The sequence below is a fragment of the Tyto alba genome, unplaced genomic scaffold (assembly GCF_018691265.1).
Source record: "Tyto alba isolate M040663 unplaced genomic scaffold, T.alba_DEE_v4.0 Super-Scaffold_9, whole genome shotgun sequence".
Taxonomy (NCBI): domain Eukaryota; kingdom Metazoa; phylum Chordata; class Aves; order Strigiformes; family Tytonidae; genus Tyto; species Tyto alba.
In genome coordinates this window covers 31,353,560-31,641,917 of record NW_024881330.1, presented here as the reverse complement: position 1 = coordinate 31,641,917, position 288,358 = coordinate 31,353,560, and the positions used below count along the sequence as shown (strand labels likewise).

The following is a 288,358-nucleotide window of genomic DNA, read 5'->3' as shown; positions in this document are numbered from 1 at the left end:
TGATTTTTTTTTTTTTTTTTGACCCAGAGCAGCTGGGAGTATTAGCCTTCCAGAAAGAAGTTTTGCAAGGACAATCTATTTACATACACTATATTTCAGCCCAGAGCACACTTTACAGCCTACTTTGAAAACAAAGCTACTAGTTATGGTGCTATAATGTTATTACCCATGTTATAATAAGGATTTTGTGTCTTACCTGACTCCTATCTCACCACTCTATCAGATTGGTTGGCTTTTGCAAAGTCTGATTAAGCATTAACTTAAAACATAAATCCTAAGGAATTTTCCCAGTCACTTTGACATTTTCAAGTTTGCTGCCACGCATAAAACCCCCATTCTACAAAACCCTATGCTGTCACTTTAGTGAATGAATGTGAAAGACTCTTGGAGCCATGGTAAATACAGACTTCTACGTGGAGACGCTTAATTTATTCCAGCTGCAAAATTTCTCATCTATTGTTGTCCTGTAGTTTCCTAATCAAACCACCTGCTGTTTCAGATAAATAGGTAAAACTACTGTCTGCCTGTCTTAAGTTTAGGATCCAAAGAGGATGTAATAACAAGATGGTCATTTAATCTGTATTCTCCAAACAGATAACTAAATTCAATATTCAAATGAAAGACAAATGTTCAGTTGGACAAAGAAGCAGCTGAAGCAGCTTGGTAGACTGCATTCCTAGTGGGAAGAAAGTCCTCTGCCTTTTAAGTCTAGGCTGTTCTCACAGTTAGGAACACACCCTTAGGAAACAGCAAACAGATTCTCCCAAATACGGGGAACTGCACACAGTTTCCAAATATGGAATTCTCCATGGAGTCTTACACAAAGGAAATCATCTTCTTTTCCTACTGTAAGTCAAATGAATCATTTTCCCCCTAGAAGAGACTTAAGTATACTTTCCTACATGAACACATTCACTTCAGCACTCTGAAGTTCCTATGCTTTCAGTTTTGTTTTTGCAAAAGGATACAGAAACGATGTCTCAAGTTCCAGCAGGGAGACTTGTTTCTCTAGCTTCTTTATATTCTCTCCTCCAACTGATTTGGGAGAGCGTGTCTGTCTGCGGAGACAGAATGAAAAGCCTTTTATTTAAAATACAAACTATGTTTCTGAAGTCTATAGGGAGTATGTTCATGTGACAAATATTTGTTACTGCTCCCAGAACAAAGGGACCAAACCCAGCTGTGTATAAGTCGTTTAGGAAATTAAAACAAAAGCCTTAACAACTGTCTAATCTGCTTTTGCTCTTTTGGCCTTTTGCTGAGTAACAGGCTTTAGGAACCTCTTACAATCAAGGTCAAAGATCGCTACACTCGCACGGATTTAAAAAAGAGCCTTTGAGCCCGTGGCTGATGTGCCCTTGCCTTCCAGTTCCAGCAAAGCCACCTCTACCTTTATGTCACTTGCAATACCAGCTCGTGAGCTCCTGGACAGAACTGACAGTGTCAGTTATGGGCAAACCTACAGCTCCTGTCTGGAATTCTAATTTTTTTCTCCTGCACTAGTGCTTTGTATCAAGTTCTTACTTGCAACTTTCTAAGAGCTGTTTTAGCCCACAGGCAGACCTCTCAATTGCTGTTGCAGGATCTCCCAATAAAATCAGGATCTAATTGTTAGTGATTTTTTTCTCTCCGAGTAGTTGGTGAGCAATCAGATTTAGTGGGGACATGGCCTCTGACCAGCCTACACCCTAAATATCTTCCCTATACTGCTGTGGGCAGCAGCGGACGCTAGCTGCTCCAGCCAATTTGGTCCCTGGAAAGTGCCAGCAGGCCTCTCAGTGATGCTCCCCCAGAGCCAGCTTCAAGAACAAATACAGCGTTAGACCCTATAAAGAAGGCAACACGGCTGGAATTTCCAGGCATATCGTCTGACGCTCACTTTCCATCCCTAAGCTGAGGGCTAGGTCTCAGTTCAGAACAATGTTCTTCTGCTCCAGCAGAGACCGGAGTTCCTCAGACTTTTTTGCTGGTAACAACAGCACAATCAATAAATAATGTGAAAGGAATACTGGGAGGAGTGAAAAGGTTGTTTTGACTTTAAGGAAATAATGCCCTCATTCCCTAGTTTCCTCTTCTACTTGGAGAGAGGGGAAAGGTGGGGAGGCGTACGAGAGGGGTTTCACACATTTTCCATTTCACTTCCCTACGACATGATGGAGGGAGTTGCATTCCCCATCTGGCCTTAAATCCAGCACTGGGCAAACCCCACCCGAGCCACCGCTGCCCAGTTACACTCTACCACTCTGTCTCTGAGCTGTGTTCAGCCCTGGGAAGGCTCTCTCTTGCCAGGCATGTTCTTGCCTCCTCCTCCCACCCACCCACCCAAGTTTCCCTGGCAGATGTGTCTTAGCCTTGCTCCAGCCCTTAGGATGTCTCCACCTACCACTTCCTGCTATGAAAACCCTTTAGATTTATACCACATCTGCTGACTTGGATAACGAGACACCAAATGCTGAGCTGTATCACCCCTCAAAGGCACAGATGGGGGAAGGGACGCAGAAGTGACTTAATGTACCCTGGCAGCTCTTTTTCTGCTTGTATTCTAGGGGATCCACACACATCAAGAACCGAGTTTGTTTTAGCAGCCCTTGAATACCTTTAATTAATTCCAGCAGCCCCTATAGCACATAAGAGTCACCACAGTGAACGCTCCCTGTACAGTAGCTACTGTGTGGGAGTATTTATGACTGTCCTACACAGCTCTCGAGATGTGACAATTCTCCTATTGCAGTTGTGGTCCTTCATGATCCTTCAGCTGCAGTAACCTGGCCTTGATGTGATCCTGGGTAACCGTTTTGGGCCCTTTTGCCATTTCCTCCTGCATAGTGCGAGTACAAATAGGCAGCTCAAGTCTAGCCAGCTGTGGAAGGGCACAAAGGCTTTTAAGACAGAAAGGATTTGGGAGAAGGGGCAGGAGGGTGAGAGCTGCATGGCTGCGTGGGGATTCGGGTAGGAGCTGCAAGGGGCCTCAGTCCTTTGGGAGGAGATGTTTCACAGGAAGCTCAGCAAGAAAGAGGAGTCCGCTTCAGACTCCCTCTTGACATCTTTTTTTTGTGGGAAAGGGAGTGATTTAGTTCAATGCATCATTATCTAGGAGGTGGCTTGTTCTGTTTGCTCCATTCCAAGTTATTAAAAATGGAAATACCAAAAATTAAATCAATTTTCCAGAATCTCACTCCGTCAGTGACTGAAAAGAAACAAACATTTTTACACTTTATTTCTAGCAGTTATGTCATTTTATGTTGCAAAACTGTAACATTTGGGCTGAAAATGCTTCAGGGAGCTTGAAAGAAAACTATTTCCACTGGATCTTAAATCACAGAAACATTTCTATAACTATGAATTTATCACACTGTCCAAAAATGACCTTTGATGCTTTAAAATTTAGCTATTCTTTATTTACCTCATAACATTATAGCAGGAAAGGGTTCATAAATGTTGAGTATTATACCCCCCAAATACGTCAAAACAATGAATGTCAAGATTCCAAATGAGAAAAGCTGTAGTTTTATGACAGTAGGCAGCAGGGACAGAAGAGACACAGAGAGAGACAACGAGAGAAGGTCATTTATTAAAAGCTGAACATTATACAGAAGCAAATATATAACTACACTTTTAATAATGTAAGTCTCAGAAAATGTATGGTATGAATCCTTTTGAACCCCTCAGGACGTGTGTGTGGAATGCAATATGTGCTGGAGACCCAAAACAAAGAACGCACACGAATATTTAAAGGAATTAATTTAAAATACTATAGGATTCCTGCATGTAGGGTAAGTTATTCTGACTGCAATTTCAATTATGCCTGAGATGAATAAAAGCAAGATTTCTATATTCCCAGAATATAGGAATAGAGCTGTGAAATGAGTACATGATAAATTAGGCCTTTCTCTCCTTACTTTCACTGGCTTTCTTATATTAGGAAAACCTCAGTGTCAACCAAAAGCAAGGGTTTTTTTCCCCCACAAGAGACGAATGACTATAACATTTCCTATCCAACCCACATTTCTATCCCTCGTTTCCTGGACACTATTCGAGTGCCCACCATGCCAGCCTAATTCTCATGATAATAAAATTATGACCTGTTCAGTTTCTGAAAGACAAAACAGGATCCAAATCCAGGAAAGGGTTCACAGAAGTGAATCATTTAGAGACTTCCTCTAGTCCAGAGTTAGTTAAGATTGATCCTGAGCCTCAAAGATTTAGGTGTCTAACTTGTATTTAAAGGCACCTAATTACCCTTAAGAATCTGAGACTCAGTCCCTAGGGGTTAACTTGTGTCTCTCTCCTTAGCGTTTCCTACAGCTATTTCAGAGAGATCCCTGTTCAATTTGCTGACGCTAGGCATTTGAGAAGAGAAGAGGTCTCTTCTCTCAAATCTGTGGATGCTGTAAGGTATCAGAGCAGTTAAATGCTAAGGTACTTCAAAGGAACTGCTGGCATCTTTTAAAGCCCCAGTGTGAATTTAGCTTCTCGTTCCCACTGACTTGACTTCACAAACACCTGAAGCCCACCTACTGTCCCTTCTTCTTATGCTTTCCACCTTCTATATACTTAAATACAACAACTTCTTCCACGAGCCCTACATAACATGATGCCTTTCTCTAAGAAGCAGCAGGCATTTTATTCCCTCTCCTGCTTTGCAACATCCTTGCTTTGGAATGCATCCAGTAATCTCCTTAAGCACATGGAGTCACAAGTACTTAGCACAGAAGGGTATTACATAAATAATAATAATAATAAATATAATTAATAGCCCATAAATGGAATCTTAAGGGGCTTCTAATCTTCACACGTGCTTGGAAAGCAACTTTCCAAAACTATTTAATTTGGATGAGAGTTCTTAGCAGCAACATAATAAGCAAAATATCAAACAAGTTTGTACAATTACATAGCCAAGTGGGCTCCAGCACAAGGCAGTATGTGTATATAGTTCGGCTGTGGCAGAGCATTGCCCATTCCCAGATACCTGAAGTTGATTTTTAAACAAAGTTTACAGGGAATGTGTAGGTTGTGTTACTCTTCTGCACTACTCACTTGAAACTGGGTGCCAGGTTGGAGGAGTGAATCATTTTGGAAGCAGTGGATTTCTTTAAGTTTCTTGAAATAAGAAATTACATAATGTATGCAGTTACACACATGCTAGCAATACACTGTTGATGCCTACATTTAATGGTCTTGATTTTTTGAAATTAAATGATGTCATATATAATTTCAACAACCCTGATGCTTGTAAGAACATTTTGTTCCCCATTTTCATGGAAGATTTCAGTACCAAAATTGTGAGCAAAATGAGCAGTTAACACTGCCACTGGAGTTTCTGGTCTTACTTGTGACTGAGATGTTGCTTATGTATAAAAAAGGACACATAGCCTTGAATAACGATCTTTGCTTCAGAGCAATTTGACTACAACATCATCCTCCCACTGCTCAGCATTGTTCAGCAGTGGGACCTTCAAAGAGATGCTAATCACCGAGTTTTCCATTAAATACACTGTTTTAGTAAAAACTTGAATGGTTTAGAGCACAGTATTGGTCTGCAGTTGGAAAAGAGCTGTTCTGGAAACCATCGTTCCCAAAAGCGGCCAAGACACAGACCCTGTCCGTGATGTGGCACGTGGTAACACGTTGGCCGCTATTTTCCATTTCTGGTGCCTGACTCCACAGCGGGTCCTGGGAAGCCACCAGAGTGTTTTCTGTTGGGATGTGGAAATCTCCTGGGGAAACCCAGCCTCCCCTTGGAAAAAAGCAAGCTGCCATTGCCAGCCTACCCGCGGATGGGGAAAACTCCCAGTTAGGAAATTGGGGCACTGAGGTAGCCCTCAGGGCTTGCGCCCCTCTCACAGACCGCCCCAGAGCTTGCGTGTGGGGTAACGCAGGATCTTCTGGGGTGAAAACCAAAGATTTGCTCTATCAGCTCTCCGTTTCCCTCAGTTTTCCCCTCCTGGCTTCTGGGAGAGGCCTCCCGGGGGGGGTGACAAGGCCCGGCCGGCCCGCCGCCATTGCCGCCCTCCCCCGCCCAGCGGCGGGAAGGAGGGCGCCGCGCCGGCTGAACGGCCGCTGCCGCCATGGAAACGCGATCCGGCTCAGCGGGGCGGGGGGGGGGGGGGGGGGGCGGTGGGGCCGGGGGCGCCCCGCCGCCCCCGCTCCGGCCCGGCACGTACCGCGGGGGAGCTGAGAGAAACCCGAGAGCAGTCAGCCCCAAACGCCGTGGGGTTTCCTTTTGCGCCACGCAGTGCGGGTTTGGGGGGCGGAGGAGGGGAGGGAAACCGTCCAAATCTAGTCAGCGGACCACTTGTTATAAATATTTATTTTTAATAACCTAGGTGAGCGGCAGCGGGCCGAGCTGGTGGGGAGCTTTTCCTGGCTGAAAGGGGAGGAACTGTGCTTGAGAGGGGAGACGGGGCGCTGAGGGGGGAGCGGCGGGGCGGGAAGGCGGTGGAATAGCGGGGGCTGGAAGGGGCAGCGGTAGCGGCCGGGGAGGTTGCGGTGTCGGCAGGTTGTGCTGCAAGTCTCCTTCAGCGGCTGGAGGGGCCGGCGTATGGGGGGTGCAGCCTGCGGGGGGGGGATCTGCTATGGATGGGGTGGCAGACGGAGAAGCCGGAGCATGAAACAGGGTTCCTAAGCAAGGCAAAGAGAAAGAAACACGGAGGGTCGAGGGGGGAGGAATCAGAGGTTTGCCTGGAAAGAACAAAGGCAGCAAGGCTACTTTTCATCAGCTGCCATTCCCCTCCCAAACACGGAGGAGGGCCCACTGCCCCTCAGGGTGCCGACTGATCATACCGCCGCCTCTCTCAGCGCCCTCATCCCTTGCCCTGTCCTCTGCCAGTCCTGCCCGAAACAGGGCGGGGAAGCAGAGTGGTGGAGAGGCTGGTTACTGCTGATGAGTTGAAGGGAATGTGATGTCCCCTGCTGACAGACCAGCTGGGCTGGAAGTGTGGAGCTGCACCCAGGATTTGCTATTCCTCTGCTGTCAACAAATAACAGTGAGAAACCATCGAGTCCCTGCACTGCTCATCTGTATAATAGATGGCAGTTTGCCACTGACCGAGGTTAATCCTCCAGCTCAAAAGGCAGAAGGGCATGTTGTGGAGTTACAGTGTTCATCGAGCCTGCTGACATGCGGCGACATACATGAATTTGGATGATGGGATGAGTGTTCTCTATTTGCTTTTAATACAACCTGCAAAATTATCCTGCAAGAATCATTCCTAATTTATCCCCCTTCTGCATATATTAATCACGCTGCAGGTTTCAATGGCATGATCCTGTGTTTTTTTCCACGGGATGTTTCTCCAGAGCATGAGGTGGATGGTGCTCTAGGGATGAATTGTAGCTGGCCACTGAAGGGGGATGTTAACTGACTGGCTTCTGTTTCAGTTTTGCAGAAACTGGAACATGTATAGTGAGAGACATGAGGGAAGTCCAAGGGAGATGGGATGGTCTCAGGAGCAAGGTAGTTAAATGCCACTTAGCAGACCTGCAGTTTCTCTTTGCCTGTGTGACAAGGCTGCTACACAATGCTGGGCAGCAACTTAAAGTCCAGTATACTGGCCACTGCAGGTATGTGCTCCATCGCTTGGATGTCTGACCTGTGCTGTCACAGCGATAGCTGAGATCACCAGACTTCTAGTCCCAATAAAGAATGCAAAAAAAAAAAGGTAAATACTCTGAAAAAGTAAGTGAAACAAAAGTTGGAGGTGTCTCAGACTGAGAATCCAAAGTAGCTTGTCCCTGGTTCATGTTCTTTACTAGCCTTAAGGTTTAGTTAAATGAATGAACATTTCCTGCAATATCAGAGCTAGATTCTGTTTCCCCATGTCACATCTGACCGTATGCTGTTCCCTGCCCCTGCGTGGCAGCTACCAGCTCCCCAAACGCACTAATGCAACCGTTTGTGGGTCTGCAGTGCAGATGATTTACAGGCTGATCTCATTTATGTGTGTCAGCACTACTGTGGAGGCAATGGACTGTGCTGCGAGAGGGGGACTGGGCAGCTGGGCATAGGGGCCAGGAGAGTCTGCAGCTGCTTTTGCCATGGGAGGAAACTTTCCTACAACTATACCCTGAGTCCGTCATCACTTGAGTACTAATGATGGTCTGAAAATTTGCCCCTCCCCTCCTAAAGGTGTGTAACAGCATCTGCATTAATCTTGGTGAGTAACTGCCATCTGAGCTCCTGAGCAACACTGATAAATAATTCTCTGTGCAGAGCAGAGTTGGAGCAACATTTGGCCTGTAAGGACACACAAGCACAGGCAGAACAGAGGAGAAATCAAATTATTGACCAGGCATTCACCAAGTGGTCACAGGCTGTTTCTGCTCACAAAATGCCAGAATCCCACAGGAAAAAAACCCACCCTAGAATATCACATGTAATTAAAGACTGCATCCTTGCACAATTGTGCAAGGGGCTAAGCAAAGGGCACAGCTCTTAACCCAGCATTTGACTAAAATACTAATTTTGTTTGAGATATTCTGCTCATCCAAAAATACCTCTCTTCCTCTTTAGGTTTGGTCAGGATGGCTGTTTCTGCCTTCCAAGGAGAGACACCTGGGAGCACGCTGCAGACTGTGAGCAGTACCCCGGTGCCCGAGGAGCAGCGGTGAGCTGGTAGGGGCCTCCCGTGTCCCGCCTGCTGCTGGGGCAGCCCAGCCCTGCCCAGCAGAGCCCTTGAGCCAGGCAGGGGCTGCTGTGTTCATTTTCTTCCCCTCAAAAGCAGCGTGTGGAGCTGAGAGCTGTGCGGGTGGAGAGAGGCAGCCTGTGTTCCCCAGGGAAAGACAGGCTCCGGAATACATTATTGATTTGCTGGGGAAGACTTGCCAGAGGGCAGAGAGAGAACAGGGCAGCTGGGCCCTGGGAGAGGGTGGCTTGTCCCTCCCCCCCCCCCCCCCCCCCCGAGATCAATACGCTTCAGCAGACCAGGGAGAAGGCACTGGCAAAGCCAGAAGTTAGAAGGGCAGACATGTTCTTTGTTCTGTTTGTCTTAAGGAAAAAAAGAGAAGAGGATTTAGGTTTAAGGATTCTGGGTATAGAGAAGGAAATAACGTCTTTATTTAGTGAGTAGCACAGCCCACCCAACAGTGACAGTTTTTTTAGAGCCTGTTTTAAGGTTGTCTATAGCTGAGGAAACGGTGACTGGTAAGGGTGGGGAATCTAGAGTTTAATGCATGTTTGTTGGGTTACTTTTGGTTTGAAATAAGGGCAGCTTCAGGGACAAGTGGCCAAGTTCCCAAGCCAGTATTTTGTGGTTTTACAATCACACTTTCAAAAATGTTTTCTCCTTCCTGTTGCTGTGCGGAAGATCCACCAAAATAGCCCCAAAGATTGCCAGCACACCAGGCAAAAGGAAAAAAATACTGCTAATAGCATCTGTTTTGCAGTTTGTGTGACATATAACACCAGAAGACAAATCGGTTTCAAATGCAAGCGTGTTTTCTATTGTTTTTAATTTGACAGTGACTCTTTAAGAACATAACATTGCCTCCAGAGTTTATTTTACATTTCCCAGTAAATAAGAGTTAGGCTGCCAGGCGTGGTTACTTTGGGGTTTTTTTAGTTGTTCTTAAAATCATAGCCTAAAAACTCCTAAAATGCAGATTGTGCTGTTGCATGTTTTTGGAAGAACGTGTTCATTGAGTTCCCACAGCACTCCATACTCTGCTTTACTGTTGCACATTTGCCTGTAAGTCTGTATTCGAAGAAATCGTATTTCATAACTTTGTTCTCTTTAATAAGAAAACATGGAAAGCACTTCCCTTTTTTTTGGAATAACTATGATACAAAAATAATGAGCTAAACAGGGCACAAGTGATACACGAGTGTTCGTACCGACCGCATGCTTCTTGGGATGGCTTTGGTCCATGCAGCCAGTACTCCTCAGGCACAAGCCAGGAACAGTTCCCAGTAGGCAGCGTGGAGACTTGTTTCAGGAAAGGAGAATGCTGCCACATGGACACAAGCTGGGCAGTGCCACTGGCCCTTTGAGTCAGAGGACAGGCACTGAACCTGTTCTGGTTACTAAGCCAGATGTAACCGAAATGATTTATAAAGGAGGTAATTCCCCATTTTCAAGTAGAAGGCTGAGGAGCAATCAGTGAGGTGAGGCAGCCAAGGCAAGCAATAGGAGATCTTGAGATACAACACAAATCTTTTTTTTATTAAGTTTCAGGGCCATAAATTCACAATATTGATGTTTCACGTTTTGATAATCAGGTAACTAGTATGAAGCACTGCCACAAAGCTCAGCTTCATGAAGTGCTTAGCTGCCCTACACCTTGCCTGTGTAATGGCCCTGGTCCTTTGCAGAATCTGTTAGGAGGGTCTCAAGCCAGTGTCACATTTAGGGCACATGGAGCTGCTTGCCTGGTTCCTTTATAGAGTGGATAGTGATTTAACTAGCAAAATGCAGATTTCAGCTACACCAGACATATCTGAGTAATCTTCATCAGAAAAACGTGTTTCCTCTAGGTTGTGAAATAAGAGCTACAAGGTAAAGGGAGAAAGAAGCAGGATAAAATTTGTATTTTCTTTTCCTACTACAATTCTGTAACCTCTGGCAATGAGTGTCATGTCAGCTGGGTGTGTTCATGCCTCAGATGTTACCACTAAGCCTGCCAGAGTTTGTCTGTGGGACACCAACATCAATTTGAAAGAGAAGAGAGATGTCAAGAACCTGTCTCCTTCAGCATGCTGCTTCAGCTATTCAACCACTAAACTTAAGGATACAGCAGCTGTAAAACAACTAAATTCCAGCTTCCCTTCTCCTCCTTCCCCAAACACCCTGGGTTCTCCCTAAACAATGTCTGTGGTCACCTATTTAGGTTACTTGCAAAGTTTCCACTTACCACAGTCATTTCATAGGAATGAGTGTGTTCCTTCAGTGTTAGACAATATGGCTTTGTGATGATAAGAGCAGAAATAGTGAATGGAAAAAAGACCAGAGGAAAGTAGAGGCCTCACCTAGTACTGTTCTTTCACCAAATAGCCCAAGTAGAGAATCAAGGAAAAGCCAGTCAGTACTTCATCCTGGGCTATCCCATCAGTTAAGGCTGAAAACAATCACTGACAGTTTCACAGGGTTAAGACCACACTTAGGGTTGGATAATGTTTGTTCAGGCAAGGAGGATCTCTGCCTGCATAGTTAACCCCAAGCACTTTTATCTGATTCACAGGTTGCCACAACTGAAAACAGTGAAGTCCAGTTAAGCTTGGAAACAGAACAAGGGGACCCACATGCACCCTTAAAACTGCTTTCCTTAAAAGCAAACCAGCAAATGCAAGTCCTCCCTTCTAAAGCAGCTCTGCTATAAAATCCCTGAGGTTTTGCTCCTCTCTCCTCCTGTTAGGCTGTATGAATACCTGGGGAGTGTAAGTCACAGAGACTTTCACTAGAGTAAATGTCTTGCTGACTTGAAGCTTCATCAGTGCAGTAGCCTTATAGCCCAAAACAGCTGTCTGTTGAAGAGCAGGAGGGCTATGCAGTTAACAAGCCTTTGAAATCAGGTAACAAGCCTACCTGCTACATGCTTAAGACAGATTTTTTTTTTAGCATAGGAAAGACACTGATGCAAAGGAAAAGGTTATATGTGTGCACATGATAGAGAAGGTGATAGAGAAGGAGATCTATTTCCAGCACAGAGTTGGGATATCTGTGGAATCAGGATGTGCTAACCCAGGCTGGTGCTGGTCACATGCCAAATTCATATACTCCTTTGCTTTATGAGTTTGAAATTCACAAAGGTGCCTCTGGGCTTTAGGTATTTAATTTTCACTAGTATCAGGGTACATTAATGCAGTTCTTAAAAGTACAGACCTACTGTGAGGGCACAAAGAGAAGAGCTAAGCAACTTCGAGTAATCATTTTTTCAGCAAAAGCGATGCCAGTGTGTGCTCCTAGCTCCCAGGAAGCAGCCGTAGCTGTGCACCATTCCAGTGAGAGTGATGTCCTTGAGCAACTCCAGGCACTGTGCTTTTGTAAATTGGCTTTCAAAGGTTCTAGGTTTTCCTTATCAGTACGGAGGAGGACAAGCCTTTTTTTGAAATACTTGCTGATCCTACTCTTTATCTTACAGGAGGGCCATCCTGGCTTGACCCAAAGAAATCTGCAGTGCTTCTGAAATGAGCTGTCACTCCTTTTGCATCACTCTGAAGTGGAAGGCTTCCTGTGCTTGGCATTGTAAGTGTCAAAAGTCTCTCACCTACACGAGACTACAGCTACATAACTGTATTTCCCTTTTCACTTCAGTCTTTCCTCAGAACTGTGAAATGCAGAAAAATGGTTATATTTCCCCAAACAATTCTGGTAATCAAATATGAGAACAGTGGAAAAAATCTGTATGTGAACGTAAATGAAATACTACAGAAAATTCAAGTGGATTTTTGTATAGTATATTTTTAAAGCTAATAAGTTGCTAAAAATGCACTTCATCTTTGGAATGTCACATGAAAACCACTTCTAAAATTAAACATCCCTGTTTCTCCTTTTTCTCAGTTCCTGGGGTACTTGCCAGAGCTTGTTTTGTGTGGTAAAATCGGTATATTAGGCACTGAATTGAAAGAAACAAAGTGAAAGAACGTGTCCTTTGTTTAGTTTATAAATTTGCTTTCTTCTTGCCTTTCAGGCCTGAGTTGATACCTTCTGTCCATTACAGAAAAGGCACTCCTTTACATCACATATCGAAGCCACCAGCCCCTTGGAACAGCCCACATTTTAGATACTACTAACCTCTCCCATCCCACTTTTACAAGGCTGGTGGGCTGAACTTGTCCGACTGTTTCTGTGAACTCTTATGGTGTGTAAAGGGAGTGGCAAGGAGAAAAGACCTGAATGTGGTAGAGAGATGAGCTACAGTGCACAGCAGCATAGCTGACAGGTATAGAAGATGGCTAAAGATGTACTGTGCTGGTTTTGGCTGGGATAGAGTTAATTTTCTTCATGGTAGCTGGTATGGGGCTATGTCTTGGATTTGTGCTGAAAACAGTGATGGTAACACAGGGATGTTTTTGTTATGGCTGAGCAGTGCTCACACAGAGCCACGGCCTTTTCTGCTCCTCACACAGCCCCACCAGCAAGTGGGCTGGGGGGGCACAAGCAGTTGGGAGGGGACCCAGCTGGGACAGCTGACAGAAGGGATAATCCATACCATATATAACATTGTGTTTAACAATGCAAAGCTGGGGGAAGAAGGTGGCAGGGGGACATTCAGAGTTATAACGTTTTGTCTGCTCAAGTAAGGGTCACACATGATGGAGCCCTGCTCTCCTGGAGATGGCTGAGCATCCGCCTGCCCATGGGAAGTGGTGAATGAATTCCTGGCTTTGCTTTGCTTGCGTGTGCATCTTTTGCTTTACTGATGAAACTGTCTTTATCTCAACCCATGAGTTTTCTCACTTTACAGTTCTCTTCCCCATCCCACCAAGACGGTGAGTGAGCAGCAGTGTGGGGCTTAGTTGCCAGCTGGGGTTGAACTAAGACAAGTACAGAAAAGCTGAAGAAATGACAAGATAATTTTAAGAAACTTTCAGCAAAGCACTTGTGTGTCGATTTTATGGTGCTGTGTTTTGCGGCAGTGCTTTACAGAGTTTATCAGGAAGGCCTTTAAAGAGTCTTGGCTTCCACCCCACTCATTTATATTGCCATCTAAGCCAAACATTTCACTGGCTTCCCTTCTCTTTCTTTTTTAATCCATTGGGAAGTTCCTCCTCTCCCTCCCTTTTTCTCCACACAAGATACTCATTAGCTGTCCACAGCTTTGTAGTCCTTTTTCCTCCCATGCCAGGGACTGTCTGATCATGTCTTTCAGATAACTTTAAGGTACTTCAGAAAATGCTACATTAAAATTCCTCCAATTTTGAAGCCTTTCTTGTTACAGCTCCCTTAACTCTACACTGGTAGATCAAAGAAGCAGAAATCATTGCCAGCTTAAGCTAAAACATCTCCACTGCATCTAAGCGCAGCTCTATGATGAGCACAGACTATCTTATCTTCCATCTGTTGTTTTCCTGTGGCTGCTGTCCCTACAAGTCTATTCTTCAATTTCCTACCTCAGCTTGTGCCAAAAGTAGGATCCAGCTATTAAGGTATAATGAAGTACACCAGAAGGGCTTAGAAGTTTATCTTTACAGCAGGCCAACAAGCATTGGGCTTTCAAAAAGTAGGATCAACAAAAGGGTGCCTCCTGTTCACCTCCCTAGAGCAAGCAGAGAACTGCACAAAGATGTAAATTATACTAACATGGATGGCACAAATAATGGAATAGAAGTGTTCTCAGATTAACAGTTGTGATTTCCTCAACAAACAAGATAGGATATCTAACCCAAGTCCTGTTAATCTGGACCTTCACCTGGCCGCCAACAGCATACTTTGCCTTCCATGTAGATTCAATTCATCAAATTGAATTGTATTTAACAAAGACAGATAAAAGAAGATGCCATCAGGCATCTCTCCGATTTAAAAAGAGACTTTTAAAAATCTGACAAAGCAAGTGACATAAAACTTCTGGTGGCCTGTCCTCAGAAATAGTTATTTGGTCAATTTACAAGGCAGAATTCTCTGCCTGCTATAACCTGCCAGAGAAAGACTGTAATAGGCTCAGAAATTGTCTACATGCATGTTAGCCTTTGCTGTGCTGGAACCAAGCTGGTTTAAGCAATCCGCATCTCCTGTCTGCTTCAAGACACAGCCTTTTCACACCTGGGAGGTTTCTTACAAAGGAAGAGTTTTGATCTGCACTTGTTGCAGTCTGAGCAGTCCTGGTTAGAAGCGGCCCTCCAGTGACAACCATGACCTGCCAGCCTTTTGGGCTAGTCAGGGCACCCTGTTTTTGCAGTGGAGAGCTCCCTTTAACCCCACACGTGTGTTCCAACTCCCAGGCAATGAGCCCTCGGTCTGCACCTTAGATTTGCATAAGTGGGGACCACACCCGGCTTGCTCAGCCGTGAATGCACCATTAAGACAAAGCCAGCACGAATACGCTGCAGCAGGTTGTCCCTTTACATCCTCTGTCAGTGCTCAAAGAGAGCAGATGTGCAATCCTAGAACCGTAAGAGGGATGGATGCTTCCTAGCAGGGCATGTTATGGGAGAGAAGACATCTTCCACCCTACTCCTTGGCTGTAGAGCTTTGTTGCTGTCGTCACTCTCAGTCATTTTAAGAAACTTTGCCTTGAGCAGACCTCATTGAAAGCTGCAAGTGTTTTGCTGAGCAAGTAAGAAATCAGAACGCTTTAAGTTCTAATATTTCAACACTAAGCTTTTGTGTCAAGTTCAGGATAAAGTCTGAAAAATATGACCACCAGCTCAATGAAATATTTAGAAATGTTCTCATGTGGAAAGCTGCATTTTGACATTTTCCAATATAAACCAGTTCATTTTGGCTTTGTTTCATATGGAGATATACATTCACAGATAGTTTTAGTGACTCTGCTTTATAGGCCTCAGGATCTATATCCAATTCAACACAGCCACGGTTCTCCTCATGCAGTGTTCCAGCCAGAGAATAGAGTGTGTTAAGGGAAAAAGCATCTTGGCAAGAAGAACCATCCCACAGAGGAAAAAGGATTAAGTATCTCAGATTACATCTCTCAGAAAAGTCCTGTGGGGCTTAGGCACAAACAGGTTACCACCAAATTTATCCAGTTTGTTTCCAGTGTATTCCAACAATCTGTGTTTAAATTAAGATGATTGATTCACAGATCAAATACTTATTTTTTCTAGGAAAAAAAAGTTATTAATGTCTTCCTAGTTTCATCTTCCTATAAAAAGTATTTTGGTGCAAGTTTTAAAGCAACTGTAAAACGTAATATATTTGACAATCATCTTCTTATTTATGGACCTTAATAGAGACTAAGGACATCCAGACTCAACTCTTCAGAATTTTGGTCAGGAAAGAAAGTGTTCAAATGGTTACTGAACAGGAGTACTATAAACAGGATTGATCTCTGCCATAGTTTTCCACGACAGAAATGTCACTTCCAATTTGATTCTCCACTGATGTTCATCTTCCCCTCCAGTAGCTGAGCTCTTGCTATGTGCAGCCCAAGCAGAACAACAGTTCTGTTGTGAAAGAAGGAAATCGGCACAGCCACAAGTTCTGCGTCAGCTCAGAATAAAACCGAAGTCTCAGAAGAAGGGCTGAGGTTGATGGACATCATTCAGAAGTTCCAAGAAGCCAATTTAGTTTGAAATAGACCAAATGGCAGGGAAGCGCTACCGTGAAGTTGAAGCAGAAGTCCTCAGTACTGCAGCTTTCACAATATAAAAACCGTATTTCCATCTTCTGTCACAAGTCATGAGGAACAGTTCCTGTTCGGATAACCTCACTGCTGACTGTACCTCTGTCGGAGGTACCGCTTTTCTAATTTTACTGTCTTTGTCTATGCCTTAAGACAGCTGCACTGAATTTCCCGGCAACACCTGCAGTTCTGACCCCCGCAATGAGAATTCATTAATTCTTCCCATCTGTCTGGATGAAGAGCTATGGTAAGCAAGTGCTTCCTCTGAAGTCCATGTGCATCCTTCTGTCCCAGAGCCCTCGTATCCGCGCTCTGACACAGTGTTTGAAGTCAGCAGGTGAACAATGCACACCGCAGAGTCTCCTTTCCAAATTGTGGGATTGCAGCTGCCACCGCGCTCTCCCCTTCCCTCAGAATTAACCTGGAGTAACAGGAGGAGTCACAGGCCTATGCTCTGGACAGCTTCCACTTTGGATAATTACACCCTGCTTGTCTATAACCCCTTTGCAGATTTAACACACGATTCCCCTGCCACCAGAGCTTGCCACATAGTTTGCTGGGTGGTTAAGATATAGTTCAGCAAGAGGGTGGTGGACAGCCTTTGTGTCTCTGAAGCATTCTGAAGCCATTCCAGAGGAAATAGAGGCTCCGGGGACCTGAGAGAAAACAGCAACTGAACAGACTGAGCACAGCCTTGAGTCTTTAGACTGAAAAAAGAAAAACCCTTACATATGCTACTGAAACCTGATTCCTGATGAAACACGCACCACACAGACTCAAGGTCACACCTTAAGATCAGAAGAAAAAACATCAAAACCTGAGATAGACTTCAGTATCTAGTGGTTCACTTCTCTCCCCTTATGATGGGGGACACCACACTCCGGGAAGTGGAGCCCAGCTTTCCCTAGGAGAGCAGAGGCTGCTAAGGGTTTCCCTGCACGCTGCAACTCTGAGCTCCTGGCCAGTGGAGGCTGCCTATGAAATTCTGACACTCCAGTAAATCTGAGCTGCTGGAACAGGCTGTGAGAGCCCTTCTGCTTTGTACTAACACAGGAAAGGCTGAACAGAGAACCCCAGACTCCAAATCTTATGGGAACAACATCAGAAGTTACCCCTAGTGTATCTATCTCCCCCCTGCAAACATCAAACACATCACTACACCAGACAAAGTGTACAGTTGTACACATACTTATTTCATCAGCGCTCTACATATTCTAGCTCCAGCCCCACAACCCATCCACAACTTCTTGTTCATGCTGTGAGCTAGCAGACTGACCACACATCATGCCTCTTACCAGACTATTACGATAACTGCTACCACTATTAATTTAGTAGCAAAGCACCCAAAAAGCATTATTCCTCTCATAAAGCCTAGGAAATCAGAACACCACTACCCAACAAAAATAAACCAAGAGAGCCCATTACTTACTTTCATTTCTCTCTTCAAGTCAATGATAAGAAACTTGAAACACCAAGGCAAACAACCTAGTCGCCTCCCAAACTGGAAGCCTTTGAAGTGTCTGAGCTGGGCATGGAGCCCTGTGAGTCAATTCATGTCAGCTGTGCCCATCCACGCTCCCCAGGAGGGCAGCTGCCCTTTGGAGGTCTTAAAGGGCCTCCACGGTCTGTTACATATCCCCTGCGTGTAATGCTCTCCAACACTTGGTAGCCATTTGTTGGCTTGGTGATGTTAATGTTCTGTGAACTCTTATCAGATATATTTATTACCACAGTTGTTAATGTTTTGGGAAGGCACAGGCTGGCTTGAGTTCAAAGGAGGACCAAAAGAATGGCAAATAAGCCCTGAAGGTGCTTATTTCAGGAGCCTGACTAATGCACCTTACTAAAGAGAAGGTTGAAAAAGGCAAAGTGATGAGTGGGTGTTGATACTCACAGCTGCAAAAGGTGTTGTAGCACAGGGGTTTTCAGTTCTGCATAGCAAGATCCAGTTTCTTGCTCTTGATGTTAGAACTTCTAACAATATATCAAGTGAAGTATATTTCTGGGAGAGGAATGTAATTAATCACCAGGGCAGAGCACAGGGGGGCATCAATAAACTCACCACTGTCGGAGATTTTAAAAAGAGAAAAAATAAAGCTGTGCTGCATCATCTGAGACATGCCAGTGTGTTGAGGAGAGTAGGTCATGTGAAGGATATGAGGTAGCAAGATCTTGAGGTCTTTCTTTTAACCCAATAACATATGCAAATTCTTTGTGTTTCTGCAGTGTAGTCTGTGAAGCTGGCAGTGGAAAGATGCTCAAGGTCATGCTGTGATCTAAGAATACTAGAAAATGAGGTGCTGCATCTTGTGTTATTACTAGCAGATTTATCTGAATGCAGAGCGGCATAAGAAACAACCACGGTCCCATTTAATTCCAGAGAGACAATGCTGCATGCACAACATCTTGTAGCAAAAAATCTAAATACATTTTGTCATTCTCATCCCTGCACATCATTTGTTCAGTGCTTATTAGTACAAAACTCACGTGAAGGAAAACAAAATGAAATTACTTGTTGCTTTTTAAAAAATCTCAAATAGCTCTCGTCTTCACAAGGAAGGTGATAGTGAAGAGAGCATGGTGTAGATGATGGGTAGGAGTTTGTAACTGTGGATCTGGAAGTCAAGGAATGACAGAGAATGAATCTGGAGGGGGGAACTGATACTCTGGAGGACATGAAGAGCAGATGTTCTTTATAGCCAAGGAGAATAAAAGCTTGATTTTTCTGGAAGATGGGTTGCTTTGTGGAAGATTTGTGTAGGCCAGGATGAGAGTTACAGTTTAGGAGCTGTCCTAGCTCCTTTCTATGGCTCCTTTCAGCGGCTCTTTTTTTGTTGTTTGTTTTTGTTTGTTTGTTTGTTTGCTTGTTTTTTTCCTGAGCTGTTGGGGTGCTTATTGTAACTGTTTGACAGGAATTCAGCCTGTGTGAACAAGGTAAAGAAGAAATTTTCCATCATGTTCTATGAATCTATGTTCCTTTTAAAATCAAAAACTTTAATTAACAATAGTCATGGTACAAACTTCTTAAATGTTATGTGGGCTTTGGTATTTTCTGACACTCCTTATAGCACTCAGAAATAGGGCTGACTACTTCAGACCATTGAGACTGTTCCTTCAGTGTTCCCTTTGAAGAAGAATAATGAAGATGAGACTTTCTTGTCAATCAGGGTCAGTGTGTTTCATACAGTCAAAAGGGTGGAGCACAGCAAAAAATTATGACCTAAAACCAGTGAGAAAGAGGGGAAACAGAGAATAGGGCTTCACTTGGTCTTGCCTGGTGTCAGTGCTGCGAGCGAGCGGCTGCCCCTGCGTGGGGAGCTGCCCTTCTCGGAGGGATGGGGCCAGGCTGGGCTGGGCAGCTCTGCTTTGCCTCCTGTCTCCCACCAGAGAAGGAAGCTCTGGCTTGTCCTCGGGAGGAGCATCTTCCCTATTGACGTTCCAACTGACTCTGCCCTGTTTTCTGTCATCTCAGGGCTCTTCTCCTGGCTCTCAGGTCCCAGCCTTCTTCAGTAATATCTCAGCCCTGAAGTCAAACCCGGTTTGCAGGGACAGAGGACAGGGCAAGCTGCGGTCCCAAGACAGGCTGGTAGGAGGGAGGGAGCAGCAGGAGAAGCTGTGGGTTGTTTTTTTTTTTTTTTTTTTTTTTTGTAAGTTGAAGAGAAAGAATCAAGGATCTGCCAGTAACAGGTTTGTCTTTTCTCACTGAACTCGGCTTAGCTTTGCAATGAAGGGCATAATTAGGTGTCCCTCTCTGTAGCTTTTGTTCTTTTATTGTATAAAATTATAACTGTAACTTATGTCCAAAAATAAAATGAAGATGTTAGAAGTAACTTTCCATTTGTAACATTTTTATTGGGAGCTGAATCCACCCTAACTGAGGTAAGCAGAAAGGGTTTTGTGAAGGACACAGCTTTGCCTAGACTTTACAGACTTAAACTGGAGACACAATTGGGAAATCAGGTCAAAAATAATATCTGTTTTTACATATATGTGCAGCAGTCACACAATCAGTCATATGGCAAGAAGGCGTGTACTGCACTGGATCAAAGGGGAAGAGCCTAGCATGAGATTAAAGGAGGGATAATTGCAAGCAACCAGAAAGTTTTATAATAGAGGTGATAATAATATACAGCAGAGGAAGGAAACTGTAAGGAACAGAAATGAGGATAAAATGCAAATAAAAGATCCTTTGATCCTTCTGGCTTTCTCCCTATATAACAGAATTATTTTATCACCCACTTACTTCATTTCCCTTCCACTTTCATCTTGCTTTCCTCTGATAGCTTTCTAGTTCCTCTGCCCTGCCACTATACCAAGTCTGCCTCCCTCCACATGTCTTGGAGCCTCGCAGTGCAGAATACATCTTTATCAAGTGCTGATTCTAAATATGAAACATCTTCCGTGAGAGAGTGTACTTCTCATTTTGCTGCTGACTTTGGGAAGCAACAGAGCTGGTGGAGGGAATAGCTCTGAAATTACCCCAGGTAGTGAGCCACGTGGTGTAAGTTCAGCCTGAAATGCCAAGACACCTGACCACCCTTCTGGGAAAAAACATAAACATTTCAAGAAAAGAGGACTCAAGACCGAAGCAGCCTGGGAGTGGGATTTTGCAGATATTTTTTTAAATTTCTGATTTTTACCAAATCTGCAGAAGTAAACATTTTCCTTCCCTCTTCCACCCCTTACATCCCTTATTCTGTATCCTGTTTGGTTCCACAGGTCAAGAGGTCTGTGACCAGAAGGAAGGAACCAGCCCTTTCTAAAGAGGATGTCATTTGAGTCTCCTAACAAGCCTCTGCACTACAGTGCTTCAGAAAGCCTGGTCAGTCCAAGCTACAAGCTCAGGCTAAACTTGGTTACATGAGTCATCACTTTACTAACTTCATACCTCAGGAATGACGGTGAATAATGGCGGTGCTACTCATATACACCAGAGCAAGGAACCTACAGGAACAGAAGAGAGGGGAAAAATAAAGAGGAGAGAAAATAAAGAGCCAGTTTCTGCTCTAAGATGGCTAGAAGGTATACTGATGGCCTAAAAAAAGGACTAAAAAGCATGTCTGGCAGTGATCTCTGGGGGTGGCTTACTCTCTGCTCACTGTGAGGCGGGTGAGACTAAAGCATGGGAGCTTCAGCTAGGAGGACTCTCGTGTTTGTGTTTGAGTAGCAGCTCCAGCTGTGTGGGAAGATGAAGGCATCCTCGGTGCGCTCCCCTTTCTGAGGGTGCACGGGGAAGGCCTGCTTTGTACATGGTGCTGTTTCTGACATCGCTACATGAGCAAGGCTGCAGGAAATAGTCTGCCCCCTCTTCTGAGACAGGACTCAGTGCACCCTTTTCACTGAATGCTTGTACGGGTACTATTGGTGAGAGCCTTGCTGCTTTGAGGGTAGGGGATGCCTTGTATCGGCAGGAGAGTGGGTGAGGTGTATCCTGGGGAGTGGGAAGAAGGTCTAGTGGGACAGGTAGAGGTGTAACAAAATGAAAGGGTGCCTAGTGCAGCTGGGCTTCTGAACGGGAAAAGAATGGGATTAATCTTCTCCTCCTTGTCATGGCCCTCAGGCTTTGACAGCTCACTCCTGGCAGAGGTAGCAGTGTCTGCTTCCTGAGACCTTAAATGGGCTCACCATTGAGAGACGTTATTAAAAATATTAGGGTTTGCAGTTGTTGACTCATTTTTCTGATCCTGTGATGCCTAAATGGTGAAGTTATTTGAGTGATACGGGCATGTGCTTAGAGGAGTGAATAACGGTGACATGGAACATATATGCCTCACTGTGCCAGTTGTGTTATAGCATGCTGGTGGGAAGCAGGACAACAAGAAAGATATCAGAAGACAGGAGACTTGAGCTGCCACAGATTAATTAGTCAGATACACTCAGCCACGAGTAATGAGAGAGGGCTGCTCCATGCTTTGTATACGAGGAGATAATTCAGTATTGGTGATAAAATGATACAAACACAGCTCTGATCTTCAAGGATCTGTGATGAGATTTCTTTTACTCTAGTGCTTCCCAGCTAAAGCCGTTCCTAAAGCTTTGCGAAGGATTTAGATAACTCCCTCTCAAATTTAAGAACAGTTTTTACCTGATAGATTCACGATTTGCCATGTTTCAGTGTTGTGTAGCAGGTAGGATTTTGTGTGCTCAAGAGTTAAAAATGAAAATTTGAAGTGGGGTGTGTGCCTTCTGGAATGTGCTCTTTGGTTCTCCGAGTTCCCAGCCTGGGTCTGGAGGGCCAGCCTACTGGTTAGTTCTCCAACCTCGCCGCGGGGGTGACTTTTGCCCGCTATTTTTGGCGACTGCAGATTCATTGCTTACCACGAGAGGTCAGCACTGGATAAGTTTGCACCTCAAGTGAATGGTCTTAAAAAAAATTTCAGCTCTCGGGAATGTGCAGTTCCCACCTGTTTCAATAAAAGTGGTGAGCACCGAGTTGCTCTCAGTAACGGTTGTATGTAATACATATTTTTAATCTCGGCTCTCCTAAAAAGGATTGTTTTCTACTTTCCCTTTTTCTGCATATTCTCATTTTGAAAACTAATTTTGTGAAAATTATATATACCATGCTATAGTATATTACCATATACACACATATATATTATAATATATATTAAAGATGCTGCTTATAGTATTATGAAGGAAAGCTAAAAAACCTACAAAGCTAACAGTTAAAAAGCTTGGGAAGGAAGGGTAAGTCTGCTTCTAGGCAAAAGGGAATGTTCCCATATTGCTGAAAAATACTGAAGTTAAAGTTTGGTGGACCAGTGATCTGCAGTCAGATCGAGACACTTGGATCTATGCCATAAGGTTGGTTAAAAACAAGCTTGGTCGTTTAACCCAGACTTGATAGTGGTTCCTCCCTTTCTTCCCATCACTAAGTTTTGTTTTGTTTTTTACAACCTGGCAAAAAATCAATGAATTCTTGTTCCAGAGCAAGATGCTGTACTATAGTGACCACAAGGCAAAGCTGAGACAAAGAGTAATGAGAAATTTGCTTGTCATTTGCCTTTCATTGAAATAAATGTGTTTGAAAACTCTTATCCTTTCCCAAAACCAGTGGAAGTAAAAAAAAAAGCTGCATCTGTTCATGGTGGTATCATCTGGGGATAAAGCAGGAAAATGTAATTCAGGAAGGTGCAAATTCTTTCTCTCTCTTCTCTCTCCTCTCCAAAGCTAAATTTAGAGCATAAATCTTAGCATAATGTTTACTTTTTTATTTTGTTAGCCAAAATGAGAAATGTAGCTTAGTCTTCAAACCAATATGGCAATTTTTATAACCTAAATATTTTTCTTGGCATCCTAAAAAAGAGTGGGTGGGAGAGGGAGAAAAAAGTTGGCAGTATAAGCAAACTAGAAAATAGTGCATTCAATTAAGGGCACCAAAATATTATTGTTCTCCAAGTGATATTTTCATTGCTAAAAATTTGTTTTTTTGTGTAGCAGGTTTCCACTAGGACCTCACAGAAGTAGTAAAATTATAACATAATGATTCTGTAATGCCACATTTGGAGAACAGGTCTCAAAGGTGGTGACATAAAACAAAATGATGGCAGCATTTGATGTACAGAATGCACAGGACATTTCAACAAAAATTCTTTCATTGCAGCTACGAGTATTTGAAGCCCAAATCTGAACTTAGTGAATTATTTTAGCTAAAATGAGATTAGAGGAAGTTACTGATGCAGGCAGAGAAGGAATCATTCTGCCTCAGAATTTTCCAAAGGAAATACGTGAAGGTGGGAAATGTTTCTAAACCAAGTGCACCCCAAGGTAGTCACTTCTTAGAACTGCTCAGAACTGGCTCAGAAAGAGACAAAGCCTGTGCAGGAGTGGAGCGGGGGGCGTGTAGGTGTTGAATTTTGGGCTACAATGAAGCCCTTTAATGTACAAAAGTAGAAAACATGTTGTTTGCATAAAGAGAACTGTAACGGTCTGTCTGCCTGTCTTCAGAAACATCAATTCCAGCAGAGATTATTATCTCTGGAAGTGGCATTTAACTAGCGGAATTTAATCTGAAATACCACAAAAACGCTTGCTTGCTAATGGTATGACTGCAAATTCCTTCCTTTTTATACCTAGAGGAATCAGCTGCAGGATTACCTACTCTAATGAGACGAGTCAGAGGGCTCTGGGCACCTGCCTCGCAGTGGGGCCGTGAAGGCAACAGACCCCCCCAAGAGAAGCTACAAGGAGCGCCGCTGGCTCCAGCAGTGCCAGGTACCCGTGGGACTGAATGCGCGTTCGGGAAGGGACTGTTTGGACAAGCCTGACTGTTCCTGACGACACTTGTTGTTGGGCAGCAGGGCAGGGTCTCTTGGCCCCAGCTGTTTTGCCTCTGGCTTAGAGAACAGATTAGTTTCAAGATCATCTTTACTGGAGATGGATGACCAGGTATGCATGTGTGCGGTGAGGAGGTGTTGCTTGAAGGGAGGAAAATACAAACAGAAGAGTGATTAAACCGCTCATTAGATTTAATAGCCTCGCTATTTATATTGCAGTTGGCTTTGCTGCAGTGGGTAGGAATGCATTCGCCAAAGGAAAGTCTAAATATGACCTAACAAAGCTAGGAGGGGAGTTGAGAACTTGGACAGAAATGGTTCTAGTTTATACTTTTTTTTTTTTTTAAAGAAAAAAAAAAAAAAGAAACAACACCCTCTGCAACTTGCAAGGTGAAGCAGTGGCTTTATTAGCTTTACCATGAGAAAGGCATATCCTGTTTAAATGAAGCTTTGCCTACAAGGAGCGTGCCTTGTTGTGCACAGAGAGGCTATTCCTTCACTGCCAGGCAGGAGCAGGACAGAAAAAGTGTTACTAGCTTAATGCATCAGGAATTCCAGTTTTATAGCACGAGCCTGGAAGTGGGAAACCACAGTCACTAGCTAAAGGCTGCATTTAAAATTCACAGGGCCAAAACTTAAAATTCAAGGGCCACATTCCTGTCCTCTGTGTCCTAGCTCATGTTATGGTATCTAAATATCTGCCTTCTGGTTGAAGGGAAGGAATTCAGTCCTGTTTGTAATGAAGCCCATGCAAAGGCTATCGCTGACTCGAGCTGGTCCTTGGTTGATGCGCTGACATTCATGGCTGCAGAACTAAAGTTCACATGAACAAGTAGCAAAAGTTATACACAAGGGGTTTATTACGTGAATAATTTGACATACTCCATGGTAGTCAGATACAAGTGCATTTAATTAATGTTTTGTGGACATCATAACAGTCGGAATATTTCAGCTGAACAGTCAGTATTTGGCTGAATTCAAGCCAGTGCAATTCATGACATAACCATAAACAGGAAGTTACAGGTCTACAATGAGGTTAGACTAGATAGCAACAGCATATTTATTGTCACATCAAAGCATTACATAGTATGAAAGCCCAATATTTCAACTATCTCTAAAATGGTATTTGTACAAACCTGTCGTAGAGACCTAAATGGAAGGATTCGTCGCATCAGTAATGGATCATGACTTTCTCTATTTTTGGGAGTTATTTCAATATTCAAAACTATTTGGGGCAACAAGAAGAAATGTAAACATCTGATGGTCCTTTGAAAGTCCCTTCTGAGAAAATACATTGTGTGCCACAGGAAAAGTGCATTCTAACTAACTGGTGTGTCTGCTATGGCCAGTTTGACTCAAATTCACATAGCACCAGGTATTTATCCATTTCTGCAGTAAAAAGTTAGAAAATCTTTGTATTAACTCAGAAAAGAGAAAACAAAGTCAAAAGTTTTTTTCTTCTTCTTTCTTTAGAGGAACAACAATTAAATAAAAAAACCCCACCCAACATTTAAACAGTTATCTCTTATGTACAAAGGAACCAACAGCTAGCAAAGCGCATAGCCAGTGAACAGTCTTTATTATTTTTTTCTTCAGGTTCATGTACCTGAATATATGAGTTTATTTACAGGTGGACAGGTATCCACAGAAGTAATAATCAGAATACTTCTATTTGGCTAAAAGTTGTATAAAAAAAGACAAAACACTTTTTTTCAAATACTTTCCAAATATATATATATATATATATATATTAAAAGTATTCAGTATTTCCATTAGTGCCAGAGTTGGAAGCTCTTTCTCATTTTAAAAAGTTAACTTTGTGATAGTAAGTGACAGCAAAGGACCGAAGGTTGCAGTCAGAGCTCTGATTTGAGGGACTGCAGCTGGAGGTGCACCAGGCCCACGGGGCAGCTGCAGATTGCAGAGAAAATGCAGTAGTGTCTTCATGTTGCTGTTACAGGCCACGTCCTGGTACCGGAGCCCTGCCAGCTCCAGAGAGCCTCCCGTACCATGCCGAGCATCCCTACAGCTACCCCTGCGTAACGCCCCGGGGGCAGCTCCTCTGCTGACAGAAGTGGTCACAGCTATGGGAGATACGGCAGCTGATAACCGCCAAAGACCTGCCCTCAAGCATTTTTTTTCGAGTCACTGGGTTCTGTGGATCACGATGGAGGGGCCCTGGTAAAGGAGTATGTTTTTCTATTGAGCAACATACAAAAAGCACTGCTTTTTTTTTTTTTTTTTTTTTTTCTAAAGGACAGTGTTTTAAAAAAACAACAACCCAAACCCCTCTGAAGTAGTGGAAATATTCTTTATGCAAATGGACAACTAGCATGGGCAGGCAGTTCAATAAATGGGAAAACATAATTTCCACATTAATTCTTGTAAGGTATATAAAATTAAAGGCCTTAGCCCATCATATACAAATACATACTGCAAAAATATTTTTCAATTAAGCATAACATAGATGAGTGCACATCTCTGGATAGATAAGAATACTACTGCCTTCATACTGGTATCAAATATTTAAATAGTTAATAGTTTGCATATAAACAAAATATTTCTTTGTTGGTGAGTCCAGAGGCTTGCTTTACTCTAAAGCAAGGATATTAATACTTCTATATTTTTGGGTGTCTTTCTTCCTGTAGGATAAACTGTAAGAAACGCACTTCGCTCATTAACACACTTCATTCATTGACCAGACTGGGCTGATATATATTACAGCAACACCCCAAAATTTAAGTAAGAACGTTGCATGCAATGCCTTTCTCCTTCATTTAATTACACCAGCTACAAGAACAAGACATCCATTTTTCCTCTTCCCTACTCCCTTCCAACAGGTGGTACATTAAAAGCAAGGTCTGATCCTTCGATCTCACACATCCCAGCCCTGAAGTCCAGCCAGTGATTAGGATGGAGGATGGGTGTTGTGAGCAGTGTGTCACCTGGGGCAGCAGGTCTCAGCCGTGAGACCACAGCGCCGAGGAGCCACCCACGCCTCCCGAGCGGCGTGCTGCAGGGCACCGCGGGGGAATGCCGGTAAGAACGGAACTGGGCTGGCCGGGCGGCCGAAAAGGCTCTGCCGAGGGGGAGGATCGTGGCTGGAAGCCCAATCTGCAGTGGCCTCCTCCTTGGCACAGCTTGTGCTAGGGTTGCTGCAAACTCCTGCTGACCCCGTGCAGAGGAGCAGCTGCTGGTCCCGCTCTGCTGCCCGAGCGCGCAAGGTGCTGAGCAAAAGTGCAAGAGGTGCCGGGGCTGGAGCAGCAGCAACTCTGGCTGAGCAAGTACAGGTACCACAGCCCTCTGCTTGGCCAGGCTGGGTCCAGGAGTCCAAACTGGTCCCCCGGAGCGTGCCAGGTCCCTGCCTTGGCCACAGGCCCCCAGCCACTCTGCCCCTGGGGCCCTGCGGCTCAGCACTCCCTCTGTCCTGCATCTCGGGTTCTGGGGAGCAGAAACAAGACGGGAGACAAGTATCTGCTAAAGGAGGTGGGAGCACCTTCAGCTCCTGAAGTTTGGGGGTTGCTAACCTAGGGGAAAAGGTTGAGTTGATTCAAGATACAGTATGCAGCTGTATGGAAATGCATAGTTTGTATGTATACATTCATTTACAAAGATGAAAGGAAGGTTCTTTGCCATGTAATTTAATCACCATCTGCTTTCAGCAAAAATGCGACCTGACAAAGCTACAGGAGACCAGTTAAATCCACAGCTTGGGAGTTAATGGGAGTTGAATGGCATTTCCCAAATAAAGACTTAGCTTCTTTTTCTGCTTGCTTTTTTAATGAGATATTAAGTTGTTTTTCATTTGAAGGCTGTTGCTTCTGTAATAACATCTAATAGATTTGGGGATTTCAAGAGATTCCAATTCAACCGTGGTCATCTGAGTATTAGCTTACCCTGCTCTGAGGTTTATTAACAAGTATAAGCCCTGTAAGACAAACAAACAAATCAACAGAAATCTGTTTTTAACTATAGTGTGCGAGCTAGATTAGAACACGATTCTTTTAAAATGTGGCAATTCTAGTTCAGTAGCAAGTAGTGCTTTTTTGGCAACATCTGAGCTAGTGTTTAGAAAATTCTATGAGTTTGCTCGCTTTTGCTTTTATTTCAGCCAACACTTTGGAACCTAGCTGCTTCCCATGAGGAATCTGTATTGTCCTGAGCATCCCTGAACATACAACAGTAACGTACCAGGCAAGGCGGGCTTAAAGACAAGAGGAAAACCTTGGTTTAAATGATGCATTTTACTCGTTTTCCATTTGTGCTTTTTCTGAAGAAAATTTGCTTTCTCGCTTGTGATACTACAACAAAGTGGTTTGCTACTAAATGTAACTTTAACAAAGATCACTGGTTTTTACTAATCAAGATGCTCTCTAAATATCTAACTCAGCAATGAACTGACTTTGTTCATGATACTTCACCTTCATGTTTCTTCATGTTCTTAACTTTTACGTAGGAAGAAGTGTGGTTAATGCACTTACTAGATGACTTAGATTCTTCCTTGCAATTTTTATTCAACCATATCTATGAAAATTGCACAGAAGCATTTTTGAAGCTAGATAAAAAATAATCAGATAATCAGGATTCACACGGAGGAGAGTAAATTCATCAAGGCATATTTTGCAGATTGAAGAAACACTGTCTGTAGCTAGTGAACTGATCATTCACTGGGAAATGAAAAAGCAAAAAATATTTTTTGCATACAAACAATGATTATTAGAAGTGCAAGAGGATGAGATTTGCTCATTCTAAAACCCAGTGACCAGAAACAAACTATTCATTACCTGAATTACCTGAATAACTTGAGAAAAATATATTCCTTCTTGATTTTTAGAAAACGTTACTCTGTCGAAAGCTGGTTTAGTGCATTAATAAAACTCAGGAACTAATGCTTAGAAAATTAGGAGTTCAGTAGTCTAAAGTTTCAAGTGCAAGCACATACTCATACTTCTTAGTATTTGAACTTATTTTTCATAGACTTTTATGCATTAATATACACATTTCTAATTTTGCAAATGTATTTAAGAAAAATATTTGAAATGTTTGGAGCATGACTTGTACTGAGCATGACTCCCTAAATATCTGAAGTTTATTGGAAGTGCTCTTGGTTCAGAAGGCAGAATCAACTCAGAAGCAGACACAAAGATTTTAACACTTTTTTTCATATAAAGTAACAGCAAAATTCTTAAGAGGAATTTTGGAGAGCCCCAGTCTGTACGTTTTTGATCTAGCACTAAAATATTTTCAGTGGCAGTAGATGGCAGAGGCTTTTTGATGGGTTATGGCTAAGGTTGTCTGAATTCTGGAGTTCTCCTCATCTGCTGGCACTCCAGGGAGACAGTGAGGGTTTAACAAAGGTCTGCACAGCGACATTGTGTTGTTCTGTTTTTTTATCTTAAGAAATGAAAAAGCACCTGCTTCTAGTAAGAAACAGTTTTTTGCTATGTGTAAGTCACTGGCAGTGGAAGTGCCTTATCTGTATCTGCAGTGCTGGCCCACAGACTGCCCGCAGAGGGCAGAATCAAATCAGATTGCGGAGTATCATCGACATGCAAAAGTCTTCTCTTTTGAGCTTTCCTTCAGACATACATGAAAACACAGCAACGAGTCGGGCAACAGAATTGTTAGTTATTAGTTGTGCTGCCCGATGGACCGCCACCTTGGAGTAAGCCTGTCACTGCTCTTCCTCCTCAGCCAAACAAACACAAACTGGGTTTTCAGACACCCTGTGCTTAGTGCAAAGGTTTGAAGCTTAATTTTTCCACAATTGCAAGACCTGAGCAGTGCTGTGCAGCACCGAGCTCTGTGGTAGGCTGTGTAGGTAACATTAATCTATGCTTTCTCTTCAGCACAGGCATCATGGTGCTCACCAACGTTAAGCATGAAGCTTGCACACCACTGGCACTGTGCTTGCTTCCAAGCTCCAGGGACTCCTGTCAGTCCCTGGAAGGACACAACACCTTAACAGCATGCAGAAGTACCCAGATACTTCACATCTTTCGGATGCAAAACTGAAGCTTGATTAAAAATGACAAGATGATATATTTGCAGCTCAAGGTGAGACTGTATTTGTGCTATAGGAGAAGCGGTTAGGTTGTGCTCTTAACTATGGATGTAGAAATGAAAAAGCAGAATGTCTGAAAGTCTCTTAAAAGGAACAGGGGACTCTGGGAGGTGGTTGCCAAAGCACTTCTACAGGGATTTCACATCATGGTGTCAAGGACTTCAGGGCTGTGCTGGTCTGTGCACACACGCTCACCAGCCTGGGAGAGGGGAGCCCAGGAAGGACTTGCCCAGGGAAGAAAATGAGAGCATCACCATCTCTCTCTCTCTCTCCCCTCTTTACTGCCAGGTGTGTTGTTTTCCAGTCACTGCAGAGTTCCACTTTTCTAAGTGTGATTTGGAATAAAGAGTTTGGACAAAGTAAAAGTAAAAAAGGTCTTTATTTTTCAATATACTCCACAAGATCGGAAAGGATTTTGTGCTGGGGTAGAGTAGCTGTTGTTGGTTTAAAGCCTTGAAACTGGCATCTAAAACTTCTTAAGCTAAACTACATTCAGTAGTATTGGGGCTGTAAGTTAAACACCCAAACCAGAGGGAAGGTAAGTTCTTCATTAGCTCATTTAGGAACAAGAAGATTGTCTTTAGGACGCTAGTTCCCAAAATTAGAGGGGAGGAAGGCAGGAAAAACCAAATGCAAGTACCATATGTCGACCTGGAAGGGGGCCTGTAAGCCTAAGAGTTCGGCGAGCTGCTGTTTAAAGCAGGAAAATACATACTTGCATACTGCTTCTGGTGGTGTCTTTTACTTGCATGAGTTCAGCCCCTCCGGAGACGTGGGGCTGCTCAGACTGCCCACTATACAGCATTGCATTAGCGTACTGAAAAACCTCTTTGGTAATTAAGTTAAACTGATTTCAATTTTTCAGTGAGCAATTTTCATTTTAATCTGGTTTATTAAATAGTTTTATACTGTTTTAAACTAGGTTAGGCTGATTTTTTTAAAGACTCATATCAATTAAACTATTGCAGGTTTTGCATATAAGCAAATCCAATGTCTAGAACTTGGTCTCCTGCTTATTCATATCCCATTTTAAACCATGTTATCCATTAAATTTACCAAATGCTAAATCATTTCAGAAGCTATAATACCTCTCAACGTATCATTAAAAACATCTCTGACCTACATAGTTTATTTACTGTATTTTATGGAACTTGCATTTTTATAAAAACATCTTAGTTTCACGATTCATTTCTAGTTAAAACTAGATTAACAAAACCTTTATTGTTTTGTATATCAAAAACACATGGCCCAACAAGTGAAAAAATATATAAAGTGCAATGCAGAGAAAATTAAAGACCAGCAATTTTACACTGAGTGAAAGAGGAAATGCTCTGGTTCTAAAAATAATAATTCAGGAAGAATGTTTTTAAAAAAAAGAACTTAAATTTACTTTATATTCTCCAAAACAATATTTGATAGGAAACAATGGAAGAACAATATATGTGGGCAGATATTTTCCTTTTGTGACTTAAGTAAAGGACACATGGATCTAAATACTGCAGTCTTCTGCGAGCAAAGTGCATTAGAAATCCCATATTCATAAAAACCGGACAACTGGGCTTCTGAGCTCCAGCAGCTGCTTAACTTGTGCTAAATTCACCCCCCTCTGTGATGAAAATACTCTCCTCATATGAAATAATATCTGAGTAGCAGATGACAAGAAAACATAATTGCTTTTTTCACAGAGTTTAAAAAATGCAGTGCAATTGATGCTGGCAGTTACCTTCCTTCGGTTACCTTATGAACCCCTTACCTTTTCCCCAGCATTCCCGTCGCTATTCTACTGATGCTATAATAAGAAGAAACTGAAAAAGTGCACTAGCAAAGCAACTGAGGATCCTTCCTATATGCTACCATGTCTGGGTAAGAATTACACCCTGGTTTTCTGCAGCCCGGAGATCTCATACAGAGATCACACCTCCCCACCCCGCACAAACCCTGTGTGGCCTGAGATCCCCCTGAATCACTCCAGGACGCCCCTGGGGTCAGGGGAGGAGCAAGATCCAGTAAGGTTGTGTCCCTTAACTCCTCCAATACCTGCTTAGCAAAACCGTGGCACAGTTAAGATGTAGTCTTAAGACTCATTGCATGTAGGATTATTGATCTAACTCCTCCTTTTCCCCTTATCGACTCCATTTCATACCAAAATCAATGCTGTTTTAACGGTATTCTAGTAGTGCTAAGCAACCAGCCACTGGTGGGGCTCTCCTGAGCTAGCTGCTGTAGGAGTACGTGCAAGTCCAGGCTTTAACGAGACTCCAGCCAACACAGGGTGGGATAAAGGCAGGCAGCATTATCATGCCTGCCACGAAAAGAGCAGAGGTACAAACCAGGCGAGCCGTATACTGATCTAGCCTTTAGGCATTTTAGACAGATCTGCACTTTTAGGAGTGGTTCAAGCCAGCTTAACCCATGGTATTTCTCTCTAAAAATGCCTCTGCAAGGGGGGGTAGCAATTGCTCTTTCAACAGCAGCACAAGCTCATGCTAGCTGAACTTGCTGTGGAACTACAGCCTTAGGTGAAATGGTGAAATCTAAAGCTAAAATAATATTCCCAAGCCCCCATGACTAACAAAGATAATGTCTGGTTCCTTGTAAATGCAGGGGTGGCTGGTGCTGTGTTAGAAATGGCACTGAAAAGCGACGGGGCAATGCCCCCTTCGTAAAAGTCTACTAATAAAACACTTGCTTAGGAAGTGGAAGAGTTGGGGAAGAGTTGGGAAGAGCCTCCTTTAGCCGGGGTCAGGTTCGCACTGGCCTGGTTTTAGGGCTCTTTGCTGGGTTCCAGCAGGTCTTGGGAAAAGGACCTGGTTAAGGTGATGGGTCCCTGCCAGAGCCCAGCCGGGAGCAAGCTCCCACGGGCCAGTCAGGGAGCTGCAGCACGGCTGCGAGGAGGGAAACCACCACTTCTGATTTCAGCTCTGACAATACTGTAATTTATTCAGCGACCTTCTGGAACATAAAAGTTCTCCGACAGTTTTCTTTTAACGTCTGAAAGAAAGAATACTCTTCTGAAGAACGTTCTGTACGGTGGGTCACAAATGAGTGCAGATAACCCCCTCCCTCAAGCTGGACACAGCAAAGGAGCTCTTGCCCCAGCTGCGGGCACACGGACTATGGTGCTGACTCCCTTCACAACAGGTTGGCTATCCCGGATCCCATTCTGAGAAACCTCCTTCTCCCCGGGCCTGCTATCAGTAGGATGGGTTACAGGCTGAATACCATGTGCTTAACGGCTCTTCAGCCTGTCACTAAGTGACACATCCGAAGTACGGCCACTTTGGCATTACCAGAAATTGAGCCAACATCTTCCAACAGCCACGCAAATGTGCCTAGGTAGTATCCATTCCTCCCACAAAGCCTAACAGCAAAATTCTCTTCTCATGCTCTCAGAGAGGGAGATTCACAATTTCACACTCCCAATTACAGTGGAAATAGTCGCACAGAGGAAAACTCAAGTTCTACAGCCATTACCTGCATGAGCAGTCCTAGTCAATGCACTTATTCATGGGAATAACTGCAACTCTCCTGAGAGAATCTGTAATGCTCCAAGGGCTCAGATAGTTACAGTGCTATCTTGCATTTTGCTCTTAATTGTGTTTTTCAGGCTTGTAATTAAACAAAAAATCCAACAACTTCTGTAATTGAGTGCTTAAGACTAGCGTCCTCCTACTGGGATTCAGTTCTGCGCAATTTTGTTTCAGGTCTTACCTGACTGGCTCAAGCCTCTTTTGACTAACGTCTCTAAATTGGGGTTTGTCGGTCGGCCCCTTCCTAGAAGTCAGTCAAAGAGGGAAACTGGTTAACCAAACAGCATTCTGCTCAACAGATCTGATCACTTCTGTCTTTCAGTTAATTCTGGACTCTGAGCAGAAGACAAAACCAGTAAGAGAGATGGGAAAATGATGTGTATGTCATTATTTAACAGCAAACAAAAGGTGTAAGATACACCGTACTTGGCAACCTGTGTTCTGTTGACCCCACAGTGCAGAGGGAGAGAAGAAATATGTGAGCAGAGCTTTTAGTTTGATTGTTCAACCCTTTTCATAACTGAACAAGGAACCCTCAAGACGTAATCTTTTCTTATATAACCTTATGCTTGCATGAAGTCTCCACAGAAGCTGGAGCAGATCATGTTGTATGATCTCAATCAGCCTGTACAGATTGATGAAGAAATCTCTCAATTTTGAAAGTTATTTTCAAAAGAATACAATTTCAAGCCAAGTACTGGTCATGTAGGAATGTCCTCACAATTGGAATACAAACAAATAAAACCCAATAATAAAATGCAAGAGACAAACCAAACACTGAACACTGAAGCAGGTATTTTCATGACATCACAGGAAATTTTAGACTGAATTATCTCTGCCACCAAGGGCAATATATTTTTTTCTTTCAGTAATCCAGAATTTGTGCAGCTTTGTAAAGGTGTTCTAGGTTACTTCTGCCATGTAAAACAACATACCACTATTCCACGGGATTTACAATTCCGCCCTCTCCTCCTTTTGGTTTTTCAGAAATCCCAAATCCTGTCTCACAATGTATAATAAATGGTTATAAAATTATACCAGCTTTCTAATTTCAGCGAGGTAATAAGATCCCAGTGCTATAAAGTCAGTTTTAAAAGAGTGCACATTTTGCAGTGATGTACAGACACACACCACGTTTCCGTAATTTAGCCCTTTGTAAGTATTGCACCTTGTTAATAAGGCTACTGTCTATTTTAACACTAAAAATTACACATAGATAACATCATTTGTGGCTCAAAAGCACAATATTCCTAAAGTTTTTTTAGGTAAACGTATTTATTTCCTCGCATACTCAGAGATCCTGTGCCTCCTTGCCTGGAGGAGTGTTGAGCATACAGCGAATACAGATGGAACTATATAAATTTATATAATGTGATCTGCTTGACATGCATTTTTTTTCTGATGTACCCAAATACGTTCCTTTGAACTTGATGGCAAATAGACATCTCTTACAAACCTAAGCAATGCTTTCACATGCTAAAATATACAGCTAAACTTGTCGTCTTTCTCACTTTCTTTTTGCAATGCAAAAAATAATTTAAAAAAAGAATTCTCTAAATGTGTCTGGTCTTCTAAATACTAGATAAATTGCATAAAATCAGAAAAAATAGATTGTCTCACAAAGTGCATATTTCAAACAAAGCTGTAAGAGTATTTGCTCTTGCCAAGGCCTGATTTTAGAAGAGCATAAAAATGTGTGCCTGACTTTAGAAACACGGATAGTCCCACCAACAAACTCCACAAGTGAAGTTAAACACGCACTTGAGTGCTCTGATGAATCTAAGCCTACATTTTATTGTTGGAATACAGTAGTTCTACCTTTGTGCAGCCATACCTGCTAATTTACAGATTACGTGCACCCCTTTCCTGAAAGATTTGATGGCATGACTGTAAGAATCAATTACTAGAGTTAAGTATCGATACTGAAAATTCTGATGCCAGGTGCTATTTAAATTTTTCAGTCCTCATACTGATGATTCTGATTTTTATTCACTTCAGTATAAATATTTGGGAGTTTGCAGAATGGAGTCCCTGGACACAGGAAGAAAGGTTAATAGGAAAAAATATTATGGACCAAAAATAATTTATTTGTGTACAAATAAAGAAAAATTTGAGAATTTGCATATGTATTCCTTCAAAACAGCAGTTAACATGGTTCAGTGAAACCTTCGGTTTACTGAAGCTGAAAGCATTGCAAATCTGAAAAAAAAAAAAAAAAAGTGATGGCATGTTTTCTTTTAATTTCATGTAGAATTAGCACTTTGCAAAGTGGAGGACTCAACACCTCCAGGATACCATGCTAATTATTATTTTTTTTTGCTTCCTGAAGTAATTTGGTAAGAAGTAATCCAATTATAGACAAAGGATGCTTTGACCAAGCAACTATATAAACAAGAAGCCTTTCTATTTACAGTAGATCCTGAAAAAATTGATACAAAATATAGATTTATATTATAATTAGGTTATGGTTCAAGCTCATTTTCTATATTTTTGTGTCATCTAACATGTTTTACTTTTTCTGTTTGGAACTTCCTAAGCTATAGCATTAAGTAAGACCATGTTCATTAACCAGTGCTTCCTTCTAATTTTAATAATTCAAGTAGTGACATATTGGTCTTTAAATTTTGCCTAGAATAGAAAAAATAAATCAATTGCTCAGCCATCTTCCATTCAGATAAACCTACATCCTGCCTTTACAGCCCTCTTATGTTCCCTGAGGAAATTTGTATTACCTTTTTTTTCCCTGTCTTCCCAAGGCAGTTTTTTACAAACAATTTAGTAACTTTTGTTTGTCTGACCATTACACATCATATATGAAGCGCTGCAGGGTGCAGTATACTAAGATAAAGACTCCAAAGTCAAACCTGAATTTTTCAAGAGGATTGGCAAATGGCAAACACTAACATTCACGCATTTTAAAATATCTGAGTCCATCTTTAGCACTGAATTACATCAAGAATTCAGATTTAATCTTGAAATCCTACCTCGTTAGTGTAACATTTTGTATATGTCCAAGTAACAGGAAGGCTGGAACAGCATTACTATTGCTAAATTAATTTCCCTCAAGGGTATATTAGAGATTTCACATTCAGACTCAAACACAGAAGGAAAAAAAATTCTTGGTGTTAAGATGTGTTAAAAAAAAGCAGAACACTGGCTTGTTATGAATTTATCCATTCCCTTACATTTCATCAGCTGACTGACCAGACAAATTCTTGCCGTGAGTATGAGCAAGCATACTAGCAAACCGTGTCTTATTTTGCTTAGTGCCATCAGAAACAGACCGATTTCTGTTTTCCGGTTCTTTCTGGATTGCTATTAAAAATGGTCTGTGTAAAGCAAAAATAACATGATTAGTGTTTTTTGTATTGAGGAATAAACCCATAAAATTGCAAGGGGAAGATAAGCATCTTCTTTAATCTTGCATTTGCATAAAAGCGAGAGCACGGTCAATGTGAAAGCACTGTAGTCTAATATGAAAAAAACAGTTCAAGTGGGCACTATCACCCATAGGTGTATGTTGGCATTTTTTCAGTCTTGAAGATTTCCAAGCTCCATGTAGATGCAGACAAGGGCTGCTTGAGTCTACCACATACAGAATGCATTTAAAGACTCAGCTTGATTCATTTTTGCTCATGACTTACTGTCTAGCTGTTTTGCTAAAGATGCCGCAAAACGCTCCTGAACTCGTACCAGAACATCTTTGCTATGATGCTTTGCATCAGCCCACAGTTATCTACCAGAAAAATCCTGACAAATGCAGATTAAATTCCACACTCTACAGAAGAAGTCTCAGTTCCAGTGCTACCACCTTACAGGAGGATGGAATAAAGTGTAAATCTAAGACCAAGATGAGACTTTTCAAACGTTTCCTTATCAAACTCTTTCTAAGAAAAGGAGCAGCACAACTTTCTCCAACAGATGACTGAAGCTCAAACCAACAGAAACAAGCCTCACTGGCAAGCAACCCCTTATGCCTCTGCACATGGATAGCAAGCTTCTGATTTCATGTCCTGTTTCTGAGATGGTGTTCCAACATATTTAAAGGCAGTGGAAGAAAGAAATCGCGTTCTATTGCCACACTTACAGTGATTGTCCTGAATTCTCAGCAGGGCGACTCTAGCTGGTCCCAGACCACAGCAAGAAATAGAAAACCATCCTGACTCACTGGATCAGAACCAATGAAAAAACAGAAAATCAGTGAAAAGGACATCTGGGATATTGCATGGAGCTGGAATCGATTCTTACATGCAGGTTCTACAAAAGCTTTTGGCTAAAGCTCTGCCTCCTGTTGTGCTGCCTACCTAGTCATTATCTGAAAAAAAATGAAGGGTAGAAGGAAGGAGGGAAGTGATGCTGGTGATAGCGAACGGGTGCAAGGAATCTGCAGATCATTAGGCAGCTAACGTTCATACCAGGCCGATGATTTGTAAAAAGCAATTCAACAGACAGGCATTCTGCTCAGCTTATTCACACAAGCAGCAGAGCTTGCAGGTCTGGCTTTCATCACAACAGATACCTGCTAGGTGACAAGTGGTATCGGTTAAAAGTAAGTGTAAACCTGCAAATTGGAATGGAAGAGGGTTTTTTTGCTCATTTGGCATCTTGTGTACCCCGTTACGTTTGTGCAAGGCACTAGAGAATCAGGCACATTGTTTTGGGTGGAAACCATTTTATGACTAAGATGATCTGAGTTTGTAACGGCCAATAGCTTCGCAGAGGAACAGCTGGAGCACAGTCACATTTTAAAAACTGCCATTAAAATTTCCCACTTCTAAAATTATCTCCTTTTCCAGATCTTTTGGGGGATGGGGTAAATGAGGAAGTGGGAAATAGCCTTGTTATAGCAAGAAAGCTCCTGATGAAAAATATTTGGGATCTGTACAGTTGATCTCCACTCTGATACTGATGTTGGCAATTTCTGTTACCAGCATCAGTACCAGTAAGTGGTTAAATCAAATAAAATAGATCCTTCCATTTTTATATCTCAGGGGGAAGTTCTGGCTCTTAACATAAATGAAGCCACGTCCAACTCCCTGTAGCACTCAGAGACCGCGTGATGTGTTCAGGCCATTCTTTCTGCCTTCTCCAGGAGGTCAGACACAATGACCTACCACGCGCAGAGAAACCGAAATTGGGGGAAATGGCGTGTACGGACGATGATAAATGACCACAGCACTCAGGCTAGCCCTTCCTTGGGAAAACACAGAAATCCGCCTCTTGTGGAGAGGCCGGTGCAGAAGCGCGAGATGACTCAGATGCTGGGAGGACAGTGACAACAGCTTAAAGCAAGACAGGAGCAGGAGACTGACAAATGGAAGAGGTTGTCCCAGGTGACGCTCGTTACTGCCAGCAACAGGAGAGGCTTTGCTGGCGTTTCTGTTCTTGCCGGGGGTGCCAGGGGGGCGGAGGGGGTCTCGGCGGGCGCCGAAGCGCTCGTGCGACACGAAGTGACCCGAGCCCAAAGCACAAAGCGCGGGGGGAACGCTGCACGCCGGGCCGGACGGCCCTGCCCTCTCGCTCGCACCGGCCACGGCTGAGACATGGTAACTCGAGGAGTGCCTACCTTTCAATCAAAATGCCACAGCCGTAAGATGCAAAACTGATTTAATAGAAACTGCTGGTTAAAGGTTGTGTAAAAATACTGGCAATTTAGGTCTGTCCTGGCAGGATGTATCAAGTATCTTCTGTCCTCTGTTTTGTTAACAACCGATTTTCTATCCTGTTTTGGTGATTTGTGGGTTTTGTGCCATGTCAAATTTGTACCAGAGGGCAATCCGGTCTGGCGACAAAACCATTCTTCTGTGCAGAAATTTATAAAGAATAATCTTATTACAATAATGCATAAAGTGCCCTCGGGAAAGGTGCTCACAATGCCATGACATTATAGAAACAATATACAATCTGATACATTATTTTCCAAAAAATCCTCCAGAGCAAAAAGGGAAAATATAAAAGGAGGGGAACAAGAAATAGATAGGCAAATACTGTCAGTCTAACAATAGTCAAATTAATTATGGAATGGTTTATAATTAGTCTTGAAGTGCTTGTAAAAATGGGGGTGGGGAAATTGGCAGGAGTATCTTGGAAAAGTCCCAAATTTTCTAAGTTCTACCAAAGTAAATACACCATCAGCAAGCTCAGTGTTTGAAGATGAAATGACTATGAATTACTATCAGGTATTTTACTATGGAAAATGAAAAAATACAACATCCAGAGAAAACCTATGACCCACATTTTACTAAGAGGAAAGAAGATAATACAGTGGCTAGCTATGTATACCCATTGACCTTCAGGGTCTTGGTTTTTATATTTATGAAGAAAACAATCTTTCTCCTCCCTGTTGATCCCAGATTTTGTATCTAAAAACTCATACACACACATCTGTGTATATATTTCAGGGTCTTACTAGATTTCAGACTCTTTTTTTTTTTTTTTTTTAAATGATTTAGAGAACACAACCGGGCAAAAAATCAATTAATTGCATGCATGCAAGCATATCTTGCCACTTGTGCATGTAAATTACACAATTTGTAAACAACTGCAGAAATAGCATGCTCAAATTAGGCGTCTGATTGCCCAATTAACTTGTTCAAAGAAAATCAGATAATAACCTTCAGTAGCTCCTATTATAAATTTTACTTCTCAGTACTACTTTACCGAATCCATAGTGTGTATTCTAACCAACTGCATTGTTATTTTGCGTTTTTATGTAGGCATAAGCAGCGATGCACGCTTAATAAAGCTATCAAGTAAACTTTGGACCAGATTTTAGAAAGCTGTTTAGATACGTGGCCTCCTCTTATTTCAGTGAGAACGAGCCAAGTTAGACAATTTATAAAAAAAGAAAAAAGATCTGATTTCATTCAGACGGTATGAAAAAAAAAATAAATTCCAGAAATCTGTGGGCCTCCATGCCTCTATTAATAGGCAAACATTTGCTTCTGTGTCTTTGATTTTTTTCAAGGTGTCTTGTTTTCTTTAACAGGCAAGTATTGTTTAACTGTATACATTCATATCCTAGTAAATGCTTTATTTTTGCACTGAAATTATTGTTAATTAATGGTAATTAGATACAAGTGGAGACAGAACACCAGCTTGCCACATTCTGGTGTATACTTTCTAATGGACAGAGAAACTAAAGTACCCAAATCTATCCAAAGTAAAGAAACTTAATTCATATATCCAAATGAGTTAAGAAATGGACTTTTACCATGAATATGTTGCTCCTTTGCTACTGTACTTCTTTTTCTGAGATGATGTTGTGGAAAGGGGGTATTTTCTCTCCCAATGTTTCATGCCAAATAAATCTTAGCAACTTTAATAGGGGGAAAAAAAAAAAAAATCTAAGCAAACCATCGTCTTAACAACAATCTCTCAAATAAGAGAAAAAGAAGCAAGAGCAGAACTGCTGGGCTGGATCGTGTCCCTGAATATGTATTACATATAATCCTAGTGGCTGCATTTACCAGTTCTTTATAGGCCTCTTGCAGCAACAGACGTGCCGGTCCAACTGTTCATCCTCCCTCAGAAACGGGAGAGCGGCAAGAAAAGCTGCCGGACCCCCATCGTATTCTTATGGGTTTCAATCAGGCATCACTGGATTTCTTCCCTCAACGTCTTGTTGTGACAATATCTGCTGGTGACTTTCCACTGCTGCTTTTCTTCCTCTAGAGGATCAAAATCCAATTTGGTACTTAAATTACTTTGTTCCACTCCACTGGTCTGTGCCCGGTTCAGAAACCTTCCAGGAGCACTGCTTGTCCTTCTTGCCAATTCAGATTTTGCTTTTCTCCTATAAACAAACAAACGAAAATCCCAACTCCTCCCCACATCCCCTTTCCAAAAATATAATATAATCATGATCATCCGTATCAGGAGAATTACTTAGCAGTCTCCAGTCTTAGTACAGCTTTTGTTGAGAAAACTGTAGCTTATACAACTCTGAAGTGTTTATTAGAAAGCTTTCAAAAAAGAATCTTCGTTTCAGGAAAAGAAAAATTGTTCAGTTTAGCAAAAACAGACGTTCACAGCACAGAGACTGAAATGGTTAAAAGTGATCCTAAGGAGCAAGTAGCTCACAGTTAGCAAAAAAATTAACTTTTTCCTTTCTTTTACAGAAAAACACTAATAGCTGCTCTGGTTTCCATACTTAATAAGACAGTATTTTGTTGTATGTTCTTGATTTTGCTTTTTTTTTTTTTTTTTTTTTTTTCTATATTGCTCCACACAGGTTTTGATTAGTGCTTCTCCTTGGCTACAAGTGCTTCACTTTGAAATACAAAGCTCTTTTAAAAAAACAAAAACACCCCAGAAAACCAAAACCCCCAACACCACATCACTGGAGGGAAAATGGGAAGTGATACAGTGCAGCTGCAGCAATCTGGTTCTGCTGTTGCCTTCCCCCATCCCCAAATCCTCTGCATAATTTCAATCTTTAGTCGATGAACCTTTGGCAGGCCTTCTTCCATCGGCAGGCAGTACACCACATATCTCTGTTCTCCATCCCATAGACCTTCCGACACTTTTTCCCCTCCCCTCGAGGCTTCCTGTCAGAGAGGAAGGGAAGCTTGTTAATGAGACGCTTTCGTAGCTTTGCTTCATCTCTAACCACTCTAAGACCAGGGCAACAGTCTCAAAGGGGAGCAGCAGGCAGGGAACCCCCAGCGTTTCAAGTTTTCGAGCCAAGTGGGATCTGACGAAGCAGAAGGACACGGGGCTGTGACTCCACAGCTCCGAGGGACCAGCCCTTCTCCTCGCCTGGCTGCTGCTGAGCCTGCTCCTCTGCTCCAGCCAGCAAAGCTGAGGAGCAACGCTGCAAGTAGTAACCCAGCGCGCGCTACAGCAGTGCCATCTGTCCGGGCATCTCTACACCAAGTAACAGTACAGACAGACCTGTTTAATACCTGTACTACACGCTGCACGGCACACATGGCAATTGTGTGGTGGTTCCTCTCTTGCATACCTATATGCTTTTTGATTACTCAACATTCGTTCCTGGGCACCATCCAAGAATTGGGACGATCCTAAATTTGGTTTGTAGCGTATGCAATGAACTGGGAGTCATGAGGAAAATGAAAAGCATGAAATCTTCCTTTTGTCTCATTTTAGGGGACAGTCTGTGAGACTGTAACTTCACAGTTTGTGAAGACTGTGAGAAATAAGGAGTTTCCTTACTATAAGAAATTTAGTGTCACAGTTTGATTTTTTAACCTAAGTTTCTGAACATTTTTAAAGCAGACTCCAGTCAAACATCAGTTAGCTTTAATGGAAGCGAATGCAGCTTATGTCTAGGAAGACAAGGTATAAAAAGCTTTGCTTTGATCTAGTTTATTATAAGATATGGTTTCTTGTAATTCGCCTGAAGCTAAATGTCATACTGACTGACTGTTGATGAACACACAAGACAGCCCACCCTTTCAGGGAAGACAGCAAAGCCACGTAACGCAGTTCAGGGTGCTTCAGCTGGAGCAGTGAAGCCGGGCAGTGTTGCTTTACAGGGCAGTTTAGATCTGCATCTGAACTCCAGACATGCCTGGCACAAGGCCTGCAGTTTTGCCTCACAGTCTGCCTTCTTCATTTCACAACTACTCACTTCTGCTCCTGAACTTTACCTTTGATGGCAATGAAAAGCAAACCAGGTCCAGAATGCCTATTCTGAAGCATTCTACTAAGAAACTGCCTGACAACTGCAATCACAGTTGGTGGTGTGGTTTTACTGTTTCTTTGGCCACTGACATCTTATTTACTTGATGCCCTCCAGGTTCTGGGGCTGCTGGTCTGTTGGCAGGAGCTAATGGTCCCATACCTCAAGCCAAACGCTACTCTAGGCGGTGATGAAAGAACTGTGTGGGACTGTTTCTGCTCTCCACTCCCTGCAGGACGATTATGAGTTGGTGAGACCTGTCAATACAGACAAAAAAGCTGCTTATGAAGAACATACACATGTGAATGCAGTATAAACACTTTTCCCAGAAAATGCAATTCACGACGCACAGTGGCAAGGATACCCAGGAGAGGTTATTCTAGACCATACACCATAAGTAAAGTAGGTCTATTTAGAAAGACGACCATTTAGCATCAGGTATGCTATATCATCTCCATTATGTTTCACCATACTTCCAGTCCTCCAAACAGAGCAAACCAGAATACAGATCAGCATCACTGCAGGTTTTGGGAAATACAGAAAATGCATTCATCCTTATTTAAGAACTCTGAACAGCTCTTATGAAAACTTTCTCCAATTTAAGCAGAGAAAATAATTGGGAAAATAAACTCTGGCCTGTGCTGAGATCAATACCAGTAACTCCCTATGAAATAAAGGGATTTCATGTGTTGCTCCCAGCTGTGACTTGGCACTCTTTGTGGGGAGACAGCCTTGGAGAAGGGGGTTTGCTGCAGGGCAGTTATAAGGTGGCCCTCAAAGTTTTAACGGGAGTGCAAGGCAGCCCTTCTGATCAAATCTGCTAACAACAAGTAATGGATTATTTCCTTCATTGTGCACTATAAACCTGCTCAGCAGGTGTCCTCCTTTGTGAATGTTCCCGAGTGAAGGGTGTAGTTTGGTCTTCTGAGACTTTCCAAATAAGCCTCCTACATGAGCCTGGGGGTTGGCAACATTCGTCAAGTAATCACGTCATAAAGCTTAGCCCTAAATAATTCCTAAATTATTTACTGCTAAGGTCTTATTTTGCTGCTGGGTGAAGGCTACAGCCACTTTACATCTAAAACACCAGAAAAAAAATTATGAACGCTCATTTTTTGTTTTGTACAGAATGTAGCAACCTTCACTGGGGCATCTGATGCACAGAGTCACTGCCTCCTGCAGCCAGGAACTGCAGGTATTGTCACAGTTCCCTTCATTGATGTGACTTTTCATTCCTGCCCTTTTGAAGACTCATAATACCTGGAAGAATGGGAACTGACCTGACTTGAAGAGAGTTACTGAATATGCTTTGATTTTTAATACAAAGTCTGTATATAGCTAGTCCACAGTAGCTAAAAACTAATACTTGTAATGGAGTGCAGGAACTCTTTCAACTTTTATTCCTGACTGGTAACTCCAGAAACTTCTGATTTAACTGGATGTGCCGCTCACACTCTGAAAAAGTTTAGATCATTACTGATACATGAAATATGTCTCAAAAACTTGTAAGAAACTTCCTCTCTCTCTGCCTGCTTACCTTGAGTCATGTTTTATACGTCCAGAGACCACACTAGCTCCTTCTGTCCTATCATTCCACAATACTGAGGGCAGCTGGTTGTCTACTACTTTTTTTCCCTATCTTTTATCAACCTTTCCTCTTGTTTTACCCAAGAATGACGGAAACACTGAAGACAAAATGCAGAGCAGTTAACACTTTCCTAGTCTTTGGCATTTACCAAACACTACATGGTTTTCCAGTCATTACCAGCAACCAGAGATCTCCAGTCAAATCTGCTAGAGTAGTTAAACATTTTAAAAAACAGAAAATTTTTATATCTACCCCTATTAACTGATACTCAACATATTCCATCATTGAACAAAAAAGTACTTTGATGGCAATTATCCTGATTGCCTCCAAACACAGAACAGGCTTGAGCAGTAATTGCAGCATGCAGGCCGCGTCTCCCCTCACATTCTCCAGAGAGGGTCTCTGCACGATGGTTTCCATGGATTGGCATACCCAGGCAGCTGAACTGCACTGAAGTTGAGCTTTAGTGTATTTTGATATGCTTTGCAACAGCTCTAAACAATACTAGTTAGCTGTATTCTTTTGTAAGGACACTAAGAGCTGATTAAGAGGAGGGCAATCCTTGCCCTCAGAGGCTTTTCACATTTGAAGTGTTGTCTAACACAGAGAGTTAACGTGTAACAATAGTGTTTGTCTGAAGCGAGGACCTGGAGTTTCCAGTTACATCTCCTGGGGGAAACTGTGGTAACAGAGAAGATTTGTGATCTGTAAACATCAGATTATCAAACTTAAAGATCTCCTCTCCTGTTGAACCTTTTTGGGTCTTATAAGCAGGCAGGTAAAAATCAGTATCACACAGCAGAGATCACGCTGGCATCCAAGAAGACTTTTGTCCTATATTACATAAAAATGGAACTACATGGTCATTATGTTAAGTCTTCCAGTGCCAAGAGATAGAGACTCCACTATTGCTCATCCCTCTTACATCATTTAATTTCTCCTCATACATTCCCATGCTGTGACTTTTTTTTTTTTTTTATTCTAGTTCAGTCTCAAGTGGTAGAGCAAACATGAACTTGTCCTTTCTTCTGCATGCAGAGAATTGCACCTAGCAATGACTCATAGCTGTGCCAACATTCAACCTCCTCTTGCACCTGCAAAGTTATCTTGGGAAAACGGGAACAACTCTATTTCCCATCTGCCTCAGGAACCTAGCTTTTGCATAATTCAGAGCACAAAAGTAAAAGGACTTGGGAGACTCCCCTAATTCTCCTCCTTTATGACTACAAGACTTCTAGATAAATGCCCAGAGTTAGATGCTGTGAATACCTAAAGCAGCCACATACCGAACCCTGACCGATCCAGCTGTACCTACGGCTTGTTCTGAGGTGCTTAGGAACTTGCTGGTAAGCACACTCACATTCACAAAAGCTTTTTGGTGCTGCTCTGCTAAAGTCTGCCCAAAAGCGAGGTCTTAATGCAAGCCATGGTGTCTGTCTGAGCACTCCAGATCCCAGGACAGCAAGCACCGGGGCTCAGTGTCACTGAAATTCAGTGGCCGCAGGAATTAATAGGGAAACATCTAAGGTAGGTGTCAAAAAAAAAAAAAAATCACAGAAGAGGACTATTTTGAAATTTCATCTCTCTTGTGGACTTAACTGCTGACACAGAGGTTTAGAAAGGAGACTGTCCAAACCCAGGATTCAACAGCCCTCTAACGGGTCAAGAACGAAACGGCCCATTCCAGCATTACTAGTTATGTGAAGAAATGCGCAGACCTGTGCACTTCTGCAAATCTGTACCTAAGCCTTTACTGTTCAGTGGTGTGTCCAGGCCAAAAAGGTATCCCAAAGCTACTTTGGAAAACTGCTTGAATAGATATTAAAGGTCAGGCAAAAAGTAATGGTTTGGACTTACTCCCTGAAGTTCCCTTGGGTGCTACAAATGTGCATCTAATCTCAGGGACCATGTGCGTGTACAACTGCGTGAGTTTATGGTATCATGGCTCTGTCACATAGTCTGGGCTTAAATAAACCTCAGAAGAGGAGGAGAAAGTCCCCTATACTATAGCTTTCCTGAAGTAGTTATACTCAGTGTAAGGGTGGGAATTGACAAAGCCTTGTTTTTGTGAGGCAATATCTAATTTGCTTTGAAACAGGAGAAATCAAAACTTTCATTTAATATACAGTTATTTAACATCAGTTTCCATCTTACTGCACGTAATTTTCTACTGTAGGCAAGCCTTTGTAATTTATAAATGATCTCACTGATGACAGAATAGTCAAATGTGTGCAAACCTAGAAGGTCTTTGGTTATTTTTTTGTTTTTTCCTTCTAACCTAAACAGCCTCATAAATGTTGTTATACAGAGATATAAAGGCAGTTCATACGGTTCCCTGAGCGGTTTATATTCTGACATCGTCACTGCTTCCCCAGATTTTTGTATAAGGATTATTTTAAAATTGTACTTAAATCATTGGCATCTCTATACAATTCTCAGAAAGTGATTTGGCATTTCTTAAATTCTTTCAAGAACTCTCAACTCTACAGCCACAGATCAACATTGTTGCTCGAACAAGTAAACTCAACACATACGTGTCTAATCCTGTTCTCTTAAGTGTCTGATTTACAATGTGGCTAATTGCATTTTTAGATTCTCAACACTCCTGGCACCAATTTCTGCTACTCCACAAAAGAAGCCAGTTTCATAATTGCTCCATATCAACCCCACTGTTGGGAAATCAGATTCTCGAGGAACTGTACGGATAGTACGCTCTGTCAAGGCACTCTTGTTGAAATTGCTGCCAGCATGATGTCTTTTCACTGTTAGTTGTTCCTTGATGGAATTTAATAAATATTCATTGGCAGAGTGCAGTGTAATTGATTCAGCCACTTTCATTTTTTATCAGCCCTGCAGGATGCCACAGCCTCTGCAGAAAATCTCCAAGATTTGCCAAAGGTTGACAGTAAGAAGCTTTGGAGATTCACTTGGTGAAGAGAAGGGAGGAAAACAGTGTCCCTTATTGCCATGTCTAACATTCACTGTCAGAAGAGAAAGGCTTTATGGTTCTTTGGATGAGCAATATGCTTTATATAACTACACTTTAAAAATTCATAAACTATAATATTAAATGAGAAGATATGATATGAAAAAGGTTTATAATTAGAGAATGGACATTTATACTGAAAAATGTTTTCCAATAAAAATGAGGATACATTACATTAATATTTATTTCTGTTTATTATTCAGAAGATTTTCCACTACTCATAAATAGAGATATACATATAATTTCAGTATTCACCATGCTACGCACTAGAAGCCTAATACCTTTGAACTCTTCATAAAGGTTTTTAACTCCCCCTACAGTATTCACACCTATATTGCATCACATTTAGGACTACTGGAAGTCTATGTTTAAGCAAACATTGCATTTCTGCAGTCCTCTTCATGAAATTAGGCCTTGTACACTAGCTTTTTTGAAGAAAGGGTCAGAGTTGAGTTTACATCTAATATATACATCTAATACATCTTCATTAAAAAGCTATCAAACTGCAATATGCATTAATATTAAAATGCAGTATGTATTTTTCTGTATAAAACACCAGTTTTCTGCTATCAATAGGGGCTACATACATGCAGCCTCCTAGAATCAGACTTTGCATTTCATCTTATTCTTTCTTTCCGTTGCCTTTCAAACATGCTTCATCTTCAGAGTTAATTTAGGTAACAGCCCTACTGCTTGAACCCAATTAGCCTATTAGCATAAACATCACCTCCCTGATTTTCCATCTAGTTTTGTAAGGTATCTCTTAGCGGCACAAAAAGGAGCATATAGTGCTAGGCTCTGCACCTACCCGAATGTTCTTTTGTAAGCATATAGTTTAAAAAATATATACACTATAGATCCAGTTCTCTTGTAGACACTGATGCAAAAAAACCCCAAACTGTATGAAATTAAATAGACTGCTAAAAGTGTTAAAATCAGCCATGCTGGCAAACTGAGGCATATATTTTATTTGTTTCTTTTCGGTACCTGTTATGACAAATTTACTTCTATTGTGAGACCCTGTGAAACAAACCAAAAAGTTCTAAAAACTTTTTTTTTTTTTTTTTCCCCATTCTTTCTTGTTTTTTCTCATTCACTTACTGGAATGCCAGTGAAGGTAACTGGAGGCGACTGCCAAGAGATGCTAAAGCTACTGCCATTGGGAGTGAATTTTGCTGAACCTGGAATGTTCACCGGAGGAGTGGCCTGTGTGAAAAGAAAATATTATTCCAGTAAGAAGAACCATTCCTCTTCCAAAGCATTTCAAGGGATCTTTCACTCCTTGAAACTGTAAATCTATGAGACACTTTCCTATGTGGGAAAAAACTGCATGGTGACAAGCATTTTACCCTTATGAGGGGGATAATCATGGATAAGCTAGTGAGGAAGGGTCATGTTTATATATCACAGTTCTTAAAACCTTGTTAGAGAAAGATGATAGCTCTCACAAGAATCCAAGCAAAATCCTTAAAAGCTAGATCTAAGAAAATAACACGCAAAACCAAACATCATATACAAATAACTTTTAAAATAATGCCAGCTAGCAGCACAAAATATTACTAATGATCACCTGTCCCACAGTGATAAACAAGGCAGCATGTAAACTGATGGCAACTGGTTTAAACAACTGAAGACTGCATAGGGAGGCTTCCTGGACAGTAGGGTTAACGATCAACAGTAAAGGTTGGCCATTTCTTGTTTATCGGATAATTGTTGTGTAGAATCATCCCAGATAAAACAGTCCTTCCTATTCAAAACAAGGAGCTGGAAATCATCCTTGGGATTCAAAAAACAGCTCTTAAAAGACTAAGCTAAAGCAAATATTGGAAGGACCCCTGGGCCCCTTGAACTCTTCTGTTCATCCCATCTGGGCTGTAATACCCAGTGCTGCCCTGAGGTGTAATACTTGATAATCTGAGCTCAGAGCATTGAGCATCTTTCATTTTGTGCCTTCCCTGTTTTTTTCACTGGGCTATGAGCCCTCAGGGATTCCTCCCTGCTCCTTTTTGAATCCCATTTCATTTACAGACTCAGGAAATTCATACCTTTGCAGTAACCCTGCCTAGCAGGAGTGTGAGCAGCCCCCATGAACATAAGCTCCTTTTGACTCTTGAATTTCAAGCTCTCACCACATAAAAAGGCTCCGTGGTTTAAAATTATAAATAACTTGTTATTAAAAATGAGGTTTTACTTCTGCCTTTCAGTTGCATGCACCTGACAATAACGCAATACACTTATTTAAGCAGTGTTTGTGTTTGAGGCTGCTGAAGTTGTCCCACCACTTCAGGGAAGCGAGCGCTTCCCTGGGCCGCCGGGCAGAGGGGAGTGATGAGAAACTACAACCTGAGAGTCCTCAGTAAAGATAATCTTCGGCGTAAACAAGTGCTGCAGCAATCCCCTGGAGTCTCTCCAAGGAAAAGAAACAGAGACCACCGGCTGCCTCCATCTACGGCGGCGATGCTCTGTGGGCTGCCGGGCCTGCTGACAGCTCCAAGAGAATCCACACAGGCAGGCGGAGCAAACGTTCACTGAGCTCCGTAAAACATGAAAACCTCGCTGAAAGGCATCGCAGAAAATTTGGCAACGCCAGGTGGTACCAGTAGTGCTTCAGCACAACCGTGTTCAAACGGGAAGGAGTGAATGCCCACAGCACTCCTGCCAGAAAGAGCTGGAGGCAGCTGGGTGGGCAGCGAGGCGGCACGGCCTCCGCTCAGCACCTCACCGGTGTATCAGCTCAAAGCCAGGGTCAGCATGGCAGCTGCCTCAGGTATTCAAATAAGACTCACAAGGGAAATCCTAGATGCAGGAAGAGCCTGCCTGTAGTTCCTCTGTAGCTAAATTTAACAGGTATATGCACTGGTTTTGTAATGAAACATGAAGTATGAGAACTTCAGAATTGGTGTAATTTGCAGTTGCCTAAAATACAGTGGTGCTCAATTCTTTTTTCTCAGTGCCTAAATATCTACCTCAGATATGATCAGGTTTAGACAGTCAATCACCTTGTTCATTTGCCCCCCAGATGTGCATCTTTGCTCATCAAGCACAGTCACCTTTTTCAGGCTAACAGTTTAGACAATCTCTTCCATAACACAAGCGAACATAATATTGCAATGAACTGAGGAGTTTCTATACCCTAATCTCACTTTGTTTAGAGACCTCCATCTAATTTCCAATCAAAACTTATTCATGGATAATTTATAATTACTTATTTGTGCCAACATTGCCCTTATATCTGAAATAGCACGTGCTTGCCCTTTCTCCTTCCCATGTTTGTCCTCTCACTCCCTTCCCAGGCAGCAATCCCACCCTGTCCTCGCCCCTGCTTTGCCCAAGCTGTCTGTCCCTGGGCTGGAGGGGCCCTCCATGGCCTCCCTCTTCACTCTGATCACCTTATTTCTACATCTTCTAATCAGAGCCCATCATCGTTGAACTTGATTGACCAGAATTCCACTTGGGATCCCTGCTGAAGTTATCAGGGGGTCTCGTACAACAGCATTGTAGTTCTTACATCTTTCTTACCAAAGAAAGCTGACAACTTTATTTTCTTTTTATCCTTCACACTCTATTGTTGTTGGCTCATGGTCATTCTGTGCTTCATTAATGAACACAGGTTTCCTCCTCATTTTCTAACTCTCCCAGTTTGCAACAGAAAAATCTCATTAGTTCCTAAGACGCAGGACTTTGCAGGTTCTGCCACTAAATTGCATCCCAAACCTATTATTCTTAAGATCACCCAGTCAGGTAAGCATGATATATAAATCACTGTACCACTGACATCTCGTGAGTTCATTATCAGCAGAGTTTATTATAGTATTTGTGTAGTACCAAAATGATTTAATCAAAATGAGGGCAGGCCCAAAACCAGCTTTTTGTTCAACTCCACTAATAATATTCAGTAGCCCTTTCAAAATAGCTCACTGCTGTTCTCCAACACTACAACAGCTCTCTGTCCAACACTAGAATTAATCTCAAGCCTAATACTGCCTATGTGTTTTAAGATCAAATGCTCCCCTCGAATCCAGAGGGATTTGTTCTTCTGTACTGCTTCTTCACAGGTTACAAAGCTACCTTGTCCAAGGAAGATGTCAAACTGTTCTAGCATAAGCTTTCTTTGGAGTTCCTCCATTGCAGGTCACCTCATTTGCCGTACTTCCCACAGATCCTTTACTTATTCTTCTAAATCTTTCCTCATCCATAGGACTGGGTCAGACAAGAGAGTGAGGACTTGCCTGCTCACTTCCTCTTTACACCCTTCTTACTATAGATATTACATTTGCCATTTTCCAGTCATCCAGGGAAATGGCAATTAACAGATCTGTTTAGGATTCTTATGACCCAGCTTTGGGTTCTGCATTTTTTTCCCTTTTTTAACAGGAATCCTGGATGAACACTATTCAGCCTCCCTTATCCGTGAGTTATAATCCACAGGTCCTTGAGCTATGAATTTTTCCACTTCACTCCCAATGAAGTAATTTCCACTTTCATGTTCTCATTCACATGAGAGATTGTCTTCATCACTACATTCCCATTCAATACTTGGTTTCAGTTTTGATACAGATAATATCAGAAGTAAAAAAAGTTTTGAAATTTTGTACATGGCTCACTCCAGCAAGCAAACTGCAGGAAATATGGTGTTATTAAAGATGCTGCTGTCACCTTCTATTCCCTTTTACACAACAGATTAGTCACAAGAATGCTTAAATGCTATGAGTGAAAGCTGGGCTCAATTCCTCCTCTTGCTGGTGAGAGTTGAATCTCCACGTTGCCTCTCAGAGAGCGCTGCTCTTGCTGGGCTAGAGGGACCCCACCACAGGTTGCCACTGACCTGATCTGCAGAAGTTGCCTCCTTTGCAAGGACAACCTGAATGCTTGAGCAGGGACCCTGGCTCCAGCTTCCAACTAGAAAGCCTTGAACTGTGTGGCCTGTGTCACTTCTCGCTGATGAAATGAAATATGGAAACCAGAGCAACTTGAAAAGGGGACAGGGCTCAGACACCTGTAGTCTCGTGTCATGGAATACATCAATTCAAATCCAATTCCAGTGGCTTAAACATATGAACTAGTATTTCCTTAGGCAAGTGTTTTACTCAAAGGCTGCTTATAAAAAAGGATTGAGTGAGCCTCCAATTGCAGGGAAAACTGTCACAACTGCAAATCCCAAATGAAGTAAGACTCTTCTCAGTAGCCTAGACTTGGTTCCTCACTCTGAGGGGCACAGCTTAAGCTAGACTGAGAAGAAGCAAGTCTTTCTCCTAGCTGGCTTGATCAGTCCTCTGGTTGGTGTGCTACCTGATGCAGCTCCCACCTGAGATGCCAAGTTTCCACCTATGCTTTCCACTGTGCATGAGAGCCTAAAACAAGCCCGTGAATTCTGTGTGGTTCCCTCTGCCCTTTTAGTGGGTCTGCTGCAGACACACAACAAAATGATTTTATCTGTATAATGCTGTATACAAAAGTTATTGCATCTGATAAATTTAACAGAGTTCAGTTCTCCGGTGCATACACAGGTCATGAGCTACACTACTTCAAAGCCTCTAGTCTTCTTTTCTCATGTGGTATCCAAAACAAAACATGTCAAAATTTAGTGCACTTTTAAAATAAATGCTTTCTGTCTGAACTTAGTTGGAAGTTTCTGTAACAGCAGTTTTTGGATCTGATTGGATTTTTGCCATTTGCAAAGCATTATCTCTAAGAGTAGGAGGATACCAATATGCCTTCTCATTCTTCCTGATCTACTTCACATATGCAAACTGACATCTCACACTGTACAAATAAAAGAAATGAATTGTTCCTGGCATCCCTTGGGCGCTTGCCTACAGACACATTCAGTACAAGCAGAGCTGAAATTAAGACTCTGGGAGGGATTTGGCTGCCTGAATGAGAATTTTCACAATGCAGGAGACTACATCTGAGCACGTCACCTCGGGCCCTCCTTATGGTCAGTGGAGAATCAACTGATGTAGGGATACGCAGAGCAACTCTTCTCAACCTGAAGTATGCATTTATGTGTGGCTGGATAATAGCACCCCAAAATCCAATGGCTATGCTGGGAGCACAAATAAACAACTAGCCCAGAAGTGGACATCTGAATTTAAATGAGACGAACCCCTTGGACTGCCCTGAAAACTTTTCAGCCCATTAAAACTAGACTTGGCTTTTTAAACCCCAAACATTGTGATCTGACGTTTCTTTATACATTAATGACATTAGTGTAATCAGTGGAGTTCACTCACACTAGCATTACCTGGTAAGCATGGTCCGTGTGTACGAGGTAGAGGTTGGTAGGAGCTGAGCGGCTCAGAGGTGTCATCAATTTAGTCTCAGTTTTGGCACAGGAAGTTTCAGGACGGATTGCATCTTGGGTGGGAAAGGAAGGAGGAGATGCTAAAGATGGAGACACTGGGGAAAGACTGCTTAAGCCATCAGCTACTGAGTCTGTGTTGAGCCTGATTTCTGTATAGTAAAAATCCTCCTCTCCATCACTGTAGTCAGACTCTCCTACACGTCTGTATCAAGACAAAGAATGAAGGACTGATTAAATGAAAGCAAGAACCCCAAGACAAATTTTAAGTTCTAGATGCATGAACAAATATATTCATACTGTCAGTAAATTCATTTTCCCGGTTTCAACCCCACCTGCTTTATCAGCATTCTGGCTGCAGGGAAGGGGGAGAGGAAAAGAAAATCATGCAGTCTGAAGGGAAATGAAGTAGGAATTAATTTTTTTTTTTCTCTCTGGGTTACTCTTGACTAATTCTTTGACCTTGGAGTAGATGTTTAACTTCTATGCTTCAGCTTAAATATCAGCTTCTCATTCCTAACTATCGAAGTTAACAAGAAACGCACTTTGACTTCAGAAATGATGGAGCAGCCCCAGAAGGACGGGTAAATAAAACAAACACAGGCAAGATACACTGCACGAGTTACGGCAAGAAATATGTAATTTTATCATAGGTTACTTAATTAAACCCAATACAGTTATGGCCGTGGTTCACCATGACATTCTTTGGCATAGCAGAAGCAGCTGCTAAAAAACAGTCTCACCGTGGGACTCACACACAGGTAGAGAAAGGACATATATGAGCTGGCTTGCCAGTGCAGGACTTTCTCGTCCTAGTCTTCAGAAGCAGACTTACTGAAGGAGGAGATGTAAAAGGGTTAATTGTCCCTGCATCCCCGGCACTATCTGCTGTGTGTTTGAGCACAAGGGCTAGAAGCAAAGCAGACCACCCAAACCAGTAGGTCCCAGGAGGCTACATGTTACCTTGAAGTCCAGAACAAACCACTGTTTTAGTACATTCATTATTCACATGCTATACAGAGGTAACACACAGCTCATACATGCATATTTTCTCCTGAATCTTCCATATGGGAAATCTGAGATCCCTAAGCGTCCTCCTGAATGCATGTCCATACCAGGGCTGAATGCTGGGCCTCTCCTTTTCCAGGCATGCACCCCAAAACCAGCCCCTAGCCAGTTCTTCATCCTGCTTGCCTGTGTACCTCTACCCATGGTCCTCTCACCACCTTACTCAATAGAACTCATTGAGAGAGCACGGGTTTAGCAGGTTTGAGAGGCTCTACCAGTAGTACCATCCATCAGACTGCAGCCAGTCGCTCACCAAAACTCCTCTCTCCAGCAGTTACAAACTCCACATTCCAGGGAAGTTCTGTTGCTTACTTCTCCCTCTCCCATGCCCCAAAAATGACATCCCCCTAGTATACTGGGCAAATCAACATTTATAACTGCATTTTGAGAGAGATTTTCTCTGTTTCCAATAGCCTCACTCTTCAGAGCCTGAAGCAACAGCAATTACTATGACCTTTGCAAGACTCTCCTGAGCTCCACACCAGGCTACTTCCTCATGGTCACTGTAATTTTTAAGCACTGGGTAACACGGACTTACACAAAAGAGATGTACTTCCACATACCTAACAGGTGAAGACCATGAGTCCCCACTGTAACTGTATATGAGACAGCAAGATCACTCAGCAAATTGCAGTGGAGATTCCATTTGCAAACTAAAGCGCTGAAACAAGCTTGTGTCATACAAGATGCATTTGCTTTTGCTTCTAGTCCAAGTAACATACACATGGAGTTGCAGCTCAGTTCCATTTTTCTAGGTTACTTCGGGTTTTGTTTTGGGTTTTTTTTTGCATTAATTTGACTTAGAACTAGCACAAGCACCTGATCTGATGTGAAACAAGGCTGGGAAGTACTAATGCAAGACCCTGAAAGCTGCTGTCCTTCTCACAGCGTCAGCCTGGACGTGACGTGCAGATAGCACACGCCAAGTAAGTGCCACCGAGCTGTGAGGCCGTTAGAGAAATGCCGTGTGACCTAGAGCTGTATTTGACCTTCTAGCAAAGGTCACAGAAGTTGAGGAAAGAAAGTGCCTCGCTGTTGGAGTAAGTTCTTGTTCACCTTGACATACTACTCTGCAATTTCCTTGGAAACCTAGGGGTCTGCGACAGAAAAGCCAAGGACAATCCAGTTCATCTCCCCAGCTAAGTGCAACTGCTCTCCTTCTATACCAAATTCTTTGGACTTCCGAAGAGACTGCTTTCTTACCCAAGGTGAATGGTCCGTATGTGTTTCTGAATCCCTGCAGCTGTGCTCAGTACCTTCCCACAGTTTTTCCACAGGCATTTGAACATCACCTTCATGGAGTTCTGAAAATTTTTAGTAATGCAACGTTAGTTGTATGGAAGACAGAAAGAAAACCAAACCACTCCAAACAGATATACAGTTACAAAACGTTGTGAAGGTTCAGAGCCTCCAACTCCAAATTTGTAAAGATGCAATAGTCTCTGTCAGCAGTGTCATCCTATTGAATTCAACAGAATCCCAGAGAAAAGCTGCAGGAGTAGCTTGTGACAAAACTTCACCTCTCTCCACTCTTTGGTATGGCCTTTTTCACACACAAGTTCCAGTGTCTGTCTCCCCACTGAAGGAGGCAGATGACATAAAAACTTCCTACACCTTTCTGGAGCCTTTCAAAGAACAACTGATAAGGACTTCTCACTTCATGCAAGGCATCTTCTTAAATTAAGATCTTCCAAAAGCAAACCCTTATGAATATTTCTGCTTGTGAATTTTACAACACATAAAACATATTGTGACAGAAAACTCTAGCTTCTGCAATGAAAATATTCACCCATGAGCTGGCAAAACCTGCTTTTATTTCATTCAGAAGCTGCTGTGACCCTTACTTGGACAAGAGAATATGAAACCATCAGGCTGTGTTCAACATTTTAGAAGAGTATGTGTATAATCTCATTTTAATATTCTTGTTAGATTCTTTAATGTAATTTCATTGGCTTGAAATAATTGATTTAGAGCACAGCCAACAAAGCTCTAACCCGCCCAATCTTCACTATTTTGAGGACTCTGGAGAAAACTAGTCTTAATTTAAAGCACAGTATGTGATAAAAAACAACACAGATGTTGCAGAACTCTCTAGATTTTTTTAAAAGCTAGTTTTACCTGAAAATGAAACCTACTTTATAAATTTTAAATATATATATAAAAAAATCTAAATAATTTGTACTTCTCAGAAATAATTCTTTACTATTACAGAACACATTATTAAAGAAAACATGAGGAGGGCTTCAAAATACTATATTATTATCCTATAATTTTAGTTACATGTAAGATTAAATGAGTGTATTCATATAAAGCTCGATTGAAAAAAAAGGAACAAGCACATCCTTAGAGTTAAGTACATGCTTTACTGTGCCTTGAACAAAATTTGACTTGGTGCTTTCTTCAGTTTGGACCCTTTGGAACACCATGCCAGTAGTTGGTAAGTTTCAGCATTTGCTAGAAAAACGATGATTAGAACATAATTTTAAAAAATCTCAACCGATGGGCTTTTTAAAATACAAGTTCATTGTAGTAGCATGTTCTCATAATTACTTGGCAGTCTAACATCTCCTGTTTGAAAGTATGGATGCTAGGGGCTGTAAGATTTGAGGTACCTGGTCATACTGTCTGTATTAAAAACTTCTATTTTGGAATAAATTGCATACAAATTCCCTCTGTAATTTTTCGATCTGATAATACAACTACCATTCAAATAGATACAGAGCTCGTTTCTCCTAAGATTAAATATAACCTACCTAGCAATTCTGATAGATACACTTCTTACTTTCATAATATAATACTAAATACTATCATCAGCTCAAAAACCCACAGCCAACCACAGTGGCAAGATGAAGGCCATGCTTATCATTTACATCGTAGGAATTCCGATATGACACCATGAACACCATTTGCATCTTTATGAACAGAGAATGGTTTAACATCAATCTTCAGTTTAATGGTCAAACCAACTTCCAGCTCCACTCTGTTTTTGGCTTTATTGTCAGTGCTAGGAGTCAACAAAAACCCACGCATTTTAACGGAATTGCACTCAGTCGAAATACAGAACATAAAACATGCTTTCATTTCTGACTACTCCAAAAATCGCCTAATCAAGCTTAATGTTTTATTTAAGAAAATAATGGAACATAAATAGTCTGGTAAGGAATAACTATATTAGTGGAAACTGTTAAGTAAACAACTTTCTTAATGGGAAGTGGTTGCTAACGTGAACTTTTCCAAACATGAAATGGAAGAAACTTTAATGAGTGAAAGTAAGGTTACTGATCACTCTATTTCAAGGTTTATTCCTTCTGATTTTTGCAGCCCTGAAGAAGAAATAACCCGAACATTTTTATTTCAGCTTCTAAAGGTGCAAAGCTGTACTCAGATACAGTACCATGCTGGGGCCAGAGCAAAAAACCCCGCCGGAAGTGCAGCTCATTTATAAAACAAAGTTTGGCAGGTAATGTTATTATTTATCTAAATTAAACATCTGCCATACAGAGCAAAATCCCTGCGAACCAGATAGTGTAACAGATCTGTGGTGCGTACATAAATAGAAATATTCGAAGATAACTTAGAAAACAATAAAGATGGCAGCTGCAAACCCATCTGTCTCATCACAACTGAGCAGTAAGTGATGCTAATAAGCTGAACTTGAACTGAGAAGTAAAAGGCAAACCAGTACACTTCTGCATTCCCAATCCTCCTGTCCCACACCCCCCAAATCATCTCTGTCTCAACAGTCAGCTCTGACATCTAGTTTATTACAACAAAGGTGCCCTCCAAAATTTTTTTTCCTTTGTAGCAAAGAAGCACAAACAATTTACACCTGTCTCCCACAAACAAGGGCAGAACAGTGTGGTTCAGCAAATAAGCAGCTTCTGGAGCAAAAGGATAAATGTGAACAGGTTTAAATAATCATTAAAACTTCTTCCTGCTGGTGATGAAGCAATTAATTGTCTCAGACTGAGCCAGAAACAGTCACCAAGGAGAATAAATTCTCTGGTTTTTCTCCTTACAAAAAGCCCTTTTTCATCTTGCTATGTAAAATCTGTCCTGTTGCGTTGGGAGGGAATGAAATTTGGACTAGTGCCATCTCTTTGTTTTCTTTTTCTTCGAGAGGAGCTTGCTTGCTAGCGTAATGGTGCGTTTTTGGGGTTAGTTTTGGACTTTTTTTTTTTTTTTTAACAATGTGTTTTATTTAGTCTGCTTTTGCACTCCTACCGAGGATAAATTTGGCCACTGCTAATACTGTATGAAAAGCCATCGGATTTGATCTCTCTCTCTCCTTTTTTCACTCCATATGTTTGCGCAAGAAAGCTTCACAGTATTAAGGTATCTGACATGCTGTCAGACAAACAGCATTTTCAGGGAACAAGAAGTATTAAGGCCATATCCAGTTTCTGTGATGACATGTAAAGGCTGCCTGTTGCATCCTGCATACAAAGGATTTGCCGAAGTAGGATAGAAATCCCTTGAATGGCCAGAGGCAACACCTTCTGGAAACTACTTTAATGTTTTCTGAGCAGGAGGCTTTGTAGAACCTCACCATCTGCCAACAAATATGTGGTGCTGATGGCAGCATGTGTGTGCAGCAGGTGACTAGGTTGACCAAGACACAGCGACTAGGTTAAGTACCTACGTTAACTGGATGCCAAGGAGGGATACACATACAGAGCTCTTTGGATGGCCTGTTCCTTTCTCACAGCAAAATAGGTCTACTGACATCCTATCTGCCCATGGGGATGGAATTTGACATGAGGCTAACCTTTCTCTTCCTGGGAATGGGTTCATCAAAGAGAAGGTTGCTTGTTTCAGCTTCATCAATACCATCATCTGGCTGGGAAGGTGTCCGAAAAGCTTTGAAGCTATCAGCTGAGAGAGGTGGAGATGGGGTGGATGGGTTGGACTGGTCACTGGGAGCGTTCCAGCTCCAGTATCCACTGCTGCTGGTACTAGAAGGCACAAATCCTCCTTCTTTCCAAGATCCATTTAGGGATTCTGTCAAGAACAACGATAGCCATCATTACAACAGTATCATGTGTTAGGGCTAAGGAGTTCTTTTATCTAAGGCTTAGATGCCATGTTGGTAATTAACTGTACATTCTGTAAAGGAAAGTGAAAGCATTGGATGTAGAGACGACAACCACATCTATCCCACAGCACACAGATTATATATTCCACACTTGATTTTTCAGGTTTGTTTTTTTTTTTTTTAAACTAAGTATTCTAAAAAGAAAAGTTAAGTTTGGAAAAATAACCTGTTCTGGAACATAAACCGCAATAGGCAGTTAGATAATGCGTGCACGATTAAGGGAAAACATTCAGATACATCCTCAGCTTTCAACAGGAACACACAACTGGCGGGGCAACGAAGCAAGCTCCAAGCCACGGCCAACAGAAGACCCCCTGGGAAGGGGACATACTCTCCGAGCCCCAGGAGACTAAGTAGATCTTCAAAAACATGATTGTCATCCCAGTACTAAAACACCAAAGAAAACCATAATTATACTCTGCATTTTCATAATCTCTCAGGCCACATGCACATGCCTCTGCCTAATTTGAATCTCTAAAGGAGGTGGTGCATATCCTCGGAAGGATATCCCTTTTTCTTCATACAGGTGTATCGTTGGGAATCTGGTTTCAGAAGTGGGATGCAAGGATGCTGGATCACCTCCACACCTACTGGCACTGCAGCAGCTCCCCCGACGTGAGGTGGTAAGCAGACACTCAAACTAACAGGCTACTCCGCAACACGGTGGGTGGGAGGAACAGCACTGCTTTTGCAGTCTGGGGCACGGCTTGAGCCGCACTTCATGTGCTGAGGTCCGCGGGCGTTAGACACTGGCACCCCACTCTTCCCAATCCCTAAAGGGCTTTTGGCAGGGGAGGAGTATGGAGGTCAGCCACCCAGCAAAGGTATGGCCGAGCGTGTCCAGCGGTGCAACCACAGGCAGCTCTGCCCAAGGCCTCAGGTTCTCACACGGCTCAGGCACCTGTGCGGGGATGGCTTTGGTGCCGTTTCTCCCTAACTCAGGCATTGGAAGCTTTTCCCAACGACACCGGAGGTGCTCGAGTACTGTGCAATGCCCGACTTTGGAGCTGGCGTGAAAAACATCTTATCTGTTCATGAAACATTATTTAAGTGTGAGACAGGAGTCTTTTCAAGCCAGCACCTGCCTTTAAGAGTTCTGCAGAAGTCACTCCTTCATTCCTTCTCAGTTTCTTACAAATAAATTTAACTAATGACATCAGCAAGAAAATAATGCCTACCACCTCCTACCAAAAGCTTAACCTTAAGCCAATGAATTTTTATTTTTTTTTCTCCCGATTCAGTTGGTTTTGGACGAAACCCTTAATTGTTAACATCAGCTGCTCACAAAACAGAATGCAGTGCTCCATCATGTAAGCACATGCAGAAAAAGATCCCCTTGTGTGGGCAGCACACAAATCCCCGCACTAACTGATCAGGGCCACAGAGCACAAATGGGATCAACCCTCCTTCCCCCCCCACCCCCAATTCCTCTTTGGAAAAGACATATACATTGCTGGTAGCTAATAAGTTAATATATGAAAATGTCATGTTTTGGTACATGATTACAGCCTTCATGTGACTGTAATGGAGGTGGGTTTTGTGTTTTTCAAGTATTTGTACTTGAGTCTTGTGCCAAAGCCAAGAAGTACAGCTGGTATCAACTTGTGACCTTAGCATAGATTAAAATTTCCATTTCTTAAAAAAACAAAGGAAACAGCACTCTTTCAACTACTCCTTTCTGACACATTTATGATGGTACTTTGTACTCTCAGGGTTTACAGCTTCTCACCTTGCTGAGAAAGAGATGTAAATCAAGAACATTTTTAAAGTAGAATGGAAAAGACTGAATGAGGTTGACAACAGGAAAAAAACAAACACTGGTTCTCACTAACAAATCTGCCAATGTAATAAGTTTAAAACATAAATAAATGCAACTTACTCTTATTTGGGGCTCTTTTCACACTGCTAGAGTTGCGTGAAAAAGAACCAGACCAAATATTACTCAGCTGCAGGGAAACCAGGGCCGAACTCTGATCCCGTTTACATGGGTGATGATCCCCAGTAATTCCAGCACAGATCAGACTTTAATATTAACGCTAATGTTATTTTTTTAACTTCTAGGCAAAATTCCATTTGTTTAAACATATGTTCCTTTAATTACACTGCTACTTACTGCCCTTTTTTGGAAAAGGATGTAGAAGGAATTGATCATTAGTACATTTGCTGCTGCATTACTAAGATCAGAGCCTAGCCTTGCAACACCAAATGAGTTTTAAATTATCAAACTGTTACACTGTTATTTAAGTCTTTAGTAAGTCTTCACTCAGGCAAAACTAAGGTATTCAGGGAGAAGGAGCCCAACAACAACTTCAAAATCTTGTCTGTAACTACTGAAAACACAGTGAGTTACTTTTTTCAGGCTAGTCTTCCCAGATTTTGGGAAGCAAGCAGACAAGCTATGTGAAGAAATATCAAAGAGCACTCAGACTGCATGAAGAAGTATCAAAGGCAGTTAACAGCTACCATTTACCTATTAGCAATTCAAAAGGGCTTGTTTGGAAGATCTTTCCAGACGACAGCTACCAGTGAATGTGCACTGCTGCTCCTGACAAATGTCACCTGCTCAAAGTGTCTAAGGTGGCAGATACTGGTTGCCCCACAGCAGAGCAGCTCCCCGTGACCAGGGATGCAATGTGGGACATGTGTGTGCCTCGGCCACTCCAAATCCCTGCCTGGCACATCAGCACAAATCCACCTTCATCTGTGGTTTTGGCTACGAGCTGAGCAGCTGGAGAGCAGGTATGTTTTTATCCTTCCATTGGCCTTCCCTGGGGGCTGGCAGCCTCCAGCCCTGAGGCAGGACAGTCACTGGCGATGCCACTGCGGGAGGTTTTCCAGGGCTCCTCAGAGCGATGGTGCTCCATAAATACTTCTGGTTTTCAACACTGAAAAGTACCCAAGCAGGAGCCATGGATGGTCATGGCTAGAATTCCAGATAAACAGATGAAAACTGTATTTTCCGGGAGGAAATAGAAAAAACCCCACACTATTTGTTCAAAAATGTTTAAAGCTGGGACATTTGGTATGAATCCTTTTAATACCATTTAGTGGATCACTCCTGCTTCCGTGAAGAAATGCAAAGACTACTTCCCTATTAATTTGCATCTGTAAGTATTCCTCAAAGTCCTCCAATTTTTTACAGCAGGAGGGCATCTAGTGTCTGTTTAAAAATTACAAGTGAGTAAGAAAACCCAGAGTCATACAAACAATGCTGAGACATCCTAACAAGGATGTCCTAATTTAAGCTATTCCCTAAAATATAACACTTTTAAAAATTCCTCATAACTTCAGTTAAGTTTCATTGATCACCTGTATTTCATTACCAATCTCATTATTACCACTAACTTTTTAGATTTATTTTTATTTGTGTGTCTTCTGCTATACCATGAATGTAGTAGTCTTTTAAGGGATTATGGATTTGATAGTAGACCATCAGAGAGTTACAAAGGGCACAGGAATTGAGGGTCTAATCCTTCATCAGCAGAAACAGACCTGCGGCCGTGCAGACCTTCAGCGCATGGCCCCTCAGCCGAGGGCTCTGATCTGGAATTACTTTGCCTCATGGCAGTGTTGAGTAAAATCTGATCTGATTTCCATGGGTTGCAGACAAGAACAACTGCTGTCATGTTTACTGCATATGTGCAAAAGCAAATAAGCTGCTTGAAAAATTAGTGTTTCAGTGAGGTCTGGAGACCTTCCGCAGAGCTCATCTTCCATTTATGAAATGGGGCATCTCCCGTTTCATAAACTGGAGCCACTCTCCGGTTACAGAAGAGGTTTCTACTCATTTCTGCCAATGCTGCACCAAAGACCATGACTAGGTTGGAGCAAAGCTGACCCCCCAGCAGGCCTGGGTCACTGCCAGAAGACAGCCACTCACCTTTGTCCTCCACCGTGGCCACAACTGGTGGCAACAAGCCCCCACGTACAGGGCCCTGGCACCCCTCCCTGCAGCCCCTGCCCAGGCGCTGCTCTGAAGGCTTACCGTTGGGTCGGACAGGAGGGCTGCGGACCAAAGGGCTGGTGGATAAACTGGTGAGTACCATGGCTGCTGTTACTTTATCCATGTCCAGTTCTTCTGAAGATTTTCTGAAACACAGTGAATGGGAGGCAGGAAACACATCAGCAAATACTTAAGGGGTTTTTTAGTGGGTTTTTTTGTTGTTGTTGTTTTGTTTTGTTTTTTTAATACCAGCCCACACCCTAAGCCAGCACAGCACAGTAATGAAAGCAAGACGCCAAGCAGAGTTCTCAAAGCTTCTGTCCTCTGGCAACCTGAGTATATCAAGCGGCTACTTTAAGCAAACCATCTCAGTGTAAATAGGAAAAGCAGGGGGAAAAGAGAACCCATCTTCATATAAAATTGGCAGGAGTATTGTGACCCTCCGTAAGTTTGACTCTCTTCCTTTTTTTTCCAGAAATTTAGCTATTCATATCCCTAGAGATAAGTCTGTACTTAAGGGTTTTTTTTTCGTGGATGAAGACAATGCAAAACCAGGTAAGATTACTAGTAACATTAATAACATACAGTACTCTCTGTAGGGTGAGGAAGAACTACGGACTGGAGCTAAGGGATGTGATTTTTTCTTTGTTGCTTCTGCTTAATGCTATTAACCTTCCTGTACCCTCTCCAACAGACTGATCCTAAATTCTTCCTGGTCAGATTATAAACCAGTTATTTAAAATAATTAATGAATTATCAGAAAAAAACAATGCAGGGGGAAGAAAAAAAAAAAATTTTTTTTGCAGGTGTGATTGGGTGCCTGAGCCAGCAGGACAGCACAGTGGGAAGGGAGGGACCTGGCGCTGCCTTAGATCGGTCTTGCTGGGAACGAGCCCTGCGTCAGAGGAGAGGGCACGGGCAATGGGTAATAAGGGAGAGGAGGGCAGCCAGCTTTCCAGGGGAGAGAATCTGGAGAAGAATGGATGCTGCCAGAAACCAGGCTTCATTGGCCCACTGCTCAAGGAGTCAAGGGTTTTTTAGACAAGGCAGGATTTTCTCTGTAAAAATGTATATACTACCAGGGTTTTTTTTCCCCAAAAGTAACTCTCTTCCTGACAATGTACAATTTTTGAAGAGTCAATGTGCCAAAATGAAACTACTAAACCCATGAGGTTTAGCAGACTTAGGCTTTCCATCCTTGTGGGACAGTAGAATCAAAGCAGACAGCTTCCTGTAAACATTTGCTTTCAAACATATGACTGATCATCCAAGACCATCTTCTCATTTACTAAAGATCAAGTTAAATCTGTTCTTACAAAAGAACACTTTTCCTTCCTCTATTCTGCATTGTGGAGTTTCTAGAATTTCATCTGTGCTTTGCCAAGGGTTCTATTTAACTGATCAGGTTGAGTCTTTATTTAAAGCCCAATATGAGAAGCTTTCAGCTACCTGATGTTTTCCATCAACTGTTGATCAGTCAGTCACCAAGAGGAATAGGACATGCTGGTTGCAGTCCTCTTTTCAGAATCCCATTTCATCCATCGGATGGAAGACTCATTAACTGGAAACTATGCTACAGTCAAAGCCTCTTGATATTTTAGTGAGCAAACCTCAAACTTCTCCATGAAACAGTTTACAGCTGCTTTCTGGCTGATGCAAGGACCCACGCAGATGCTGATCAACACTCTCCCATGCCACCCAACAACTTTGACCTCATAACTGTCTTTTTCAACACACCAGTGCCTGGAACCGAAACACTGATGATGGTTCCTGCTGCATTCTGATTATATCCAGAGAAACTCTCCTTTCCTTCAGCCAAGGCTTTTGCAAAGAGCACATCATTGTGCACTGGAAAGGTCTTGGATATCTGCTATAATCAGCTAATACCCAAATCCACCACCCATCAGGTTCTCTTGCCTGGAGAGGAGTATTTCACTCAGAATGCCAAATTCCTCCAGGTTCATAAGGCCCTTCCTTAGGGATGACATGGAGATGTTAGATTTTCTGGAGACCGATCCTGCCAAATGATTTTCCAATTACCTAATATCCCAGTATGAAAAAACACTCTCTGAGAAGGACTCAGCTGCTCTGTAATCCACTCCTGCAAGACTACACTGACTGTCCCCACTCCTTTATTCAGCTGTGGATGAACCACTAATATTTGCACTTCTGCAACATATGGGGACAAAATGATCACAGGTTCCTGATATGCTGGAGAAGCCGATCCCTGGTGTTTGCAATCAGCCCTCCAACAATGCTGTTCTGTGTGTGTGGCAACAGGGAATAACACACTCCCGTCTAGACCTCTGCAGAATTGCAAAATCACTACAGCAGTTGTTGCAAGCACTTGCCAACTTGGTGTCAAGATGTCAGAGTCTAGACCCAGTGCTAATCCCAAAGTTACTCCAAATAGTCTATGATTTTAACTTCTTATAGCTCTTCTGTATTGATGCTTTTTCCCCCCCCTCCCCAATGACTCAGATTGCTGCCCTGAAAAACTAACCTTTGCTCCATATAATTTTGTCAATAATGCCCCAAAATCGTCATCATTGGCATGCCTAAGATGGAAGTTTTCAAAGGTAGGCAAAGGACAGGACCAGTCATGAGAATCCCTGCCATTTTTAGCCACGATAAACCACACTCTTGCAATTACTGGAGTGCTTCTTTCTATCTGATCCAATTTACCAGGTTTTCAAGACAGAAAGGCCAAATAAATAAAACTTTGGATTTTTTCTCTGCCCATTTTGAATCACAGTTATTTTACTACTTACCACTCCTCAGCCACATCCAGCAAACAAGGAATGCTCTGCTCATACTTCCCAGCCACAAGAATTTTAGCAGCTACAAGTGCTGGTTTATGTGACCCTGCCCCCAAACACGTTTTTATAGTTCAGCTCATAAATGTAAACACACATATTTCATATATCACTCAGCCTGCACCGTTGCAGCAACAACAGCCTTCGAGAGAGAGGCAAAGCATAAAACTGAAGACAGGAACCACTTAAGCCATCTGCATTTAGTCAGCATCACATGTGAGTCAATGCCTTAAGACTGTCCTAGTCTTTTCCAGCTTTCTCTGCTGGAAAGTTGAAACTGCACACAGCTGTTCAACAGTATTTGCACACAAAGGGGAGAATAACATGTTTGTTACACATCGATTGTTCACAAACCATTTATTCCACCATTGCTACGGTGATTTTCTGCAAACTGAAGTTATAAACCCTGATGTTGCTTGTACTGTTATTAGGTGCAATGAAATCTAAATCAATTACAAGACTATCTGCTACATCATCCATGAAGAATTCTTTTCTCTGATCCCACATTCAAGTGTCCAAATGCTATCTCCCAACTTCTGGATGGATATATTTGTGTCAGCGCCATCTACACTTGAGACTAAGCAGTTTTGGATCCTTTATTTCCAAGTCTTTGTAAATTCAAACACACACCAACAGCTGAATTATAATGAACCAGCTGAGATGTAAGCAGCAGAAGTTAGAGGCCCTTGGGGACAGATCTTCTACTACCACCCCATGTCTCTCAGCTTCATGTCTTGCTGCTTCCTCAGCAGGGAGAATGGTTTCACTTCATCTCTGCAGCACCCTAACCTAGCCAGCCTGATACTGAAAACTGTCCTTTAATAGCCAAGTTCAAGTTAAATTTAGTTACTACCCTCACTCTTGCTCAATCCTTTCCTCGGTTTTGCTGATGAATTTACTGCTTCTCTGATAATCATTTAATGGTGTTAAGAAACGATCACATCTTCCTCAGAGCTCTCTGCAAGGAAAAGCTGGGTTTAATCTCCAAAAGATGAGGAAAAGAGGATCCAAGATGAGTCCAAGGCTATGCAAGTATCCCAAACCAACATAACATCTTATCTCCTGATGTCCCAGTTCTCAGCCAGCACCTGACTCTCCCTAGGACCTGTGTTTCCTTATGGGACTGAATGCATGGTTTAAGCTTTTGGTGGGATTCCTCCCTGCTAGCAACTTTCTGGCTAGGGGATGTCTTTTTGACCTCCCTTTGGGAAGGGTGCACAGGTCTCTGTGTCCTCTTCTGGCCACTGTCACCTTCACACTCCATACTAAGTGTTATTCCCAACTGGACACACCTCTGTCACACCTGTTTTTTCTTCTATCAGCTACACCATCATCTACAGCTGGAAGGGTGGTTTTAGACCGTCTCTCAAAAAATCCTTAGAAATACATATTTTATTCTAGTTTTTAAGTCTTTAGTCTATTCTTTATTATTTACCCAGCTTAGATCAAAAAGCCTGCAGTTCTTCCTCTTGGAAAGATTGCAACTTAGGTCATTACTTTACCCAAGCACTTTTTAAGGGTTGTGGAGAATATTTATTTTGGCAGAGGCATGTGCCTACCTATTTCTTACTGTTATCCTCACCAGAGGGACACAGTAAAAAAAAAAAAAAAAAAAAAAATTTAACTAGGATTGATCAAGAACAGCGGCAGCCAAGCACAAAAACTCTAATATGTTATGTTAGGCAGCTACTGTCCTCCACCCAAAAACTAACTTGTGATGGTGGTTCACAAAAAACCTTGATCTTCTGTTAAGGAAGTACCATATAAATATGCATGCAATAATGTGCTGCAACTAAGACAAAATAGCAGTATATTTAAATTGCTCTCTGCCATACTTATACCTCTAAATGCTCACAGAGATGTCTGAAGCCTTACTCTGACCACCTAATTATAGCCACGTCACACTGATGCCATCATACTGAGCACTGTATCAATACTGATAGACAAATGTGGTTACAGGCTTTCGTACACCAAAAATATGATCTATCGTACAATGAATCATTGTAATCAGTGCACTAGTAATAACTGAAGTACTTCTGAAAGAAATAAAAATCCTAAATTACATTCTACAGGTAAATAAAAAATATTTTAGATTTCTTCAATTCCTCATTAACGGCAGAGGCAACATCCTAACAAGGAACCAGCAAGAAAATCCATGCATGTGGCTATGACTCCATATATCTAAAGTAACTACAAATACTCTTCTGTCTTGAGCAAAGATCTACAACATTATGTTGCAAAATATTCTTAATCCATAAATACCTTACATTTACAATAATAATTGGTTACCACCTAGCAACTCAAACTATTGACAATACAGATAAATAAATGATCCGGCTTGTTGCTCTTATGCTTGGTTGTTGATTATGAAGATTAAAAATTAACTCAGTTGCCAAAGAAAAAAGCAAAAATCATAACAAGAATGATCCGTATAAAGAGTCCAAGTTCCTCAGCACTTTTTGGTAAAAGCTGTAACTTTTCACAATAAAGCAAAAAGCGAAGGGAAGTATTTTCAAAGATTCTATTAAATTAATACAGTACTATAATGATACATCTGAAAACATAAGAGAGCATGACTATTTACACACCTAAAGAGAGAACTGGTGTTTGATATTTGAAGCAGAGATACAATAATACAATGCACTAATTAAAAGCTAGGGATTTCTGCCCTTGTTCACTATGGTCAAACACAAAATTAACCTTTTCCACATTAATGTTGTGATATTTGCACACTAGTTCACATACAGAATAAATGGACTTTCTTTGTCTGTCTCTGCTGTCCTTGTTATACACAAGCAATTTTTTTTGATACTGACAGCTAATAGAAATTAATTACGATCAAAATCTTTATTATACAAATATAGAAACTTTTATTCTAAAAAATACATGTACCTGAACTTCTCAAGGGAAAAATACAATATATCAAAGGCCACCTAAAAGCTCTCCACCTCCACCTGGCCAAACTGACAGATTTTGCAATTCACATATTCAGAAGACCTTTGGAAGTCTGGCTGGTGTGTTCGAGCCCGAGGAGAGTTGATAGGGTCATCAGTAATGCAGATACCAACTTTTTTATCTGGACTGTAATGGTTTAAAGACAATAAAAAGTCTCTGCAAATTAGTCATATCAGATGGGAGATATCACAGAGTGGTTTTCAGAATCCTGGGGCAGAAAATACGTTTAACAGAAGAACTGAAGAGAAAGCTGTGTGTACTGCAGACGTGTTTCTCAGTCTTTTAACTCGCATCGGACCATGCAACACTTTTCACTGCTCCACAAAAAGAGGATGCTCTAAAACCAGGTGTTTCTCTAGCCATTATTACTAAAAGCATTAAAACTGGAAAATAATCCATTCATTTTTACAACCACTTCGTAGGTCTAGATAACCAAGAAAACGCGATACTTGGTTCCCAAGGTTGGCTGATGTACCCTCCCATACACAGGGGTCTCACTGTCTCTCCCTCTGCCTCCTCCTCCAGCCCCTGGATGGCAGACGGCTTCCCAAATCAGGCATGTCCCCGAGAGCACCTGGAGCACCCCTTCCCAGTGCCCCTCTCCTCCCCACGGGGGCACAACCCAGTCAGTGCTACCCTGGCTGCTCTGTAAGCTACCACCACACCAGACCTCTTTAGGGAGTGCTGGCAGAGCTGCACCAGCAACAAAAAAGATGCCCAATTACTGTGATTTCTGTTGTCTGGTGTAAACACATCCCATGGACGTGCTCTGCTGCTGTCCTCCCCTCTGCAGCCCAGTGGCAGGAATAGTTGCTTTGCCTTCTGAGACTTCCCAGAAAAGTTTGCTTAAGGCAAAGCCTGCAAAACAGATGGAAAATGACTTTTTCATAGAAGCCTTTTTATCATCGCTTCTAAAGCAACTCGTCCAACTTAAAGGCAATTTAAATTTCAAACCTATCCAAATGGGAATGGGACTCAACTCTAGGTCTTGCTCTCTGATTTACAAAGTACAGGATACAGTGTGCTGGGGAGGGAGAGGATGGGTAGGAAAACACTGCTCTCATTATTGGCCAGTGATAAGATCTACAGTTTTTAAATGCTCTGCATAAATGGGAACAGTTAAGCAAGCCAAGTTCAACACTGGGAGATAAGCTGCAGCTTAGAGGAACAATTAATGCTATATATTGAAGAAGCTGATCCAATGAATAATTTTTACTTTTCAAACAGCTGCGACGTATCAGGAGAACTTATCTGCTGAAGAGCCCTCAGGGCAACAACAGAAGCTGAAGTAGGAATATGACATAGGAATTGTCTGCTTTAAAACACAGCAATCAAATAAATGGTAATCACTTGATAGATTATGAGTGCAAATCAAAACTTAAATATAGAAACAGAACACTGCAGAGAACTGTTATCGCTTATGGCCACCCACAAATCTTGAGGATTTTCTGTTCCATCTCCTCTTACTTTAAAGACCACTTGCTGGTGCAATAAATAACCCAATCTCTACACACCAAGTCTCAATAGAACTCTGAAGCAACAGACCAATATTCCAAACACTATCCAATATATTTTCTATCCCTTGTCTGCCTTTGCCTTAGCTACTGTTTTAGCTTGTTCAGAGACACACCACCTTTCATAAATGGGATCGCTTCAGCGAGGTGCTGTTTACAGAAAAAAAAAATTCACACTTCTGAACACTGATGCTTTCTTCTGGGCTGCTTGCTACAACACCCAAGAGGTGCCGTTCAATGCAATGCAAACTATCACGCTGACAGTGGAAAAAGACAGAAGTAAAAAAAAAAACAAACAAAGGTCCCAGATCACCAAATTTAACAAGGACTGTGCCAACAAGCGCTGTGATGTGCTAAGGGGAGAGCTGGTGCCACCTGGTAACACACAGAGAGAGTAAGACACCTTGCCTCTCCAGGTAGCTGGCATTCCCCCTACAAAGCTTGCTGCTGAAGAGCACCATCCGCCACCCTCACCCGGCCCCACGCTCAGAGCCACCCAAATACTACTACATCTGACGTCTCCTTTTCACAATGCTTTCACTGAGCCTTTTGCAAAACTGTTTTTTTTGGTAGATCTTCCTTAACCTCTGAGAATAATTATTTCACCAGTGATTAGTTGAAGATATCCTTATGGCAGATGCTATGTCAATTTTGTCTTTCTCAAAGTAAAATACCAAATACAAGGCCAGTAACATTTTGCTCTTCCTTCTTCTTTCCCCTTTATCTATCGCAAACAGTATGATTCCCACTTTATATGAATTTCATTCTAACATTCCCAAAATATGTTTTATAATATCAGTGCACATATACAGTCCTAACACATCTATATGGATAATTTGTTTAGCACAGTTTATCTACAAAAAGTTGCTGTAAGTACATTTTAAAATAATATTGAACAGCTTTTCCCTCCACATATTAAAATACAATTTTTTTTTCTAATAAAATATATATTGTTGAAACATTTGAAAAAGTCTGCAAGTCTACACTACATTTATCCTCTTCCCTCACCAAGTCAAAGAACCATAAGTTTACTGTCCTACTGCCACATATAACTACTAACGTGAACATGATGTTGAGCACTTTGCTGAAATTAAATTAGTCTCAAAAATGATTCATGGGGACAGTTTCTCTTTACTGTTAATATTTAAAAGTCAGTCTTTTCGAGCTTTTTGATTCCTTGTTTTTTCAAGCTAGATGTAAATAGAATTGGAAAGAAAAAAGCCACTAATTCTGGACAAGGGTGTCCACAGCCACTGAAAGAGATCTGGAGACCAGAAGCAGAAACACCTCTGAGATGATCCTCTGCTTCCTGCCAAGGTGAGATATCCTAGCTCATATATCCTAGCCCAAAGAGTGGAATTTCCAAATGTTAAGCCATAGCTTCTATGGCATACCTGAGCCAAAAGGTCACTGCACTGTAAAGGAGCTTCTAGGATCTTCCTTGCTATTGCAGTGAAGCAGAAGACAAACAGCACGGTTTACCTAATAACTGGCTGGGTTTTTGTCCTCCTCAAACCATGAGAAACCTGTTTCAGAACAGGGAAGGTATAGAGCTAGCTCATAGTTTCCATTTCTTCTCCACTCCTGCCTTCCCTTTATCACCATGTCTTTGTACCTAGTTCAAAATTATTTTGTCTATGTACACACGCTCCATTGGAGAACATCCAGGTATGGCTCTTCAAATGGGTTCTTTTTCCATTTTCCTGATCATCCTACAAGTCTGTCTTCATTTCTTGTTGATATGAGTACATCCATCATGAACAGAGAGATGTTCCACGTGTTCTTGATGTGGTCTTGCCCATATCTTCTACAAGGACAGTGATATTTCCCTGTCTCTGATGAAGTCTCTCTGATTTGACTTACAAGGATAGCTCAGTCACCTGTAATGAACAGTAGAGCTCCACTACCGTTCTCTTCATCACTTGTTCATAGCTAATGAAGTTGGAATTAGTTGCTACTAAGGAATAATATTTTTTCATTTTGGAATTGTGACAAAAATGCTTCCTTTAAAATAAAAAGAACAAACATGACTGACATTTATCTTTACATCCAACCTGATTGCAGGCCAGATTTTCATGATTCTCCCTTCTCAGTTTTCATTTTCTCAAGAAAGATCATTATTAAGATAACAGCACTTCGAGATACTTTTCAGGCAGGGCAGAAGGGTATACAGTGCAAATATTAGGGACACATAAACACTCACAATTTGTACGTGGGACTTTGCGGGTCATTTGTTCTGATACTCTGTGGCCAGCACTGACTGTTTCAAAGGAAGATGCAACAGGGACATTCCCATGATCAATATGCCATCTCATTTCCAGGGATTATGGATTTCCTTTCACTCACAGATTAAAAAGTGACAAACAAAATACCCTAGATCTTCCAATGCGTTTTCTACCAGCTATGGCTTTGGGAAACTTCTTCACAGTCTCTCCCTCCTCTGTACACTGTCCTCATATCTGGGTTTCAGTCATGTTCAATGGTAAGAAGCAGTGCAATCTAGTTACGTTATTCAGGTGACGAATATTACCTTTTAGCAGGTTTTATTTAGTTACTTTTCTGATGGTCCTGTTGTTTTCACACTACCAGACAAGGAAAGTAGAAGCTTGAAGTACTTCTGCTCATCATTGCTTGATTTGCTATGATGGCCCCTCCTATAAACTTCCTTTTTGACATGAACATACACAGCAACTTCACTATTTCTTTACACCAAACTCTTCCTATGTTTATCAAGCCACAGTTCAGGATATACCCCATTGCTGAGGAAGAAGAGGTTAACAGGAGTTTCTGAATAATAATGTCTCGCTCAGACAGAGACCAGGCCACTGTTTGATATGATTAATAGCAACCCATGGTTGCTCCAAATTAATTGTAAATAATATAAAGCAAAGGCCCTGAGGCTATTCCAGTGGCAAGAAACTGCCTTCACTGATTCTACAACATGATGATTCAGGAGACAAGCTGATGTTCTGACTGACTAGCAATGTGTTGAAGACCTGAGGAAGGATTGGGTCCTTCTGTTTTAGGAAAAAGCATGCTAGATTACAGACTGAAATAGATACCACCATATTAAAAATGCATTCTACAGTAAGTAAAACCATATTGCACACACTCTACGCTGTATAATCCGTTTCCACTGTTTAATCTCATTTCAGGTGACATGTAGCTTACCATCAGGTCTTTCACATTTTTCAGGCAGGTTGCATTCTTTCAAAATCTCACAATTACAGATGAGAGGTCTGAAGTTGGAATATGACCCTGTAACTGAGATGACTGCAACATGGTAATACCAAATCATCAAAAAATACAGGCTGCACAGTCAAGCAATTGGGGGGGATAACACACCATTTGAGAACATGGGAAGACTTATATTTAACAACCTGCAAGTAGCAATATATAAAACACCTTCCACGTGGTAGAGGACCCAGAAAAAGCTAGGGGCAGCAATTACTACCTGTGGTCCTATAAGGACAGTGGGAGATTTGGACAAACCCAATCTGCAAATCACTGCTTTGTCATTTGTTTCTAAGTAGGTTACCTATGATCTGTAACATCATTATAGGAAAAGGTAACCATTTTGAATTAAAGACAGACCTTTATAAAAGTGTGGAGATATTATGAAAAGAAAAATTTATTAGGAAGTCTTAAGAAGCTTGTTTGGTTTTTTAATAAATCACTGTGAGCAGAAGAGACAGTCAATTTACATGGATTAAAACTGAAAGGAGGTATTTGGAATTTTTATAAATAATCCCAATCTAAATGTTTTTCCAAGATGCTTTTAACATTAAACATTCATTGTGCTATGTTTGCTCTGTGAGTCCAGGGTGGGATTTTTTTTTATTGTTTTTGTTTATTTTTAATTACTTGAATGCTTTGCCTTTAAAAAGAATGAAACCCCTGACACAATACATGGTAGCAGAAGAACACATCTGGCTTAACTCCACTGTCATCTTTACCGTTCTTGCCAAAGGGAACTGCAAATGCAAAACATCACGCTTTCCACACCATCAGGCAGACAGTCCATAATTTCCATTAATTCAAACATTCTCACTTCCTCGGCTTCTCCCCTATGATCTTAGTCCCTCTGTCTTATGATGCTCTGCTCCCATTTTCCTATCCTCCCCTTTTTTCTTGATGCCAGGCCTTCCCTAGCATAGCTGCCTTTTTCTACAGCCATCAGAGCACTTCTGGGAGAAAAAAAGTCCTGCAACAATTTAATGAAAATTCAAAGGTAAACAAAGCTATTAACAAATAAATATATATTTTATTAAAATATATGAAAAGGAGTAGCTTCAGCCTGTAAGAAGCTGGTAGTCAAGGTTTGGTGTCTGCTTAATATCCACTTTGATTAAGTCTTTTCTGCAATACTGGACAACCACAGCCTCCTCCTCACTGCTCTCCTGGGAGCCCCCAGATAGGATGTCAGCTACTTCAGACAAAAGAGACACAGCTTTCATGGAGAATGAGGTACCTCTCCATGAGTCACTGTCAGAAAGCAGCACTCACGTGACAGCAGTTTTTAATACAATATAAACATGACCCCTTGTAGAGGCAGATTACATTGCGATCCTGTAGAAGTACTACGTTGTGCACAACCTGGAGCCCTGCAGCTAAACACTAACTTTGCAGAACATTACTGTGTTTTGAAGGAATAAACTGTCTTTAGAATATCCATAATTTCTGATTCCCTCCCTTCACCCCCCGTGCCCTGCCCCCCCCAAAAAATTAAGGCAACTGAATTTACTTTCTCCTTTGCACATCGCAACATAGACATAAAAACTGCAGGGCAGCTACAAGTCCCCAGTGGAGCTGGCAGCACAGCCTAACTTCAGCCTCTCCTCTACCACCACCTTTTGGCTTTTCAAAATAGCTGAATTATTTTTCTTTTACTTCCCTTCAACAATCTTTTCTTACACACACATAGCCTTGATTCTCTTCCCCTCCTCAGCACAACCCAGCAGGTCACCAATTCCCCTGGCCTGCTTAGGTAATCTTTGACTTATTTCACCTCCAGTGCAAAGTCCTTCTATAACTCAACATTAAGGAAAAAATATAGGTAGGGAAGTTTTCCACTACCCGTCCCACCTCCTCCTACCTTTAAAAGCCCCTCTTTGCTCTCCCAGTCCCACCAACATGGTCTAGATGACATGACTGTCTATGGAGGTGAATCTGACAATTTGCCCAGCAAAGAGCTCCCCTGGGCAGTGGGAATTGCTCTCTATCCTTTATGTGACAGGTTTTTGCTGTTTGCACAGCAGATCTTAGCAGATGAGCAAATATAGGCCAGCGTCTTTCTTTAACAGCATGCTGTGAGTAAGGAAGCACAAGTTTATCTTAGCAGGCTGTGCCATCTTCAATTTGTGAAGTTCTTCTTTTCACTAATGCCAAAGCACTTGGCTTGAACACTTAAGAGTCAGGTTCTCAACCTGGCAGGAGCAAGCTCTGTTACAGAATGGTGTGAGTTGAAGTGCATTACAGCAGTAGTGTAATGATAGCTTGCTCATAAAAATATGACCACAGACCACTGCAGCCTACCATCCCGTTGTTGATGATGTCGAACATTTTGCAAATTACCTAAAACTATTCATTTTTCCAGGGAAAGAAGATGCTAACTCTTATAACCCTGATCACTGATGCTGCAGCTTTGGTAGTAAGTTCAACTCACTCCTTGGTTTGCATTATCAGGAAGGTATTGTTCGCAGAGAGCACACAGAGGAAACCCACCCAAAAAATCAGCATGCTTCAGGCACTACTCCATAGGGAAGGAAGGAAAAAAAGGACCTCGAACAGCTTGATGTGAGACTTCGAGAACTGTGGGACTCATAGCTTGGCCAACCAAAACAGATTCAAACAACACTTATGACAAACTGTTTGGCAAGAAAGTGGCCCTTCTGTGCTTTAGGGTTGACTGCTAATAGTGAAAAAATACAGGGCAGACGTTATTGCAGAGCCTGCATTAACTGCAATGGCTGGAAGTTTTACCAATGTTTTGATAATGTACACAATGAAACTGAGGTAAACTGGGAAGAGAGAGAGAGAGCATGCATGTAGATGTGCACAGAACATTAGGAAAGCATCATTCTATGTTTGTTTAACATCTCATCTTCCATCCTCCTGCGTAGAACCTTATAGCCGAATTTTTGATTCATTAATTTCATATGAAATAAGCTGAAGAACCATGCATTAGATGCGTATTTGTTCTTTGTGTTAAAGGACTATCTTAAAAAGAGATTCATTAAATTTTAGTGCCAGAAAAAATTCAGTCACTTGTGTTTGTACGTGATCCACAAACAGGATTTGCTGACAAAACCAGCAAGATACAGAGTATGATAAATCAGAGCAACATAAATCACTTTGAAGCAAGCATCTGTAATGTCACAGCCTTCACAAAACTTTTCACAAGGAAAAAATATTATTAAAACCAGTAAATAACACATGCTTTAAGACTACACTTTTTTGGGGTCTTGCTTTGCAACCAGGGCCACGTTTTGTAGAACTGAAAATAAACTCAAGGGCAGATTCAGATCGTGATGGTTTCTGTATGTCTGCTCTCCTCCCTGCCCTCCCTGCTCACTGCCGTGCTGAAGGGATGCTCTGTCAGAAGGGATACATCAACCGGCCGACCAGCAAGGCTGTTACACAACATGTCCATCTGTGGTTCCTCTGCCGGGTTTGACTGCTCGCCTTAGGACAGCCAAGCGCGTCGGCATCCTCGCTTTGTACTGAAAAGGCTCTCCTTGTTCTTTAAATAACTTTAAGGATGACGTTTGCCCGACTCCTCGCTGCTGTACCCGGCTCATAAAGAGCAGCACACAGAGTCCTGGCAGTACAACACCAGTTGTGTTGCCTCTGGGACTGCAGTATCAGGAGCTGGCAAAGTCCTACCTTTCCAAAGCAGAAACAAAACAAAAAAACAAAAACCAACCCAAACCCAACCCCCCCCCCCCCCAAAAAAAAAAACCCAACAAAACAGAATGGGAGGTGAAAAAGCAAAGGCTCCATCCTCAACCATTTTATTTTGCCTGATTCTCCATCCAGGTGACATCTGATGACCAAGCATGTTTGTGGTTGAGCTGCACAGTAGAGACCCCAGCCCAGGAGGAGAAAGAGGAAGCTGCTCCCTCCTGCTCGCACTGGTCCGAGCGCTCTGGTACTGGGATGTACAAGACTCTCACTCGTTTGAACTGGTCTGTTTTCTGTGCTTCTGACTGGATAATGGAACTGCTGGTAACCACAGATGTTTGCCACCAGTTTAAAGGCATTTAGATAAACACACACCTAAGTAATGTCTGTGCCTTAGCCAAACATGAATAATTAGAAAACACAGATTTTTAAGTGGATAGTGCTGGGTGCAAACACACAGTCAAATGTATTTAGCAAAAAAAAAAAAAAAAAAAAAGAAGGAAAGAAAAAAAACCTTTGGCCAGCTTCTGTAATTCACACCTTCCTTCAGCATACCTCACTCCCAAACAACACATCTGAAGCGAATTTAAACATTTATCTATTGATGTGAGAACAGACAACACTTGCAGCATAAAGCTACGTGTATTAGGGCTGTTTAAACATACTTGTGTGCTGTCAACTCCAGCAGAAAGATGTTAATTTAGTGTCCAGACTCAGAGGAATTTATCTGAACCTCCTTATTCACTTGATGGTGAAAGACCTGTCAAAAATATCATCTTTCTAAAGTATTTCACTAAAAACTAAAAAGTAAAATAAAACTATGTGGTTGCATGTGTGTTCACAGTCATGATTTTTACGGAACAACCAGTAAATCAGGGTGCACAACCTAGCAACTTGGAAGGACCGGTTTTTTAGAAAGTGTTAAGGTGGTAACTTTCAAAAAAAAAAAAAAAAATAGTTGTTGCAATCAGACAACATGATCAACACTGCCACACGCATCACTCTTGAATCAGAGATGTGCAGAAGGAAAACTGATTTCACATTTTAGCCTAGAGGGCATCTGACTCATACAGAGAAGCCCAAGTGCCTAGCACAACTCTGCTGGGGTATTATCGCCATGGTGAACAGTCAAGATTTTGGATAATCCAAATGCACAAATCAAAAAAGTAATCACAGCCTTCATTTTTTGATTCATCTTCTAATTTTTCATTCTTCAAGAATAAGCAATTTCTTTCTCATTTGATTTTTTTTAACCTAGCATTGAAAAAATCACAGAAGACTCACTACAGTAAGAGAAATATGTGTTTTAAAAGTTGCCTTCACAAGAATTTTTACAAGTAACTTAAATCTAGAGTATAATCCAGCAAGCAAGGACTGTGTTCTCACCAAACATGGAACAATGTTTCTGTAGTATATGTAGTATGTTCTCTAACACTGCAAAATGTTTGGAATAGTAATACCCAGTATTTCTGAGTCGTTTTGAGTGGCTTGGAAGTTGTTACAATGACAGTTCTGAAAAGGGGTGTTTGCTTCAAAAACTGGGAGAAGGAGGACAGCTGTGAGAGACATTCTGCAATGATTTCTGGCAGTGATCTGAATAACGCCTGTTCCCAAAACTCAATCACAGGGACAAAATCTGTGGGGTCAATATTTATCTTTGTTAACTTGAGCCTCACTTCAATTTCAACTTCTATGAACAGAAGTCTGTAAAAGACAAACATTTAGAGAACCTTTTTTGCAGACATAATTTTAACTGTACTCTTAAATCAAGCTTTAGAATAAGTATACATTTTCCACTTTTTTTCCCATTAAAGTTGTGATTTTCACTACTTTATCAGATGAAAATTATGAATCTTCATGTCATGCCTTAAAACATGGCATAGCAAAGCTGTATGTATGGTCTAGAGGATTTCAGCACATTTACATATTGCATTTCCCATATTAGACTGCTGGGAGAATTCATTACTTGAAATTTTCAGTAGCCCACAGTCCTCTGTACTGAAGAAAAAGCAGAGATGATAAAAGGGGCACCCTTCCCCTCCCTCCCCCCTTTATATCTGCAGTGCAGAAATATTTCATAAAGTTATATCCTGCCTTTTTTTTCTCTTAGCTAAAATATAATTTGACAAGGGAAGTTTAACAAATTGAGCCACAACCTGTTAATGTGCAATAGCAACTGATTATGTAACACTTTTTAAAATTCATTTATAGCAGTGACAAGAATATAGTTATTGGTGGAAAGAGAAAATAAATACCTGCTCTACTCAGAAATCAGCTGACAGCCCTGGTGAGTTGCTACTTGATTTAATTTCCATTAATTTTCCACTGGAGAAACTCCCAGCAGGGAACACAAAAGACTCAACAAGAAGTTTCTGCAAATACTTGGCTCCCTAGGCAAGTGATCCTTTTCCCTGTGCTGTTTTTAAGCCAAATGTGCTAAAATCAATGGGTTTGTGCATGACTGGCTATTCCAAGCCTTGCAGAAACAACCAAAAAGCAGGGGGATCACAAGTTCACTGTGTTAAATGCTTTAAGAAGTCCTCAGATTAGAAAAATCAAACGGTCAATTAATGAAAACTATGTATTTTTTTCCCAAATATTTTACTTTTTATTATACTTGCCATAAATATCAAGGGTCTAATCCTGCCTAATTCAGTTCATGCCAAGAATCTTACCAAAATTCACCACATTTTTTTCTCTAGACCAGAACCTCCATCCACCCAGAAAATGCCTGTTTGGCATTTATTATAGGATTAAAATGCATCTGTATTATGACATTAGCCCTATAAAAGGGAGTGTGATTAATTACTTCAATTTTATTTATTTATTTCTTTATTTAGGAAAATGAAATGCAGAATTAAGCAAGAGCTAAGTGGATAAGTTGCCTTACATTTTCACACCAGGAAAAAAAATGTTCCCATTAATTTAAACTTGGTTCTTGAAACTGCATACTGGAAACGGCCACATGAAAATGCATGTCAGGTCACTTCTAAATAATTGTGTTCAAGATGAGAGCTCTTGAAATAATAACTGAAGAGGAGCACTAATTAAAATACATCTGTATGGCACAACACAACAGTTATATGTAATATATATGCATGTATATTCTATGTATTTATGTGTGTTTATGTGTATATATATATACATACACACACACACATGCATATACACACACAAGTCAACTCCAAGTTAGCTAGCACGGGTCCCAGCAGGTGGGATCTCTGGCACGGGGGAGAGGGCAGCACGAGGGTGCTGCTGCTCACTGTTGGTGTGACAGCTCAGGATTAGGCCCAGGCGACAGACCACCAGGCACGATGCTGGAGAAGGAAGCTCCAAGTGGCATCCCCCACCTCCCAGGCAAAGCTCTTCCATCCACAGGAACCTGGAAGTCTCAGCTGCATCTCAGGAAATTACAACCCAGATCTGAATTTAAAAACTGCATTCTGTTGAGTATAATATACGAAACCAACTGGTGGTTTCCCTCCTTCCACTCTCAGACCCATCTTCTCCCACCACACCTATAATCTGCAGCATCTTAAAAAAATACAGCAAACAACAGAAAAATCATCGTCTTCGAGATGCCCTAGCATATCCCCCCTGGCCGTTAGCTGCTGCTCCCAGAGTAAGGTCTCAGACACTTCCCAAGTCACATCCAGAGCTCTGCACAGGCCTCTCAAATACCTGGCGGCACGTAACACGGCGCTGGATGCTTATGTCTAGCCAACTCCATCTCCCACTTGGTGCTTCCTCTGGCCTAAGATGAACAGATCTCTAAGGCAACTGGCCTCTGTATTAAGGAGATACCCTGACCACAACGACAGCTTACACACGATACTTACACTCCACCATCTGAAAGGAAAATCCCATTCTTACTAAGTTTTTCAGAATAAGAAATCTCCTGTATTTAAACGACAACTTTTACCAAGGTACTTCTTGTTGACTGAAAAGCTTTATCATAACTATGTTTCTAAAATGAGGATATACCCTACTATCTGGTAGTATTTAGTTCTCTCCAGAAGATGCCCAAAAGTACAGCGAAATAGTCCCAATTTTACATTGGAAAAGGCAAAAGAGTGAAGGAGTTTGCCCAGCATCAGCTACACCATCACTGTCAACTGGTGTTACCAACTCAGCAGTGAAACCCAGAGCAGATCCCTGTCCACCATTACTCCTGGAACCAGCAGCATCCTGAGCAGCATTTCAAGGCAACTTTCCAAAACAATTAATTAGGCTTTACTTCAACAGGTTTGTGTAGGTTTGTGTCAACACTTCTAAATTTGGGTAGCAGGCTTATTTTTGCTTTTGTCTCTGAACGCAAGCTGCTTGCTGTCTCGAAGATAAAGTTCATCCTTGAGCACAGCTGTAGATAAAGTGCTGTAAAATATAGGAAACTAAACAGTGTTTATTCAACCTTATCGGTTTTGTTCAGAGGGACATGTTGGGTTGTTAATGCTGAAGGTACTTTGAGTTCAGTTCTGAATAAGCATATTTTGGCACCGCTTCCATTCATGGTGTGAAATTAAAAGATTACTATTTTGAAAGTATACAAGCTAGCATAGTATGCAATTTGTCTGTTGCAGATAGAGCTGATTATAAGGAAGCGGGCACTTAAACTGCAAGTTTATTTGCTTTATTCTAGACTTTCCTAATGCTCCTGGAGTGGGAGTAGGACAGGGAGCACTAGCAGACTCTCAGCTGAAGCATTTCGTAAGTGCTGAAGAGCTGTTACCTGCTGCCCATGCTTCCAGAATATTTTCATGAAGACAAAAAACCTGCTTCTTCATCTGTTTGAGTTACAGAGACTACAAGAATTACACTAAGTCCTTCTACAACTTCAGTAGCAGGAGCCGGGGTTTTTATTAAAAACCTACCTGCAATACTGCATTCAGAGAATATCCTTCTTTTCCCTTCAGAGAAGAGAACAGCTAGTGTACAATCCCCATACTCTAACTGGCTGCAGTAATTCGTAGAAAATGATGATTTTCTTAGTGGGCCACTTTTTGGTGAATTTACTGATAAAACAAGCTTGGCCTTTGGATTCAGTTACTTTCCCCAGAAACAAGCTCTTTTAGTATTATTTCCCAGCAAAATATTCAGCTGTTTGTTCTCTTTTGGGATATTCAGCCAGACTCCCCTCAGACCCCAAACCCAAATCTGAAAGAGGGGCACAGTGCTATTAGAGTAACCAGGTGTCATGATTCAAACCCAACCTCTACTTAATTTCAGATTTTCCTGTATTTGTATCACTTGCTGTACTACAATTAAGACAGATGCATCTAAAGGAAGCGGCTGAAGTACCTGACATCAGGAGTGAATAACGCTATAAAGCAGTTAGAGATATGTTGTTGTTTAACCCCAGCCAGCAATTAAGCACCACACAGCCACTCACTCACTCCCCGCCCCCACAGTGGGATGGGGGAGAGGACTGGGGAGGGGGGGGGAAAGCAAATCTCAAGGGTTGAGATAAAGACAGCTTAATAGGACAGAAAATGAAGGGAAAATAATAATAAGAGAACGTACAAAACAAGTGATGCACAATACAACTGCTCACCACCTGCTGACCGATGCCCAGCCAATCCCTGAGCCGCCGTGCCCCCTGGCCAACACCTCCCAGTTAATATACTGGGCACGACGTCCTGTGGTATGGAACATCCCTTTGGCTCGTTTGGGTCAGCTGTCCTGGCCGTGTCCCCTCCCAGCTTCTCGTGCACCCCCAGCCGCCGCTGGCAGGGCACTGTGAGAAGCTGAGAAGTCCCTGACTTAGTGTAAGCGCTGCTCAGCAACAACTAAAACATCAGTGTGTTATCAACGTTATTCTGTCCTAAACCCAAAACACAGCACTGTACCAGCTACTAGGAAGAAAAGTAACTTTATTCCAGCCACAACGAGGACAAGATAGCAGCAATATTTTGAGCCTTATTAACAGAGAAGTTTGCCCTATCCTCATCTCCAGAAGTAGGTGTTGCATTGAAGAAGGTACCAGGTACCTATGAGAAATCAAAATAAAGTTGAACATTTATCCTGCATTATGCTTCTTAGAGAGGTCCCAAAGTATTTTCCAGATGCTAGGCACATTTCTGCTCTCACCATTTATATCTAACATCTCAACCTAGTATCTTAATCTTTGGAAAAATCTGTTAAAGGGGAGAATCTCACTGAATGTAAGTATACAAATCTGCTAACACCTCTACCCTGTGGCAATGCAGGAGAGAGTGAAGCAGCAGCAGTTCCAAGGTACTTGATCTGTTTTTCAAAGGCTGTTCTGACCTGTTTGCAAAATGGCATGGTTTCTGTGAGAAAACCCAGACTGGATCTTCAGCCATTTTAGAGAGCCAGTTTCTTTCACACTGGAAGCAGAATTTTTAAATTATTTTTTAAATTTGTGTATGGGAAATATTAACTATCTCATATGAAATGCAGCCAAATCCTGGAAACAGTGAAGGGCAAACCTATTTAGTTCTCAGATATTTTCTTATGGATTATTCTGAAAAAAATAATAAATAGTGAGTCTAAACGCGGCCTCTAGAAATAGAAGAATATGCTTGGGTTTTTTCTAACAGTCAAAGATTTATATTTAAAATCCTATTAGAAATGAAAACCCTGTTATAGAGTGGAATAATACAGCCTTGTCAATGCTACACTGTATCTAAACAAGAAACATATATAATATACACCTTCCACAAAAAGGCAACTCAGATTGTTGTTGAACACTGGTAGCACAAAAACCTTAAGGAGCAGGAACAGGGGGAGAAAAATAATACCCGCTTATCCTTTTGGGAGTGGTAGACATGCCATTTTCTAACAACATTGTGGAAGCAAAATAGAGTTCACTCTTTTTTTGTTTTGCACTGATGCTTGATTTTATTTAGGAGAAGCTCTCATAGGCCTTTAAATAATTCATAACACAGCGACTGTTTAGTTCAAGGAGGGAGCTTGGAGAATGTTAATCAAACCAGAGATGAATTGGCACAGCTGTAAATCTGCAAGACCCCTCCCCGATGAGCTCATCCCCTAGCAGTGCAAATTAGAATGACATCATGCTTGCAAAGCTGCCGGCACGCGCTCACACTCGCGCCCTCTCTCCTCCTCCCCACACAGGATTTCTGCTACTTTTTCACGCCGCTTTCTTCCAAAAAAAGATCATTATATACAGATATACCTAAGTAGAAGGAACAGAAGCTGGAGGACCTGCCACTAAAACCATGGGGTTTGTCCCGTTAGATCTGTCACAGCTCCAGCACAGACACAAAAGATACATCTTTCTATTTGGAAAAGAATGAAACTGCATCTCTATCAGTCCAGCACAAAAACTACTCAAAAAAAAAAAAAAAAAAAAGAGAAAAATATTAGAGACATGCCTTTGAATAAGATCCACAGGTACTTTTCAAAGGACTGCTCAATGCTTTTACTTGATTTTCATCGAGCATGCAACCTCATGACCTTTAGCTCACAAATACACTCTCAAAACCAGGTCTCAGACGCGTTTGTAAAAGAAAATGTTCATACAGCCACGCTGTTTAAATCTATCATTTCTCTAACCCTGTTTCAGTTAACATCAGACACTTAATGCACTGATAGAAAAATATGCAACATAGGTGAATAGTCAGAACCTATTAACAATGGATAACTTAATAAAAAATCTAAACAGTTAATAAAAAGCCCATAGACAGAAACAATGTATGGGAAGGAAATGCTCAGAGAACAATTTTGATACGAACCTGCAGAAATCCAAGGTGTTTTCCTAATTGTCCATGAACAGAAAGGCTAGATGCATTTGTTTACTCTTATGAATATGCTAGCCCAGGTCCATAACAAGCTTAGTAACTTCAGCAAGTACAGCAAGCATTAATATTAACAAGCTCATTTAGGTCTATTTCATACTCTTCAATAATTAAAGTTATTATTTTACTGGATAAGTTTATAAAATTACTGATTGCAGTAGAAAGCACAGCTCAGTTGTCCGATGCAGTCAGCATACCACTCAACAAAATAAAATTGGAAACACCTCTCAGTCTCATAGCATCTACTGGTCTGGTAAACAGCCCACGCAAAGATCAGGTTTCTTTCTTCGTATTGAATACGGGCATACTATATAAACCTCCATTTCAGAATATAATGGAGAAGAAATATAATCTAACAAAGGTTTTAAACCTTATCACTATGTATTCCTCATTAAAAAAAATGCTTTCTGCAATTTTGAAATTTTACTTTTTGCTGCCCACTTGTAAAAGCCTTTACTAAAAAACAACCTAAGTTAACATGCCCAACGCTAAATAATGTAGTTTTAATGGGCACTATCACTCTTGCCTTGTAGTTCGAATCAAAACCAAGAGACCAATATGGCTGCAGGAGGTTTATGGGCTTGCCAGTCATAATTCCAGATTGCTGGATTTTCTAGGCTTCATGTTGCCTGCTGAACTACGCCACCTAAAATCCACAGTTCGGAGAAAAAAAGGCACACAGTGGACTCTTAGTAACATCTGTAGAACTTTGCAGATAGCAACAGACAGGAGAATTAAAGCAGGTCTCTGAAGAAAAAGATTATAGGTTTTTAGATATACAGGAAAAACAGAAAATGAGGAGAAACCAAACACAGGCAAGATACAGAAGGAATGAGCTTGACAGTGATGACGGATGTGGGGCAGCAGGATGCATTCAGATAAGCCGATAAAATGTGCCCCACAGCAAGAGGGGTCTTCCAGCCACCGAGGAGACACGGCTGCTCACCTCAGAGGAGAACACAACCGGGGTGTTTTGAAAGTGTTAGAAATGACTGAGGAGCACTTAGCAAAAACAGCAGAAGAAGGGAATCGGTCAGAGGACACAAGGGGTTGCAGAGGTGCAAAGGACCATTACAGCCTGACATGACCTGCCTGGTGAGGAAGCAGAGGAGGAAAAGCCAGACTCCTGGGTTAGAGGACTTTTTTAGGTTAGAGGACTTTAGGACTATGACTTTGCATAGTGTTTTTAATGTCTAGTACAGTGGTGTCATTCTTGGACTAGGACCTTTTACAGATACTGACATAAAAACATAATAGAAGAGGTTCCCTGCTCGCTGAACTATGGAGTAATTTTTCCATGAATGAGCAAGAAGCCTCATTATTTCAAACTAACAGAAGTCCCAAATACGTTTTCAGATATTAGATTAAGAAAACTAAAATATATATGCCCAGAAAAGAATAAATGCATTGTCAAAACCACACTTTAGCCATAGCATTGCACAGGCAAACACTACTACAAAACAGCAAGTCCAAGCAAAGGATTGCAGGCATTCTGTGATTCTATGGTCTCAGCTGGGGCTACCAGGTGGAGCAGTTCAAAGTCCTTTTGGTGAGCGGCAAGTGAAACAGCAGAGGCTCATATCACAGGAGGGAACAGTAAGGCAAGGCCTGACCCCCCTCAGAGGGGGAATTTATGTGGGACTTTGGGACATGTACAAACACAGGACGCAGTGAAGCAATGCCTTCACAAAGGCTTCGGCTCTTCCTTCAATCTCCTTCCACTCCAAGGAATCCTGCCTAGCCTTCCTATGTAAACAGTTGCATGTTGATACACTCAAGATTTCGGCAAATAAGATCTCAGCAGAGGAAAACAAGCCAAAACATCCCTTCTGATCCAAGTGCAGATTTTTAGTCCTGCAAACAGGCTTTGTATTATGAAGAACTGTTTAGAAACCTCCCATCTTAGCATCAAAGCCTTTGGCAACTAGACCCTAGATCCAAATTCTGTGGCTTCATTCTACCACAGTTTGAGGATACACATTTATCCTTCAATATTTACTCTTCTTACACTGCCAAACAGCTTGAACCTTTCTTCTCCCCCCACCAAATGGGATGCTTTGGCTTAATCTGGACAAAGGCTAAGCAGAAAGAGGAAGTTTAGATGGAACAACAGATCGCTTCATCTCTCCACACTATTACTTTACTTCATAAGATGCTAACAAAATGCATCAGTAATGGTTCTGCTTAAAAAAAGTAATTTTAGATTTGTAATTTAGAAAAAAACCTTTTTACCTAAGCTCTTCCCCATCTTCTTTCCATTACTACACATCAGCAGAAAGATTTAATGCAATTTAGTGACTAATAGCACACAATTTTAGGGCCCGATGAGCCTCTCCAAGCAGAAAATATGTAAATTAAGAGTTACAATATGGAAAAGCCTCTATTGACATAGAAGATTTGTATGTCTTCTATTTTCAAAAGATGCACAGAATGATTCCCACTTGGATAGTCAAAGCGATATGCGCACCTTTGATTACTTACTATTAATGGGTTTTTAAAATAATCTTAATTCTGTAAAAGTTATTCTGAAAATCTATGGAATATAAAACATATCTTTTCTGGGGATCGTTTCAATGATACTTCTATTATATATATTTATATATACTCTATATATACATATAGTAGTATCTATATGTCTGTAGTACTATCTATATATATACACACACATACACAGACAGCAGGCATAACTTAATTACAACTTTTTAAAGTATGTTTTAAAAAAACCTCACAGAAATAATGTAATTGCACGCAAGACTTGCTTATGTGGCCCCTTCATAATGGTATGTATTAAATTACATTTCTTTGATCTGCATAACACAAGATCCAAGCCAAGTACCACTGCCAGTTTCTTGCTGGCAGGGATCTAAACTGTAAGATGCAGGATGGGCAGGTACACCATCACCAGATGCAAAAAGATGGTGCATGCCCCAAAATGGATGGAGGTGGTCAACCATCAGGCAGAAGCAGCACTTTAAGGAGTATCAAAAGATCTGTGGAACAAATCAGGTTGTGCAAGTCACAGGAAACACACGGCTCGGCACAAGGAAAGTATATGGAGAATAAGCAATAAAGAGACTTTTGGATGAAATAACCAGAAAGGCTTCGAGAGCTAAGACGGTCAAGAGTAATCAGTTGGACAACACAGCAGGATAACAGGCAAAGAGAGGAGTACGTGCCAGGTGAGAAGAGGAAGTAAAATCATGGCAGAGAACAGAGCCTTCCCCACCGATATAGGTCCCACTGGACCAAAAGACACATCCAGAGATGAAAACCGGAGGGAACAGATCCCCAGGGAACAAAAAAGACAAGCAGTAGGACAAAGCTCGGAGAGATGCAGAGGCACCAGAAGAGGTGCTGAAATGTCAGTGGGCAGAGTGGAAGGTCTCCCTGGCTAGTGCAGGATTTCAGAAACCATCAGAGAAGACAAAAATGGGGCTTCCTCACCAGCTACTTCACTTCTCTGCTTGTATAGTTTCTCTTCAATGTGCTAGTGAAGCATTATAAAATATTACTAATAAAACAGGAGAAGGAAAATTGGCCCAGGCCTTGTGCTAGCCTGGTGAAATAGGGAAAATCAGCAATCCACCAAAGCACAGCTCTAGTCAATGTTTTTTAAAAAGTGTTTTAAAATAGAGCCAAGTTACTGTCTGTTCTAAAAATGCTTATTCTGCAGTTAAAGATAAATAGCACCGGCATAATCAGGAGTATGCTAACTCTGCTCTTCTAAGCTCCTCCTGTCCGTAACATCTGCTGTAAAAAGAGAGGCTTACTTTGGTTAAATACAGCTTTTCTAGTTTCAGTAAGATAAGGCAATACTGTATTTTGGGGAGCTCCATTACTCCAAACTCCATATAACATTTGCTGCTAGATAAACAACAAAGAACTGCTACTTCAGATCATCACACCAGTCATTAAATATGATGCTTCCTTCAGCTGAACCACGCACTTAACCATATATTTAGCTCTGCTTCCTTTGGCTGACAGCAGACTGTCACATTTCAAATAAAATTTTGTTTTCTTTGGATTCAGAGGTTTCCACTATATGGAACAAGAAAGAGGAGTTTATCAGACTGAGATTAGAGTCTTTTAAGTGTTTTCATCCTATTCAGTCCTTGTGATGGGATGCTTGGTTTGGAGAGTCTTGCTGAACAAAAGCGAATCGCTGCGAGACTGGCAACGTAAGGTGTAGGAACCACTGATGCTGTACAGAGCCACTTTTACCACTGTGACTGACGTGTTTTCTGTAACACTGTTTTGTTTATTTATATATATACTTATAAAATATGCACACATGCTGTATAGCCCATTTTAAATCTCCCATTTTAAGTATTTAAGTCTCCATTTTAAGAAAAATTTGCTATTTTTCAGTAAATTAACCTAAAAAAACATTCCCTACAAAGCATTCTCTTAGATGCATCTTTGGTGGGCATTTAAAGCATGACCAAATTTGCAGCTGTATCACAACTGGAGATGCAGCAAACAAAGGAAAATCTGAGTAAACCTAAAGATGGGAAAATCAGAACAAGAGTTTGGAAATTATTATACAGGTGAGAAATGGCCTAATGCACAAAAATTTATATTGCCCATATAGCTCTGAGAAGAAATTCTTCTTCAGCTTCTCTCTTACATCTCTAGCCTTAAGATAAGGGTGCTGAGAGTAACAGAAAAAATATACGTGATGCAATGCAGTGTATCTCAATTATCTAGCCCTTCAACTACCCAACCACCTCAGACCTCCGGCACACTCGTGCACCTCACACTGTGGCTGAGAGGGCAGAACAACCTGCACTGCGCCGCACGGCGAGTCCTTGCAATCACCTTCCAAAAATGCTTCCAAATCAATTCTTGCTTCCAAATCAGTTAAAATGATTTTTAAAGAAGATCCTTTCAGGCTTTTGTCCAACTGGGCGTAGCGGCTGCATGACTAATGGCTAAGCCACACTGCTCATTGCAGGCACTGCCTCCTCCCCAGGTATCGCCCTCAGTGATAATACTCCTAGAACCAAAATTTACTTAATAGGTGATTGGTAGCAATTATTTGAGCATCACAAACTCATCTCAAAGTTTAAAAGGTACTTTTTTAAGCTCCTCTAAAAACCCTCTCAAACAAATTCACTTTGGCCCAAGCATTTGTGAGTTTGGGTTTGACCCAAAGGGATGGCCAGGTTGTTTATCTGGAGCATTTTAGCTAAATCTGCTCAGCAGTTTGAGATCTGCATCTATAAAAACAAACCATTTTTTACCTTATGTTATACTAAAAAATTTTATGTGCATATAAAATCTGCAATGACTAAATGTGACTTACTCTGTCTTAAAGACCTCATTGAGAATAAATGTGTTTGAAAGAAACTAGTGAAGTCTGAGCTCCCACCTTCTTCCTCTGAGCACGCAAGGATTTTCAAAGGCTGCAGAGTATCAGCTGTAGAAAGTGGCCAGCCCCTTGTGCTCCTCAGAGGTGACCCCAGCAGGACTGCCTACACCTTGTTTCTGTAATGCATTTCAGTTACAATAGGCAGTGCTAACTTACACAGCTGAAATAGTCTCTGGCAGCTGTAACCTCTTCTACAAGCACTATAAGGCTCCAAAGATTATCAATATGTCCACAAGTATTTCCTTTGTTATTTTTAATTTCATTGAAAGCAAACAAACTAGATGTAATTAATCATTGGAGCTAAGAGATCACATGGAGTCTGCTTCCTTTGATGTTTTCCTCAGGAGCCAGAGTGACTTGGGAGCCTAAGTCCCATATTTTGGTAATTCTTCATGAGGCTTAGGTTGATTAGTGTTTAACCGCTGAAAACACAGTAGAGGTGTTTCAAACCTCCCACCTTCCAGGGGCAGCTCATTCCTGTGGCCTGAGCTGTAGAGAACAACAAATTCATGAACATGTGTGTTCTTACCCGAAAAATGTACCCTTCTTCTGCTATTGACTTCTGTATTTGGGGTGAGGTATAAACGTTTGTATCACAGACACTAACTCTTCATAAGGTAAGCTACAAAAAAAAAAAGAATGACTGATGCTTTTATTCTTCTTTTAAATCTCTACTGCTGTGAAACACTATTCTGTTTGAAGACCAACCTGACTGCAGAATCAGCTTTAAATCAGAAGAAAAAATAAAAACCTCGGTTCTTCATCCCTTGACCACTATTAAAATTTGCTATTTAACACCTCATCTGCACTGATCAGAGACTGGCAATAACCTAAAAATGGACATGCAGCAGGATGGATTGTTGAAATCCCCTACCAAGGCTAACAACTCCATGGTGTTCTACACAATTCACTTAACCCAATGTTTTCAGAAAGCAGATGATTCCCAGTTTGACAAACTTATGAAGAGGTCTCACCACAAAACGTCCAGGACAACTGCAAGTCTGGGTGCTCAGTACTGTTGAAAGCCATGCTTTACATGAGTTAATCACCCACAGATAAAAAGTTTTAGATAAGTAAATGACATATTAAGTATGCATGCTTTTGACCATCCTTTGAATCCAAATACGAGAACAGAAAAAGCATTTTAACATCTAAGAGAAACCATGGGCTTTTTTTTTTTTTTTTTTTTCCCAAGGCCATTAGGCATACAGGACAGGAACAACACAGGGGTTTTTTTTAAGAGGGGGTACAAGCTTTTATATGGAGTAGAAAGTATTTTGCTTTGCGTTTGGATCAGAGGTTTTTCCCTATTTTTAACTTGACTTTGAGGTGGGATTTTGAACAAGAGACCTCAGACGGGAAGTATAAATGGGGTATAGAAGTATGAAACAGAAGCTGGCTGTTGGGAGTCAAAAGAAGAAGGAAGGCACTCAGGAAGTCACTACTTCTAATCCCAGTACAGCCTCTGCCTTGCTGGGCAGCCACTTCCTCCTGCTCAATCTCTTCTTGAACATCTTTAAAGTGGTTTTGCTTACTGTTCTCTGTTATTTTAGAACATGTTAGTGTCTGTGCATCAATGAGTCATAAAAATGCTGTACTAAGCATTATTACTTTTATTGTCAGCACAGTTGCTACGCTGCACACATTGAAGCAGATTTGATTTTGAAGGTGTCACCATTTGAGTAATTTTTTTTTCCCCAAAATAGTCATCTCCCTATGCACACATGAAGTTCAGTTCTAAAGCAAAAAGCATCTCCTGTTCTAAATTATATAGCACACTAATGAGATGCACTGCAGTACATCAGTACATAACAGTGCACAGACACGGACAAAGGGAAGTACACGGGAAACCATTCGTATCAAATGTAGTTGGCAAAGCAGCCATTCTCAGAGTGATTAATTTTTGGATGCCATGCATTTCAACTGGATGATGCACCTGAAAATACTTAGTAGGAAACGGTCCTTCACTTTTAACACAGGGTCATCTCTTCCATTCCCAGGTCGAACTCCAACCCAATTCCCACAGAAAGCAATTAAAGTATCCTTGGGATGGGAAGGGAAAACAGAACTGACCTCTGAGACTCATCTAAACCACAGACTTTTTGAGTTCATGTTCACAAGGCTCTACAGATATGCATATATATTTTATATATACTATACATATATATTTATACAAAATGAATGTTTCAACACCACTAGTTTGCAATCTGGAGTTTGTCAAAACCTATCTAGTGCATCACTATTCAAATGAATAATAATCAAATTTCAAAGCCGCATAGATGGATGGTTGCCAACCTCCTCCTTCCTTTAGAGCAAAAACAATGCATCTGCTTTATACCTGCTGTAAACAAACCATGTTCAGAGCACCAAATCCTCAAACCAAGCCTCCCTACCTTCAGTGGCACTCTGCTGTTAGAACATACATACATTTTGGGGAGCACAGAGGGAAGGTGATGCGGGCAGAAGGAGCAGCTGAAGTATATTAAGCTTTATAAAAAATAAATGACTCAGTTTAAATTGCAGAGCTAGCAGCAGTGATAAGACTACTGCTTTTACAAGTGAACAACAGATATGCCTTCTCTAAACTAGTTTTAGTACCATCCTTCAGTGGACAAAAGTGGCATTTCTGGGCTTCCAGCCATGCATGAACTTCAGTAGATTGGGCTAGGTCCAATGCTGAGCCCATACAATGCATTAATGTGGAAAATATTACGCTCCCTTTCCCAGAAAACAAATGCTGGATTTGGTTTTCAGAACCTGTTACTTCTATTACCATGTGAAAATGCCAGCAGTCTCACCCAGTTATTCTACTCACTAACTTCACAGAGGTACTCAACTTGACCAGCTGTGGACTTCCTCTAATCTTCTTCACCACTATTTTACCGTCTATGGTAAGAATATAGGCAGAGGGGGAAAAAATCATAATAAAGCCACAGAAAATGTTAATGCTTAAAGGGTACGATCCACAAAATCCTCATGGGCAAAAGCCACAGGCATCTTCAGTTCCTGGTTCTGACATGGTAAAGGGTTTCTGTCACCATGCGTCTCTGCTGACCAGCATCAGTCCCCTTCCCTTCCCACCCCATCTCATCCCCAGCTGGACCCCCAGGTTCCCCAGAGGGTGCCTCAATCCCTTTCCCTCAGCAAAAGGCCAGAGCCTGTACATCTGTACCAGCATGAAAGGGGATATTCACCCATGCAGTGCTCGTTTTCAACTATACTCATGCAACCCATATTAAATAGCAATTGGATAAAAAGGTGTCCCTTCCACTCACCAAAAAGAGAGTGTCTTCCACTATGTAAAATGATGGAGGGGAAAAGAAAAAAAAGGAATTAGATGTAATTGGAAAAAATTGTAGCAGTAAAAATATTTAAACCTCAGAACTGACTGCACTTCTGAACAATGACCTGTCAATCGGTACCAACTTCTAAGAACAGATTAGACAAACAGTTATCAAAAGATAACTGATATTGCTGGGGGGCAAGACCTATATGACTTATGGAGGACCTTCCCCCTGTATTTTTGTTGTTCCAGTGCTGTAAATAAAAATATGCCAGTACCTATCATACCTTCTAAAGACATCTCTGAGGAAACAGTATTTAGGCTACCAGTATAATAACTGAGCAATTATTTGGCATAGACGATGATACAGGAAATCTGGAAATACACCAGAAATAAAACATGCAGTCATGCATCTCCTAAAACATAGAGTTTGGGGAAGTATTCAGTTTATTTTTTAAACAGAACATGGTACGAGCTTAAGGTTGTTAAAATCTGTTCAAATATTTTCCATTAAAACAACAGCAATTCCGTCTATCAACAAGATAATGCTCTGAGGTAATGACAGTATATCCAGTTTTCCTATCAAGATAAACTCCAACCTAAAATAAGAATTTACTGTATGTACATACATACACACACAAATGTTTTGAGGAAATAAATAGATCTTTAACAATCACAGTGTAGCTTTTTGTAAAATCTTTCATAAATCCCACAACTTCTATGCATGTTGGGTACTGCAGATGATGATCAGACCTTGTTATCACTGAAATCAATTAGGGAAGATGCATGGTACCAGGGCCAGTTTACTTCAGTGGAGCTACACTAGTTGCAAGAGCAGCCCACTGTGTGTGCAGCCTGGCATTGCTCACTCCACCTCCAGTTCTTGTCCTCTAGATGTAGCAGCCCTACTGAGGAATGAACAAAGCTTTCTCAGCCTAAAAAGGGCCCGGTTTTGTATGCAGGGAGGAACCAAGGTACCCTCAACCCAGAAAAACGTAACTTCCAGGACAAGTACCCACTCATGTTTGTGCAGAACTGGCAGAACGGGGCCTCCATACTCCTAAGAATGGGCTCCTGTAATGGTCTAGAAGTAACTATGCTTTGGGCTCAAGTATAGTGTAAACAGAAAACAACTCATTAGACTTAGCAATATATACTGACAAAACTAGTTTAGGAACAGAGGAAATTAGTCATCTGTTCATAATGGTTGTTCTCCAGGCTTTTTATTGTCTATCCTTCACTTAGCTTGTGGGTTTCTGGTTTGGGGTTGTTTGGTTAGCTTTGTCTGGGATTTTTTAGGGCTTTTTTTGGTTCTGTTTGTTTGTTGTTGTTTGCTTTTTTTTAAATTAGAAAGATAGCCTTCTTCAAAGTCTAGTGTTTTCTCTAGGTTGTACTGTTTACAGAAATTGGTAACAATTGGTACATCACTGCTTATGTAAATAAAATAAGAAAATAATATAAAGAAAATAAATAAAACATGTTGTTTGTGGCCTCACCACAGGTGTTACTCAGCAAATTTTCATTATCCTGTTGGTGATTTAGTGTTGTATAAAAACATATCCTAGCATGTATACACATCTGCCCTTGCTTATGAAAGTTTGTTACTTTTGGCTAGATCACAGAAATTAAGATACTTACCAACAAGCAAAGCAGATTTTGAACTTCAGTCTGTTGTTCATTGTTGCCTCCCCAAACAAAAATGAGATATAATCAGCTTATATAATAAATGTTGATAACTTCAGGAAAATAGTATTGAAAAAATTACAATTGTATTCCCATATTTAGTTAGCCAGATTTGCTTTCTCCCAGATACTTCCTTCCCTCCACGAGCTTGCACTGCCCTCAGGAACCTTCCTTCCCAGTGCAGTAGGGCCGGCTAAGGTTACCTGGACATTTTCCAGGTACACAAATACACTCAGTACCTAATATGAGAGCAGGAGCTTTTAACCATGTAGTTCCTTAACTCCGCACAATACAGTTTATCCCAAACATTGTTTATAGAACACATCATAGAAGCACAAGGACTGAAAAATTTCAGAGTATTTGGAAGTACATGCTTTGGAGAGGAAGAGAAATGTATGCCTCGTTGGAACGGAAGAGAAGGTTTTAGAAATCCAACGGTGAAAACTGTAAAGTATTTGAAAGAAGGTGAGCTTTGGAGAGTTGCTGGTGTTTTTAAGGGATGGCTAGAGCAGAGGTATACTCACAGAAGGAACAGCACGGGGAGAATGAGTGGGAGGAAGAGAATATGCAGCAATAGATGGGTAGGTGGGAGGCTGTACAGCACAGTGAGTCAACAAGAGATTTTACAGAGCAGAAAGGTGACCTAGGCCAGATGCTTTGGAAGTTCCCATGACATCAAGGGATACATTTAGCTCTGACAAGCTTTAATTTAAAAAAGTAGGTAAGAAAGGCAGAAACACATAGAATGGCTTAATATTTACTGCTCAGTGTAGGGACAGACAGAAGGACAGGTTATTTTCAGTTCTGAAGTCTGACTAAAGATTTTAACTTCTGTATTTCCTGTTTCTGATATATTTGATAGCAGGTAGGTAAGCCATACTTGTGGGGCCACAGAGAGACAAGTAACAATAGAACCAAAAGTACTTTAAAAGGCACAGGCAGCACTGCAGGACTGATGAACTGGAGCTCCTTTATGAGGGTTGCATTTTACTGGACACATACAATAAAACTACTTGGGAGCCAAGATCTCCTCGGCTGTACCCAAGCAGTCCCCTCCATCTGGGGGGGGGGATTTCACAGGTGAAATGAGGACAGTATCTACCACTGTGGAGGCTCAGCTGCAACCACGATGCTGAGAGGCAGCAGCTGCTGAGAACTCAATCCTCGTCCCACAGAGAAAACCTCAGTTGTTCTGGTCAGTGCTTGTACATGGGACATCTACTGACCCCTCAGGGTTCCTTTCACAGCAACTACGTTTTTCCCTGGCTCGTAAATTCAGCTCCCCACTGCAGATATGCTCCCTCTTCAATTCCTGTGCCATAATAATGACAGGCAAACTCAATTAATACTGTGAACAGTTTGGATGTCTGCACAACAGGTTGCCAAAAAAAAAAAAAAATCCCAAGAAGAAATAACGTGCCGCCCCCCCCCCAAAGATAACCAAGAACATTTGCTGCATAATGTAATTCAAAGCTTCTATCTGTAGGACTAATACAAGCCATGTTTATTAATGTTACACATTATGTCTTAAATTAAGATGTGAAAGCTTGGTTTTGCACTGCTTTAATATTAATGATTTATACTAAGTGTACTACGTATCTATTTTGGTAAGATCTGTATTATACATTCAATATAGATTTTATCTTCAAGCTTCATACTCAGATCAAAACATAATAAAATGACAGAATTTTGCACATATTTGCTTCAGAGATTAGAAATAAATAGTAATGTATCTTCCTTTGTAATACTTCGAATTCCTGTCAACATCATCATAAAATATATATCACAAAATATAGATAAGTGTAACCACAAGCCTTTTTATGTGACATGTTTTAAAGGGCTTTCAACATCAATTAGATTTTCACTATTGCTGTTATTATTATTCCTGTGATCTAAAAGTACTCTAGCTAAGCACTAGAAGTAGAAACACTAGTTTAGAAAGGTTAAATATCTGCAAGGTATTTTTCAGGATATTAGAGATGAGTGCACAAATATGTCACACAAACACATACTTATCCTCTGATTATATATGTATGTATGTGTGTGTGTATATATATATATACACGTAAGAATAATATTTAATAGCTACTCTGAATTTACTATGAGAATTACACATCTGTAATCTTGGAGCTAAGGGCCCAGTGAACCCTATGAAAGCAAGCACCATTATGTAAAATAAACTAAGCAACATTGAAAAGGAAGAGATAGAATGAACATGCCCCATAACAACAGTCCCAATATCGCTGATTTGGAGAGGATAGGGAAGAGAGAAGGCCAAATCATTTAATCCAAGAGGATATTAACAAAACAAAGGCCCATGACTTCAGGATGCAGTTCTCAGGAGTTAGCAGGCTAGGAAAAAAAGCAGACAAAATATTCTTTCTAAATCATCATCACAGACTTATCAGGAAATGGCATCAAATCTTTTTTCACAGACACTTCTCATTAGAAAGAAATATCAAAATATGCCCAGCACATCCTCTTTGTCATCTTTTTCCTCACCTGGCTGGGTGACGAGGGATCTCCTCACACCAAGCTGTCAGGCACACAGTGCTTCCAGCTCCACGTGGTACATGGCGCTGTGCGTGTGTATGGGCCACTCCTAAATGCCTTTTTTTGAACCTTACTTCACTGCCTGCCTTGGCTTCAAGGGAGGAACGAACGGGACATTCACAGTGAAAACAAGAGGTGATCTAAATTAAGATGAAGGGGAAAAACAGACAGATAGAGCATGGATCTTAAGTTTGGGAGCACAGTATGGGATGAAGAATGTCCTACATACTTAAAATTAAGTAAAAGACTACAAAGTACATTAATGGGGCTTTTCCTGGGGAAAGCATTACCTAAACACAGGCATTACTTCATTACAAAGGACGGTACATCTGCTGCTGGTGGAAATATCACCCTCTGTCCTTCCTCCAAGAAGTGGCCAAGACATTAAGTTTTATGTAACAAACCAAATCAAATGAGGAACAACAGTATTACAATCTAAGAATAACTTATTAAAAGCATCAATTATCTATTGACTCCATTTACCATCTGGAACACCGCTATTACTAAAAACATCCGTGTGTTAACACAAGTAGCAGCCTCACAGTAGCAGTATGCCAGTGTTGATGCTGCAGAGGACAACTGTTTCCACAGACAACACAGCTCTGGTGTCCAGCCACATGTGGGCTCCTGGTATGCTCCTGGAGAGAAGGAAGGACAACTCTCAGATACCTAGAATTTAGTATAATGTATAATTAAAGACAATAAACGCTCTGCTACTGTATTCTGGCAATGTTATTCTATATTTTTTCCCTCAGTTCCCCAAAGAGGCTATTTTGAAGATGTGGTTATCAAACAAACCATTTCACATACACAGCCACTAACAGTGAATGTTTTATCCCAAAATAAGAACAAAGTTATGTTTTTAAACACTGGTTCTATACAAAATGTAAACATGCATTTGCTTGGGAATGTTAAATATTTTTAGGAAAATATCTCATTTCATTTCACCCTTTACTCTATGGATCGAAGAGCAAGTTACTTTGGGATGTACTTTCTCTGCTGGTACCACTAATAGCATAAGTTCATATTTCACGCACAGCATCCTCCTGGTCCACTGAAGATGCTACTACCTCTGTCCTGTTCACTGGGTACCAAGCACAGGCAGCCAGAGGTCACTTGTCAGACACAGTATCAGTTCACCTGCAGAACAGATTCCTGTGGCAGAATTTAAAATACAGACCTGTGCAAAATCACAAAATACGTTATGTAGTGTGCCTGACTAGCATACTTGAAGAACAAAAACTACTTTTTATTGTTGGCTCAAGAAAACTGTCAACTAGACATTCAGTATGTATTAAAAATACACTGAACACAACAGGTTGACTCTTGCAAGCTTCCAAAAAGCAGCCGTTCTGCCAGGTATGGAATTAGGCTTTCCCTAGGGAACAAAAGCCATGCTGCAGGTCGTGTACAGTACATCTGGTGCAACACAGTGCCACCGAGTGCTGCTTTGGTAACAAGTCAAAGGACATCTTATTTGGAAAGACCTGTAACTTCGCAAGAATTGTAGCTGCTTCATGCAGACCCTGTGTATCTAGCAACACTTTTATTCCATCATTTTCCCCAAATGATCAGGGAGTGAAAAGGGAAGAGTTGGAGCTTATATTAAACCATGCAGATTACTAAAACTGCAAGATGTGCCTCTGCTTCAAATAAAAACAACCCATTAGGAAAATCTAATTTACGTACATATCCTAGTCAAGATACTGACATTTCAAAGTGATTAACTGCTCCATCATTTGACAATGTTCCTGTTGTCACAACAACTGAAGTAGTAATAGGCAAAACAGGTATCTGATGCATATAAACCATCACATAATAGAGACAGGAAAATCTTCCTTACAGAAATTAATAAAAAGGCATCTTAAAACCAGCCTTTCAGCTATACAACCAATTGTATACTTTATGTACCGCATAAAAAAAAAAAAAGGGTTAGATGAGTTTCATTGCAGTGTTGTTGTCTTAGGGATTCAAACAAAACACTGAAAAACCCTTGCACATAATGCAAGTCTATTAGTATGAATGGAGAAAAGTCACACTTTCTACCTCCTTTTTTTTAAATGTGTAAAATGAATGTTTTCATGGAGATGATGCTAAAGGAGTGAAGACAGAAATTTCTAAAATTATCTTACAAATAACAATCAGTGATACAATTTCTCTCAGAAAGGCAAGCTTCATGTCTTTGCTGACCTCAGTGATACAATATCAAATACCACTGCATAAACTAAAATATTTTCCTTTGATAGCATTTAAATAAAATTATAGCTATGAACATAGCTAGGATGTATGTAATCTATGTAAACATATACATGGTAGACCATTCTTGTACATTTCACAGATACACAAGTTATAAACCACATACCCACTGACTTTTTTCTTTTTCTCAGCACAGATGGCATTTCAAGAGGAATTTTTTTTGTGCCACAGCTAACACAAACCACAAAGAAATTACTCTTATTGAATATTGCCTGCTGTTGGAGAGTGTTTTGAAATTACACTCCATTTTTTAAGGGAACTGAAGAGCTGAGAACAAGCCATGCATTCACATCAATGGCTAACAGATAAAGCAGCAATGCTGGCTGAATGCAGCTCTTCAAGAACCAGCGCCGAATGGTCGCTGCAGATTAAGGACACATTTTTCCTTGGCGCCACATTACAGGAATTAACTGAAATTTGCTTGGTAATGCGATCACTGTCCATTGGCAACTTCCATCACACAGATAAAATTATTTAGCCTATTGCCTTGGCTACCAGTGGAAGAAGATTTTAAAGAGAAGTATTTTCTATAGATGAAGACAAATCTTTCACAGCAGTGCTCTGAATATGGGATTTGCTAGAGAAATGGGAAACTATATCTGTGTATATATACATATGTATGTGTATATTTATGTATATATGCACAAGCAAAATCTTATTTTGAAAATAATAATTACCTAAAATAATACAGACTCCAATGTCAGGCAGTAGGACAACTTTGCATGACCACATTTAACTGCGCAACCAAATTCTTATGCTTTTATTTTTCACTGGAATTTCATTCCCTGGGAATGCCATTGCAAGTCCACCGTTAAAAAGCTAGACAGTAACACTGGCCAAAAATCCAGATGGATAAAGTCACCAGCTGGTATTAGAAATTACCTCTCTTAACATTAATACTACTGCACACATTAGAAGACAGGGTAAAAGTTGAAAATTATGGAAACCCAGAACAATGAACTAAGAGGCCCACGTGATGACCAGTTGCTACAAAAAGCCCCGCCAAACATAAAGCCACTTATTCATGAGAAGTTAAGTTTTATCCATATTCTTGCTGGGCCCATCACTCTTAAATCATATCCTGTTCTCACAGGATCAAGTATAGTAAACCAGGCTCAAAGACCACAACCACACATAGTTGCCATTATACCAAAATTGTGTGAAAATCACTATGAAATGGAAAACATTAAGAGTAAAGAACAGAAAAAGGACTTTGCTTTATTAATGAGATTAATATTCCCCCTGCTTTGAACTGGGAAAAAAATACCTCAAGAGTAATGTTAACTCATCCAAAATTCACACTTTAATAAGAATATTATGTTGCCAAAATCCTGATGGATAGGCCAGCCAGCATACCTAAGACTGGTGGTAACAGAATAAATTGTGCTAGTCACATAACTGGTTCCTCTGCAAGCTGCAACTAATTGAATATGATAGTTGTGGGGATGTCAATAATACAGTTAAGTACAAGGTATCTCAAAACTCTCAGATGTGCACACAGTAAAACACAAAGGAGAGAAATGGGGGAACCGACAGAAGTCCACTGAAAAATAGAGATATGTTATGCACAGTTTCAGAGTAAATTTTTCTACAGCAGCGGATGTTACACATTTTTAAACAAATGTTCCTATCCAACATATTGCTGTGGCTCCTTGGCAGTGGGGACTTCTGAACTCTAATCCCCAAGTCTGTACCAGGCAGCTATGAAATCCAATCTCATTTATAGCAAGCTCAACCATCCCTGTGGTCAGCCACCCTTTGAATGGGACAGTCCTACTGAGCGTGTCCTCTATTCCCCATCACTCTTGAGACTGGACCCATCTCACCACTTAAAAGTTGAGTTTCCAACAGTTTGCAAGCTGTCACAAACGCTGTCATCTGCCCCAGCATCACGCGAAGCTGGTTCAGCTATCATGGCAAGAAATACTATGCACACCCAGGCAAGTAATCTGGAAGATGACTTTCCAGTTAAATGACCAAGGTGACTTTTGGAGTTCTGGTTTGGCTCTGCAGTAGCAAAACTTTTATTTAAAATTTAATCTACACTTTTCCAGTAAATTTCTGCTACACAGCTTTTGCATGCTGCAGGCAAATCAAAGGCATCTAGAGCTTAAAGTGCATATGCAGTCCTTCTAGAATGCAAAGCAAATTTAGTATTAGAAAACAGCATCAAGAAATATATAGTTTTCTTACTTCAAAATGTTCTAACAGACCAATTCTCTGATTGCTCTTTGGATAAGCCTCTTTTTCCCGTTAACAGTCGGATCCTAGAAGGCACCACACCTTTTTGCAGCAGACCATGATGAGCAGTTTACCATCAATATTAAACACAATCAAGCTCTAATGACTGCTTGGGTGAAATCCAATCAAGCTGCACACATATTTAACTGAAGAAGTCTAACAAAACAAAGCAACAATTTACTACTTCAATAATTAGCTGGTATGGATATTTGGAGAAGCTGCTTTTAAACACATGGTATTGGCAACTACCACCGTTTTTACAGAAGCCCTGAAATATGGGAATGACTCTGGGAGTAATTCTCATGACATGAAAAACAACTGTTTTCAAAGTTTCTAACTATCACGGATGCACAGAAGATGAAACTTAAGAAATGGGAGCACTTAACCTACAGGATGGTGAAAAAATTGATAAAACCTCACAGCTCAATGAACTGCTTTTGGGCCAGAAGGAAAGCTAGAGAGCTCAGAAGCTTGCAGAGCTACAGTCAGTAAATCTGAAGCTCAGCCTGCTTTATTGGCCTTTTGTTTTCATCTAATTTGACTGAAAAGCCTCAGCAACCAACAAATAGTTGATGCCCTCTGAAGTTGCCCCATCAATCCCCTCTGCCAAAATTGTGAGATACAGGAAAGAAGCTCCCCTGAGGAGAACTAAGGAGCCTTCTAAAACAGATGGAGAAGAATAACAGAAGACAATCTCTGAATAAACACCACCCCTGGATAAACAGCAAAGCACAACTTGATCATCAGGTTCTTCCTTCTGCAAGCAGATTGGGAAGTCCTCCTACTGACGATATCCCAGTTAAGCAGATAATGCTTTTGATCTTGGAGTCAGGCTCCTGGAGAATTTTGGCTATGAAAATATGCAAATGTTTTTATTGAAATGCATGATGCATAATCAATCATGCCCAGCAGGCCTTATGGATCAACAACACAATCTCTAATCAGAAGGCTGCCCAGAGCTATGCTCCTGGAGAGACCAGGCAAGGAACTCACTTAGGGATGAAAGTGCAGCACTGCCTATACCATTTCTTTACAATGATGGTCAGAAAACACAGCTGCAATTCATTTTGCCCCAGTTTTCTGTAGCTGTTCTAAAAGGACCTAAAGAGGCAAAGGCAGAGAACTCCTAGAGACATTTCATTAACTTTATTTCAATTATTTCACATATTCTTCCATTAAATTATAAACTAATTAGTAGATAAAGTATAGGTACATGAATAAAAATTAATTTTGCTGTAATTGAGCAACTTTTTTATATAAGAAGAAACAGAAGATAGCAAAATCCAATATATTATTGTCATTGTAAATGTCACTGCTTAGTAGCAGTGAACCAGAAGAACACAGGAACTAGGAGGTATTATTGCACAATAGCTATTTTCATACTATAGGAAGTGCTTAAGCAGCTGAGATTTAGCTTTGGCTTGTCCTTTCAGACCATACACTTAACACAGAAAAGGTTAGGCAGTTATAAAGTTTATACCTCTTCCTTTTTTTCAGAGAAGATAGGGTACAGGAGGACTGGGGGAAAGGAGAATGATGTGGCACAGGGATAATACAATTTCACAATATTTGAAGGTCATCTAACAAAACGTTAACAAAAGCAAAATTATACAAACAGTCCCACCAATCAAAGGGGTAGAAGCAATGCCTGCCTAGTTCCTTCTTTAATTCTCTTAATCTTTTGGATATTTCCAGTTACTCCTTTCTGAGACACCAGAGAGGACACCACTTCTGACACTAATGCATGTAAATTTTGAAGAGTTTCTAGCTACAGCTGGTCAAAACACTTCTGTCTAAAAGGACTTTTAACCCCATCACCATTTCCAGACATTTATTCTCACATTTTACTCAAAAAAAAGGAAACTTCACCCCTTGTGCTCCATCACCCACCCTTCCATCCTCATCCTCCAAGAGGCAGAAGCCATTCCTCGTGTGCCTGACCTGCACCGGGTCCCTATATCATGACTCACACCCTCACACCCACTGTATCAGCAACCCAGGCTTTTTCTCGTCTTTCTTGTTGACTTAGCTTTGGGAGTAAGTGTGTACTGTGGTAAGTAACTGATGAAAATACAGATGAGCAAAAATGCTGTTCAATTCCATGCCACTGCCTACTGGGGACATCATCTTTGATTACATCTGACCTCCGCAGATGTAGATGCCCGAAACACTTGTAGACCTGTGCTTGCTTCTGCCCACAAGACAAGGCTGTTAGTCCCTCAGTGACACCACTCTCTTTTTACAAAATCACCTTTCACTATGCAGATGCTAGGGATCTGGGAAGTGTTTGATCACTCATGTTTGAACTGGAGGGTCAGTCTAAAGCGTATTTTCCTTTGTTGTACAGATAACATCTCAATTCTCAGAGATAACGGCAGTTTATAGTCAAGCGGTCAGAATCCTTTCTCCAAAACAGCACTCCTTTATGCACCAAAACTACCAATAAATTTAAACTTCAAAGGGAAAGTAAGGCATTCAAATTTCCTTATTATATTAAATAATTTATCTACTCAAACTGAACAGTTTCATTTATGCTCATCTGAGTTCCAGAAGCAGGAAAGCTATTTAACTCATATAAATTTTGTTCAAAATGACTAAATGAAGAAATCTGAAAAGGGACAGACTTAATGCTGTTAACCTCTCATTTCATTTTTTCATTCCAAAACATAAAACTCAGCAAGTCATGGTCTCCTTCTATTTTAATCCAAAAGACATTTCCAGTACAGCACATAACATAGAGAGAAAGGTCTGCAGTACTTTTGCAAGATGAAATAGAAAATGTAAGCTATGGACTTTAAAATATATTTTAATTTCAATATCAAAATTCTCCTGAATGCAGTGAAACATTTGTTTCAGGTCTGACACTATTACTTTAAAGAGTTGCCCTATGAAGCACCTTGAATATACCAGGACTTTGATGGTTAAGAAACCTCCCTTGTACACCAGAGATCCCAGTTCAGGTCCCTGCTCCAAATACAACAACAAAAGAACCTGAACCCACACCTTCCGTGCTCCAGGCAAGTGCATTACTGTTGGGCTATTAATTAATTAGATCTACCCCTTCTTTCCAGATTTCATTAACGAACAAAATTCTGAAGTGTCCATGATTTCCATTAGTTTCCCACTTTCCTGCACGTGACAGCCACCAGCTTGTCCCTGCTCTACAGTTCCATCTCCTTCAATTTCAGTGCACCTGAGTACCAATCACCCAAAACACCAGGGACTCAATTAAGATATTTTCACATTTCTAAAATTTCAGAGTCTATAAGCAATAACAAAAGCCCTGTGGCTGAATGCCTCAGAAGCAAGAATTATTATGCCAGTGTTTTCTGAACTGTTAGTTATTTTGGATACAGTGCCTCACAAAGATTTTAATTCTTATTCATTGAGATCCTTAAAAAACTGATAAGATGGGATGGACTTTGTTTCATAATGTACTCAAAGTGAAGTATACTTATCCATGTTACCAGCTCTTTTGCAGATACTCATATGCCCTTGTTAATAAGGATTCTGCAGTATGATAAACTTCTGTCTCAAAATCACTTACATACTGTCCTGGGTTTAGTAGGATACTGCAAAATTTAACATTAGCCTTTATCTTGGCATCTGAAGTAAAATGGGTAACCTTCTCAGCTCCACTAAGGTTTTAAAACAAAATACATAGCAAGCTTCATTTCCATAGCATTTTTCTACTTCAAAGCAATAGCTGAAAGTTTTTTTCAAAGAGAGTGTACGTAGCAATAAGAAACTGAAGATCATATTAAACTAATTTCTCCCATGCTTTTGTAAACATCATCTGATTAATTCAAGATGACTTTACACAGCTGAATATGACAAATAATCTGTGAAGGCAATCAGTGAGCTGCAAAGGCGGATGGATGTTCTCATCAGAGGAGAGGACAGTTGACCCAACAAATCCTGCCAAGAGGAGAACAGAGGAGGAATTCACCTCTGGGGAACATGCATCTCCCTCACTGCAGTCCTAGACAGAAGACTGGAAGGAGCTTGTAAAGAGGCAGAACATCAAATGCCTGGACTTGCACTTGTCAGAGAATATGACTTAAGAGATCAAACTGTGCTGAAGAGGAAGAGAAACTGGGCATTCCCCTCATTACAACAACAAATATTCAGTAAGTTCTCCAATCAAAGGTTTTAGCACTCTTCCTGTCCTGTGTGGACAAATGGCCCAATAAATCACCTCAGATTAAAAAGGAAACTTAAACTTGTCTTCAAAACTGTAGCTAGAGCAACTGAGATGTTTATCGTACTATCAAATTTAGACTTTAGGTTTGCTTTCTACTTAATTCTCTAATTCTGCTAACTCAGCAGCTCAACTGGCATGTCTGAAAACTTGCAACAACAGAATATGATCATTTATCTGTTCACAACAAAATACAGGAACAATGAACAATTTTAGAAGACATCTTTGCAAATGAACATATTTCCTGTCATCTTAAGTATATTGTGCTCACAACTGGTGCTACAATTAGTCTTAAGAGGCATTAAAGATGTTCATTCATTCTCTTTCCCACCTTGTTGGGAAAAAAATGTCCATCCCTCCAAGGAGGGAACTAGCAGTTACAGAAAAGAAGACTTCTTCAGGTGGATTATCTGCATGAAGCCACACAAAAAGGCACTTAAATCCTGTACCTTGGCTGCCTAAACTGTAAAATGGAAATGCTAACATATGGTTTGAGCAGGAGGCTGGACTAGGTGACTTCCTGAAGTCCCTACTGACCTGAATTTTCTGATGATCCTATTTGCTTTGAGACACATAAACATGAATGAGAAGGGCACTCAGCCATTCCAGAGTTGATTACTTGTGAAAATCTCAAATAAGTATCCTAACATTTTCAAGCTTTTAATGCACAGATTTTCACTAGATATACACGGGGAGAATAAAATCCTGTCAAAATACTTGTGAACCCTACAGTTTTCATATGTGTCATCAATGAGAGACAGAGGAAAACAACGGTCATCCTTGTTCTGGATGATGTGGCAGAACCTGCTAGTTTATGTTGGGTTTTAGAAAGCAACCAAACAAAAAACCATCAAAATAGCCAGCTTGTCTAGATATATTTTAAGGGACACTATAAACTCGTAAGGGGTTTCACTGAATATTATGTGCAAGTGAATTTATCAGGCAGGTTAAGAAAAAAATCTTTGCAGACAGACTGCTGACAACATGAAATCACAAACAACAAAAAAGAAAAAGTACTTGTCACCTTGCAACACAGAATACCCAATTTGTTGTCAGTTTTTCACCAATGATACAAGTGAGTCTGTTTATCATTACTGGATAAGTTTCTTTTATACTAATATTCAACATTTCCTAGAGGAGTCATTCCATTTCTCAAACCAGTGAAGTCCTTCCCCAAAGTTCAAGGTCCTAGGCTCTGTATTTTTGAGCGCCTTCTCTTTAAATCACTACCCAATGTGAAATTCTCAGTTTCTCCTTCTCTTACTATTATTCCACTTAAATATCAGGAAGAAAAAAAAAAAAAAAAAAAAAAGGCAAATAAACCCTGAATTTTTTGCTGCAATATACACCAAGTCTCAGATTAAAGAACATTTTTTTTTTTTCAAAATAATTCCCTATAAATTGTTTATAATTAGAAGTGTAACTGCCCAGATACAAATGATGAAGACACAAATATTTATGTGCATTCACAACAGATCTTCAAGGAATAACAAATTAAAAAGCAATACCAGAATCCTCAAATCCTCATTTTGTACAAATTTGATTTTCCTGTATTGGCTTTTCCTCACTACTTTTTTCTATTAATTTATGCCATAGACCACATTATGACCCAGCTGTATGCCTATACAGCGATATAATAGAGCATAAGATACTACATCCTCACTAAGCAGCATAAGTCATTGCACACTCCCCTGAGTATAAAGTAACTGCAGGTATGGCAGTAAAAAAAAAAATGCTAGCAGGTAAAATGATTCTGTGTCTAATTTAGAAGACTACTTCTTGGGGTGAAGCTGGGTCAACAATCTCTTCCTGTTAAGACACCTCCTCTTCTGGGAGTACCTCAGTTTCAGCACGTTACAAAAGCAAAAAAACTGCAAAAGCAATACAAAGCCCTACACTGCAGATGGTATCAGTTTCTGCTGCTAGTGGTTTCAATTTTCTAGATGATCTCCCAAGTAGTGGAGCTGTGATTGACTTTGGACTGCTTGGACACAAATACTAGTCTTATGAGTTCATTGTACTGCTTACCAGATTTGCCTCTAATATCCTGTTTGAAAGAAAAGAGAAAAAAAAAAAAAAAAAAAAGCTTAAAACAGAACACAGCAAAAAACCTCAACTTCCCTTACCTTGCTGGAGGCACATCAATATTTGAAGAAACAACCTTGCGCTTCTGTTCCAGAAGACAAACAGAACGAGTGTTTTCCTTTTCATACTCATGAGCTCTGTTTGGTTTTTTGGTCTCTGCTGTTTTTAAATCTTCCTCCTTTGTGGTGAACAGGAGAAACTGTTGGTCTGGCAGTTTTTGACTGATGTCACTTTTTACATCGTCCTGTTGAAATGCAGGGAAGGTCATTTCACGCTTGATGCTGGCTGCCTGTAAAATTAAAAGCAATTACAAAATTTTCGTCTAATTCTCCTAAAATGTAGGGGGGGGGGAACCCAATACCCACAGGCATTTTCTCCTAATTAGTTCTCTGAATCAGAGAATACCATTTCTTTGCCCTTCATAAATTCTGAAACTGCCATTAATTTCTCAACAGTATGGAAGACTATCCAGGAAAATAAGCGAATTGTCCATTTGATACAGCAATCAGTTACTTCTTAATGCTACATCAAAAAGGTATTTAGAGTATCAGAAACCATGGTACATACAACATATATTTAATGTACATGCATCTGTACTGTATAACTATGCAGAAGAAATCCTATCTGACCTCCTCCTAAAATTGCAGGAAAAAAGGAAGAATTTATCCATATAAATGGGAACCAAGATATTAAAGTGCTTCCAATAGCCACTTACTGTGTTTCTTAACAGTTGTGATTGTAAAGAGGGTTTCTTGATAAGCATAAAAGTAGTTTGCTATGATGCAACTCAGCTGCCAGAAGGCAAAGGGGAGCAAATGATGCTGGCAGGATCCCCGCAAGGAGCCCGTCCAGCTCCACCACTGATGCCCAGTGGTGAGGAGCACAGACACACACAGAAGCAGTGTCAGGTTGTTTCCTTGGCTGCCAGCACTTCCTAGATCTTCAGGCCTGCTGCTCCCCATAAGCAAAAACCTTCCAAGCAAATAGGTATCTTAACAAATACGCTACCTCCCTGGAATACAATGTGTTGGTGTTTATAAAGCCAACTATTGCAGGGTTGCAGTGGAAAACTAACAGAACCAAGCCACTCTGCCTTCCCAGAAAGAAAAACAGAGCCCAGGATCTTAATTTTCCTCTGAAATACCATTCCCTGGCCAGCTAGGCTTCCTCATTATCACTGGAGCTGACCTACCTCACAGGCTGCCACCAGCCTCTCATTCTGCTATATAACAACCAAGCTCCTTCAGCCCTCCTGTCCCTGCAAACATGCGTGGAAGAGACAAAGCCTATCAGAAGCATCTGCTAAATAGCTATTTCTAGACATCTATGCTTTTAACATCAGGAGCTTCAACTGCTAACTTGCAAGAAGTCCAGGAGATGCACTAGGGCAGCAACCCCTCCAACTCAACCCAAACAGCCAAGCAAAATGCATCCCAACAAAACGGCTGCTTGTCCTGCCTTGAGCATTGGTACTTCCACCCCCCACACACCACCTCAGGCAAATCCAGAAGCCTGCTTGGACTTGCAAACTGGATTTTTAGATACTTGTAAATTATGGCTGATCTTTACGCTGGAGAAATCCAGGATGTGTCACCCTCGATAGTAACAGCACCAATAAACTGAAATCCCTATGTAAACTCTTCCAGCTTACTCCTCCTCCTTTTTATCATCAAAAAAGATGTAAAATTATGTAATGTGTATATATTTATGTATATAGATAAATTTAAAAATATTACTCTCCCCACAAATCTCCCTGTTTATAGCTTTCAAACCTTGGGAGGTATAAAAATGCTGTGAACTATTTTAAGTTCACAGGAAAGGCAATCTTGCCAAGGTAACTTTGGTTTGTTCTGTGAAGTAGGTGTCATCCCTAATGCATAAATACTTAGGACCTATGATTTAATTGTCTCATTCTCATGTGTAAATGGAAGGACTTTTAGCAGTTCCTTCAAGAACAAAACTAGAATTGCTACTTTACAGTGTGAAAAGTAGGAAGAATCAGTCATTTTACACTTCTTCACACACAAACAGATGACACATTACCAGGAAAATCTGCACGGAAGACAAAATAGTCAGCAAGTGATCATGCAGAATTAGGAGAAGACATATAAACAATATAAATTTAATTCTGATGTAATTATTATTTTTTTTTAATGTCGATTTATAGTAAGCCCTTTTCTGAGGGTCTGAAGATCTTAACACATGCTGAGTTGCCTTCAATTTTCATTAAAATTGATTTAGAAGTGATGCACTGAAGCAAAAAAAAAAAAAAAAAGACTGAAAACAGCCAGGTTTCAATATCCAGCCCCTAGAAATTATATAATGCCAAACTAACGTGTGTATAAGACTTGAATTCCACTCCCTCCATCACCATGTGGCCTTCCACTGCATGATCACATATCTTTTCCTCCCTCCCCAGGATTTCCACCTTATCCGGTGCAGAGGGTGGTGCAGGGCAAGAGCAGCTACGCCCGCTGTGCGTGGTGGGGTGCTGGTGCACAGACGTACCAGGCAGCACCCAGCAGTTTCCTCCTTGCTCTGCACAACCCTTAGCGGAGGAAGCACCGAGAGCAGGAGAAAGGGGCAGCCTCCCCCCTTCCCTATTCTCCAATGCCAGACTGAACACAGTATTTATTGGTATGATTTTTTCTTTTTAACCCAATAAATCCATGATTTTACCAGAAGAAGAAAAAAAATATTTTTTTCTCAATTTACAGAACTCTAATATTTTACTCAGTTTCAGTAAACATATGGTGCTATACGTTAATAAGTTTTCTTTACAGACATAAATAGTGATGACAAAAGGTTTCAGACTCAGACTATAGCTGTACCAATAAAGACTAAAATATAAAAAGCAGAATACTTGTACTGTGATACAAGATAATATATTCGTATATATCAAAATATATTCAAATATATCGAATATATATTCAAATATATTCAAATAACAGCTTGGTTTTCATGTGTCAGTGTGCCATAATTAATTGCCACCCCCATGCAAGTCTATGGAAGTGAGAAATGACAAAAACCACAAAAGCAAGTGAGCAGGTTGCAGAGCTGCTGCTAAGCAGTTCAGGTCCTTTGGCTAAATGGCCAGAAACAGATGACCAAATCAAATGCTCAGACTAACCCTCTTCCTCTCCTTCAGTTTTAAGCAGATGTTTGGAAATATTAACCTCTTTCTAAACTTCCCTTTGAGAGCAATTGCAGATAAAGAATCTTTTCTGCTAGAAAAGCAGGTGGTCATGAGAGAAAGCCAAGAGTTTCCCTCAGTGGCCACTATCCATCAGCTTTCTCCTGCTTCATAGGTAGTTTTCTATTTTAACCCACCCATGTCTACGGGAGACATTTCCACTGGAGACACCTGCCCTATCTGGAAGGGTACAGGGTCTTTTGCTGGAAATCCAACCAACTACACAAGCAGCTGTTGACGTGGGGAGCGCTGAGGGCCACAGTCACTTGACTGATTAGGTCCCTCGCTTTGTGACAAACACATTGATTAACTACCAGGATCCCTCTGCTTTCAAGCTCTGCTTCACCACCACTCACAGTTCAGAGACAACATGAACAACTTCCAGTATACCTTTCCAGATAAGTTAACTTCTCTGTCATATCTTATCAGGAACTATTTTTTTTGGTCAAAGATCCTTCATATTCTTTTAACCACTTTGAGGCTCATGGTGGTCCTCTAAATCAGTAACATGTTGCAGTAAAAATTTCATGGAAGGTCTAGTCCAAGCAGACACAGCCTGTCTCGCAGACAGCCAGATGCTATGACTGTAACATCAATTTATTTCACCTTACTTCTTTCCAATACTTTTTCTCTCTCTTTATTTGTACTCAAACTCCATTATTATGTTGCTCCCTAATGGTTTGGCTTTCTTGTCATCATACCTCTGTATTTGCCACCTTACTGCCTCCAGTATCAACTCCTGATAAAAACTTACACAGTTTTTTCCATACACTTGATTACAGCTGATACAAGCCATTTTATAACACGGTGACTGTTTTTCTATGCAATTCATTGCATATTTTCACCCTTAAGCCATTAGTAACTTTCAGCTTACTTTCAGCCGAGTCCTTTGCAACCTGGCCTCAGGCAACCAACATCGCTTGAAAGTTCAGTCACCGAAACAGGAGTTATAAACCATCTGAAAGTTTTAAAATTAGCTTTGTTTCTGTCTGCAGTTACTCTCACCTGCCTTTGACAACTTCCCTCCCATCACCATTGGGCAAGGGAAACTTCTGATATGCTGCCGCTTGGAAAGGACAGCTCAGTATTACCCACCCCCCCCCCCCCCGCTGGAGCTCAGCTCTGGCACTGCCCCATGCTTGGGGTCTGATCTGGCTTTACTCCTCCCACTGCTTCTCAGTGAGGGAGTTTGGTAATCGTCCTGTGAAAACTGAAAGTAATTTATTGCTTTGGCTTTTAAGCAGAAACTTTATTAAACAATAAAAGGAAAGCGGTTTAGTTTCTGTTTCAAAGTTGTCAAGACAATGGTATATACTTAGGTTGAGGGTTTTACTTTTAAGTGAAAGTTCTTGTTTGATTCATTGTTATTATTTAAGTGATGAAGTTTAACACTCCACATGACAGCTAAATGATTATCACAATTAATATTTTCAGCAGTATATTAACACTTTTTCACTGCAAAAGCCATCTTAACCTGCCTACAGAAACTTGTATTTATTGGGTGGTATCTTGTCATAACCAAGTTGCTAGTCCTGAAGTCCACATGCCCCAATCAAGATCATGAGTTGCGATGGAAGTCCTGTCCAAATTAAAGCATGCTCAACATCAACAAAAATTCTGATGAATTTAGAGAAATTTTTCTTTATTTTTTACAGAGGATGTGCAGACTGCAGTTTTTCAGTAGTTTAGGCCTTAACTTATCTGCAGTCAATTTTTGTTATACCCAAAAGCACATCCTGATAGGATGCTCACGTTGCAGACAAACTTCAGCCTTCTCCTATTTCAGTTAAATTTCAGCTTGGATTTTGCCCTGAAGAGCAAAAAAATTATTGATCAGACAGCTCAAGTATTGAACTGCCTTGTCAAAGGATCAGCAGACACTACAGTAAGTAGATCTGTCATCCAAATGCAGAGACTCACATTTGACAGACTATGTATGTCATCTCTTGAGTACAACCTGACTTGGCTTTAGCATCTTCCCTTGCTTCTGGTGCACTGCTGCTTAAAAACTGAAGTTATTTATTTTCAAATAGTTTGCTAGCACTTAACAGGCACTAAGATGTGACGTCTTTCCTTCCCTTCCTCTTCCCTTCCCTGAAAAGTATTAAACTCCCAAGCATATTAGCATCATTTACCTGTATGAGACCCAAATGTATAGAAATATGCCTTTAAATGTAAAGACTAAATCCCACCTATGTTCTTTCAAATTTCCTATTTTTTTTTGTGTAGCACCTGTGGATCCAGGCAGGCATACCAGGAGCACAGACCTAATTTTTAACAGGCTTTGTAACGGCCTACACAGACAGACGGCGATAAAAACTATGGAAAGAATTGCCATGCCACATACCATGTCTACTTTGCTGACAGTTTTATAAACAACTCGGGGGCTGATTTACCGGTGAGGAGCCGGGCCGTGGGCACGGGATGCGATGGAAGCCCACAAGCAGAAGGCAGCTGCCCGGCGCCGAGCGTCGCCCGCCCAGGCGGCACGGCCTCCAGCCCTGGGCGCCGACGCAGCGTCCTCAACGAAGCTGCGCCAGTTGACACCACCAGCTCAGGAAGACCTGGCCACACGCGTGGTTGCACCCGCCTGCCAAGAAGTGGGCCAGCAAGCAGAGGCTTGGCAAAGCGAGGCTTGTGTCACGCTCTCAGGCAGCAGGACAGCAGCCCAGCAGGCTCCCCTCACCTTCGGGGGGGGGGGGGGGGAGGACATCGACTAACTCCTATTTCTCCCCACGTTGTCTGCTGGGATTCTGGGAGGACTTAGGTGCCTGAGAAAGTCCCCTCCACACACAGTTTGAACCCTAGAGGCCTGGGTAAATTAAATAAGCTTGCAACTATGGCCTATTTTGTGCCACTGTGTTTTGTTCATACAGATAAAAGAGCTCATTTTAGAACAGCAGCAGCAGAAGTACCTGTAAAAAACACTAAAAATATTTTACAAGGGTGGAGGGAAGGATCAGTACAAAAGTTGACTGCATCCAAAACTCCCTGTAAAAAATACACACTAGTGTGAATATGCTTGGGGAAACTAGCTGTTTTAAAAAAAGAACATGTTATCTTAATAATCCTGATGCCATTGCTGTGTTTCCGTTTTTGTACAGACTTCCTTTTTTCCCTCAACACGTAAAGCTATACTTCCTTTACTTCAGCTGCAGCATACCATAACTGGACTCAACCCCAGCGTCACTTCATTCCAGAAACAACACGATCCTCAACAAGCCACGCTGGCTGCCTTCCAGATAAGGGAGAGGCAGAAGCCAATGCCATGCCAATTAAAAAAACACAAAACACAATACCCCATTTCAACAACAGTCACCCAACACACTGTTCCAATTCTGGATAAATTTGCATTGTCAATAGATAAATAATTTTAACGTAATTGTGCGTCCTAGGCCTACGTACAATAGAAATACTATATAGCTGTTAAAGAAGACACAGATCAGGATGACGATTTTTTATTTCCATCTGATTTACTATATAATCAATTAGTGCAATTCCATCCAAAACCTCTTTTGATTAGACTCCAACTAAAAAACCACCAATAGCTACAAGACTGTTTAGCACCAGCCAACCTGCCATATAACTTGGTTTTTATAAACATTTTTTTCATTCTGACTTTGTGACCATCTCTTTCCATTTTCTGAAATAGATGTAAGCATGCTAAGTGTTAGGGACTGCCAATAAAACTTCCATCTGGTAAGAAAACAAAAGTCATGGGATTTTTTTTTTTTTTTAAACAAGGCTTTAGCAACATTTTTGATCCACTAAAGGACAAATATGCAGCTCAATAGGGGAAGCAAAAGAAGGAATCAATATAATTCACTCTAGCATATTAATGGAAAACAACAATGAAATACGTATATTTAACATGATACACATTTTAAAAGTTCAGCCAAAACAAGAGCTCAAAAAACACATGAATTTTCAGGCCAGCCTGAACAGCTAGGCTATGCTCTAGGCACAGGCATAAGCCACTTTCTAAACAAGAAAGAAATCAGGAGTAAAGTTCACAGTAAAATACAACAAGCAGCAATGAGAAACACTGAATTTATTACCAAGATAACGTCATGCAAGTAAAAATTATTTAAATTAAATCCCTGGAAAGACAAAGGCTTTGGTTTATTTGTACTACTTTGTAGAGTATTTCCAGTTCAAGTTCCCATAACAGAGTTTTTTATGTAAAAATGCTCTAATTTTTGCCATCCCAAAATGGCATCCTCACTGCAAGGAAAGAATGCATTGAATTTCCATTTCGCCAGAAATCTCTATTCATACTGGAATACAAAGAGATAAGACAGATTCTCGTAATGATGCTTGGAAATAATCTGCCCTGAATTTCAATGTATTATTACATTTTCAAGTATACTTTGCATTTAATTACTCGCTTCACCAGCGGTTGCTCATTACACATAAACCATGTCAATCTAATCACTGCAAGCATCTGTAAACTGCTATTTTCTAACAATATGGAAGATAATGAATTTTAAGGTCACTGTAAGTATTCTTTACAGTTACATTATGCATTAATGTATAGTAATGTAGTATTCATTTTCAACTAGGCTAGGACAAAGTCCCTATCTTCACCATTTGACTGAATATAAAAACCACCCATAGAATATATTTTCTAGATATTAAAATATAAATCTAAACATTTATGCTGCCTGGATCCACAACAGAGTGTTAGGCAGCAAGAACTGGAGGCAGCAAGAAGTTTCTACCCTTTCATCATCACGTGTAAATTAGCGCTTATCTGGCTAAATATAACTCACCTACAAAACCCATGTACCCCAGCACCAGCCTAAGGTGTTTCTGAATTACACAGCATCTACCCAGAGGAATGACAGGAACTTTCACTCCTGCATTTAAAATTCAGTACCCATGCAGGTGCCTGCTGTACCCCAAATAAAACCACAACCAGTTTGTGACATCTGAAGTTCTGCACTAACTGGCACAAGAAGCACAGACATTACTAAAACTGGACAGAGGAGGTGTTACTAAGATTACAGAGGGAGACAGTGAGGAACACTGGGAATCCATGGCCCTTCCCATGCACCATTTTCAGGTCTAAACAAAAATGATTCAGAGATATCTGAGCCTTCTTCTCTCCACCAAATAAACAAAGTGATGAAGATGTGAAAATATGGCAGCTTTCTTTCCCATCCCATATGCAGCCATAGTAAGTTCCTGACAGAAAAGTACATGACATGACTTCTAAGATAATCAGACACCAATTAGTAACAACTATAAAATATTAATATTAATTATTGAATGCGTGCATCTTCAAAATTTTCTTGCAATGTTTAAGTCTCAATGAAATGACTCTGTGCTCTGTATTCTGGATACAGCGTTGCTGCACTTCAAGCTTTGCTAAACGTGCTCCCCCCCCCATCAAGCACTCAGGTACTCCACCAGGCTAAAAAGGACTTGGCTGGCCAGGAATGGGCAGCCATAATTGCCTTCCCAATTACTGGTTTCACAAACAGTGAGCTTAAAACGAACTAAACCAGTTATCACATTTTCTCGCAGCGACGTACGTGCCTGGCCGCGCAAGCGGGAAGGGTGCCTGCCAGGCAGGAGGGTCCCCTCGCCACTCCTGCGGCGAAAGCAGCTTGAGCAGTGTCCCGTGCTTCTGAGGCAAGTTGTGGCCATGCACGGGGCAGGAGAGGGACTGGAAACGTGTGTCCTGGGCTGGCCAAGGAGCACAGACGGGCAGAAGAGAAGGATACACTTGGGTCTTGCTGCCCGGCTCTGGGAAACTTTTAAAAAGACTGGAATTGGAGATGAAAATAAGCATGCTAATGCAGAGTAGCAGGGAAGTTCAAAGAAACTTTTTCTGGTTTTATTTGTATTACGCTACTGATTGTAATTACAATTAATTATGTGTAATTACAATTGCAATTACAAGCTGTAATTAGTGAGCACCAACAAATCAAGTGTTCTTACTATATTGGCTGAAGCTCTGAAACCTCATGTCAGGGTATTTTCTATGGTATGCCTACAAACACCTATTTTCTCGGAAACAATGATTTTTCCTACTTATAAGAGATGCATAGAGGGTCCCAGAAGCCAGTGGGGCAGTACGTACTGTCTTTGCTGCCCCTAATTTTGATTCTGTCTACATTAAGAAGTTGTACACAACAGCTTAAGTTTTAAGTAGCTTAATATAGCCTTGTGTATCTTACAGCCTTCACTATCTTATGGACAGAAACATCAGTCTGGCCTGTACTTCCCAAATTTCATGCGCAAATAAAAAAATCTTTCATTACAACTATTTCAAGACCATTGCTGAAGATGTATGAGAAGCTCCACCTGTTTCTCTTCTCATTTGCTAGTGGGTTTGGGATCAGTAAGGACAGCAGCAGTTCAAAGCAGAAGAGAGAAACACCATCACTTCTTCTATCATCTCATTCAGGATCAAGCAAGCAGAGCTCCTAAAAATCAGACCATACAAGAGGCAGTGGGGAGCCCCCCACACTTAGTAAAAGATTTTGGAAATGTTGCCTCACTGCTCCCTATTAAGAAACACTTGATCGGTTCATCTGCATTTGAAAGCTGCCTTCCTCTGTCTGGATAGAGATATATAGGAGAGTATATCTAATGAAAAGAAAAACAGATTAGCTTTATTTTCAAGATCTCTTGCAAATAAAGTACAGAGGTTGTCTGACTTTGGAAGCAGCAGCCGAGATGAGATGCTGTAGATCCTAAACCACTTAAGAGGGTATGGAAATCTAATCTGTTTGCCTTAACATCCTGGGAATAAAGAGACTTTGCTCTTGTTTGTTTGTTTCTTTGTTTAAATTATGAGATCTCAGTGAAATTAAAGCAAGGTAGTTCACAAATGTATCCAACTGTTGTACCTTCTGAATGAAACAGGCGCTGTGAAGGAAAGCTTCAAGGGCCAGTGCTGATCCCTGAAGCTGAGAGCCTGAAGGAGATACTACAAGATGAGAATTAAGCACACATCCTTATCTCCTCTATCTGATCTTGATTCTGGAAGTAGAAAGCATGGTCCTTCAGAGGAGATGAACAAGCAAGGAGCATTGCCCTCAGTTAAGAGATTCTCCCAAATCTATGTTTGGCTCCAGACAAAAACATTTAGCAGTTTTCCTGTTCAGAGTGGGAGAGGTGCCAAAAAAAGAGTTTATTTTTGGGTCTGACTACGCAGAGAAGTAGTACCACAGAGTTTCATCTCATTATCCCTGGAAGCAATGAAATAACACTAGTAGAAACCTGCAGAGACCAAATGTGACCTTCTCTTCATCAGCCACTCCAGATACTAGCCCTCTATCAAACCCCTAGAGGGATGCAACGATGTCATATGGGAGAAGAGCATTCACAAAGATCCTGAAGAATAATCAAGCCCAAAGTGAAGCACAGCCCAAGCAGTCAAATGGCTGTTGTTCTCTAGAGGGAGGCTTGCTCCCTTTCTCACCCTCCTTGTCCTCCCTATGCATGCTCTACCTGTGATTTCCCATCTTTTCCTCCGTACTACTGAGATGCTTGACAAGTCCTTCCCGGATTCACCTTAACTTATTGAAGATACAGAGTCTACAGACTCTGCTGCACGTGTTTTCTGCTGTTTCAGTAGCCCACAAAAACACACAATGAATTCTGGCACTTGCCCAAGGTAGCTAGTGCGTGGCTGGGAGCTGGAGGAAGGACAGAGAGAGGCATGCTTTACCCTTTTTGGAACTGATGAAACATTAAATCATCTCATCATGGATCCACAAACACCAGGGCACAAAAGCACACTGTGCTGCAAAGGCTGCTGCTCTAGCAGACAGACCTACCAGCATGGAAAGAGAAACACCTGCAAGACCAACCTCTTCTCTCCTGCCCTCAGGAAGTAAGGACAGTTGTCTAGAACAGTGGTGTCCATGCATGTTGAAACAAAGTATCACTGTAAAACCTTAACAACCACCAGTCACTTTTACTAATTTTTCCACTTTTTCCATTAGCTCTGTAAGCAAGATAAGGACCACTTTCCATGGCCTTAGGAACCACAAGCTACGGAGGAACCACCACTAACCTAGACCTAAGAGCAGCAAGAACTGCATCACAGTGTTCTCAAAGTATCTTAAAGTAGAAAAATCAGGTTTTTTTCCTTTGGCAGTACTTACATTTGCCACAGTTGCATTAAAAAAAGAGACATATTGAGAAATATGAGGACAAAAGCATTTTTGATCCAAAGAGAGTTCTCTTCCCCTTTTCAAAGGAATAGACATTATACATCAAACATCAGGTTGGCTCAAATATTTAGCTTGCCAACTTTATGAATACCAGTTTGTAGAAGGTGATTGTACAATTTGTTCTCTATGTCAGTACGATGCAGGCATTAGCCACTTTATCTGCAGAAGTAGAAAAAACCCCTTAAGTAATCAACCAGCCTTGTGACTGCTTGTCAGAATTGCGTTGCCTATCTAAAGTTCAAGTAACCTTTTATCCAACATGTTTAAAAAATACATTAAAGATGGTAAAATGATGAGCTATATAATTTCACACTTCAGTATCTAACCATTGAGGCATTTTACCTTCTCTCTGTGTCCAGTGATCATAATGGTCTTCTATAATCTGAAGAAACTTATTAAGACTGCTGTGGAAAGGTTTTAGAAGACTAATACATTCACCTTGGTGGTTACATAATTGGGCTGAATTCCCTAATCTGCTTGAACTAGTGGGACTTTTCCGTCAACTTCAGCTGGGACAGGATTTCATGGAAATTTGATTCTTTATGTTCTGCAAAAACACCAATAAAAAGATCTGTGGTTTTATCCAAAGTTCAAGCAACAGAAGTTGTTCAGTTTCCTGTCTTCATTAGTTTTGTTGTCAAACAACAAATACCACCCACACATGTACTTTTTAATACAATGAGATAAATGTCACGGCAATCATCATTTAGGATTGGAAAGTCTGGCAAGGTGCCAGAGTGGTGAAAGTGATTCCATCACAGATTGTTCAGCAACTGTGATAACATTAAACTCCCACCTGCTCTGTTGAGCAACATGCTACAGTGAAAATCAACACAAGTTTGTGAAAATGAAGCTGACCACCACAGCAGCTAAAGAACACTTTTTATTCACTTTATATTTCCTGTTCAATTTTCACAAATAAACAAAAACACTAGTAAGCGTTTCTCTCTTAACCAATCGTCCTTCTGCAGTCTTCGGGCTGGCCTCAAGCAGCAGGAATGGTCAAGCTGCTCACTATTTTCAGAAATAAGCAATTCAGTAGATCACTTGAAAGTATTACAAAGCCAATGGGCGCTCTCATTCTGAGGGGAAAAAATTTAAAATGCATCATTGCTCAACTCACAGCAGTATTTACAGAGGATACCAGCCAGGACCAACATGCTCCTGACTGCTCCAACAGCAAAGCTCCCATCTTTGGGATGCCCAAGTGGCACAGTTTGAGGCACAGATTTATACCACAGTATGTTAAGATCTCTCTGGTGCTCTCCTATCATTGGAATTTGTAAACTATCATGTGGGAAAACACAGAGTAGGACTTGAGAGTTCAAAGCTGATCTACAGGACTGTTAGGATTCTTGTAACCTTGGTTCAGAAGCAAGGTTGAAAGAGCACAGGGTCAGGAAGGTTACAGATGGTCCATGCATCCACACTTGTCATAGGACACATTCAAAATGTTAATTACCAGACCATGAAAAGGACCCAGAGAACTACAGGCTTGATTCCCAGGAACATGACAAGTAGCTAATCCTGGAAACCATTTCCAGGCATATGAAAGACAAAAAAATCATTGTGAGTCATCACCATGTCATACAGCCTGATGAACTTCCAGAATGAAATTACTGGACTGGTAGATGGAGGGAGAGCAGTGGATATTCTCTAGCTAGACTTCAGGAAGGCTTTTGATGCCATTTCCCATAACATTCTGATAGACAAGCTGTTGATGCATGAGCAGACAGTGAGGTGGGCTGGAAACTGGCTGAATGGATGCGCCCAGAGGGTATTGATCAGCAGCGCAAAGTCTAGTTGGAGGCCACTAAAAGGTGGTGTACCTCAGGGTTCAATACTGGATCCAGTCCTGTTCAAGATCTTCATTACTGATCTGGATGACTGGCCAGAGTCCACCCTCAGCAAGTTTGCAGATGACATGAAACTGCAAGGAGTGACTGATTGTTGTGGTTTGAGCCTACTCAGCAGCTAAACGCCCCGCAGCCGCTCACCCACCCTCCCCCCACTTGGGAATGGGGAGGGAACCGGAGGGGCAAAGGGAGACTCGCGGGTTGAGATCAAAACAGTTTAATAACAGTGACAGAATAATACACTGACAGCAGTATCAGTAGGTAATGTACAATACAGCTGCTCACCACCCGCCTGCTCCCAGCCAGCGATCCCCAACACAAAGGCCCCACAGCCACACCCCCGGAAGTGAGAGCCCCTCCCGGCCCACTCCTGCCCTTATATAGTGAGCACAATGTCACATGACACGGCATATCAGCCAATCAGGGCCCATCCCTCCAGCTGTGCTCCCCCCGCCCCCGCACACAGGTGAGGGCACTGGGCCCTGGGGAGCCCCTGGGGTCTCAGGGTGCTGCAGCACTCCTCCAGCTACTAAAACAAACAGGAACTCTAGTCCAGCCAGAACCAAGACACTGATACACCAGATAGCCATACTGCCGCCCAGAGAGACCACAAGGGGCTAGAGAAATGACCCAACAGGAACCTCATTAAGTTCACCAAGGGGAAATGTGAAGTCCTGCACCAGGGGAGGAACAACCCCAGGCACCAGCACATGCTGGGGGCTGCCCAGCTGGAAAGCAGCTTTGCAGAGAAGGCCCTGGGGGGCATAGTAGACACCAAGTTGCACGAGCCAGAAATTTGTACTTGTGTCAAAGAACTTGTTGAATGGTGTCCTTAGTGGCACTAGACAAAGTACTGACAGCAGGTGGAAGGAGGTGAAACTGCCCCTCTGCTCAGCACTGGTGAAGCCACGCCTGGAGTGCTGGGTCCAGTTCTGGGATCCCCAGCACAGGAGAGACGTGGACATACTGCAGAGAGCCCAGCAAAGGGCCACCAGGATGATGAAGGCACTGGAGCAGCTCTCCTACAAGGAAAGGTTGAGAGAGGCAGGGACTGTTCAGCCTAGAGAAGAGAAGGCTCAAGGGGATCTTACCGATGTCTCGAAGTACCTGAAGGGAAGGTGCAAAGGAGACACAACCAGGCTCTTTTCACTGTTGTCCAGTGACAGGACCAGAGGCAGCGGGCACAACCATTCTGTGGTAAAGACTGAGCAGCACATCTCTACCCACTGGTAGTATCCAGCAGACAACTGATCATTCTCACCTGAACTCAATCTAGACTGAAAACAGTCCAGCAAATAAGGATCAAAACTGTTAGGGCTCCACTGTACCTCTTTATTCTCACATAGTTACAGTCTTCTAATACAATTCCTTTTAAGGGCAAAGTGGTTATGCTTGGTATGTGTCCAACAAACAACCACCACCAAATTACATCAAAAATCCTCAGCAAATTACTCCCATTCATTCTTTATGATGGGAGAGTAGAGAAAAAAATATCATCTTACAATCTCACCACCCCCAGCTCTGCCTCCAGTAATCCATACTATGTATAAACTTTTTTAAATTTTAATAAAGAAGAAAAAAAAAATTCCCAAGTCTAGTCATGCAGTTTTAACACCAACTTCACTAGCCAGGTTTTCATTCAAGGACCACAAGAAACTGAACGAAGTTTGAAATTTTAAAGTGAATTAAGTTTATCTACTTATGAAAATATGGCAAAGATGCTGGTCTTTATCTGTCTCTCTCATCTCACCCTTTAGTTGTTCCCCACAGTCCATAAGTATCCATTCACTATCTCGTGTGACTCATCAACTTCACAGAAGAGGGTAGAGCAGGGTCATGCTTGTTCTGAATTTGTACACAGCCTGGCCTAACAGGATCCTGCTCCAACATTAGAATATGAGTTCTGGTGTTCTAATAATTAGCAGTATTTATAAAAATATCTGTAGCAGTAGTAGTAGTCTGAAAAGGAGCATTTCAGTTTACTCTTAGGTTAGCATGCAAGTTCTTAATGTGTTTTAGAGACCTCTCCACAACTAAGCAAATCTGGTACTTGAAGTTTGCATTTTGCAAATTGCCTGTTAAAACATATTTGCACAAACATATGAAAGCTAAATTAAATACCACTTTGCTAATCAAGCAAGCAAAAAAAAAAAAGTTTGTTTTGCCCAAGATGAATGTATAGTCCATTCAAACAGTAAAGCTGAGTTTGATTTAAAGGACGACAATGAATTCACACCTGACTTTAGAAAGAATGCAGATAAAAGTAGCAAAGGAGCAGAGAGCGAGTTCAACCCAGCCGAACAACACAGGTAACAGGGAACATATTTCTTCCAGAGAAACTCTGAAGATGCTTCCACATCCCATATATCACACAGATGAGACTATATTTAAAAAAGGAAAAAAGGACAAAAAAACAACCTAAACCAAAACCACAAAAATCATGTCCAAAAGCATACTTTTCCCTGGATTAACCTAGACTCCTACCAATATCTGCCATCCCTGCTCTGAAACCTCTAGCACAGACTTCCATGCACTCTGTGCTTTGTACTCGTTGCAAACTCCCCTTCACAAGGTGGGCAAAACTGAGCTCAACGTGCCTGAAGCTGAAGTCTTGCTTACCCAGCTTGGGCTTTCATATTCCTCCTGAGTCATAGCACAGCTCCCTGAGCCTTTAGTTTTCAGTCTTCATCTGCTCATTTCCCATGATTTTGGGATCTGTGTATTTGCAGGAACAAATCCACTTGTAGGAAGTTCATCCTTCTGAACTACCAAGAAGTATTCACACACAAGCCAGTATCTGGAATAGATAATTTCTCGGGTGCTTATGGTAAGGTAAAGGGCAGAGACCACAGCAACATAATGCTTGAGGAACAGGAGAAGCGCCCATAGTCAGCTGGGTTAGAAATGTCCTGTGTCCATATTTCAAGCCTGGGGACAGAAACTGGGCTGGAGATAAAGTGGCAGCTCAACCGCGCTAAACAGAAGAAAGCACTAACCCCTTTACTGATTATAACAGTAGAGAAAATATTGCAACATGTTGGCAAGTTATCACAAGCCTGTGTTCATTACCAGCCCAAATCCTCAATCAGAGCACTCTAGTGGTTTAAAGGCAAATAAGCGTAGCTCTGCTACTTATGGTGGGTCTTGCTTATAAGTACCAGATAAACTCAGCATCACAGACTGCTGATGAACCCTACTTCAAAACCTCTCCCCGTATCACCAAAACCAGTAGTTTCCATGGAGTAAATTAATCCCAGCGTGGTACTAACATGGCTGCTTGTGGTATCTGAACCATGTCCCATACAAAAGATTAAATAAAAAGGACCGCAAATTAATCCACGCTTCAAGATAAAGTACCAGTAATTGTGCTATTTATTCTTTTTCATCTAATTTCAAATGCCTGGAAATCTAGTTACAGCCAAAACAGCAAGTATGGGTTGCACAAAAAGAGTTTCATGTGCAAAATGAGTCTGTATAATCAGCACCTTGGTGCCATTTGTTTCCCTGTACAGATGAATGAACTAGTTCTGACAAAATAAGCAAGCCCAGCACTTCTCGACAAGGCTTTACAGGCTCTCAGAGTCCCTCTGGCTATCCTGCCATTACCCACCAGCTACAGACAGCACACTCATGCCTCTTCAAGCATCGTGTTAGAACAGCAGGGGGAAATGAGAGCAACAGAAGTGTTTTCCAGTGTCCTCCATGTGGACATCTATCTGGTGTCTTGGGACTGTGTGTGGCAGAGTTTTGGCAGCAGGGGAGGCTGCTACAGGGGTGGCTTCTGTAAGAAGCTTCTAGAAGCTTCCCCGGCTCCAAGACAGACCTGCCTCTGGCCAAGGCCGAGAGAACCGGCGATGGTGGTAATACCTCTGTGATGACATATTTAAGAGGGGAAAAACCTGGTGGGCAAAGAGGGGAGCAGAGAGGAGGGAGATGGGAGAGAAACACCTATGCAGATACCAAGCTCACTAAAGAAGGAGTGGGGGAGATGCACTGGAGCTGAGACTCCCCTGCAGCCCGTGGTGAGAGGGCAGGGCTGTCCACCTGCAGCCCACGGAGGTCCATGGTGGAGCAGATTCCCCCCTGCAGCCCACGGAGGTCCATGGTGGAGCAGATTCCCCCCTGCAGCCCACGGAGGTCCATGGTGGAGCAGATTCCCCCCTGCAGCCCACGGAGGACCTCACGCCAGAGCAGGCGTCTGTGCCCAAAGAAGGTCATGACTCTGAGGGAAGCTGTACTGGAGCAGTCTGTTCCTGAAGGACTGCACCCCATGGAAGGGACTCCTCTGGAGGAGTTTGTGAAGAACTGTAGCCTGTGGGAAGGACTCGCATTGGAGAAGTTCCTGGAGGATTGTCTCTCATGGGAGGGACCCCATGCTGGATCAGGGGAAGAGTGTGAGGAGTCCTCCCCCTGAGGAGGAACGAGCAGCAGAGATAACAGGTGATGAACTGACTGCAATTCCCACTCCCTGTTCCCCTGTGCTGCTGGAGGGGAGGAGGTGGAGAAATTAGGAGTGAAGTTAAGCCCCAAAAGAAGGGAGGGTGTAAGGAAATGTGTTCTTAAGATTCGGGTTTATTTCTCACTGTTCTACTCTGATTTGATTGGGAAATGAGTAGTGGTGGTGGTGTTCAAATTAAATTGATGTTTTTTTCCCCAAGTCCAGTCTGTCTTTTGCTCATGGCCATAGTTGGTGACTGAGCTCTCCCTGTCCTTGTCTTGACCCCCAAGCCTTTTGCTACATTTTCTCCTCACCATCCCACTGGGGGGGGGAGGAGGAATGAGTGAAGGGCTCCATGCTGTTTAGCTGCTGGCTTGGCCTAAACCACAACATGTGGCTACAGCAATATAATGAAGCAGTTTTTGTATCTTCCTCATGACTAACAGTCTCTCTCACTCTTTTTTTTGTCGTACTTGTTCTCTCCTTCCAAGACCTGAGAAATTGGAGAAATAACATTTGTCTTTATAATGTACTTCTTCCTCTCTCTTTTGCCCTATATTTAAAGGTGAGGGTTAAAAATGGACCACCAGTGGTGCAACCACACAGCATAGACTTCTTTCCAGTAGAGACAACACAGCCATAAGACCTGATGATGCAGGTACTTTTTTCATCTTGATGAGTCAATCAAATTCTCAGGCACTTTTAAAAAAAAGATTAATTTCACTGCAGACCCTATGATGTATTCATCCATGTAACACAGGCGCTCCATGGAAGTGACTTTGTGAAGAGCTCATGAAACCTCTAGCTGTAAAATGCCATTACACCCAAGGGCACAGACATCAAGTGTACATGTGCATCATTTGTATCTATATCACACACCAAGCCATTGCGTGCTGCTTTTTAATTGCATTATCTGGATAACATAAGACTGCAACACCAACACCCGGACCACTTTGCTTTCAAGTCTGATTAAATTCTGAAGCTCTTCAGGACATCTCTTGTTCTGAAGGGTACTGGACACCGCAACAATTTATGTTCTCTCTCAGCAGTGGGCACCCCTTCAATTCCCTTTGCTCCCAAATCCCAACTCAGAAGACCAGATCCGGAGTCAAATGCTGTTGACCCCATGCCAGTTTTCCATGTGGAAGGAATCCTGTTTAACAAACCGGAGACAGATCGTGCCAGTCCTATTACCCTCCCAGTTTTGCAGTTGGACCTCACTTGTTGCATTCACTTAATGCCCATTTCTCTCACATTTAATCTGTTACTTGGAACAACCCTTACATTAAGCTTTATGTACTCCTACACCAACAATCACTAAAGAAATATACAGAAACCAAAGACAGTTTCTTTAAAATGTTAAATTGTAACAGCTTTCTTAGTTTATGGTACTCAAAAGTATAAATACTGAAAGCAAATCCTGATGGTCATGAGGGTTAGAAATATTCTTCTAAAGAGGGTAAATACCTGCACCTGGATACTAAAGAGGACCTGAGAGTTTATTATGTACGCTAAAAGTAGCCTAAGATGCACTACTCCACTCACCTCATCTAGGAGGCAGATTTACTGTACAGGGAAGTAAATACATGCAGGCATGACATTCTTACATGCTCATATAGTCGTAAGTGTAAGGCAGGAATACCAGCAACCTTTACTTATATTAACAGACCTACTACTCGAAAGCTTGTTGAAGGCTGACAGAGAGAACAATACACTCCAATAACCCACGTTATATGAGGATTATACCTACGTAATCCACCTGATAGTTCAGATCATTTTGCTCCATTTGAGAATTTCACACTTTTTTCCTATTAGGGACACAGCGGAAGTTTCTCTAAGCTTCCTCTATCACTTGGCGTTTCGGTGTGATGGGGAGACCGATGGGACCAGAAACCCATTATGGTGCCTTTCATCCTTAGGCTATCTGTCAAGTGTCAAAAGGTTTTAGAGCAAGCAAGCTGGCCCAGCCTGTCAGGCCTCAGTAACACAGACAGTCTGATCCAGCCAGACCGTAACTGCATCTTGTGGCCCTTGACAGACTCACTGAAGAGCTACACGGACAGGGTCCAATGACCCAGCTGGGTCAGATTTATCCTATCACTGTTATAACAAACTAGCTCTGAAGCATTATGGCGATAACTTGTATTTCTGCTGATGCTTTCCTTTAGGATTTTTTTGGTGGTTCATTTGGTTTGGTTTCCATTTTTTTTTTTTTTTTTTTTTTTTTTTTTTACCTTCTGTGGATACAGGGAAGACCCCAATGGCAATATGGCACTATTACTAGGCCAACCCTGATCTCTTGTTAAGCAAGAATCATTATCTAGATTTAAAAAAATATAAATCAATCCCAAGGGATATCCTTTACCGTTTCATACGCATTTATTTCCCATAACCAGTGTAAAGCTATTACACATATCCTGCACAGACCTACACACAGACTTAACACTACTATCCGAGTTATTCGAAGATCAAAATAACTACAGAAAACCCCTCGTGATAAAATAATGAAGCCTAAATCTGCGGGGTCTCAGCCTGCAAGTGTGTTCAGCAGGTTGCTCCAAAACGCACCACATTCAGAGGACTGCCCGCGCACACTCCCATGGGGTTTCAACCGGGTCTCAGCGCACTATTGCTGCACTCGGAAACTTTTCACAAACCGCCCGTCCAGGTCTCCTCACCGCGGGCACCCTCCCTCGCAGGAGCCCTCCAGCACCGCCTAACCCACTCGCCCCCCCGCCGCAGGCACGACTCTAATCTTGGAAAAAAAAAAAAAAAAAAAAATTACCCAGTGCAAACGGCCAAGCTGAACACCCACGCCCCCCCCCCCCCCCCCCGCAGCAGCCCCGCCGCCGCGCACTTTACCCCGGGAAATCTTTATTCTCCAAAACTGCTCCAGACACCGGCGGCTCCCCCGCGCACGCCCCCTTCTCGCCGCGCACCGGCCGCCCCCGCGGCTCCGCGGCCCGCCCGCCGCCGCCTCCCCGGCGGGAACCCGCTGCCCCCGGGGCTGGCGGGGCGCGGGCCCGCCCGCAGCCGGCGGCGCCCCAGCCCCGCCGGGGCCGCCCCCTCCGCCCCCCCGGCCCGGCCCGGCCCGAGGCACCGGCCGGCCCGGCCTGCCCCGCCCCGGCACCTCCCCCGGGCCCCGCCACCGGCACCGGGCCGGGCCGGGCCGGGCCGGGCCGGGCGGTTGCCGCCACCGCCCCGCTCCCGCCCACCCGGGACGCACCTTCAGGCTGCCCCGGAGGGGGCCCTTGGCGTGGCCGGTCAGCGCCGGGGGGGGGCTCTCCAGGCCGCCCTCCTCCTCCTCCTCTTCCTCCTCCACCTCCACCACCACGTCCTCGTCTTCGTCCTCCTCCTCCAGCGCCGCGGCGGAGCCCTCCCGCCGGGGCGGCCTCCAGGCGCTCTCGGGCTTGGGGGGCCGGCCCCCCTCCGCCTGAGCGGCCGCCGGCCCCGCGCTCAGCCGCCGGCTGCCCATGCTGGAGCGCTTGGCCAAGCGCCGCGCCTGCATGGTGCCTCCGCCCGGCCCGGCCCGGCCCGGCCCGGCTCCCGCCGCGCTCAGCCCCGGCCGCGGGCAGCGGCAGCGCCGAGCCCGAGGGGCGGCGGCGGCGGCGGCGCTCACCGGGGGGCGGCGGTGGGTGTGTGCGGCGGGCGCGCCGCGGCCATGGGGGCCCGCGGGCGCGGCGAGGCGGGCCCGGTGCCGGCGCGGCCGCCCCGCCGCTCGCCCACCTGCTCCCGCCGCCCTCCTCCTCCTCCTCCTGCTCCGGCCCGGCCCGGCCCGGCCCGGCCCGGCTGTGGGGCGCAGCGCGGGGTCCGCTCCCGCTCGCCCTTTCCTCGCCGCCGCCGGTTCCCCGGCACCAAAACCCGGACTGGATTCCCGCCGACCGCGGCTCCGCCAGGCGCTGCGCGGGGCGGCGGGGCCGCACCGCCTCCGCCCGTGGCCGCGGGCGGGTTTCCCCGCGGAGCGGCGCCGGCCCCCGCCGCCCACCCGCGGGAGGGAGCGGGGAGCGGGGAGCGGGGCCGTCCCCGCCGGCCCGGGGGCTGCTCAAGCGGCGGGAGGGCCGGGGGGTGCCCGACAGCCCGGGCAGATGTCGGGGGGGCGGGCGGGTGAAATACAATGATTCCACCTCTCCCCAGAAAACATCACGGGGGAGAAATGGAACTTGGGGGGCGGCGGGGGGGGAGCGGAGAAGAAACTGGGGGGGGTTCCAGTTAAAAAATTGAAGCAGAGGTGTCTACACCCTGGTGAGGAGAAAACTGTTCAGGATGGTTAGGGAAATCATTTCCAGTTCAAATTGGAGTACTTCTGCACTTTAAGCTTTAAAATGCCTTTCTGAAAAGTTTTTTACATTAAAATAGTTTCCAAACAGAGTTTTAAGTTATTGCTGTCACGATTTTAATTTATTATAGACTTCTGTACCACTTATTGAAGCCTCCCAAGGCTGAGTTATACTTAAGGTCACATGCTTATCCTAACCTCTTCCTCTATAAATCAGTTTTAAGTCTGCATTTACGTCTTATTTTTGAGCCACATATATATTCTTTTCAATTTACAAGTGAATTACAGTAATTCCCTTTTTACTGTTCAGTACCCTTCTCCCCATACATTCTGTTTTAGAGACATGACAACAGGCCAGATGTACACATAACAAGTCAGCATGGGGCTACGCTTTGCTTCTAGCACTAGGTTAATTTGTCCTTGCCAAAAAGGAATTATATTTATTCATTTTAGAATACAGCATGCAGTGCTTTCTATGCAAGAAATTATAGCTAATAAGAGTACCTATAGATAATAGAGTACCTATTAAAGAAATAATGACATTACTTTTCATGTCGAACTATGGAAGTTGTTTCAATTTTTTCAACCCATCCCCACACACCAGTTGTTTTCATTCCTTCAAGGTTTGCAGAGACTGCATCTTTGGACGAGATCCGCAACAGAATTGCTGGCGAATTCTAGCATATCAGGTCTTCCAGCAGTATTTCCCCACCCTTCTAAAAGTGACATTTTCAGATGTTTTACCGTGGCTTTGATCAGCTGCACCGCGGTGTCAGCACAGCCCAGCTCACAGCCCAACAGCAGCCAAAGCCCCCGGTACACGCCGACATGAGATGTCCCGTTTTTTTTCCTGCTACTGCATGACTACTTAGCTTCTTGATACCTGGCTGACTGGATCAGTCATGATTTTTTGAAGCTGATGTTGTATAAAGGATAGAGCTGTGGAAGACAAAAAAAAAAATGCTTTTTAGGTTTATTCTTACACTGAATGTTCACAGTGGATGTTTAGATTTGACAAAAAATGTTACACTTAAGTTTTGCCTTAAACCATTTAAATTCACGTTGGAATTTTTAGTCCCTTCATACTTGTACCTCAAAGGCATAGAAATGGAATCATTCCAATACCTCCTAGTATTAAAATTATTCGTAATAGTTCCTATTATTTGAATACCACCTAAATCTAATTGTCATCTTCTGTAGTGGCCTGCGTTCAAAGTTACCTGAATTATAATCGCATTACTGAAGGTCCCATTCCTATCTGCCACATACTGGGATACATGTTGTGAGACTCCTTTGACTTTTTCAAAGGTCTGTATGCTTTAATTGTAGCAAAACCAGAAACAAAATGAGAAATTACACGCACCGAATGTGTTATCACTGAATTGGATTATATGTGCTAGCATGAACACCGCAAATAGTAGAACAGAGACCAAAGGGTCTCTTGGGGAAAACGGTGATGATAAAGGATAGCTGGGCTTGCGCAGACATGTCTGTTAACTCCCGTAACAGCTCACACTTCAGCCTCTATTTGGACTCTTCATGAAGTCAGCCCTTCCGTCAGGTTAGTTCTGCGACCGCTGTAACATACAGCTGACCTGCCGCCTCTTGCCCTGAGGTTTTGGTGGGTGAACATAAACGCAGAGAGAGTTAACCAATAATCAGGCTTTTACTTGTCAGTTCCACAGCAATTGTTTCAAAAACTACTAGCCGGGTTCTCGGGTTTGGGGGGCATGGTGGCAGAGAAGAGAGGCTCAGGCAGGTTCTTAGGGACACCTAAAACACCCCAGGCCTGCCGGCCAGCCTGCCAGAGGGTGCTCCATCCTCCAGGTCCTTGCCTCTCCCCCCCCAGAACTCCCTCAGCTCTCAAAGCAGAGAAGGACAGCGGGTGAGCCCTGGAGCGTAACCAAATTCTGGTGGAGGAAGAGGAGGCAAAATAGTTTTGGGGTCAGGAAAGATGAGGAATGGCAGTCCAGAGTTCACTGGGCTGACGGGCAGGGCAATCCCGGCAAGGGGTTTGGGGAAGAAGACTGACTTTTGATTAGTAATCTGAGCTGCTAATGTTTTTGACTCCTGCTGGGTTATCAAATGCAATGAGAAGCCAGTGTTGACAACTCTACAACAGATTGGTTAAAGATTTCTAGCACTTCTCAGGCGAGCCAGATTGGAGCTGTAGTAAGAATAACTTCTCTCACAATATTTTATACAAACAAAAGATAGAAATGACTGTTTGCTCCATTTCTTCCAGTCTGTCTGACTTGCAGTATGAATGGAGCTGAAGCTGAACCCATACTGCCCTTTCAGTGCTTCCCAGGGAAGTTAAATTATGGAGGAAGTTTTCTAAGGACAGTCAGGGAGTCCTAGGTACAGTCCTCTTCAGTGTCTTTACGTTCACAAATTGTTAAGAGTCAAACCCAAGCCATAATCCACTATCACCTATCAACATTTTTTCCCTGAGAATCAATCTTAGCACTCTTGGGGTGAACTGCTGAGCAATTCTGGCCCGTAGCCATGTCCTGACACTGAGTAAATTCTTGTGATATACAGGGTAATATGGTATCACTTAGCTAAACAGAGCTATCTCATGATTGTACTACAGCATAATGTGTCTCTAACAAAGTACAGGCTCTGGCTGTAATAATAGCTGTTTACATGTCAATGATTTCCAAGCTTATTAAAAGTTAATGTGCACATTTGCACCCCCTTTGTGTATACAGCTTTCCAACACAGCAGAAGTGTTTCAGATGCTCCTTTACCTCTAACCTTAGCAATTGGTTCATAGTTCCAGAAAAGAAATGTCTCTCCCTCTCAAGACATGAGGCAATTCAAATGGTAAGTATATGTAAGCATATGTATCTCCCTCCAGAACTTCTAGAACAATCTGTGGAGGTGAATTACAGTGACAGCTTTGCAGTTCATTGTGAATAGTTATTGTCTAACTTCTTTTAGTAAATCCACTGGGCAGTTCTGTGCATTAGCTGCTGAAAAAAATCTAGCTTTCCTTGGCACTGCCTTAATTACTCTATACTGATTAAGGTCGGGTGGAGTTTTCTTATGATACATACTTTTTCCAAACATTTTACACAGTCCCTGTCTCAGTTAAGTATTCCTCTCATTCTTAATATAATTAGTTACTGATCTGTTTGACGTTATGTTCCATTCAGCTACTGCTAGTTTATACTGTGCTGGTGACTACAGGCAAAGCTTGCCTGACACCACGCTGGGGAAAGGGTTCCTTTTGCTTCCAACAGCAGAGATTCTTCCGTAATGCTCAGGGAGGCACTGCTCTGTAACCACCTCACTGGCTGGTCCCAGACCTGCCTCCCTCAGGGACCAGCAGTCAGCGATGAAGCTGCCAGCGGCGACAAGCCCTCACCAGGGCTAACAAGCTCTAGTACGGGTGTGCTTTCCTTTGCCTCACAGGAGCAGGCACATACATTGCAGCAGGCGTTTTGCTGGACCACCCAGAATCCTACCTCGGCCAGCTCTGCTTTATTTTTCCTTCTTTTCTTCCTGATGTGCCTGCAAGGAAAGAATACATTTCTTGATTTTTCTTTAGTCTCTGAATATTTTTTCCCTTTGTCCATGAACGCCAGCTTTTTATCACTAGAGTCAAGATCCCCTCTGCTCCTGCCTCCTCCCAGACTGATGCTATTCTTCATTTCCTTGCCTTTAAAAAATGTCTAGCAGCCATAGGAAGCAAAGAAACCCTCATTTTCCTGCGCATTTAATCACCACTTTTTTTTTAAAAAAGAAACATAACCTGCTCGAGTAGTCGTTCACTTTTCACTTTTTAGTGTGCAACAAATCCATTTGCTTGAGCTTTAGTATTCAAACCAGCATGTGGACTAACCATGTGTGTGTTCCACTTCCCTCATAATCCCAGGCATTTGAGCCCCTGCCAACTTCTTTATTCGGGGACTTGCCTTCTCCACACCCCCTTCGTAAACTTTGCATTTGTTTTGCTTTATAGTGATCATTGAAGTTCTCACTCCAGCTGGGAGGACAGTCAGGCACCTTCAAGAACAAGGGAATGATTGACAATATTAGGCAGAAAATTGTCTACCAGATGCTGCTCAAAAGGAGAGGTGGCGACCTTTTGACCCCCTTCTCGGTAAGCGAAATCGTCGCTTCTGTGACATGCCTCTGCCCCACTCATCAACTGAGCGGGGAGCACGAGGTCACTTCTGCGTCTGGCTGTTGTGCAGCGAAATGCCACCCTGCAGACAAGGCTACGCCTTCTGCTTGAAGGAGGTTCCAGTGCCAGCCATGCATTGGAATGAAGCGGCAGAATTCATCAGCCATTATGCATTACTCTTTTCACTTACTGCTCTGAAACAGTTACTAGTTCTGAATACTCTTACCGGTAAGGAAAGCAATTCCAGATAGTCCATCCTTGGACTGTGAGAGAATGAACATCAATCAACCAGGACTGCATGTCTTTTTTAAAAACCCCTCCTCAAAGGTTTTGCTGCTGGTGATTAGTAATTTCATGCACTTTACATGTTTAAGTCTCTTAAAAGGCTTTGTTTCCCAGAAAAAAGAGGTCAACTCATCTGCTAGTACTAGTACAGTGACCGGTTTTCCTTTTTTGAAACTGTCTGAGGAAGACAAAAGGATGAATTTGAAAAAAGTAAAACTAACATTTTCCTACTTAATTACTGAGTGACCACAAAAACAAACAAAAACACACACACACAAAAAAAAAAAAAAAAAACAACCAAACAACCAAACAAAAAAAAAACAACAAAAAACCCAAAGAACACTTTTTAACAAAAGTAGCACAGGACAAAAACACCACCAAACAACCCAAGTGATGTACACTGAAGGCAGAAACACAGGAAATAAAGGCCTCTCTAATGCAAATGTTTGAGCACATAATAGAAATAACTATATATACGTAGTTGACAGAAAAAAAAGCTATTTGAAGGAGTTTCAAAGTTGTTTGTGGTCACTCAGGCATGGGAACAACAATGTGTGTGAATAAAGACCTCTAAAATTAGACTGAATTAAAGGAAGGATAGAGAAAAGGAAAGAGGATCATTGAAATACTATTTTAACTAAGTATGTTCATAAATTGTCTTCATTTAGGTGGAACTTCCCATGCGAATTAAACATATATTAAGAAAACTCAAGATCAACAAGTGTCATGGTTCAACCCCAGCCAGCAGCTAAGCACCACGCAGCAGCTCGCTCACTCTTCTCCCCTCCCAGTGGGATGAGGAGAATTGGACAAAAATTAAAACTCGTGGGTTGAGATAAGAATGGTTTAATAACTACACTAAAAAATAATAACAATAAAATATAATAATAACTAAAAGGAAGATAACAAAAAAGAGAGAGATCTGAAACCTAAGAAAAGGCAAGTGATGCACAACGCAATTGTTCACCACCCGCCGTCCCGTGCCAGCAGCGATCCGCCCCTCAGCCAAATCCCCCTGGTTTATATACTGAGCATGACGTCCTATGGCACGGAATATCCCTTTGGCTAGTTTGGGTCAGCTATCTTGGCCATGCTCCCTCCCAGCTTCTTGTGTACCTCCTCGCTGGCAGAGCACGGGAAAATGAAAAGTCCTTGATTTAGGCTAAGTGCTCCTTAGCAACAATGAAAATATCAGTGTAGTATCAACATTATTCTCACTCTACATCCAAAACACAGGAAGAAAATTATCTTAGCTGAAATCAGGACAGCAGGTCAACTTCCTCATTCTCACTGAAGTGTCGAACTCAGCTTGATTCTTGGAGTCGAGGTTGAATTTGCAGAGGTAGCAATTGCAAAGAAAATAACTAGCTGTTCCTTCAAAATGAACAAATTAGATCAGGCACTCAGTAAAACATAAATATTACAGGACCACATAAAAGAGTACTTACAGACTCACTTTTTACATGGAAACTCCACTGTAAATCTTGTGGAACCGAGGAAAAAACCCATATAGCTGCCAGTCAACTCCAACAATAAAAATATTTACTCCAATATATTAAGCAATGTGTACAATTTTAACATCTTGCTACCTTTCATAAGATACTATAGTTTAATTTGCATAAATTCTTATTCTTGGAGATGAATACAGTGCTCTGAAAACGGCACTCTGCATTTTTTTAGCTTGCATACCACACTGACATTAACCCTAAAGACTCTTTCAGTAAATACCACTGTAACCAAAATTGAACAGAAACACCAGATAGCCAGGTAACTTGGAGATCACCCGCACCTCAGTTTTTTTTTCAGTAACCATCTGAAAGCTAGGTCAGTAGCTTGAGATGCAGGAATAATTTTCTGTATTGTACATGTTCCTGTTTTCCAGTGAGTACAGAGGGTTTATTAATGCTAATTGGGGGGTGTTGTTGGTTTTTGGTTTTGTTTTTTTTTGGTTTTTTTTTTGGAAAGCTCCCTGCCGGGTTTCTCTGGCAGTGCTCCTTCCAGTCAACCCTTCAGGAGTCTTCAGAAAAACCGGCAGTTTTGGTGGCGTGCTTTTCCCTAATAAAAAAAGGGCTGAAAAAGACAACCGTCTACACTTTGTTCTGCTTTTCTCCTCCGTCCCCTGACGGGAACGAGCTGCCCCGTCCTCCATGGGGAAATCCAGTTGATTTCCTGCCTGCCTCTCCCACCCAGCTCCCCTCCATCAAAAAACCCAAGCAAACAAACAAAATACCCCCAAAGCCCCCCCCCCCCGGAGCTGGAAAGGCACAGATAAGGCGGGCTCGTTTGGAAAACTGACTTTTTCCCCCCCCCCACGAACCGTCGCGCCGAAGACGAGCGGAGGCCGGCACCGCCGCCGCGGCTGACAACGCTTTCCACGGCGCCGCGCCCGCCCGCCGCCCGCCCCGTCGGCCGGGGTCGGGCGAGGGCCGGGCCGGCTCCCGCAGCCCTTGCTCCATGCTCCCGCCTGCGATCCTGTTCGGCTTTTGCCTCAGATTTCTCCTCCTGCCGGCCGTAAACATGTGCGGCCCTGTCAGCGGGGCCCGCCATGCCCGCCCGCGCCGCGGCCCAGCTGCGCGGCAACGCGGGAGGGGACGAGGGGGAGCGGGGCGGGGGCGCGGAGGGGCGGCGGCGGCCGCGCTGAGGGGAAGGTGGCGGCGGTGCTCGCGGCGCTGAGGGGGAGGGAGGGCGGGACGGCCCCGGCACCGCCCGGCACGTTCGGAAATGGAGGCGTTAAGCTCTGGGCTCCCCGGAGGAGGGGAGGAAGGGCGGGAGGAGGAGGGGGATGCGCCCGCCCTGGGCTCGCTGGGGGTGTTGTCCCGCCATTATTGGGAGCTGTGTGTTTGCCTACGCGATGGCGGAGGCGGGCGGGCGGGCTCCGCTCCCGGCTCCCCCCCACCCTTCCACGGCGAAGCTCGCTCCTTTAACCTCTCTCCGTTTCCCGCGTGAGGTGTGGGCTCTGCGGGAATCGGTTTTGCAGTTGGTTAGATATAAACATCTTAAAGCCCCCAGTACTGAAATGGGAGGATTGTGTAAGACTTTTGGCTTCCTTAAAAAAAAAAAAAACAACAAAAACCAACAACAACAACAAAAAAAAACCACAACAAAAAACAAACCCCAAACCCATACCCGAATAAAGCCTTTGTAATCTTTCTCTGTGGAAAAAAAAGAAAAAAAAAAAAGATGTTTGGAAACTTGAGACAAGTTAGAACAGCTCAGAAATCAGCAAATACATAAAATGACCCAAACTTAGCTCAATCGCACCTCATGATTGTTGAGCAAAAATTCATTAACTGGAATCTATGGCTTGAACTAGGTTGGCACAGTTTGTGCTCCAACAGTTACCTGTTCCTGTTCTACAGATACCATAGAAATGCAAGCATGTAATATTAAACACATTGTGGGTTTTGGGTAGAATACACTTAGTATAAAACGCAGACAAGCTCGCAGCTAATTGCTGTGGCAAGTTCAGGTTTTCAGCTGCAGCAACCCCCCCAGGAAATGGCAAAAAGCTCTTACATTTCACATACTAAATCTCACTTATTTCACTGGCTGGTGGTTAGGGCTTTGGTTTTGTTTTGAGAGGGAAGAGCTAGTAAAACTGAAAAACAGTTTTGAAGTGGCAGTGTTTTAAGCGTTTTCTTGTGATTATTTTTTCAAGTGTAATGTTTTGGCATGAATTTCTATGTTCTTTTAATTTTTGGTTTCTAAATGAGTGGGTTTTGTTCAGAAACACTAGAGCTGTTTGGCTGGCTTCCTTTGGTAGAGGTGTGTTGTATTTTAATCTATGATTTGTGTAAGCAAAAAGAAAACCGTGCAGGTACTGAAAATGTTACTAAATACAAAGGGTCCTTTTCCAGTGTTTACAGAACAAACGTATTTGTGTATAAACTTTTTTTTTTTTTTTTTTAAATACGAATAAACTGCTACTGTCAGGCTTTGTTGAGGGAGGAATGGAGCAGCAGGGAAGAGAGGGGAGCACAGAGAGAAGTCAACCTGAGTCCTCCTGGAGGCTTTTCCTCCTCTTAGTGTTAGATATTTGGTCAAAAGGTGCTAATACAATGCACAGGTTTCATGTAGATGGCAAGATAATGAGTTTCACCTGAGCTACAGTATAATGAAGCATCTACTGCCTTGTCTGAGTTAGTCATTTGGAACATGGTACTTAGATATACACAGTCTCAAAGCAGAAAACAAAAGCAGAGTGGAGCAGCTCAAAGAAAAACACCATACAGAAGGAAGAACACATAGTCACAGAGGAGGGACAGAAAAAGAGGAGTGGGGTGGCAGGGGGATCAATTAGTAGGAATGGGAGAGTAGTCCTGGGACAGTGAACAATAGCGGAGATGCTGATGAAACCAAGAATTTTGTTTCTGATACTTACATCCTTGCAATTTTCCCCTGAACACAACTCTTCTTCCTAGGCAGTTTACTGTGACAGAGGAGTAGGTCATCAAACTAACATTACACCCATGTGGAAGAGGCTTGGGATAATTACACATGACACAAGTGTCGTGAAGATACCTGATACAGCTCTTGTTAAAAATTTGGATAATTTTCTTTCTGTGTGTCTTATTTCTGTGGTTACATTGCCTCTTGTGCTACTCACGTGTTCAGCTGTCTGCAAAACCCAAACTTGTGAGGCTTTGGACCTAGATTATCATTTTCCTACAGTAGCATGAAATTCTTAACAGAATAACAGACACTGATTTTAGAGGAGAATTAACCTCTTCTACCATAGAATATTAGATGAACAGCCTGTTACATGAATTATTATTTTGAGTATTTTAAGTTTAATAACCAAAGTGTAGCATAGCTCTTTCAAAAAAGAGATTAGTTAACCGACACCATCTATCCCTGCTAGTTATCAGCAACCAGATTACAGAGAATGATACTCCGTTTGCATATGCATTTTGCAAACTTACTCCTGGGTTGTACTCTTTATTTTGCAAATTGCAGACATTGAGATGAAGGGTCTATAATTTCCTAGCTTGCCTTTCTCTTGCAACACTGGTGCTGCACTGGCACACATCCACTTTGCTGTGACTTCATTTGAATACAGCAAATTCTTTATTGTGATTAACAAAGGGTTGCTCTCTGGTCTGCTTTGAATCTCTGTCTGCTCATGGAGATTAGTGGGTTTTGAGTAATGCCAACTCACTAAATATCTCCGCTTCACTGATCTCAAAGACATTTGTGACAATGGATTTAGTAGTCATTTTTATGCGTGTTCTTGCCTTTGAACTGATAATACCTTAGTAGTTCTGTTTTCCATTGCTGTTTGATTCCTCATTCCTTTAAAAAGGATTTAAATTCAGAAACTTCTCTTACTTCTTATGTTGCTTCTTTGAGATACATAAACACATCTGTTTGTGGTTTTAATCCTTGAATGCAACCCCTCCTCGTTGATTTTATTTTGGGTGAATACATTGCAAATGTCTATGTATTATCTCCCTCTTCACAGTAGAAACAAATAAAACTTTCTATCCCAAGGCAAGAAATATAGAAATTGGTTTTCAGTTGAGCAGGAATGGGCTGGTGGTTTTAAAGTAGGGGGGTCCCAGTTACGTGTCCTGATGTGGCTATATGTCTCATTAGGTCATGTGAATTTGAGAACAGGTGACAGTAAAACCTTAGGTGACATCATATCAGGAGCCCCTTTTATTTTTTCATGCTAGTGTCTCCATTAACCTCTTTACCTGTTAATAGGTAACACGTACAGACGTCATTTAGCTGTTAAGTCTGACTGAAGTATTTGTGCCAAGTATGCTTTTTAAACGGGGATCATTTCTCTTCATCTAGTCAGTGTTGTCTTCTTGTGAAGTTTTCTCTCAATTCCACTGGAACATAACAAAATAATCTTTGTCCTGCCTCAGATACATGCCTCAACTTTGTTTGAATTACTAAGAAATAAAGAGATTAGAAGTAGACTGGTAATAATTTTTTTATGATGTAAACACAAGATAAATGCAGTGAAATCTAGAAACATTAGAGACATCCATCATCTTAATTTCTAATTTTCCAATTAAGGTCATGGGCGTGAGCCACACTGTATTTTGCCTCTTCTAGAGGCTTTCTTTTATGCTTGTAGTTCCTAGTCTTCTCTAGGGACTCCTGACCATTAGAACATTTGGGTTTTAAAGTTCTTCTTGCCCCCAGATTTAAGATGTATTTTTTTTTCTGAAGATACTTAACAGATAAAGTGCTCTTGTGTAGTCATAGCTCAGTGGTTCTGAATAGCTTACATTTAAAAATAAAACAGTTATTAGTAAACTCATGGCTGTTTTATACTACTCACTGCAAAACAGTCACACAGATAAGATTTTCTAATGGGTGAAGGTGGTATGGTATGGTATGGTATGGTATGGTATGGTATGGTATGGTATGGTATGGTATGGTATGGTATGGTATGGTATGGTATGGTATGGTGGTCTAGGTATGAAAAGATTTTCCATGTGTGTATTTCTCTTACTCCAGCTGGAGCAGGGCATCACCATTATCATCACCTAAATCATGAAAATGTGTTCATTTAGAGAAATCTCTTGTGGACACAGGGCCTTATGCTGCTCATTTATTTCAATTAATAGAACTAGGCAATAATAGAGAAGTAAAACTGGGAGTTAAACTTTTTTAAAGGAGTATTTGCAAATTGGGGTTTATTTTCATTCATGTTAGTAAAAAATACCATGTGGCTAAACAATATCTTGTATTGATGTTTATCACATTACTTCAGTCAATGCATTGAACACAACCTTTTATAATAAAGCAGGATCCTGGAATGACAGATTTTAAATTTTCTGAGAGAAGGGTGATCAGCCTCTTCTCCTTCGCAAAAATTTCTGAAGACAAGGAGTATTATTCTATCTTGATGTACGAGACAGAAAATTATAAACATTTAAAAAATATTTGGTTAAGTTTCTGGAAGGAAACAGACACCAAAAGCCTTGTGTTGCTGCCAGGTCGAGCTGTAGACTTCTCTTTTGATTGCTTCTGAAGAACAGCAATTAATCACCAGAGCTGGTTTCAGAACATGGATGAGCACAGTGAATTCCTTATTAAACTAAAGAAATTTACTAGACCAACTTTCTCAACAGAATAAAAGTGTTCGATGTCTTAGTTCACAAAAAATCCAGATCTACCAACAGAGACATAAAATAGGTAAGAGGAGTAGAAAGTATTAAGTATCGCTGAAAAAAAAAAACAAATAGACCTTGATGTTAATTTCTCTGCAGGGGAGTTGCTCCCAGTTCAGGTTTTGGCTATTGTACTCCCAAACCATGCGTGGCAAAGGATATAATTTATTCATAGTATTTCAGAGGCTTCTTCAAGGCAAACCTTTGGAGATCTGTCCTACTCAGTATCTTTACTTGCGTTCCAAAGGCCTGTACTGTCTCTGAGGTACAATTTCCCACTGATGGATCTAGCAGATCGGTCAGGGCGTTCCCTTCTGTATGTAACACACCCTGACATCAGCGGTACAAAACCAGGGGTAGTGGCAGAAAAACCTTGCGAGAAAGCTATGTCAGTGCTCTGCTACTCTCACAGCAATAAGCCATGAAGAACATGTTCACCAGTAGCAGCCTGCCTGGGAGGATTGCTCTCACTTCTCTCACTCCAAGTCCCAGATCAGCCTGAACTGTGAGCCACTCATTGCTTCCAACTGGTGCTCTTCATGTTCCGAGAGAAAGATACCATAGCCTCGGGCCATTAAATCTAGGGCAAAGTTTCGCTAAAGGCAGTGTCTGAACTGCCACTCAGCAATGTGAGGTTGCCCGTGCGTCATTACTTGCCCGGGGATGTAGTAAATCTTATCATAGAATGGTTTGGGGTGGAAGGGATCTTTAAAGGTCACCTAGTTCAATCCCCCCTGCAATAAGCAGGGTCATCTTCAACTAGATCAGGTTGCTCAGATCCCCCTCCAACCTGACCTTGAAAGTTTCCAGGGATGGGGTAAATCTTGTTCAGTGGGATTTATATTGTTCTAAAGTGTTAAAAAAATGGCTTTTGTTTTTTGTACTCCAATAGACATTTTCCTGCAGTGTGACCCTGGTCTTTGCTACTCAGGTAGCTGCCTCCAACTCTTCCTACCAGACCCAGTGTTTCCACATACTTGTTTTGGGTTATGCTCTACTGGGATCACATCACCTTACAGATTTACACAGCTTCCAGCACACTGTCGCTAAACCATCTTTGAACTGTCAGCATTTCCACTTGAGGTAAAAAAATACAGATCTCTAGTCCTTGAGTTTTAATCATGCGCCAGCCACCATGATTCTGGTACAATGACCCAGCTTGAAGATACCAGCAATGGCAAGAGCTAGTGTTATTTTGGTATATTTGTTCCCTCAAAGCTTAATTAAGCTACAAGTTTTGCATGTGCACCCACAGGGGCAGGGCCTGTTGAAATTTTTCCACTGATCAAACTTGAATTCCGTTCAGAGTTAGAATTGGGGAAGCAGCTTCCAATGCAGGCACAGAACATTTGTGTGACAATGAAGAAATTCAAAACCTGTCCATGAAACTTGGTAGCACTAGATGAAGCCAGAAGGATTGTTACTGAATCTACCCAAAATTCTCACTGCTGAAAAAAGACCAAGATGATTGAATAAAAGGCCAGATTTTCCAGTTTGCCTACCAGCAGTTATGAGGAACAGGAGATGATGAGGAGGAAACTAATGGCGTTATTTTGGGGCCAGAGCTAAAAAAAAAAATGTGCATCGTTCATCACAGGGCTAATACTGTATAATGATTGATGATTCTGTAATCAGAGCCCACATAGAGAGAAACAGGCTGTAAATTAAATGGTGGAATAATTCACAAATGGCTTGGAATTGTAATGTAATGATCAAGAATTTAAAGAGAAAGACTTTATGCCCCTTTTTAACAAGCTGCAGCATTTCTAACAGGAATAATTAGTGTTCTGACAATGTATTCATTTGAATGAAGGATTGAATTTGACAATAAAAAGTAGCCTGTAATCTGTGTGTCACATGCAGCTTTCTACTGACACTCAACCTCATGGTCTAGTTCACCAGCATTCACAGCAAATTAGTCTCAGTTTTACTGTATTTTTTAACCACACCAAGTGGTACCTGGAGAAATAAAGTTCTTTTACTATGTCAGTGCTAGTTAGGTAGCTCTTAAAACTGAAAAATTGGAGAATGACTCAGGGATAGATTGTCACTGTGGTTAGAAGCTGCTTCTTTTAGACTTAGTAGTAAAAAAAGAGAAGGAATCCATTTCTCTTTCCCATTTGAAATCCTCAGCTTGGCAAGCCAATTGGCAAGCCAGTGGCTTCCTTGAGCAATTCACTGCAATTCCTTCCTGGAAAGCTTCCTCCTCTCTGCAAGCAAAGCATCCCCCTTAGCTTTCCACAGAAGTGGAAAAGTGCATATTGAAAGTAAATTACAGCTCGCGTTTGGGGAGATGAGTAGAATTATGGTTAGGAAACTGGTCTAACATGAGCAAACATACTCCAAAGAGTCCATGACAATTTGAGCTAAACAAAACATCTCTTATTTTGGTCAAAGTCAGCTATATCCAGCACATGGTCAGATCAGCCATGCAGGACATCTCTAGGAAACAATGTCTGTTGCATTCCAGAAAATTTGAGGTGTCCATGAAGTTTTGAATTTATCTTGCAAGTATTCCACATAACATACATACTTACTCTATTTGGGAAATCCCAATGGCAGCAGCCCTAATTTTTTCTGATGTTTGGTGTCACAGTGCAGCTGACCTCTTTCATGAGGCAATCTAAGATGCTCTAAAACTGCCAGTTCTCAGAGGTTCTGGACACAGTTTTTCACCAGCTCATCAGAAAACTGGACAGTGTTATTAACCATCTCTTAAGCAATTAGTAAATAGAAAGAGATCTTCTTTTCTGTGATGGCTTGCTTGATCATACAGTCTACCAAAACACCAGAGTTACTTAACCATTCTTGGGGGCCAGCCTAATCCTTTCAGATTCAGGGAGGGGGGTAATTCCAGCAATGACTACTTCTGGACATTCAGGAACTGCTCTCAAAGAAACCTGAGTATGTGTTCAGGTTGGGGCAGCTCTTACCTTGGGGGCAATGGTATCCATCACAGTGAGAAATTTATAAGCCTTGTCAGTACATTCCTCTGTCATTCTGTTTTAATAATGACTTGTAACAAATTTCCTAGATAAGAAGAATTAGAGCTGTCACTGGTCAGGATAATGCATCCATTAAGTAGCAGCATGTGGACTGGTTGAGGACATCTTGTAGACCACACTCTTCTAACTTGAAGACATTCAGTTCACATGTGGCCGTCTCATGGACAATTTTTCCTTGTATGCTTGTTTTTATCTTTTTCAGTATTGCTGTGTTCAGCTTTGTTGTACCATACACACACTCGCCAAATAATAAGTATGCCACAGAGTTAGGGAAATAAATGCCATTAGTGTTCATGAAACAATCAAATGCTCTAATGATGGGCAGGACAGAAGCACCCAACAAGGGACTTAAATCATTAGGTTTTCATAGCAGGATTTGGGAAGCATGTGGTAAACAAAGGAAGAAGCCACATGCTAAGGAGCAAGCAAAAAATAAAATAGCGACTAGCTGCTCATTAAGTGAGTATTGTCTGTTCTGTGCACTGGGTCAAACAAAGGGCTAGTGGTTGAAGACAGCATGTGACTGTAATTAAAGACTTTTATATGACATAGGCACACAAGGAGGCCAAATTAAGGTCGCATGGGCAGCCTTACCTCAGGCTTTTCCTGACTTGACAGTGTTCAGCTTGAAATCACTGCAATGCTCTTGTGATATGAGGTTGTGTATGATACCCTTAGTACACATGGATCCCTCAGTGATTTCCTAGCTGGAGTTCTCTGTTAGCAGTGCTAGCAGTACTTGTAGTAAACTGCTAGGTTTGCTTTGTCTCAGATTTGTTTGCTCACCAGTGGCTGAGTGGCTCACCTGGCTGGAGGATTAGGATACAAGCCGTAGGCACGAGTGGGTGTTGAAGAAATGGGAATGATACGTGGCCCCTGGCACAGCATGTGCAGATGCCTGTGACACGATGTGCAAACCCACTGAGAAAACAGCAACGCTGGCATCAGGTGCAACTCACCGTTCCCTTACAGCCTAGGCAGTAGGTTTGTCCAGCCACAAATTGTCCCTCCTTGGCACTGTATGTGGCACATAGATCGGCAGTGTTGATTACAGCGTCTTCCAGGAGCCATTTGGTGGAGTGAAAAAGGCTAGCAAGGGATGGTCCTAGCCAAAGAATGGTGCTTGTTGGCGAGTATTGCAGAGGTGGGGGGTGAGGAGGAGCAGGAGCAGTGAGTAATTTGTATGTGCACCTTGTGAACCACTTCATAAACTGTCCTTGGTCTTATTGTGGTCTTTCTGAAGCAAGGAGACAAAGTTCTTCAGTGCAGCTTACTAAGTTAACAAGCACTGACTTCAGCGTGCTTTGAAGCCCAAATCCTGTCAGCATGTCAGAGCTGACGAAGCAGAATCCATGTTCCAACTGCAGAACTGTTCTCTAGAGCTGCAGTCAGGGAGCAGCTAGAAAAGAGCAGCTCAGGATCTACATAAACTGCCCTGTTTGGTTCTGGGAACCACCTGTGGGATATGTTGTGGAACCTGGCCTACTATCACCACCAATACCTGCTTTACTGATAGTGTGCTGTTAGCTCAGGGAGATTCTTATCTTCCAGTCCTGCATTGTCCCCACTCTTTTGTGGGGCTGGGAGGTTTGTTTTTTTGTTTTTTTTTTTTTTTTATCCCTTTTAACCTTCAGACAATGTTTCTTAAAACTTTTTTTTTTTTTTCCTTGCAGAAGTGGTGTCTGATGAGGGGACCACTGTGTAGGACTGGTCTGGTAGAAGTGCCCGATGCGTGTGTGGTGGGTTACATGGCAGGGGAGATGCTGTGCTGTAGCCACCTACCAAGCCATCTTTGAGGGTGAAGGAACTGATAACAAGAGCATTCCCCATTGCTTCACTTTTTTTGCTTGTTTCTCCAGAGAGCCCACATCAGAGTGAGATGTTGTATTGCTTAACCCTCTCCCAGGAAAGTTTAATAAAAAAAGTCACCAAACTACTGGATTTGTCTTATAACCATAAGGCACTCCCAGGTGTGCATCAAACAAGATATATAGGCCTTTTGTGGAGAACATGAAAGCACAGTGGTACAAAGTGCTTCTATCCCAATTATCTCCCAGATGTGGCCAGCCTGGCATGGCTGCCCCACAAAAACAGTTACCAGCTACTTCAACCAAAAAAATCTCCAGCCGTGAAATCAGTGGTGTGAGTTATGTCAGTGGCAACAACAGCTGTGACCGCAGTGAGCTCAGTGGTACCAGAGTAAAATCTGGGTAACCACCAGAGCCTAAAGACACTGACATTAGAGAGATCTTTTCAATGCCAGATTTGCACAAATAAAACAATCCTTTAACATTGAATTCAAATAGGTACCTACTGTGCTTTTGACTGGTCATGAGTGTTTCATGCTCTCTTGGTGGTTTTAGGGGTAGAGGCAATTTGGAGGGGTGTTGAGGCAATATTTTTCACACATGTTCAGTTTATTTACACTGCAGCTTGTTTTGTACATTGCCTACAAAATTATGCTTCATAGCAACACGAGGGAAATTGTTGTAAACAACCAGAGTGAGTGCTCCAGCCTGTGTACAATAGACATGCTGGAACTCAGAATAGCACCAGAGGACAAAAAAAAAAAACAAAAACCAACACCCTTAACAAACAGTAAGAACATTGTTTATTTTTGAGAAACACTGAGCATTGTTTTCAGTTTCTAGATTAAGCCCAGTTGCCAAAAAAACCTTTGTTACTGCCTAAACCAAACTCAAGTTGGGAATCATAGTCAATAATTATTTCACTTAGGAATGTACCGCCAAAAACCTAGGGGTGGGAATGCAAGAAGTGAACACTTGTTCAAAACAAAGAGCCTCATCCTCTCCCTGTCCTTTGTCTCTCTCTTTTTTTTTTTCCAGGTGTACTAATAGAAGCTTTAATAAACAGCAATAGAAGCTGGGTTTCTGAGAGAAACTGAGTTTGAAAGGAAGAGCTTTTGGCAGCAGTCTCCCTCCCCCCACTTTCTGAGATCCTTAATGCATGCTAAAGCTTTTCTCTTAACGTTTGCCAGGGCTGTTGAATGCTGAAGTCACTGGTTTGAACTTAAAACATCCCAGAACTCTGAGACATCTGTATGGAGGGTGCTTGATGCCCTGCATATCTGCCAGAAGCCAAGACGGATTTTAATCATAGATTCAGCTTTGGAATCTTAGAAATGAAAATTAATCCTGACTGTGCTCTATCTCCTGTCCTTCTCCCTCCCCTCCTGGCCCTTCCACCACTAGAGTTTCTTGTACTCTGCAGTGCCCACCTTCTTCCCATTAGAAACTGAAAACGTGGCAATCTCCCTGGATGGCCATGCTGGTCCCAAATTGTCTTCGGGACACATGCTTTCTTTTGTGCTCAGTGGAGTGAGGGATACCTCCCTTGTAGCACAAATACTGCTCACAATAAAATGGAGAGGACCAGAAGTTGTTCACTAGCGGCTGTTAATACAGGCAGATGTATGTTGTATAAACAGTAAGCATACTAAAGCTGCCCAAGACCATGGACTCTGGGGACTGCCTCTCTTCTCATCCTTTTGCTACAGAATCTGTTCATCAGGTACAGAAATGGGTCAGGGAATTATTGGCAGCTTAACAGCAAGCTTTTTATCTCTGTCCCAACACAGAGTACAATTCATGAATTATGCAGCCAAGGTACCTTTCTAGTGCATGAGGAAAGCTCTGTGGGAGCCCCAAAACCTACATAACAAGGACAATAGCACTCTCAGGAGTGCATTGAGAAGAGCATTTGAAGTCCTGGACCCTGTGGAGACCATTGATGGATTCAGAGCCAATCATGCCAAGGGCTTTCAGCTGTCTGAGAAAGACAGAACGCTTCAGTTTGGTGAGGGAAGGCAAACATACATCAATTATTGCTTAGGCCTCCGGTGTCAACTCCACAAGCTGGATGTAGTAACATGGCCCTGTTTCAACAGAAGAGATAAAGCATTCCCTCATGTCGGGTAACACAGTGCTTGGAGATCTCTTCTGGAGGCAGGGAGGTGGGTTTAAAGCCTCTTTGCCTGGCAGTAGAGCACATCACCTTGCCTAGCATTTAACCAGAAAATGAATGTGCCTGTGGCTGTTGGTTTCTATGTCAAATTCCATGACATTGAGTTACACTAGGTGTGCTCAGAGCATGCCTGCTGGATCAGTGCCCTCAGAATAGGGTCTGTCTAGGCTCTGGATCCCAATGGCACCTACATGATTAAATCAGGCACCTAATTACTTGAATTAGATTACTGGTGGGATGGTCCAGTTGGTGTGCAAGCAAGTGCTCAGAGGACTTGCAGGTCATACAGGGGAGCATGTTGTGAATGTATGTATTTCTAGGCCTAACCAAGCAGCTGCTAAACAGCAATAGGTCTGGATTGCACTTCCAGATTTTGGGGCAATTTTTGGTATGTAAGTCATCTCTCGGCTCTAGCCCCAAGCCTAACATGACTGAAGTCTAACAAACTGGATCTTTCAAGCCAGGAACAGGAGCTGCTGGGTTAGCAGTCCCCATCAGTGAATGTGTACTTAAAAAAAATAAAAAATCATGCAGATATAGGCAAAATCTGTCTGAAGAAAATTCCTGCATTTCATTCACCTACCTTAGACTGTCCTCTCTGGCCATGAAGAAAGAGTGTAGCAGTAGCAAAAACACCTTGTGACATGATAGCATTCTCATTCTTTTTCCTCTGTTGAAAATGTACTTTACAAAGGAACAGGTGAATTAACTTAACCATGAATTAGCTACACTTCAGATGGCACTATTTGACTTGCCTGGCTTTCAGTGCTGCACCTTTCTTATTCCTGCAGTATGAAAATTGCACGCACATCACTGGAGACAAGTCCCTCAACATGCAGTTTCTGTTGTTAGTTCTGAAACACTAGAGGGAAATCTGGACTTCAGTGAAACCAGTGAGGGATGTCCTTGCCTGACCAGATCTTCATCTCAGATGAGTTCAGGCACTCCTCTAAGTCAATTGTGAATGCAGTCTGAAGTGTTAGGTAGCACTTTACATTTTGCAATATACCACAATGGAGATTATATGTGCTTTAAAGTGTTGGATTTATGCAGATTTGCCAAGGGGGCAAGAGTGCACAGAGACATTTTTAACTGAAAGGCATTTGTTCCCCATCCAGATGCAGTCATGGGTGCTTAGTCTCTGAATGAGTTCATACTTGCACTTCTCCAGAAGAGACTTTGTGCTAAGTATTTCTTCAGGCTATTTTTTTTCATTCTACAAATAGCAGATGTCATCATCTCACCCAACACACAGGTTTCAAGAAACAAGCTGTCGGAACAAACTGGAATGGTTCTCCTGTGAAAGATGACTACCAGGAAGTACCTGCCTGTCTCAGGTTGGTCCCCGAAAGGGGCTGGCAAACCCTTAATATTGTCCTCTGCATTCCTTACTGACGACATCAAGCAGTTTGTTCTCAGTACGTTGCCTGTTTGAAGATTCCTTTGAAGGCACCTAACTCTGTTGGTAGTACAGGGGACCCAGACACTTAACTGTTACTTTGTGTTAGGAATGTAGGGCTGTAGTATTCTCACAAGTATCCTCCATGCATGCTAAAATTTTTTGTTTTGTTTTGTTTTGTTTTGTTTTTAAGCAAATGTAAAGTTGCTCGGCTTGGGTCCGAAAAGGAATAATTTGTATTTTGAAGATTTTTTAGATTAATTTAAAATTACTTAATTTATTATGAACATGTCTGTACAGCCACTTCAGGAGCCAACATAGTCATGTTGGTTTTAATTTTGTCACATATGTGGCTGAAAGGTGCAGGATAATCCCCAGGCCATCTTCCCTTCATGAATGGGGTTTCTGTTGCGGTAGCACCTCATGGTGGTATTGCCTCCAGCTCACACATTTTCAGTGGAAGAGTTCTCTGCTTCCAAGCTGTCTTCTGTGAACCACACTGAACTGACCACAGACAACCAGAAATCTTTCTCAGGATGGGAAACTCTTCCCCCATTTTCATGCTATCTCGAGCTTTCTGACAATTTTCACTACAGGCCAGTGCTCGGACAATTCAAAGTGGAAAAGTGCATAGGAAAAGCTTTGAAAAGGGAAGTTACATGATACCAAACCTGTGATTCTCTGTCTTCTTCCCTCCCCCTTGACACACACGCGCACACATAATTAAACAAATAAAACCACCTAATTATCTCCCTTATATGTGGTAATTACCCAGTTTGTGGCCAAACCATGGTGCTGGTGCAGAGACATACCAGCTCCCTCTGCACAGGTTTGTTTGGCTCCAAGGAGGTTCATTATCTGGGGCTTGGTGCTAGACCTGCAGGACCAAGGCTGGAGCTGTGCTGAGGTAGCTCGGAGGATGTTACACTGTGTGTCAGAGCTGCCTGTGTTCTAGTAACGTGGGCTGCAAAAGCAGGCTGTGTCTGAGCTGGGAGACTCCCTAGGCACCATATGTGTTGGAGAGCACTGTAGGTGAACCCAGGGGGACCTAGTGGAGATTTGGAAGCCATTGAAAAAACTAATCATCAGGATCATAAGGATCCTGTTACAATGAACAATGGAGAATGGACTTCACTTGCACTCGTCTCTTTGCTCTCATCTGCCCAATGAATATTTTAGTTGCAAATTACAAAGTACAGGATCGTTCTTATCTTACCTTTCCATTTAGCAGTCTTTATAGTGTCACCTACAGACATGTCACGGGCATGGGGCAATCAACATCTTTCAGTCATGTACCAAACCTTAAAGTATTACCTAGGCTGAAAAATCTGGAGGGAAAGAAATCTCCGATTTACAAATACCTTCACATACTTCATACAGTTCCTTGCTATTTTTGTGCTTAAAACTCACTGAAACAGTTTCTGTGGGGGAAAAACCTCCACACCTGATCAAGCAGTTAAAGACGAAGTCATTGAAAATAAGGCCACAGTACTACTTTTTCACAAGAATGAGGTGGCTGGATGGGGTCTGCTTGAAAGAGTCCAATGGGATAAGACCCTGGAGGGAAGAGGTGTCCAAGAAAGCTGATTGATATTCAATCCTCACCTCCTCCAAGGTCAAGAGCAGTCCATCCTAGGGAGCAGGAAGTCAGGTAAAAATGACAGGAGGCCTGCATGGGTGAGAAAGAGCTCCTGGCAAACACAAAAAGGGCAGCATTAGACAAAGTTCTGACAGCAGGTGGAAGGAGGTGAAACTGCCCCTCTGCTCAGCACTGGTGAAGCCACGCCTGGAGTGCTGGGTCCAGTTCTGGGATGCCCAGCACAGGAGAGACGTGGACATACTGCAGAGAGCCCAGCAAAGGGCCACCAGGATGATGAAGGCACTGGAGCAGCTCTCCTACAAGGAAAGGTTGAGAGAGGCAGGGACTGTTCAGCCTAGAGAAGAGAAGGCTCAAGGGGATCTTACCGATGTCTCGAAGTACCTGAAGGGAAGGTGCAAAGGAGACACAACCAGGCTCTTTTCACTGTTGTCCAGTGACAGGACCAGAGGCAGTGGACACAAACTGAAACACAGGAGGTTCCCTCTGAACATCAGGAAACACTTTTTCACTGTGAGGGAGACTGAGCACTGACACAGGTTGCCCAGGAAGATTGTGGAGTCTCCACACTTGGAGATATTCAAAAGCCATCTTTACAGAGTCTTGGGCAACCAGCTCTAGGTGACCCTGCTTAAGCAAGAGGGGTGGACCAGATGACCTCCAGAGATCCCTGCCAGCCTTAACCATTCTGTGAATACACTGTGGAAAGAATTGAGCTTACATGAACAGCTGGAAATCTAGCATTTCTTCATGTTTTGAGTGCTTGAATTTGTGACTTACATTTTAATACAGGCCTTTTTCATATAAGTTTCTAGGTACAGTTTCTAGGTATTTTAAAGACAAGATACTGGTAACTCTCTTCTCCAGCCTGTGACAGTCTCAGCCCTCTAACTCAGAAACGGCACAATGCTGGTTCTGCTGCTGGGTTACAAGACTCATTCCATTACTTGGAGCAGCAGCCGTTTGCTCCCTTGAGATGGCAGCCAGAGTTCATTTTGCCCAGATATTTTGTCTTTGTACTTAGCTACTGAAAATAAGCTGCAGGTGAGAAGGGAAAAAGACCTCTGAATGCTAGTTTGAGTGCTAGCCTGTATCTGCTGGACAAGGTTTGGCTCTCTGCCGTTTGACTTGAGGCACAAGTGCAGCTTCCAAAAGTTCAGGTTCAGGGTGGTTTGGGTTTGTTTGTTTTTTTTTTTTTTTTCCTTTTTTTGCAGGCTCCTATCATTTCCCAGAAAAATTAAAGAAGAAAAACAAGGACTTTGCATAATCTGGCTTTTATAGCTTAGCCAAACCCTTACAGAATTTTATGGGAGAAAGGAAAACCACAATGCTAGCCTTAGAGTTTTGTCCTTGCCAGATTTCAAAGATTAACTACATAAATGTGGAACATGTATGTGGTTCTCAAAACAGATCACAAAAAACTTTGAAATAATAGAAATTGTCCAGCAGTCTAAATATACAGATTGCTACCAGATCTGCTTAATTTTTCTTCATCTTGTGGCAAACTGTAATCCTTACTAATAATGATCCTTGTTATTATTATTATCTTAACCTAATAATCCTTAGTTACATTAACTGATGATGGGATTTACATTCCATTAGTCACATCCGTAAATATGCAGATCTTGACTACTTTGGTCAATAAGCTCTTTAGCAGGGACTATTTCGGAAGTATCTATTGTAGCTCTAAAATGCTTTTTAGCACCGTGACACACATGGAATCCCTGGTTTCTGCCTGAACTGGCAGTTCTCTGTTCTTGCCTATCAGTCCTTCCACAAAGGCTGCACAGAAATTCCAGTAGTGTGAGTTATATGAAGGGTCAATTTCATTTGTGTAATAACCAACTGAGAAGAAATAGTGATAAAGTTATCGCGTTAGCTAGAGTGCTAGGAAGAACAGCCATTCATGAAAGAGCATGTCACTGCAGTTTTGGGCCTTTGAAACAAATCTGTCAGATACATTTTCTAGCAAGAAATGTCAAGCCACTTTTTAGCTCCAGCACTTTCTAGTTGAATATAATGCTATGCTCCATGAACACAGGGTGAACTGTGAGTCTTTGAGTGAATATGTACCCAATTAAAAGTAAATTGACAGTCACACTTCACAAGAAATAATTCTATTTTAAACACCAGGTGTCACTGCAGTATACTCCCGATTGCATACCAAGCTCCCTTTAGGTTAAAGCTTTACTTTTAAGCAAAGTCAAAGATCAGTAGAGAACAAAAATTCTTCTACTTTATATTCCCAAGTGTGTGCATGCAGCTATATGATTAACTAAAATCTGGGCAAATTGTCCAATATTTCAACCAGCCCCATTTGTAGTTCTGTGTGGTTGACCTCAAACCTGAAGCTAGCCATTGTCATCACAGGATCATAGAACAGTTTGGATTGGAAGGGACCTTAAAAGATCATCTAGTTCCAACCCCCCTGCCATGGGCAGAGACACCTTCCACTAGACCAGGTTGCTCCAAGCCTCATCCAGCCTGGCCTTGAACACTCCCAGGGAGGGGGCAGCCACAGCTTCTCCGGGCAACCTGTGCCAGTGTCCCACCACCCTCACAGTAAAGAATTTTTTCCTTATCTAAATCTACCCTTGCAGTTTAAAACCCATTACCCCTCATCCTGTCACCATACTCCCTGATAAAGAGTCCCTCCCCATCTTTCTTGTAGGCCCCCTTTAAACATTGGAAGGTCACTAAAAGGTCTTCCCAGAGCCTTTTCTCCAGGCTGAACAATCCCAACTCTCTCAGCCTGTCCTCATATGGGAAGTGCTCCAGCCCCCTGATCATCTTCACGTCCCTCCTCCAGACTTGCTCCAACAGGTCCATGTCTTTCTGATGTTGGGGGCCCCAAAGCTGCACACAGTACTCCAGGTGAGGTCTCACAAGAATAGAGCAGAGGGGAAGAATCACCACCTTGAACCTGCTGGACACACTTCTCTTGATGCAGCCCAGGATACGGTTGGCTTTCTGGGCTGCAAGTGCACATTGCTGGCTCACAGTCCGTTTTCTATCCACCAATACCCCCAAGTTCTTCTGCACAGGGCTGCTCTCAATCCATTCATCTCCCAGCCTGTATTTGTGCTTGGGATTGCCTCCACCTGTGTGCAGGACCTTGTACTTGGCCTTGCTGAACTTGATATTTGCATGGGCCCACCTCTCAAGCCTGTCAAGTTCCCTCTGGAGGGCATCCCTTCCCTCCAGCGTGTTGACCGCACCACACAGCTTGGTGTTGTCAGTAAACTTGCTGAGGGTGCACTCAGTCCCACTGTCTATGTCACCAACAAAGATGTTAAACAGCGCTGGTCCCAATACCCTGGGGAACCCAACCCCTGAGGAATGCCACTCATCACTGGTCTCCACTTGGACATCTGGCTGTTGGCTGCAACTCTTTGAGGGCAACCATCCAGCCAATTCCTTATCCACGAAGTGGCCCATCCATCAAATCCACGCCTCCAATTTAGACGAGGATGTTGTGTGGAACAGTGTCAAATACTTTGCACAAGTCAAGGTAGATGATGTCAGTTGCTTGTCCCATATCTATTGATGCTTTAACCCTGCTGTAGAAGACCACCAAATTTGTCAGACATGATTTGCCCTTAGTAAAGCCATGTTGGCTGTCACCAATCACCTCTTTATTTTCCATGTGCATTAGCATAATTTCCAGGAGGATCCACTCCATGATCTTGCTGGTCATAGAGGTGAGATTGACTGATCTCTAGTTCCCCGGGTCTTCCTTTTTCCCTTTTTAAAAAATGGTGGTTATGTTTCCCCTTTTCCAGTCAGCAGAAAAGTCAACAGACTACCACAACTTCTGAAATATGATGGATAGTGGCCTAGCCACTTCATCCTCCAGTTCCCTCAGGACCCATGGATGCATCTTATCAGTTCCCATGGACTTGTGCACCTTCAGGTTCCTTAGATGGTCTTGAAGCTCATCTTTTCCTACAGTAGGCGGTTTTTCTTTCTCCCAGTCCCCACCTCTACTTTCTGTGTCTTGGATGGTGTGGGTGGAGACCTTGCCAGTGAAGCCTGAGGCAAAAAATTCATTGAGTACCTCAGCCTTCTCCATATCCCAGGTAATCAGGTCTCTCATTTTCTTCTGGAGAGGGCCCACATTTTCCCTAGTCTGCCTTTTATCACTGACCTACCTATAGAGGCTCATCTTGTTGCCATTGATGTCCCTGTCTAGATTTAATTATATCAGGACTTTGGCCTTCCTAACCTGATCCCTGGCGGCTCAGACAGTTTCTCTGTATTCCTCCCAGACTACCTGTCCTCACTTCCACCCTCTGTAGACTTCCTTTTTATGTCTGAGCTTGTCCAGGAACTCCTTGTTCATCCATGCAGCCTCCCGGCATTCTTGCCTGACTTTGTCTTTGTTGGGATGCATCGATCCTGAGCTTGGAGGAGGTGATCCTTGAATATTATCCAGCTTTCTTGGGCCCCTTTTCCCTCCAGGCCTTTATCCCATGTTACTCTGCCAAGCAGATCCCTGAAGAGGCCAAAGTCCGCTCTCTTGAAGTCCAGGGTAGTGAGCTTGCTGTGCACCCTCCTTGCTGCCCTAAGGATCTTGAACTCCACCCTTTCATGGTCACTGCAGCCAAGGCTGACCTTGAGCTTCACACTGCCCACCAGCACCTCCTTGTTGGTGAGAACAAGGTCCAGCACAGCACCTCTCCTCATTGGCTGCTCTGTCACTTGGAGAAGGAAGTCACCATCAGCACATTCCAGGAACCTCCTGGGTTGCTTATGTCCTGCTGTGTTGTCCCTCCAACACGTACCAGGGTGGTTGAAGTCCCCCCCCATGAGGACCAGGGCTTATGAATGCGAGGCTGCTCCTATCTGTCTGTAGAGGGCCTCATCTGCTCCATCTTTCTGGTTGGGTGGCCTGCAGCAGACCTCCACTATAATGGCTCCTGTCCCTGGTCTCCCTTTAATCCTGACCCATAAACTCCTTGTCAGCTCCTCATCCATCCCCATGCAGAGCGCCATGCACTCCAGCTGGTCATTGACATAGAACTATTTTATGGCTGATAGCAACTGTTTGGAATAAAGAATGAAAAAAAAACATCTGTGATACCATTCTCTTGATAATAATAATCATGCATGCATTTTTCAGAAGAACAGCCCTTACTGGGTAATATTCAGCAATTACTTCATAAAAATTTGTAACACATTACATATTTTGCAGCTTCTTGGTCCATGAACAAATGTTCAGTAAAAAGCAATTTTCTTTTAAACTATCAGTTCCTGAATGTTTTTTCACATGAAATTTTCTTTATTTTTACAAGTCAGTCCCCTATCTGACCTATAACCTTGTATCTTTGAGTATTAAAATATACTTACCCAGATGAACATCAAAGAGCCATCACCTGGACTGTGAACAGATACTATTTCCCTGTGCCAGTCTAATTTTTTCAGCCTCTGAGCCCAGCGTAAGTAATCCATGTCTGCACTGTGAATTTTCCAGGAACCTGTTCATCAGTAACTACTTGGTATTAAATGGGTAAAGCTGCTCCTGTCTTATCTGTAATTAAAGATAATGAGGAGGAAGATGCAACTCATGGAGAATGCAAGTCACAGCAGGCTGGGTACCATTTCAGCCTCATGCTGTAGTGTACAAAGAAGCCTTGTTCTAGTGGCATGCTTAAAAGATGACATTTCATTGTGTTAGACTTACATGCAGAATCCATGTTACATATTCAGCTGTGGTCCTAACTCACCTACCTCTGAAGTGCTTCAGGATGTTCTCAAAGAATTTCTACACAAATCAGAGTCTTGCCATTGACAGAAAAGTGCAGCAAATGGCTGGGGAACGTTACATAGAGAGCATCTTTAGCAAAGAAAAAGGAATCGAATGCCACGGCAATTTCAGAAGATAATCCGTAAGGCTGGTAATTGCAGACCTTTAAAAATGTTGAAAGCTGTACAAATTTCAAAGGCTCAAATCAAATATTCTTACCTGCACTAAAGAGCACAGTGCCACTGTATTCATGGGAGTTCCTGCTTAAGTCTAAAGACAACTTAAAATTGATGCTGTTGTGTGCATGCTTGAATCTTGACAGGATTGTGGCTTTGGGAGAAGGAAGGTGCTATATAACACAAAGACGACATAATAGTTCTTGTCAGATAATGAAATCAGCACAGAATGCCAGGAACAAACAAAATTCTATCAAATAATGCAGATTTTAGGGTTGGCAGGAAGAAGTGACTACAGGGACTGAATAAAATATTTGTTAAGAAAACAATAAAATGAGGCATGGATTAAAAAAAAACAAACCAAACCAAACCGAACCAAACCAAAAGACAAAGCTTATTTATTGTGTTTTACTCTGTCTGGCTATTGAATTTATATATAGCTTTTAATCCAACGAATTTTGCCAGGATTTTTGAATTAAACTAATTTCATTGCTATGTAACATGTTTCCCATTTGACATAATTTACATGGATTTCCAATAAATTCAAAAGTTATTTGCAAATATATTAACCAGAGAAAATGGCAGAGCCTCTTTTAAAAGCTTTCAGAGAATACAGTACAGAATCTTAAGACTTCTTCTGCATATAAACAAGTAAATATTAGGATACTACTGTACATAAATAAAACCTGTATTTTATATTATTGACCTATGTTCTTACTTTTAGATAACTGCCTCATATGTTTATGTAGCATTTTTCCCCCTGAAATATTTACATAAATCTTGTCTACATTTACAGTAAATAACCATAATTACCTACTGTGCTTTCAGCAGCCAAAAGCTGAATTGGCTAGAAACATCAGATGAAGATTCTTGGAATAATGGTATGACTAAATTACTTCATCTTGTGTATACTACTACAAAATGTTGAGAGGAACTTCGTGGCATTTATCAATTTACAAAATACAATTTAGTGTTGGATCTGAACTTCTGTAACAGTAGGATAAGCCCTGCAGTTACAGTCAAGCTACAATTTATGGAACATACATTCTGCAAAGCTACAGTATTTCAGTGTCTGTGGTGGTGTTAATAAAACTATATTGATTTCAAACAGGTAGAAAGCCAAATAACCCATCACGTAGCAAACAAGCCTCAGCTAGTGCCATCTTGGAAGTCTGCATGCACTGACTCCAGGTTTATATAGTACAGTCATTTCTTCAAACTGCTCTCACTGCCTACAGATCTGAACAGTATATTTAACTGCATTCGCACTAAGATAGCCAGAGACAGTTCTAATCCTCTCTTTTCAGAAGCTCATTCTGGTTTCAGAATGTTTTGCAGTTCTGTGTCAGTGACCAGAGAATCAAATGGTTGTCCAGAAAACACAGTTTGTTGCTAGAACATTATGTAAGAGAACATTGCTGGAAAAACTTTCCAGTAATAAATATTTTTTCCATTATAAAACAATGGATAAAATAAATGAAAGTGTCTGTAATTACAAGTATTTATCCACTAAGTTCTAAGTATGCAGCGTTCCATATATAAAGCAATTTTACTCTGAAGCTCCTATAGCACCCAGTTTAAAACAACTCCTACTGAGGCATAATTTTAATAATAGCTATTAGAGATAATTATCCATATACCAGACTATTTTTTGTTGTTCCTATGGAAGTCATATTAATTCACTAACATAAAAGAAAGAAAATATATTTCACTGAAAATACAAAAAAAAATACCTAGCACCAAACCAAACTTCTTCTAAACTCTGTTTTAGGGTCCAATCCTGCACCCTTGTCTCATGCAAATAATTCTATTCAAATAAAGTAATCTATGTCCAGATCTGCACATAGTACTTACATTAGTACATCTACATTTGTTCATTTGGGGTTTATGATAGAACAAAAACATGCATTTAGAATTTATATATTACTTTCATTTCTGTTGATATGCAGGCCTGATAAAAGAACAGAAAAATGCATCATGATGGGGCAGAGAGGACTTGCCCCTGCCCCTCTGGGTATAGGGAATACCAAGAAGAATAAACAATTCCCCATCTGTCGCTTGTGTGATTCTTGGCAACTTATCTCTTAACTGTAACCTCTTGCACTGCAAAAATCTTCCTAAACAGGTAGTCTGTGACATCAGTGAAGTGCAAATTAAACTTAGCTATTGTTCTTCTTACCTCTCTTTTCCTAGGTGCTGCAGTAGGCTATACCTGTCTTGCCCTAACAGTAAATGCTCTTTTCTGGGTTTGCGGGTAGGCTCTCTGCACTGAAGTTAAAGGGGTCAGGACTGTGAAGCAAAGGGCCATTCCTAAGTAGTCATTGCCACAGAGTAGAGACAGACCCTGCTGGAAATCATGGAGGTGGTACATGTGGAAACTCGGGAGCCACCAGAGTGATCCAGATGCTCATTCGAAGACTTGTCTGCCAGTAGGATGTTCTGAGGAGACTGGTTATGTGACTGTTCTCAGATAGCCTCAGAGGTAACTAATGACCAATTTCCAGTATCCTCAGACATGTGAGAAAGAAGGTTCTTGTGCTCTTAGGTGTTTTTTTACTAATACATTTAAACATTGTACCAGTTCACCTCTTACATACATCTTTCCATGTCTTTTGAGCGCTTGCAAGCTACAGAACTTATTGCCTTGAAAGTGAAGACCACCACAGCTTCCAAGTCTGCAAGACTGGCTGTGGTTTTCCTGAAACATGTGACTTACATCCGGGCTACTAAATCTCACAGGCACATTAAAAACGTCCCATTCAGAAGTGTTATGTGATGCAGTTTCTGTGCCCTCTGGACAGTTGCCATATTTCATCAAGGACAAAAGAGATTCTCAGATGAGGATGGCTGAATATGGCGGGGAGTAGCAGTTCCATTAATAAGAGGGTAGTCCAAATCCAACCTATGCTGAAAGGTAAAATATGAGAGTCTCTTTGTAGACATTAGGAAGTCAAAACATCAGCACTGTCTTTTTTAAAATAAGATTTCTAAGGTTTAAACCCCCCTCCCCAATATTACAAGATTAAAATGACAAGAGTCAGTAACATTGTCTTGCAGTGAACAGGAGGCATTCTGAAATCTCAAATGAAGCATTTTGAAGTCATACTTACACGCTTACTTTGAAGTGATATTTACAGACTTTGTAAATCATCTATGCAGATTGCTGCATTATCATAAACTCTGAGAAATAACATAGCTGCCCTCCAAACTGATCAAAGAATCTCATATTTTCTGTAACAAACATATGCTAGTTAAAATTAGACAATGAAATTGCAGAGACAGAAACCCTGTCAGACTGTGCTATTATAACAATAAATGAACATCACAAATGAAAGTCAATATTTAGGAATGGGTATGGCAAGAGAGTACCACATACAGTAGACAAGTCGCTGTGCAGTAACTGTGAGCATCTTTACAGAAACATCTTTAGTTTTAGGCACTTTGCTGTCATGTTTGTAGTGACTGTCCTTCTGGCCAGTTTGAAACAGAAGACCTGCAGAAACAAAGCCTCTCAGCTTGAAAAAACAGAACTGTAAATTTTATATTACCTATAGACTGGGCACAGGCCAGTCCATGAATTTGCTATGGAAGTTGGGGTGCTGGAGTTAGCTATGTGAGCAGGTCAGACCAAGCAGAGCATTAAGTTGTTCTAGTGATTCTGCTTACAACACCTGAGCTGTATCATTTAGAGTTAGCTTAAATAGATCTACATTGTGTAGACACTCTTGCTGACCTTTGGCTTACATGTAAAGGAAGTTTTATCAATTAATCACTGGGAACCTTGTATTACAAATAAGCTTTCATCTTTCTGTTGTCCATAGGAAAAGAACAGTGTCTACCGTATGTGACACCCTAATGGACTCCTGGAAAACTACCACCTAGGCAACTAATTTAATACTTTTGTTGTTTAATACTTTTTGTAAGCCTGGGATCTTTCATACTGACCCAAGCAAAGGGGGTTCTCTCCTTGAAGAAAGAGAACCCTGTCTTTTTATCCCTGTGATGTTCCATCCATAGCATTTATCTTTAACATAATCCTCAACATATGTTGCTAGCTAGCAAGGGATATAAAAATACATTTTTTTATTTTTTTTTTTTTTTTTTTTGAGGCCGAGATCTACTGTAGCAATGTCTTCAGCCATGACCATCCCAAAAAAGATGCTACAAATCAACTTCAGCACCAGGGTATGAAATCATGTTAATAGCAATTATGTGCCCTGCTCCCAGGAGCATCTGTCAGGCTGAGTATCTTTCTGCGTTCTCCTGTTTTGCAGTAGACTACACACACCAAGTTACTTGTGAGGCACATAACAGCCTTATTCCAACCTAAATAAAAACCACTTGTCTGAAGTAACTGGTAATTTGCCTAACAGCAAAAGTCCCTCGTTAGATTATGGCCCAAATTAAAATGTTTGTTGCAGAAACAGGTTTCTTTCAGTCATATTGCATATAAATGTATATGCCCAATAGGAGACACAAAAAAAGTCCTTGAGCTGGGCTCTGTGATGTTTCTAATCCCACACTTCACCGATGAAAGTCAGGTCTCTAACTGTTTTCAAGCCAAGGCACTTCTAAACACCTGTGGCCCAACCTAGGCTTGTTACATGTGATGATTCCATCCTGGTTGTGTGTGGGATGAACAAGAGACAGGGCAGCACTCTCAGCCTTTTGTAGTCAGAGTAACACAGTATCACACTAAATTCGGGGAAGCGGACAATACTAGAGAGAGCACTCTGTGTCACAGCTTTACACGTCAGCTTTCAGAAAGCACACTGAAACTGTTTATCCAGCATCTTATAAAAGCACCATTGAAAGGTTGAACAGAGAGCACCGCGTATACAGACTTGTGATCAAGACAGCAGACAGGAGCTGTTCAGGGAGCCACGGAGAAGCATGCAGCCTGGAAGAATCCCTGCAGGATGGATTCCCTGAAGGCACGGTAGACGAGGGCTTAGAGAACGAGGCAGCTGGTCCTCAGCCAGTTGCTGCTGTGGGGATGGTCCAGCTCTGAGTGACTCAGTATGGATCCCCACACCTACTCACCCCTCATGCCATGAATCCTGCTACATGTAAGCAAGCCTGCAATTGATATTACTAGAAAGACGGAAACAACTAGTTGTTCACAGTTGACATGGACAAAGACCACCACCTCCCTGAATGCTCACTGTTGAAAAACTTCGGTTCTTCAAAAGAAGACTGATAATTCTTATTGCAAAGCTTCGTCATCGTAGCTACATTACTGGGCTTTTCAGAGGATGTCTATGAGAGACTATTGCTATTGTAGGGCTAATTGAGGTCCAGTACATTTAATGTGTCTCTATAAAGCTGTTTCGAACTTAGACAAGTAAATGTTGGGGTTGTCCCTTTGTACTTTTGAGTTAAACAAACACAGTATGGAAAAGAGTATGGAAGTACTAGCTACTTAGTAAAAAAGGCACTATAACTAACCCTGGTAATTAGGTACACACCTGTGCTACAGATATCTGTAAAGAATCTGTTTCTCTCTGTGACTGAGAAAGCAATTCTGCACGCATCATGGTAGAAAGGAGCGACTGGTTTATGTATGGGGTTACTGCTGGTTTAGGTATGTGGTGATGGCTGGTTTAGGTATGTGGTGAGAACAACTCCCACAGGAAACACAGATTCATGGAAGAGACGTCCAAACTGCATTCCCTATTTCTACCAGTTCCCAGAAGGAAATCAGAAAAGACCATTTTACTAGTGCAGTTATACACAACTTACAGCTTGTCTTGGCCTTACTGAGGCAATTTGATGTGAGATCTTATTATATAGTTGTGCCAAAAAATGGAGGCAAAAAAATTCACTGTGAAGCTTCCCCATTAAAGATCTCCAGGTAACAAATACTTCCTTTTGGATGTTGACATTTTATTTAGGGATATAGTGAAAGAGGAAAAAACTAGCAATGAAGAGACAAGCAGAAGAGACTTCCTTTTCTTTACAGTTAGATTGATCTATTTGGGGATTACTGTTGGAAAAATCTTTCCAATATATTAGTGAAAAGGAAGCATTGGCAACAGCCATAAAGAAACAGATCTTACTTCTGCGAAGAGGGAACGAAAACAGAAGCTTGATTCTTTGTCAAGAGATGTAATTATTCACTGAAGAACCTTGGACCAAATTCTAAAACATTTGTCTTTAGCATTAAGCTATATAATGAAGACTGTAGGGGACTTTTGGACTCCCCCATGTGTCCGTGTTCAGGAGGGTAATTCCTTTATGCAGCTCTCAAGAATCCAATGTGCAAGGGTCTCAACGGCAGAGGGCAGGTACGCATCCCTCAAGCAGCAATCCAGAATCTGAGCTCCTTCCCTGACAGGCTGAGGGGCTGGTGGACAATGAAGAGGTTGTGACCAGCCTGAGTCATCTGAACAGCAAGGAATGTGCCAACACCACAGGACACAGTACTAGTTCCCAGTGCAAGACTGTATAAGGCAGGTTAAAAATAGAAACCAAATAAAAAAGAGAGGGGGAGGGATTTCACAGAGGAGAAGGAAAATCTAGGGGTCTCCAGGAGCAGCTGTTAGAATGGGGGAAGGAAGGGAGGGAGGAAGGGAGGAAGGGAGGAAGGGAGGAAGGGAGGGAGGGAGGCAAGTGGAGGGAGGGGGGAAAGGGAAGGGCGGGAAAGGAAGGGAAGGGGAAGGGGAAGGGGAAGGAAGAGAGGAAGGGAGGGAAAGAAGGGAAGAAGGAAATAAAGAAAAGGAAGGGAAGGAAAGAGCTGAGTCTTGCATCCTTTCCTTCAAACCAACACCCTTGATCCTGATCTGCAAGACCACAAAGAGTGACTGGGCAGTCCTCCTCCTTCCTTTGACTTACTGATCTTGATGCGGGCACTTCTAAAGTGACGTTTGATTTTCCTCTTTTGAACCTTAAAATTTTATAATCAAGAGTTCAGTGTTATTCTTGCTATTGTTAACTGGCATTATCTCTGAAAAACCTCATGTTGCTACTGTTTCTCCAAAAGCAGTCATCCATATAATAAGACAGTCCTTAAGGGATAACTACATCTTGAGATGTATTTGGGAATTTCAGGAGTTGAGGTATTCCTGCCATTAAATTGCAGGAGTCAGACTAAGGACTACATATATAAACCTGTACCCCTGAGCAAGGAACAGAAAGCAAACACATAAAGACTTCAGAAATTCTCCAGACTTAGCACAACAGATCTTTTGAAACATGGTGCATCGCATCTTTGGCCTTAAACAGTGCGAAGTAGAACGAGAGAATAGTCAAAGGTGAACTTCGTGAATTCACATTCAAGGGAACAGAAATAGAAACTTTTTTTGAGGGAAAAACTCCAGAAAGGAAGACCAAAGTCATCTTTAAAAAGCACTGCAATGAAGTGAAAGCAAAGGGTTTGCTGCAGCTGTGGAAGCATGGCAGCACGGTCAAGAACAAGATGGATGTAGAACGCTTTGAACTGCTTCTCCTCAAAGGAAGAGAGTTATAGATCAAACATGCTGCACTGTCGCATGAGGTTAGGATCCATGATGTCTGAATCGCCCTGTGGGCAAAATTGGACTGCACGCTTGTGCTGCTTCTCAGAGCTGTAGTACTTACTTACAGTTGAAGCCCATAAATCAGTACACTTCTTTCAGTTATGAGGTTATTTCTAATAAATGCGTGTAACCAGATCTGTGTTTGCTCTTTATAGTACCAAGTAATGTTGTGTGCTGGCCACTGATCTGAGAAGGACTCAATCTGGTATATCAAAACCCAGTACCAGCTGAGCAGAAACTAAACCTGTTTTGGCTACTATGGAATAAGCCCACCTCAGTTTGTGTACTGTTTATTTCAAAATAAAAATAAACTACTCTTCACGCACATGCCAGGTACTACGTATGTGAATGTATCTGAATGTTACCAAGTTTGGACTATAATTTATACTTGTGTCCAAATTACATGTGCATGCTTATATACATGGGCGTATGTGCACATGTGTACATATAACAGTGTTCAAATGCGTATTACACAATGTCAGTTCTCTACTGTTGGACTATTCTTGTACTATTGTACTATTCATTGTACCATTCTTGAAGAAAACAAAAGTATTAACCCAGTACCTACTTAATTCATCCAAGTGCTGTACTTTGTTTTTAATAGTAACAGAATAACTTGGTATCTTTGAAAAAACAGTGGCTTTCAAACTGCTTGTCAGAACCCCAAGAAGTTCTTGGTCGCCCTCCTGCTCCTTTTAGCAGAGGAACAAGGAGGACCAGTGGCTACCCCAGACTAAATCCCACTGTCTCTTCTCCCTCTTTTTTGCCCTTTGTCAATGTTGTTTTACACAGACTCCATTATTTTGAGCTAAAAACAGCAAGGGATGTTCCACATTCCTGCTCAAGAAGACAAACAAAAAAAAACAAACCAAAACCTATTGTTCATTTACTTACTTCTGAAACAGGAAAAAAAAACTTAAAGGAAAACCAACTAAATCCCAAACAAAGAACGGGATTTCTCCTGCTACAGTAAGTTAATCTACAAAAACTTTGAAGATGAAAAATATATTGTAAAAATAAAAAATATCATCCACTCAACACAGTACATAAATTTTCCTATATAATAAACTAGACAAACATATTTAAATACTTTAAGTCTTAAAAAAGGGCAAAATTCTTCAAAAATGACTCAACAGTATTAAGGTTAGACTAAACATTATGCCAATGCATTCACTTGCACAACTTTTTGCAACATGACAATTGCCTGGTGTGTGTACGCGTAGGTACATGCGTACGTGGGAGGGGAACAGAAGAACGCTAAGGGTGTCACTTGCCATTTTAAAGTGTCATTTCACAAATTATCAAACAAAAACCCCTACAAATACCAGTACACATCTCAAATATTGCAAGTCACATTCTACAGTCCTTGAAATTAAAAAAAAAAGAAAAAGCTGACTGACTTAATTCAAGTACATTTGGAGTAGGTGCCTTGTGATGTGAAGTACTGTTGTTTGCACTTTAGTTGCAATTAATGTAGCCAGAGCTCCCCAAAATATACAGAAGTGAGCACACCTTCCCCAGCCCTGCAAAGTAAGTCCGAGTTGAGGTACAGTGATGCGTGATTTGCTCAACGTTGTGGATGCTCAAACTTGAATGAAGAATGATGCTTGAAAAACACTTTGAAGCAAGTGACATAAAATAATCTCTTAAAACGAAGAGCTAGCTTTGTGTAAAGGCAGTCTTTTTGGTATGTAATCCTGTTGGGACAACAAGCATGGCACTCCTTCCCAAATTCTGGTCGTCTTGGAGCTAACAATAAAGAAGCCTTTACGCTGCCCTGGTCGTCATTCTGACCTGACGTACCCCTTCCCGTGAGCCTCCCTCCACCACCCAGAATAACCCCGTGGGTATCACACCCTGGCTGAAACATACACTGCTTCTTCACAACTTTTGTTCTCTACTTAGCTTTGTTCCTGAAAAGGAAAAGCACTTCCCACTCCCTGTTTCACACGTTCCTTTGAAAATACCGGTGGAGAAATCTGCCTGCTGAAGCAGTTAAAGTCTGGTGAAATCCCTGTGGTGCTGCAAGTCCCCTATGCTTTCATAGTCATTCTCTCCTGAAAGAACAGTGTGGTTTGTGTTAGGCACTGACAAGGTCCTGTCTTCTTCTTGGCTCACTGACTGGATAGCTTCATAGTCAGGCTCCAGCTCCCCATTTGGTCTGTCTGCTGACTGAGGCACAGTGGTAGTATTTAGGGTGTTTTCAAAGTCCTTCACACTTGCATAGAGGCCACTGCAAACAGATGGGGACCTCTGAGATGCAATTTCTTGAATACAGGTGTAAGGAGAATCCAGTGCCTTGACGGCCTGTCCCGGCTTACTCACCGATGAGTACATGGCTGAGATCTAGGAAAAGGAGACACCTGCTGAGTATTTAAGCATGGCATAAAGCTTGTGTGCCAGTTTGTACGCCTTCCACTACAAGGATGTTGGTTACTTAAGACAGGATCTTGTACTAAAAACATAACCTTTCTTACACAGAAACAAGGATTTTGTACAAAAACTTTATTTTCTGGCATGCATTTATAATTTGCTTTTCTTTCAAAAAAGAAGGTATTATAAAAGAAGTTTATAAATGTAAAAATTTAAAAATTCTTTGAACATAAGTTCCCTGCAGGCAAATTAGAGACAGAACAAAAGGTAATAATTTTGTGAGCAAGAGCTCTTGCAAGTTTTGCTATGGTTCTGGAGCCAGATTGGGCTCAATGGGGAGACAGGCGTCAGAGGGATGATCAGGTTTAGCTACTGTAATGTAGGAGAAGGATGCAGTCTGATCCTTAGGGTTTTAAAAATTGCTATTTTTAATGGTAGCAGCTACTTTTGTGCTTTTAGAGACACCCCAATAGAAGCATAGTTATTTGTTGTGTTTATAGGCAGGACCAAGGAAGCACCAAGTCATGTGAAGAGAACATTTAAAATCAAGAGATAAATTACGCACAGCAGAGAATAGCAAATAGTCAGTGCCCATCATGATATGCAAGGTCTGTTGTGTTGACTAAACTGCCTACAGAGGGGACCTGCATCTCAGTTACTGGGTATCAGAATTATAGACTAGAGACTAAAACCTCTCAGGTACTGTAAACACAAGAGAGGGAGCCAGAGTCTCACTCCTAGCTCTAAAAATCCTCTCTGAGGAGGTGGTATGCTTAAACAAGTGCATGAAAGTGACCCTTAATGAAGATGTGAAGGAGAAGCCCACATCCACACATGTCCCTCTGCTCAGGGCTTGCTGGGGCTGGTGCCGAGAGCCACTCCTGACTCCCTCTCCCAGTCAAAGTGGATACTAACCCTTGCACAGGGCAGTTGGCTGAAATTCTCTGCACTGCTTCTCTCTCTGGTACCTCATGTCACAGTGCAACATAGCTGCTCTGTTACATTTAAAGTTTTTTGCAAGCATACAAGGCCACTTAAAATAGTAGATTGGCACGAAAATGACCATTACAATTAAGACACACTGACTGATGCAGATGAACCAGATTCTGTATTTTTATTTTATTTTTTTTTTTATAAAGAGAGATATCTAGTGGCAACACTCCTTACTTTTTACCGATTTCAGCCAACCAAACAAAAAATTACTTTTCTGCTCATCCATACTTCAGCCGTTTCCAGAATTAAATTACATGAACCCAGTTTAAGGGTCAATCTATTCATTAATACCTGGGAGCGCTCCTCCCAGCAGAAAGCACTAGCTCACTCATCTCATTGTCATTTGTGTTTACTTTTATGTCTGGAGAACATATAAATTGCACAGGTGTATTGGTGATGATCACAAGTAACCTTATTTCTGTTTAACTTTTCTGTCTTTGTTTCAATCTCCTCAATTTATTTGACTAACAGACATTGTAAAGAATAGTTTATATTCCAGTGCTTTTATTGTGCTTCTGTTTACTTCCCAGAGCACCAAACACTTTGCATGGGGAAGGTGGAGCATGTTTCAAGAGGCTGCTGATTATTCTTAAGTAGAGCTTGTGTTCCAAATCAAGAGGCTGCCCTAACAATCAGTTAATTGTATGGCCTCCCATAATTTTCCGACACCATTTTTTAGCCTATGGACCTGATATAGCCATGTGCTAGAATACTTCTGATTTTAGGAACGTGGCAGTACAAACTGTGCAGAGAAACTTCAGCTTTCATTTTCCCTTCAGACAAATTTCACCTTTCTTAGATCCTGCTTAATCATGCAGAGCTTATGCTAATTTCTGCCTGAAAAAAGGTCTCTAGATAGTTACTGAATTTTGTGCAAGAAACCTACCTCATCTTCTGTAAGAGATGGATCTTCCTCTCGAGACTTGTAAGACATTGAACTAAGCCTCTGTAAAAAAGGAAGAAAGAAAGAAAGAAAGAAAGAAAGAAGAAAGAAAGAAAGAAAGAAGAGAAAGAAAGAAAGAGAGAAAGAGAGAAAGAGAGAAAGAGGAAGGAAGGAAGGGAGGGAGGGAGGGAGGGAGGGAGGGAGGGAAGAAAGGGAAAGGAAGGAAGAAAGAAGGGAAGAAGGGAAGAAAGAAGGGAAGAAGGGAAGAAAGAAAGAAAAGGCTCATTACCAGTCAACAGTGTGAAACCTGCAATAAAACCCTCCCATTACGATCAATACATTATATTTTATGGTCATTTGCTCACTAGTTCCATTTTACATAGCTAATATCCCTAATATCCAGAGTACATCTCTGGAGATAACAGCCCTGAGGTTAGTAGAGCTTTTAATGTATCTGCTCTTGTCCTGACCTGAAAAGGGTAAAAATAATGTAATGGTTAAAACAAACTGCTCTGCTGTATCCCTTCCTTTACACTTCTAATGAAGCAAGAAAGAACCTGCAAAGGCTTTTGAACAACTAAAAGTCAGCTGTTGTGACACACTAGTATGCCCTACATGTGATTTTCAGCTTTGCTTTTAGATGACAGAAGAAAAATACTCAACTGGCACCTTCCTGATGACTGTTATCCTTCATTCAGTGGATCCTGGAAGTGCTGCAAGCGAGGTACCATGTCCTCCTCCCCACAAAATGCAGCAGCTGGGCAGAGGTGCACAGCAGCACTGCCTCACAACCACTAAGACTGCCAACCTGGAAAAGACCTGCTGCAACCCACACTGAGATGGGCAGGTCAACCCTCAAAGCAACTGGCTGGATCCAGTTCACATAGCAAAGTTACTAAAGGATGGAGGGCTTGGTTTGGTATCAAGTCTAACTTCAAGCATGTGAAGTGTCATGTAGAAATTAGGTCATGAAACATTGGGGGAAAAGCATTTTGCTCTTATGACAAATGTCTTAGGACCTTTATGGCAACCTCACAGCAGCTGTGTGATTCCTGCCCCCTGCAAGGAGCTTTGCTGGGCTCCTGCTCCACAGCAATTCAGAAGCAGCCTTCCAGCGCTGTTTATAATGGTCTGTATTTTGGGGTTTCCTGCAAATTCTCCACCTAAGGCAGTTCAGACCATCTCCAGTGCAGACCAAGATGGAGAAGTAGAGCTATTCTTAGCATAGTCAATCACATACTGCTTGCAGGCACATACTAGACACACAAGACTTTTTTTTTTTTTTTTTTTTTTTTTTCCACAGAGGCTCATTATAACAGATTTCTTCCTACTTCCATTTTTCTTGGTGTTTTTACTTCTGGTAAATACCAAGCTTCAAACCCCTGGTGCACTTCTGATGAAGACCCTGACCCAAAGCACACTGAAGTCTGCCTGATGCTCCCCAGGGGGCTTCCCTGACACCTAATATCTCCCTTGCTTCCTTCTCACCGTCTGGAGAATGCACTCTTTAACCTGTGGTTTGTTTACTCATAAAAAAAAAAAAAAGAAAAAAAAAGGAAAAGGAGAAGTTCAAACATATATTTGCCCTTTATTAGATCTGCTTCACTACAGCAGATCAGTTTAGTCTTTCTTATTTCAGTGTATTTTTTGTGTTGAGAAGTTACTAATTTCATCCTCACACATTAAAACAAATGTGCTTGCAAAATTCTTCAGTGAGTTATTTTCTCTCATCAGTGTGTCTATAAGCACCACGTGTCAGGACCCCTTCTACAGTTTCCCACTCAAGTATTGATGAATACCCCATGGTGTTGGCAATCCTCTTGTTTCCCTGGGACCTAGTGTTCTTTCTTCTAAATGTGAAACCTGTGACATCAATTTTGAAGGATATTGTCATGTTGGAAACTGACAAAAATACTTGCTCCTAAACATTTTGTACCTACCAATATTATAAATTTTGCTTGAAACCTCAACAGCAGCAACACAAACAGCATGTGGCCTCATCTGCCTTCCACTTTCTTTTTGTTCCTCGACAGCACTTGATTTTTTGCTCTTTGGCTCAGCTGCTGCTCCTGACTTGGGCACCAGAACAAGAAGACCATTCTCCTCTGGTGCATTTGTAAGTGATGCTTTGCCCGTCCTCAGGCTGCGCAAGTCTGAAATCAGATGGCAGCAGCCAGATCCAGATGTACACATGGAGAGCATTTCTACCAGTGCTCACTCTGGAAAGACCTGGGTGAAAAAGGAGGTCTGTACTTTCTTCTTTTTTTTTTTTTTTTTTTTTTTTTAATTAAAAAGGAAAAACTAAAGAAAACTATTCTGCCCTTGCAGTTTTATTAGAAGAACTATGCTCAAGTTTTTCCAGGTGATGGAGGCCTGTAAGAGGCCTTGTGATATTAAAGGTGTCTTTCTTCACCAGAGCCTTCCAAATGATTTGGCTGGGTCATGGCCAGTAACCAATTTAGAAAATTAATTTTCACCCAAATATTGCACATCTGGCTCTTGAAAGAATCCTTTATCCTTTTCAGGCTGTTACATACTGGAAAAGTCTCTGGCTTGGTCCAGCTATCTCTCTCCTAAATGAGTGTGCTTCAGGACCTGGCATGGGCTGAGGATCATCCTGGCTGCCCTCTTCTACAGGGCGAGACTGAAAAAGCCCAGACACGGTCTGTTCTCCGTCTGTTGGGAGGTGCAAGTCTCAGTTACACAAGCAGCCTCCCTGCCTGTCCCTTCTTTGTGCTTTGCTAGAGCAAAGCCCAATTGTAGTGAGAGATACTCACACAACTTACGCCCAACCTCTGTCTTCATCAGGGTCAGGGGCAGAAGGTTGTAAAGTTTGGGATACAGATGTCATGTTAAGCAAGGCAGCTTAAATAGCCTCACAAGAGAGAAAGGAAAAAGAGAAACCCGTGGAGTCTGTTTAACTAAAAGAGTTATCAATATAACATTCATTTCCATAAATATCTTGGTTTTGGTTGCCACGTTGGAAAAAACAGGCATTGCTCTGCATTGTTTGAAGCAGAAAAATAGAGGGGAAAATTATCATCATCACAACAGAAAAACAATCCTGCAACCACCTCCCCACACAATGCCAACAATAATGACATTTATATATTCCATCAATTACCATTTCCAACTCTGCTGCAGCTGTAGCTCTCAAGGACAGGACAGGCACACGCTTCGATGCATAATGCATGTACCTAGCAGCAAACGCGGGAACTGATCTGATGCTGCTGAAGCTTTAACTCAGGATGGCTTTAGCTCTGAATAAATTTTAATTAGACAAACACCTTTTTTCTGGCACTTAGGGGACTGCATGTGTCATCTCTTGATTAATCCTTCAAAACCTGAACCATTTTAACCAATTCCCACTCCTTGCAGTTACTGACACTGTGTACACAGTGTGCTGGGGAGCTACAGAGCAGTAAATGCTTTTCCTTTGTATTGGTGCCTGGGAAATATGATGATTTTCTGCAAGTCTTTTCACATCTGGTAGGAAAAATGTCACTGTTACAGAAAGCTGTTTCTCTAAGAGTTTAATTAAAAATTACATATGGCCTGAACTTTGGGAAGGGGGAGTGTTGGTGGATTATTGTTGACAATCACATCTTAATTTTTTACTTAACAAGCTCGTTATTCGTAAGAATATGGACTGAAGAGTCCAGATAAACAATTTTTATATTATGAGTAGTCTTCAGTTTATTAATTTTGACTCTTTTGTGCTTTACAGGTTACATGGTTAGTCAGTTCTTTAGCAAAGTATTTTTCTGCCCTCTGCCTGAATTACTGAAATACTTCACATAAGAGAACAACCAGAAACAAGTAACAATACCTCAGCTCTGCTCTGATTTTTCAGGTAAATGTTTACATTAAAATGTTACATTGCATCTTAAGGATTTTTTGGAAATTTTCATCAATACCTAGTATTATTTGATGACTCATACACCAAAATTATATTAATCTGCTAACATTGCTGTTTCTTCATTCACAATTAACACTAAGTTATCTATACGAGTTCTGAAAAATCTAGACTCAACAGTTGATGAAAACTGTGCGATAATCTAAAAGCATCCTTAAAATTAATTGCAGTGAAAAACTAAAAATGGGAAAATAACTTGATGAAAGGCCATCATTTTATTTTTCCAGGACTTCACCTCTCATTTGTCCCTAGGCTGGGAGAAAGAATAAGCTGCTGAGGAAACATAACTTTTGGCCATGATTTCAGCAGGTAGAAATTCATTACTCTGTTTACGTGTGACATACAGAGTTTGAAAAATACGAAAGACTACAGTTGCAATCTCTCTTTCTGTCCCTGTGTCCTACAGAGAGAGATGAGACAAGCAGCTTTGAGCAGATGTCTGACACTTGCACAGCTAAATCAAGGTGGCCCAACAAAGGAGGCACATCTAAAGTTAGGGCATCCACCAAGAACGCCCCCATCTCCTTTTTGTAAATTGAGGTTTCATTAGAAAAAAACAAGGCGGGGATTCTGAACAAGATATAGATGCTGATGCAGATACTAGATACCTATTGCAATAGCTCTCACAAGTGTAATACCATTAAGCAAAGAAGCAGATGCCTCCTATGCAATTTCTGCATAATATTTGGGGAAAGCCGTATGAAGTGCATACTGCAACAATCCAAAACATAGGCTGCAACAGAATGAGTACCTGCCTATAGTGCAAAGACTATACTGTATGTTTTCATATTTCCAGATTTTACAGTCTTGTATCGCCTTGAGTGTTTTTTTCTTGGCATTTTTTTGTTATTTAAAAAAAAAAAAAATACTCTCCCACTCATATGTTCTCTATCATTATTTGGCTGTTTGACAAGTATTTGCAGTATTTACCTTCTCTGGTTTACTCGCTCCTTCCGTCACTTCTTCTTCTTCCACTTCTTTTTCTTGCACATTCTCATTTTCATCAAGAAGTTTCATGGGTACCGGAGGGGGAAGCTCATCCTCTACATCTGGTGTGTTGTCAAGAGGGCTTTCTGAATTAGCACTTTGGCGGCTTTTTTTATTTCGGTCAACAGATGCGTATTCTGCTGATTCAATTCTGCACTCAGGAATCTGACTCTGACCTTCAGAAACAGTCAGTGAAGCCTTTGATTTGCTGTTACAGCTCTCTTCCATGCTGGCTACTGGTCCAACATCTTTAATTTCCTTCACAGTTTCATACAAGCAATCTTCAACTATGTTCTCCTGAGAGGAGCTGTCTTTCAAGACTTCATAAGGCCCTTCCATTCCAAGACCTTGATCACTTTCTGCATTTCTAGATGAGATTATGGTTTCCATGGTGTTGTTAGGGGGAATACTGGGTAGTTCCCGGCTCTGGTGACATTTTATAGACTTTCCAAGACTATCCTGCTGGTCTAGCAGATCAGAGACAGATGTCTGTACTTCTTCATAAGGCTGGATACAGGCAGTTGTACTGTCTTCAGAGAGCACTAGAGGAAAGTGCAAAGAAGTATTTAAAACAAATGCAGAACTATAAGGTGAGTGGGATTTGGTACTCTCTACATCACTTCAGTTTTACATCTCATTGGAAAGGATAAATGATACTAATGCCTGGAAATGTCTAGTGGCCATTATGCTTTTTGTTAGCAAAAGGTTTCAGTTACAGAGATTTCTGCACTCTACTGTTAAAATCTCTTTCTCACAACATCTTAAATACTCTGTGCACCCCCCAAGTCACATTATATAGCAACAGCATTCACAGTAAAAACAGGGGATGGGTGGGTAGGTGCAGGTGTGCGTGAGTGTTGAGCTGTAACTGGTTATATTGAATGCTTACAGACTGCTCAGTAGTCTCAGATGGGGAACATTGGTGGGAGGCCTCGAACCAAGTGCCTTTAAAAAAAGCCTTGTTAGATCTTCCTCTTTCCACTTCCCTATCCTTTGGAATCAAAAAGCAAAGCATTTTTGTTTCCTTCCTTCCCAGCCCTCACCTTGTTTAACATGCTGGCCAAATTCTCGTCTGAATCACACCTCGCTCAGCCCTGCTGCAGTCAGCCTCCCTCCACGCTACACCAGAAGCTCCTCACTGGAAGGCTATGCCATACTTCTCTTAGTCTCGCAGCACATAATGTAGGTTGACAACCTACTAACGAGCCAGCCATATGCACAAAAGAGAAGACTAGACTTCAGAAAGTGGTGTTAGGCAGAACGTGTTATTTTAAGTCCCAGAAGTGGGTCACGAGTCACTGTCACTAGAGGGTATTAGGGACTGAAATCTATGGGACTTCTCATCTTACAGTGCACACGTATGACATTTGCCTGCATTCAGGGATGCATATGCGGGCACATACGAGCATGTTTCAGGTAGTATATGGTATGTAACTTTATGTGACGCCATTTCTTTGAAATATCACTTCTGAATAGCTTTACTTTTCTTAGTACAGTCCCTATGGTACTCTCTCAGCAAAATCAACGCATTCTTCCATTTCCTTCAGTGTGTTTGACATGATGACATGAAGTGTTGCCGAAGCAATCGGTACCCTTGATTTGGTGGTTGTCATGGACATTGCTTTCTCTTGTGCTCAGGGCGTGCAGACTCGTGCAGTCAGCACCCACAGGAAGCCCTACCCTGACAGCAAAGCTCTGGGTGGATCTGGAGGTGTGAGATGGAAATTGCTGTCTGAATGGGAGATGGGAGGAGAAGAAAAGGAAAACATCACTCTCCATTCACTTGGCTCCTGCGTGCAAATGGGGAGTAATAAGTGGAATAGAAGGAAGGGTCCTATTGCATCCTGACTAGGACACACTGAGTCCCACTGCCCAGGATGGCTGCAGACCTCCTGAGGAACATCAGGAACCAGCCAGCAGAAGCTGGAACATGTTTTCCCCTTCTGGTGCTTGCTCTCAGGGATTTCTGTGCTATGCAGAGCACTGCCAGAGGCCCCAGCAAGCACCCACCCTGTTCAGCCCCGGGGTATAACCAGAAGTAATGACAGCTCACATTTCTGTTCTCCTGTGGTGATGGGTAGTGACAGAGAAGGGGTTGTCATATATAAGGGGTTGGCATAGATAAACACAATGCTGGCAGGTTGGGTAAAGAAAAAAATAAACAACATTTGATCTCATAGCCCTGTCTCTGCTCAAAAGGCCAGGAAAAACAGCAAAAGAAAACTATTAACAAAAAGAATGCATAAAGTATAAATAAGAAATGAAAGCACATTGGTTCCTGTTATTCAGAAGGGTTGTTATGCAGAGTGTAAGCTGAGTAGTATCAGACAGTCTGAAAACTGTCTGCTGGTTGACAGCAAACCTTTTAGTAGCAGCTTTGACAGCTGCATGTGTGGTGACTTGTGGCAAAGAGAAATGCTTCCCTTCTGCAGGGCTTTGTGCATCAAGTTCTTTGCTGAGCCACACACCTACACACGCAGCAAGCCAATGGATGGAAGCAGTGATTAGCTGCAAAAACAAAATTTAAAAATTCCTTTGGATACTTGTCTCTGAGGGGTAAGGATTGAATAGCTTAGCCTCTGGCTACACAGTGAGATGAGGGGGGTAGGAAAGGAGAAGCACAGCCCATGGTGTCGGTGCCTAGTGTGGAGACAACAGTTGGCTCCCAGAGGCTCTGAGCTGAGACCGCATTTATTTTTAGGTGCAGCTGAGTAAAATATTTTCCAGTGATACTTCACTGTGAATCATTTTAAGCATTCAGCAAAGCAAAGACTAAGGGAAAAAAAAGGAAGCCTGTTCACGTTATCTGTTTTCTAAAATACAAAAATACACGCGACAACCTCGGACAGCACAGGACTCTGACCCAAAGCTGTAGTCCCTGGAGGGGACCTGAAATATTTTCGCAGCCCCCAGAATTGAAGCCCCGAGGTGCAACTGCATTTTCTGGTCACATCCCAACTCCATAGCTGGCCAAGATTAGGGAAGATCACAGTCTTTGCCTGACGGCCTGGTCAATCTGCAGGTGTAGCTGGGTGGCGCAGAGGAGGACCTTAGCACCCTCCCAGTGTTGGCTGGCGTAGAGGACTGGGAGCTGGGGTGTAGGGCTGTGCCAGGGCACAGCCTGGCAGGGAAGCAGAGACACAGACTAAAACGCCAACATCTCCATGGGATGGGCTACTGACTTGCCAGGAAGGCAAATGTGCTCACCGCATTTTTTTAACTTGATCGCAAATTTTGTGTGAATTATGCGCTGTGCAAAGAGGACTGACTGTCCTCCAGAAAGCTGCCTGCCCGGCCACTGCCCTGGGATACAGCAGCTGATCTGGCGTCAGACCTCCAGAGGTGAGCAGAGGGAAACTCAGGGTATTCAGACAATGGCCCGACTGTGTGCTTGGAAAGCTGACAGCTAGAAACCTAAGACCTGAGGGATCAGCAGCGTGCAGCTAAGGTGGGAGCTGTGAGCAAGGGGGTGGCACCTGCTCGCTCACCCCACCCGCAGGGGCTGCGCGACTCACCCTCGCCATTGCTGAGTGCCCCGTTCTGGTCGCTGCTCGGAGGGGGCTCTGTAGCCGAACTTGTGATCGAGTGGCTGAACACCTCCTTGTCGGAAGGCTGCAAGGCAAATTAGCGAGATCTAATCACCGTTGGATCGGAATAGATGTTTGCATAAATAGATACCTGATGAACTTCATTCTGATCCTGGGAGCTCTGACTCACAGGTACGCGTTATCGGCAAGAGAGTCAAACCATGCCAACTATAATCAAAGATTTAGGTGCCTGTGTTTACAAATGTTAAAACTGAATAAATGCAAGTATGTCCAGAGCGATTTCCCTTCCAACTTTCGTGGTAATAGAAATCATGGCTTCAACCAGTGAGAAGACAGCAGCTGACAAACAGGTACAGTGGAGTTGTGCTGCAAATGCAGTGAAAGGCAGGAGATCTGGAGCGACAATGGTGGCAGAAAGAACACTGAGAAAGTGCAGATTATCAGGGTCTACACAAGTTCTCCTTCTCTTTCTCTTCTGCAAGTTTTAAAGTTTCCCTTGCTCAAGCATCTCCAAACTCCTGAGCTATTTTCCAACCTGCAATATTTTGCAAGGGGCTTAGTGCAAGCTAACCACAAGACAGACACAAGCTGCCAGAAATAAATACTTACCACATTCATCAGATTTTCATGATCTCCATTCTGATGTTTAGCCTTCTTTTCCCTTAATGAAAAAGAGGTATGAACTGTTACTACAGATTATGCTAATATACAAATTCCAGTTGTTAATAGACCTTACACATCTGCAGGGAGCAGAACTGTGATTCACAATAATATTGAAGATGGCATAACTGAAAATTATTACAGGGTCTGGTATGATCTCTATGTAAGGTCACCATCAAGGCAGGGCAGAGATGAACACCTCTGAAGACATAGAAAAACCACACACAATCCTTTTTCTTGTTCAGTGCAAGATTGCAGTAAGGAGTAACTGATAATAATAAAAATATTATTATCCTCAACTTAAACATATCTTAAATGTTTGGAGATACATGAGATGAATGTTTTGGTGACAGACTACCTTAAACTGTGCTAGTAAAAGGTGTTTATCCTGTGAAGAAGTAGAAAAAACCACAAAATCCAGCCTTCTCCCACGCAGGATTCTAGTTATAATTAACAATAAGCATGAGCAGTTTAAGAAGGCCTACAAATTTCATAGTAGCAGAGGCCTTGAACTTAATTTTAAAAAGAATCCTGCTTCACCAGTTACTTCACAGGACTCAAAAGTATGAATCGCATTTCCAGGTTTTACCATTTTGGAAATAGAGCTCTTATTCTGAAATACTGTAGTAAACCATGAGCTTGAAACAGTAATGGAATCATAGAATGTTTGGGGTTAGAAGGGACCTTAAAGATCATCTTGTTCCAACCTCCCTGCCATGGGCAGGGACATCTTCCACCTAGACCAGGTCACTCAAAGCCCCGTCCAACCTTCCAGGGAGGGGGCACCCACAGCTTCTCTGGGCAACCTCTGCCAGTGCCTCACTACCTTCACAGTAAAGAATTTCTCCCTTATATCTAATCTAAATCTGTCCTCTTTCTGTTTAAAAGCATCACCCCTCATCTTATCACTGCACTCCCTGATGAATAGTCCCTCCCCATCTTTCCTGTAGTCCCCCTTTAAGTACTGGAAAGCCACTACAAGGTCTTCCCAGATGAAAAGGCAAGTAAAAAGGAGAGAAAATATTGATGATATGAACTCTGTGCTGCTTCTGAAGTCTGCAATGCACCGTACCTCCCACATTAGCAACTTAAAATTCTACCTAACTGGTAAATAAGAAAACAGAGCAACTAAGTCTGCACCAGTGCAGAGCATGGTTAAAGTTTACATATACTTTATGTCCTCTCTGGAAGTTTTCTGACTCTGATGTTTTAGAAAGAGTAGATTTTGTTCATTTTTCCATGTCCCCAGCCATTTTTGAAGAGTAAGCTAGGAAGAAATTTTACATAATTGAATTTATGCATAAACAACCTGCCCTACAGAATGACCTGAAATAAAAGATACGGCGTCCAGACTAGCAACACAAGAATTTATTAAAGAGCATCATCAGATAGTTTCTGACAATGTGTCTCTGTAACTGCAAATAGGTACTCAGTGGTTTGACTATTTTAAAAACACCTTTCTAGAGATGTTTCAAGGACTAGAGTATTGCAAAACAAAACACGGTACCTAAATGCAATGTCTGTGGGCTATAAGGATTTTTCAAATAGGTTTTATACTTTTAAATACAGAAAAAAATACATATTTCTAGTATTTTTACACAAGTATCATAGGAAACAGTGATAAATAGGAAGATACTGAAATGTCACCTAACAGCTTACAAAAGCATTTCTCCTGAATCACATGACATTACAAGTTCCAATTTAAACTTTTTAGGGTTTCAACCAACTTCTGGGATCTGGTCTTGCCCATGACTGTTTTTCACAACGTGGGCATTAGAGAAATCCTGCTGAAAAACAGAACTTTCCACAGTAGACACACCTTATGCCAATATAGTGTATTTTATAGCTGCACAGCTTCCTCAATGCTCTGAATGCTGAACAGCTGAAAGAACACGCTCCTATAGGCATAAGGGTCCAAAACAAACACTTTGCTGTTGTACTGAATTATGGATAGTGTTGTTTTTTTCCCCCGTACACTTGGCTGATTGAGCTATGCTGTCAAAATGTAGAAATACGGACCAAAGCAGTCCTCCTCCTTTATCGTGAAGGGTCTGCCCAGTCTGCCCAGCTGGAAGGTCACCGTGGAATGCTCCAGGCTGCCCAGCTCCCCTGTGCAATCAGCAGGGCTCAGCTTACGTGTCATGAAGGGGCCTTGAAATGTGAATAAACAAAGTCAGTAGAAGTGCCCGTACTGGTGAAATCGAACCCTCTTATGGAGAAGAAAATAAAGATAAGGTATGAGTATAAGACATTAATTAGTATTAGCCATTTGATTCTTACTCGTTTTGGCTTGAACAGCAGAATCAAATTCATAGTCTTCAGGAATGGCCAAAGCAAAGCTGAAATACATAGAAATTGTTTTCGTTTCTTTTTACCTATATCCTTTTTGGTCCTGTTCAGCCCACCTAATTTTCTCAGTTTCAGGGTAGCAGTGTGATCTGCTAAGAGTCAGTGTCTGCCTGCACTGCAGGCTTCAGCTGAGGAGAGAGCACCTAGCAAACACAACAGTGCTTTTCCTTCACAGCAAAAGAAAAAAACAGTATTTAGAATGAACAGAAATGTTCAAATTTAGGTTTGCTCTGAAAACAGGCTTTTTACCATGCTTTATTTATTTATGCTTGTACCTAAGTTCCCAGTATGTATTGCTAGCTAGTTATTAGTGAAGCTATTTCAATCCTCACACTATTTGACTCAAAAACTGTTACTGCCTGCTAAACTCCTGAGCCTTACCTCTTGCAGCTGGAGCAGAGGAAGATGAGGAAGGTGAGGAAGAGGAGTGTTGTCATGGCTGCCAAACTTCCCCACAGGATGACGTGGACCTGTCCACTGCCTAAGAAACCACCTTCTGGCCCCATGGTACTGAGCAGGAGCTGAAGTCACTTGGAGATGAAGAGATTATTCCTTGGAGAAGGCTGGCATCTGTGCTGCGTGCACCTTCTGTTTCTGCAGAAAGAGAAACACTATTAAAGGTTAATATAAGTTTTTAAGCTAATGCATCTTAAACATGCCATGTAAATGGTATTTATGATATATAAGCTTTGGTATACAATATATTATAAAATTTTATACATATTTTTAATGTAAAACATTGTTGACATGGCAAAATTAAAAGGAAGTTTTTCATTCTGCACAGCTGGAGGTATCAATTTCTCTGTAATTTAGAAATAGGCTATGTAAAGTCTATTTACAGGCTTTCAGCCAGACTTCAAGATTGATAAACGCTGAAATAGAGTATAATGGCTAAGAAATGAGCAGTTATCTTTTGGAAATGAAAAAGTAGCCCAAGGTTGAATGCTATCAAAGCCACTAGGACTTACATTTAATTTTACGCATATATTTTCATAAGTGACTTATTTATGCACATTTTTTTGTTTGTTTTGCAGCAGAAACACACTTTGTAATAGCAAATTCAATTAGGTACTAATATATCTATATAAAAAAACCCACATCACCATTTTGTATTAAAATCTTATGAGAAAAAGGATTAATTTCATGAAAAAGGCCATGCACATCAAATGAAATCTGTGACTGAGTAGCTCTTACATAAAATGGGGCCATTGGTTTCTACCATGCAGGATCAGACTTCCGGACACCTTCCAAGAAGAACCAATTCTTACTAATTTATCCATGGTGGATAAAAGCTTTTTTTTTTTTTCTTTTAGATATTAATGGCATTGAAATGGCAAGAAACAAAAAAAAAAAAAGATGGAAGAAGTTGCTGATCCTGGAAAGGCAAACTTCAAAGTGTAGTTAAATATTTCTAGTTTGGCCAAGTTGTAAGAAAGCCAGATAATCTGTAACTTCTCCAAACCCATAAATACACAGGATGGGAAGAGTAGGTGTCACACACCTTGCCAAAGCACAGGTATATCTTACTGACACCAAAAAGTAACTGCTTTTTGGGGTGACCACTGCCAAGGAATGTGCCTCTGTGGTTATCTTGGTAGAGCTTGAAAAATTAAACATTTAAAAGCAATGGCAGACCACTGTAAAAATTATGTATATTGCAGATGTGAATCTGATACAGCCCTGCCTCATCCCTGTTTTAAAGTAAAAAAATGGGGTTATTTCTACACTGAATCACAGTCATATCACTGTGAAATTGAGAGACCTTAAGAGAAACGGAATCAGATTTAGCCAAGAGAAAATCTGGTGTAATGCCCACAGAGACCTCTCTGATGAGGTGCAAGAGCACCATGCATCGGGATGGATTCCTGTAGAGGTGATAGACTGTCTTCATTTAGAAAACACTACAAAGTACACTGCACTGGCTGCCTTAACTAGCTCCAAAACTTTGTTAAGTGTTTTGAATATAAAGTATTTTTCTTTTCAACTTTTATTTTTTCTGAAATTTAAGACATTTTCTGCCCTGTTAAAGCTTATAAAAAATATTCTTAAGAGATCTTCTACCTTATTTTGTCTCATCCTTTTGCATAATTTTCTTCCTTCCTCGGAAGAGAAGGATGAAATGAAAATGAATGTGAGAAAAATGAAAACTGAGTGAAATATTCTTTCAGCATTTTTGTTGTTTTCTTCCTTAGTTTTCCCAAGAAATAAAAAGAGAATGCAAATGATAAAGAAACCTTTTTTTTTTTTTCTTTCCCCAAATATTGGGCAAAGAAAAATAAAAGAAAAAGAATAGGGATTTCAAAATATTTTTCTTTTTTCTTCAAACAGAATCACATTTATTTTTTTTAAAGCAGACACAAAGTTATCTTGAAATATATTATTTAAATTATTTCTAAGTTCATTATTTTATACCTGCTCTGAAGAACAGTATTACACTCCTCTCAGAAGACCAAGTAATGTACCAGAAGCTAATGCGGTAGGAAAAGTTATTCTTTTATTCTAAACATATATTCTTAAGGCTGCTGGCCTTTAAATAAAGATAATATTTGAGCTAAGGAAAGCTAAGGATGCATGGGGAGCAGCCCCATAGAAAAGCTGCATCTTTGAAGACTTCAGTACAGAGTTAGGAAGTGTTGGGATGAGCAGAGCGGATGGAGTTGAGACTGAGCTTAAAAAGGAGTGAGATCAGAGGGAGAGAGTCGAGAGAGACCTACGTGTGAATGTCAGGGGTGAAGTGCAAGATCGAAGCTAGACGTGAGACATCCCACCAGGCACAAGCCAAATGGAGCAAAGAGAATGACCAAGGACAGAAGATGCAGTTAATCTACAGCAAAAGAGCAAGAAATCAGATACCAAAGCTTTGACTGTAGGTTGAAAGAAAGAGGTCAGAAAAGGTTGGAAAAGTACAGTGGCACTTGAACCAGGGGAGGCAACTGCTGAAGACACCAGTTACCTGTGCAAGCATAATAGAGTAATAAATTGGAACAGATTGACAACAGATGAAGCCCTGCATGAGGGAAGCTGAGCAGGCAAGATGTGACTAGCAACCCCTCTCAGCTACTTGAACAGCAAGAGTTTGGCATAAGTGCTAGAGGACCTAGAATCTGCTCAGCATACAAGACAACCAGAAGTAAATATAAATACAATACAAAAAAAGCATGCCTACATTCACCCTCTGTGAACCCTTCTCACAAAGTGCCATCTGAGGGCTTACTCCTACTCTTGAATGCCTCCCAAACAATGAGGCTGAAATAGGATTCACTCGGGCAGTGGTGCCTTTTACACAGGAGAGCTGCTGAAATACTTGAAGCTGGACAAGTACCCTTCAGCTGCCCTGACCAGCCCTGGACAGAAACCTGGCAGAGAGATACACGGAAAATACAACTGCCTAGACTCCCTCTGCTTCCGCTTAGTGAATGCCTGGACACTAAAATGTTAATGTATGCCTAAGAGAATGGACTTCGTAGCTGCTTCAGAGGGTAGCTTTAAAGAGAAATTTATTTGCAATCATAACTATAGAACAACACGCAGCTAATTTCAAAGAGCTCTTAGCTGAGATGGTTAACTCCTGCTTTTACAATGAAAAGTGATATTGTGCTGCCCTCTGGTGAATCTCTCCATTCGGGGACGGGGTTTTGTGGCTCTTGCCAGGGTTATTCAGAGCTGAATGCAAACCTTGCTGGTAAAGATGGAGCTGGCACTGGGTCTTTCATTTGATGGGCTTAAAAAATGTCTTACCTCCACCCCTGGAAGAGTTCCAGACTTGCATAGTTTAACCTTGCAGAGAGACACCGCTGAGACAGAATAACAGTCAATTCTGTTGGGTCAACAGTCAACCAAGAACTGCTGGGTTTTATTTATTTATTTATTTATTTATTTATCTATTTATATTATTTATTTTTTGGTAAGTGATGATCTGTTTAAAATAAAGATTTCTTTGTTGTACCCTTTCCACAGAAATCTCCACATAAGTTGCTGGTGATGCCAAACTATACAAATGAGTAATAGAGAGAGGCCTGGAATACCTGAATAAGAAAAATGGTTATTTCATCTAAGGAAAAATGCAAGCCACAGTTCGTGTTCACCTATCAAAGCCATTATCAGTTCAGAAAACCAATCCTTACACTATAGTGAATAAAATTTCTCCTTCTTGTGGCAACCTTCTCTTGCTTTTTAGACATCAATATTTGCCATTAGTGGAACCTATATGGCAAATAATACCCACAGCCATCTCCTCCAAATGGTACTTAAATGCGCAATTACATTTACAATTTCAAAAAGAAGGATATTTCATTTCATGACCTGCACTTTCATGGTGAATAATGTCTTATTTTTCCTTACAGCTGTTGCGGGAATAAAGCAGAGCTGAGGCAGTTCAGCCCGAGTTGGTGATGATGGGAGTGCAGGACATGCAAGTGCACATTTGCTGCCAAACTGAAGGATAAAAAACTGTATCTAGGTTGAAGCAGTTTTGTGTGTAAGATACAGGGTGCAATTTTAGGGACCACGTGGAGTGACAATTTCAACTAATCAGGAAAAGCTTGGACTGAGATCTGAACTCCTCGGAAGCCTGGGAATGGACAGATTCCAGCGTGCTTTGGGACCAGGATCTCACCTGGGTTTTCTGAGCAAAGACCCACCCAAGCGTACGGCGAAACGCACTGGGGACGCGCTTTGTGGGAGGCAGACGCCATGCCTGGGAGGCCCAGCAAGAGATGGCAGCGTGTCCTCCTCCCACCGCCCTCCCCTTGGCTTCTGGGTTTATAACCATTCGTTTCATGTCCTGCTGCAAACCACACTCAGCCCACGCTTTCCAGAGGGGAAAGAGTGGGAAAAGCCGATGGCTTCACCCCTCTGCTTTTCTTAATGAATTATAGAGGGAGCATAGGCAAGGGGAGAAATTGTTTTGACAACTGAGTGACTTTGAATGTGAGAAGCCAAATACGACAGGACAGGAGAGATTCGGGGAGGGCTGCAGGATCGCGACTCCCTGTCCTGGGCTGTCAGGCTGGATTCGGCTAACCCGGGCACTTCACAGGAGCTTCACGTGCTCGCCTCTGTGCTGAGCTTCGGTTACAGGGCTCCTCCTTGGACTGCTCCGTCTCCTACTGCCCTCTTCTCCCTCCCACTCCTCCTGTTCCCAGTGCTTTCAGTTATCTGCTGCTAAACTGCAAAGCAGATCCATCAGATCACCAGGTTTGGAAGATCCCCCCCACCCCCACAGTTCAAAACTTAGAGGGAGAGGGGAGAGTGGGGAAGAAGGTCATCATTTTTAAAGGAGATTTTTATTGGTCTGGTAGAAATCCCTGAGGGACCTGCGTTAAGTCAGAAAACGGTGAAGGACAAGATATGTGGAACCATGAACTAAGACAGGAGCTGACAAATATGAAACTAATGTCCTGTCATCTACACCCAGCTGCAAACACTGTCATTCAAACACAAAAATGGAACAGAAACTTGGGCTACAACAAACAGGCAGCGGCAGAAACAGTCTGCAGGTGCAAGTAGCATCTGTGGATGCTGATCCTTTTATCTTCTGTTCCTCCAAATCAGAGAATGGTTTGGTTTGGAAGGGATCTTAAAGACCATCTAGTTCCAACCCCCAAATACTGAAAGCAGACTTTATGAGGCTAGAGTCCTACAGGAGACCTAATGAGGTCCTGTTACCTTACTCCCTCTCCAGAAAACTCCCTCTGCAAGTTCAGACCCAGCTCACGCATCAGCGGGTGCAGTGTATCTCCAAGTACCCAAAGACTGAGCATGTCCCTTGTACATGACAACCTCCGGTCACCCTAAAGAAAACTCCTGAAGGAAGGCAGTCCATTACCACAACTCCTGCGCTAATCAAGAGTTCACACCAAACTACACACTTGATTTAGAGAAGAGGGAGGACATGGCAGATGCGCTTTACTCAATCCAGAACTGTTTCCATGTCAGGACTGTTCTCTGCATCCATGGAAACACCATGCGGCTGGTTGGGAAATGACATTTGTGCTCCTGGCATGAGCTTAAGTATTGCACTATGGTGAAATGGGTTAAAATGAACTTAAAGCACCCTTCCTTCACCCAAATAGACTTTCTCTAAACCTCTTGATTTTAAATTGAAACTATTTTGTGACCTTTCCCACCATGTGGCCTCACCATGTTTTAATGCCAGAGGGTCTGAAGGCAGCTCCTGATTGTCTCCTTTCTGTAGCTTGCCAGAGCTGGTGGATTCCTTACAGCATAACCTGATATGGCTTTACACCCAAATTTTGTTACACCATCAGGGCTACATTTGTCCTTGTGTAGGCAAAGTACCTGGGGCAAACTTTTCACAGGTATCTCCTACTGCAGGTCCTGGTTTGGAGCCAGCCTGCAGAAGTTAATAAAAGTTGTGCTCTAAACATTAAGGTTATATCCATAGCAGTAAATTAAACATGTTGGGGATAACTATTGTGTACTGCAGCCTGTTGGCATGGTACAGCCCAAGCCCATACTGTTAAACTTTCTTATGCTCCACAGCATGATAGTTGTATCCAAATTGTCTTCCAGGAGTGGTCCCTGACCAGAGCTAACTCCTGAGATGTGCTTGGGATTAGTTGGGGAAAAAAACATTTTACTGAAGCCAAAATTATGCTTCAGGCTGTTCTAACCTGGTAAAACTGGATCCTTTGTATCTCAGACTGAGAATCTGAAAACAGTGGGTCCTTTTGACCTCAAACCCTTTGTGCCAGAGCTCCTTCTCCCAGTACTCTTCAACCACGGGACGTGACCAGCTTTCTACCCACTCCTGCTCCTCTCACCAGCTCCCAGCTCCTGTCTCTCTCCCAGTTCACACTTCTGTTTGCTGCCTGGGGCAAATACCCCTGCTACAGTTGACAAAACTGTATCAAGATATCAAAATAGCAATAAGCATGTATGAGTACTTAATAACTACAAAGATGCTGACATTTTGTCAAAAAGAGAAAATTCAGATAATTCTCAGGCATTGCTATATTATCATAGATGATGCCATGGAACAGCCTGAATCCACAAACATTATCCCTGCTTTAAATGGGTGCTAGATGCATAAGAGCAATTGCTTCTGGAGACAACAGGTAACGAGACTGCTGTCTGGACTGAGATCCTGCTTGGCAGAACCTCTCCTAACACCACAGTGCCACCAGAATCAAGACTGAGAAGTTTCTCCAAATGCACCGTAAAAAAGTTGTAAGACCAATTTATGTTACTGTTTCTGCATCTGCGTTGCCTTGTTTTGGCTTCCAGCTGTTTATATGTAGATCCAGTACTGAACCACAGATACCTTAAGAACAAGATCAACTTTGTCATGCAGTACCTACTGCAGTTCACTTTCGGGGTTCCTGTGCACTAAATCAGGACAAGTCCTTTCCTACAACAGACTGAATCTCTACTGATGCAGTTGTGTTTTGAGCTGTTCAGCTTGGCAGCACCCATTTAACGAGAACAGTTAAAGGCAGACACATCTTATTCCAAGCAGTGAAGAACTGCTGCAGGAGGCCAGATGTGCACATAATTAAGGTCTGGTCCTGAAAGCCTGATGCTGGAAGGAATTACTGACATGGACTGTGCTGCTGTTGCAGGCTGTCATCAGACAAGCCTTGCAGAGACTGTGCATGCTGTAAGCCTTCAAAATAGTTCATGTTTCTGCTTTGTGAGGCAGCAGACTAATGAGGTTCTGATCTAATTCCCCACTGTATCTACTTTTACAGAAATCATAGCTGGCTTATCAAAGGATGTGTGTGCTTTATAATGCAAAACCAGATCTCAGACAAAACTGAACAGTCCCAAACCACTGGTCACTTTTAACCCCTTCTAAGTCTTAACATCTTCTAAAGAGAAACCAGGTCTCTCTGAAACCATCTATCTGTGCCATTGCAGAAAAACTAAAAAAGGCTTTTGCAGCAGTAAATGCTGACCTACACTGCAGTCTGCATTCATACTCCAATCGAACACATTCATGCTTTGTCAGACCACGTCACCTCAAGATCAACATATTCAAAGTTGACCTGACCTCCTTCCATGCTTTCCTCTCTATTCTTACTAGAATTTTAGCAATTCCACACAAGTCTGCATCGTAGGCTGCCTCTCCTCCTCAGAAAGACATTTGTCAAGTGGGAAGAATCCAGACAGTAGTAGGAACAATTAAAGATGTGAATTCAAGAGCTTGCTTCAAGGCAATGGAGTAGTTTCTATTAAAATGGTGGAGACTTTTAGAAAATAAGGGACGTCACTAGTGAGGTTTTCTTAGCAGACCATAAAACTGGACTTTCAAAGGAAAGTGAGCATAATTGCATGTGAACATGATTATGTCCCAGTGAAACACAGTCTGCATCTTGGGGTTAATACATGTCCATAATTATGTACCTAACTTGTCACATAGCTAGCACATTTATTTCCCACATTCACAGAGTCTGCTCACAAATCTCCACCAAAGGTATCTTCCATCAGGTCCTGAGCAAACAGTTTTTCAAACTAATAACTGAAAGCTCACAAATCCATTCCATGGTGAGCAGTAACACTGCCCCCATTTCACCACCAGCAGTACAAAACCTCCTAGCACAAGCAGGGAAGAGCAGAGCGCGGGGCGCAGCTTGCAAACGCAGAGCACCGGCTGGGCTTGGCCAGCTGCTGAGGAAGAACCCGATAATGAAGCCTCTGTGAAACAGCTCCTAGGAACACCACCACATATTTTCCCCAGGCTTTAGCAGCCAAATAATGACTGTCTTGAATGCGACAGCAGAAAAGCTTTATCTGATGAGTGACCATGCCAAAGATTACAGCTTAATCGTAGCATATTATTCTCTTTCCCACACCCCCACAATATCCCATATTGCTTTCTGGCTGCAGTGAGGTAATTAGACCATGATTACTGCATACTTTAGAGCATATAGAAATGAAAGCTGTCTTTGTGAAGTGTTTTCCAGCTCTGACACAACTACTCCTGATAGCTTTGCTGTTCCTGGAACTAGATGCTATTTCATATTAAACACAGCCTGTTTATAACTGCGCTTTGCTGTTGATATAATTCTACCATGCCAAGTCCCCTTTCAGTCTTTGCAGTGCAACAACATTTTGAGCAACCTTTTTGCAAACTCATGCAATAATAATGGAAACAGAAATTCCCCCAAACCGGGGAAGTGGGTGCACACAGAGATTGCCTCTGTCATCTGGTCTAAAAGACCTCTAAAATCCACGGCAACTATACTTGTTTTCAAACTGGTGTTTGAATCAGGCCCATGAAACACAACAGATTGATAGTACTTTTCCAGAGGCTACTTCCAATTTCCAAAGGACCATGAACTTATAAAAATACAGAAGATTGCAAAATATGCAGCAGCAAAACACAATGCTCTGATTATCCCCAATGAAATGCTGCTGAGGAAGAAGGTTTTTTTAGAAAAAAAAACAAGACTCCTACGTAGAGCTGGATTCAACTTCTGTATGTTTACATCTCAAAAAACAAGCATCTGTTCACCCAGATGCTATCTATGGGATCCCACCTGAGAGATCTCACCTCTGTTCTCATTTCTGTTCTCATCACAGGAGAAGACTAAATGACTTCCACTGATAGTTAACTTTTAGATTGCTAAAATTTTAGTACTTGCAGTGAGATTAACTCTACCTAAACTGAGACATTTGAAAAATGCCTTGTATCCAACTGTCAGGATGTTACAGTCTTTTAATGTGTATTGAGATGCCCAAAATGAAGCACACCAAAATCATTCCAATTCTGAAAAACCTCATCAAAAGAATTTTAAATATAAAAAGCCCAGATTACTCAGTGTCAACACTAGTATATCATCTACAGATACAAAACTCTTGAAGACAGGAGTGTTCCAGGGAAGCTAAGTGGTGGTCCTTGGAGGTAGAGCATAAATTACATCAGAAGGACCTTTTATATTTAAGATTAAATAATCTTGAAGCAAAAGGAATCAGTGAGAACTGAGCTGTGTAATATTCTACAGCAAGAGAGGCAGCAGTCAGTCATTTAACTTAGCAACAGACCAATTATAAGAAAAAAGTGTTCATCTCGTGATATACTTTGTAAAGATGAAGAGCTATTTCAAGCTCAGATTTCTCGTTACTCACTCCAATTGATTCAGTAAAGTGACTGTTAACTTTTTAGCATTAGAAATGTCAACTTTTCTTAAATATTTGATGCATATATGTAGAGCAGTCTTCATCGCTAGAGATAGTCCCTGTCCTGAAGAGTTTACATTTTATCTAGGTAAGACTGAGGCAGCATGTGAGAGAATCTCTGCGTAAATAACTTCTTTTTCATGAAACAAATGTCCAAGACAGAGAAGAATTTGCCGATTTTTGAGGAACTATTCAGCAGAGATAAGAACCGATACCAGGTACCTGGTGTCCCCTGGCAGTGCCACATCTACGTGACCTTCCTTTTCCCCTTCAAGTTGGAAACACAGCCATGTGGTTCTTGAGGGGAGATGCTGCCTCAGCTTCAGTCATCTAAAAATAATCTAAACTGGCTGCCTGTATGCTTGCCTGGTCAGTGAAGACTAAGTTCTGCCTGTGGAGAGAGGGGTACCTTCAAAGGTAGAAGAGATTAGGTATGAACTTCAAAGCTGGACATACATAGTCTTCTCTTATTGATCAGTGAACTTTCAGACAGCTAGAATTAGGAGAGGATATAAGTCACAGACAAAAGCAGGGGATGTTAATGGGTGGTGACCCTCTGGGAAAGGCGATATACAACAGACATGGTTCGAATTCTTGTCTTCAGATGCACTCCTTTGAGTTGACGTTCTTAGTTGACACAACAGAATGGAAAACACAGCTAAGCCTTTGTGCAGTGGGAGCTGCACTGATAGACCAGGTCTTTTCATGACCATAATGTTGCACCATTTCATTGCAATCTCCCTCCAAGACTAGCATTATCATGTAATTTTGCACTTTCAATTGGGAGCAGAGCAGGGGCAAATGAAAACACCTCTTGCTTGGTACAGTCCAGCCTATCCTGCAGCTTCATCTACCCCCTGAGGCACTGGTGTTGCCCCACCTGATAGTTGGAGCAAAGTGGGGTAATGAGACAAAATAAATCCAACTGTTTCTTGCCCCCCACACTAACATCCTGGCACGTGGTACATTGTATCTGCCTGCTCTCCCGCTGTGGAGAGGGAAATACAAATCTCAGGTCTTGATCCTGATGGACTGAGGCAGTAGAAGCTAATGAGAGGTCCTGTGGGAATGATCTATGAGCCGGGTTCCCCACACACACACCCAAACCCCTCACTCCCTCATCATGACACACAGAAAATATCATTATAAGATCTAATGAACTGCAACTAATGTAATTCTGAACAACTTCACAGCTAATGAAAACCAGGTCTTCCCCTTCTTGATTTAATTGAGATGTTTCGTTCATACTCTGTGGAAAATAAACCCTCCATAAAGCTATGTATGAATAAATCCATAAAGATATGCATTTACATATCCAAGATATGCAGTTGCCTGTCACAGTTTTGGGCTCTTTCTCCTGACTGCTGGATATTTAATGGTAGGAAACTATCTGTGAAGGGAAATGGACTTCAGAAAATAAATACTTTCTCATGTTGTTTCAAGGGAAATCTCCAGCCTGAATGTCATCTACTATCGTTTTGCAATCTGAACTTGGTATAAACAGCACATTTCCTCAACATGAATAAATCATGATCCCTAATAAAAATACACCCCTCTTGCACCTAAGCAAGAGTCAGAAGACAGAATTTAGCCTGTAGCTTTTAAACTTGAATTTGTTGAATAACAAATGACTTAAAAACCCCCCTTTTTTCCTCTTCCTCCAGTCTGTTCTTTTTGATGCCTGTTGGTATCAGTTTTTCTACAATTTAAGCATCACTAATGCTGCGAGACTTCCGCTGCCTCTGTGCTTTCCCATGTTACTATCATTGGCACTATTTTAGCAGGAAGCACTACAATATGGATAGCACTGCAGGGAGAAGGATAAATACATCATGCCTGCTGCAAGAAGCTTTGCTACTACTTTGAGTTAAGAGCTGCCAAAGCATGATGACAGAGATGCAATTGCTGGTAGGCAGGACAAGCAGAGCATCACATCACTTCACACAATCAATAACCAGCCTGGCTCTTCTTATTCCAGCTTTCAGTTTTGTGCTGACCCAAATCATTACTTTCTCCCTACAGACCTTGGTCCTGTTAAGGTTTTGAAGGAGAAGAGTAAGATTGGAATTTGATGAAAACCAATACTGGATACAGGATAACTGCTCTCCAGGGACAAGAGAGACAGTCAGAACATACCAGGTAAGAAAAAGAACAGTCTTACACAGGTGATGTATGAGGGGAAGAGCAGACAGCAAGCTTGAAACCTTTGTACAATAGGTCAGTAGTAAGCATGTCTCATTCACACAGCAGCCAAGAAGAGTCTTTCAGCTGAGCAGATGTTGACCACAGCATGCACACACAGACACACACACATACACGTGCACCAGAAGCCTCAGCCCACATCCACGTGCACACACACCACAAAGGCAGCTACTGCCTCCACCCCTGCATGACCAAGAAGCCTCCACCTCTGTCACTGACTCCTCTGGTACCTTCACCCACCCTCTGCCACCTACAAAGACTCTTTCCTCCTTCCACAGCTGCCTTCTCTGCCTTTCTGGAGGCCACGCCGGTGCTGCCACAGCTCACCTCTGCCGCATGGCTCCATGACCTGCCACCAGTTCTCCACCCATCTCAAGGCTTGGTCCTTCTACCAGGGCACTGCCACCCTTGCCACTAGCTGAGTATTTCTCACCCAGGGCAACATTTTTGTTTTAGCACTTTTTTCCCCCTTGAATTACTTTTCTGTAATAATATACCAATCAAACATACTCACACAAACTCATTATAAAATTACCAGTACTGATATCAACATCTATTGATTAGTTTGGTTATGGCCTATTAATATTAGGATGCCTGAGTGGCGAGAAAAGGCAGGACGTGTTAGAAATACAAAGGTCCAATGAGAAGAAATACATGAAAACACTCTCTCAGAAAGAGAATGAAATGATAGGAATGAAATAATAGGACTGGTTACCTAAAATGTGATAAATAACATTAAGTAACATAGAAGACACAAACATATATGTGATGAGATGTCAGCTCAAGAACGTATACAGCTACAATATACCCCCCCTGTTCCTCCAGCAATTTCAACAGCTAGTTACGTTTTACAATTTACCATTACATCACTGTTAAAATGTTCTGTTCAGGTCTTATTTTCCATCACCAAGCAGTCTGGATTTCATCTGCTTTATCTTTATTCTTTGAGAAACTTGCCATGCTCAGGCTTGCTGTAATACCCTCCTGAACGTGGCTCATTTTAAAGGATAACCTAACACTATATCATGAACAAACCTCTTTTTATCCTTTTCCATTGCTTAGGGAGACAGTTTTACTGTAAAGCAATCAGATTCTGCAGAAGGCAACAGTTTAATGGGACAGTTTTCAAAGAAACCATTCACAAATCAAGAGGGTGACCATTAGTTATTGAAAACTGAAACACAGGTTAATTTGATAGCAGAAATAGTAAATTAATTTTTCTTTTTGTTGAAAGATTTTTTTGACTACAATGAACAGCTAGCTAACTGCCTGAAGAGCAAAGGTAATCCAGCTCTGCATTTACTTGGACGTAATATCAAACTGATGTGATACTTTCAGAAAAACAACCATGCCATCCTGTAAAAGAATCCTTTTCAAATTTTCAGCTGACTTGTTACACATGACTGTAGACCTTATTTTGGGGCAGCTGCTAAACTACTTTCTTTGCTATGTATTCCCATGAGTTATTCAACTAACAGGAGAAATATAAGACTTGAGTTTGGCTAGAAGAAAGCAAAAACAACAGAAAGACTCATCACTCTTGAAACCCAGTTTCAAAAGTCGAAAAATAGCAGAAGGGAGCTAACAGATATTATGTGGGCAAAAATGAGAACCAGATTGGTGAAGGAGAATTTATTCTCAAAAAAATCCCTCATTTTGGAATGGTTACACACAGGCATGCACTGACCCAAATAGACCATGGCTCCTATCATTCACTAGTGCATGTAAACAGATAAAATGCTGATGTGCACCAAAAAGGTTTTGGAAAAAAAAAAAGTAAGTAAAATCTGCACGGAAACTGCCAAAAAAAGAAAAAGCACAGCAGATGGTACACAACTGCTAACAGGCAAAGACAGCACTGCTGGCAAACACAGGTGAAGCAAAGGCAAAGCAACAAAATGATGATAGAAAATTCCAGCCCAAACGGATGGAGAAAACAAGCCAGGTACCATAGAATACCTACTGTTGTTTCAGAGGATGGTCGCTTGACCCATTTTAGGATGCCCAACTTATTCCACTGTGTGGGTGCTGCCCAGTGATCAAGCCTCAGGGCCACTGATTTCTCCCTGGTGCAGCTTTCTGACTTGGCTTGATTGCCCAGATTGCTGTTCTGTGGCTCTGCAGATGAGGCTGGAGGGTTGGGAGACCACAGGTCAAACCCACAGCATGTCTCACCAGCTGAGTTACAGAGCACAGCAGAGCAGTAACATGGGCAGCAACTACAGTTTTCTCTCTTTTCTTCCTTTTAGCCCTTCCCTAGTTTTTCCATTTCCCACCACCAGAGTCCCAGGAGGCACTGCAGGTTCAGTGAAATGTCACATGTGACAGGATGGGTAGGAGTCAACCACCCATCATGAGATGTGTGAGATACCCACGTGTGTCTATGTGTGAATGATGCATCTGAGCCTCCTGCATTCCCAAGGGTTACGATGCAATGGAGCCTCACAAGGAATGCAGCTGACCAGCCCCCGGCGATGCCATTTAGTTGCCTAAACACTGGCAGCTGGGACCACTTGAGTTGCCTGAGGACATCCTGGATGTCTATGGAGATATGTCCACGGAGATGGAAAACTTGATGCAGGAACTGCAGGAGATTTGTGCCCTTCTGGAGTGGCAGGTGGCATTTAAAACAGCATTTAATGCCCTCTCTTTAGGCAGATGAAACCTGCATCTGGATGTGGTTGGCCGACATGAAACAGGACCTACAGAAGACTCTCATACTTCTCAAATAGTGATCAGGGACTATAAGAAATGTCCCAGGGCATCTCAAGTGGCATCAGCTTCTAGGAGGGCAGCTGTAGGAGACTCTGGTTGCCACTGACTATAACCGGGCTTGAAGGTGCCTTGCAGGTACTTGTCTAAATTTAGGATTTTTCATTTGCAGTTGAATCTCATACCAGTAACGTCTTGCTTGTTACACAGATGAAAGCATCTTCCTCTACAATCATTTCCTACATAAGGCTGAATGTTCTTAGCACTCAACCTTCTCAGAAAGCCTTAAGGATTTATGCAGGGATGAAACATTTTAGTCTAATATCAGAACACTCTTCTCCAGGCAGAACAATGCCAGAGCATCACACTCCTGCCAGCTGGCAGGACAAAAAAAAATGAATGTCCAGATTTTCAGAAATGTTCACTACCACAGACCCTATAGTGTTTAATTATGTGATGATGCTTAGGACTCTGGGTAGAGAAGAAAACAAGCAAATAAAACCACATGAATCTGGTCATCATATGAATATTTAAGACCCCTCTACTAGAGAATCAATGTGGGGCCTCATATCAGCATCGCATTAAACATCTCTATGCAGCTACAGAATGCAAGTGTAAGCATAAGATTAGCAAACAACCTCTGAAAGACCCATATTCAGGGGAAAAATAATAAAGTTCTTCTCCCTTCATGAGCATTTTTAAACAAAGTGTTAATTTCCCTGTAATTTTTCCCCATTAAAATTTTATGTTACTGCAAAGAGATAGGTATGCAGGGAACTTCTGGTCCAATTCTGTTCCCATTTGCTCTCGTATAATAACTGCAGGCAGAACAGTGTCCTCGCTGTGGGATTACGTGAAACTTGAGCTATCTTTTCATTTAATGCAACATTAATATACACATCTACATGCTAAAATATTAAATCTGCATTAGAGGCAACTATTTGCCCAACTAATTTACATGAAAGTAGAATAAATAATAAAGCCTTTTATTATCCAATTAAAGAGACCATCAACATTTAGAAAGTTACAAGAACACGCAGACACCTTAAGAAAAATACAAAAGCATTCTTGCTGCAACAGAAAGTTTCCAGGCATTTCAAAAACTGTAAGTCAAGTCATAGACTTCTTTTGCAGGCTATTCTTTCTTTGTCTTTAACACTGGTATTCTTCTATGAAAAATAGCTCAGTGTCCTGCAGCTAATGCTCAGCATTAGTTACTATTTTGTGAAAGCTGAAACTAAAATGTCAGCCTTCAGTGTAAATCTGCTGAGATTGAGTCTCTTCACAGAGTAAATCTATTATACTTCAGCAAATAGATGGGATATAAATAAAGTAGGAGCTCTGCAGAGTTTAAAACAGGAATTGCCACTGTATTAACAGGCTTATGGCAATGTTACTTAGAAGTATTTGTTTTAAAGTCTCAGCAGGCTCGTCCTGATGCCTATTGTGTAAAACCATCTGCTGAACAGACAGAATCGATCTCTGAGTGTGTCCTGCTTGGTTTGTAAATTTACCTACTGTGACTAAGTACATAACTCATTATTAAAAACAGTCAGACCTGGTCTTTCCTGAGGGTAAACTAATGTTTCTCATCATCCTTAAAAAAACACACAACAAGAGATAAGGAAGAGGTAAGGCATTTAAATAAGAGACGTTATTTGAAAGGCTTACTCCCGTGGCCTGAATCAACATGCAAACATGGACTCCCAATCATCTTCAGAAGATAATTATAATTCATAATTGGCACTTCTAAAGTGTTTTCACACAGCTGTGCAAATATTGACTAATTAGCCACACCAGAATCCTGTGGGGTAGGTGAGCAGGTACAATAACCCCTTCTTGCATCTGAGCAAATTGCTGGGGAAAAAATCCCCAACCCTTGCTTGCTGAAGGGGCTCAGAAGGTGAGGTTTCCAGTCCCACGCCCCTTGCTGAGCCGACGTTGCTTCCACCACCAATGTGTTACTTGCTCCCCTCTTCTGGAGAGGGGATGAGATGAGCTCTGTGTTAGCAGAGCTCTGGAAATAGTGGCCAAACCTCAGTTCGTTATCCAAAGTCTCGTTAAATAACAGGTCTAGATATTCAAATGCCAAAACAAAGTCCAAGGATTTGATACAAGTACATGCAGTATTTACATGAGGATGGCAGCCTCTTCTGCTGAAGAACACTCCAACAATGATTTACTGCACAATTATGGCTTATTCCCAGAAAGAAAATATTACACAGGTGCTTGTAACTAAATAGTAGAAAAAGAGCTCTACATGTATGGAGTAAGACTCCATTACTTAAAATTCAGAGAAATCTTATTATCCACCGTGCACCCATAATGAAGGGTGAAGAAAGTGTGGAAGTCCCATTGGAGCCTCCAAGAGGTTCTACCTTCATCATGTAATAAAACATAAGGCAAGAACTATCATTAGTCTAGAAGAGGGATCTAAAAACAGAGTGAAGAGCCTTGGAGGCCATAGCATCTAGAAAGTCAAATGCACTACTGGATGTATCCTCCATTAAATCCAGCTCTCCAATTAAATTGTCCTTAGGAAAGCAATGATTAGTCATTAGTGTCTCAGGTTTTCTGGTTTAAACCAGCAAACACTAATGATGGTTTATTTCAGAGCTTTTTTATTAATCACCACATTCGGGAGTGACAAACAGGTCTTTTCCAAATAAATGTATTATCACAAAGTTACAATGCATACAATATATACAATATGAACCATTTCTATTTAGTGTAATCCTGGCTTGTCTATTGAAAACATTGGTTATATGTTGTGTCTAATTTCAGCTACAATCTCTTTAGGGCAAAGATTGTGACCCTGTGGTTTTGTAAAGCCTCATTTACAGTTATAATGGCATATAAATTAAATAAATAAGGAGAAATCATGAACTGTGGGAATTTATTCTGCATTTATCAGGAATTCACAAGTGAGGATTTACATATTTTAAAAATGGATTTTATTAAGGTAAAATCTTGCAGAGATCTGTTTCTTTTCTGGTTTTGGTTGGTTGGTTGGTTGGTTGGTTGGTTTTTAATTGCAAGATGCCTTTTCATTTAACTGCAGCAATTATCTAAGTAAAAATAATAACAGGAAAAATTGAGTTAGTGTGGTGACTGGCTGAATACTGAATTCACTTATTCTTCAGCCTGGTTCATGTGTAACTGCTTCTGAGACAAGCAGGTTTCCTTCCCTGGTAACATGACGGTATTTTAACTACCGCGTTAGTTATCTACTCTGAGCAAGGTTAGACAAAACAAACAGTAGGAATAGAGCAGAACTGGATGCTCTAGTGAGCAAAATTAATCAAAAAACGCCCAAACCAAAGGAGTACAGATTAGGTGGCTTGGGCTGCAATACAATAAGATGGCAAAAAGGTCTCAGAAGGTTTGGAGAATCATGAAACAGTCAAAAAAAAATTAATATTTTATAAATTTGTCACTCCTGGCCATTCATCACCCTACACCCTGGAGCAGGGGCTGGGGGATCATGGCCACAACCACAAACACACTGTTGGAAGTAATATGGCAGAGTCTTAAGCCAAAGACAGTCTATGATAAAGCTCCATCTGTTGTATTATTTTATTGTGCACACGTTTTTTTTTCCTCTTCAGGGGGAAGAGAGCGAAAAAAAAGCTGCAATTTTTATCTCTCTATATAAATATGTTCATGAAAACAAGTGTTCAGCCTGCTCTGAGGCTTTGATGAGCAGCTCAGAGGACCTCAGAAAACTGCTGGGCTCTTGCACCTGGAGCTGGGAAGCTAGTGAAAACACAGGGTGACTTTGGTCTGTAAGAATAAAGGGCGAAGACTGGAGTGAGTGTCTATTTTCAGGTATACCAGTGTTCATCTGTGGTAGGTAAAACACAGCAACGCTGGTAAAATGAGTTGGCTGTTATTAGAAATGTTAATTGTCCTGGCTAGCCTTTTGCCCTTAGGGCCCTGCAACTTCACATGCCTGTAAGGTGAGGGCTCTGGTCCCTACGGCTGGAGCGTGTATTTACAGATGGACATTCTCCATCCTTCAAGATGCCAAGTCCAACTCACTGAACTCATAATTTTTCTCATTTTTTCTTTTTGGTTAACAAAACTAAAACTTGTAAAAGGAACAGCATGTGAGGTCAACTCTGTACACTAGGATAGAAAATGCACCCATTTGCACAGAGTTAATAACAAGTCCTAAAATGGCCATTCACCCTCAAAAGACATTAGCATGTAATAGCGGCTGCTCATCCTCTGAGTGCAGACAAGTGTTGGAAAGAGGTGCTGAGAGGCTTTGTCCTGGAATTACATGTCACTGGTTTAAACATGATGTGAGGAAATTATTTTAATTGCCCATATCAGTCTGGGACTGAAATGGTCCTATACTGGTCGCTGTTTTTGTAGGCGTGATGCAAATGTCATTCTCTGGTCAGGGTGCTGCTTGAGAAGAACATGCACGTACCTGAATGTGTAGGAAGCCTCACCATGAAAAAAAATGAAAGAAAAATCCCCCAGTAAAATAGCTTTGCAAAATGTTATCTAGTAATGATAGGTTTTGACCACAAGTCTTACATATGACAATAGAATTTCTTTCCAGTATGATCACTGAAAGAGCAAGAACTGTTGTTTTTGAGATAAATTTTACAGTACAAATGTCACAAACAGTATTAAAGGCATTCACAACCAGCTCTGGGATTTAAAGAGGAACAAAAAAAGCCAAAATACTTAGACTGTCGTAGGAATGTCGGTGGTGATCACAGTGCTAATGACCATGACAGAAATACAAGATTTTTTTTTAAGCATCATTATCTAGTGGCCTTGAGTGCTAATCAAAACAAGGACTATAATGCCTGCTTTAATGGGGTTTGTCTCAGTAATGCTTCTAAATGGAATAAACTACATTAAACCCAGACAAGCTACAAAGAGAGATAAATGGCAAAACAATACACTGAAAACCTAAAGATTCTTTTAATCTACTATTAACTGAGTTACCATCCATGACATTCACAGTTAAATGCAGTGTTGTAATCCATTTGCTGAATTGAACAACTGAAATAGAAATGTTGCTGTCCTCTTTAAAACAACATATTAAATAAGCCCCAAATTAGCCCCCCCCAGAACAGCTGGTTTGGCAAATAGTGTACTAGAACAGGCTGCATACCTATCTTCTTCTTTAAAACCAATGAAAGCAGCTCCCCTGGAGTTTGTTCCTAAAGTAAACAGAGGGAATCTGTCCCCACTGAGGTAGTCCCACACGTAAGCTGAGCCTTTGCACATCACGAGAAGGATGCCCTGGCACACAAAGGACCTCGCACGCTCCCTCCCCAGCCACTGCCACTCCCCACTGCCCCAGTGCTTCAGGGACGGACACTAAATGATCTCAGCAGGCTTCGGATCATCCTCTTAATGTTTACAGGAAGGGGCAGTGAATGCCAGGAAGATTAATTCGTTGCCATTGTCTTCCTCTTTGTTCTTTTGGCCTTGCACATCTCTCCTCTGCATATACTGGCCCATTGCATAGCCACACTGAATTTCTTCAGCTTGATACACTGGCAGATCAGTTAACTTTTAATCCCTCAAAAGCAATTAAATAGGTTTTCTGATGTATCTGGTATGCTATACCTCTCACACTGAGATGGGAAGATCCTCAGCAACTGAAGAGGTATGCAGACTATAGGATTTTGGGCAGATTCTGCAGGAAGAGGTAACAATTTACAGATAAAATGACAGCCAAGGTATAGAGGTAGTGATACTTTTATGTTCATTTAGAGGGAAGAGTGAAATGTTTCCAGGGGTCCAGTCTTGGAAAGATGGATTAGCTCTTTGTTTATGGTATACACAAATGTAGGATCATGCACCTTATCCTGAGGAAATTTTCAATAAAGGTCTTTAAAAACTGAAGCTGTAGCTTAGGGAACATACAATTCATTCTGTAATAAATGGGTTCCCCCCAGTATTATAGAAAAAAATTCCTATGGTTTGTATTGCTTTTGTAAAACGGATGCTCTCCTGCTCTCAAGGGACGGCAAAAGGTCAGTGGTGTTGAATACACATGATTTATAAAGTACTCTGGGATGAGAGGTGCTGTGTAAATGTAAAATATTACTAGAGCACACTCTCCTTAGTTGACGTACCCTGAAATGCAATTGGCTGTGCCACAAGAGCAGAACTAAGAAACCAAGTGAGTCTGATGATAGCAGATTGTCTAAAGCTACTGACAGTCTATGACAGCGCAAGTATAAATTAACCTCACAGGCAGATTTACCTGATGCTGAAAGTTATTGCTGTTCATCTGGAATAGGTGATACATAGATATGAATTCAAAGACACTGTTACGTAGAAATGACTAAGTAGGCAAAAATCACAGATTACTCTGTACCACAATGAAAAAGTGGCTTCTGAAGCAGCTGTAGGCAGGGGAGCTCCCATGTAGCCCATCCACTTTCTGCAGAAACACTGCCTTACAGAAGTCAGTTCTCAAGTGTGTGCCAGAGATGCTTGGGATGCCACCGTCCTCACGTGCTTTGCAAAGCCACCCTTGGGTAGCACTTTCGGACTCAAAATATGCTTCCTATTTAACCCCGGCTTTGATGAAGGCTTCCAAGTTCTCCTTGCAGATTTGAACCTTGAGATTTGTTCATTTACAGCTATATCCAAAGAGGCTTCCTAAAAACTAGTCTCTTAGTGAACTGAGTGAGAATGAGACAGGCTGGACCAGTGATCCCATCCCCTCTCAGGGAGGCATAAATTATGCTTTCACTCCACTTTTTGGGATTGATTCCAGTTTCTTTCTTACTTCTGGCCACAATGGTCTATACTTTAACACTGAAATAAACAACCAGTTTGAAGTAGATTTTAAAGTATTTTAACAGCTGGGGCAATGACATTATTACTCCACTTTACTGTAAATGGAAAAACTCCCATTCCCCCTCCCAAAGAAAGACAGAGATTGCAGATCATATTCTGAATTCTTTTGAAAACCTAGGCCAAAAGATTGCACTAGCACAGTCTGTTCCCCTTCACATTATTATTCCCACTCTTACAGATTCTTTTATCTAATTCCCTTCCTCCCTGAAGTTTACACTGTCACTCCAAACATTTTTCAACTGCACTTCTCTTCCCTCCTCTTAAATTTCCTATCTCTCATCAGCCATTTAAAACCCTTCTTCAAATAGTGCTATTTTCCTTTGGAAAAACGATACTGTGAATTCAGCACTACAAAGTAATCTGTTCCTACCTTTTTTCCTGTGCTAAACCAAGGCATTTTAGATCCTGGTTTCTGGGGGTGGAAAAAAAAAAAAAAAAAGCACAATACAGCACTTTAGCAAAAGTATATGAGCTTCTTTCTTCTAAAGGGAAAAGACGAAGTTCTTACTTTTGAATGTATTAATTATTTCCCATGAAAACTGATAAATCTGTCTAGGAGGTAAAGAAGATTTGGATTATCTATATTCAAGAGAATAGTTACATGAAGTTATTTCATAAAATTATTGATTTTCTAGCAACAGAAGTTTTATTCAAGGATAATTTCAAAGTTATTCTCATCTATGCAAAACACTTCTTATCCACACAAAAAAGGCTCTTAATTTCCTCTATACTGAAAAAAATGCTATTGTATTTTTCTCTTCACTGATGACTTAAGTATTTGGTTTCTTCTACTTTCTTTGGATAATTTTTACTCTTAATAGATTTACTCATTTGGCTGCAGCTAAATTGCTGTAGTAATGGCAGACAATGACACTCACAGGCTACAGTATACATGATTAATCTGTGCTCCAATTGAAAACATTTATCATCTGGGGGCTACTCTTCCTGCTTATTATTTTGCTTGTGTTTCCAGTTCTCCTTTACTAACAAGAATGACAAAAATCACTATGGGTTTTTAACCTAGGGAATGACATTTTTAGCTCTGAGGCCTATGTGTAAATGTAAATTTCCAGCTGTTAGAACAAAGAAATAGCAAATGTGAGGCAGATGTTAATATACTACCCATTGTTGATAATACAAGCAAAAATCAACTTTAAAAAATCCCCCAGCTATTCCAGTAATGAAAGCTTACTTGCTTGGGCATGTACATAGACCTGTGCCTACAGAAATAAAATCTAACCAGTTTCTCACAATCCATGGTGTCTAGTCAAATCCTCTGTATTGTTTATTCCTCTGCTGGTATTAACAATCCATGGGCTAGAACATATAGCCAATGAAATAATCTCCAGATGTTTCTTCTGCTTAGCAATCTGGTGAACATCCAAAGACCATTTAGGGACTCTACTTCTTAGCATCTACTGCACGATAAAGTCAAGTGGTATCTGGAGGATTCTGTATCCTGTGCTATAGCACTATTTTTCAGGACCATACTCAACACCCAAAGTTAAGACCAATGTCTGGTTTCTATCAAGTACCACTTGACCATAGGTCTTCAAGCACTTATGAAGCCAGTGTAGGCAGAGGTAATGAGCAACAGCTATGAGCCCCCTAAGAACTCTGCTTTCCTTTGAATCCACCAACTGAAAAACTCACAGCACATCTGTGAATGAAGTAAGGTGTTTCTTGCTGTATCTAGTATCTCTGTTGCTTTTACCATCTTCTAACCCTTGGAAACTTATGAATCAACTGTCCTGGCATGGTGAACACAAGTCAAGGCCAGAGGCATGGAGGAACATGGACACTCAGAGTGTACTTATGGTTTAGACTCTCCTCCAGGGTCTTCAGCCTCTCTCTAGCTCTCACCGTCTCACATCTCTCACCATCTCATCTCTCTCATCTCGCATCATACCTCCCATGGACCTTAGATCCCCATGAATCCTGAAAGTCCTTCTGATGTTAATACGGCAGCGACTTCTGATTGTCTTGTGTCAGGAACATTTGTGTTTGTAATACATTTCACACTAGGCAATTCATTAAGGGCTCTGTTTTGATTACCAAAACGTGTGAAAACAATTTTGTATCTCATCTATACAGGGTCACTTCTATGTCAGCTTGTTTTTGACTGTGACAGTCTTTTCCCATCCTACAGGCAAAACAGTGTTTACATTTGGTTAGTTAAAATATTTACATTGCACATTCAAATGACGTGTTTTCCCAGTAACAGAGCTCTCTGTGGTATTTCCTCCTGTACCTACTATGCAGCAGAAATAGATGATTAAGATGAATATTCCGGGTGTCTAAACAAGCAGATTAAGGAAATAAGCAGCACAGCTATACTATACTAACACTGCTGGACTTTGTAATATCCATGCAGGCTGTGTAATCTGCCTAGCGCTGCATGAAAGCCTGTCTTTCAGGACCCCAAATCGGAAGAGCTACACAATTTACAGTCATCATATTTCAAAGAGATTCCTCATTTATTGACCATTTATTTTTTCACTCGGTGTGTGAGGTAGAGTAAAACACAACAGATGTCGGTCCTGGGATAGGAGGTAAGAATGATGCTGTTTGCTGATAAAAGGCTCAAGTGCACTGTGTCTGAAGGGGTGCAGAGATGACGGGGGCTGCTACCCAGCAGGAAAAGAGAGAACTTGAGAAAGAAAGGTGACACCGAAGCTGGCAGGGGAAGGCCACAAAGTGATGGTGTTTCTGGGAATCAGAAAACACACCGGACTCTCCTGTTTTAATTTAACACTTCAAAGTTGAATAAAATACTGCAAGTGATGCTGCACAGGGACCTGCTGCCCCAGGAGGTTCACTGAATACGCAGTGTGGCCAGTTCCCCAAAGGGACTGTTTGAGGCTCGTGGGAGAAAAAGAGTATGCATATAAAACTTCACATGATGGTGAAATTCTACATCATTTAAGACATATTATCGTCTACACAGTAAACAGTTAATTTTGCTCATGTATTTGTTACTACCGAACAACAAAGGACCACCATATAATTCCTTCTGAGAAGAAATCAGATGCAAAGTGAAGCAACTACTCACATGGGAATTCCATAGCAATGCAAAATTAGGAAGGAGAAATTAAAAACCCCTGGCTCTCAGTGAGTGTATTCCTTACCATACAGCACCGTCCACACAAGTCTTCATACAGGCTCTCCCAGTGAGGAAGCAGAAGCTTCTGTGCTGAAAAAAACGATGAAATGCTGGTTAAGAAGTTACTCCAAAGGCCCTGCCTGTGCTTACATCCATCAAAAACTCTGCTGCATCTTTTTGTTTACAGAAACATATACAATAGATGACAGTTGACTGGGTAAGCAAAAGCTATCTATTTTAAATTGACCCTGGCTGCTTAGTGTTGTATACTCTGGAGGAAATGGGTTATAAAAGTCACTGTATTAATGAAGCACGCAGCATTTAGCAAATGAACTTTTTGAAACTAACCGCAAATGAAACTTTGTGTTTACCAGTTAAAATGCAGCAGTAAAAGTGAACTAACAGGCTCTACACCAGTATAAGACAGTGTATTCACAACAATAAATGACCAATTCTGATTTAACCTAAAACCACATTTGTCCACACATATTCTTATTTCCTGATATGAGTGCCTTTAGTAAAGCATCCACTGAAAAATAGTTGTGAATTGCAACCCCTTTAATCATTCTAGTTCCATTCTTTTTGCTTGTGAGGACAAGCTCTGATTTGAGATTTCTGCACTTGCTGGTCCCTGACAAGCACAAGAAATTAATTGAAAGACACAGAATCTAATCTAAGGTCTCACCTCTTTCTCTCATGGAGGTAATGACCATAAATATCTTTCATTTCATAGATAAAAAAAAAATAAATTAGGCAGGTCTAAATAGGCTTATTATTACTTTAGAATGTCCCTCTTTACTATTGGAGGTGTTGTCTGGAACACGTCTCCCTGATAAGAAGGGCACTGTTAAAATGCTGATGTCCAAATGGCAATATGTGGGGTCCAGCATCACCCCTCCAGCCCTGCTGCCCGGCCGAGGGGGCTGGGGGGGGGACCTGGCTCCCCCCGCACTGGAGCCCGCAGTTTCCCTCTCTCAGCGAGGAGGGGGGCATGGGGAAAGCCTGCGTGGAGGGAGCGAACAGGGTCAATACCTGCCCGCCCAGTGCCCAACACGGCCCCACCGCCGAGCAGCCCTGGGGGGCTGCGCTCAGACTAGTGGGGTGGACACTCCTGCCCAAAGGGGATGCTGCAAATCTCCGGGCCAAGGGCCAGGATAAACCCAGATACTGCGTTCTGAGCAAGCAGTTAGCATCCTCACGTTTTTAATTCAACACTTTTAAACGTTCTTTCCTTCAGCCATCCTCGCGGTTACACAGCTTGCAGCTCCCAGGCTTTGGCTGGCCGGCTAGCAAAGCCCTGCCGGTTTTGGCAGAGGGTCGTCCAGTGCGATGGGCAGCGGCTGCCGCTGTCACTAGCAGGATGTTTCCCCGAGTTTCTGCTCCAAGGCAGTGTGTTTACTCTTGGAAACAGTTGCTCCCTAAAGATTAAAACCGAACAGGAGCACAAAAGCAGCATGTGTCCTCTGGGGCTGCTACGTGCCATCGGGCAAACAGGAGGTACAAGCTCCGTTCTCCCAAATTACACGCAACGAAAGGTGCTGGGCTGGCAGAAAACAGCAACGACCTCCAGCATACAAATGATACTCTCCTTTTTTTTAACTGCTCTCCTTAGAAAAAATCAACAAAAAATCCCCCAATATCCTTCAAAAGCCACTTGTGACTTTAAGAGCTCCAGATCTGGAGTTGTGTTGGGGGGTCCCCAAAAGAATGTCAACCTGGACACACCAAATGAATGGCCGCAGCTACAAGGCACGCACTTTCAAGACCATATTCATTACTACATCCAAATAGCAGCACTAACTCCCAAAAATAGAGTTAACAATTACAAGGGACAGACAGCAAGGACATCAAAGAGACCTGGAGATGTGCTCAGACAAAATGTATCTTTACTTTAAAACTAGAAAAATATTAGTAATTTAAAAACTACTAAAAATATCATTGAAGTAGTAAGAACACGGGAGAAATATCTGCACAACAATAGAAAATCTGTTTTGCACAGTGTGTGTAATCTTAGTTATTACAAAGAAGCTAAAAAAATAAATGCAATGATGCTTTTTCTTTCTGCTGAGGTTTGTGGAACAAATGCTAATTTTTTACCACTGAACAGAATGTTTTCTACCCCAGGGAGTACCTGAAGAGGTGAGGAACTGTCTCTAGTAATAGGAAGAAGTATTTACCTTGCCTAATGTCTATATGTTAATGTGTTTCTATTAGCAAAATCCATTTAATATTGCATATACACAGTAGCTCCTGGCTTAAAGAGTAAGAAAGCTGGAGAAGCAGACTTAAATGTTCTTTTCTTCCTCTGATGGGAACACATACAGATTTTCTCATTACTGGTAACGCGAACTAAGCCCACATAAAGGGGAACACACAAACTCCAGTAACCCTCAGCTGCAGCACGATGCCATCATGAAGCTTTATTCTCTTCTAAGGAGCACGGTGGACTTCACAACTTTTCCTCTGTCGCATCACCCATATTTTAATTAACAAGCGAAGAGCAGCAATCACTACTGTGCTACTATAAATATAAAAACGTTACCTTCGATTAACAAGGTCTCCTTGCCCCGGACCCCGTTTGCATTGTGCAGAAGGCACCAGCAGAAGCTATTGGTGCTGCTCTGAAACTCCCTCTTGTCGTTAAGGCAGCTCTAGGAGTTTCTCGACCCCTGTCCCCGGCCACCCGCCGATTCCGTATGCGCGGCGCAGATCCCCCACCTCCTCTGGCTGCCAAGCCGGCCACAGCCTGCGAACAATGCCGCCTCTGTCAGCCCGCCGAACGAGCAGGGGCACAAAGACACGCTCATGTACAGCCCCAGACTTTTTTTTTTTTTTCTTCTTCTTCTTCTTCTTCTTGGAGTAGAGGCTGATGAGAACGGATGGGAAAAAAATGCTTATGCATTTGCGATTAGCCAAAGCTTCATTATGTTCTGGGAGGAGTAAGACGGTGTCGGCGCAGGACGGGCACCCCGGCGCCTAGAAGGGAGATGAAATCCGCACTGGTGAGAGTGTTCCCTGCCTCGCTTCGCACATTTTTGTCTCAGATCTGTGGGTGGCTGTGTGAGCAAGCAGCTGAAATAGGGGAGGAGTTACACGAAATGCAATTTCTGACTTGAAGCCTTGTCTGCCTTTTCGAGAGCAGGACGGAGAGGCGAACGTGCAGGACGATGACACGGCGGCGTGCCTTACACACCCCACCTGCCCAAACCGGCTGGGATGGCTCCCCTCCCTGCTGTGGCGTTATCCGTGGACGCTCCGCTCCGAAACCGCACTCCGGAGAGCCTCTGAGCACGCCGGCTGTTCGCTCCCAACCCGCAGCATTCCCGCTTTAATTTTCCTGTAGCCGTGATGCTTCACAATCTTAACAAGCAACTGTAGGATAAGACAACGAATGACATCCTCAGCAGATGTTTACAGCTGTCACTAGGAAGAGGGGAAGACAGCGGCACCCTAAATCCCAGTTTTCTGCAAAGCTCCCCTTGGAAAAGCAGAAAGCCCTTTTGAAAATCAGACGCCTGTATTTCTCCTGTTTTGAAAGGACTATCACGTGCATGTTGCACATTTCACGTAACTTTAGGTTTGTTTTTTCTCCTATCAGAAAACAAGAAGCAATGTGGCCTGGCTCCAGAGGAGTTAGTGATGTTCCCTACTGAAACTAATTGGAATTTTATAGTTTAACTAAAATACTCTCAAGCCAAGCTCCATGGTAGATGGTAGCGTTTCACATTCCTCCACATTAATTATAGTTCAGATCTTAAAATGCTGCAACTGAACAGAGTAGCAAGCAACAATGCGTTTTCTTTTAGAAGTAAGCACCAAGGGACACACAGCCCTAGGGTGCAGCACACCTATGAACACACTCCAGGTCCCTGATGAACCATCGCAGCATTATAATAATTTCCCATTCAATAAGTATTAATTGGTGACTTGCTGGCAATCCTCCAGGGACCTGATCTCACCCTTTTAGCAGGTCCTATCAGGTCAGGCTTGAGGATCATCAGTGGGGCCAGGCAGCCATCACTGGTGCCCCAGCTCTCACGGCTCGTTTTTGCTGTGAGATTTTGGGGGAACTGACAAAGGATATCTTGAGTAACAAATAGTCACAGATATGCCACTACCAAATTAACATGTATGAGTTTGTAACACAAGACAGCAAAATAAGAGGGATGTTTTTTAGAGGAAATTTATAAATATTTTTTAAAAATAACTTGTTTCAAAGCATCTCACTGAGGCCAAACTCCAAAATTGTTTTCAGGAGAGCTGAGTGGCAGTGACAGTGGACAGTACCAGCGAGTAAGACTCTGCATCTTGTACTCAAAATTAAGCTGAGAAAGGAGAGCTATAAATGAGCAACCACCTCTTCTAATTTTATTCTTTAATAACAGTTCTTAAGAAAACTTTTTCCTTTTATCTATTAAGAAGATCAAGTTATTTGTCTTAAGCATCTTGCCAAATGGACCTAAGCAGGATCAGGACTGCTTTATATCAGCAGAGCCCCATGTCTCTGTGGCAATAAACAACATCAGATGTTCTTTGACAGAACATCATAAATATCTAAAACATATTTCAGAGCAGCTTCCAGGGTCAGTATCACAGCTGGTGAATCTCAAACATGGTCTCTTTTTGCTCTGCAGAATTACATACGTAATCTCAAAAATCCATTAAAACAAAGTGCTGAGGCAGTTACTTACAATCAAAAGGATGCTCTAAATGAGAACTGCATGGAGGCCAGCCTATACACACCATTCAATAACTAGTAAACGATGCAACATCTAATGGTAAAATACATTACGAAATGCTTGCTGCTAGAGGCAAGCAGAATTACTTCAACTAAACCAGGTCAAGTATAATCAAGAGCAATGTCCTACAGGCCAGCTTTATTCCTCCTCCATTTTCTGTTTCTCCTAAGTTTTTAGTCCACGTGAATCAGTGGTCCTCATCATTACTCTTCTCATACCATTTTCCTCGTTTACTGTGCAACGTTTGGGAACTGCAACATAGCATCAATAGGCTGCCTAATGCAAAATGCCCAATACCTGGTATACTTTGTCTTCGAGGTAGTTGAGAACATTAATGATCGTTACTTCTCTTGTAAATCTTGAGTCTGGAGCAAACAAGAGTGCTACAGCATGACTCTGCCATGTCACTTCATCTCTAAAAATTTGCATCTATAGATTTTACTTAAGGGTTCATGTTGTACTTAATGTACACAAACTTAACGTACACAAACCAAAATTCATAGTATTTACATTGGTCAGCAGATGTATAGAGATTTATCATTTACATATATGTGGCTTATAGATCCTTTGTTCTCTGGATCTTTGCAATCCTATTTGATTTTGATTTTTCAAAGGCCTTATTGTCTTTTTTTCCCCCACATCTATGGCAGGTAAAGATCCAGCTATTATTTTTTAGTGTCATGTGAAAAATTAATACTTTCAGACTATTCTCACATTTATTTTAAAAGTACAGAGGATGACCTGATTTTCACTGGTGTAACCCCACAGTAATTCCATTAACTTCCAGTATCTTTGAATGTACACCATCCATGAGAGACACGTCTCACCTCTGTCTCACACATCCTTAGCTCTCAAAGAGTATAAAACCACAAAGATATTGCTCAGAACAGTTTAGGTGACAAAAGGGTCATCTAACGGGTTACAAAAGTGGAGGGATGGACTAAGGAATCACAGAATGAAAATTTCAGAGATCTTTTCTGCAAAAACATGCAAGAAGAAGGAGCACAGTGTGCACTCTGGCAGGGACAGTAAGGTGCAGTCTGTGTCTTTGGAGCTGCAGAAGGATTATTATGTTTCTTAGTATGTTTCTACTCTGAAAAATCTGGTTTGCTCACAGGCTTTTACAGCACACACACATTCACACTCCCACTTTACATCTACAACTAAGTGATGGAGGGATACAACATTCAGTTTTCAGAAAACACAAGACCAAGAGTTTCTTTCTCCAATGAAGTATGCCAAGATTTAGTCACTGCTACTCTAATACCCTGATGTCAAATTAAATATTTACAAATATCAAGCAAACATCTTTAAGGAAATTATGAACATCTCTGTCCGTACAGATAAAAAATACACTTGTAAATTACTTCCCTAAATAGGTGTTACAGCAAACCTTCAACTAGTCAAAGATAGATGTGTTCATCTTGCATCAGGTGATAAGCCTAGAGATCTTAGTTAAATTTGGTTTAGCTGTTGATGAAACCCAATTTGGTAACACTCCTTATTCTAGACTTCCCTTAATTACATTTTTTTTCCTGCATTAACTTTCTAAGAGCTTTACTTCCAGTGATAGTTTTATTTGTAGCACTGCATGGCATCAGTACGTGTACCTCATCGGGTCCTTCCATCTGCCTGAATCCAATGCTGGATTGTACCAGGTTGTCTCCATCTACGAGAGATCCAGGGACTAAACACATAATTACACTTAATGAAGCATCACCTTTTGCTCTGGCTGGGAGATTGTCAGTCCTGGGAAGTATTTGCATATCTCCTATGCATACTGTAGACACGCACATGCCCGACTGCCTCCGCTACTGAAGAGGGCTGTATTTAATTTTGAACTATCTATTTTACTGAAGTATTTTACTTGGACACAGATCATTTGGATCTGTGGTCTGGTCTCTGCTAAAAGCTCTTGACTAACTTAGGTGAATACATTATCTAAACAAACTATGTAAGATGTATGGCCACGTGGATTTTAATTTGGCATGTCTAGCATGTGTCTAAAGCCTGTTCTCAGACCAGTCATGTCAAAGCCTTACAAATATTCAATCTAAGTTTAATATTCTGTAGTACAAGAATGCAAATAATTTTCTTAAATCTTTTTTGTAATGGAAGTTGGTTTTCAACATTACAGTAATTATGAACTACTATACATTCAGCAAAGAATTATTTTAAGAACACCTGATGTCATTTGCAAATTTATTTCTCCTCTTTCCACCTGTTTGATTAGCACTGATAATAGAACTGAAACTTTTACCTCATCTGCTTCCAGATGAGGTGAAATTCCTTAATGCTATTCCATCACACATTTGAGCATGGCTCTTTGGTTTCCATTTGTAGTAACCAGAATTTCCAACTGTTTTTTCACCCAAATACTTGATAGATTTGGGCTTGCTTTGCCCAGACAAGACCAAATGTATTCAATATGCTACAGTTAAGACTAAACACTTACATGTGGTTTCCTAATGCTACTCATTAGGACATGGATGGCTACAAATGTGCTTGCTTTGACTTCAGCTTGCCTTTCACTCTTCCCTGCAGCTTGCTCATTTTTATTAAAAATGAAGAAAGAAATCACATTACTAAGTTTTAATTTTCCGCTCTTCCCAATTTTCAAATTTAACCCATTTATAAGGTCCAGCTATTCCATGACAAGAGCTTTTTAGACCATTTAACAGGAGCAAAGTCCTGAATGACCAGGGATTTTATTTTTTGTTTAATCCTCTCCTGCATCCTCCCACTTTTCCTATTTTCCACTCCTTAATTAAATTTCAGGTCAAAGTTCTTTCTGACTCACGACATTCAAATGTTTTCAGATTTGGTTACAAAATCCTGCAAATCCATTATCCTATATTGTCATAGCTAACCAGGAGGAACTCTCCTGAATTATTTGGATATATGGACAAGATCTTATTATCGAAATCAAATTGCTAAACTCTAAACGCACAAGGGAATATATATATACACATATATATATATAATTTTTTTTTAATGTCAAATCTGATTAAAGTGTGCTCAAAATAATGGGCCAGACTATAGTATACTAGTGGGAAGAGGTCCTGAAAATGTATGTGACACCATGCTAACAGGCAAAGCAGCCACCAGAAGATATAATTCTATTTATTATTCAAGGATTTAATTTTGAGATTATAAATGCAAGAGACAAAGAATGATATCCTTCTGTCATTTGCTGACAAGCTGCGGTAGAGCAGCTAAGAAGGATACCTGTGTCACTGCTTCATCACCAGCCATGACTGCTCTGTACCCTGCTGACTTGCATTTCCAAGTCCTGATCCTGTCAGACCTGCCTGAATTATGCCAGTTTTGCTGCCAGGAGTGGTGGCACAATACTCAGCAAAAGCATACCAGATAAAACTGTATTCAGGAAATTGCATTATATGAAAAGAAATTATTAAGATGTAATTTTCTCTGTACAAGCATTTGCACAAACTATGCAAGTCCACTTACCAGAGCTATTGCTCTGTAGAAACTGTTGAAAGCACATTTAAGTATTGAATCAGTGCTAGAGATATCTGTAACATTTACTTATTCATAAAACAAGGGATATATAAAAAAGAAAAAGAAACCACTCTTAGAAACTTTTATATAAGCACAGTGAATTGAGAGAGTGTTCAATACTGGAAGATTAATTTCAGGAAAAACAGGATGGGATGTAGACTGTCAGCTAACAGTTCTCAGTCTCTTTGATTATCACTCTATCCTTCACAGTGAAAACAGGTTTAAAAAGCAGGAAAAACGAGATAAACAACCTTAATCCCTTCAAAACATAAAGTTGGTTAATTACATCAAACATTTCTTAATGGAAGCAAGGCTGTGCTGTCCTCCTAAGTACCCACAGGACAGAGCAGAGAGCTGGCTGCTGGTGCATCTGCTTCACGTGGCACTAGCCTGAAGTCTGGCAGTACTGCCTGCAGTTTGACCTATGTTACTAAAAGAAAAAATAAAGCCTAAAGAAGCAGCACACACCTCAAATTCATAGAGCTCCCGAAGCAGATGAAGAACAGATAAGTAAGAGAAGGGGGTTTCCACATTCTTTCTGCTACTGTTGTCTTGGGATTTTATGCTTTTTGCCTGGACTCCACACTACCTGTGAGAGATCAGACCTGGTTTTATATCTAATATTATACTGTCCTTTGATACTTTGTCCTCCCTTGGATATACTCACCATGGATGGATTGGCACACATCTGAAAGCCTCACCCAAACTTGGTTTACAAGGCTGGACTGAAAGAATTTAGAGAGTAATTAAAATGGAAACTTAAAAGAGCAAATCCCTCAAGTGTCTAATAAATCCAGGCTTACGCAAGGGTGCTGAGAATCTGGACCCTGCCCTGGTTTTCAAGTATATTTTCAACAAACACTTCTGAGGGTGAAGTGGCCCAGTAAGCCAGAGGTGCCTCAGCACCAGGGAGCTCTCTGAAAGCTCAGAAAGTATCTGCTCATAGAGGTTTTGTCCCGATCACACAGCACCGCTGTGACAGAAACTGGTTGATTTTTGTTGTGTTTTTTTTGTTTGTTTGTTTTGCCATATTTTTTTTTAATAACAAATAACAACATCATGAAAACTATTTCAAGCATCAAGAATCTATCACAGCCAGCACGCAGAAGCTCAGCCTTCAGCATGCCTCCACCTCACCAGCCTTTGAGATATATAAAAGCCAATATCTGCAATAGAGACTCCATAATTAAGTAAGCTTCTAGAGGACCATGGCTCAATAAAGCAGGCAATGACAAATCAAAGCTGCTGAGACAGACCGCCACTGACAAGCCTTTGTCTACTGAGATGCCTTAATTTCAGTGGATGAGTTTTGCAGTTACCTGCTGTTTGTGGGAGGCAGCAGATGGAGTGGACTGATGGACAGAGGATGCAGAGCATCACCACTCTGACGAGTGCCTGGACAAGGAGCACTTCGCAGAACATTTGTATGTCTCCGTCTTTGGAAAATAACCTCTTAAATCATTTTATCAGCAGGAACTGAACATGATGCTGAAGGAATCCTGCAGTAACTTGTGGATGACAAGATTTTGGTTTTAACCTTTGAATGTGACCTCTATCATTTTTACATAAGTTTCTGAAACAGCCAGTGGGTTAGAGAAGCCTCTTCACCACCTCCAGACTCTGTGCTGGAGAAAATACACTGGACAGAACAGTAAACAGTACTGCCTACACCAACTTATTGAACTGGGAGAGATGCTAGCATGAAAGCCTAAAACAGATCAGAGATGGGATTTGCTTAATGGAGCAAACTTTGCCAGAAGGTGTAATTGCACACTGCAGAGGATCACATTAGCCTACCTTTAGAAAAAAACCCACACTTAACCAAATCCTGAAATTCTTCTTTAGTATTTGCATTAAATCCATGGGAATTGTATGGGCTTCAGCATGTGTTTTCTCCCACACCAAAGAAGCCAGATGGACAGACAGGGATGTGAGAAAAACATTTTCCGTTAAGCCTGAGGGGAGATGAAGAAGTAAAGAAGCTGCCATGTGCTTTTCCCCCGCCCAAAGCATACACCCTCCCCTACACTGAGAGCCTGGCTTTCACAGAGCATCATCCCCTTGAGTGCGGAGAAAGCCGCAGCGGGGCAGCACTCCTGCCAGCACCTCTGCCACAGCTGGGAAGCGCCCCCGGGGCCCTCCGTGCTGTGCCAAAATGGGGAGCGAGCCTGGGGCTCCCCACCTCCACTGCCCTGCCATCCAGCATCGTCCCGGGAAGAGAGGTCACCCTGTTTCACAGCCGTCAGTTATTGCAACACAGACGGTGGCTCTGTATAAATAGTTTTTGTTCTGCTAAAATTCATCTTCCCTAGCTTGTTTCCTTCCTAACAGTTGTTAATGGATTTCATTACAGTTTTTCTCCTTTTTCATGCGCATTCCTCCCTCCGTGAGGCAGGCGCCAGAGCAGCTGCAGCCAGCTGTGAACTTCCCCACAGGGACCTTGACTGCTGCCTCCGAGACATCAGCGACAGTCCCGCAATGATGGAGAGCATCTTAACTTCAGACAAGATCACCTGCCACTGCCATGGGAATCTGGGCAGCAAAGTGCTGCTCAATTTACAGCTGAAGAGATGAGTGTGCCTTACACACTGCAAGCAGGAGAAATGTTTCATTTGAAATCAGCGGGGCAGAGGAAAGAAATTAATTGTGTTTAGGAAAGCCTTACCTTCTCTGAAGTGTTTCAGGAATAATGTTCAACAAATGGTAATTGTACCCTCCCCACCTTTGGTTTTACTGTCTGAGGAGGGGGAAGATAAAATATTAGTTCTCTTTTTCCAGCACTTTTTAAATTTTCAGGGTGGCTGTTAGCATCCTCACTGTACTAGACATCAGAAGTCACGGTGAGTCAGAGCCTAAAACTTTGCTCAGACAAATCTAGGAACATCAGTTTTGAAAGCATGCCCCAGAACTTACTTTGTTTGTTTTATGAGTTTATAACCACCAAGAGCTTCATGCAAAAACCATGAATAAGTTAGGCAGTCATTTAGATTTTTGCTCACTTAATAGGAGCTTCTTCACATTATTTTAGTGCTGTCAGTAAGCACAGGAGGTGTCATACTTTGGCCTTTATGTTGCTTCTTACTGATATAACACTAACTACCAATAGATCCTTTTTTAAAAAGTAAAACACAGTGCCATTTGGGGTGTTTATAACAACATTTAACGTGGGGGAGGGCGTAAAAGGATAAGCAACTGAAGTCATGCCTCCAGACAAAGTATGTATTTACCACCCAGTATAATTGCATGGTACAAAACCACTGTACAAAAATGTACAAAACCACTGTTAACAGATACGAAGACAAGACCAGTTAAGGTTTGCTGTTTCCTGTGACCTACCATCTCCGAATTCTACTCTGTGCTTCTGTTCTTCAGCCACCCCTTGGCTGCACCCCCGTCCTTCCTCCGCCCGCTGCTCCAGCCGCCTCCTCTGACAGCGCTAGCAGTACCACTCACAGCACTGGATATTGCCTGCTTGATTCCTCACTGAACCAACACAACATAAATCCTCCAGGCACACCAAAGCAACACTGCATTAATGCTTCAGCTGCGCTGCAATAGCATCTCTCAAAATGCCTAGAAAATCATTTCAGATGGCCATGGCTTTGTTCTCACTGCACTCTGGCAAGGAAGTGGTTAAAATGGATGGGGAAAATCACTGAATATACTCGGAAAGATTGTATTCCCATCATGTTTGCCACTTTAAATCCTATTTTTGCCTATATAAGCCTTTGTGCAATAGTGCTCTGTTGAAATCATTAGAAACGCTTTGGCTGCGTGCAGGTGGAAAAGCCCAGAACCCGACCCAGCGTGCAGGAGCACCACTGCTTCCTCTGCCACGAGCCCGCAGGGTTGTGTCAGTCATTCATTTCTCCAGACAACCACCTGCTTAGGATGACACTTTTACAGGAATTGTTTTAACTACATTCTGTCCCACGCAAGTGTGCAGCCAAAAAGATTTAAACCCTACTCTTGACACAGCCTTTTTCAATACAGATGGATTTCACAGGAACCGTTTATCCTTCACATTTGTGTTTTCAGTGTTATCATTTCCATTTGCTCAAGACCCATTGTCACATCTCATTCTTATTTTGGCGCTAGCCCTAAAAGAGTTACAGACTTGATTATTTTGACTCAGCATCATCTTGCTGTCCTCAATTCTGCCTTAATGTAAAAAAGACAAAAGCAAAAGCCCTACCCCTCCATATAATTTTATATTTTTATTAATAGTGTCCAAAGAGTGGATGAATGCTTGAAAACAAAACAGAGCTGTGCATGTGCAACATGAATGATTCCGATCATCGCAGAAACCTTATCTTCTGTGTTTTCCTGACTCTGTGGTAAATTAGAGACAATCCCAAATGGTAAAAACTAATGAGGAAGTTTGCTTGATGAACAATTCCCTTAAAAAAAACCTTGCAAGGAACTATTTGGTAGTGTTAAAGTTTTTGTCTCTTAAACATTCAAATCTCTACTGAAAGCGGATAACATGAAGTAGAGTACCAGAAAATTAAGTAGCTTAAAATTATACACAGTCAGTTGGGCTTTCTCTAAAGAAACATTACATGGACCCTTTACAGCTTGCGAAACTGAGTTTCTAGAAGCCAAAAGAAGCAGTGTGGAGTAACTGAAGGCTTGTGTCAAAGGACAGCAGCAGGCAGGATCCTTCACAATGGGTTTGCATTGCAACCACACTAATACCCTCATTGCATAAAAGGGCAGGAGCAATAAACAGGAATGAAAGGGAAGATTACTTCCTGGTGGTTTTTACAGCTAACAGCCACACCATCAGGGCTGCAACACTAGCCAGGAAGTTTTGTCCCCCGTGGCTGGGTTGGTGCCCGCTCCGAACTGGGACCCTGACTCTGCGGCACTGCAAACAGGACATCCTGCAAGCCCTGTAGATGAGGGGGCTTTGGAGAGCTGAATGTGGAAAATATATAAGGATGCAGCACTCTCATTGTTGCTTGAGGATACCTGATTTTGGCCATTGGACAAGCCCATCATTTCTTCATGGTCAGTGTGAAAACATTTCCTGCAGGCTCACGCTCCTCGGAGCACTGCAGGAGAGTCTGGCAGCTAGAAAAGAGAAAGACAGATCTTCAAGCCTCTGGAAAGACAGAGGCAATTCAGGATAAGCAGGTTAGATGGGTATCTGTGCTAAAACAACAAGCAGTGAGATCAGTGTGCTTGGTGGTTAGGCTGTATGGCCACCATTCATCAGGCTGGAGCTTCCTGTCCAGTAGCCTTCCAGACACAGTTTAGGAAAAAGTGCCCTGAAACAAGATATAATATCTTTTCACTGTGTCCTGGTTGGGGCTGGCCTAGAGTTCCCGTTGGTCTGGCAGCGGGAGGAGCTGCAGCCCCCTGAGACCCCAGGGGCTCCCCAGGTCCCAGTGCCCTCACCTGTGTGCGGGGGCGGGGGGAGCACAGCTGGAGGGCTGGGCCCTGATTGGCCGATACGCCGTGTCACGTGACATTGCGCTCACTATATAAAGGCAGGAGTGGGCCAGGAGGGGCTCTCACTTCCGGGGGTGTGGCTGTGGGGCCTCTGTGTTGGGGATCGCCGGCTGGGAGCAGGTGGGTGTCGGTCGGTGGGTGGTGAGCAGCTGTATTGTACATTACCTGCTGATACTGCTGTCAGCGTGTTGTTCTGTCACTGTTATTAAACTGTTTTTATCTCAACCTGCGAGTCTCCCTTTGCCCCTCCGATTCCCTCTCTACTCCCAAGTGGGAGAGGGTGGATGAGCGGCTGTGTGGTGTTCAGATGCTGACCAGGCTCAAACCACGACACACTGGAACAAAAATTCAGAAACCTCAAGATAACCTTGCGCCAGTTCCCCTTCTCCAGTGAGATCCAGCTTCTGTCTGGTAAACACTCAGGAGCTCCACAAGGCCAAAGCTTTCCTGTTCTCTCGTGGAGCCTATGTCCTGAATCTTAGGGCATGCCTAGTTCAAACAATCTCATTCATGGCTTTAACTTTTGAAAGAAGTAAAAATAAAAGCAAATAAATGACATTAGAGTTGCTTGCAATCACTGCCAAAAAGTGGAATCTATCACTTGAGCTGAAAAATTAATATAATATCAGAGCTTAAGAGTATAGGAAGAACTAGGTGAAATAAGAGCAAAGATGTGTCTTGCAACAAAGCTATGCAAAGAGTAATAAATAGAACTAGCAAAAATACTGGTGCAACCAAAAATATAAAACCAATAAAAATATTTAAATCAAGTTCAAATTAAAACTGCTTAGACTTTGCTACAGGTATGAAAAGAAATACAGCTATAAGGAAGAAACTAAAGCAATATGGACTTGAAGAAATGTAACTATGATAAAATAAAAGCATATGAAATTGTATGCTTCTCATCTGCTTGCGGACAGCGGACAACAGGAGTCCCAAAGCTCTGAGGAGATCCATACCAGAAACCTCCAGTCACTCTGGTGTCCCATAGCTCAGCCACACCAACTTCACCTCCCCATACGCTGTGGAAAATGTTTCTGAGCAAACCGTGCAGCTCCACATGGAGAGCTGCTGGACCCTTGAGGAGCTCACAAGTCTCTGCAGACAGAGCACTCTTCAGAACCACCAGCACTCAAGGAAAACATCCTTTAATTTTGGCACTAAGCTCACCTAGGGACTTAACACAACCTTCCATACTGGCCTGTAGAAATTAATGTCTCTCCTGAGCGTGACACCCCGGCGTGGTGAATGGTGGACAGGCAGTGGCATTGCTGCTGTCCCCAGGCACCGTCCTGGGAGCCGGGCTGCCTTCCTTGGCAGGCACTGGGGGTGACCGCGAGGATGGCTCCCAGAGGAGTAAAGTCAGGAAATACCGAGAAACTGAGACAAAAGTTCTCTCCCCATACAAGGACCTGGACCTTCACCTTTTTGAGCCAAATCATCACTTTTCAATTTTCTATCCTCTCCACCCCAAGCACCGATACTGTGAGCCCTTCCAGGATGAGGAGACCGCTGCCACATCAATATTCATAGACGAGATTGTGAAGAAAGTTCATTTATTTTTCAGAATTATTACAGTTAATTGGAAACATCTGCTACAAATATCTGTATGCCAGAAGCATCTCATTCTACTAGGCAGTCTCTGCAGGAATACCCACTCCATCCTTTCTGGAAAGGTTTTGCCAACGGCATCTTTGTTGACAAAGAAAAGACACCATAAGACTAATCGGCCAAATACAGAGTTTAAATTGTCTCTGCTCATTTTCACAGAAAGTAGTAACATTTGTTGTGCTGTCACAGCTGTGAAAGATATTTTCATCTCCTCGTTTGGCTTTTAACTGCTTTCTTGGAGTGAACCAGGTCAAGGAGTTTTGGGAACACTACTCCCCTCTGATACCTGGCAGCATCCTTAACCTAATACAGTGCTGCAGTGAGAATATTCAAGTACACGCAATTAAGATTTTACATTTGTATTGAAATTAATGTCAATATAATCAATAATATATTTAATGTTAGTACACTACTTAATGTAATGTGAATGCTAAATATTTATGTAAGTATTTATGTGAATAAAGGATAATTATTTGGCTGTCCAGCAGAAAAAAAGTTCCTATGGGGATAGAATACAGCCTAAGTACGAAATATTTGCAAATCCCAATAAGTATTTTCATTAAGACCTACTGAAAATTCAGGCTGGAACTTAACAAACAGAATTTATAAACAGGTTGTCAAAGACAATGAAAAATTTAAGTGCACAGTGGACTTTCTAAGTACTACTAGCCCTCTGTCTGACTCCGCTGCAATTTTCTTTCTAATAGGCTGAAATGTGAAGCATGGCCATTTTTAGTAGGAAGATTCTGTCAAAATTGTGAATAATGAAAGAAAATCGCAATGTCAAATTTATTTTTTTTTTAGGGAAAAATATGAACAAAGACATTCATACTAAGGAGTGAAGTGTGCTTATATCTCTAATGAAGTCAGATGAAACTAGACAATGTCTACACTACAGAGCTTGCCCACAACAGCTGGAGACTTCTTACTGGCTGCACAAGGTAGCATGATGGAAAAAATTGTTTAAAAAGGTAAAGAGTAATAACTCAGAACCTCCAAAGATGTCTTCAGAGCAGATGCTCTTCCCTGAAATGCCAGACTAGGAAACTTTATTCAGTGAGAAAAAACCAAACCAAACCAAAACAAGCTGATATTTTTGAGTCCAGATTTTTTAAAAAATTAAATTACTATGGTTAAAATTCCCATGCAGATGGTCACTATGAATTCTTATCTCAAACCAGATTAGAAGCAGATTTCTCTTTTACATGAAGAACAGAAGTCAGTCTTCTGTAATATAATCTTAGATCCTCTCCCATCCGAAGGGTAAGAATAGCCACAAATTTCTCATTTAACAGTGTGGGAATGGACATTTCTTTGTTGACACTGTTAAGAAGTTCCAAATCGTGGTGAGAGAACTTGCACTCATCAACACACAGCAAAAAATGAACTGTGAAAAGCAGAAGACCACGTAATGTCTGGATACATATTTTCATTTGGCAGAATCATGATGCTGATAGGAATAATAAAAGAATAATAAGGCCTCTGACTGAAAGAGCAAGTATTCCCTTATTCCCTGAAACAGAACAGTTCCCACACTACATTATAACTGCAGCAATAATTAGGATGTGAACTTTGGGGCCAGTTTCCTTCATTTTGTGTAATGGGTTTATGAGGACCATCATCACTTCGTCTCTCATGTTTGAACAAGCTAGTGTGTATTTCTTTCCACTTTCCTTAAGAAGAGGCAGTAATAAGGCTGGCAGTGATTATCACCTGTACTAAATTCAAGAGATATTAAGTGAATAAACCCATGAACTTCAGTGTTCAAGTTAAAGTTCAGTACTGGTTAAGTAGTATTCTTGAATCCTCACCACACTGCTATATAAAAATTAATACAACTGCTCTACAATTTTAAGGCATCAACAACCAGAAAATTATACAGTGAAGTGTACAGTTTCTGAGCACGTTTACAGGTCTTTATGCCATAAGAAATAAAATTACGCCCTTTTGCTCACTGGGACTGTGAAGCAGCTTTCTCTCAGAGAAGTGGTGGGTTTGGTGGACAGTGCCACAGCTTCCTTTGTTCCCTTGGGGAAAGCCCTGATCAAACTTTTCTGGATTCTCTGCAGAAATGCAGAACCTGTACTCACACGAAGGTGGGAGACGTGTCACTCCTGTTGGTATTAAACAGAACTAGATGAAGAAAAGAAAATCGCACATTCTTGTTTGTAGCATCAAGTCACTCTCTATTCTCACGTTTGTTGGCTTGCCACACTGCACGTCTGACACAAAAGAATCTTACTCTCAAAGCAGAGTAAATCAGCAAGTAAAATTCTTGGAATAACAACAGTAAAATCTGTCCAATACTTCCCTAAAAATGCATATTAAACCTGCTTCAGCCATGAAAACTTGATTAATGTGTTTAATATATTTGGAAGAAATAGTTGTTCATGTCAAGGGTAAACAATGTATACATGGAAACTGGGTGAGAATAATCTTAACAAAAAAAATGAAGCAGATGCTTTAGGATACAAGCCCACTACTGATAACCATTGTTATGGCTAATCCAAAAAGCAAACTTTGCATGCCCTAAGTGGAATAAACTGTCATTTCCACTCTTTCCTTCTGTGGCAGTTAAGGAAACATGAGCATTAGCATATGAATGAACAAAACAAATGGTTGCATTTACTGTGAAATCTTAATATCTGCTTTTTCGAGATGAGGAAGAACAGAAATCGTGACACATGCTTTCTCCTGAAATCCACAGAGCCCTACGAACCTCGGAGGACCGTGTGGGAGGAGAGATGACAAGCAGGGACAGGAGCGGAGAAGCAGCGGCACCCGCTCTGACCCAAGCACACGAGCATGGCCCTGGAGCAGAGCTCCTGCCCCCACGGCTGCGGGCTGGCCCCGGGGCCAGCAAACCACCCGCCACGTCCTCCTCACATGCTCAAGCTCCCTCCTTCACGTGTCCAAGGTCCTCTCCCGAGGGCAGTATTTAAGCAACGGAGAAGCCATGCTTTGCTCAGAGCACTGATGGCACAACGACAGCACCTAAGGGAACCTAGAGGCCTGGTTTTGGCAGCACGCGCCGCTGGAAGGTGGCACAGCAGAGCTGGTGCTCACCCATAGTGTGCCTGGTGTGGAAAGTCAACTTTGGACCAAACAGTCAGTTTAAGAGCTCCAGCCTGCCCTTGGGAACTATGTAAACGCGGGACATGGCACTTACCACACAGAATCAGGACTCGGTTCTCTCTCATCTCCTGTGTCTTGGCTACCTAAACCTCATTCCAACCCTAAACCTTCCTGCAACTGCCAGGAATCTTGCCATCTAATGCCTGTCCGCATGATTTCAACCCACTTCCACAGAGAAACTTCCACAGGCAGTGGAGTCTCCAGCCTTGGAGATATTCAAAAGCCTGAGCAGCCAGCTCTAAGTGGCTCTGCCTGAGCAAGGGGTTGGACCAGATGAGCTCCAGAGGTCCCTTCCCATCTCAACCCTCCTGTGACTTTGTGAAACTGCTGAAGTTTCCTTCACAGCACAAGTTGTCCTCAAAGAGGGAAACCTATGTGCTGTAGAAACGGACATTTTCTATTTCTCTGCAGTCAGGTCAATATTAAGGTTGTGCTCATCAGCAGCGATCACTGATCATTTGAAGAGGAACAGAAACCCAGCACCTTCCCACAACAGAAGAGGACCTGGGATAAGCAGATGTGACCGACAACCGTCCCTTCAGGAGACGCAGAGCTTGCTGCCTCTTAAGCGTTTCCCTTTTCTGCTGCACTGCAGCTGCATGCACAAGAACACATCTCCTTTCACGCTGCCCGCAGCGTGCAGACACATACACCACCGGGGAACACTTCAGACACACGGAAGCTGCTAGCAATTTAATTAAAGCCTCCACACACAGAGAGGCACATGCACATCCCATTCCTCAAGAGAAACACCTTAAATACAGCAGCACAAGACTGCAAGAAAATTCCTGACTCCCTTCCATCAACTGAAGAAATGCCATCCTGGAGCTGCTCTTTATTTTTACTTCTGCTAAGAGATAACCAGGGACTGACTTCTGTTGCCTGGCCTCGCTTCACCCATAGTCTGTTTTCTTTCCTGATGCCCACTCTGTCACTTAACTTAAATTTAGCTCTTTCACCTCCTGGTGTTTATTCTCCTCCTGTATATTTACCCTCCTGAAGACAGCAGTATCCCAGCCTATGCTTTATTATCTGAACAAGCCAAGGTTTTTACGGTGCCTTCTGGTACAGCACACGGTCCATCGTTCCCCTGATTGTTCTGACAGCCCCTCTGTGACCCTGGTCCAGGTTGAACTCATCTTTCTTTAACGTGAATGGTATTCTCATTGTGCTTTGCCAACACTTCAAAATACGTTGTTAATACTTTCTTTCCCTGCTAGAAATACCTCACCCACTACCCTCTTGGCATGCATATATCTTATTAACAGCAGCATCATACTGGTAGCTTGATCCTAGATTGGATAGGTCCTAGGATCCTAGATCTACAATAGGCCATAGATCTAAGATCCTGGTCCTAGATGACCTCATATAGCTGTATTTATTTTCTCCTGTTTTCCAGCTGATGAGTTCCCAGCTCACAGACTAAATTCAGATGCTTATTCACTGAACGCATGGCCTTACACCTTGCACAATTACATTTCATGCCGCATGTATTACACCAACTCGGAAGAAAACCTAATCCTTCTTGTATGATGTCATGATCCTCTTCTGAAATGTCAATGCCTTTTACCTTTGAGACATCTGTAAATTCACAAGCATACTACTGCATATTTGTGACAATGATAAGAAAATATTAAACATGTTTCATCTCCTTTGAGAAATTTAACTGGCAGCCTCTCTTTCGCCCAATACTTGCGTTTCAAGACTGATGTTGCCATCTTCTCTTTATTCAATCCTCTACCTATTTAAAATATCTTCTATAAATCTCCTTCTTCTCTTATCATACTGATAAATCTCCATGTGGGTACCATATTAAAATTCTTTAGCAAAATTGAGATGGATTACATCTATTGCTTTTCTTCAGCAACAGAAATGAAGAAGATGAAACAACTACTCTTGGCACAAAATATTTATTAATCATTTTTTATTTCATCCCATTTTCCATTTGCTTCTACAACTTTATTATCTTGTTCAAAATATTATGTACTCTAGAGGTTGGCCTAACAGGCTGTTATTTGCCCAAATTCACTTCCCCTGACTCTATCTCATAATTTGAAGTATAAATTTTATATTTCTCATTCTCATGCACCATTGTTCAATATATTCATTAGAAACACTGCAATCTCATATAACAATAAATGTCTTTCCAGCAAGGAGCAGAAATGTTTTTAGAAGTAAAATTTGATGACCTCTCACTGCTATTGTCTGGAAAAGTAATGCTGGATATTATGTTTCCCTAACTTGCCCCTGAAACTGCATTGCTGTTCTTATTTTCTTTTTTTTCCTTTTTTTTTTTCTTTTTTAAATAGCTAATACAGGAAACAGGTGGTTCCTCTTTAAAGAGGCCTCCCCAATCAAACCTAAAATCAAATACCTCCCCATAACTTAATTTAAAAGGTTAAAAAGGTCAAGATTCTCTTCACCACCAAAGTACTTGTCCAATTCTCAGTAAGAAATTTAATTTATCTCATCTGGAGCAAATGTGTATAAAGCAAATGGCATTCAGAAACTCTACTTCACTTTGGAATTAAACCCAGTTTTTGCAGCTGCTGTTTTAAACATCATCAGAGTCTGGAAATGAAACAAAGCCTTGTCTCACTGACACATCCCTGCCTTACATTAACTTCAACAAATGAGTTTAAGTGTTTCAGGCCACCAACTGTGGAACACTGCTGTATATTCCACTGTACACTAGCCCATAACCTAATTAGCAGCACTGCAAATATTCTAGATATCTGCTAATATTATGCACAAAGATATAATTAGAAGTGTGTGTATACACAGATACAGTTGAAAAAAATAGAATAAATGTACAGCTCCAACCGATATCTTTATTAACTTGTTCTCAGTGGCAGTATCATATACAGGGTTAGTGTGAGGTTAATGTATACCCCACACTGTGACCTTTCAGACTGAATTTAATTGCATCCCTACCAAGGATATAGAAAAATGATAAGGTGTACGCTGATTGATTTTCTTCCTTGCAGACCACAAGACCTCATTTCAACAAAACCTTGCCATTAAATTTAAAGCACAACTGAAAAAGAGTTTCAAATGATATACACCCTAATCTAATTTTTGAAACTGTTCTATCAAAGACGCTCCATCATAAGCCACAAAATCCCCATTCACCTCTTCTGTAAACCCGTTATATTGCATACAGCGTTATCCTTCAATTGTTAGTGTGCTTAAAATATATCTGTAACACTGACTGAGCCTTGCTGTCAAGTGTTAAAGAGCACTTCTAGGCATTCTGCCCCTGTAGTCTCTGGGGACTTCAGTAACTACAAGTCAGGGAAAAATCAAAGTAAAAAGAAAAGACAGGTCATCATGAACCTAAATGCAATGTAATCTCATGATAGACATTTCTACTATACATGCACAACACATTTAGGTTCTACAAGAATTTCACTATTCTTACTTCAGTAAAGCTGGGACAAGTATCTTTGTGAACATAACAGTGCACACTGAAGTACCTGAATTGGGAAGTTTTGCCAGAATATTTTATACGCTGCAACCATTGCATAAAATATCACATGCCTCATTATAGAGGGTTTTATTCTAAGCTTTATTTTCTTTTCTTTGACATCAACTTGGATTTTTTGCTAATTTTTCATTATTCTTTTGAATAAAATTTCTGTGGTATTTCCAGGTATTCAGTAATAATGCTATATTCTGCACTAAAAATGCCCACAGGTAACTTTGAGATAGTTTGTTTAAAGCAGTTTCCACTTGCAGTGGTGAAAGTAACAGCCAACCACACTGGGGTTTCAGTTTTTTTTTAAGGAGGTGATGGCAGGCACATTTTGTTATTAATGTATATGGGTTTTAGCTATTGCACTCATCATCACGGTCAGAACGACCCATCTACATTAAAGTACTGAAGAGCACTGTGCACAGCTGAACCATCACTCCAATCAGTTGCATTTAGAGGAATGGAAACTTGGAAGAGCCCCAAATTATGGTAGACCTAACATCTCATTTGCCAGCAAATAATTTGTATCAGAAATGACTTTAAATGACAATACTAAAATTAAATTTTTCCCATGTTTAACATGCCCATTAAAAAGAAATCCTTCAATGCCATTGACTGAGGTTCAGATGCGGATAGTCAAAATGACCATGTGGTTGGCCGCAGCCTACCCTCAGCAATATCCCTGATTTAAGACAACCTGCAAATGCTGTGTAGTCAAGGATGGATTTATCCACTCAAAAATTCACCTTTACTCAATTTCCATGAGTCTCTGATGCACAAAGGTACTGAGAGTGCCATCAGGAGCCTCAGAAAAGAAAACTCTGGGTAGACTTGGATAGTCTGACCTACGTGAGTTTTTGTCGCTTTACCAAGACTCGATTTTAATTTTGCAGCAAGGCTGTACCCAAAGCAGAGCTGGAGCCTCCTGAAGCCTTCAATCACCCCTGGCTTCCCTTGGATGACCCTCAAGAAACAGAGCACAGTGGCAGTAGCAGGCTGGGGTGGACCTGGGGCTGGGTGAGGTTCACAGAGATCTGAGCAAGGAGTCAGTACTGTAACAAAGCATCTCCTGAGAGGCCACTGTGAACCTAAATTCATAATTTCTCATTTAATTCATCATAATGGAAGCTCGGTGTGAACAACTCCACTAAGGCAAATACAGAATTAGCCTCATCACACATGCGGCAGCATATGTCTCTTTCAACATGCACTGCAAAATAGATACCGAATGGAAAACAGATGATTTTTAACTTCCTATTCTGTCTACTGGTAAAGAAAACATTCTCAAAGCCCTGCATATCTGCATGTAAATTACTCTGTTGCAAAGATAAATATCAAAGTTATGTGAGATGCTAGGTGAGTAGCAAAAAAGGCTTAAAAGAACAAGGGAAAAAATAAAAACACCTACAAAATCTCCAAAGACAAAAAATAAACAACACTTTATTTGTGTTCCCAGGAAAGCCCAAAGCCAAACATTAGCATTTTCTTTTGGAGGCAACTTTCTGCATATTGAGAGCCAGCTTAAATAAACAGCTGCCTTTTCTTCTTAGAATATTTGGGGAGTCTGCAAATTTTTTCTCCTTTGAGAAAATAAACATGAAAACCAATGCAGGAAGAACTCCACGCAGGAGTAGTGCAAAAGAAATTCAAATACCTTGTTATAATTATAAATGAGATCTTGGCCAGGCAAAAATGCATATGAAATGCTCTCAGGTGCAGTGTTTGCCAGCCATCCTTCAGGAGTAACAATCACAGAAATCCACCCTTGTCATCTTCTTGTTGATCTCCTTTCCCCACCCCTTATGAATTTTATATGGATTTTCAGTTTTTATTCCCATACTTCTCTCTTAATCTTGCCTTAGCTTGTCTCCTGATAGATCCCAAGGCTCTTCTTTTGTATCCCCAAAACCTCAGTTTAGGATTTGCTGGTATCTAACATGAGAGGTTCAGGGGCTCCAGTCAGCTTTAAGCTGCAGTAATTTTTTCTACTCGGTAAAGCCTGGGGGGAAAGTACTTTTCTTTCCTTACTAGACAGTAAACATTTCTCCTCCACTGGGCAAACAAATTATCTTCTGTTATTTGTAAAGACACCAAGTAATATTCTTTTTTACCTTTATAAACATCTTTGTGCCATCCATAGTCTAGCTCAGGGAACTGAGCCAAAGGTGTTGCGGCTAACATACAGTGAACAGGAATAAGAGCCTGAATGATGGAGAGCAGTACCCGGAGAAATCCGTGCACAGGAAAACACAGAAACAGTCACTCTGAAGATTGAGTTTGGGCTAAGATAGCAGCAGCAAAATGGATCTAAAGACAGCAAGGATCTTCTGCGAGCAATTTAATTTTACTCATCAACTCAGCAGAAACATGGTTTTCTGCCTCCTGGGAAGGGTGCAACGTGTACTCATTAATGACTGTTTATACAGATCAACACTACTGCTGTATTAATTTCCACCCCCCTCTTACATGAGGTATTTCATGATCAAAGTACTGAAATCAACACTGCCAAAGCAACATTATTTGAGCAGTCAAGTTAAGCACATGCACGTTTGAAGGATCAGATCTTAATGAGGTTTTTTGGTTGTTTTGTTGGCATGAATACAACAAACACTTCAACACAAATATGACTCTGCCCATGCAAAGTGAAGGGCTCTGCTCACGTAATTAGCATCTACAAGCACAAGTATTTGTTTATAAGAATCAAACAAATCATTAAATATTTACTAGATTATTTAATAAATAGACTAATTAGTTCTGAAATAGATGCTTTCTTAAACTACATGACCAATATGTAATCTGTTACCCATCATTTATCAGTTTTCATTGAAATGAATCCTGTAAATCTGACACAACTTCATTAAAACCACCAGATTGCTGGTCAAATCTTTGCAGGTGGTGCCTGAAACTCGATGCATCTAAATGAAAACCAGTGTACTGCCATTCCAGTCAATAAGGCTGCAGACAAACCCTTATCTTTAAACTTGGTCATCACAACCTTAACTGTCTGATGTGCATCAGCATACACCTTACAGAACATAAAGCCTGTTAAGCCATAGGGTCCTTCTGAAAATGAGAACCTATCAAGTGCTCACCGAGGTTAGTTTAAATTAACAAAGCTGGCTCTAAATTTATCAAATTTGGTTTGAAACTGAACATGACTGAAATGTTTTGCAGTAATATGTCACTTCCTAAGAAAGCTGATGTTAGAAATATTTCCCAGATGTGGGTTAAGATTTCCAGATTAATAGAGAAAGCAGGAGATACGTGTTCCTCCCCAAAAGCTGCTGACTGTCTGCGTTAAATAGCATTTGTCCAGGACGTGTCAGACAAGAGACCTGAGCCTGGGTTCTTGATGCTACAGGAAAGTGCCTGGCCAAAATACACTTAGCTTCTCTGGGATGAATTTTGCTCTATACTGTTTCATTAATGTTTCCAAAACGCCCAGTTTTGCTTCTGTATGAAAAAAAAGCATTCTGCACCAAAATAAAATTGAGATTTTGCCTAGTCACCGACACAAGCAACCAGGCTTCCAGTGCATCTCCTGAACTACCAATGCACAATGGAAGCTTAATATGAACTTCCCGTAACATTCAATATAAATTCTTACCTAATCTTCCCGTATCTTCCTCAAACTCTTATTAATAACTGCCTTGTCTCAGGTTAATTTTTCTTTTTCTGTGCATTTTCCACATTCGGAACCATTTTTAACTTACTTATGGCCCCAATAAGCTACATGAGAAACAAGGCGACTGACATGGCAAAACCAAACCTATCACAAATGGTCTCTAATATATACTGTAATGTTGTCAGAAACAGACAATAACTACAGAAACATCCTAGAAATAATAAAGGCAATAAATTGAAGCTATGTGAATATTTATTTTTATTTTGAAGACACCACCTGAAATTATTATATCAATTTGGCTTTTTTTTTCTCTCATCACTTACATCTTGTCAGAAGGTAGTGCAAAATACTGCAATCAATACTCTTGCCAGCCTGGATTAATAGATTGATGTTAACTGCAGCCATATACATAAAAATACTCCTTAGTATTCTTCTTCCATAGGACTTTTACTGAGGATGAAGTTCTGAACACACCAATAAAGCAAAAATAAACATTTTTTTTTTAAAAGAGAAAACTTACCTTGTAGCACACTTTCAGCAGATGTCATGAAGAGGCCCGATTGCTTCCAAGGGCTTTGATCTTGCTATCATGCAGCAGCTCCTGATTGAAACAAGTGACCTCGGCGGGACTGGGAGGGAATGGGGATCACTGAGCTCAGAAAGGGTGTCCCTCACATCAGACATGCTTTTTCATACTCTATTTACTTTCAGCTTGGACTGTGTGAAATATCAAATCTCTGCAGCTCTAGCTAATGGGATAGGAGTTATCAGCTCCTCAAAGGTTCATGCTCCTTGGCTGCAGACAAGACAGTGGGATACCTGCTCCCACCGAGACCCTGCTGATTCTGGGGGGGCAGTGCTGAATTTCACGTCGGTTCTGTGAGGAATATCCAACAGCTAAATAACAGAAAGGCAACTAGCTGCTGTATCTTTTCAGCTTCCAGGCGGGGAGAAAACTAAGCAGAAGAAAAAGCCTTAGACACTCTATGTTCTTTCTGTGGCATTTGCCATTTCTTTCAACAGCATGAACTAAGCCCCAGGAAGCATCAAGTGACAAATGAAGTTGCTTGTCCTGGCTAAGTGCTGAGCTTAGATCATGGGATAGAAGCAAAAAGAAAAATCATTGAAAATGAAGCACCTGTTGACATTTTCCAATATACACTGGCCTTTCTAGTACCATTACGCTTGGCTTTGCAGCACAGTCACATTGTTTCAGCTCTACATATTGATAAGGTCCACATCACCTGAATCCTATCGAAATCTTTACATTTTTAGTGAGAGCAGAGAAAAAGATATTACTGAAAAATGTCTGTCTGAAACAAGTGTCAGTTCGGTGACACCATAAAACCCCTCACTTTGCTGCTGGGGTTAATTGTTCACACCACCGTACTGTAACCTAGCCAGGTAAGTACTATGTAGAGACTAACGACTAACGTGAGGATGACTTCTGGTGACAGTAGTAGGTAGTTGAAGAGCACTAATGAGATATTCAAGGGCAGACTATAGAAAATGAACCTCATAACCACCAGTACACCTGCAAACCAGAAATCATTTTATGATGTGTATGAAGGGTCCATGATAATTCATCATGCAGAACATAAAACCCCCTATTCTCCCTTGTTTAACTCACCTTATGAAGTTATAATGATTAGTTTTATTTCTATCAAACCTATGAATTTGCTTTCCTTCACTTTCCCTCCTCCATTTACATTTGCTTAATATGCAAAGGTAATGCAATTTATTGAAGAAATAAGGAAGATCTGCATTAAGTCACATCTGCTTCAGAACTCAGTTGACTCCCCACCAGCTGGAATCTATTATTTGATTAAAAATGCTGTTGCACCAGCTGCCATGCAGCACGTTTCACTACCCTGATTCCTGGTGGAATTAAAGCCATACTAAAAATGTAGTCTAGCATGAATCAGCCCCCACTCAATATTAATACATACCTGGAAGATAAAAGCATTTAAAAAAGAACCCAGCCTTCCTAGACCTGACCATGCCAATCTCTAATGCAGAAGGTGTTCAGTGGGAAAGAATTTAAAATTTCACATATTATAAGGTAGTAATTTCATAAGGCAATGTCCTAATTATGCAATCAGGCTTGTTTTTAAGAATCATCTCTCTTACCATAAAACCAAGACAAACTCATCTTCCAACAGAATATGTCCTGAAATAAAAGACAGTTGCTGAGCTTAAAATAATTTATAGTTAAGTCTGTTACTGCTAATTTAGTTAGAATGAGAGACTGTGTCAGGCAAAAAGCCCACTTAATTCGAGGGGGGATTTCTGCCTGATGTGGACTGCAGGAATATATGCTAAGAGTATATGCTTATGAATAAGAACTGAAAATACTGCTCATCTTCTTGCAGTACAAGAACATTAAAAGCTTGAAGGCGATCATTAGCAAAGGCATGCTTAAAGGGCCTCTAAATGGAAACATAGCGATGATATATTGATAGGACTTCCCATTTTCTTTTTCAGTTACCTCAAAGCAAGTTGCAAATTACAGCTTCACTAGCTCTGAAAAAAGTCCATCAGTAGCTCTGAAGAAAGTTTATATTCAGTGGGAAGCTTGCAGCTTTCTTTGTTCAGTGGACGGCCATGAAGTTAAGAAGTTAAAAGGTTTTGATGGCTTCAGACAAGATACAGTCTCTTAATATACAGACATAAGAACATGCAAACGTAAGGCTGAAAGCCCAAGCCCAAATCCATTCCTGGCGGTGCCAAGGCAGAGAGTGCTCAATACCTTCTTTAGAATAACTAGGTAAGTATTATGTGGATATTTCACTGATTAAACTGATTAACAATAATCAATTTAAGTTCCCAAGTAGCAATTAAGTTACTTCATGTATAGTATAGCTGGAAGAGAATATAGTTGCTCTCAGTCACAGTACTGAACATAACGGTGGAGTCAAGTCCCTACTGAGCCAAGCTGCTACAATTTGACCGTTGCTTAAACTGAATGGATGGTCCAAGCCCGGCAGAGTAGCCCAGTGCTGGCACTACAGAAAGTGCCATCGGTAAGGGGCAGCTTTGCTGCCAGCGTCCGCAGGCGGGCAGGGCCCTGCAGCTGGAGCCCCACAGGTACCGGACTCCTCGTCTGCTCGGAACATGGATGTCCAGGTCAGACTCTCCAAAGGAACAAAAATAAACTAACTTCGCTGCATCTTAGAGATCTTCCTTTCAAATAGATCTTAATTCAGTTTGGAAAAACTTGACCTAATACTTCTGATTTTTGTGGTTTTAAATTATTTCTAATTCCAGATCTATTATATGACTTCCTCAATAAGCAAGAAATGTATTTTTTCATATGCTTTTAGAGAATGAGCTTTGTATATTTTAACTTTTCACGCGACAAGCTCTTTCACACCAGTAAGAAGTGTCATAGTGTAGCCCTGTCTATGTTTGTTCAAGCACCAATTAGAAATGCATTACGCATGTACGTACTGACAAACATCCCACAAATACGGAAGATATGTAAATAATGTTTATGTACTTCTCCTATTCACTGGCTTTTCTGGCAGCATCTGCTAGCAACCCCAATTCACCATCATCAAATAAGTCAACCTGTCATGGATGCATTCTTCTTGTCATTGTCCTGTCATTGCAAAATGGAGATACTCTCCATACCAAAGATGCAAAGTACCTGGACCTCCAACAGTACCTGCTTTACTGACAGAGAGCAACAGCTCATCTAAAGACATCACAAAGAGGATTTACACCACTGCTGGGTGTGCTGCTTGTCTCAAAAGTGTCACAGACAGTGACATTTAAAATAATGGTCTTCCTATGCACCAAAAAAAAAAGCCATACATTGAGATTTAGCATGATTTCAGGAAGGGAACACCATCAGACCTTGTATAATAAGAGTACAACGCCCAGATTTGCCAACAGAGACATTAAAAAATAGAGTCAATGGCAGTCACAATATTCCTATCCAAAATGGTAGCTAAAACTTTATCTCACCTGATAGTGGCATGTATTGTGTGTAGGCCCTATTTTCAATAAAAGGAAGCAAATGCTTTTAACAGCACACTGGAGAGTTTTTATGAGATACGCGATTTACAGGAAGACTATTGTCCCTCAATAAACATTTGCTGCCTAAATGTGCTATTCCAATTAATATAACGGTTGTTGAAATGATAAAAGATACTGAAGTTTAACTTACATTTTGAGAAAACTACTGAATAGTAATAGCAATAAGGTATCATGTAAAAAAATATCCTAGATGTGTATTTACGTTTTAGTTTTAGATTTAGATTAGATTATTTCAATAGTATTGGTGTAAAAACGCTCCATACATGTTGCAGGTGTGGAATAACCTTTTGCGGTCCCAGTGCAAATCCCCCAGATCTGCCGAGGCTGACGCCCTCCCAGCAGGAGCAGCCCCCCCCCGGGCTCAGCCTGCGGCTGCCACACACATGTGCCTGCCTGCAGCAAAACACACGCTGCCCTGGAAGCCCAGCTCCTAACGCCTGCCGCCCTAGGAGCCCCAGCCCGCCCTTGCACGCCTCATGCCCTCATGTGAAAGCTAATGGTCTGCACGGCAGGGGTATATGAACAGAGGTGTAGGGGAAGGCTCCTATGTTACCGATTTTCTGAGTACTGCCAGCCCATAGGACTGGGTTGCCTTTGTTCCATAATCTGGAATACATCAAGTCACCATGGCAGGAGACCTGAGGAAGCGTTATGATTAAACCGGAGGCAAAGGTTCTGGCAAAAAGCTCTTTACAGATGCTTGGGAAAACACTGAGCAAATGTCCTATCCATACTCAAACCTCTCCTTTCCCAAGCTCCTGATCTGCAGCAGTGCTGAACATACACCTGCAAATGGGAGCGCTGGGAGATCTGATATTAAATACTAAGGAACACCACAAGACCTTAAGAAAAGAAGATTTCTGTACTTCAGCTCAGACATTCAAAATTAATAGAAGTATTTTAAGAAAATTCCTTATTAAGGGCATATGCCTTCATTTTTCACCTTTGCCATATAACAACAACATTTGTTTTCCTCACATGGTGCTGTGAAAAAGCCTATGAAGATTGCGATGCTCTGAGCCATCACAGTTATTTTCTCTTCCTTGTGTTACAGTAGCATGCAGGAGTTGCAGGCCAGGATACAGGCACACTGGAGGCTGTGCTCAGAGAGAACAAAAAAGATGGTTCTTACCTTGGAGAGTCATATTTAAACATTAAAAAAGAAGTCCAATAAGTGGATATGGATGGTTGACAAGGAAGTAGGAGGAAACAAAGAGACAGCATCAGTCAACACACTAGGCAGTTGCTGTAACACATCATTAATCTGTTTTTTTGGGGGGTTGCTTTTTTTTCACAGGCATTATGGCAGAGGAGATTTTAAGAAGGGATTTAAAAGGAGAAAATGAGGTTAAATGTGTTGATGTCTGCCCACAGCTCATCCTTAACTTCAGCAGCAGCAACTAATAAAGCCCACAGATGCTGGTTTGAATGCACAGCAGGTCAATGACGAAGCTGATGCTGCAGGTGAACTGGAGGGATGTGTTGGACAGATGGGCCTGAAGGGTTTTGGATATGAAATCAGGCTTCTTCTCACTACCATCTCCACGGATTCAGACGGGGATGTTGCGCTTACATGAGGATCAAGCTGCTCAGAAGTAACTCAATGTATCTCAGCCTGAAGCTGAATTCTACCCCACAACTGGGTACGTACGCTCCCTCCAGACTACAGCATCCTATAAGGCTTTTAAAAGATGCAATTTACGGTACAACAAAACAAGCCTCCAAAATAAGTTAAATGGACCATGCCCTAAAAGTAGCTACTTCCCCCCCCAGACTAGAGGGAGACCTCAAGGACCAGCTCTGGTGCAGACATCCTCTGTCTGAGTGTCCTGAAGAGCACTCCAGGCTGGTGAAGCAGAAAATGTGTGTATTCATGTTTTAGTGCTTTATCTGGGGCTGGGTATTCTTCTGCTGTCAAAAGCAGAGTTATGTTCCTGACAGCAGTAATGACAGAACTAAATTAAGAAAACAGAGTTCAGAGAGGCAGAGAGATGCAATTGAGCTTTGGATGAACAAACCTTATTAACAGACCAGCTACCAGCTATCTAAATAGATTAAAAGAATTATTATTACAGATCTAGTTTAACACTTTGGAAAAGTGACATTTGAAGTTACTACTTAACATTCAGACACCCTTAACGCTATGCAGTATATTTCTTATTTAAAACCTACTTGTAAATATATGGTAACTCTTGCGAGTTAACAGCAGCGTTTGAAAGTTTGGGCAAGAGCAAATCAAAATGCACCCATTTTTGAGAAATTAAGTATTTTCATGACTTCATGTTCTCATCAGATAGCAACCATAAAAAATGTACCCTTTGCAACATGCACAATAGCCCAGAAAAATGTCATTTTTGGTACCCTTTCTTCAGATCAAGTCAAATTAAATTAGATTTTCAAATCCATGAAAGACAGTCATTTAAAAACACTGTAGTGCTTCCCCAATGCCATCTTCATATATCAGAACACTAAATGTGAAAGTCCATACATTGATTTCCTAGAAGATACCAATAAGTATCATATTTCCCCCTTCTTTTTAAAGACCACTTCCTGGGAAAAAAAAAAAAACAAAAAAAACCCAAAACAACACGCATGCTTCAGGCACTCATTCTGGATGGACGCAGATTATGCTGTCCCAGTTGAGTGATTTAAAACTGCATTTATTGTGATGTTTTGTGATTGAAGAGGTCAAAGCCTTCCCTGGGGAAAACAACTATAAGGTGTTCTGCAGACCAATTTAAGGAATACGTGTTAACTTCTTAGCTTCATGAGGTTAATGTGTACCTTGATTTCACTGTAAATAACACGACCTTCTTCTTAACCAAGAGAAAGACAGTAACTTTCATGTCTACAGAGTAGAAATTAATTCTTTTCTTACATTTCCCCTCCCCCTCAAAGTATGCAAAGTAAATTTTGAAATTCCCAACCCTATATATCAAAGAACATCCAGGTTCAAAGTCAAATACTAGAAAGTCAAGAAATGCCAGAACAAATTTATTTCAGCTCCCTCGTGTTTATCCATTAAGATGAAATATTTAATTACACGATGACGTGCTATTTTTTCGACTGCATTATCTGTGCTTTAAATGGCAAGAAACAAATTCCATAGTGGCCTGATTTGACAAGATATTCAGATGTCTATCTCATTTCAAATATAATACTTCAATTTATTTTGCTGAGATAAGTATAAGGTCAGATAAATTTTTCCTAAGAATACCTGTGAGTTTGTTAGTTTGTTTTTCAGCAGACAAAACATTTTTGGAAATAAATCTTTCGCCAGCAAATACTGCTTGACAGTATGCTATGATCTAATTTTGAATGAACAAAACCAGAACAAATCTCCTTTTGCCTAATTTTTTTCAAACAGGTCTATCACAATGACTAGCTTATCAAAATATTTCCACTCACACTCTAAAAATACCAGCTATTTATTATTTTAATCTGCTGTATAGACATTGGTCTAACACTCAATTAGAGTAAGTGGTTATGAATCATGCACATTTTAGGAAAATCTGGCTCTCTGAACAGCATTCGGGTTTTAAATCTTTGTTGATAAAAATATCTTACTTTCAACGGAAATCTACATACAAATGTGTAAATTAGGGCTAAAGCAGCAAGCCTGCTTTATGGCTGAGAGGTGTCTGAGCTTAGCTAGTTGCCTTCTCTGACTACTTCCACCTTGGCTGGGTTAATTGGAATAAAGATGAATGAAAATTTAGGCCTGCAGTTTTAATAGTAACTATTTGTTATTTAAATTTCCTTTTCCACACTGAACGATTGCAAGAACATGTGCTCAGAATTAAAAGGCTGCTCTTTAGCATCAGCACATTGATTTCTTGGGGTCCTTGCAAAGCTTTTCACATTGTTTCTGGACTACAGCTCTACACCCCTCTAACTGCCTGTCAGACATCATTTCGGCTTTATGAATAAATAATATGATGCCCAGGGGAAACGCTGGGCTAAGACAAAAAAATCAATATGTGTCTAGCACGTGTTAGGCAGTTGTTCAGCTGAAGACTGTCTCAAATATGTAGAGTAATTTTAATAACAAAACAAATGCTTTCTAAACTGAGCTTAAAGGAGGGTTATTAAGAAAGCACTACCACTATGCCACTGCATATCCTATTTGAAGAATAATAACATTGTTGTCTTAAAATGTGAATAGATATTCTGATTGCAAAGTGTTTGGCAAATACTTATCTACAAATTTAAAATATTCATTTTACAGAGATCCAGTAGCAACTGATTTTTTACTCTGTGCCTCTTGGAGTAGTTTCTGTGCACATCTGCATAATAAAGACGTTATTACAACTGGTTTATTATTTTAAAAACACCTTCTTACAAAATTGCCTTATAGTTTGGTTTTGTTTTTTTTTTTTGCAGAGGGCTTCGGATCAAAACTGAAACAAAAGCAGGGTAAATTAATCATTCATGCAGCCCCGTAATTGCCTTAGTCATTCCTGCAATGTTAGCCTATTTTCACAGTCAGCACAGTTTGTTGGTCTGACACGGCCACCGTGGCCCTGCAGCTGTAAACCCGCCACAGCAATATTTGAATCGCTCCACTGCTACAGCACGGGTCTGCACAAAACGACCGTAACTCCTGTCGCGAGGTGGTCCCTTAATTCCTTTACGTTACGTCTGACAACGGTGGGTTCTGTTAAATGCCCCACATAGTGAGCAGCATTGGGAGGAACTGTTGCTCGCTTGTTTTCGCGCACCTGACTGAAGGTGGACCTGCACAAGCTTGACTCCTGCACCTCCTTCCTTCCACCTCTGTGTCCTCCAGCACCAGGAAAATTTGGGCTGTGCCAGGTGGCAGCGCGTCACCTCCCATCCCAGCTCGCCACAGGCCAGGAGGGCCGAAGTCTCGCAGATCCTCACACCTCCCCAAAAACGCTTCCTTCCCACCGTGGTTCCCTGCAAACGTCAACCTCATGCTGGAAACCCGTGAGGAGGCAGCTGGGTTATTTTGGGACCGGGGGCAAGCTGCCGGTGCTTGCTGCCAGCAGCTCTCACAGCAGCCACAGGCATCCAGGCTCAGCAGCATGGCCACGCAAACAGCAAAGGGGGAAGAAAATGAAGAGGTAAAGGCAAGATGGCAAGCTGTAGTCAGACCTGTGGATGACCTCTGAGATCACTGACTCCAAGTCACCAACATCCAGCCCAGGGACATTGCTCTCAAAGGGGTTTTTTCACCCCCCCCTGCTGTTATGCAGACCTTTTAGTGCAGATCCTCCCCCTGGGAGCATGCTGACGAGGCGGCTCCTCCTGTTACGTTCAGTGTAATGAAAAGCACAAACTTCATGTATTTATGACCCTTTCAGATTGAGGAGCTGCAGCTGAGTGCCCTTGCCTGGGGGTGCTTACTCCTGCAGGAGAGCTGGCCATCTGGAAAGGCAATCTAAAGAAAGCAGAGGGAAAACCTGACATCTCAGGGAGGCAAACCTGCAGACACGGAGAAGCTACCACTGACGGCAGCAGAGATAAGAGATGTCTTGAGGCTCACAGCAGCCAACATGGTGGAGCCCATTAGCATCAACAGCAATAGAAAATGCTTTTACCAACACAAAGGAAGTGAAATGCTAAAGACAGAGAGAGGGGGATTTCCAGAAAAAAAAAAAAAAAAAAGTGACAAAAAAAAATCCAACAAAAAACTCCACAAACAAGCAAAGAAAACCCCCAAAACCCACACAAGCAAAAAGGAAAAAGCTCAGGTTGAAGCTTGTATGTTTTTTTTCATTCATGCTGAATATATACAAACCCCAACCCCTGGGCGCAGCGGCGGACTGTTTGCATGTGAACATTATTAGGGAAACTGTCAGGATGGAAGCTGAAAGCAGAGCAGCTATTCCTGAGTATCTTCCAGCACAGGCAAGCTGTAAACTTTAAGCACCAAACAAGGTGTCCTGTGCACTGAAGCCACTCCCAGAGAAGTGCCTCTTCACCTCTTCTCGCTGACCTTCTGGCGATGGGCACAGCCAGGCTCCTGACAGCACTCTCTCAGTCCTGATGAGAGCTCACCAAGAGCACTCGGCTCACAAATTTTCCTTCAGCCACACTCCTTGGTGCCTCTGCCATGCCAATGCCAGGCCAGACAACCCGGAGCAGAGACACAGGGAACATGGCAGAGCACTGCAAAGCCCCAGCAAGGGCCACCACACGCACCGAACCAGGCCTGCGCGTCCTCCGCAAAATTCAGGTTTGCAGGGGAGGGCCTGCAAACACCTCAGCTGTCCTGCTACAGAGACCTACCCGAGAGACCCCTGCCCTGCTCTTCACCCCTCACATGTCCCTCACCCCACAGCACCTCTCACAGGAAACTGCTGTGGCTCTGCTTCTAACAAAATGACTGCACAATGCATATTTCTGCCAACCGTTGGGTGACAGGACCTTGGACACTTGGCCAATGATCACTTGACTCACACTTTCTTATGCTTTTTATGCTATTTAAATGGATAATTATGCTTCCTAAAACTGAGACTGGCTGTGAAGTACCCAGACCCATCTGGGCATGCAGTACCTGGAGATGTGGTTCTACACAGAGACCCTCAGCAGCCTGACTGGCTGAAAGAAGTGCTCAGTTCACCCACCTCCTTCATCACTGGCCACCCTTGCCTTTCCCACCCCCATCTGAATGTACTTTGGTCACTCTCTAAACCATACCTGTCAAGTGACACACGGAAGGTTTGTTTTTTGTTTTTTTTTCTTTAATACAGTCAAAAATCCCACACTGCCAGGCTGAAGTTGATACTACTTTTCCACCAAAACAGCTGGTTGAAAGGATCCTGTCTTCACTTTCCAGTCTCACTCAAGGCCAAACAGCTGTTTCTGGGCTGTACTATAAACAGAGAAGTACATCCAGATTTTTAAAAGATCCTAGAACCCAAATAAAACTTTTTTTTTTTTTTTTTTTTTTTTTCCGGCTCTATGATTCCCAACTTTTTTGAACTGGAAGGATAATTCTCTGGATCTACAGCACTGTGTTGCTGTCTGACGCTGATGGAGGATTACACGGCATAATAACCTGTTTGCAGTTTCTGATTTCCTGTGCAAGAGTTCAGGTTATCCAGGCCCTTTAGACACACATCAGAGTCATCAACACATTTTTATTGCAAACAGAATTTCCAAAATGATGAGCTAGTCAACAGGGAAGTGAGAAGAAATCCTCACCTTTCAGAAGTGTTTCATTTCCAGATTTCAGTATCTTTTACAGAGAATGAGAGTTTAGAACGAAAACACTTCATCTTTGACAGATCTAAAGACAACTATCATAGTCCTCTTGCTTCCACAAAGTAAGTCTCCAGAAGCATGAGTGGTATTAAATTGATTTTACATCAATATTATCTCTGAAGTGTCTGGTCAGGCTCATGGATTTCTATGTTAATTTTAAAGATAAATACTAACAAAAAGCAATGCTTCTATGAATCATACGTCAGTTATATTTATGCATTTCTCTTGGCCTCAAGATTTGGGATTGAAGCATCTCCGTACTATGTACAGATAACAAAAAGAATCTGAGACAGGGACTTGGAGTATATCCACACAAACTCATACTACCAGTCACATTAGCTCGGGAGGTACCTGATTAGACAAGCTGTGGCAACCGAATACGTTACAAGACATGTGCTCTCTGTTTCTGCAAAGGACAAGTTAAACCAGTAAGCTTTTCTAAGCAAACCAGCTTTCCTTTAGGAAAAGCTAGGAACATGCACCAGGTCAGTCAGTGCAATGTGGCTACACTGGAAGTTTTTTGCTCATGGTATATTATCAATATGCCGTAAGTAAAGACTACCTGCTAGGTATGCAGTAGCAAAGCACTGATTCCCTGGAAAGTTTCAAGGCTATCACTGTGCTAGGAAAGGGACTTGAAATATTCCCAGTATTTCTCAACTCAGCCACAAATTGAGTGCATTACATGCAACCAAATCTGGTCTGGTACTATATCATCACTTACTAGAAACAGCATAGCAGCAAGGGCCAGGATACTTGGAATAAAAAATAACTGCAGTGTTTGAAAATTCACCATCTGCCAGGTGCTGGGAGATGTTAATTATTTAACTGGCAACCCAATATAAATTTGATATTGCTCAAATCTTATCAGATCTCCAGTAAATGAATGCAAGCAACAGCAGCCTACATACTGAAGACTGAATCTCCTTGGCCTCCTCGCAAAAGTACCAGATATGCTTTGTGGACTGCACACCCAGACTAACTTCTTAACCACAGTATTCTTTTCCATACCCTCCACAGTGGGAGAGCTTCATAACTTGAACATGAAATATGAACCCCCAGCTGTCTATTTTGTTATTTAGTTTCTGTCCACACCCATGGAGAGCTCATTAGCTATGCTCTGACACAAGGAAATGTGATGTATAGGTCTGTGGCATCTACAGCAATCGCAATGGCAGAAGTAGCTTTTAAGAACTGAGCAAAGACGGTGATTTCCAATGAGGCAGTCATTGCTCTGCTTGACCAGCACAAATCCACCAACCAAAGCTCCCATCGTCTGGGGCAGGAAAGCCCGTGCCAGTGCTGCAGAGCACGTGGTGGCTCTCGCACAGCTCCAGGAAGACAACGAGCTACAACAGTGGGATGCTGAGGGTTAATGAAAGACTTTCCGAATCACCCAAATCCACCTGATTTTACCTTTCAACTGGGACTGGTACTGCTGCTTTTTAAGATATGAAAACAACAACTGCATTTTCAAAACGTATCACATCTTTATTTTATACACATGCTGGCAGTCCCTCACAGCACATCATGGATCATCAAGCTGTAAGCAACAGCTTCTGTAAAAGCTACTTGTAATGTTGCCGGTACCCAGTTTAATTGCTTAGCACCGGCACCTTCATAAATTACAGGGGTCTTCAGAAAACTGAACTACAGCCAAGCTGACCACCAGAGGAAACAAAAAGCAGTTTCATGAATAATTACCTTGGAGCCTCTGCAGAGCTTGATGTTCAAGTGATATACAGTATTGGCAAACTGTTTCCTCCTAGGCAAAAAAAAAAAAAAAAAAAAAAAAGAAAAAAGAAAAATTCACAATTTTGAATTAAATTATGCCACACTATGTGAAGATAACAGACAATATACATTACCCTCTGTTTCTTCAGATTTAAATCATATCATAAGAAAAGTACTTTAGAAAAAGGTTTCCTTGTGTTTAAAATACCTGAGAGTAACTAATACAGTTTTAAAACTCCTTTTTATTATTTTTGTGTGTTCACTGTCTTCTGATTTTTAAAGATATGACAAGGAAGTTAGGCTGAGAATTAGGACATTTTTATCCTCTCACCTATGTAATGCTGTCAATACTATGGATTTCATACGCCAAATCAGAATTGAAGGCTCCTATATGTAAAATTAGGGTAGTTTATACCCATGCAGTGACAGTCTCTTCAGAGAGATTTCTGCAACTGCTTGGGTTTTATGAGCAGAAACTCATTGTTACTTAGTAATTGTATTGGTTTGGTATCTAAAGAAAGAGCATCCAGGTCAGTGATGAGAGATTTACTAGGAATAGAGAGAGGTAAAGAGGTTGAAAACTTTCCATTAGCACCAGCCTTGCAACATGTACTTTTAGTTATGAGATAACGGAGTGGCCATGTGGTTGCAATCAATCCTGCAGTGCCAACATAATAAAAATGTCAAACTTCTCAGGCTGATTTTCTTTCCCTTGCCTACTTGAAAAATTAAACTAACTTGGTTTGTAGATTGACTTAGCTAGAAGAAAGTACCTTCCTTTCCCTGGACTATTATTTCAGATTTAAAGGGTCTTAAACCATTAACTTTGTGGGGAATTAGCTTGCTGTAGTATTGTAAGACTAGTTTAAACCAAAGTTAGAGCAATAAATAAATCAGGCTGTACAGTGCTAACCAGTAAGATTAGGAAACGTAATTACCACCAAAGTAAGCAGAAACAGATCTAAAATAGACCGTTTCTGAAGGAACATGACATTTCTTCCACACCATTAATTTTCAGAAGAGACTCAAGTCTCTAAAGCAGCTTAAGAAATTAGAGATACTGTCAGGCTATCTGCTTGTTCAGACCACAGAAGGATATACTGATTCAATTACTTTCTTTTGATGTAAACCCAAATTAAAACTGGTATAAGCATATATTAAAACTCCAACTTTTTGCACAGAGACAGAAATAATTTATTTTTTGTAAGCATTAACCAGTTGCTTTGCTCATTCAGCCTCCCCCTTTATTGGTGTAGTCTACTAAAAATAAAGCAGTGCAAGCTCCTGGAGAACTGTTGCTTAGCTACATTCTCAATTATCACAATGCTGGCCTTACTCATTCAGTGTCAAGGTCAAAGCAATTGTTTCTTTACTTTAATGATGAAGTATCCTGTTTATAAAAATCTTATCTGTTTCCTACTTGGTAAAATATTGCCTATTTCAGTCAATCATTGCTGGCTAGTCCTCCAGAGAGACAAGTGTGAGAACATAACCGCTAGTGTTAATTTTTGCCCTTAAGGGAGAGCTTTTTTCCCAACTCCACCCAGAATGCCAACTGCCTCACACTGACACACAGGCAACCAATTATACCAACATTTTTTTCCTTCTTTGCTGTAGCCAGGCAAGTATGGCAGAAATGCAGTAGTTGTATATTTATTCTTATTCCTCCCCCCATCCAATGACAAGCATAAGTAAAGCAGCAATTTTTAATTAGCATGTACCTCTAGTCAGCACTGTGGGAAAGCTAAAGCAGAGAAGGAATTTCCCCATCAGTTTTAAACACAACAAGATTTTGGTTCCTCTTTGCCTTTGAGGTAAGGTGTTCAGTTGCAAAGACTGTGATTCTCCCCAGGCTAGTCCAGGCTGCTGAATATTTCATAGCCCCTGAGAAATGCAGCTGTAATCAACTTGCAAATAATGAAATGGGCAGTGATAGTAGAGCAGAGGTAAAGTGCACCATTAGAAAGCATCAGTGCTTTGGCTGCTGCTGCAAATTTGTTGTAACAATTTATCAGGTTATTTGATAAAATAATAATGCTATCAACTATGAAATCAAAATTAATGCTATGCCAAAAAAATCAGAAAGTGTCTCAGGTGGCCAGTGTGAATAGCAAAGAGAAAAAATCAGAGAGAGTGCCAGAGAAATCACATTCAAGACCGAAACTCCATTAAATGCATGAATCACATGCTGATTATACACAGCCAGGTTACGGTATTAATAGAAAAGTAAGTTCTCAGAAGTTACTTAAGGCAGGGAAAGTTCTATAAATATTAAACCAAAATATTTAAGAAGCAGTAAACTTGTTAATTTTAATCAAAGCTCGTAGAGTAACCTAGCTGTTGTCCTAAATTCTTTGTAACAGGATCCTGAGGTTTGACATTTGGAACCTCAGATGTTTACAGTGTCCCTCTGCATTGTTTAGTGCTGGCGAGCACCGAAAGACAGCGAAAGACCAACAGTGAGATTACTATAACTGAAGATATGACATTAGCTATGATTAAGAATTTCATGTTGAAAACCAGGATCGAGCAAGAGGTGAAATGAAACAGGCAGTGATCGGGTGGATAGCAAGATGTACCTGTGAATTACGCAGGGAAGCTCCACAGAAAGTAATTCTTCATCCCCCTTCAGAAACCTCCCAAAACCTGACTGTTCCTGATCTGCCTCAGGTTTCTGAGGAACAAAGCACTGACTGCTTGTACAAATATAAGTTACTGTTCCACATGAGGCTACAGTAGTTATGTGGTAAAAGGGGCACGTTCATACATAATGACCCATCTGGTTGGACAGTGACCCTACATGAATATTTCCTATCAACAAAGATGACCTCTACCCATCTCTATGAATTTGGATGGAGCTGTGACTCAGTCACGAACTCTCTACCCTGATCTGCAGTGATAAGCATGGATAAGTCGGGAAAGGCAGTGTGTATGTAGGAAAGGGCTACCTCAAATTATTTTTTCCTCCAGACCAAGGGGAGTGGTGATTGAGGCAAATGTGGTCTCACGGGCATGGCTTTTGTTAACCTCATGGTCTGCTGTGTATTGTTAGCACTGGTGAATTCCACGGTACAGCCAGTGTCCAGACTGTAAAATATTAGAATAGAATAGAATAGAATAGAATAGAATAGAATAGAATAGAATAGAATAGAATAGAATAGAATAGAATAGAATAGAATAGAATAGAATAGAATAGAATAGAATAGAATAGAATAGAATAGAATAGAATAGAATAGAATAGAATAGAATAGAATATTTCAGTTGGAAGGGAACTACAACGACCATCTAGTCCAACTGCCTGACCAATTCAGAGCTGACCAAGAGTTAAAAGTATGTTGTTTATGGGCATTGTCCAAATGTCTCTTAAACAGACTGGACTGGGGCATCGACCATCTCTCTAGGAAGCCTGCTCCAGTGTTTGACCACCCTCTTGGTAAAGAAATGCTTCCTAATGTCCAGTCTGAACTTCCCCAGGAGCAGCTTTGAACCATTCCCATGCGTCCTACCACTGGATACCAGGAAGAAGAGATCAGCACCCCCCCTCCTCAGGAAGCCACAGAGAGCAGAGAGGTTTCCCTCCCTAAATTAGACAAAACCAGAGTCCTTAGCTGCTCCTCAGATGACATGCCTTCCAGCCCTTTCATCAGCAAACAGCTGGTGAAAACAGTTGTATTTCAAGTGACTCTTCGTGCTGTGCAAATGTGGGGAAAAGCAGATGAGGAACAAGCCCAGGCTGAAGATTAAACATGGTGCTCCAGTCTCGCCTGTTGGCAATGCAGCAATCCCCCAAAAGTGCCATGTGGCAGGTGGATCCTCCTCCTATGGACCAGAACATGCTCCAGTGCAGAAAAGGGTAGAGATTGTCTTGCCCAGCCCACGTTTCCCCAGACATCAGAGGAAACCCTGATGAACCACGAATCCCACGGCTGCACAGTCTTTTCTTGTTTTCCTTCCGAGCAAGGACTGACACACACAGCTGCTTTCTGATGGGTACACACAAGTAACATGCCAAAATGGTAGGCAATTCACAGGAGGCTGGTGTTGGCTCCATTAGTTAACTTCTCATACTCACAAGAATAAGCTGAATCTTATTCCTAGAAATTAAAGGAAGGTCTGGATGCAGGACTGCTGGTAGGTTCACACGCAACACTGCATCTTACAAAGAGAAGTCCTGACAGAAGTGTGAGACTGCTCAATGGGATACTGCAAACACACGTGCAAGCACAAAGCCAACAGTAGTGGGAAATAAAAACTGCTATTCTCTTTGAGAAAGAACCTCAACATTCAAGAAAGACTTCAATTAACGTCAGCCTAATCATCTTTTACATGTTTCAAAAAGTAGTTCATAGAACCTCCAATAATCCAAGCAGACTGTAGAAATATTAATGAAGTTGATTAACACATCCTTTTTCTTTGGTCCCTTTGTACTTGCTGTGTTCTCTACATGGATACTCTCTATTTTCATTTCTCTCCTCACCAGCAACAGATACAGAAGGTGGATAGGTTTAATACTGCCAAATAAAATCTGCTGTACACATGTTCAGTGCAGCAGGGGGAAATCAGCTCTCTCTAACATCCCAGAAACATCACCTGTCACTCTGAAAGAAAGTGGTGTCTTAGGGTGATAGTGCACTGGAGTAATTCCCAGGCTTTGATAATCAAAGGACTTCTCCTAGTGTTATCTTCCATCTGCCAGAGAAGAGATCACACAGATAGACCTTCCCGCCAGATGGAGTCACTAGAAATTCTCTTCATCTATCAGAAAGCTCAAACATAACTGAGATGCACTCATTCATATTCTCCTGTTCACTCTCCTGCAAATACCCAAAGATAAATTACTCAGACAAACTCAGATTTAGACTTTAAATGTCACAGGAAAACCTTATGCAGCTCATTTTTCTTTTCACTTTTTTTTCCCGGCATGAAAGAATTATGCTTACTAACTCACTGGGGATTGTGTCTTCTTTTTACTATCTGGGAAAAAGTATAACATGACAAACAGACCTTGTACAATATAAGGTTGGTGGAACTGTTCTCTGAGTTTATCCATTAAAAATCAAAAAATCTATTTCAACAGTTGTGAATTTTCTGCAGTATTGCCAACCCTCTTCTGGATATCAGCATTCCAGTCTGACCCTTCTATAAAACGGAAAGGCTATGGTGATACAGACTCCTCTAATTTGTGAGGTGTCTTCTATTGATTTACATATATAGAACTAGTCTTGGAGCAAGAAAGATTAGTAGATAGATAGATAGATAATAATTAAATAATTTTATATACACACTCACATGGAGTCCTACCAAGGGACTCCTAAACAATGTCCAACTCCAAGGTGGGGCTCTCACTTCTCAACTGATTCTTACAAGCCACCAAGGCAGTCAGCAGTTCACTGCTCATGCATCTCCTCCTTCTTGGACAAGTGACTGCTGGGAGCCTTGTAAAATTTGCAGAATCATATTAAATCTTCCAAAACCCACATATTTGCCAACATGTTGAGAAAAAGGACTTTGAAGACTGTAATGGCATTTCCTGATGATAAGTACCAGAGGTGAGGCCGGCTGCAGTGCTGCTTATTACAGCTGTCTGGCACTTCCCCCTTTCCAGAGCCACTTTCAACTGTTAAAAAAGGCAGTCTCTTGCTAAATGTCATTTTGGGTATGTCCATTAAAACAATGCACATGTTGATGAAAATAAAGCCAAAGAAAAGTATTTTTCACTGCCCATGTCAAAAGGTCTTGGCATCCTTTTTCTTTGATAAGCCCTACTATCTTTACTTTTTGAAGCACACACTTGACATGACCTAGGAAAAAGCTTCATGTCTGAGAGATGCTTTTTACTGTCTTCTGAAATGGGAAAGGTGTAATCCTGTGAAAATCAGAGTAAGAGTGAAGAAACAGGAGAAGAGTAAGGAAAAGACAGGAAAATTGGGACTGAGAGATACATGGGGAAGATGATGGATAGGCAAGGAAATTTGGCTGGGGAGTAGAGAGAAAAGCAGGATGAAGGAGGGTGAGAGAGTCGCTCTAAGCAAAAGCTAAGGAGAAAAAAAATGGGTGAAAAAAGGAGAGTGATATCAGAAACTATTTGGATGAGAACAGGGTGAGGCCCATCCAACATGCAGCTGGTACAAAGGGAAACTGGCACTGGCTTGGCAGAGCCAGGAGGACACAGAGCTGAGGCTGCAGTAACAGAGACCTAAGAGTTGCATGGGGGACTGGAAACAATGGGTAGTCAAGCAAAAACCAGAAAAGTAATATAAGTCCGTTTGGGTAAAAAAGGAAAACAGACAGACTGCTAAAATAGGAAGAGTGGTTGTGGAGGGAAATACACCTAGAAGAGTTGTAAAAGTGGGGAAAAGAGGCAAGAAAAAGGCTTACAAAAAGACAAACAACATATGAGAAGAAAGAAACAGGTCTAGTCAAAAGGAGAAGGTCAGAAGAGACCATCTTTTGGCAGAATGATGCAGAAGTGTCTGTACCATTAAAGCATATTCTCCCCCAGAGCCAAGTCCATGAAGGAGTGCAGGTACGTAGCCACAGTAAAATATACACTTTGGAGACAACTGGGATAGAACATACCTTTTGCTTTACCTCATAGCTCAGCTCTGCTGGCACCAATAGCACAAAGCAGTAAAGTAATAAAATGGACTGATATTACAGGATAGTTTTTTCAAAATATGAAAGAGTAACGCTCTGTGCCTGTTAAGGATGTGTTACCAATTTACATGAGCTGTGGATTTTGTTCAAACTGTCTTCTTTAGACACGCCAGTGGCTCAAGGGTCTGCCATAGGGAGTCCTTACTCCCTGTGGAAAACCAGACTGGCCTGCCCCGTAATCTCTCACACTTGGCATCTGCCCGAGGCTGTGAGGAGTCAGCTACAGCTCTGCAGCGTGTTGGTGCCTCCCATCCTTGCACTGCCTCCAGCACAGCTAGTGCTCTCCAGGTACAACCGTGGGGGTGGTATAAAGGATCCTCCACTTTTGCTGGACAAGACAGGAAGAACGCTGCCAGACTGCAGAAGAGGCAAGCAAGATGGGTAGCCGGACCTTTTTGGTGTGACAGAGGGATAAAAAACACTCACTGAAGTAAACAGAGGCCTGAAACCTGCCAGAAATACTCAGGCAGTCTCGTTGCTACACCTTTCTGCAGGTTTCTGGAGGCTGGCAAACGAAGCAGGGGTGTGTGAGGCTCCCTTTGAACCCCAGACCCAGATGCCTTTCCCGCAGAACCATGTTGCAGGGGAGGAAGAGAAACAAGCAGAGGGGGGACACCTGCCTCAGTTGTACCCCAATGGGTCACACACACTGTATGCCTACATCCAAGTGCTCCTGGATCCACTGGTCTAAGTGTGCCCTTAGTTATTTCCATGGTAACTGGTAGGTACACAACCACCCGCTCTTCATGCTGTATTCTCTTTGTGCATTTTAATTCACGGAACTGGCACGCAGAGCCCAGGAAAAATGACTGTGAGATTTATTTCTTTATTGAAAAAGCTGCAGAGGTGGTGCTGCTGATGGCTGCTGCTAGAGTTATAGATGCATCAGGGTAAAATACTGCGCTGAAAACCTTTCCCATGACCCACTACGGAAGTAGTTTTTAAAGCAACTCAGCAATACACTTAGATGTCAACAGCAGCCTCTTAGCTACTGGAAAAAAGTGTGTGTGAGAGACTTCAGCGCTGCCTGATGCAGTCGTTCCAATAAAGTCTAATTTCATATAATCAGCTAGAGCAAGTTCAAGGGAAGATCTGGGGTAGGGTGGGGGAAATTGGAAAAGCAAGAGAATAAGCAGCAGTCATCTAAAATCATAAAAGCCTATTTCCTGGTACTCCACCTACCCATGAACTGGGGGTTCTGTGCCCAAATCACCCTTAAAGCCTCAGGCAATGTTTTCCTCACCTTAGCTAGAGAAGTCCAACTGTTACAGATACTGAAACTTATGACACAAGAAGGTATCCAGGAAGACTTTATTATATGCACCTTGAAAGAAGTGCAGGAGAATTTAAGCCTCACCTTTTACTCAGAATATTGACCAGTATAAAACACACACTATTAACAGCAGTATCTAGATTATGGATTTTCAGAATAAATCAAACAGAATAAGCTTGTAAAAGCTTTCTCCTAGAGTTTCCCCATGTCCTGCAGGGTACTCTCCAACGACATGTGATCTGGTTCACAGCTCCTGAGCTAAAGAAAGAGGTGAGGTTACTGTCTCCTACCTCCAGAGACCTTTCTGTAGCAGTATCCCAGTAAATTTAAGCCACTCCTTGCCTTGGGGCTGCACCGTTACTTCTGAAACGAAGAAACCAATTTCAAAAGCTCTGGTAATTTTACGAATGTTTTATATTAATCAGGGATGATATGATTTCCTGCAGATTCAGGAATATTGTTGCTGCAGCTTCTACCACTTTTAGCCTTTTTTTTTTTTTTCTTCATCCAAAGGCTGATCTGCTACCTCAGACTGCTCTGCTTACACAGTTCCAATGTGATGGTAATAAGTATGAAAGACCAAAGGTCTCCGTGCTCCTCTGTAGTAATCTCCCATATTGGAAAGAACTCTCCTTATCACAGAGGGATTAGTGGGCTGAAAATTATTCCTTTAAACGTGAGATACAGCAAGATGAAACTAATAAAATGGCTAGTGGCACAATAGCCAAAGGGCTCTCTCCCCCATTAGTCTAGACCCAACTGCAAGGCACCAAGGGTATGTGATATATTGAAGAATATTATCTAAACATAGTTCTCTTACTTCCTCCTAACAGCCCAGCACAGACCAGCACTAAGTTGCCTGTGGAACAGAGAGCACCGCAGACAATCATTGCATGCTATGATCGTAGCAGACTTGCCTTTAATCAGGCAGCACAGTTCGGAGCCAGTTCAGAAAAGGTGACTTGCTAAGAAAACACCCTGCCTCTCAGCCACAGAGAGCTTGCTTCAGGAAATCTGCAGACGAAGCTGAAAAAAGTGTAGCAATTTAAAAGGAGCAAAATTGGACAGTAAGAGCATTTACCTTTTATCTGAAAATGATTCATGAGACACCCCTACAAAGTGTCAGCCAACAACAAAGCAGTTCATCTACTATTGATAACCCAGCATTCCCAAGCCATCAATAGCTATCTGAGTACTTCTAAAGTAAATTTAGCTTCATCTTCATTATTTTCTGTATTGAAAGATGGGGGACATATTCATAGAAGTTTACGCAATGGCAAGAGAGCACAGTATTGTATGTTTTATTACACTACGAAAGCAGAATCTCGTTCAGACACTGCTAGTGTATAATTTCTGTCTCTCTAGAAGCTGGAAGGCAATCATTAGCATGTTGGATCTGGCAAGTTCATATTATCTACCTGGTAATTATAGAAAGATGGAGAAGCTTTCAAAAAAAATGCCCTCCAACTTCTGCATTTACTACACACCTGATCAAAATACTATCACCATTACCTACATTAACGGATCTTTCCCATAAACCATTATTCAGAACACATTAACATTAGTAAAAAAAGCATTAAATAAATATTAGGGGCCATACTGACTATATTTTATCTTTCCTTCCTACTTCAAAATATAAAACTATGCAACGACAGCCTGAAGGCATGAAAACATTTTATTGACAGTGATGACAAGCTAGGCTACACGGTAATTTGTTAGGCATTACTAGCACAAATCAACACTACAACACAGCTCCAGTTTTTCAAAATATGTATACCATTAGTCAATGCTATTCATACTACAGCAGCATCAACACGCTAAATACACACCAAAAGATAATCCTGTCCTCCAGAGACTGCTGTAGAAAAGGACTGAAAGATGACAGACAAGGGAGCACATTAGAGCATACATATGCATATGTATACAAGTAATTGGGACAACTGGCCTGTGTCTCATTATCTCATTTATTCATGCTTCAGGTAAAGGGGAGACAAGGAGATGTCATGAAGATTGCAGAAGCTGGGACAAGATGGCTACAAAAGGATCTGGAATAATACAAAGAGAAGTCAAACAGAGCACAGAAAGTGAGGCCAGGGAGGAGAGACCATGACTGAAGACGTTCAGCCAAAACCAGTGATAGTGGGTAAAAAAAAAATGCTCCACATTGTATAAATGCAAGGCTAAGATGGCTGGGAGCAGAGGGGCACAGGAAAGGTCTGTGAGGTGCTTTGGTTGCCCCGTTCTTGGGCAGGGGCTTCACACCCCCCGGCATCTCATGGACCCCCAGTAAGCCCCATGTCATTTCCTGAATCACACCGACCAAAATGGCAGGGTTCCTTATCCCTCTGGTTTACACCACCATTTTAATTACGTTGTCCCCGCGGGGGCCAGCTGCCTGGCTCAGGGGCAGCGCAGATAACCGGGGTGTCCCCAGGGAGTCCCCTTCAGCCCCTGGCTCTCACCCCAGCCCCCACCTGAGCTGCAGCAACACCCACCCCCACCCCGACCCTCGCCCACTCTTTTTTTTTCAAAGAAGCCTTAGGGTTAAGGTAAAGCTATGAAGGGTACAGTAAAAGCATGTCAGCACATGCATCCTGCTCCCTGCGAATTCCCAAAACTACAGCAAAAACTAACCAAACAAATTCAATTACCGAGGTAGGTGCTAGCCCAATTCAAGGGGATTGGTACATATGTTATAACAAGATGCTGGAGGCACAGACCAATTGCATTTACATGAAGAAATCATTTTATGCAAATCTCTTATCCACGAGTGAAGGCCATACAGGAGAGGAAAAACTGTGCTGTATGGAGATCCACGATGCATGGCAGATGAGCAATTTAAGGTAAATCATAGAGTCCAGGTATACAAGACATATAACCTGGGGAGAAAGTATGTATCTTCAAAGTCATAAATTATTTATAAATAATACAGCCTTCTCATGAAATATCCAAAAGTCCAAGCACTCATTTTTCCCATTATTTTTCTCCACTTTCACAAATCAGAGGGAAGCTGAAGATGAGTATCTTATCAAGAATGAGCTCGTTTTGGTGGAGGATAGACTTAAACAGCCTATATCCATGGAGTTAGGGGCTCACAGGCAGGACGGCAGGAACTGAAGGCAGTAGAACTGCTGTGCCCACCCACCTGGGAGCAAAGCAGCAGAAGAGGGAGCTGGAGTGGGCTGAGACAAACTGTCCCCCGCGAGCTCGTACCTTCCCAGGACTGTCACTGCCAGCCTGTTCAAAATCACCACTTGCTCTCCGCTGAAAATTTCAGGGTTTTTTAAGTGAAATCCAGTGCTCAGGTTCACAAAACACAGCTGGGGCATCCACACGCATGGCGTGTTTTCTGTCAGCAGCTCTGCGTCTTCAGAGCAATGGCTATGCTCTCTACAACACACGGTGACACCTCCCTGTTCAATTCTCCAGCTTCCTTCAGCACTTCTGTTGTGATACCTCAGCAGTCTGACACCATCTCATCTTCGTTACCCAACACAACACCTGCCCAAATTCTCCTGCAATGACCAATTCAACTAACTTCCCACTTTTCTGACTCCTGCCTGGTGACCCTGCATGCCCACCAGTGCTCTTATAGGTATCTGCCTTTCGATAGACATATACACAGTTCATCATTTACTTTTATGTTGCAGACTCTTTGCTCTTCAAAGTCCTTTTTAGATCTTCATGCTCAGTTTGCATTCAATTCAACATAGTCTGAGTTTTTTTGTTGCAATCATTAGGGGCAGATACCCCATACACTCAAGGATATCTTTGTAGTCTGAGTAACTCCTAATTTTTGTGCTTTCAGCAGACAACTGTTTCTGCTTGCTTATATACAGACACCGGTGCCTTATGTGACTTTTACAATGTGTTTTAGCAGCCTCCCATGCCGAGCCTGAGGACATTAATTTTCTCTCTCCTGACATTCTCCTGTTTTCAACTGATATGCTGTTATTTGGGTGTGGGAAAGGTACTTCAGCGTCTAAAAATCCCTAAAAGTTAAAAGATAGGTATGTACACATGTAATTCAGACCTCTTCTGAAACTCTTTGAAGTCTTGGTGTGTATTTTCTTTGTATTACAAGTGGTAACTTTGCCTAATGCAGCAGGAGTGTAATACTTGAGTTCATTGCTCATGACATGTGCAGTAAAAGGCAAGTAAAATACACAACAGAAAAAAAACGCTGATTTATTTTCTTATTAGCTACAGATATTAGTGTCACTGTCTTGTATCAATAAGCTGTAATAAAAAGATGGAAATACCAGAGTATTTCTTCTCAATTTTAGAAGTCTTGCATTTTCTACACGAGCAAAACTAAAACCAAACATACCTCTTGCATAATAAAGAGCAAATATAGCACCAAGCTTCGCCTTATTCATGCAGTCATCTCTCTCCACCAGGGGTTTTGCATGTATAATCCCTCTGAAGCCACAATGGGGTACGAACATGCAAATTCCAAAGTGATAAGAAATATACATTTTCAGTTATCATGGAAATCTTCTCAACAGCTATTGTTAATGTACACTTTGGCCTGTCAACCATTGCAACCTTTTCATTAATGACGAGATTTGTTTCTGAGCCTTCCTAAATATTTTTAAATTAATTTAAATGCCATGCGAACTCCGATCCTCCCAAGCATTTTTTCTTCTCACAACACAGACTTTAGGTACCAAAACTAAAGAACAAAATCTCTTTCTGTAGGAAGGAATATCTCTCTTGGTTAAACTTGTTCCTACCTAAGTCTACATCCACTTCCCAGGTCAGATCTTAAAAGAAGACATTTTCACCCATTTTGCAGCTCACTAAGGTCTTAGCCACTCTTTCACATATGCAGCCCTCTTTTGAAGTCTCTGATACTGCAAATATATTCAAAACTTAAATTCAAAACTTTACCTAAGGTCTCATGAATGCCTTTAATTGGGGAGGACCTGAGTAAAGGCTTGGATTTCATCCTTTCGTAAAATGGGAATGCTCTTTCTCCTTTGGGAAAACCAAACAACTGACATTAAGACTGATCCTCTTTCGCCTCAAAAAACTTTATCCCTGACATAGAAATCCTCCTACAGTCTCCAAGGACTGCACTAGAGCAATAGTATTCACACTGAAAAGGCAGCACCAGTATATCTAAGATCAGGCTCTTTGTGATTTTTAAAAATCATGAATAGGAAATAAATTTATATCAATAATGCTTCAGTCCTTAATTTGCAAATAGAGACTCAGGATAAAAACAAATTGGACATCAGTACTCAAAGGATAACTCTACTGTTGCTGTTCTGTTGACAAAGATTAAAGCTATGTCTGTAATTAATACAAAATCTGCTTGCAAGACAAAACGAGAAGGCTAAGGTCACTGATAACAGCTCCAAAGCTCCCGCATGCATAAAAAGCAGCACATTTGGTGGGGTTTGTTTCCAGGCAGCCGTTAACTCATCAGGAGGAAGAAACACACAGTGGCACACCCTACCGTTATGGTTTACAACAAAAGCTCCCTCCGTAGGCTTGTGCTGATAAAAGTCTCTGGCCTTGCGTCTTGGATGTGATACCGCTTAAGGCCTATCAGTATGACAGCTAAGCTCAGCACCTTGTCTGCTATTCCGTGGAGGAACATGGGACACGATGTCAGCTACAAATGGTTCAGACACAGAGCTAGTAAGAACCAGGTTTTAAAGAAAAGTGAATACTTAGAAAAAGCAAGACAAGGAGCTTGCACAATAAGCGTTATTTGTCCAACATTTACAGGCTCAAGTTGCAGCAAAGAATGAGATTTTTCCTTTTTTTCTCACATACATGGTCAGAACAGAGATAAGGTAACTGCTCTTTTGCACACATCCTGCAGGAACAGGAGACAATGACAGATACAGCATCCCTGCTGTTCAATCCAGGTAGCATGTAAGAGATTTTCTGCTCTAAAAACTGAAGGTGAAAATGCGGGAGTAAACTGAGAAGCAGACTTAAGGTACCAAGAATATGGTGCTATCCTTCTTTCAGTGAAACAGGATAATCTTTTTCAAATTTTTAAAGAACAAACTAAAGATCTGTTATTTTAGAACAGGCTCTCTTAAAAAAAGTCAGTGAAGAAGGTGGCACAGAGGTGGTCCAACCACCCATCCAGCACAGTTGCTGAAGAGTGTAGTTGGTGTCATCACAGAATGGTTGAGACTGGAAGGGATCTCTGGAGGTCATCTGGTCCACCTCCCTTGCACAAGCAGGGTCACCTAGAGCTGGTTGCCCAGGACCATGTCCACATGGCTTCTGAATATCTCCAAGGATGGAGACCCCACAATCTTCCTGGGCAACCTGTGTCAGTGCTCAGTCTCCCTCACAGTGAAAAAGTGCTTCCTGATGTTCAGAGGGAACCTCCTGTGTTTCAGTTTGTGCCCACTGCCTCTGGTCCTGTCACTGGACACCACTGAAAAGAGCCTGGCTCTGACCTCTTTGCATCCTCCCTTCAGGTATTTATATATATTTATGAGATTCTCCCTGAGCCTTCTCTTCTCTAGGCTGAACAGTTCCATCTATCTTAACCTCTCCTCACATGACAAATGCTCCAGTCCCTTCATCATCTTCATGGACATTTTTGGGACTCCCTCCAGTATGTCCACATCGTTTCTGTGCTGGGGGATCCCAGAACTGGACCCAGCACTCCAGGCGTGGCCTCACCAGTGCTGAGCAGAGGGGCAGGATCACCTCCTTCCACCTGCTGTCAGTGCTCTGTCTAATGCAGCCCAGGACACCATTCAACTTCTTTGCCACAAGTACAAATCTCTGGCTCACATTCAACTTGGTGTCCACTAGGCCCCCCAGGGCCTTTCCTAAAAAGCTGTTTTCCAGCTGGGCAGCCCGCAGCATGTGCTGGTGCCTGGGGTTGTTCCTCCCTAGGGGCAGGACTCTGCACCTCCCCTTGCTCCTGGTTCAGATTCTGGATGTGGGATAACTTCTAGCTGCACTCTGTAGTGGAGCAGAAGGTGACATCCCCTGGACACCACACGGGCCAGCCACAGGTACTGCTGCCCCACCAGAAGCCAGACTCTTGTCAGCATGTAAACAACCTGTGACCCTCAGTTCCACATCCTCCTGCAAGCTCCACTTCACAATCTGCACTGTATCAGTGTACTGGGTTTGTGTGGCAAAATTTTGGTAGTGGGGGAGCTACAGGGGTGGCTTCTGTGAGAAGCTCCTAGAAGCTTCCCCTCTGTCCGACAGAGCCAATGCAGCCGGCTCCAAGATGGACCCGCCGCTGGCCAAGGCTGAGCCCATCAGTGACAGCTGTAGCACCTGTGAGAATGTATTTAAGAAGAGGGAAAAAAACAAAAATGTGGTGGAATAACAGCAGCTGGAGGAGAATATGTGAGAGAAACAGCTCTGCAGACCCCAAGGTCAGTGAGGCAGGAGGGGCAGGAGGTGCTCCAGGTGCCGGAGCAGAGATTCCCTGCAGCCCGTGGTGAAGACCATGGTGAGGCAGGCTGTGCCCTGCAGCCCGGGGAGGAGCAGATCTCCACCTGCAGCCCATGGAGACCCCACGCCAGAGCAGGTAGATGCCCAAAGGAGGCTGTGATCCCATGGGAATCCCACACTGGAGCAGGCTCTTGCCAGGACCTGTGGAGCTGTGGAGAGAGGAGCCCATGCTGGAGCAGGTTTGCTGGCAGGACTGGTGATCCTGTGGGGGATCCACGCTGGAGCAGTCTGATCCTGAAGGACTGCACCCCGTGGGAGGGACCCACGCTGGAGCAGTTCATGAAGAACTGCAGCCCGTGGGAAGGAATCACATTGGAGAAGTTTGGAGGACTGTGTCCCGTGAGAAGGATTCCATGTTGGAGCAGGGGAGGAGTGTGAGGAGTCCTCGCCCTGAGGAGGAAGGAGCGGCAGAGACAAGAAGTGATGCACTGACCACAACCCCCATTCCCGTCCCCCTGTGCTGCTGTGGGGGAGGAGGGAGAGAAATCGGGAGTGAAATTAAGCCTGGGAAGAAGGGAGGGGTGGGGGGGCGGCACGGGGGGAGATGTTTAAAGATGTAGTTTTAATTTCTCATTATCCTACTCTGATTTGATTGACAATAAATTAAACTAATTTCCCCAGGTCGAGTCTGGTTTGCCCGTGTCAGTAAATGCTGAGTGATCTCCCTGTCCTTATCTCAACTCACAAACCTTTCCTTATATTTTCTTTCCGCTGCCCAGCTGAGGAGGGGAGTGATAGAGCGGCTTTGGTGGGCACCTGGCATCCAGCCAGGGACAACCCATCACAATCAGCATCCCATAATTTAAAGCTCCATAAGCACCGAATTGCCAGACTATGCTTTTGGAAGTTAACCCTTTTATGTATCAAACACCCATCACTGTCAGGGCTGAGGAACAAAATTCCACTAGAAAGGATCATGCAGGACAGTGAGAAAAAGGCAAGTTTAAGTTTGCAGTGCATGCCTTCAGCCACAACACTCCTCTACTGCTAAACTGAAACAAGTTGCAGGAAGAGAAAGCAGCACTGCACTTCTCCCTGCCATCGAAACCTTGCTCTTTAGCATGCAAGTGACTTAATGGCACTAATCTTTTTGCAAGAGCTTGCTCCAATCTGCATAAAATCAGAAACATACTGTTAGACACACACACCACAGGTACTGGAGTGTTAATAAAACCAGGTAACTAAGTGTTTAAAAGGTATAAATATCTCAGCTCTGGTCATTTTCCTATAGCAATCTTCACACCTATTTTTTCTGAATTCAATCTTTCTAAGTGCCAGCTGCTGACGAACTGCAGGGAGCATGATTTTTATTAAATGATGAACACTAACATTTCAGGGTTACATCTCAGAAAATCGATTACTATCTATTGACAGATAGCTTAAGCACAGAAATTCCTGAGGGTTTTTTTATTTCTCTAGACTCCAGTGAAAGGAAGCCTTTTCTGTTTAAAGCTGTTGCTTTTTTTTTAAGCATCAGTGAAATTAATTATACAGGCTAATACTTAATATAGAAAATAAATGCTCTGTGAAGCAGGGCACACATTGTGCCAGGTGGCATACAGAAACTGCAAAGACTTGGAAATTCTCCTTCCCAGGGAACCACAGCACTTTGACATATAATTTCTGCCTAGTTCAGAAAACCAACCAAAACCAAGTTTTCTTGGTTACTGTGTTTCCTGAATAAAATATTATTTACTACTGATTAAAACTGACAACTCATGCTAATTTTACCACTGTCCAAGAACTAATATTTCAGTAGTCCCCACAACTGGAAGAAGCAAAGAAGTGACAAAAATCAACCAAGGGTTCCCAGGTCCCCAGACTGGCAACCATGAGGTCCAAATCTCCAGGCCCCCGGTGTTCCGGCATAGCTACACCCAGGTCCTCAGGCCACCTTGCTTCTGCATGGAGCCACGTCCCATAGTGCTGGATGACTCCAACACTTCCAGGCTCTGTGGTCCACAGCTGGGGATGAAATCCCCAAGGCTGCCTCCCTCCAGAAAACCTCTAAGAGAAGACTCCTGCTGCTCTATGGTCTGGCACCTGCCCTATCCTGCCTACATCTCTTGCAGGTGCTGGAAACCAGGACATAGCCAGCCAGGTCCATCAAGGACACCCCTGCAGAAGTTTGGGTGTCCCATCACTTGTTTCACAGGCCAACCTTCTCCTCCCAGGCCAGTCATGGGTGTTGATGTGTGTACTGGGAGGCAACTGCACCATGCTATTTGAGCACGCTATGCCTGAGCACTGAATAAATGGGAAACACATAAACGCCAAGTTATTGGCTATCTGCCTGCTTTGCTGAGTAAATAATTTAGCTAATTTCCTCATAATAATGACCTTCCATTTTGGTGGGAAATCAATCCTCTGCTTCTGGGCTAGTTTGCGTTCTCCAGTAACTCTCTAGGGCTGTTTTTAACCAAACCTCTTGAGGAGGAGAATAACAGAATCACCTGGAAACCAGCATCCATCAATTCATTGTAACTGGTCAGACCCCATACTTGACCCAGACATCACTTCTTTGCCTACCATTTACTTGACTGTTAATGCTAATAAATTATTGGTGTATGTGCTTTCCAGAAATGAGATGGACTTGTTAGGCAAAATTAAAGATGGAGTCACAAGTAAGTAAGGCCTTCAGGGTTCACTCACAGAAATTAAAATACACAATTGATACTGAAATGTAAATCAAGAGTATGAAATTAAATCTTCATGTTAAGAATGGAGAAAAAAAGATTACTTCTAGCTTTCATTTGAGTCAATACAGTTGACTGGAACAACAATTTAAAAGATTTGAGAGACTGTCCACTGAGATACCCTGGAAAACTGAACTGTTGTATCTCCACATAACTAGCCTAAAACCATTTCCCAATACATTAGCAAATTTCATGTAGTAAATTGCCAGGAATATTTTTTTTCAAATTCAGCTACACTGGCAACAGCAAAAGGTGACTATATGTATGCATCCCATTTGACTACAAGGATGTAGTTAAGAAAACAGATAAAACAAAAGGGAAAGAAAATCACATCAGAAGAATCAAACTGCATTAAAAGATAAAATTTGAAGTATAGATTCATTATAGGTGGTCTAAAGGTAACTGTTTACCTCAGGTCCACACGCAGTGTCACATGCTACTACTCCCTTGAGTGATTAATTAATCCACACAGAAAAGCTCTGCAACAAGCAACATCACAAGAGTCACGAAATGGAGGTCACTGTGCCAGCTAGCAAATGACACATTAAAAAGGGGGGGAAAAGGCAGAAAATGCTCTTTGTACTCTACACTTCACTATGAACATGAGGGATTTATTTCAGTAATCCATGGCTGGCAGTGTTACGGCTACTTGGAGCTGCAGAGATGGAGAGAAATATCCAATTTTCAAATCCCCTCTAGCTACATAAAGGTAAGAAAGAAGAGCACTTCTGACCATGCTGATCTGTTATTGCACCACTGCCTGTATTAGGCCAACACCATTATCTGAAAAGGCTAAATTAGAGGAAGGCACATGTCACAAACGGCTTCCTCCTGTAACCAGGACAGTCAATTAAGATGGCCAAGATAGTGCCAAAACGCACCTTTTTTACAGTGTGCTCATTTGTAGTTTATTTTGTCTGCTTGATTACAACGTTATATCCCTACATGAAGAGTGTGAGGAGGAGGAACTGCACAAGTGACCTTGCCTATCCAAATCTGAGCTTATTTAGACTATTTAAGCATTAGGTCACAATTCACCCTTCTGGGGAAAAGCAGTGTCCTTTCTTACAAAGTGTACTAAAACCAAGGCAATATTTGACAGTACCTCAAAGTGTGAGATGAAATACACATATCTAGTTTGGTCTTTCTATCTTTTCTTCTTTTTCCTTAGGCAAGCAAATCTATAAAGACTCTCATCTAATGTGATAGATTAATAAATGATGAAGCTACAAACAAGAGATCCCCAACCTTCTATGATGTGTGCTCAATTATTTTGCATTTAACAAGAGTAAAGGAAAATGAAATTAATTTAATCTCTGTAATTGCCAAACTAAATGACACACACAATCTTGCCTATTATAACAGATCAAAACAATACATTTACATTAACCAAAGCGTTGTAAAAAGTGTGATTTCTATTCTGAGTAGCTTTCTGTGATGTATTAGTTTCCAACGCCAGAAAAGTACCTGCCAAACATTGCAGCAGAGGTCATGGAGATCATGCTTTATCTCCGCAGCTAGGCTCTGGAACAGAGCTACTTTTAAGCTAAGCTCTATGACAGCATTTCAAAAGACAGTGAAATTATATTTTGGAATGTGCTTGATGAATATCCCTTATTAAAGTAAGTCTGCAAGATCAAACAGTCTGAATGTTGGTCTATGCACTCTACTAGAAGGAGAAGTATCTGTTATTTGTTAAAGGAAGAAACTTCTGCAGGTAATGCAATTTGTTAGGATATCAGCCTCAACACCATCAGTAGCAAATTCTTTAGTCATTTCTTCAGGAATTTCTTCCTGCACCTCCCTTATACTCCACTCTCTTAACCCAGCGTGCTTGGGTGGCAGCCTGAGGGGCAGCAGGTAAGAGAGCATGGTGTAGGTATCAGGGCTCCTCTGCACTCCTTGCCCCCGTATCTGTGCCCCTCTTCCATTGCTCTTCCTAACTCCTGCTCCCATTGCGTATCTGATGCTCTTCATTAACACTCCCCCACCACAGCACAATCCCTAGAAGAGGACTTCATCGTCACCTTCCTCTGTGTATCTCTTCCATTTTGAAATCACCTTGCTTGCTTGTAACAACTCATGATCAGCAGCACCCCAAGTAAGGTCTCTCTACAGCCCTGTACAGTGGCACTAACCCTTTCATACATCTCTGGAAATAGCCTGCCTGAGGCAAATCAAGATTTTCTCTTGCCATTTTTTGTGGCCACAGCCCAGTGGTGGCTCACAGCCATGTGGCAACAAGCATATCCAGGTCTTTCTCTCCTTCAGTCACTTCTGAACGACGCATCTCTAATCCCTTTAGCTTCAGCTGCAACATTTCCATTGATTGATAATGGATTTTCCACTGATGTAGAATCAGGCACTTCGACAACACTACTACGAATTAACAGAAGAGAGCTCTGTTAATCCTTTATAAGCAAGCTTAATCTTTCGGTTTATAGAAGAAGGAGTGAAAGCCCCGTTTTCTCCAATATCAGCCAGAATGTGATTATTATTTCAGAAAATTTTTCTCATTTCATTTGACTGGAACTAGTATTTTTTTGGAAGACACCAATCCAGATAACACCACAGATGGACACTTCTGCCAGATAAAAAAGGAAGAGTTTGAGTTATGAATCCTGAAGCTGAAAGCTGGGATCAGTGCTCTGGGACTTACAGTTACTCCATAGAAAGCGCTGTCATCTGGAAACAGCAGACTGACAACGCCTTTATAGCATTCACCTTTCAATTAAACAAGAGTAACATCTGAAACCTCACATTAAAATAGCTGTAAGATTTGTTAGGGTTCTCTCTCAATGATGTGATTTGAACATTTCCTGTACATTAGCAATAGTTAGGGCTATTAAATTGCAAGAAAGTATTAGCACCTTTAAAGACTTACTGTTACAGAACCTGGCTAATAACTCTAAAGCAATCAAGTCATCAGAAAAGTGAACTGATCTTACATAAAGACACTGTTTCCATTAAAATGAGATTTTGTTAGATCAACTCAGATACACTGTATTAAGTCAGTGGGTAGCAGAATGGCTCTTCCTTTTTGCAGGAAAGGAAATTCAGCACTATGCTTCAATGTCTGGTAAATAGGAATTCAATCACGCAAACCCTCGCTCAAATGAGAAACCACTGCTCACAAAGGCTTGTCCCATTGCAGTCAACAGTAAGAGCAAGGATACTTAACAGCAGTAAAATCTTGAAAGATCAAGCCCAGATATTACAGTTGTAATTGGTACTGCACACCAACGGCCCTTAATTTGACATCCTATCCTGCAGTGCACTAGATGTAAACATTTAATTGATTTAGTAATTCATCACCAGCACTGCTTCTATGCTAGGATGAAAAGAAGTCTTAAATACATCACCTAAATGGTTGCTCTAAAACACTGGAATGACACATATCTCCGCAGGACAATAAAATGTTTATCTTTTGTCATGCATTCCATTGCCACTGTTTAGTTGGGTGACCTTTTGAAAAGAGCAGTGGAGGCTGACGTACACCTTCATTAAAGCAGCACCTCCTTCTTCCCCCTGCCTGCGAGAACAATGAGCGCGGGAGGGAAGAGGTGAGCAATCCACAGAGTAATGAAGAGATTTTGTTTCAGAGGGTCATCAATTATTTATGAGTAAATCCCCAGATGAACACATCCAAAGCTGAACAGTTTTTAATACGTTTCACTTCTGTACACATGGCACAACACAACCAGACGCGAGCTAAATTGGATGTCTGACTATTCGAGGTGTCAAATAGTGAGTTGAATCTAGAGTTTAGTAAATCACTGTTACATTTTTTTAAGTACAACAGTCTCCTAGATTCAAAATTCTTTCACAAAATTCCTTCAACACTCACAGAAGTCATTCTTTATAGTATTTCCCACTCACCAAGATCTCAGCAAAGAAAAAGCTCATACTGAAGAATTTCTGTAATTATGCTGACACAGTTGTCTAAATAGTCTAATATTCAAACTCGTATGAGCATATTGCCCAGCTTTCAGTGGAATTTCATTCCACAATGGAATGAAATGGAAATGGTCCTGAGCTTTTCCTATTAAGAAAAGATAAGACCAAGTTATGGTCTTTTTCTCCAAAACAGGGTTTATCCTTTTCAAAACAAAGCACTTGTCTTTAAAGTAAAATTGTTTTGTAACTGTTCTTTTTAAAGAGAAGAGCCAAAGACTCTTTCTGCAACATGGTAAATATAAACTTTACACATTGGTCTTCTCCATAAACATCACACACTGATCTTCTTCATGAAGCAAGGGCAGTGAAACCAAACAGTTGCCTTTACCAGGCACTCTTTCCACAAACACTGTCATCGAAAACAGTCATCCTGCAAGTCTCAAGATGAAACGGAAACCACTGTCATTCAGCAGATGTCCAGATCTGCAGAACCCTCCTTTGAGCTCCTCTTTCCCACAGCTTCCAACCAACAAGATCTTGCCAAAGTCAACAGAGCCACCGCAGTCATACTTCAGTGGCTGCGTCTACAGCAGCCGTCACGACGGCCCCAAGGCCACCTTTATCACCAAATTCAAGTCCTCTTGTGAACCCAGGAACCAGGCTGGGGCGCTGCCAGGACGTGCCCTGCAGAGCGAGCCCCCACGGCACCCCGGTGGCCAGCCAAGCGGTGCGCGGGCTGCCCCGGAGGTGGGCTACCAGCCATCCCGCGCTCGCTCGGAGAGGCTCTCTCCAGGCAGCCTGGGCTCTGCCGCAGGGCACGGAGCTGGGCTGCGGCCCCGGGGGAGCAGACAGCAGCCAGTGCAGGTTCCCCGGCCTCTCGGAGCCTCATCCACAAGCTGCCTTCCGAAGTGACGACTTCACGGAAAAGCTTATCCAATAAGGTGTTTTAAACCACACGTGGAACAAGCACTTTCTGCCTTTTTTGCAGAACAACTGCAGGAGAAGGGCTGGGTCTCTGGTGCACTCTCTGCCCCCTCACATTTAGGCCAGCATGCACCCCAGCACCTCCACAGCTCCGGGAGCAAGCTCTACTCCTGTACTAGCCTGGCGGGACTAAACTGCTCCAGTATCAAAAAAAAAAAAAAAAAAAAAAAAAAGCCACTTAGAAACCCATTTTAAATTTGTTTGCATTACTTTAGAGGGTTTGTTATGTATTTGGATGAAAGGAACCCATTAAGTACATCTATATTTACTTCATTACAGTGTGGCTCTTGAAGTTAGATGAAAAGATTTACTCTGGCCAAGTTTGTTTATTCATCAACATCAGCTAAGATATGTTTTCAAAGGCTCATCCTCATTGCATTTACATGAAAGCACACAGATTTTTTTTTCAAGCGCTGCATCACATTCTGAGAGATGGAAAAGGGCAAAAGAAACTTTTGCGAGAATTAAAAAATGAAGGATCAGCACAGGAACGTTTCCTACCATTTCCAGCTATTTATGGAGGGGGGGAAATAACACACCCCTTCCCACCTGGAGTCATTCTTTCTCACCCTGCAGATGTATCAACAGCCACAAACTATAAGTGGATGATCAATCACCATGCCCATAGCCTGGATAATGGTGACTGGCACCCTGCTTACCCAGGAACACCAGGAGTGGAGAGTTAACCCCACCTGAAGTACAAAAGTTTAAGCAAATGTAGTCTCCCAAGTTTCATATTTTTTTACATGCACTTTGACAAGAACAATTAAATTATTTTCATAGTGGTGTTGAGGAAGAGCTTTTCATAAGTGCTAGCACAGAAATACAGAAGAACTCTTCATAACTGCTAGCGGTAGAGATACAGCCCACCTCCAACCAACCCCAGCTGTACAAGTTCTTGTTATTGCTGTCAGGAACCTAAACATGACTTGGTACTTGCATGCCTTTAATATCAAAATTTCATCCCTGAGTTATGTAAATATTTAAATGACATTTATGGACAGTATCTTTCCTCGTGAGTTTACACTTTCCCACGGAAGACTTCCAGAGTGATTAACAATGCTGATCTTTATCCTTCACACTGACTATTCATTCATCCTTTCTAAAACGAATACTGCTTACATACGACCCAAGAGGGCTGTAACAAGGCAGTATTTATCTGCCCTAATAATCTACCGCCGCTGTTTTAATTAAAACTTGGTTACACCACATCCATGAAGCAAAGGAAGGCCTCCCATCACTCATCATCTTCACCTGACAGCTGTGCTTGGTGCACCTTTGCAGGAACAACCTTTGGAGGTCCCACCACCCACAGCTCACCCTCCCCAGCCCAGGTAAGTGCAGGCACAGCGTTGCAAAAAAACACTCCACCCATGGAAGAAAAGCCAAATGAAACTTCAGTGGAGTTTGCAGCCTGGGGCCTCGGGTGAGCCACCGAGCACCTGCGGGTTGGTATTTACCCCAGTTCATGAGCAGGGCAGCGCTGCCTGCACAGCGCACGGGGCTTTCGGGGGGTGAGGGGCCAGGGGGAAGGTGATCCAGACACAGCACGTGCACCCACGAGACCTACAGAGAAGCTGCGGCACGGCACAGCACGGAAATTCAGAGCATGAGGGATACCAGCCTGGAGATGGGGGAAGAGCAACCAAAAGGACATCTCAACTACCTTCAGTAAATTTGCAGCCGAATCTTCAGGCTTCAGCCTCCTCACCTGCACGGCAGGATTTTACAGGGCCTCCAGAAGCCCACACAAACACACGCTGATTTCAAAGCCTAGCATTTACTACTAGCAGCATTACATGAATGACTGCACACGGCTTGCCCTTTCCATGTTCTAATCAATGTAAGCAGTGTCTGATGATACAAACGTTCAGAAACGCGCCGTTTTCCCAAGGAAGAATCCATCCTGAACTTCCTCCCTTGCCAGAACGCAAGCTTTTTGGCGTCATTATACACACCATGTAAGACCTGCAACTGCCAGCATCCTCGGGATGCGGGACGGGCAGCGGGCAGCCCGGGCAGCCTCCCTGCAAGCTACGGGCTGTACAACCGGGCCGCATCCAGCACGCCGACCCTGCCCGCTCCGCGCCGGGCCCCCGCCAGCAGTCACCGCTCATCCAGCAGACACTCAGGCTTGGGAGGGGGCTCTCTTGGCCCCAGTTTGGCAACCCATGGGTGAGGAGGGTGAGTCTCAGCATGCTCTACCCCTTCACCTCACTTGGGCTCCCTCCCGGGCGCAGGACCGGCACCAGGCTCCAAGAAGCCTGCTCTCCTGCTCCGTTCTCGACACTTGGAAGGAGAGGCATCACTACAGGAGCCTGGGTAATGTTATTTGAATGATTTATTGTTTCAATTAAATGTTAAACAGTGTTTTCAAGCCTTTTTGGTCTATTAATCTTATTCTTACATTGTATTTTGCAGTTACAAATGATACGGTATTGAAACTACTTTGAAAAAGCCTCTCCATTCTCCATCCTGATCCCTACTGGAAGGAAAAAGACTGTGTCCTTTTCCAGTCATTGAACTCTACAGCACTTTACCATCAGCATAAATGAGCTGAGAAACAGATTTGACTCGTTTGTTTGTCTATGAAGCCCGCACTGCCCAGGAAAGTGTTCCTTAACTAAATGCCACCGCACAGCCAGTAAGGAGAACTCAATTGCATTTCTTGTGGATTCCTCAGAACTGTGCTTCTTAAAATATAAATTAGATCTAGATTATTGAGCATTTCTTATTTAGGACCTGAAATCCAGTTGCCACTTTCTGATCAATACAACTTTAATAGTAGGATAAATTTAAAGCTTAAGTTATCTCGTATCAGTCATTTGTATACAATCCACGATCGAAAGCAACATTCACATTCAAGTGCCTGGCGATGAGGCTTATGAGAAGCACTGTGCCTTAAAATGCAATAGATTACCTGTTTCTTTTCCTCATTAGATGGCATTTCATAAAAGGAACTGAACAAAAGACAGGTGAGCTTGCTGAGTGTCATATCCTTCATCCTTTGCTCATATGAGCAATGTGTTGCCTTCAGATCAGCTTCTCATGCGAAAGTTGCAGATCCTCATTGCTGACCTGAATATTGATTTTATGTTAATAAAATCCTGTGTTGAAATACTGGTTAAAGATAAAATTGCTCTTGTACTTCTGGCTTGCAAGATGTTGTACATACTTTACTATTTTCTTCTTCTACAAGGGCAAAAGACACCCCTTACGGGAGATGCTCCACTGGCTGCAGAATTTGGCCCTTGTTAGATAAGCTAACACCTGAATTAATCACTTTTACAGTAAGCGGAAGCACTTTGGCTATAATGAAGCTGCTCACCTCACATACAGGTATATTTATCAGGGCAAAAATTTTAAAGATGTAAAATAAGAAACCCTGGAATTTGAAATTTCTGCTTCTGTATTGACTATGAGAAACAAATACAATTAATACGTACTTCCATTTACCTACTGGGTATCTTTAGCAGTCTTTGCTTCTGCAAATTCTCTTAGCAGACACTACCTCGACCATCATTTAACTGCCACACAGACTTCAAGAAGACTGGGGAGGATTTGCTTCTGGTTTCACACAGTGTACTTATTTTTTACGTTTAATTTAATAAAATAAGAACTCTGGATAAAAGTTAATTGAGCACTGCTGCTACGAAGAGGGAAAATATTTTCTGCCAAAATTTTCTTTGCTCTTTCTCTCTCTCTTTTTCTTCATTTATTGCTTAATAGCTCAGTATTATTTCAAAGCCCATTCCTTTTACAAATGTAATCAACTCAAGTATTCACCACCACAGATGATATATTACTCTCCTTAAAACCAAATCTCTGAGGGACAGATTAGAAAGAAAGGTTAAAGAGCCCTATCGTTCAAAGCATTACAGTTCAGACACCTATAAATCACTGTGTTTGTTTATTTAGATAATTGGGTCTATTAGCGTATGTAACATTTCAAGCTACGCAACTTTCTGGTATGACCGTTTGCCAGGTTTTTTTTCTGTCCCCGCTCAGAAGCACTAAGGGCAATAAATGCTCCAAGCAGCCCACACGGCAAATGATGCTCTAGGACTAATTTGTGCTTACAGCTCTCTTCGCAACGCTTTGAAAAGCAGCCCCTGCTCTCCCCTGGCGATCCCTTCCTCTGAAAGAGTTTCCAAGACCCAGAGCAGATGCCACTGTGAAACAAACCGGAGACTGTCACCATGTAATAGGATTTGAATGAAAATATAGTTAAGGGGACTGCTGGCTCCCGCAGCGCTCGGAGCCGGGAGGCGCGGGGAGCCCCGCCGCCGGGGGATGCCGCCGCGGTGCGGCTTCCCACCGGGACTCCCCCCCCCGCTCCGCGGGCCCGATCCCGCCGCCGCGGACCCTGCCCCGCACCTGTGCCCGCCTCTGACCCAATTCTTCCCCCCCCAAAGCCCCGCAGGGCCGCCGCGCCCGCAGCACGAACCCTCGGCCGGACAGGGGCAGCCCCGCGGGGCGGTGCGCGGTGCGGTGCGCGCCGCGCAGCCCTGCGCCGGCTCCGCCACCAGCCTCCCCGCAGCCGCGCAGCCCACCCCCCCCCCCCCCCCCGCAGCCGCGCAGCGACAGCAACACGCACACACACCCGCCACCCCCCGCCAAAAAAAAAAAAAAAACCAAAAAAACCCCAACCAAACAAAACCAAAAAAAACCGAACAACACCACGAAAACACAGACACGGTAACTTCGCGCACCGCCCCCAACTCACCGGGAGGCGCCGGCTCCGCGGAGAGGCGCGCCCGCGGATGAAACGCCTCCCGCGGAGCGCTGCCCGCGGAGCACAGCCCGCAGGGGCCGGGCAGCGGCGCGGGGAGGGGAGGGGAGGGGGGGGGGGGGGGGAGGGAGGAGCAGTAGCAAGTTGCGGCGCGTCTCTTCCCTCCCTCCTCCTCCTCCTCCTCCTCCTCCTCCTCCTCCTCCTGCTTCTTCTTTTTCCCCCCTCCCTCTCTCCCGCCCCCTCCTCCGCCCGGCAGGAGGGTCGGGGAGAGGCGGCGGAGAGGGACGGAGCGCGGCCGCGGAGCGCAGCGCGGAGCGGCGCGCAGCAGTGCGCATGTCCCCGCGCCCGGTGCCGAGGGAGCCACCGATGCGGCGGCGGCGGCGGCAGCGCAGGCCCGGCGCCCCCCTGCGCGCCCCCCCGCGCACCGCAGCGCGCACCGCAGCGCGCCTTTGCGGAGGCTGCGCGGGGCACGGCTGCCGCCGCCGCATCACCTTGCTCCGCGGAGGCGGGGGGTGGGGAGGGGGGGCACACACGGACGTGCCGGCTGTGGGGGGGTTGCGTGTGGGGGGGTGTGTGTGTCGGGGGGGGGGGGGGGGGGCGGGTCGCGCCCCCCCCCCCCCCCGAGCAGGGGGGAGCGCAGGCAGCGCGCCGGCAGCGGGCGGGGGGCCGGGGGCGGCGGAGGAGGCTGCAGCCTCTTGCCGGAGCCACCCCCCCCTCACACCCCCCCCGGTGCACATGGGCACCCCGTCTCCGGGATGCTCGGCTGGAGGGTGCTCCGGTGGCCAGGCTGGGAAAGGAGGAAAAAAGGGTGAATCCAGACATCCTATTATTTCCCCCCCTCCCACCCCCCCCCCGTTAAGCAAACATGACTGATGAAGACAGGTATTAGGACAAAAGGGACCTCCGCGTAGTTATTGGTGGCTTTTTAATGTTGTAGCAAGGTCTTTAAGTGAAAGAAATAACCATATTTTACGTGATGGAGGGAAGTGCAAGGACTTTGAGTGAAAAGTGCTGTAAGAGCAAAGGCAGGAAAGGCTGCAGAGGCAAAATGCCTAACTTAGATCTCTGGGGATTTTTTAGGGAAATTGCACAATTACCATCAGTTTCCACCCAGATGTAAGGACTGACCTAACACCCAGTGAGTTTCTTACTTCCTGAGAACAAGTTCAAACCCCATATTCCACTCTGCAGTAACAGCGATGTCATATGTGGCTGGCTCAAGGTTTGAGCCCGAATCTGCACTTGATACTTACCAAGCAAGGATTCACCTATGGAGGGTTTTGTTTGATTGTTTGGGGTTTTTAATAATATAAATACAGAAGTACCACCTGCATTTTCATATTCACCTCATCTTTGGCTTATTATCTCCATGCTCACCCGTGCAGTGAATCCTTGGAGTTGATCCTTTCTTCACATCATCTTTCAGTATCGCCAGCTGTTGGATTCCTCTGTTGATTTGCTTGGGTTTTGTTTGGGTTTCAGTTTTGTTTTTGTTTTTTGTTTGTTTGGTTGTTTTTTTTTTGTCTTCTGAGCCTTCTTTAAGCTCTTTATCCAACAACTTCTGTCCTCACTGGGTGACAGAGTCCATGTCTAGCAGAGTCCAGCCTATCTCAGTTTGTCCACACGGCTCCTGCAACAAAATGTCTATTATTCTATCATGTGGCCTGCCAGCTCTTGTAATATCCAGCTGATTATTGTCATTTTACTGAGCTGGTGTTGCTTTTCTTCTCTGTTCATAACATGCCACGATACTGGCACACTGTAGCTGACCTAATGATGTTTTTCTCAGACTTTGTTCTCTGGTTTCCTTTGCCTGTCCTTCTTGCAGAGAGTTCCCATCAAATCCTTCCATTAGTAACAAGCAGGCTTTGTGAAACCCCTAACATCTGCATGCATATCCCACATGGTGACTCCACAATGAACCCAACTATCTGAACTGAATTTAACTCTTTCCCCTCCAATTGCATTCTTTTCTTGTCATTGTAGTCAATGAAGATTTGCACACGTGGAGCACTTTTGTTCTACCTCTGTCCTTTCTCATTGTAGACCAGTGGTTCTCCAGCTCTACCTGAGAATCACAGACGTCCTATAAAGCCCTGGTAGACCATCATAGCCATTTGGTGCTTCTGTAGTGTTTTCAGTTTGAAGTATGAAATCACATTCTGATTTGTAGGAAATTTTGGAGAGTAACAGCAGCGTGTAGGTCCAAAAAGACTGGGAACCAATGTTCTAGCAGCTACTCCCCTTCAGCTGTATCTTTTGGCACAGTTTGATGTCATCAGCAAAATGCAGTTTTCCTTGAGTCTTCACAAGGGATGCACAAAGCATGCCAGTACACTGAAACCCACAGCAACTTTCCATCTCTTTAAACCTACTGTAGACATTCTGGGTTCTCTAGATACTTCGTTTATTTGGATTTAATTAGCTGAAAAACCTTCCAAAAAAACATAAGCTAAATCAAACCCGTATACTTGCTTTTGAATGAGTCACTATGTATAGTATAAAAAGGGTATTACCATCACAATTTATATTCTCATCTTAACCTATACTCCTGTTCAAATGTAAACAAAGCTGAAGATGGCTCCAAAGGAGAGGGGCAGCTCTCCTTTGCCTCTCCCTTTCTTCTCTCCCACCTCTTCTCTCCCCTTTGCCCTCCAGCTCCAAATACCATTTGGTTTAATTTATCTTCTTCTGTATTTAGGAAGAAAACAATTATTATATGTTTCTCTCTTAAATCTAGGGAAGTGGGGTTTGCTCATTAGCTAACCTTTGTTTGCAGTCCTATTCAGCACACAGGCAAAGATTGGGAAGAAAAGGGGAGATGAAGAGAATGAAGGGAAGGAGGCAGCCTGCTATCTCTTGACAAAAGTGAAAAATCAGCCATGAAGTCAAAATGGAAGGGGGGTCAAAAAGGCAACGGATATCTGGCAGAGATGGAGGGAAAGGAACTGGGTAGGCAAGAGGAAAAGATGAAGTCCTTCAAAAAGGCTAGCAAAAATCAAGCACTCTTAGACACCATTAATTCTGCACTCCACAAGAGTGAAACTATTCCCTCCTGTCATTTCTGTGACAGGCACTCCCAAAGGCCCCCATCGCTGCTAGAGCTCCATTATCGGAGGCATTGCGCCGATACATAAATGATGTGGTCCCTGCCACATGGGCCTTACAGTTTAGCATGAGCTAAAATGCATCAAAGGAATGTAAAAAATAGTGTAAGGGACCAGGAGAGGAGGAAGGGCAGCTGAAACCTTGCAAGCTTACATCGCAGCCTATGTTGTGCAACTTCAATGTTATAATCATATGTAAATAATAGAAGAAGAATGTACATACGTAGTAGCGACCCACCCGCCATATCAGGCACTTCTGTTGCTTTTTTTTTTCCCATTCAAGAACCAGGAAAAATCAAGCACTTGATTTAACCTTTTGCCCAAATGGCTGTTGTTGGTAGTAGTTAAGGCAGCAGGCTAACACAGTAATAGCTGAAGCAAAAGGCGTGCGAGCTGCTGGAGGTCACAGCCCTTGACTTGTAACATTTTGGTAAGGAGCAGCTGGACATGGACAAGTTTTGCTCTGAGCCCTGTTCAGCCCCTGCGCTGCCCCGCATCGTACTGGCACAGCTCTTGATAAGGGACCGGGATACAGAAGTTGTTTTTCAGATGGATCAGTTCCCAGCCCAGCTCCCTGTGAAGGCAAACGAATACCCTGGCCACCGGCTGGCCAGAGCGGGACGGGGCAGCAGGGACAGGCGGGGACAGGCGGGGACAGGCAGGGGGGCAGAGAGGCTTGTAGGAGCTGCTGTGGGAGGCGTTACGCCCCAGATGCTCAGTATTGGCCTCAGCTGCGCTTGTGCAAATCAGGTGGTTTTACTAAACTGCATTTTCAGATGTCTAAAATGGATTTTGGTGCTCAAATTCAGACACCTTAAGTTTCAGTTTCACAGGATGATATGCACCAACCCAGCAGCTGACCTCCACCAAAATGAGGAGGCCCTGTTCCCAGCCGTGCGATCGCATCACCTCTTTTATCAGCTCTGCTACCTGTGAATGAATGAAGCCCTACACTCACCAGTGCTGTTCACTAACCAAGCAGAAACGTGACCCAGAAGGAACCAGCTGCCTAGTTTTCTGCTGGGTCAGTGAGTTGAATCAGCTCACAGGCAAATCAAATAAGCTCCAGAGCCACCACAAGTGAGGAGGCAGGGTCTTTGGCTGGGAAGAGGTCTAGGTTAGAGAAAGAAAAGGAGGAGAAGGAACAAGACTTCCCCCTTATGGCAAGAGCAAGCCATTGGATATGCTTAGGTGCTCGTAGGTGCAGTTTTAGGGGTCAATTTACACATGTTAACCCAGGAATGCACAAACTCTGCAGGAGCAGGCAGCTCTGCTGTTTTCTGCACCCTAAATTAATTTCTATTTTACATAATATATAGCATGGTCCTAGTTCCACATCTCTTATTCATGTAGAAATACTAAAATAGATGTTTTAGTAAGTAACGGGAGTAAACTTTGAGTTCTCAGCCTGCAGGGTTCTGCAGTTTGGGGGAACTGAAGTATCTGTTGAAGATATGTTGAGGTACATCCCCTAATTATCATTTGTGTATAGTATAAGCAAACCTATTATAAAAAGAATGTAACTTTAAACTGCACAAGTGTAAAGCTCCCATGGGTGATTAACGCATAAAATTACCATGGGTTTAAACGAGCCCTTCCAGTGTCCCTCACCCGTGCTGCTTTGTTTGGTTTAATGTGCTCTGTTTGCCTTGCAACAGGGGAGAGGCTCATCCTCACTCAGCTCCTTCTCCCCGCACACTGGAAAAAAAGAGCTGAATAGGCTCAGGTGTGTGTGTTTCTTCACACCAGTCCTGCCTCACTCCTAGCTTCTCATCCACCAGCTCAATCTACTGTGGACTTTGTCCTCACTTAACAGAGCGTGTTATGACATTGCCTGGAGCTGCCCACAAAAATAATGATTACCCCTCTCTCTATATGTACATTGTTGGCCTGGTTTTCAAGAGGTCTGAGCAGTCCTACTTCCTTAAGGAGCAGAAGGACCTGAGGGAACCACCACCTCTGGAAATCAAGCCACTGGCGATAGGAAGGGGACTTTGAAGTAGTGGGGGCTGGTAGGAAACCATTGCTTCCACTCAAGGAGCACATCAGTAAGAAGCTGCCACCAGCAAGGGGACAGATTAAATAATCTAATAGAACTTTTTTACAGGCTAAAAAAAATCCTGTGAAAGCCTGGATGGCTACATGCCCCATCTCTGAAATCAATGACAAATTGCATTACGGTTGAGGCGTGTAAAATAGTTCTGTCAAAGGAATGGCTCCTAGTGTGGCTGATTTATCTGAGACAGTCATTAGTTCTGCCTCCTGGTTAATGCTGAGGCCTTGCGGGCAAGTAAGCTATCTTCTGGCAGAAGCATTGGGGCTAGGTTTTCTCCAAAGGAGAGAAATTTATTAAATGGGCAAAGTCATTCCTTGTGACGCCACCATGGGGGAAGCCCGTTTTCATGCTTCTTGTCCAGGAGGAAGGAGAGAAGACTAAAGGAGTTGCTGTACCTGACGAGCAGCGCCTGGACCCATGATCAGGCTTAGCAAATGCCTTCCCCACCGTGGGGTGGTCTCCGGGAGCCCAGCAGTAGCTCCTGACTGACTCACTTGGCCAGCCTTGGAGAGCCTTGGCTGGGCTGTGACTGCTCTTCGGCAGCACAGCTACAGGGGAGCAGAGAGAGGTCTGCAGTGCATCTGTCCAGCACTTTTCCTCACACAGCTTTCCACCCAGGAATCCTATTGTCATGAGACATTAGATTTTTTTAGGCTCATCAATTCTGGTGACACAATCCAGCAATTTATTTTTAGAGGGAGTGAGCAGGTGTCCATGGCAGCATTTTAGCTGACAGTGCTTCAGTATTGCTATTCGGGAGCTTGGTTGTTCTTTATATCTTGACTCGTTACTGGAAAAGATGGTTATTTTTACTGCTTTACTTGTTTTTAGCTTTAGGAATGGCCTGAATGAGACAAAGGAAAACACTTGCACCCTTAAACTGACTTTCATCTATCAGATTTTCAGCATGCTGATAGGAAACCAGAGAAGTGGTGCTAATGATTCATCTGCAGCATTGATTGTAGATGATGGGTGGGAAAGAGAACAAAAATAATAAATTAAAACTAATGACCGTAACTGATTGAGAAAATATTTTGGTTTAGAAAATCACATCAAAATCAGTTTTTTTCACAAGTATTAGAAATCTGTGTATGAATTATTCAGTCAGAAAATTGGTTGCTAGTATTAAAAATAATGACTGTCTACATTCACAGATAGAAACTATTTTCATTATTTTTTTTCTGCGTAACTACCTTAAATAAAATCTTTAAAACTGCTGTGATATTATCCTCCATCAATATTTTTTAAACTGCCATTCAAGAACACGTAGGATCATAGCGTTCATTTTCTAGGAGGAACAGTATAGTAAGTGAGTTTGACCAAAACCCATCTGAACGTAATTACTAGGATGACAGACTGGCTTCTAATGACAGGCACAAGCATCATGCAAATTACTTAGTCTATCTGAGCTCCCACTCTTTATATTAAAAATATGGTAACTACACAATTTCAGTTTACTGCAGCAAAGTTCAGGACATATTACTGGTTTGGTGAATAAAGGACCAATTTCCCATTGCTGCATCATGTCCAGAGAAGCTGAAGTGATTCTTAAAAATGCACCGAAAAAACCCATCAAGAAATCCAAGCCATTACCACAGAGGAGCCCATTACAGACGTCTAGCCTGACCACAGAGCAAGCATTTGGAAGCAAATCAAAACCTGCCTGAGGAACTGAGTAAAAAAGATTTTCTGAATTCACTAATGCTCATTTCAATTAATAGCCCACCTGCCAAGTGTAACGAACCTGAAAATATTGTGGCCAATAATGCTCAAAAGTAGATTTTTGCCAAAAAAAAAAAAAAAAAAAAAAAAAGATAAATTATTGAAAGTACCATTGCCACTCTGTCACATGCTGAGGTAAAAGGTTGATTCTTGTGAAGGCTAGAAAAATTTCTTTGCCTTTAGGCTAAGAGTGATTAATTATTACTCACAAAAATACCAGAAAAATACAGAGAGCGGGAAGGAGAAGGGCTGAAGTCATAGTCCAGAGCGAGAGCTGTGGTGGTGCAGGAGGTGAATTACATTTCTCAAGGTGAAAATTGTCTTGCTGTGAGATCAGAAATTAATGGATGAGGCATTGCAGCCCATTCCCACAAAAATGGGAGGGTACAGGGTCTGCCTCCCCAGTTCATGGTCTGGGGGAGTGAGGGGTCAGGACCTGGGAGGTGGAAGGACTCCAGGGGAATGCTCAATTTGAATGACAAATGCTTCACCAATGTATGACTTCTTTCCACAGCTGACTGCATTTAGGAAGAGGTTTGAAGGATTACAGCCCAAAGTGGTTGACCTTTCCCACCTACCCTGCCAGGGACCTGGAGGTCAGATTAAAGGTTCAGAGTTACACGGCAGGCTAAACGCCGTGTGTGGGACAGGCTGGTGGCTGTCTGCCTCGCAAGAAGCACCGTCGCAAGGGCTACAGGTGGGGGGGACCGACCACAGGGGCATTAGCCCCTCTGAAAGCAGCAGCAGCCCACGGCGGGGGAGCTGAGCCAGCCCTGGTGCACAGCTGCGACACCAAGGAGTCCAGCTCTCATACGGTCTTTTACCTTTTACTTCTGTAATGGTTTTTCTTTCAGGCTCCTCTGGATGGCTTTGAGTTGTCAGGCAATCAGAAGAGAAGCCTGGAAGAGCTGAAAAAAATGAATAAATGTATTTTGAACCTCAAGAATTATTTTTATGTCTATGTATATCTTCTGTCCCTGTTGGTACCTTGCAAATAAGGAAAAAGGATATTTAAAATAACCTTGAAGCTCAGTTTTAATACAGGCGTCATAATTAATTAAAACTGCAGAAATTAATTTTGAGCTAAATGCATACTTCAGGTGCCCCAAGACAAGGATGTATTTAAAATGAGAAGCAAACAAAATCCATTACACAGAGAAAAATTACAGACAGAATAAAATTTAAACAAGTCATTATTTGAAATGCAGAAATATAATACATGTGTTTTAAAATAATTCAGATGAAAGATTTTTCTACTTTCTTTTCCCACCTTTTTAAATCTTGTGGAAGGAAACATGCCCCAGGCAAACTCAGGAACTATTTCCTTTTTGATGAAAAGGCCTTTCTGTTTCAAAGGCTATCTGTTCAGTTATATAGCTAAATCTATTTCAAATTCAGCAAGAGTAAAGCTTTTGATTTAGTACAGTGTTAATGTTAGGAAAGATATTTAATCCTCAATTTTCTGAAGTCTCTTTAAACTACTGGCAGATACTGCCCTGTATCACTATGCAACATTCACTCTCCAAAATGTCTGCTACTTTCTTCTTTTTCGCCTTTTTTTTTTTTTTTTTTTTTTTTTTTTTTTATAACAAGGCAAGTATAAAAGAAAATAAGCAAAATTAATACCTTGTTTGGAAGCATTTGCTCACTTTCAAGGGAGCTGTTAGAGGAGGGTCAGTTGTCCCATGTTGGCCGGAACAATCCTGGGATGCAAATCCTTTTCTGAACATTTTCAGACACTGTTTTCTTCTAGGTCTTACAAGCCGTAAGCTGCATAGCCTGCTTCTGCCTTTGCAACCTTGCATGACCCACGGTGAGTTATCCTCTGGGATACTTCTGTGGGGTGTTGGGTGGGTGTTTCAATTCCAGTAAAAGCTGATCTCCTCATCTCCAACTTACGTGGTAGGGTAGTAGAAGGAAAAATCTCCCTGCTCATAAAACCAGGTGAAATGGTTGGCATCTGCCATGGCTGTCCTCCCGTGTCTCTTCTGCCTAATACCTCCCCTGTGCCAGCAGATGAATTCACATGCACTGTTAGCTGGGGCAGGGCCTGGGAATGATGGCGGGGGGTGTGTGTGTGTGAGTGTCACAGGGGCAGAAATCCTTCCCTCCTTCATGTAGTCGATGGTCCTAACCACAACAGGGACACACAGACAGAGGCTTTCCTTCCAGCCGCAGCAAGCCACAGCAGTGCAGAAACACTCAGCTCTCTCACTCGGTGCTGTGCTGGCACCGCCACTTTTTGACTTATCATAGCATTTATATCAATTATCACCCAGCATTATTTATAAAAATGCAGATTACTTTAAATATTGTCCTCAATTCCTTGAACTGCTGACCAGAACTGAAGAGCTGAAGAAGAAACAATATGCAATTCCCTGCATAACCTTCAAGCAATAGTGTAACCACTAATTTGCTGACTTGTGTCCTTTTTTCATTCACCAGATCCTTTTTCTTCCCTTCCCTCCTGGCTATACTGTGTATCCATACCACAGAGATATTAGTGTAATTACTGGACAAGACAAATCAATGTGGGTTTTGAACTGCCTGAGTGTTATGCTCATGCCCTCTTTTCTGGGGCAGCCCTTGTATGGCTGGCACAGAGAATCAGAAACATGCTCTCTTATAACCTCACCAAGTCCTCAAAAGGACTAAAGCGATGCAGGAGATCATTTTACCATTATAGTGGTAGTGATAAAGCAGTTACAATGTCTGCCTGAGGTTCTGCTATAAAATAATATAATTCAGGATTTCCTAACGCAGCTACAGAAAATGTTGCTCCACTTTTCACTGATGCTGATATTATAAAATCAGAAGAAAATCCTTAAAGATCTTAAGATAATAATTTGGTTGGGTTTAATTTATGAGAAGTCTTTCTTCTGTTTAAGAGAGTGATTAAGGATTTGGTCTGTATAAGCTCACATGTCTCTCTGCTGGCATTGGAGTTGGGTATTCCTTTGTCTTTGTTTTAGGGTGAAAAGTCCATGTCTCCATGCTGTACACCACCTCGTTTGACAGCTTTCATCTACCGTGTGCACAGCTCGAGGAGCACAAATGCAAGCCACGGCAGGTGCTGAACATGCCTGTCCTGGGCTTTCACCACCTCCCTCTCAGGCTGGTAAATATTCCAACACTGCCTTCCCGAGAAACTGCCTTAGCAGGGAGCAAGGCTTGTGGAGAAAGCTGGTGTTATTTTAACCTCAAGGATTAGTATATTCAACTGAGATAGACTGTGCTGTGCAGCATGCAGCTGGCATAATTCTACATACACATAAACCTGGCTTTAGTAAAGCTGCTATTTTGCATGAAGAAATTAAAAAAAAAAAAAAAAAAAAAAAAGGGAGGGGAACAACCCAGAGTCTTCCAGTAACTTTTTTACAAAAAGGAGAAGAGCAGATGAAGGAGGTCATCAAAGATTATAACATCTCTGGGGACGTAGAGACTGCCCTTTGAGAAACATTACAATAGGGCGTTTTGGTAGGGGCCTTCCACGTCAGCTCGCTCCTCGGGTGTGCTTGTTATGAAAACTATAAGCGGTTTCCCAACATTAAGCTTCCAAATTCAATTTTGTGATGCATCTTTGTATTATTTGCCATTTCAGGAAGATGCTGTATCCCAGTAAAACATTACAATTTTATGGTGCTGAAAAGTCAGAAGGATTTGGAATGACTTTCACCAAGCCACCTGAAAAGTAGGTCAGTGGCTATACATTTTGAAGAGAACTGCAGTGCTACAGCAGAAACTGAGTTAATCCTGATGTATATGATGAATATACCCCCTAACTTCACTGCAGGGGACAGTCTGAACATAAATATATCTCCACTAATCTTTTCTCAACTGATTATTTCTAAAGGGAACGGCCTCATGACATTTTCTTTTTCATTAAATACCATGGGGCAAAATCTGTTGAGTTTGTTTGTTTGAACAGGGGCATCTAAATCCAGATTTAGCCTGTAAACTCTCAGGATGGGAGAATGAAATTTAATGGAAACAGAATATGTAATAAAACTGAGTTTAAATTAATTTATATCTGGAATTCCTCTTCCCAAAGTAAATCTGCAATTAGCTATACTCAGATAAAGGACAGAATTCTCATAGTGATGGTTCAGCTAATAAAATGTATAGTTTTAGGTATATGCAGCTGCACAAAGTCACCATTAAAACCCTGCAGGAAAGCCCTGGCATATTCTAACTCACTGAGTTTCCCTATAGCAGTTCTTCCCTGCTGTATTTCATTTCAGCCTTGGTTTGTTGCTTTTAAATAGCTATTTTTAAAATTCTGAAATCTCTTTATAGCTGGCAGGCAGAAAGCGTAGGCTGCAGGCAGAGAGATGGGTAGGGAAAAGGATGGAAGGAGGGAGAGCAAATCTGAAGTATGTCAGAATGAATGTAAACATTACATTACGTAACATAACATGTAAACTCTTTTTAAAACAATATTAAATCCCCTTTGGACAGAGCAGACACCAGAGGACAGAGCAGGGACAAACACGCAAACTAAGCTTACATATATTGCATGGAGGCACACTCAGAACGGTTCCCAATGAATTATAAACCCTTGGACTAATGTGATGAAAAAAAGGCAATTATGTGTCAATAACTAAAAATAAAAATAGAAACATCCAAGTAACTATAGGTTGCCTAAGATGGGGACTGATGGGGGGAGATCAGGGACTGTCCAAGGGATTTAGGTGGCCTCCGAGATGATGGGTGGACACAAGCTCCTCGTGGGACACGTGGCTTCAGAGGACTGACAGGGGGCTGGAAGAAGCAGGAAATGGACAGGAAGAAACACAGCAGTGACAGACCTGTTACCCAGCTAACATCCAGGCTTTGCAGGCTGCACATCAGAAAGGCTACGGGAGAACGGCAGCAGCAGCCAGTGCCGTTGCGGGTGCTGTTGGGGCGATCAGCAGAGCGGGCAGTGGTGAGGGCCACGACGGTCTGATGGTCTCGAAAGGTTTTGGCCCGATCTGGAGGGGACTGTGCTGGTGAGGAGCAGCTTCTGTGCAGATCAGGAGACTCTGCTGAGAGGTAGAGGCATGAGCAAGAGGACCAAAGCTGTTCTCCAGGGCTTTGCTTTTGGTGAGAGAGATAGAAATATCTATTAAAAAAACCTAATTAGCTGGTAAATGAGGAGATTTCTGAGTGATCTGTCATAGGCTATAAATAACATGGTTCAGAAAACAAAGTCCTAACAAAGATTCAGTTGGATGGAAGCTGGAGCTGGGTAAATTCAAGCTAAAAATAAAACGTAGATCTTGACCTGTGAAACAGCCTATGACAGGATGTGGTTAGCTTCTCTCTCACATTAAATCTTTAAATCAGACTTAGATTTCCTTCTTTAAAAAATGCTCTCATTCAGTCAGCAGAGAGCCGTTCAGCACTGCATTCCCAGGGTTAAAGGGTAGAATCCTAGGGAATTACGCTGAGGCCTGCAATGGTGCACCCTGGACTTAGTGACTCTAGAATAACCACCCTTGAGCAATGAGTTGAAAATGTGTATTAATTAACACTGAAAAGCTAATCAAAGTGGGCTGGTAAATCAGGCAACCGTAAGGGACAAACTATAGAAAGAAGTTAAGTTTCAGCATTAGGAATATAGGTAGGAAAGAAAAGTCTTTCCAGAGAATAACAGTTCTCCTTTGAAACAGCCTGGTGTGGGATGATTAATTTATCGTAGACTTTTTGTGGCTAATTAATACATAAATGTTCCTCACTTGTCTATGTAGTGTAGGGCTATGCAGGATTACAGAATTGCCATTAGACTGTATATTTTGATCACAAGCTCACACTGGAAGCAGAGATGGGACTTGGGTCCTTCTGCTGCACAGCAAAATTATTTCTCTGAGTGGAGGAAGTTGGCTTCTGTGAGGCACAGCTGAACGGCTCCAGAGTTGCCCAGCTGAGAAAGGCTGCAGATGAATTTGCTGTAGGAAAGTAAACCTTAGAAGCATGTAGATGCTTGTGAAATCCTCCTGGGATTTCACCCCTAGTGTCTTAATGCATCTGGTTAATTGTCAAGTGCCAAGTCTACATTCATCAATTAAATGAGAATCATTACAAACTGTCTCACCCATTGTCACAGAGGCAAAAGGTTCCTTTCAACTCTAATAAATTAAATTAAATTGGCTCAAACCCTGCAACCATAGACAGATTGGCTTTGTGTTGAGAGGCATTAGTTTGATTGACACCTGTCTGGTTGACTGGGAGTGGTTACCAGAATAAATAGCATCAGACAAAGGGGTTTTGTGTGTTATGGGAGGGACATCGCACGTACAGTCGCACCATCAGCTGGTGGATGCAGTGCCTGGGAGAAGTACCCAACCAGTTATGTGTCATTACTGGCTTTAGGTTAGAATATAGGAGTCTTCTTATGGAGCTCTGAATGTGTGGCTAAGTGTGTAAATGTTATCACTGTTGCTCTTTCATCCTCCTCTATTTGAGATACTGAGCAAGAAACAATGTGTATCTGCATCGAGCAGCAATTCAGTAAGAAAATGTATCTCACATATGAGATTTTCTCTGCATTTCTTCCCAGTTAGCAAACGCCCTGGTGACCACCAACACCTATGGTTCACCATTGTTGCCAGGAAGTGGATCGAGATGATCTTTACTTTGGTTTTAAAAAGTCTTTTTTACTGTAACAGCTGCTTTATCACCAGAGCTTCCTGTTTTTTAACAGTAGCATCAGATCACCGTCTGCAAACATAAGCCCCTACATGGCCTCACTGATAATTCACCTTTTCTAAACCTCATCTACGTTGAATGTGTTCTGAGCAACCACTGCAGACTTGCATTCGGTATGAGGAAGCTGTATTGCCACATCAACTGCCATGTGATTGTGTTCTGGCAGCAGACGGTTGCAAGTGAAATAAGTATTTGGCTGGGAGCAGTTCAGGATTGGTGCTGACAGTTTAACTTTACAGCTGGTGCAAATTGAGGTGGTTTTACTTAAGCCATTGAGCATTCGTCCACCTGAGGCTCTGACACATGGGATTTCTGAGAAGAATGGGAAAAGCTTGAAAGATGTGCACCTTTTTAAATTTTACTCAACCATTTTAAAGGTGCCCTTTGCTAACATGTCGTGTAGTTGAATTACACAGCTGCAGCTACTTCAAAATACAGTTAAACAGGCTGCAATTTTGCAAACATTTCAAACTGAGAATAAATAGCAAGGGAACTGGA

At 42.0% G+C, this 288,358-nt stretch overlaps 2 protein-coding genes and 1 long non-coding RNA gene across 11 annotated transcripts in view; all 3 read right to left on the bottom strand.

Moving 5' to 3' along the window:
- LOC116965313 overlaps window positions 1–917 on the bottom strand; it is a 7,649-nt gene extending 6,732 nt beyond the window's left edge. The window contains exon 1 of the long non-coding RNA XR_004409280.2: window positions 1–917. This exon is cut by the window's left edge and continues 354 nt beyond it. This is a non-coding gene — a long non-coding RNA (uncharacterized LOC116965313).
- A 38,782-nt stretch (window positions 918–39,699) lies between these two features.
- ZNF704 (zinc finger protein 704) lies at window positions 39,700–131,634 on the bottom strand. The gene is made up of 9 exons (XM_042785860.1): window positions 131,284–131,634; window positions 110,420–110,667; window positions 64,779–64,882; window positions 60,467–60,699; window positions 56,902–57,002; window positions 54,574–54,835; window positions 49,431–49,535; window positions 43,918–44,012; window positions 39,700–42,658 (listed from the first exon to the last, which is right to left on the bottom strand). Exons 1-9 carry the CDS (start codon window positions 131,563–131,565, stop codon window positions 42,547–42,549), a joined length of 1,542 nt encoding a protein of 513 aa, XP_042641794.1. The 5' UTR covers window positions 131,566–131,634; the 3' UTR covers window positions 39,700–42,546.
- A 34,793-nt stretch (window positions 131,635–166,427) lies between these two features.
- Window positions 166,428–274,395, bottom strand: PAG1 (phosphoprotein membrane anchor with glycosphingolipid microdomains 1). 9 transcript variants are annotated; one of them, XM_042786069.1, is made up of 10 exons: window positions 274,280–274,395; window positions 246,562–246,622; window positions 210,562–211,391; window positions 208,045–208,109; window positions 183,398–183,610; window positions 180,617–180,668; window positions 179,975–180,071; window positions 176,403–177,001; window positions 171,560–171,619; window positions 166,428–169,653 (listed from the first exon to the last, which is right to left on the bottom strand). In XM_042786069.1, the coding sequence occupies exons 5-10, from the start codon at window positions 183,520–183,522 to the stop codon at window positions 169,303–169,305; spliced, it is 1,284 nt and encodes a 427-aa protein (XP_042642003.1). In that variant the 5' UTR covers window positions 183,523–183,610; window positions 208,045–208,109; window positions 210,562–211,391; window positions 246,562–246,622; window positions 274,280–274,395; the 3' UTR covers window positions 166,428–169,302. The 9 variants fall into 9 exon arrangements, with proteins under 9 accessions (XP_042642003.1, XP_042642007.1, XP_042642002.1 ...); XM_042786073.1 differs by having other exon boundaries at window positions 208,045–208,104; XM_042786068.1 differs by lacking the exon at window positions 210,562–211,391.
- Window positions 274,396–288,358: the final 13,963 nt, after the last annotated feature.

Coding starts and splice junctions, on each gene's coding strand:
- ZNF704 (XM_042785860.1), bottom strand. CDS start 131,565: ATGCAGGCGCGGCGCTTGGCCAAGCGCTCCAGCATGGGCAGCCGGCGG. Junction 57,003..60,466: donor CCATTCCCAGGAAGAGAAAG/GTTAGCCTCATG, acceptor AAAAATTTTCAG/AACTCCATGAAGGTGATGTT. Junction 42,659..43,917: donor AGAGTAGCGTTTGGCTTGAG/GTATGGGACCAT, acceptor CCTCTCTGACAG/GAAGCCTCGAGGGGAGGGGA.
- PAG1 (XM_042786069.1), bottom strand. CDS start 183,522: ATGGGGCCAGAAGGTGGTTTCTTAGGCAGTGGACAGGTCCACGTCATC. Junction 180,072..180,616: donor ATGAAAATCTGATGAATGTG/GTAAGTATTTAT, acceptor TTTGCCTTGCAG/CCTTCCGACAAGGAGGTGTT. Junction 171,620..176,402: donor GAGCGAGTAAACCAGAGAAG/GTAAATACTGCA, acceptor CCTTTTTTACAG/AGGCTTAGTTCAATGTCTTA.